Below are 237765 nucleotides of genomic sequence, written 5' to 3' on the forward strand. Positions count from 1 at the left end.
GTCATGAATTCATATTGATAGGTCCAGCAATCTCTAGCACTACAAAATTCTCTAAAAATTTTATTGTAATGTAAATGTTTTAATTTTATTTTCTCAACTACTTAATTACTATAATTGCAATGATAATTATAATTAAACTGCTCTGGAATGTGATTTTCATCCGTTATTAACCCCTTTTGTAACATTTATGTGCATAAAAATTCAAGTTTGGTGCTTGGTTTCATTAAGTTCCAAGTCTTAAACAGTCCTTTTGGTCCTCATGGTGGCAGGCTGCTCTGTACCATTCCTGTTCAGGCCCCCAACTTATGTAGAATATTTGGGACCATGGTGGAACTCTACAGCATGTCAAAGAACAGTGAGATTGCATCTACTTTTCCAAATTGCTTGAATTTTTAGTTTCTCTTTAATTGAATTATTTAATAGAAAATGCCACAGCTGAGCAGATGCAAGCTTTGAGAATCCTAGTACTAGTTTTTTTTTTTTTTTAGTTTTTGGTGGACACAACATCTTTATTTTTATTTTTATGTGGTGCTGAGGATCGAACCCAGTGCCCCGGGTATGCCAGGTGAGCGCGCTACCGCTTAAGCCACATCCCCAGCCCCTAGTACTAGGGGGAGCAGCACTTTCCCTGCTGTGGGCAACAGGCTTGGAATTCTGCATACAAGGAGCCAGGTCCTCAGAAGCCTCCAACCCTGAGCTCAATATATCCTTGGCCCTAGTCGCTGCCCTTCTACATCCAGCAACAGGTTACCTCTTATGACAGCCACACCTTCCACAGCAACCTGCGTTCCACACCCCAAGAATCTCTTATCTGGCATTGGTCATGGAAAGATGACTTTCCCAGAGCACACAGCACCTTGCACCAGGACACAGAGCCTTCTGTCCTGGACCAGGTGTCTGTGACCCAGAAGAAGCCTCAGGAAACCCCAGGAAAGTAGGGGGTCTCTAAGGTGCCCCACCATCGACCATCCGCTGGGGCTCCCTTGTGTTCCAGGTGCAAGGGTGAGGGAGGTCTAGAGGCCAAGACCTCTGGTGGTGGTGACCCTTGTAAGAGTCCTCTTCCCCCTTCCCCTGCCAGAGGCCAGGAGACCAGCCAAGGCTGCTGGGAGTGGATCCGGGCCCTTTTGTGCAAGACTCTCTGAGGCTTCTTGAGTCTGCAACCTTTGGGACCCAGGAGCATGATGATTTCCCCTGCAACCATGTTCGGAGCAGTGATTTGGAAGGGATCATCTAGAAATAAAGCTTGTGTTTGCTAGTTCACCATGGAGGTTTCAGAGCTCTTGTGCATTTTTCTTCTGCTTTCTCAATAAAATTGTCCCAAAATGCGAAAAAAAAAAAAAAAAAAAGAAAAAAGAAAAGAAAATGCCACAGCTTCTGCAACTTCTAAGAGATACATATTTTGTACCCAAATAACAGTCCTTCATGATATGCCGATCAGGTGGCCAGGCTCTCCTATTTGAAATTTTTAACATGTGATTGTGGACATTTTGATGACTTCCCAATATCCACGTGGTCTCATGGATACTTTGAGCCCATTTCAGCAACGCCATCCCCTTGCCAGTGATTAGCTCAGGGGTGAATAGGTTCAAGCCAGGTGGCATACAAGATGTGAAAGAAAACCTTTCATAGGAAAGGATCCTTTGATCAAAAAAGCAGGACACAATGCTCATTTTTTCCTCTGGATGGTTTGTGTCTGAAGGTGATGACAGAAAGAAGAGTTGAAGGACCCAGGTTTAGCCAGGCATATTGGCACATGCTTATCATCCCAGCAACATGGGATGCTGAGGCAGGAGGATCGAAAGAAAATTCATGGCCAGCCTCAGCAACATAGTGAAACCCTGTTTCAAAATTAAAATAAATAAATAAATAAAAAGGATTAGGGATGTAGCTCAGTGGTAAAGCACCCTTGGGTTCAATCTCTAGGGAAGAAGAGAGAGAGAGAGAGAGAGAGAGAGAGAGAGAGAAAGGGAAAGAAAGGGCCAGGTCCTGGCAATGTTGCCCCTGACTCAACCTGCATGGGAGCCCTCCTCCCTCCTCTTAGCTAACTGTGAGACAACAGATGGTTATTGTTCAAGTCATTTTAACTTGTGGCTTCTGTTACTTGAGGTTGAAGTTTTCCTATTATAGTTCTACCTGAAGAGAGCTGACAATTTCTACACCCTTTAATTATGCTATCTATAAGGCAATATTTTGTATAATAATAAATTAAATTTGATTACTACATTAGAGTTCAATTTCTCTATTGATATTTTAAGTGACAAACATGTTTCCAGTGCTCGGGATGGAATCCAGGGTCTGCTGCATGCTAGACAAGTGCTCTACCACTGGGCTACACCCCGAGTCCTCCTTTCAGATTCTAATCAAAATTCAATGTGTGGTGCTCCCAATACAAACAATCCCTTGGAGATCAGAGGGATCTTTTGGCTATTTGAAGACATCATCTCCTTAAGGCTGCACGTGTGGACACCCTTTATGACCTCTCCTGGTGTCAAGTTTCCCTTGACAAGAGCCTAAGATGCAATTCAAATTCAAATGCTAAAATGGGAGAAAACAGTATTTTTTAAATGTGGGAGATGGAAGTTTCTGTGACCCCCTCCTCACCCAGAAGAATGGCTTGGGAGCAGGAAATAGAGATGGGTGAAGAAGGGACCCTGAACCGAGTAGAATATTGTCTGGCGTCCAGTTTGGAGGCTTGACTTCTAGGAGACAAGGGGAGGACCTCGGAGGCTGCTACTTTCTTCTCCGGACCCGCCCCTCGGGCAGCGGCCCGCCCCCTTCCCGCGGCTCGTTCCCGCCCCGCCTGTCTGCGGCCGACTCGGCGGCGCCTCGGGCTCCCGCCTCCGCCCCCAGAGCCCGGGCGGGCGGAGTTGCGGGTGAGAGGAGGGATGTTTTGGGGGGCGGGGGTCCCGATGACGGCATCTGAACGCGCCGCGCCGGGGCGTGGACCCTGACTGCGCTGCCCCGACTGCCCTGGCACCCAAGCAGGTGGGTGTGGGCCCCCGCGGGGCTGGAAGGCGAGGACAGGGTGACGGGGGAGGCGCGCTCGCTCCCCCCTGCGCAGGCCTGGGTGGGTGGCACTGGGACCCGCGCGGCTGGACAGTCCCCAGCCGGCTCCTGGAAGCCCTTCCCTGGGTGGGCCGGCATCCTCCTTCCCTAAGTATAGGGGCCGGGACTGGCATCTCGGGCCTGGCCAGGGGGAGCGATCGCTGAGGCTTTGAGGGCCCGGGCCCCATTTTAATAACTTCTTCAAACTTTGCGGGAGCGGCAGCCCGGTGCTTGCAGACTCCGGAGCGGGTGGAGTTGTCGGGGCTTCTTAGGGTGCATTGTACAACTAGCAGGGATCCTGAGAAGCCCGGACCACCCCGGGCTCGAAAAACCCACGGAATAGGGGGAGGGCGCGGGGGACCCCGGAGTATTGCGATGCTGATTTACCACCGGGGTGCTGAGGGCTGGTCACCCAATGATTGAATGAAGGAATGGTTGGGTTACACGTGCAGCGAGAGTCTAAATAGTAATTAACCAAGTGTTCTGCTCAGGGCTGGGGGATTGAAAAATGCAATAAGAGAAGGGAGAATGGGGATAGTTCCTTGGATGGGGATTAATCACTGTTTATTAGGCAGAACTGGACCTTGTGTTGGTTGCTGGTGATACAGCTTAAAGGGGACAAATAGGTGTCCTGCCTTCCAGCTCCTAGTCTGGACAGTGGAGGAGATACACCGGTAACTTGGCAATTGCAACGTGTGGTCAGTGGCCGGTGGGGGCAGCACAAGGTACGATGTGTGTATTTATGAGGGCACAGAACAGATGAGTTTCCCTGACCTCTGAAGAAGGAGGGCTTAGCCAAAACCTGGAGAAATGAGATTTGATAATACTGAGTGGTTTTGAGGTTGGGGTCAGGGAGCTGAGTAGTTAAAGTAGGCAGTACCTGTTTTAAGGCTTACCTTTGATTTATTGTTTTCCTGTTAAGGTTGAATCCCAAGAGCAGTGGGAAGCCTTTTCTGGGGGGTCACATTTAAGCAGGTGAGTGACACGATTGACTGCCTTTGCATTTTGAGAAGGTGCCCCCTCCTGCTGCCATGTTGGAGGGAACAGGGAAACAGAAGGAAGAGGGAAGGCTGGTCAAAGTCTGCCCATGAAGACATTAGTGGCAAGACCTGGGCTTTGGCAAAAGGGTGGGAAGCAGCAGATGAACTCAAGAGCTATGTAAAAGATGAAATTGGCAGGATTTGGTGGTAGGAGCTTGGTCTTGAAAGATCTGTTGGCTTTTTAGAAGAAGGTGGGGGTTGATGATGTGACAAAGACAGAGACCATGGGAACCCAGGGGGTGTTAGGAGGAGGACTTCCTTGGTGCAGTATGGTGCTCTGAATATGCTAGCAAGTGTGTATTCACACATGTACGTTGTTCTGTAATAAAAGCACAGAAGGATGCAGCTGGAACACAGAAGCCCCTGGGTATCAAGTGGAGTATCCAGGCCTTGTTTTGCCAGTAATAGGAGCCATGAGATGTTACTGTGTGACTATATAATGGTTCTTGCAGTATTTGGGCATCAGGTTGGGCACAGAGGATGTTCTGAATTTTGACTACCACCCCACCTACACACCATCCCTCCGAGGTCAGGAGCTGCCAATCTGGCCCCAGATCACCTGCAGTGTGAGTCTGGCTCCTAGAGCACAGACACGAATGGCAAGGGCTTTTTATTCTCTCCACAGGTCTTGGAGCAGCTCTCCATCAACATGGGACTGGAGGCCCCAAGGCTTCCAGGGGCTGAGGAGGCCCCTGTGAGGGTGGCCCTGAGAGTTCGTCCACTGCTACCCAAGGAACTGTTACATGGGCATCAGAGCTGCCTGCAGGTGGAGCCAGGGCATGGTCGAGTCACCCTGGGGCGTGATCGCCACTTTGGCTTCCACGTGGTGCTAGCAGAAGATGCTGGGCAAGAGGCTGTGTATCAAGCCTGTGTGCAGCCCCTCCTTGAGGCTTTCTTTGAGGGCTTCAATGCCACCGTCTTTGCCTATGGTCAGACAGGCTCTGGGAAGACCTATACTATGGGAGAGGCCAGTGTGGGTGAGTGACTATACTGATGACCCTATGCCCAATTTGAAGGGCATCCATGGCTGCCCCTGCTTTCCCTGTTGGAGGTGGAGATACTGGGGGAAGGAAATACAGATTTCCTTGACAGAGATCTGAAGCCCAAGGTGGGACTAGCCACATCAGTGGGCTGGATAGGAAGGAAGGGTTTTTGGAGGCAAGTAGATTTCATAGGATGAAGTGAAATGTGGCCGTGCAGCCTGGCTCTGGGGACCTTAGCAGAGGCAGGGCATGGGAAGTTAGCATGTCTCTGGAGGTTGTCAGGATGGCTGCTGAGGGTCAGGAATCTGCAATCAGTCCTGCAAGAGAAATGCTTTGGTTGCTGCAGAGAGATTGCAGGCTGGTTCAGTGAGGCTTGGAGCAGTTTTGAGAAAGTCCCTATGAGCCAGTTGAAGGAACTATTCTCTTTTGAGTAACATAGACCATTTTCTCTTAGGTTACTGTCTTAGTGCCTTTGGGCTGCTATAAAAGAATATCACAGACTGGGTGGCTTATAAACAGAATTTTATTTCTCACAGTTGTGGTGGCTGGGAAGTCTCAAAATCAAAGTTCTGACAGAACTGAGGGGAAGTTTCTTCATAAACAGCTTCCTTCTCTCAAACTTTGCATGGTAAAAGAGAGAAGGGGTCTCTCTCCAGTCTCTTTCATTAAGGGCACTGAATCCATTGACGAGGGCTGTGTTCCATGACCTAGTCACCTCACAAAGGCACCTTTCCCTAAGACTAAGACAATTAGGGTAAGGATGTCAACACAAGAATTTCGGGGGGGACAAACATTCAGAATATAGCTGTTAACAAGAGCATACTTGTTTGCTCAGGAAAATGCAGAAATACATATGCATAAATTAACTTACTTGATAATTGATTTCAAAAATCATTCACCCTGTGAGCATGCCAATACTCTGAGAAAATTATTATACTTTTACTTTTTAAAAAAATGATTATTTTATGCCCATTCTTTGGTATTTTGTTCCATTTCTTACTAATATATCATAGGACCAGAAGTGTAGCTCAGTGATAATGTATGTACTTAGTGTGCTCAAGGTCATGGTTTATTCCTAGTACTGTGTAAAACAACCAATCAAAACTAAATCTATGTCTATGTCTATATGGATACCTATATATCATGAATATTTCTCTGTATCATTAAATATTTTTATTTTTCAGTTCTGGAGACTGACTCATACTAACAAGTGCTCTAGTCAGGAGTTACATCCCCAGTCCTTTTTGTTTTTTATTTTGAGACTTGGTCTTGTTAAATTGCTGAAGCTGGCCTCAAACTTGCAATCCTCCTGCCTCAGCCTCCTGAGTCACTGAGATTACAAATGCGTGTCACTGCACCTGGCTTTTTTAAAAATGGCTGCCTGGTATTCCTTTATGAATTTAATATATTTAACCAGATGTCCTATTGAACCCTAGGATGAACACTCCAATTACTTCCTGGGGATAAATTTAGGAGTTCCTTTAATTAACTGAGCATGGACTATGGTAATGAATTCCCTGTCCTGGAATTAATCAAGACAAGGGTATCTGATTATCAGGGACATAGTGAAGGGGAAGCTTACATAATAAAAGAGGTTGTCTAAACCATGAAAGGTTGCTTCCAACTTTTGAATTCTGTAATTCTTCCTGACCACCCTGGAACATGGCCTGCCTTAGGCTGCCCCTCCCATTCTGATCTCTACCACTGTTTTCTCCATGCTGGAGTCCTAACCTCCAGTTGCTGGCAGGGACCTAGGGACCTTGGGCCATGTCAGCTGAAGGCATGGTGGTAGGAGGTCCTGTGGTGTCTCCCCAGCCTCCCTGCATGAGGATGAACAGGGCATCATCCCAAGGGCCATGGCCGAGGCCTTCAAGCTTATTGATGAGAACGACCTGCTGGACTGTCTGGTCCACGTGTCCTACCTGGAAGTGTATAAGGAGGAGTTCCGAGACCTGCTCGAGGTGGGCACTGCCAGCCGTGACATCCAGCTTCGGGAAGATGATCGGGGGAATGTTGGTGAGGAACCTTGGGGTCCTCCACTGACTGGGAGTGGGGCTTATGGCATGGCTGTTCTGAGGGCATCGCTCACCTGCCTGGGAGGGGCACCCTCTTAAGGGACTCCCAAGCCCTAGATGGTTTTGCTTCAGTTTCCCCTGTCTCCAGAGGGGGTCAGATGTGAGAGGCATTAATATAGGCATGGGGGAAGCTGGAGTCCCCCCAAACCCAGAACAGGATGGGCAGGAGCCCTGGACATGGGGGTGGGGGCCTGGGTCAAGAAAATCAGGCTCTGCTTGCCTTCTTGGATGGTCAGTCCTAGGCTGCTTCTGCACCGGGCTTACAGTCTTCTGTGCCTACAGTGCTGTGTGGGGTGAAGGAAGTGGACGTGGAGGGCCTGGACGAGGTGCTGAGCCTCCTGGAGATGGGCAACGCAGCGCGCCATACAGGGGCCACGCACCTCAATCGTCTTTCCAGCCGCTCACACACTGTTTTCACCGTGACCCTGGAGCAGCGGGGGCGTGCCCCCAGCCGCCTACCCCGACCTGCAGCAGGCCAACTGCTTGTTTCCAAGTTCCACTTCGTGGATCTGGCGGGCTCAGAGAGGATCCTCAAGACAGGCAGCACGGGCGAGCGGCTCAAAGAGAGCATCCAGATCAACAGCAGCCTGCTGGCGCTGGGCAATGTCATCAGCGCCTTGGGGGACCCCCAGCGCCGAGGCAGCCATATCCCCTACCGCGACTCCAAGATCACCCGGTGAGCTGGCGTACCAATCTGCCCTGGGGATAGGGGTGTTGAACCCACCAATAGGAATGGGCTTCCCTGACTTCTGGGGTGCACTGGCAAGCGCAGTGGGAGGTCTCTGCCCACCGGAGCCGCGTTCAGGAGCGGCTTCTAGGTCTGGCTTTCGGTCCTGGATCAATAAGACCCTGACCCTCACCGTCGTGCCCTCAGGATCCTCAAAGACTCGCTGGGCGGGAACGCCAAAACAGTGATGATCGCCTGCGTCAGCCCCTCCTCCTCCGACTTCGACGAGACCCTTAACACCCTCAATTACGCCAGCCGCGCCCAGAACATTCGCAACCGCGCTATGGTCAACTGGCGGCCGGAGGCCGAGCGGGCGCCTGAGGAGGCGGCGGCGGGTGTGCGGGGGCCACCACGCCACCGCTCCGAGACGCGCATCATCCACCGCGGCCGGCGAGCGCCGGGCCCCGCAGCCAGCTCCGCAGCGGCAGCCGCCCGCCTAGGCGCCGAGTGCGCACGCTACCGGGCGCGCACCAACGCCGCCTACAGCCTCTTGCGCGAGCTGCAGGCTGAGCCGGGTCTGCCTGGCGCCGCCGCCCGCAAAGTGCGCGACTGGCTGTGTGCGGTGGAGGGCGAGCGCAGCGCCCTGAGTTCCTCTTCTGGGCCGGACAGCGGCATCGAAAGTGCCTCAGCAGAGGACCAGGCGGCTCAGGGACCTGGAGGGCGAAAGGCGGCAGAGAGCCAGGTGTGATTGAGAAGGGGTTCGGGGAGGAAGAATGTCTTTAAACAGCCAGTTGTGCCACTTAACTTCGCTGAGCCTCTGGGTCTCTCCATCTGTAAAATGGGGATAAACTTGGTACCATGTCCTTGGTACTGTGTAAGAACTGAAGGTGTAATAAGTGCTTAGCTAATATTAACCAAAATATAATTAGTAATTACAGGAGATGGCCCAAAATGGCTTGCCATGTGGGATCTGGGTGCCCTCTCCACCAGTGGGCCTAGATTCCCGATTGCACTGCAGGCAGAGCTCAGAACAGAGTGGGAAGTCAGAGTAGGGAAGCAGGGCAGAGAAAGAGCCAGGGTGTGCCAGCTCCTTGCCAGATCTTGCCCCTAAAACCTTACCCCCTTGGGCTGGGATTGTGGCTTGGCGGTAGAGCGCTTGCCTAGCAAGTGCAAGGCCCTGGGTTCTATCCTCAGCACCACATAAAAATAAATAAAATAAAGATACTGTGTCCAACTGCAACTAAAAAATATTTAAAAAAAAAACCCTTCCCCCTTGCTCCACAGGAAGATGAGGGGGCACAGCAGCTACTGAACCTGCAGAGTCAGGTGGCACGGTTGGAGGAGGAGAACCGGGACTTTCTAGCTGCACTGGAGGATGCCATGGAACAGTACAAACTTCAGGTGGGACAATGCCCTTCTACCGTGCAGGGATGGTTTCTTGGGAGAGGGAGTAGAGGAAGTCTGACCTGAGTTTCTCAGGATGCTAAAGTAGGGAACTGGGGACCAGGAGTGGAGGGACAGTAGAGATGCGGGGTCACAACATGAGCCAAAGTGTGGAGGTGAGGAACAGAAGTGTGGGTGGGTGTTGAAAATGCCCAGCAGAGCACCTTTGCTGGGTCCCTGGAGGGTGGGATCTGAGGGGGGCAGCAGTGTGCACCTTAGAGCCAAACCTAACCAGGTCAGCATTGTGCCTGGCACCCTCTGGTGGCGGAGGGTTGGAGGTGGACTGGCTGGTGTGAATTTGAAGAGGGTGGGTCTAGAGCTCCAGTCTCTGGGAATGCAGTGGGTGGGTGGTATGGGAAAGGACTGAGAGGTGGTCAGGGGGATTTGGACTTCTTCAGTTTTATTGGGGAGGGGGTCTGGTCTCAGACTTGTCCAGTTTCCTGCACTCATGCCTGTCCATGAGCATCCGTTCCCCTTGATCCTGGACACCTGTCAGCACCTGGACATGTCTTGCAGAGTGACCGGCTTCGTGAGCAGCAGGAGGAGATGGTGGAGCTGCGCCTGCGGCTAGAGCTGGTGCGGCCTGGCTGGGGGACTCCAGGGCTCCTGCAGGGCCTGCCTCCTGGGTCCTTTGTTCCTCGGCCTCACACAGCCCCTCTGGGGGGTGCCCACACACATGTGCTGGGCATGGTGCCTCCTGCCTGCCTTCCTGGAGATGAAATTGGCTCTGAGCAGTGGAGTGAGGTGAGGAGGTGGCGAGGCAGGGTGACTGCTGGGCCTGGTTGGACTGGTCAGGCAGGGGAAGGACGATGCCAGCGCACATGTCCTTCACCCATGTTTCCATGGGACCAGCTGTGAGATATAAGGTGCCTCTTTCAGCTGTCCATAGAGGAAGGGCCAAGAGTTGCATGACTGTGTAGGGCTTTTCAGAAGGGTCCAGTGCTACAGAATATTGTTTGGAGTGAGGAGGTTCTGGCTTCTGGCACCGTGTGGAAAGCGTGCACCCCTGGAGATGCAGAGGTCATCACTTTGAGGCCACCCCCTCTGTCTTTGGATGGTTCTCTTTGCAAGTTAACATGAGCCCTAATCTTTCTCCATGAGTCTTGGTCTCTTGCTTCTAGTCCTGCCACTTGGGGCCTTTGGGACAAAGTCTACTCTAGTGCTGCCTTTAAGCTCTAGGACATCTCAGCTCTAAAGGTCTAAGAGGACTTGGGTTGGGTGGAAATCTTTATATGCATCAGTCTGGGATGATATTGTTAATGTGATAGAATTTGGGTGCCAATGATCTATCTGTGAGATAGAGCAGGTTGTCACCCGAGGAGAATCAGGTGCTATAGGAGCTGGCGATGAGGAGGGAAGGAGGAGGCAGGAGAGTGCTGGTACCCCAGCTTGAGGTTGGGAAGGCTTCCAAGTGGCATTCTTTGAACTAGATCTTTAAGGTGTTGCAGGGCACACTGCAGGAACAGACTTGGGGTGGGAAATGGTTCCTGAAGGATGCCCTGCAGGTACTCCTGTCCTGAAACCCTGACGCCTCCCCACTAGCAGGTGACAAATGGCAAGGAGGCTGGAGCTGAGTTGCCAGCTGAGGCAGACAGACTGGGCAGTGGCTCTTCAGCAGCATCAGAGGAGGAAGTGGAGGAAGAGGAGGAGCCGCCCTCACAGACCTTGCACCTGCGCAGGTGAGTGGGACCTCTGCCAGACCTGACAAGGACTAGCTCAGGGCCAACTCAGGGCTGAGTGAGGATCCAGGGAGGCTTCTCAAGTCCCAGGCGCTCTTGCCTACATGGCCCTTGCCATCCCTTGGGGGAGAGCAGGCCAAGGGCTGTGGGCTCTGGACTATAAGGTCTTACTGGGGGTGGTGTGATGTGGGGGTGGGCCCAGGCCTCTAGGTTCTTAGCCTCCAAGGGAGTATTTGGTTCCTGGGACTCCTGAGCTCCGTCCCTGGCCTCTGAATTCTTCCAGACTTACATCCTGGGGTCACATTGATTCTGGGGGATAGGCAGGGGCTTGAGGGAGAATAGGGACCCCTGCTTCTGCCCTCCAGAAATGGGATCAGCAATTGGAGCCAGAGAGCGGGGGTTCGCCCAGGGAGCCCACCAGACAGGAAGGGCCCAGAGCTTCACCTTGGAGAACTGGATGCTGCCATTCCAGGGCCCAAAGGTAAGCTGGGTGGGCTGTAGAGGAGGTCCCCTACCTTTATGCCTCCTCCCCAGTTCTGAGTGGGCCATCCTGGGACAGATCACACACCATCACTGGCAGCCCCCTCCCTCACTCTCAGTCTGGGTGATGACCTTGACAGTCTGCCTGTTACAGCACTTGGTGGGAGCAAGACCCCAATTCAGAGCCGCCAGGCCCTTGCTGCCATGGCCTCTGAATGGCGGCTGGCCCAGGCCCAGCAGAAGATCCGGGAGCTGGCCATCAATATCCGCATGAAGGAGGAGCTCATAGGCGAGCTGGTCCGCACAGGTGAGGGGGAGCATTACAGTGAGTCTCCCACCTGAAGGTGATTTCCTATCTATTACTTCTCCTGTACTGTTTTTGAGAAGGTTCAGAAATGAGATGGTTAGGAGCAGGGACCAGAAGGCCTAGATGTGAAACTCAGCTTAGCCTCTACTAGCTGAGTGACCTTAAGCAAGTATCATAACCTCTCTGTGCCTCAGTTTTCTCATCTCTACCTACTTCGTAGGGTGGTTGTGAGAGTGAAATGAGTCAGTTCAGGTAAAGTGCTTAAAATAGCTCTCAGTAACCAGGCAAGGGTGGTATATACCTATAATTCCTATAACTCAGGAGACTGAAACAGGAGGATCGAAAGTTCAAGGCCAGCCTCAGCAACTTAGCAAGACTCACTATGCCTGGCTATTGCTGGTATATTTTGAAGCAAATCCCAGACACAATGTCCTTTCATCTCTACACCTTCTAGTATATCTCCCTAAAAATTTGGACATTATTTACCTGACATAATGCCATTTCATTAGCAAAGTTAACAAAACTCATGTCCTCTTCTTTCTTCCTTCAGTGTTTAGAATCAAAAGCAGGAGAGCCTCATGCATGCTAGGGAGGCATTCTGTCACTGAAAACTCGTGTCCTCTTAATTTCTAGAGCATAAACACATTCCCTCAATTATTCAACAATGTCTTTATAGCTGGTTTGCTTGAATTAGCCTCCAAATCGGGACCAACACATATTATATTTGCTTTTTAGATTTCTGAAGTTTCCCTTTTTCTCACTTCTTCACAGTCATCCTGTAGAATGTGCCAGACCCCAAATATCTTGGGTTAGTCTGTTTGCTTCCTTATGGTGTCATTTTAACTTATTCCTCTGTCCTCCATATTTCTTGCAAGTGGAAGCTAATTCTAGAGGCTTAATTATATGCAGGTTCAAGATATGTATTTATTTTGGCACATATAGGTAAAAATAAAATTAGGTAACTTGTATTTGTCTTGGGTCACTGCTGTGGATGAGGCTCATTTAAAAAGTGAGTTGATTTAAAGAAAAAAGTCACAGTACTGGTGGAACAAAGGCTTGGTACAACCCATGGAGATGTTCGTGGCTAACAGGGCTTGGGAAGGGGCTGGTGGCCCTCTTTGGGGAGAGTGGTCACCTGGGCTGATGTGGCCCACTCTCTTCTAGGAAAAGCGGCCCAGGCCCTGAACCGCCAGCACAGCCAGCGCATCCGGGAGCTGGAGCAGGAGGCAGAGCGAGTGCGGGCCGAGCTGAGTGAAGGCCAGAGGCAGCTGCGGGAGCTGGAGGGCAAGGAGCCCCAGGATGCTGGCGAGCGGTCCCAGCTCCAGGAGTTCCGCAAGAGGGTTGCAGCAGCCCAGAGCCAGGTGCAGGTCAGTGTTGGGGCCTTAGGGGGCAGCGGATGGGGGCATCAATGACCTCCCAGGATGGGGTCGCTCGGACCGGGATATGTGATTCCAGAGCCCAAGCCCATTGTGGAACCTGTGTATGCTCGGACCCTCATGCACCACCCCTGGGTTCTGGGGCTAACTCCCTCCAGGCTCCCCAGGGTGGGGCTAGTATTGTACAGAAGCTAAGGTTGACTTCGTATTCCACACAACAGAGGCAGAGAGTCAGGTCCTGCCTGAAGACCACGTAGGAGACCAAGAGAGGGTGAGGGTGGGCATCCAAAGAAAAACTACTGTGCAGCCCTCTGTCCATCCAGCAACAGGTCGCCTCCCAGTGCTCCATTCAATCCCCTTCCATCCCATCCTCCCTTTCTGTCTACCTGTCAGTTCATGTTACTCTTCTTACCCATCATCTTTCTGGCCTTTCATCAGTTGATTGATCAACTGTCTATTTATCCACATATGTACCACCCTTCCATTCCCTTTTATCAATTCATGCATTATCTATCTGTATTTGTGTGCTAAAGTAGCACAACATAGTATTTACAGTCTGGTTGGCTTAAACAACACAAGTTCAGTTTGTGTGTATGTGTGTGTGTGTGTGTGTGTGTGTGTATGTGGTTTTGTTTTGAGGATTGAACCCAGGGGTGCTGTACCTTTGAGCTACCTCCCCAGCCCTTTTTATTTTATTTTGAGACAGAGACTTGCTAATTTGTCCAGGCTGGCCTCAAACTGGTCTCCTGAGGCGCTAGGATTACAGGTGTGCACCGCCACACCTAGCTCAGAAGTTTAATTTCTCATAACTCAGAAGTTTACTTTCTTATAATTCTTACACTTCTTAAAGCTCTGGAGGCTAGAAATCTGAGATCAAGGTGTCCATGGGTCTGGCTCCTCCTGAGGCCTCTCTTCTTGGTTTGCAGATAGCTACCTTCTCACTGTGTCTTTCCCTGACTCTCCTCTGCATCCCTAGTATCTCTACCTCTTCTTAGAAAGACACCGATTATATTTGGTTAAGGCCCCACCCTTCTGACCTCATTTAAACTTAATGACCTCTTTTAAAATTCTATTTCCAAATATAGTAACATTTTGAGCTTTAGAGGCTTGGACTCCCACCTAGGAATTTTTTACAATCTGATTTTTTATATATGACAACAGGATGTATTACAATTCATTTTACACATATAGAGCACAATTTTTCATATCTCTGGTTGTGTACAAAGTATATCCACACCATTCGTGTCTTCATACATGTACTTTGGATAATGATGTCCATCTCATTCCACCATCATTTCTAAGCCCTGCCCTCTCCCTTCCCCTCCCACCCCTTTACCCTATCTAGAGTTCATCTATTCCTCCCATGCTCCCCCTCCCTACCCCACTATGAATCAGCTTGATGCTAGTTATTTTAATGAATTCTAATAATAGCCATTATTTATCAGGTGGTTAGTATGTGCCCAATACTGTTAAAACTATTAAAACACTTCATGAACTAGATTTCTTTTTAAAGTTATGTTTGTTGAGATATAATTTATATATGGTAAAATTTGTCCTATTTAGTTTTATAGTTATATGAATTTTGATAACACAAATATAAAAAATGACAACATGTAAATATGGATATATAGTACTACAGTGAAGATATAGAATATATTACCTTGTTTTCCTTCTTTTTTTAAACAAATAGAGAAATTAGTTTTAACATATTTTCATTTACCCAATGGATTACCAACATAATTTGCAAAGAAAATAAATGTTAGTAAAGATATTTCAGGTTCATTTTATTTGTTCTAGTAATTCTTTGGAATCTAATGTCTATTTAACACATAGCACACCTCAATTCAGACTAGACACATTTCAAATGCTCAGTGGCCTCATGTAACCAGTGGCTGCCATATTGGCTCCTTTCTCCATCTTTCGTCTTTTGGTGAGACATGCTATAGGCTACATGATAAATCCCTTGTTATGTGGTTTCTTGTTGAGTTCCATTAGAAAGGGACACCAAAGAGATGAACTTAGAATATACAAGAATAGAGCAAGGTGTTTTATTCCTCCATATAAGACTCTAGACTGTGAGTTGGTTTCCACATGCTTTTGGTGGGAATAACTTCAGTTAGGTCACATTCTCGTACGAGTTTTTCATAATGGTTCTCTCTTCCTTCATCTCCTACCTCTCCAAGTTTATGGAAGGAAATGTGCTTTACAAAATTTGTTAGTTTCCCTCAAGCTTGCCCTTACCTTTATAAATACCTTATTAAACAATTTTTACTCTGATTGATCTTTTTCATCCTTGAATCTTGAATAATGGATTTTTAATTATAAGAGATTTTTAATTATAAACTTCATCTCATATTACAGGCAATGTATATACACATACCAGATTAATTATATATTAAAATATAACGTATAAGATGCTAAAACTTTTTTAAAAAAATTTTTATTTTATTTATTTATTTTTATGTAGTACTGAGGATCGAACCCAGTGCCTCACACATGCAAGGCAAGTGCTCTACCACTGAGCCACAACCCCAGCCCCGATGCTAAAACTTTTAAAGAAAATATTTGTGTAACTTTGTGAAGAGAGATGGAAAACAAAAAAATACAAAATAAACAAAAACCTGAAAAATTAAATGAATATTGTAGTTAAAAATTTTATGTGTAAAAATTTATCCAAAAGGGTTGAAAGAGACTTGAATTGTATTCAGGTCATTTTTGTTTATTTTTGATATTTAGTTTGACTTGATTTCTCCTTTGGTTGGCTTTTCCTTTATTGTAATTCTTCCCTTTGCAGATTTTCATTGATGTTTTTCATTTCCTCTTTATGGAATATTTTGCCAAGAATGTTCTGTATTGCAGGCTTTCTTGCTGTAAATTCTTTTAGCTTTTGTTTATCATAGAAGGTTTTTATTTCATTGTCAAACTTGAAGCTTAATTTTGCTGGATGTGATTCTTGGTTGGCATCCATTATCTTTTAGAGCTTGGTATATGTTGTTCCTGGATTTCCTGGCTTTGAGAGTCTGGATTGAAAAATCTGCTGAGATCTGAATTGGTCTTCCCTTATAGGTAATCTGATTTTTCTCTCTTGCAGCCTTTAAAATTCTAACCTTATTCTGTATGCAGGGCATTTTCATTATAATGTGTCTTGATGTAGATCTGTTGTAATTTTGTACATTTGGTGTCCTATAGGCCTCTTGTATTTGATTTTCTAGTTCATTCTTGTTGCTTGGGAGATTTTCTGCTATTATTTCATTGAAGAGATTGTGCATTCCTTTGGTTTGAATTTCTGAACCTTCCTCTATCCCAATAAATTTTAAATTTGGTCTTTTGATGGTATCCCATAATTCTTGGATATTCTGTTGATGGTTTCTTATTATCTTCACTGTGAAGTCAACTTTATTTTCAAGATTGTATATTTTGTCTTCATTGTCTGAGGTTCTGACTTCCAAGTGATCTAGTCTGTAGGTGATGCTATCTATTGATTTTTTTTAAAAGAGAGAGAGAGAGAGAGAGAGAGAGAGAGAGAGAGAACATCTTTATTTTATTTTTATGTGGTGCTGAGGATCGAACCCAGCGCCCCGCGCATGCCAGGCGAGTGTGCTACCGCTTGAGCCACATCCCCAGCCCCAGTCTATTGAGTTTTTTAAATTGGCTTATTGTTTTTTTCATTTCAAGGATTTCTGTTTGATTTTTTTCCTCAGTATCTCTATCTCTTTGTTGAAATAATCTCTTGCAACCTGTATTTGCTCTCTTATCTCTTTGTTGGAGTGATTGATTTTTGCCTGTATCTGCTCACTTAGTCATTCTTTAATTCCCAAATCATTTTAGTTATGTGTACTCTGAACTCCTTCTCTGACATTTCACCTACTGCACTATCTATGATTTTATTGTTGTAGTATTTTGGTTTGTTTGGGGCACTTTCCTCCCTTGTTTTTTCATGATATCTAAGTCTTCCTCTCTTGCAGTGTAGATCTGAGGTATGACAGCTTCTGCCCTATTGTCTTATAGTGTCATTATAGATTACCAATACCTCACTTTTAAGGGAGAGAATCAGTATTCCAGCAATGTGCAGCCATATATTGGTTAGCTTCTATTTTTACATTTACAGTTTTGTCACTAAAATCATAACCAATGTGCAGCCATATATTGGTTAGCTTCTATTTTTACATTTACAGTTTTGTCACTAAAATCAGAAATGATGAGTTTGGTTATCTTCTACCTTATAGTCAATAGGTTTGCATAATGGTTTACAGTTTCTAATGGTAGGAGGGGTCCTAGGGGGTTGGCTGAGATGTGTATGAGGTAGGATGTTAGAATATGGAGGTATTAGATTATATGACTAGTGAGAGGTAATCATAAGAAGTTGGCTGTTAGTAGGAGAAACAAGAGATAGGCAACCCCATGCAAGACTCCCTGTTACCTCAGCAACAGGATAACTGTTAGCACCCCTAGAAGAGAAACCTCTGGTGCAGCCAGGCCCACAAGGACCTTGGTGACGTCTTACCAGGTCCTTATTATTGTCCCTTGATAGAAGCAGCAATATCCCAGTTTTGTGGCGGTGGCAGCCTCAAGCCTATATGTACCCTGCTGTTGGGCTGTGGAGCCATGCTTTGGTGAATAAGGAACCCCAATGTGTGTGTGTGGGGCTCACTGCATATCTCTGGGGTGGGCCTCTCCTCTGGAACTCCCCATATAGGAATTTTAGGGGACACAATTTTACCCCATAGTAATGGATAGTAATCCATCCTAATTTTTACCTTCACACGACCTGCTCACCCATCCATCCACCCTTCCATCCATCCATCTCTCATTCATTTCTTCCTTTCTCAGTTTAGGGGTCCAAGAGGTAATAAAATAGAGTGGTGGAGAATATGGGCTCTGGAACTGACTGCCTGGGGTTGAACCCCAGTTCTGCTACTTACTAGCTGTGTATTCTTGGTCAAGTTCCCAAACTTCTCTGTGTCCCAGTTTCCTAATCTGTAAACTACGGTTAATAACTGTCATAAATTTCCATAGGTTTGTTAGGATCATTTAATACATAGAGTACTGCCCACCCTTGGTGAGTGCCAGGTACTACACTGGGCATGCACTAGCCCCCGTGCCTGGCCCAGTGAAGTCTGTATGGGTCCCAGGCATTGAAGGAGAAGAAGCAGGCCACAGAGCGGCTGGTGTCGCTGTCAGCCCAGAGTGAGAAGCGGCTGCAGGAGCTGGAGAGAAATGTGCAACTCATGCGGCGGCAGCAGGGCCAGCTCCAGAGGCGACTTCGTGAGGAGACAGAGCAGAAGCGGCGCCTGGAGACAGAGATGCACAAGCGGCAGCACCGTGTCAAGGTCAGCCTAGGGCACCCAGACAGGCACTCACCTGCTCCCACCATCCCACCCAGGTGATCCTAGGAAGTAGCTCAGATATTTTTTTCTCTGAAAATGAGGAGCACGTAGGAAAGTGAGGGTTCAGGGAGGTGAAGCATGGAGGTGCTGGCAGCTCTTGGGGACAGGTGTTCGTATCTGTTTGCTGGGGAACACTTGCAGGATGGTCTCAGGAGTGGGGCAGGCTCTCTTGGTGGTTTGGGGCATCACTCTGGGCAGCTCTGGAAGGATGCCCCCTCCCCACCGGGCTTCCTCCCCAGGAGCTGGAGCTGAAGCATGAGCAGCAGCAAAAGATCCTGAAGATCAAGACAGAAGAGATTGCAGCCTTCCAGAGGAAGCGGCGCAGCGGCAGTAATGGCTCCGTGGTCAGCCTGGAGCAGCAGCAGGTGGGCTAAACTGAGCCTGCTGTGTCACCATGAGCTCTGCAGCCTGGCTGGGCAGCCCTGGCTTATTGCCCAGGGGTTGGCTGCTGGGTCTGCCATCTCCTCATTGGAACTCAAGGGGCCGCCCTCCAACCAGAGTTGGGAACTAAGGTCCCTCTTTGCCTCCCCACTCTCCCTCAGAAGATAGAGGAGCAGAAGAAGTGGCTGGACCAGGAGATGGAGAAGGTGCTCCAGCAGCGACGGGCACTGGAGGAGCTGGGGGAGGAGCTCCATAAGCGGGAGGTCATCCTGGCTAAGAAGGAGGCCCTGATGCAGGAGAAGACGGGGCTGGAGAGCAAGCGCCTGCGGTCCAGCCAGGTGAGGTCCTAATAGGTGAGGTTTAGCCAAGTGAAGACCCTCCAGGTAATAACCCTGCCAGGTGAGTTTCTGCCAGGTGATGTGCCCATTAGTGAGGTCTGGACAGGTGAACGTCTTCTAGTTGATGTCCCTGCCAGCTCAGATCTAGGTAGGTGGGGTTTTAGGTGATGTCTTCGCCAGATAAGATCTAGGCAGGTGAAGCTCTGTCCTATGGATCCTCAAGAATTCTAGGGCTTTAGGATATTGATGCACATGTACTGATATGTGGGACAAGAGTATCCATCCTACAATCTATTCACCTCATTAACCATTTATTTGGAGCCTGTACAAGCAGAATAGGAGGAGCAGGTGTAGGTAGTGGTACAACCAACTAGAAAGAGACTCCCTAAACTTTGGAGGCAAGCAGGCCTGGGCAGATGGACCTGAGTCCACTGGTATCACTTTTCCATCTTGAACTCAGATTCTGAGCTGGTTTCTTTTTGTCAAATGGGATCAGAATGTAGACATAAGGATTAGAGGGAATATGTCAGATCCAAAGCCTGTTCCAGCACTGGTACTTAGGCCAGATTACAGAACGTTGACACCTGCAGAGAGAGCAGGAGCACCGCCCCAATCACCGTGGAGAGTTCTAAGATCTAACAGGTGTGAGGTGCTGCTGGATGATCTGTAACTTCTGTTGGCCATTAGTGCCCTTGCTTTCTTCCATATCAGCCTCCTGGAAAGGCTTTTGGGATTTGGCCATTAATTTCTCATAGTGCTTTCATACACAGTCCAGCCAAATTGTCTCAGTGACAGGCCACTGCCCCCCAGCTCTGCCTTTGCCCATGTTATCCCCTCTTGCTACCAGGGCCTCTTCCCTCTGCTTGTCTGTGTTCTCCTCCAGGCCATTTCTGAGGGCCCCAGCACAGATGCTGTGGTCCCGAGGGCCCCCAGTTCCCAACCTTCTGTGAACTAAAAGTCAGGCCTCCTGCTCAGCAAACATCTGGATTTTGGGTTTTTTTGAGGGAAGGACCTGCATCCCTCTTAGCATTCAGTGAGTAGGCTGGGCCTGTTCTATCCCCACTGTGAGGACGGCGCTTGTTCCTTCCCTAATCCATGGTGGTGCTGCCCCCAGGCCCTGAATGAAGACATTGTGCGAGTGTCAAGCCGGCTGGAACATCTGGAGAAGGAGTTGTCCGAGAAAAGCGGGCAGCTGCGACAGGGTAGCGCCCAGAACCAGCAACAGATCCGAGGGGAGATTGACACCCTGCGCCAGGAGAAGGACTCTCTGCTGAAGCAGCGCCTGGAGATTGACAGCAAGCTGAGGCAGGGCAGCCTGCTGTCACCCGAGGTACATCTGAGGGTGGCCACCCAGCTCAGCTGCTCCACCTCAGCCCTCTGCTCCCAGCATCCATCTTCCTCAGCCCCCTCTCCTGGCTCTCTGTGGGTGCTGGCCCTGCTGTTGGGGACGCAGGCTCTCTGTGTCTGGGAGGGGCTGAGACGGCTGCTCCCTGCTTCAGCGCCGTTGACTGAGACACAGGTTCAGTTCCCAGTCTGTGCTGCAGTTGACCCGATACTCGCATGTCTTAACTCTGCATGTGAAATTGTGTCAGGAGCATGCTTAACATGCCTCGTGGCCCACGTGGGCTTGCTTCTCCAAGCAGAGAGAAAGCCTATGCTGCACGGACTCACCCAGGAGCCCCGCCTCCCGTTCAGTGTTGGGTGCTGGGAGCTCCTGAGTGTGGTATGAGCTTGAGAAAGCCTCCTCCTAGCAGTCACTGCCCTGACTCTGGGCTGGGCTTTGACCCAGGGGTCCCTGTTGGTATCACAGTGAACAGGATTACATTTCTCTTGATGGGCTCAGGACAGTCTCATGTTGAGGGGACACTGAAGACTCCACTGTGGCTATGTCTTGACCACTGCATGCCCGCTCAGGACTTTGATGTTCAGGAAGCCCAGTACTTGCCCTCCATGTGTGCCCCTCTCCCCCCAGGAGGAGCGGACGCTCTTCCAGTTGGATGAAGCCATCGAGGCCCTGGATGCTGCCATCGAATACAAGAACGAGGCCATCACGTGTCGCCAGCGGGTGCTGCGGGCCTCAGCTTCCTTGCTGTCCCAGTGTGAGATGAATCTCATGGCCAAGCTCAGCTACCTGTCATCCTCAGAGACCAGAGCTCTGCTCTGCAAGTATTTTGACAAGGTGGGTCACCAGCCACAAGCCCTGTGCCTCCATCTTCTGCAACTTGGGTGGAAGAGATGTCTGCTTGGCAGTTCCAGTGAATACTCCCTTTCCTTCTGAATGGGACACGGGATCAAGGCCACCTCCAGGCCAGTCCTCCAGTCCTCACCCTTTGGAAGCCTGCCTTGCTTAGTGCAGCTAAGACCCAGGCCCCTTCCCCATTTCTCATCTGATTGCCAATTTCAGGGTGGCCCTTGCCCAGATCATGGGTCTTAAGAGAAGATGGTTTGTCCCATAGGGACATATTTGGAGATACTTTCGATTGTCATGGTGGTGGGGGTGGAGGCCAGGGACGCTGCTAAACATCCTGCAGCACATGAGACAGGCCCTACCATCAAGAATCATCCAACCCAAACACTGATAATGCAGAGAAGTCCTGGCCTAGGTGCTTTTCCACAGCTGAGACTGTGCTCCAAAAGCATAGAAACACGTGATGGGAAAGGATTTGAGACAGGATGACAAGGTCCATCTTGAGAATCAGCTCTGGTCATGTGGAACCACAGTCTGGAACTCAGTTGAGAAGGTGTCTGAAGCCACTTGGTTGGGCAGGTGTTTTAGTCAGCATTTTTTTCCTTGTTATCAAAAGACCCAATAAGAACAATGTAGAGGAGGAAAAGTTGATTTTGGCTCACAGTTTCAGAGATTCAGTCCACAGTTGGCTGACTCCTTAGCTCTGGGCCCAAGATGGAGCAGAACATCATGGTGTATGGGTGTGGCTGAGGAAAGCAACCAGGAAGCAAGGACAAAATATAAACCCCAAAGGCATGCCCCCAGTGAACTACTTCCTCCAATCACACCCTACCTGCCTATAGTTACCACCAGTTTACCCTATTAGTGGCTCTCATAATCTAATCGTTTTACCCCTGAAAATTCTTGCATTGTCTCATACGTGATCTTTTGGGAGACACCTCGTATCTAAACTATAGCAGCAGAAAAGACCCTGGTGATTTCTCAGTGCCTCCTGCCATGGGGCCAGGTTTGCCGGCACTTGGTACCCCTGGCTGAGGGTAACTTGCTACTCCTGGTGGGGGTGGAGCCGGAAGGAGGACTGAGCCTGGCTGGTCTCGGGCAGGTGGTGACACTGCGAGAGGAGCAACACCAGCAGCAGATCGCCTTCTCAGAGCTGGAGATGCAGCTGGAGGAGCAGCAGAGGCTGGTGTACTGGCTGGAGGTGGCCCTGGAGCGGCAGCGCCTGGAGATGGACCGCCAGCTGACCCTGCAGCAGAAGGAGCATGAGCAAAACGTGCAGCTGCTCCTGCAGCAAGGGCGGGGTGAGCAGCCACGGGCCCCAAGGCTCGGGACTCTGCTGCCTGCCTGCAGCCCCTCACCCCTGTCTCTTCTGCCTTTCCTCACTAGACCACCTCGGCGAAGGGTTAGCAGACAGCAAGAGGCAATACGAGGCCCGGATTCAAGCCCTGGAGAAGGAACTCAGCCGCCACATGTGGATAAACCAGGAGCTGAAACAGAAGCTCAGTGGGGGGAATGCTGCCGTCCAGAGCAGGGGTGACTGTCCCCCCCCATGTTGGGTCTACCCTGCTGTGACATTCCTTTGTCTGGGGAGCACTAACAAACCATCCTTACTTGTGTTTTTATTGGCTCGTTTCTCAAATTTCTTATTGTGCTGTGGTGTTGGGAGGCTAGACTCCAGCACAGTGTTGCCATCCATTTCTGACAAGGACATGCTGTTTTCTGTGACAGGTGGGGAGAGGAAGAGCCTCTGCCTGGACAACAGATCAGGGCCTGGAGGCGAAGACGGGCTCCACGCAGCAGTACCTGAGCTTCTCTGGCAGTCCTCCCTCCCCGAAGGGGTCCCCCGCCCCCGGGAGGAGCCTCGGGACTTGGTCCACGCCCCATTACCCCTGACATGGAAACGCTCCAGCCTGTGCAGCGAGGAGCAGGGCTCCCCCGAAGAGCCAAGGCCGCGGGAGGCACCCGAGCCCCTGGTTGGGCGGGTACTCTCTGTGGGTGAAGTGGGGCTGCCCTGGAACTTTGGACCTTTGTCCAAATCCCGGCGGGAGCCCAGAAGAGCCAGCCCAGGGATGATAGATGTTCGGAAAAACCCCCTGTAGGACCTTGGGACCTTGCCTCAGAGAGAGATTCCCATCCCACTAAAGATACAATTGCCTGCAGTTTGCTTCCGTAGAGGACAGACCTTACCTCACTACCTGAATCCAGGTCCTCATGTTTAATTGGAGTCAACAGATTTGGGCCACAGCCCAAAAGAACTGGTCTTTTAACCTTTTTTCTGGGGTACTAGAGATCAAACCAAGGGCCTCCTGCATGCTAAGCATGCGCTCTTCAACTCATTTTTTAAAATTTTGTAAATTCTGCAGGGTGCGGTGGTACACACCTATAATTCTAGCAATTCAAAAGGCTGATGCAAGAGAATTACAAGTTCAAAGCCAGCCTCAGCAACTTAGGGAGGCCCTAAGCAACTTAGTAAGGCCCTATTGCTAAATAAAAATAAAATGAGCCAGGGATGTGGCTCAGTGGTTAAGCACCCTTGGGTTCAATTCCTGGTACAAAAAAAAAAAAAAAACAGAAAAAAGAAAGAAAATAAATTTCTATCCTCCCACTTCCTTTAAGCTGCAGTACCTGATTGTCACCTGTTAACTTACTCAAGTTTCATGACAATTCTGGCTTCAGGCATAACCCTATGCCCATAGTTCTTGGGTTCAACCAGGGTTGTCAAAAATTTTCAGTGGCAACAGGGTTGTAGTTTAAGTGGTCTTATGTAGATGGCAGAACTGGGAAACCGTAGCATGTTTTTAGAATTTTAAAAACATTTCATAATAAACAGAAATAATCTCTTGTTATGATTTGGATCTTAAATGTCTCCCAAATGCTTTGTGTTAAAGGCTGGTCCCTAGCTGATGGCGCAGTTGGGAGGCAGTTAGGTCACTGGGGGACATACCCTTGAAGGGGATAATGGGGCCCTTTCCTCTCTTTCTGCTTTCTGGCTGCCGTGAGAGCAGCTTTGCTCCACCCCTTGCTCTGCACCTGGTGTTCTGCTCACCAGAGGCCCCAGAACAATGGAACCAATGGACCATAGACTGAAACCTTGGAAACTATAAGCCAAAATTAACCTTTTCTTCCTTTTAAGTTATTTATCTCAAGTATTTGTCCCAGTGACAGAAAGCTAACACAGAAAATTGGTACCTAGAAGTAGGGCTATTGTTACTGAATCTGCATATTTTTTCCCTACTCAACACCATTCACAAATAACCAAACATTTCTAAGAGCAGAAAGAAAATTTTATTCAATGGCCAATGAATGGAGAAGGGGAACTTGTGCTGTAAAGTCACCTTCTTTCCAAGGAGGTCTGGGCTCTGGGTTTTTACCAAAACTTGGCTATGAGGAGGTGTGGCAAGTGTCCTGTCATGAGAGCTTGACACGGAAAGGGGAAGTTTCCAGGGACCAAGTGTATTAGGGTTTTCTATAGGAACAGAATCAGCAGGAAGTATCATTATAAAAGGGGGACTTATTAGGTTGGCTTATGCAGGCAGAAGCTGGATAGTTCACATGGTCGTCTGCAGGCTGGAGAGCTGGAAAAACCAGTAGCTGTGCAGTCCAAGAGGCTGAAGCCCCAGAACAAGAGGGATCCACGGTGCTACCCTAGGCTGAGATGAAGCCTTCTGGAGAATCACCTTCAGAGTCCGATTTGGAAGAGTGAAGAAGCAAGAGTCTGATATCCTCAGACAATCACCGCAGCCATCAAAAACCCTTTCAAGAAGAATCGAGCTAGCATCTGCTGCTGCTGCCTTTTTCTTGCAACTTTATTCCATCCAAGTTATCATTCTATTGGTCAGTGCTGCCCACACTTAGGGAGGGTCTCCATTTCAGTTGGCTATCTCACATGCCAATCATTCCTAGACACATCCTCATTGACACAACCATAACCCTGTTAATCCTTGGCATTTCTTAATTCAATCAAATTGACAATTCAAATTAATCATTACATCAGGGTACCACCTCTTTTTTCCCCCACACCTTAGTTTAGTCATAGTGGATCTAGCAAGGCTCTGGTGAATGTTCTTCATTATAATGAGTTTATGGTTATCTGGACCGGATCAAGCTGGTCTGGAGCCTCTCCCATTGGAAGTATGTAATAACGTGGTGGTCAGCAGCTGGGAACATGTGGTTGTCAGCATCCAGGCTTTAACTTTTTTTTTTTTTTTTTTTTTTTTGGGGGGGGGGGTACTGGTGATTGAACTCAGGGGCACTCAACCACTGAATCTCATCCCCAGCCCTATTTTGTATTTTATTTAGAGACAGGGTCTCACTGAGTTGTAGGGCCTTGCTAAATTGCTGAGGCTGGTTTTTGAGTTAGTGATCCTCCTGCTTCAGCCTACCAACCTGCTGGATTACAGGTGTGCACCACCATGCCCAGTTGCTATTTGTATTCTTGATGACTACCATTCTGATGTGTGAGATGGAATCTCAGTGTAGTTTTGATTTGTATTGCCCTAATTGCTAATGATGTTGAGCATTTTTTTCATATATTTGATGGCCATTTGTACTTTTTCTTTTGAGAAGTGTCTGTTTAATTCATTTGCCTACTTATTAATTGGGTTATTTGATTTTGGGGTATAGTTTTTGAGCTCTTGGGCTGGGGATATGGCTCAAACGGTAGCGCGCTCGCCTGGCATGCGTGCGGCCCGGGTTCAATCCTCAGCACCACATACAAACAAAGATGTTGTGTCTGCGGAAAACTAAAGATACAAAGAAAGATGTTGTGTTCACCAAAAACTAAAAAATAAAATATTAAAATTCTCTCTGTCTCTCTCTTAAAAAAAAAAAAAAAGTATGTCTAAAAAAAAAAAAAGTTTTTGAGCTCTTTATATATTCTAGATATTAATCCTCTGTCAAAAAAATAGCTCGGGGCCAGGTTGTGGTTCAGTGGTAGAATGCTCACCTAGCATGCATGAGGTACTGGGTTTGATCCTGGCACCACATAAAAATACAAAACAAATAAAATTAAGGTATTATGTCCATAAAAAATAAAAGAAAAGAAAAAAAGAATAGCTAGCAAAGATTTTCTCCCCTTCTGTGGGTTTCTCTCTTCACATCTCTATTGTTTTCTTTGCTGTACAGAAGCTTTTTAATTTGATGCTGTCTCATTTATTAACTCTTTGGCATTATTTCCTGAGCATTAGGAATCTATTGAGAAAGTTGTTGTCTATGCTTAAAAGCTGAAGTGTTGACCTTATGTTTTTCTTTTTTTTTCTTTTGCTACCAGGGATTGAACCCGAGGTGCTTAATCGCTGAGCTACATCCCCAGTCCTTTTTTGTATTTTATTGAGAGACAGGGTCTTGCTAAATTGTTTAGGACATTGCTAAATTGTTGAGGCTGGCTTTGAGCCTGCTGCAATCCTCATACCTCAGCCTCCTGAGCCACTGGGATTATAGGTGTGACCACCGTATCTGGCTTGAATCCATATTTTCTTCTAGGAGTTGCATAGTTCCTGGTCTAATTCTGAGGTCAATGATCTGTTTTGAATTGATTTTTTTGCGCAGGGGGAGAGATAAAGGTCTGGTTTCATTTTCTACATATGGATAATTGATTAGTTATCCCAGCATCATTTGTTAAAAAGATTGTCTTTTCTCCAAAGATGTTTTTGGCACTTTGTGAAAGGATCATATGACTGTGTCTGAGTTGTGTGTTTTCTATTTTGTACCATTGGTCTATGTGTCTGTTTTTATGCCAGTACCACACAGTTTATTACTATGGCCCTGTAATATAATTTGAAGTCAATTATTGTGATACCTCCAGCATTGCTTTTTTTTGGGCTTAAAATTGCTTTGGCTCTTTGGGGTCTTTTATTCTTCCAAATGAAGTTTAGCACTGTTTTTTTTCTAGTTCTATGAAAATGTCAATGATATTTTGATGAAGATTGCATTGAATCTGTGTTTTAGTCAGCTATTTTGCTGCTGTGACTAAAAGACCCAACCAGGCCGGGCGCAGTGGCCTGTGATCCCAGCCACTCGAGAGGCTGAGACAGGAGGATCTGGAGTTCAAAGCCAGCCTCAGCAATAGTGAGGCGCTAAGCAACTCTATGAGACCCTGTCTCTAAATAAAATATAAAATAGGGCTGGGGATGTGGCTCAGTGGCCGAATGTGCCTGGGTTCAATCCCTGGTACCCACCCACCCTCAAAAAAGACCCAACCAGAACAATTGTAGAAGAGGAAAAGTTTATTTAGGGGCTCACAATTTCAGAGGTCCTAAGGCAGTTGGTTGTAGGGTTGGTATGAGGGAGTGGTGAGTATTTCTTAGAAAGGCGCTAGGGCGGGAAAGTGAGATTTTTCTTAAAATGGCAGCTGTCACTTAAGATGGCCAAGATGCTAAGCAAGGACCTTATAGAGGGTCAGGAAAGTGAACAGGTGGGCATGGTTACATTCAAGGACTAAGCCTGGGAAGGACATATTTGTGGACAGCAGAGCATGTGAGACATGTGGAGGGTTGACTCCCTTAGAATTCTTGGGAGGCTCCTGAGATCCAGATTAGCATCTGCTGGACCCTAGGGGTATGTTGGTCTAATCTCTCCAGAGCAGATACCATCCAGCAAAGTCCCTAAGGTCTGATTAGTCTTAGATTTAATCCCCTCTTAGAATGCGGCAGCATCCCCACCCTGGGAGTGCATTGATCTGGTATGTCCTGACAAAACTTCAACCAATGGCACTATCGATTCTGTCCTACCGTATACTGGTGAGAAGTGAAGTGAAAGGCTATTTCACCCAGCTTCAGTTTTAGGCCACTCCAGTTGGCAGCTTGGTGAGCACACAAAAAGAAAAGGGCTGGGGCTGCAGTAGAGGCTCAGTGGCAGAGCGCTTGCTTGGCATGTATGAGGCCCTGGGTTCAATCCTCAGCACCACATATAAATAAATGAATAAAATAAAAGATCTATTGACAACTAAAAAATATTTTTAAAAAAGAGAAAGAAAAGGGCTAACAACGCCCAGCCCTTGTTCTCTTGTGCTCTCTCAGTACATCTTGAAAGAAGGACAGTTGGGCACAGGTGATGATGTTTTTGAGCACCTCAGTGGAGACAATTCTTTCATTTTTCATTAAGAATCTTTTTCCCAACTCTGGGTGATGTGGCACATGCCTGTAATCCTAGCCACCAGGAGGCTGATGCAAGAGGAGCACAAATTCCAGGCCAGCCTTAGCAACTTAGTAAGGCTCTGAATGTGAGATTGTTTCTCAAAATAAAAAGAGCTAGGAATCTGGCTAGTAGTAAAGCACCTCTGGGTTCAATTCAATCCCTAGTACCAAAAACAAACAACAAAAAGTTTTCTTTCTTTTTTTTTTTTTTTTAAGGTGTTCTTGGTGTGATACACACCCACACATTTCTTTCTCATTTTTAGCTCTGTGTGTGTGTGTGTGTGTGTGGTGCTGGGGATTGAACTTAGGGTCTCTTGTATGCTAGGCAAGCTGTCTACCATTGATCTGCTTCCCCAGCCCTTTATTTTTAAACAATTGTTATTGTTCCTTGTCTTTTGGAGGGTTAGGGTTTGTTTGTTTGATTTTTTTTTTTAAAGAGAGAGAGAGAGAGAATTTTAATATTTATTTTCTAGTTTTCAGCGGACACAACATCTTTGTTTGTATGTGGTGCTGAGGATCGAACCCGGGCCGCACGCATGCCAGGCGAGCGCGCTACCGCTTGAGCCACATCCCCAGCCCGAGGGTTAGGGTTTTTAGTTTGATTTTTTTTTTTCTCTTGTTTCTCTCCTTCTCCCACAGCCAAATTCTCTTGTTCTCTCTCCCTTTACTTCTTTTTTCTCCTTCTTCTTTATAGCCATCACTTGCTACATCTTTTGTTTTGCTTTATTTACATTTTGAACATTCTAAACTTTCTTTTACCTTCCTATCACATTTTCTTTTAATGAAATGCATTTTTACCATTTTTTAGAACTATTTAGTTTATAAATCATTCATGTTCTTTCTGTTATTAGGATGGTTGATGGCATAGTTGACACCTGCTGTTTAATGTCAGATCTAATTCATGGCTATTTACTGTTTCTTCTGTTGGCAGTTGCTGACCCCACCTTTCCTGTTCCTGTGGTAACTAATATTGTAGATGTCACAGTAGGCACTAGTCTCTATTTTAATGCTGTATATTGTTTGCTTCAGTTGTTGCTATTCTTTGTTTCCCCCTTTTCTGTGAGGTGTAAAGACTGTTGCTGAACTAAACTGAGCCAGGCATACTTGGTCCACACACAAACTATCCACGCTCAAACTTCAGCAATACTTTAATACAAAGAAGACAGCTTTTTCGCTGCTGTGACCAAAAGGCCCAGCAAGAACAAATTTAGAGGAAAAGTTTATTTTGGGGTTCACGGTTTCGGAGATCTCAGTCCATAGATGGCTGACTCCATCCTTTAGGGCTTGAGAGGAGGCAGAACATCATGGTGGAAGTGTGTGGCAGAGGAAAGCAGCTGTGGACATGGTACCAGGAAGCAGAGAAAGAGAGAGCTCGTCTCCCCATGACAAATATAAATCCCAAAGTCATGCCCCAATGACCCACCTCCTCCAGCCACACTCTACCTGCCTACAGTTACCACTCAGTTAATCCCTTTCAGGGGAATAATTTACTGATTGACTTAAAGCTCGAATAACCCAATCATTTCACCCCTAAGAAAGTTTAGGGTTAATGTTATTATCTTACACATGAGCTTCTGGGGGGCATCTCATACCTAAACCATAACAAATCCCAAACTAGTGACTAAGCCTAAAGTAGGAATGGCTAGGGGAGCTCTCAAGTCCCACTCTCAAGTCCCACTCATGGACACCCACTCTTAGAGAAAAAAAAATTAATAGAAATGCTGTGGATACCATATCTATGAAGGATCTCAATCTACATCACTCTAAGACAGTTTAGCAAGAGACTGTGGCCTAAAAATGCCCACAAATGAGAGAAAGTGAAACCTATCCCAATGGATGCATACAACACAGGAATAAAAGAAATGGGGGTAAAGAACAAGGTAACATAATGCCTTCTAGAGTTCATAATTCACCTGCAATTGAGTCCAAAGATATTGAAGTGGATGAAATACTTGATAAAGAATTCAAAAGAATAGCCAGGCATGGTGGTGCATGCCTGTAATCCAGCAGCTTGGAGGCTGAGCCAGGAAGACTGTAAGCTCAAAGGCAGCCTCAGTAATAGCAAGTTACTAAGCAACTCAGTAAGACCCTGTCTCTAAAAAAATAAAAATAATTATTCCAAGAGAACAACTGAATGAATTAAGGTAGTCAGTACAGAATATGAATGAGATATTCAATAAGGAGATAGATAATGAAAAACAACTGAATGAAAATCTTAAAAAATGAAAGACCCAATAAATAAAATAAAATGTTCAGTTGAAAGTCTAAAAGAATAGATCATGCTGAAGATAGAACCTCAGAGCTGGAAGACAAAGTGGCCAACATTGAACATTCAGACAGTATTAAAAGAAAATAAGTAACCATAAGTAAAATATTTAAGAACACTGGAATGACATTAAGAGACCAAATTTAAGAATCGCTGAAATTGAGGAGGGTTGTGAGATAAGGTTAATGTTACTGGTAAACTTTTTAAGGAAATAATAACAGAAAATATTCCAAACCTTGAGAATTAAATGGACATTCAGATACAGCAGGCATTTAGAACCCTAAATAGACAAGATCAAAAAAGAACCTCTCCAAGAGAGATAATTAAAATGGCTAACACACAGAGCAAGGATAGAATTTCAAAAGACTCAAGATAAAAACATCAGAGTCAAGCCAATCAGAATTACTTCTGATTTCTCAACACAAACTTTAAAATCTAGAAGGGCTTGGAACACATCACCATCAACAGTTATAATAACTGCAACAATATGGTGAGAGCAGGAGTTAAATAAACCAAATAGTCCTAAAAGATGGTAAAATACATTTCATTGATTTCATCATATTCTAGTCAGAATGGCAATAATCAAGAATACAAGTAACAATAAATGTTGGTAAGGATGTGGGGAAAAGGGTATACCCATATGTTGCTGGTGGGACTGCAAATTGGTCCAACCACTCTGGAGATTCCTTAAAAAACTAAGAAGGGAACTACCATTTGACCCAGTTATTCCACTCCTCGATATATATCCAAAGTTAAAATCAGCCATACTACAGTGACGCAGCCACATCAATGTTTGTAGCAGGTCAATTCACAATAGCTAAGCTATGGAACCAACCTAGGTGTCCTTCAAAAGATGAATGGATAAAGAAAATGTTATACGCAATGCAAAATTACTCAGCCATAAAAAAATGATTTTCTGACATTTGCTGGTAAATGGATGGATCTGGAGACTATCATGCTAAGTGAAATAAAAGCCAAGCCCAAAACAACCAAAGGTCGAATACTCTCTGATATGCGGATGCTAACATACAAAGGGATAGTAGAAGGGGAAGAATAGAAGTTAAGTGGACTAGACAAAGGGGAATGAAAAGAAGGGAGTGGGGACAGGAATAGGAGACAGTGGAATGAATCTGACATAATTTTCCTATGTACATATATGAATGTATCTCAGTGAATCTCCACATAATGTACAACCACAAGACTGGGATCCTAATTAGAGTAAGATATAGTCCATGTTTGTATAAATGTCAACATATATTCTGCCATGCATAACTAAAAAAAAACCATAGATTTCATTAAGAGAAAGAAAATGTGGTAGGAAAGTAAGTTTAGAATGTTCAAAATGGAAACAGAAATAAAGCAGAAAATATCCAAGAAAATAATTGTCAACAAAAATAGCTACATTCGGGGCTGGGGATGTGGCTCAAGCGGCATGCGCGCCTGGCATGCGCGGGGTGCTGGGTTTGATCCTCAGCACCACATAAAAATAAAGATGTTGTGTCCACCGAAAACTAAAAAATAAATATTAAAAAAAATAGCTACATCCAGCAAAACTATCTTTCAGAACTAAAGAAATAAAATCTTCCAAGATAAGCAGAAACTGAAAGAATTCATAACTACTAACCCAGCACTACTAATACTATGCACAGAAGAAATAAAAACATGGGGATCGGGGTGGGGGATAGATGTTATGAAGATCAGTAGAGGAAAGGGACCAGTGGAGCGAGGGAGGGAAACACTAAGGAATAATATTGTCCAAAGTAATTATGTGTAACAAGTCTCATTATTATGTACAACTATAATGCACCAATAAAATATGGGAAAAAAGCTTTTAAAAGTAAAAACAGCTGGGAATATAATTCAGCGATAAAGCACCCCTGGTTCAATCCCCAGTACCAAAAATAAACAAATGTGTGTGATGGACTAATTAATGTGATGAAGGGAATTTCAAGGTAACACACTCAAGGTTCAATTTGTGGCATAGGCTTTGCCGGCAGATCTATAGTATCAGGAGCAAAAAAGTGGAGCAGAAAGATTTGAAACACTTGCAGTGTGGCCAGAGAGTGCTGTTTCAAGTTACAATCAAGGTTACACCTGCAGCAAGCAGAACCAGCTTACAGGTGGCCACGTGGGCTCCAGCAAGGCTGTAGGCATGGGGCCCAATGCTGGACATGGAGCTGAAGGAATTCAGTTTGCCTGCTGGGTTTTGGTCTTGCATTGGTCCGATTCCTCATGATTGCTCTATTTCTCCCCTTTGGAATGGGAGTTCACCTAATGCCATTGTATCTTGGAAGTGCATAACTTGCTCTTATTCTTTTAATTTTTACAGGTGCTCACAGCTGAGTTTGCTTTGAGTTTCAGAGGATTTGGGCTTGGACAATGCCAGAATTCTTTGACTATGGCTACTGTTAAGAGATGGACTGAATGTATTTTGCATTGTGATATGGACATGAGCCTTTAGAGTCCAGGTCCTTGTTATGGTTTGAGTTTCAAATGTCTTCCTAAAGCTCAGGTCTCAGAGTCTTGGTCCCCAGCTGAGGGTGCTGTTGGGTGGTGGAACCTTTAGGAGGTGGGACCTAATATAAGGAAGTAAGGTCCCTAGGGACATGCCCTAGAAGGGGCTATTGGGGCCCTGCCCTTCCTCTTTTTGATTCCTGATTGCCAAGAGGTAAGCAGCCTGGCTCCCCACCACAATGTTCTGCCTTGCCATAGGCCCCCAAACAATGAAGCCAAACAACCATGGACTGAAATAGTGAGCCAAAATAAACCTTTTCCTTCTTTTAAGTTGTTTTTGACCTATTTGTCACAGGAATGGAAAGCAAGCACATCTCTGAAGGGAGAAATAGGAGTTTTCACTTGGAATTTGATTTATAAGACAATAGGAGGAATCAGACCCAAGGCCACTCCAGGCTTGAGTACTTTAAAGGGAGTTGGGAGTCAGCTCAACAGCAAGTTGCTCCAGCTGCTCCACAGGCCCCTCCAGTTGGAAACCACATGCCGGGTGATGTTCTCCCCAGGAGCGGGCCAGACTGGGATGGGAGTTGGTTGGCTCTCAAGACAGACCTCAAAATGGGGTTGCTCTGGAAATGACTAGAGCTGGACCCTGGTCACAATTAACCTGCGATAATAACATTAAAGTGCTGAATGCCAAGTAGCCAGAGATGATTTTATTGTTAAACAGAGAAGACAAAACATTCTCTTGCAAATGCATCCTTTAATTTCACGCACTGGGCTTCACAGTTTACAAAGCACTGTTTGTGCCATCCCAGTCTTATAGCAACTTCTGAAGCACCCCATGAGGTACTTTCCTTTCTGTTCTCATAAGCAAGGCAGTGGCCTTCTGACTTGCCAAGGTTATAGTCAGGGTGTTGCTGTAATGGGATCCCATCTTATAGTTCCCTGTTTCAGGTTGCCTGAGTTACAGCTCCAGCTGCACAGCCGTCCACCTGACCTCCCAAACAATGGGCAGGACTAGGAAGAGACAGATTCCATGAGGGGAATTTGATTACCACAAGGTATTCCAGAGGGAATCTGAAAACTGGCTAGGGAGATTTGGGACCAGGTCGCCAATTTCTCTTAAGCCCATGGGGACCTGGATGACTTCAATTTCACCTGTTGAAATTTTTTGGTCCCATCAATCCCTGGTCATTCCTGTTCTGGGCACACTGCTGGAATACCTTGATGTTGAGTTTGGAATTGCTATGCCCAGAGAAACCACTCTCAGAGCAATTCTGTCCAGGACATGCAGAGGATCTGGTCAGGCTTAGCAGCATTTGTAGTTGTAAGTCCTTCAACTGGAGCCCGTCCTAACTAGCTAATGAGCTTCTTCCGTGTGTAAGTTCTGCTGAAGGGACGCCTCCTGGAGAAGGCTTGACTGAATGGAGATTCTTCTGAAGTAGAGGGAAACACATCCACATCCTCATCTAGAAAAAGGTAGAGAAGAGACTGTGGACTGAACAAAAGAAAATGGGCTTGAACAGCAAAGGGTCACACACACAAATAAATTTAAGAAAATCAGTACTGTGTTACCCTCACTTGTGATAATGCTCTTCACCTTTCATGCTTGGGCATCAGGTTGACAACAATAAGCCACTGTGGAAATGCAAAGTACTTGCACTTGTGTTTCCTCAATTTTCTGTATTGTACATTCTTTTAGGTTTTGGATCTGTGGGGGTTATACTACTTTGCATGACTTACAGAGACCTCCACATCCTGTGTTCCTCCTCCCATGTTACAGAAGAAAACATTTCTAGCCAGTGCAATGAACAGCAAATCCTGTGCTTTTACAGAGGGCTTGAGAAAGGGCACAAGGAAGGGGCATAACCTACTGGCAGGAATGGCTGTCTCTGAACATAACATTTCTGTGGCCCAAGTGCTTTCCTGTTCAGATTCTAAGATTACAGACAAGCAGTGTCATGGTGTCCCAATGCTGTCACCATCTTCAAAACTGGTAGGATCTTGAGAAGGTTTTTGTTCAGATGCACCCAAGCTTTACTGAAGCTTCTCTGGGAAGGGTACACAACATCTGAGGCACAAAGCCATCTATCCCTTACTTGGCATCCCCAAGATTCCTCCAAAATTGATTTGCTTGGCAACCCTGAGTGAATTCTCCAAGTCACCCACAGGGGAGCACCGTGGCCCTGATAAAAGTTACCAGGACCTTTAACAAGGAGATTACCTCTGGTGTCCTTGCTCTGAGAGGAAGGCATCTTCCCCTGAAACAGCAGCGGAGACTGGGTCAGAGCCTGTAGACCACTGGCCGAGAGGCAGCTTCGCACAGCACAGCCAGGAGGTGGGGTGGAGCCTGAGGAGATGCCACATGTTAAGTGCAGTCCCACAGGGTCCCAAACAGAGACACTTGGCCCTTCCCAAGTTCTAAATGCCTCCTCCCAAATACTCTGCCCAACAGAAACCACATGGCAGATGGGTTTCAAAAATAAACTCACCAGAAACAAACACTTCGTCATCCCCTGTGGAGGGACACAGTGGCATGCTCCAACTTGGAGACCCCTCTTCGTGCTTACTGGCTTCTGAATCTTCACTCAGGGCACTGCACACTCTTTTGGGCCCACACTCAGCTTCTTCCTTGGCAGACAGGAGTCTTTTCCTGGAGCCCAGCCCAAACTGTCCCCATGAGAAGACCTCCTCAACCTTAGGAATACTGTCCCTGGGAGGTGACTGGTCTGGCAGCTGACACACCCCCTCGAGCTCAAAATCCTCCAACATGGGAGCCTTGTGATGGCCAAGCTCAAGACCTTGCTCCCTTCCCTCGGGCTCAAGCAGTGACAAGCCCCCAGGAAGGTCTGTGCTGGCCTCACCCCGCCCAGCAAAGGTTCCAGTGCTGTAGTCTACGGCCCTCTTCCTCCGAGGCCAGTCTTTAATTGTGTCAGGTGTGGTCTTCCCACTGTGCTTGGGGGATGGTGTCCAAGGAACCCCAACATCTGTTTGAAATGGAGAGGGCGTACTGGAGGGGCAGCGGGTGGGGGTATAGGACTGGCAGATATAGGTTTGTCCCTTGCTTTTGCCAGGTGTGCTGTGTGAGGGGCGGAGGCAGGGGGGTGACATGTAGGTGGGTTCAGGTTTGTTGGAGGACCTGCTGCCTCTGGAAACACTGAGATCAGGGAAGGAGCCCTCCTCCCCCAAGGGGCTCTCTTCCTTTCCTATGGCATCAATTTCAAACACAGAGCTGGGATCTACCTTTTTGATCCTAAGTTTGGGAAGGCCAGAGGCTTGCATCTCCAGCTCCACCTCATAGGTCTGAGGGCTGGCAGGGTCCTTGGAATGCCACACAGAAGATTCCAGGCTCTCCAGTTGTGCTGTGGCCTGGCACCATCTTCTGTCTGAGGTGCAGCACAGGGAGGAGGACAGTACCACAGGAGAGCTGGGCTCAGACGAAGGGAGAGGCAGAAGCACCCCAGGATCAGACACAGAGGGCTTCTCACTGGTAACCTCTGTTCTGAGCCCCTCACCATCTTCCTCTGGTGAGACACCACTTTTCACATGGTGGTTCTCCTGGCCCCGGTGTTTGGCATTATCAAGCAGAGTGAGGTATTCTGTGTCACTTACAACAAGCAAAGGAGAAGATCCATGCCAGTCAGTTCCAAAACCAGGACCCAGGTAACTCTGTCCTTCAGGAGAAGACTGAGGAGAGAGGCTTCCTTCCTTCTGGCACTTTCTAGATCCTGTGATGGCAGCTGGGCTGTGGGTTGTGTTGACCACAGGAACCACAGAGGGGCCAGGCTGGCATTTTGGGGAGCCTTGTTCAGGATTAGAGGTCTTTCTACACCGTCTCTCAAGTTTAGAAGGCCGTGGAGGTGGGATGGTGCCAGATGTAGCTCTCTGTGGGATTTTGTGGGGAGTTGAGGGAATAGGACAGGAGAGAGAAGTGGCTGTGCTGGGTGACATCTGGGGCTCTTTCCAATCCAGTTCTCCAAGGGGAGGGGATGCTGCCAAAGATTTTCTAAGTGGACTCCTAGAAACATCATCTGTGGGAGAGGGAAACTGTTTCTTTGGGGAAATGGGTGGGGAAGAAGTATCCCCTGGTCTCTTTGGGGTTTTGACAGCTATGTCCTTTAGTGTCTGTGCTAGCTCATCTGCTTGAGAAACTCTGAGGAGATAGGGCTGTTGGTGTTTTTGATTCTGGGGTGTGCCCGTGAGGGGTGCTGCCCTTGAGGGTGTTCTGAGGGAGTATCTGACAGGAGTCAGATACCCATTCCTGAGCTGGGCACTTGAGGGAGCTGGGGATGCTGGACAGCAGGGGCTTTCTGGACTGGAGTTCACTGAATGTGACCATATACAATTTGGCAAAAATCCAGGTGGCTGAGCACCTGGCCTGCTGGGAGTTTTTGGTATGTCTGTTTCAACAGGAGAGCCCCCTTCTCCTGCCAAGGAGGATCCTTTCTGAGGAGTGACTTTTGATTTCAATCGTGTCCCATAGCCATGGGAGGAAGGGTCTTTTAAGGACTCCTGCTTTGCAGGTGTTGTTTCTGCAGGGGAGTGTGCAGAGCATAAATCCTTAAGCATTCTTTTTGGAGTATCCTCTGGAGTCCGTGGTGTATGAGGGAGCCTTCTCGGTGTAGTATTAGAAACATTTGGAGATTTCCGGTAACTCTTCTTGGGAGTCTGAAAAGAAAAATTATTATTATTATATATGATTATTAATATGATTATTATTGTAACTTGTATTCTCTAAATAGTGTCTTTGTAATCTTTCAGACAATGAGAAAAGCAAACTGGAGACTTAAAGTCGACCAAATAGTAATCTATTTCCTTCTCTAAAACCTGATTCTGATTTTACTTTTCCACTATTTCTAGGACCAAGCACTATATCCAATCTTTGTTCCCTTAGAACATGCAATTTTAATATCAGCATACTACGCTAAACCATGCTTTGCTTCTGTCTAATTTCACCACTCAGAACTATCATTAGACTCCCCTTCTCTTCAAACAAAACAATAATTTCCTTTGCCTCCTGTATCCTCCAGGAGCCACCTCATCTGCCCTTAGCTCCACTCAACTGTGTGTGCTGAATACCTACTATGTGCAGACACTGTGGTGGGGAGGGCTTTGGAGTATACAGACACATGAGGTACTGCAACAATGATCAGGGCTCAGAAAGGACATTCCCAACCAAAAAAGTAATTAAAAACTCTAACAAATTAAAAAAAAAAGTTAAAAACTCCTTCTTGCAAAAAAAGTAGTTAAAAACTCTAACAGATGAGGAGGTCAAGCACTTTTTTCCCTCTACATCCTTACTAGATCATCTCAAGTGAATCCTGGTCTAGAGGACATTTCGTGTTCAGTGCTGTGTGGACAGGTGATAATAGTGTGGCTAACACAACTGTCAGGGACATGCAAAGATAACAAAGGAGGCTCGGGGACAGGAAGGACTTGTGAATTGGATGTTCAAGAATGGGTATCAAGGGGCTGGGTTGTAGCTCAGTGCTAGAATGCTTGCCTTTTTGTGAGGCCCTGAATTTGATCCTCAGCACCATATATAAATAAAAATAAAGATCTTATGTCCACCTATAACTAAAAAAATAGTAAAAAGAATGGGTATCAATAGGAGCAAGCAAAGGCTGGAAAAAATAAAAGCAAAGACACAAATAGAAAGAACAACAGCTACGTGTGAACAGAATATAGCCTGATACTGCTGAGCAGGAGTGTCAAGCAGGGAGGGCCCAAAGTCTTAGGCCAGCTTGGTGGGCAGTGACCAGACCACAGACCTGTCTCGGGGAGGGGAACTGATCTAGGTCATGTAGATCTGTGGTTTTCAAAACTTTCCCCAGAGTTTTGTCCTTTCCTAGACTCTAAGCAGTTTACCTGGGTTTTTCAAACAGACTATTTTAATACAAGGGTTCCATTTTAATGGAACTATTTTAATACAAGGGTTCCATTTTAGAAAAACTTAGCTTTATCGGATAAGGAGTCTACAAAGCATAAAGCAAAGCAAACATTTTGAGCAAAGTCAAATGAATGTTTTCCTTGGAAAGATCACTCTGACCTCTGTGTGGAAGACGGATTTGAAAGGGAAAAGGCTGTTGAAATGTTCCAGGTAGAACTGAACTAGAACAGGAATTGCAGGGATACAGAAGAAGGAAGGGGTAAATAAAATGGGCAGAATTCATCTGGTTGGTTATGCCCTGGGAAAGGAAGAAGTCAGGGGTCACTTCCAGGTTTCTGTACAGAGTGGACAATCAAACAGAAATGGATGAATGACTGCTATACATTTCAGAAAAACACATATGTGGTAAATAATACAAAGAGTTGATGAAACCCATCTCTACCTCTCTACAACCATGCCCTCAGCAAACCTGCTGCTTTAAGTTCCATTCCATGTGCTCAGTGATGACTCATATGGCACAACCCAACCACACCACATCTCTTACTATTTACAGGCCACCTGCTTTTTTCCTTCCTGGACTCTATGTTCTATGTATACCTGGTAAGCTGTGGGTACCTCAGAACCCAAACTACTTCTTGGAGACTTTTTATTTCGGGCCGAACCCTTCTCCGAGGGACTGATCATTTCAGACACTGCCCCAAAGAAAAGCCTCTTTGGAGACCGAATACTTTGGGCTGGAGAATTTTCTCTTTGGCCTGAAAATCAAAAACAATAACTTTTACTTTTTTTTTTTCAATACCTGCCCTCCCAATACTATTGAAACAGCCAGTCCACACAAGAAAAGACAATGTTTCAGAGCAACTGGTGCGGAAAATCCCACCTAATTATGTCTAGAACGCAATGATCATTGCCTTCCTGAAGTTTAATAGATTAGTTCCAAGTCCTATGTTAGAAAATGCAGGCAACTGAAATAACTTAATTTGTAATTATAAATATTTTTAATTTTTTAGTATAAATACAAAAAATACATCTATTATGTTAATTGTGGGCAAAAGAATGAAAATAGACACCACCCATCTCTACCTATGATACTTGTGTGCAGCATCTGGCCATATGGCATAAATTATGGCTGACCAAGTTGTGGGAATCCAAGAGATGAATGGTTAGAGTCAAAGGACTGTTGTTCATCTAGTCATCACTCTGAACCTTGACTATATCTACCTCTTCTATTTCTCCAAAATCAAGAAAGAAAATGTCAGATTGTATGTTTCTTTTCCCAAAAACACTTCCCACCAAGTCAGCATGGATTTGTGAAGCTAGGTGGGCCCGTGTTACCTGACTTGTCTTGATGGAAGGAGTGGACTCTTTGCACACTTCGAGACTTTGGCTGAGATATAGAGTAGAAGGAACCAGAATTTGTTCTGCTAAATGACAACTGCTTGATTCGAGGACTTCGTCTCAAACTTATTTCTGCAGAACCAGAAACAGAATTAGTATCTAGGGAGAACTACAAGTTTAGAATTTTCCCATACTGTCAGAAATGGGCAAAATTTATGTAATACCACAAACAGGATGGAAATTCAACAGTGGCTATAAGAGATTTTGAAGTCTCTCTTAAATAGCTAAAGGGGTTTGATATATGGTCCCAATAAGGTATTAAAAAAAAAAAAAAACAAACACTGGCCCACTTTCAGAAGTCTTATAAACTGCCACCTGATATAGGGTGAAAAAAAAGGTATGTATAATGTGCCATTTGTTAAAAAACAAAAAACACAAACAGGCTTCATATGTGCATGCTACTTATATTTGTATTGAAATTATACTGGTAAGAGTATATGCTATGTATAAACAAAGTATATCTGAGTTGTGGGACTATCAAGTAATTTTTCAAAATTTTGTCTTCTTTATACATTCAATTTTTCTACAACATAAATTACTTGAGCAATTAAAAAAAGAAGTTTGTGAAAATCCCTCCTTTCATATATATTTTCTAAATGAGCCATAGCATTGTGTGTGACACAGTAGTTTAGCTCCCCCAGTCACACTTCTATTACATAAAAATATTTCTTCTTCAGAATTCAATTAATTCCATGTAAAAGAACATTCACTTATAAATAGTGAGCTACATTGTGTACCTGTGGCCATCAATTTCTGTAAATTGAGGATATGCTGAGTACAGAAATGTTTATGTAGAAGCTGGCAGAATGTAGAAGTATAGTGGTAGTACTCACCATCTTCTCCTTTTATAGGAGACTCTTCTACAACATCAATATTAGGACCAGGATCAGAAGACCTTAAGGAATAATCAGCATAAGGATTCAATATTATTATAATTAATGCACATTAAAACTAGAGACAGGTTTTCATTTAACAAGATAACAAAGAACAGTGTTTGACAATATTAGTGTTCGTAAGCAGTCTCATACATGATTATTATTATTTTTTGGTATTGGGGATTAAACCTAGGGTCTTGAGCATTTAAGCACAAACTCTACCATTGAGCCATATCCTCATTCCAACATATCAATATTATTGTGAGATGGTTGGCATGCTTTTAAAAAAAAGCAATTTTATAACATCAAAATTATTCTAAAATATATTAATACTTTTTTTTTTTGTACTAGGGATTTACCTGGGGCCCTTAATCACTGAGCCATATTCTAGCCCTTTTTATTTTGAGACAGGATCTCACTAAATTGCTTAGGGCCCCAAATCTCCAAGTTGCAGGGATTCCAGGTATGTACAACCACATCTAGCAGCTCAAGTTTCCATTTAAGAGCTTTAATTTCTGCCATTTTGTCAAGGACTTCTTACCCACCAATTTTACTGTAAACTTTCACCAGTATGTAACACCTGTCAACAAATAATGACAAGATGGAGTTTGAGCAAGATGAAAAAGATGTGCTTCTTATTCTCTTTAAAGTATGGCTAAAAACCTTGGACATTATATATAAAAGAGGAGACAACTCTGAAAGGTAGAGAGACGGCAACTTAGCTGAGGACTTTAGGACCTGAGAAAAGATGGTGCAGTGAGCTCCCCTTTTTTCAGCTGCACACATCCTAGCTGGGTTCGGGAGAAGCTGAAAATGTAGATATGCTGATAGATAGACAGATAGACAGGTGGATAGAAACAAACAAACAAACAAAAAACAAACAAACACCCAATGCCACACAGAGAGACAGCTTTCTCAAGCCAAAGAACCAGGAAAGAGGCAGCCTAGCAAGACAGAATACTTCAGATAACTACCCTTCTCAACTGATCATTGCAGAAAAAACTGCAGCCTCACCCATACCTCTGTCAGCAGAGGCTGAGCTGGGATCCTAGACTTCTTGCTTTGCCTGGCAGGAATGGGGACATACCATTTTGCATATCAACAGGTGAACTGATTTAAAAACTGCAGACTATTCATTTGATGGATACTACCCAGCAATGAAAAGGGATGAACTGCTGATATAAGCAACAACAAATCTCAATGATACCAAGTAAAAGAGGCCAGACAAGAGTATACTCTGTATGGCTCTCCTGCCCACACAATATTATAGAGTCCTTTGTAGTTAATAAGCAACATGGTTAAGATTGAAGTCTGGATTGAAGGTCAAGAGAAGGCAAACAGTGGCCCCCAAGATCACGGTGAAGATAGTTTGAATGTATGCAGAAGCCTGGACAAGGATGTCACTCACCTGCCCTTGATTTGTCTATGAAGTAGTCTCTTGGAGACTTGCTTATGTACTGGAGTCTCAGCCACACTCTTAGTCAGCAGTTTGTGATAACCTAAAATGTAAAAAAAGCAACTGAATTTATATATGGTCTATTAGCTAGCTAGAGTAGATCTTTCTAAGTTTTGTCTTTATAAAACTCAATGGGATAGAAAGTTTATCAACATTATTAGAGATAAAATAATGACAGGCCAATGTAAAATACTTCAAAATTATTTATCACATAAGCAATCCTAAAAAATGAAAAGTGCTCACTTCTTAAGACTCACATACCTATCCACCTCTTTAGTGGTTCTTATGAAGAAATAATATGTAAAAATAAGGACATGCCATGCAAGTATTAATTATTAAGATAAATCTAGTTGGCATAAGATATCTCAGAATAGGTAGCCAAGCTACACAAGGGGAGATCTGGTTTAGAGTAAGTTAAAAATGACAAACTTGCTCAGTGGTGGAGTGCCTTCAAAGTCCTAGGTTTGATTCCTGGCACACACACACACAAAAGCGTGACATCAGCCAAAATGATGGAGAAGGACCTCTGAAAAAAACCCTCCTCTTAAGGAGAAAGAACTCTGGAAAAATTAGTTATTTTTAGAACTCTGGAGATTAGCTAAAGGTTTGCAGGAAAAATGGCCAACTCTCAGGAAGTACAGTGAGGATTGTGGTACTTTAACCTGCCCTAGTCCCAATTCCCATTCCCTAGCCCTGTGGTCACCTTGAAAACCAACAGCCCTATAGTTTCTGGATGGGGCAGAATGGGATTAGAGCGCCTCCAAAGCACTGCTCCCAGACACCTGTCATCATTTGACCCTACAGTTCCCTGGAAAATCCTACTCTCAAGACTGGTCTCTACTTACCAGACTTAGGACTCACCTGGTATAAACTACCTTTTCCCAGGAAGCAAGTGGTTTATTGAAAGTGTTAAATATCACAGCTGCCTGAGGTGGTGATAATATGTGGGGAAGAATTCTACACCCAACAAAACCACAGTTCAAAACCAAAGGAGAGGGCTGGGGTTGTGGCTCAGTGGTATAAAGCTTGCTGAGCATGCATGAGGCATTGGGTTTGATCTTGGCACCACATAAAAATAAACAAAAATAAAGGTATTGTGTCCATCTACAACTAAAATATATATGTAGGAAAAAACCAAAGGAGAAACCGACATATTCCCAGATTAAAACAAAACCAAAAGCTGTGGTTGTAGCTCAGTGGCAGAGTGCCTGCCTAGCATGTGTGAGGCATTGGGTTCAATTCTCAGTACCACATATTAATAAACAAACAAACAAACAAATAAAATAAAGGTTCACTGACGACTAAAACAATATTTTGGATGTGATGGCGCATGCCTGTGATACCAGTGACTTGGGAGGCTGAGGCAGAAGGATCACAAGTTTAAGGCTAGCATGGGCAATTTAGCAAGATCCTGTCTCAAAATGAAAACATAAAAAAGAGATGGGAGTGGACTGGGGTTGTGGCTCAGTGGTAGAGCACTTGCCTAGCATGTGCGAGGCCCTGGGTTTGATCCTCAGCACCACATAAAAATAAACAAACAAAATAAAGGTATTGTGTCCAACTACAAGTAAAAAATAAATGTTTAAAAAAAAAAAAAGAGCTGTTTTACAAAAACTGGAGTGGTAAGGTACTTCTGGGTTTGATCCCAGTCCAAGAAGAAACAACAACAGGGCTGGGGTTGTGGCTCAAGTGGTAGCACGCTCTCCTAGCATGCGTTAGGCACTGGGTTCGATTCTCGACACCACATAAAAATAAAATAAAGATCTTGTGTCCACCTAAGACTAAAAAATTAAAAAAAGAAACAACAACAAAACCCAAACAGAATTTATCACCAGATGGCCTGTCCCGCACATAGTACTAAAAGGGAATCCTTCAGGCTGACAGGAAAGGGCAAAAGAGTAATTAAAATGCAGAAGAAGCATTAAAGTAAACTGGATCTGATAAAAAAAAAAAAAAAACCAACTTATAAAAGACAGTATTAATTTTTTTTTTTGTTTACAACTTTTTCTCACCCTGTGATTTAAAAAATGAAACCAATATAAATCTATATTGACATGGGCTGGGGCTGGGGCTCAGTGGTGAGTGCTCGCCTGGCATGCATGAGGCACTGGGTTCGATCCTTAGCACCATATGAAAGTAAAATAATTGATATTGTGCCCACCTATAACTAAAAAATAAATACTAAAAAAATATCTGTATTGACAGACATAAAATATAGAGATATCATTTGTATGACAGCACAAAGGACAAGAAATAGAATTACATAGGAGCAGTTTTTGTAAAACTAAAATCAAGCTGGTATCAATTAGAACTTGGCTGTTTAAATTATTAATTGTAATCCCAAGGGCAGGAACTCATGCACAAAGATGGAGAGGAAAGCTCTAGGGATTGGTGACACTATCAAAACAACTGATAGGCTACAAAGAATCAAATACTTGGGAACTTTGAAACCTACCTGAACATTTATTAGAACCAGGAGGTGCTTGGTGAGGAGAGGCTGCTGATATTTAGAAGGAATGAAGCCCATGAACCAGGGACTGCCCCCTTTCCTCAGCCCCACTGCAGCTGTGGGACAGCAATCCCCATTCTAGGAGCAGCTGGCTGGTGTTAGGGCAGACAGCAGTCCTCCTAAAGTCCGGAATTGTATCCTTTGGTCAGTCTAGGGATCCTGTGGGACTGATGCACACAGCATGGTTTCTGCCCTCTCAGGCTGCAGTGGCTTTCTCTAAAGTACCTACTGTAAGATTTAAAAGGACAGAAATGCCTTCTCTTCACCCCATTTTGGAAGCCAGAAATTTAAGGAAATCTTTATCAGGTCACTGGCTGGCCACAGAAGAAAACAGAAACTTCAGTAACCACACACAACAAGGAGTACACACTTCACAAAAAATAGTTTGGAAAAGCTACAAAAGGAAAGCAGCAGCCCGCAAAAAGCAAAAAGCAGCCATCCCTGAGGGGGCTTGGAGAATCAGATTTCTATAATTAGCATATCATAGTATCCTTCCTTCCTACTTCTTGACAAAAAATTACAAAGTATACAAAGAAATAGGAAAGTATGGTCCTCTCATAGGAAAAAGAATTTGACAGAAATCAAAATTACCTAATCTGAGCAGAAAGAAAAAAGAATGAGGAAAATGAACAAAGCTTGAGGAACCTGTGGGATACCACCAAGCATACCACCATCAACATGAGAAGCCTAGAAGAGACAGAGGCAGGAAATTATTTTGAAAAATACTTAAAAATTTCCTAAATCTGATGAAAAACATGAACCTACACATCCAACAAGTTCAATGAACCCCAAACAAGAGAAATCAAAGAAATTTATACTGAGATATTATTGTCAGAGCAGGGCCTGCCTGTAATCCCAGCAGCTTACAAGGCTGAGGCAGGAGAACTGCAAGTTCAAAGACAGCCTTAGGGGCTGGGGATGTGGCTCAACCGGTAGTGCACTCGCCTGGCATGCGTGCGACCCGGGTTCGATCCTCAGCACCACATACAAACAAAGATGTTGTATCCGCCAATAACTAAAAAATAAATATTAAAAAAAAAGAAACACACACACACACACACAAAAAGACAGCCTCAGAAACTTACTGAGTCCTAACTTAGTGAGACCTTGTCTCAAAATAAAAAAATAAAAAGGGCTGGGGATGTGGCTCAGTGGTTAAGCGCCCCTGGGTTAATCTGCAGTACCAAAAAAAAGATAGTATTATGGTACTTTTGGCTTATAACTCCTCTTTTTTTTCCTATGATTTAAAAGGAAAAAATACAAAACGATAATTAATGGCCATACAATGCACAAAATGTACTTTATGACCATGACAATAAAGGGGAGGGACAAAAACATACATGAACAAGGTATATACTATTGAAACTAATTTGATTTTATCCAAACTAGGCTGTCTTAAGTTAAAGGTGTTAATTATGATTGCCAAGATAACCACTAAGGAAATAACTATAGAAATATAGAAAAATAATGGAGGAAACAAAACTATAAAAAAGTCAGGTTATACAAAAACAAACAAAAAAATGGAGGAATTGGGGAAGAAAAAGGAATAAAGAATACAGAAAATGAAAAAATGGCAGCAGTTGTTCCTTATCAGTAATTACTTTACATGTAAATGGATTAAACACCATGATTAGAAAGCAGAAATTGGCAGAAGAGATTAAAAAAACCAACTCTATGCTACCTACTGGAGACCCAATAAAGATACAAAGGTTGAACATTAAAGGATAGCAAAAGATACCACACTCAAAGGAGCTGCTTGGTTATATTATTGTCAGACAAAATAGAATTTAGGCCAAAAATGTTGCAAAAGACAAAGATTTTACATATTAATAAGATGATCAATTCATCAAGAAGATACAACAATTATAAACAGATACATCTAACAACAGAATCCCAAAACATATGAAGCAAAAACTGACAGAATTGAAGGGAGAGATAATTCAACAATAATTATTACATTATACTTTCAAATAATGGTTTGAACAATTCTCTTCAAAGAGAAGCTCAACAAGGAAAAAGGAAACTTGAATAACACCATAAACCAATTAGACCTGACATAAATCTATAGAACACTTTACTCATCCAGAGCAGAACATACATTCTTCTCAAGAACACATGGAACACTCTCCAGGACAGATCAAATATTAGGCCATGAAATAAGTATCAATACACTGCCCCCCTGCAGTGCTGGGGACCGGACCCCAGGCCTTGCATATGCTAGGCAAGTAGCTCTACCACTGAGTCCTATTCCCAGTCTAAGTGTCAATAAATTTATAAAGACTGAAATCATACAAAGCATGTTCTCCAACACAAATGGAATGAAACTAGAAATCGATAGAAGGGAATGTGGGTGACTCCCTAATACATGGGAATTAACTTTTCAAAATAACCAGTGAGTCAAAGAAATCACAAGGGATTAGAAAGTGTTTTGAGATGACAGTGAAAAAACATCACACCAAAACTTACAGGATAAAGCTAAAGCAATATTTAGACAGGAAACTGTAGCTATAAATGTGTGTACTTAAAAAAGAAAGCACTAAAATCAAACCAAGTAGAGAGAAGGAAATAAGTAAAATTAAGATTAGAAAAAGAGAAAAATTGAACTTCCTTAAAGAGACCAACAAAATTGACAAACAAAATTCCTCTTTACTTGCTTACCCTGAAATGTGGTACTTTTGTTGGTCTTTTTGAAGTTGTCGAGTTTACGGTCCAGACCTTCCACAATTGACACAGAATGGCTTCTAGGCAATCCCCGTTTTAGTGATCTCTTTGAAGGAGAAAACATTGCCTCGTTGAAGAGATTTCTTCGAACTTTGGTCACTTCTGAAAGCGTGGTGCGGGTGGGAAGAAAGAAAGTCAAATATTCTCATCAATAAGACAGAAGAGCTTTTATCCAGAGAAACTGTTTAAGGAAACCACTGTACTGATTGCTATTTTCACATTTACTAAAAAGATTTCTTTAGAAAATCCAAGTGTGATTTAAAACATTTACTCTTACAGATTCAAAAATTTTTATGTATGATTTTGCATGAGGTAGGGATAATATCATTTTTTTTTTGCAGGGGGATAACTAGGTGTTTCAGCATCATTTGGATCCAAGATTATTCATTCCCTAATGAATCGTCTTGGCATCCTGGACAAATAATCAACTGATCATAATAATTGCTAAGGTGTTTTTTAGAGAAAGGGTCTTGCTAGGCTGGCAGTGAACTTGTGATCCTCCTGCTTCAGCTTCCTGAACAGCTGAGATTATAGGCATGTACCAACATTCCCAGTGATGTTTTAATTCTTTTTAAAATGTTAAACAGATTTCAGCAGTAAAAACATCTAGTCCTGAGCATTTCTTTGTGGGAAGTGTTTTCATAACTAATTCAATCTTTTTTAACTTGTAGATCTATTTAGATTTTCTTTTTCTCCCAAATCTCTTTTTCAGTAGTTTGTGTCCTTCCAGGAATCTGTCCATTTAATTTAGCTTACCTAATTTTTTGGAATACAGTTGTTCATAATTTCCTACCACAACTTTGGTTTAAATTAACTTCTCAGGAATACAAAGAAGGCCCACATCATTTATTAAATTAGAAGCTTTACACATTATAAAACAGAAATAATCCTTATAGAAAAGGATGGTTAATTTAGGTTATGGTTAATATGGTCTTGTGTTATTTCTCACTTTGGACCTTTTTGTTGTCTTGTACAGAAACTCTTTTTATTCCATAGATTTCTTCTTCTGATGACTTTACTAGTCTGCTGGGTTATTTTTATTTTTAGTTCATTTTGGGGGGGAGTGGGTGGGGTGAGGGGGAGATAGGGTCTCACTATTTTGCATGGGCTAGTTTTTAACTTGTGGGTTCAAGTGCTCGTCCTGCTTCAGCCTTCCAAGTAGCTAGGACTATCAGTGTATGTCACTGTGCCCAGCTTGCTGGGTTATTTTAAATTCAGTTCTTGATTTCAGAGCATGGGTGAGTCTGAGTCTAGAAGAGTTAAAGTTAAGAAAACAGCTAACAAGTTGATAAACACTTGACAAAACTAGCAAGATGGCACCTAATCTTAAGCAAAATAACCTGGTAGAGGTAAATCTAAAATTCACTAAGGGTGAATTCAAAGAACAGCTCACTGAAATAAAACCAAATAATCCAGGATCCACCAACTGGGAGCAGTCTATGTTAATCCATAAATGACAAAAACATTAATGTTAATGACACCAACAACACATTTCATGTTTCAAAATTTTTCTCTATTAGGCTGTCTATGAAACTGATTTGTGACCTGAAAGCCAAATTGGATTTGTTATTTTCTACTTTCTCCTGTGTTTTAAAATATTTACTATCTAGAGAATTTTTCAAAAAATAGCACAATAAACATAAATTTGCCAACTGTCAACTTTTGCTTTTTCCCTTCATCTCTCTTTCTCTAATGTATATAATTTTTCTACCCAAACCCAGGAGAATAAGTTGTGGATTTCACAACTCTTCCCTTCCCTATGTCGGCATATGTCTCTTAACAAGGACATTCTCCTACATAACCATGATGCCATTATTACATTCATCAGTATTATCTAGCATACTACCTTTCTTCAAATTTTTATAGTTGTCTCAATAATATACTTTATAGTTATTTTTTCCTTTCTAAATTTAAGATCAAGCAGAGATCATGGAGTGCATTTAGCTTTCATGCTTAAACTCTTTTCATCTAAAACACTTCTTCTCTTTGCTCTTTTGTTGTTGTTTTGGTATGGTTTTTTAGGCCTTCATGATAAGAACATTTTAAAAGATTTCAGGACAGTTATTTTATAGAATCCAGTATTATGGGATCATGTGAATATCTTATTTGCCTGAATAAGATATAGGGATGTATTTTGTTAACCAAGGATTTAAAGCCATAATTTACAGCTGAATGCAACTGTTTAAATACCTGCAATCAAAATAAAATTGTCATTCCAGTGAATAGATGCATACCCTGGAAGAACAAAGCATACCTTGTACTGTGTCCTTCCCTGGGAGTCCAGGTTGCTGGGGGGCAGGGTGAAAGTTCTCCTGGAAAATGAGAAAATCCTATAAGGAAATTTACATAAGTATTCATTTAAACTGAAAGAATAAAAGTTCCACATAAAGCCCTTCAATCCTTGCAGTATAGGAACTCATAGGAGAAACAGTAAAACACACTAAGGTGGATGTTCCAAAGATGTTCTCTACCACATTGTGATAATAACAGTAAGAAACTGTATACGCTCATAAAGAATGAACCCCTAAATGACTTATATACCCATCCAATGCAGATATTAAGAGAATAAGAAAGGAAGACTTATAATGCAGAAAGTGAACTGTGATGGGGGAAGATTTTTTTAAAAGCAGAATAATAAGTATAGTAGATGAAACCATATTTAATATTTATGTGTATATGGGAATATTACAGATAAGTACAGCCTTTGATGATTGTTTGTGGTATATACAGAAAAGGGTTGGGACTATATATAACAAACAATTGGTGATTGTATCTGAACAACTGATGGTGAAGGAATACATTATTAACTTTATATGATTTCAAGTTTTTTTTTTTAACCAATGATCATGTATACATTTTATATCTAAAAAAAAAAAAAAAACAAATTAAAAAAAAACCAGGGATCCTGTAATCCCAGAGGCTCAGGAGGCTGACATAAGAGGATTGCAAGTTCAAAGCTAGCCTCAGCAACTTAGCGAGACCTTATCTCAAAATAAAAAATAAAAAGGGCCAGGGATGTGGCTCAGTGGTTAAGTGCCCCTGGGTTCAATCCCTGGTAGCAAACAAACATCAAACACCCACGGAAAAACCACACAAATTAAAGCATAGCTATGTGCTTAGGAATGTCTCTGTATCAAACTTTTATTTACTTACTATTCTAGTAAAGGATTTAGGAGTCTAAGCCTCAGATGTATCTAAACAAGGGAATGGTTTCTCATGATTTGTTTTGTCAGTTATGCTATTATAATCGTTGAAGATTGAGCAGAAACTTAACAAATGATGTCAGTGATACAATGAAGGTTTTGTTGCAAAAGACATGAAAAGTGGTAATTCTCAGTCATTTACATTACATTACATTTAAAGAGTTAAATTATAATTGTAAAAATATGTTCAACGTTCAGTTTCCTAATCCAGGGACCAGCAAACTACTGTATACAGACCAAATCTGGGCCATCTCTTATTTCGAAAATAAAGCTTATTGAAACATGGCTGAACCTGTTTGTTTACATACTGTCTGTGGCCACTTTCCTACAACAATAGAACTGAGGCAATGTGCCAGAGACTGCATGAGCTGCAAAGTTTTAAATATCTACCATCTTTATAGAAAAAGTTTGTCAACCCTTGTTAATCTATATATTTGATATAACTGAAAGGAAAACTGACAGTTATGTCCATGAGGCACTGGGTAGAATCAAGCTTTTTAAAAAATCATTGTGCTCTTCTGGAACATATATTAATTAATATATATACTTATACATTAATTATACATTAATTAATACATATTAATTAATATATAAGTTCACTGCTTCTAAGTTCACTACATTGCTACTTCAGAAAATTCAGATTTACTATATAAAAATTAAACATCTGGTCCTTTCAGTTGAAGTGCTGTGATTAACTACAGCACTAACTTTGACATGAAAAAATTTATTAACCAAAATCAAATCCTGATCTCAGTAAATCTGGTCTTAAAGAAATAAACACTCTTGGCCACTATAAAAATAAAGTTCAAAAAATGTTAGGAAGTGCAAACATCATTGTAAATTCTAGTGAGAAAGAAGGTCTAACAATCTTTAGCTATCCAGTTTTGGATTTCACACTCATCAATCAGGATTGCAAGATATGTAAGATTCACATCTTATTCTCAGGAGAGGTATGGTAGGAAAGTGGACACTACCAACTCCTTAAAAGAACTCCTGCTCGGGCTGGGATTGTGGCTCAGCGGTAGAGCTCTCGCCTAGCTCGTGCAAGGCCCTGAATTCAATCCTCAGCACCACATAAAAAATAAACAAACAAAAATAAAGGTATTGTGTACAACTGAAAAATAAATATTAAAAAAAAGAAGAGGAACTCCTGCTTCCAATGCCACCTATCTAGATACAGAATAAACCACTGTCTTAATGATTAAGGTTTCTGAAGCTATTGCTCATAGAATTTTAACTCTTCTCAGTTTGTGCAGTTCAAAAGTTTCACTGTACTTTTAGTCTCCTTTCTTCCTTAGTAAGCAGATTCCAGCTAGGTTTCTTTTTATTGCAAACAATAGAAACTTCAAGTACTTATGCCTACTGCCACAGAAAAACCAATTGCATTCTGACTTCATGTCAGTCATTATCTTTTTATTTTTACTTTCAAACTTGTCACTAAAGTAAAATAAACTTGTTAGTGAAGTCAATTTGTTATTGAATTAAAATATATATCCTGAAAAAGTGTATATATATATATATGTGTGTGTGTGTGTGTGTATGTATGTATATGTGTATGTATATATATATATATATATATATATATATATATATATATATATATATATATATATATATATAAATAAAGTACTTTTCTGGGAGACAAAGTCCTATTATTATTATATATTATTTTATATAAACTTTTCACTTATTTTTATATTATTTGAGTTTTGTTATCTATATTAAAGACTTTGAATTAATTTATCCTTTTTTTTTTTTTTTTTAATGGTGCCAGGGATTGAACCAAGGGGCACTTAAACCACTGAGCTGTATCCCCAGCCCTTTTTGTGAGACAGGGTCTCACAAAATTGCTTAGGTCCTCACTAATTTGCTGAGGCTGGCTTTGAACTTGTGATCCTCCTACCTCAGTCTCCAGAGAAGCTGGGATTATAGGCGTGTGCCACCACACCTGGATTAATTAATTCTTAACTTTTACTTGCTATTTTTCTCCAAATTACCTCTATCATACTCTTGGGTAAAATGGTTAATATCATAATGAATTTTTATTTCTTTTCCCCTTGGATTATAGTCTCATGTACATTCATAAGAATATTTAACATCAGTTGAGCATCTGTAATTCCACAGAAATCTGAAGAGCTCTAAAATCCAAAATTGTTTGAGCATCAATATGTTCTGTGCAAATACTTTAAAATCTAAAAACTCTAAAACCTGAAATACTTCTGGTTTCAAGCATTTTGGATAAGAGATACTATTTTTGTATCCCCCACAGTCAATTTCCTAAAAGCAGAGACACTGTCTTTCATCTTTATTTATTGCGTAAACTCAAGACGGCAGGAACAACTCAATTAATGCCGTTTCATATTTATTGGAGATTACTTACTTTTTTTGTAGTTCTCTTGGACACTCTGGGAACTTCAATTTGTCGAAGATTCTGTGAAACCTCTGCAATACTTTTATGTCTTATTAGTGCATTTTTCCTTTTAAAAATAGAAAGAAAGTCAAGATACAGTAGATAAAAGTACATATGGTTAAATTGGAATGGAATCAGAGTCTAAAATAAAACTTTACATGAATACAAGCCAGATATCTTGGGGTTGGACTAGAGTTTATTAAAAAAAAAAGTCAAACCTAGAATTTCCAAAAATAACCACTATATGTTCAACTAGTTAATAATAATAAAAAGCATCCAAGGAAACTTAAAAAGTGAAACTCTAAGCTTATTTCATAAAACGTTCCTAGTTCATGGAGACCTGATGTGAACAGTAAAAAAAAGGCCTTTAGGAACTACAAAATAAACACTATTTATTCCCCTAGGGGATAAAAATAGGCTCAGTTGACTGGTAGGAGCTCAGATAGTTGGCTTTTGTGATTCAGATATAAGAGTGACTATAATTCAATATATCATAGGGACAAAAACTAGACTATGGTTTAAATATACCCTTTGAACTGTAACAGTGTAAGTAGTTTCTTTGGAGTTCCTACCTTCTCTTCTTGGCTGATCTGGTACGGAGCTCCTCCAGTTGGTCAGATTCAGTGCCACCAGACACCGATTGGTGAGTACTGGATGAGAGAGGCATGGAAAGAAGTGGTGATTTGCTCTCTTGTGTCATGGAGTCATCACTGAAAAAATCTGTAGGAAGGACACTAGCCAACTTCTGAGGAATCAGAAACCCGAGGCTGTTGTAAAGATTTCCAAGTATCTTTGGGATGGAGTCGACATACCTGTGGAGGAGACTGGTTAAATACAGAACAGAAACTACCATCTCATTCCCTCTATTCACTCCTTTATCCGACATGAGAAATAGTACTTATAGTTGCATAACAGATAATACTCTGTGTAGTTCTTGGTAAAACAATTTAAGTTAAGTTGGTAGCCATCAAACTTACAATCTCAAAATCTCCTCCAGAAACTTGGCTAGGTAAGCTGGATCTTCAGTCACACACACCATGCGCAGCAAATTTGTCACCTGATGAAGAATTTAGAAAATGACCATATGCCCTCTGTGGGGCAGCTGAAAATACTAGGACATAACTATACACTTGCCTCCTCCACTACTTGGTCCATTTCATCTGCACTTTCCAGTATCAAAGGGCACTGCAGACACATTTCCAGATGAAGAAATACCTGAAGCTGACACCTTGGGAGAAAAAACACTCAGTCATATCTACTTTTCATGCCACTTAACTGAAAAACTCCCTTCTTTAAGTACAGATCTATTTATGTAAGAAATGACTAGTAAGAAGCTGGGTATGGAGCATACGCCTGTAATCCCAGCAACTTCAGAGGCTGAGGCAGGAGGATTGCTAGTTCAAGGCCAGCCTCAGCAACTTAGTGAGAGCCTGTCTAGAAAATAAAAAGGGCTGGGGATGTTACTCAGTGGTAGAGCACCCCTGGGTTCAATACCTAGTACCAATAAATAAATAAATAGCCTCTGCTTTCTGCAAATACTGATTTGCTAATTAGGTAAATAGGTGATTCATACTACACATAAAAATATCACAAAGAATCAGCTACAAAAGTACCTTCAATTCCAGCACCACATATACACACAAAAATAGCACTTTCAAGCAACTGGCAGTTTTAAAGTGATTGAAGCAAATCTTGAGAATTCTGTTTTGGAGCAATGGCAAAATAAATAAATAAATAAATAGATAGATAGATAAGATAGTTACTTACTCTCTGACTTTGTTCTCTTTATCCAGTTTTTTCCCTGCATTTTGTCGGAGACTTTTACTTGTTTTTAAGAGGTTACTTTTTACATGATTCAGACAGTTCACCTAAAAATACAAAATCATTATATAGAAGAATACTAAGTTTCTGTGGTATATATACATAATGGAATATTACTTAGCTTTAAAGAAGAATGAAATATGGCAACCGGAGAATATTGTGCTAAGCAAAATAAGCCAATCCCAAAGAACCGAAGGCTGAATGTTTTCTCTTACATGCGGACACTAATTCACAATTGGGGAAAGGGAAAATAGAGTTATTTTGGACTAGACAGAGGGGAGTCCAGGGAGGGGAGGGTGCTTGGGTTGGGGGTAGGAATGATAGTAGAATTAATCAGACATTATTACCCTACGTGCTTATTTGATTACATAACCTGTGTAACTCTATATCATATACAACCAGATGAATGAGAAGTTATACTCCATTTATGTATGATGTATCAAAATGCATTCTGTTGTCATGTGCAACTAATTAGAACAAATAAAAATATATTTTAAAAAAGAATACTAAGCTTCTTATCATTATTTATAATTTCTTATAAAATGCCCAAATGAGGGAAATATATTCCCATTACAAATTTTCTTCCTTTCATTTGCATGAAAAGTAGTGAATGAACATCTTCTTTTACTTGGTCAAAAAGTATTTGCAAGCAATTGAGCATGGATACATCAAGCCCACAGACTTGAAAGTAGTGATGGAGAAGCCTAAGTGTCATAAATAACTCCTGTTCACTTTAGAGAAGGAGTCCTGCTTTTGCCACAAAGCACAAATAAAAATAATAATATGCCCTAAAATGGTGATTTTTAATACTTCTAGTCATAAGCATTAAGGAAGCTTTTTAAACTATAGATGGCCAAGTCCCAATTCTAGAGATCTGGAGTTAATATATTAGTCTGGAGGGAGCCAGGCATTAGCGTACGCACGCACGCACGCACACACGCACACGCACACACACACACACGCACACACACAAAACCCAAACAAATAAAAAAACCCCAAACCCAAAATGTTCTTGGTGCAGCAGAGGTTAAAACCACTGACTTAATTCATATAGTCAAGATGCAGCTCAAATGAGTAAAGAGCTTTTTCATTAGGAGGAAATGGACATGACCCATTTCTTTAATTTCCACCTTATCAGTTCTTCATGTCCATCTTCCAAACTCTAGAACTGTACTCACTTCTCTTTTTTGAATCATGTACAGTAAAATGGAAATCTCCAAAGATACGTGAATCAAACCCATCAACAATTAACCAAAGGCATTATCGAAAATTTCTTACTTCTAATTCCTTAGTTCCTTTGGATTTTAGAAACATTTTAATGGTTGAGATCATGTTCCGAGCACATGAATATAACATGCTTTCTTCTGTGGCCACAGTCTTTTGGTAATTCTCACGTATGTAAGATAGCAGCTCTTCCTCGGTTTTAAAATCTGTGAAAAAAAGTAAAATTGACCATCACATTTGGCTCATGTCATTGTATAATTTAAGCTAGTGGTTGTCAACTCAGAGGGATTTTTGTCTTCCCACAGGACTTCAGACTATGTCTGGATTGTCTCCACTGGGGGAGGTAGTGGGTTACTAGTGTCTGGTATATAGAGGCCAGAGATGTTATTGAGTCTCCTACTGTGCACAGGACAGGCCTCACAACAAAGGACTATCCAGCTCAAAGTATCAATAGTATTAAGATTGAGAAAATAGAGATTAAAAAATAAAAATAAATAAATAAACTTTGAGCAATAATTATTGCATGATATCACCTTTGAGTTACTAATGCCTTATTCTTTCTCTTTAAATTTAAATCCCCTTTTTTTCGGGGGGGAGGGTCCTGGGGATTTAACTCAGGGATACTTTACCACTGAGCTATACTTCCATTCCTTTTTATTTTTTATTTTGAGACAGGGTCTCATTAAGTTAAGATGGGCTTCTAACTTTCAGATCCTCCTGTCTTAGCTTCCCAAGTCGCTAGGATTACAGCCTTGGACCCTTGGACCCAACTAAATCATTCTTATCTTGGTATTGTCTAGAATTTTATTTGACTTTTCTTTCTTTTTATATATACATACAGAAAGTAATTAATCTTCTCAAATCAAACACACATATTAAAAAATGTAAGGCTAGGAAAAAACCAAAACTCTTTGTTCATAAATGACATGATTATCTATGTAGGAAATCTGAAACAATCAAGAAAATTCCTTGAATTAACAAGGGATTACAACAAAGCTGCACAATGTAAGGATAATATGTAAAAGTTCATCACTTTCCTGTATATCAATGATGTATAAGACATACAATTAAAAATGCATGTTTAATTAACAATCACATTTATATTAGCACCCTCAAAAAATGAAGTACTCAGGAAGTAAGCTGAACAAAATACAGATAAGATCTATTTGAGGAAAGCTACAAAGCTCTCTGAAAAAAATCGAAGAACTAAATAAATGGAGTAGTATTCCATGTTCATTAATATAGAAAGACTCCATATTGTCAAGATGTAAACTCTTGCTGGGCATTATGGAATACACCTATAATCCTAGCATCTTGGGACATTGAGGCAGGAGAATCACAAAAATCGAGACCAGCCCCAGTAACTTAGTGAGATCCTGTCTCAAAATAAAAATTAAAACTGGCTGGGGATGTAGCTCATGACAAAATATACCTGGGTTCAATCCCTAGTATTAAAAAAAAAAAAAAAAAAAATCAATTTGTCCCAACCTGACCTATATATTTAATGCAAACTCAATCAAGATCCCAGTAAGTTGTTCTGTGAATATTGACAAACTGATTTTAAAACTTATACAGAGAAGCAGAAACAAAATTACCAAAGAATGGCAAATAGTCAAACATTGGTAAACTTGATTATAATGGATATGTGTAAAACCAGGTACTTAACAATTAGATAATACACATTATTTTCAAGTACACATGGAATATTAACAAGTACACATGGAATATTAACAAAACCTGACCACATATTAGACCAGAGTTTTAGCAAATATTAATCAATAACTTACAGACAACATTGTAACACTGTATAAGCACAATCTAAAAATATTAAGAATAAAATAAGATATTCCCTTACTTTAGGAGTGTTAGAAGAATCAGTAAAAGTCAAAAACAGCATTCTCATGTATAATGCAGCTAAATTTATACTTTTAGAAAAAAATGATATAAGCTTATAAATTTATTAAAAAAAGTTCAAAAACCATTAATTAGCTAAGTATTCAACACAAGAAGTAATACAAGACAATAAGCCCCCAAAATAAGAGAGCAGATAATAATAAACATAAGAATAGAAACGAATTAAATAGAAAACAAGCCAGGTGGTGGTGGGTGCCTGTAGTTCCAGTTACTCAGGGAGGCTGAGACAGAAGGATCTTTTAAACCAAGGAGTTTGCGGACAACCTGAGCAACACAGTAAGACACTGGCTCAAAACCAACAAACAAAGATACCCCTACAACAGGTGCTGGGGTTATAGCTCAGTGGCAGAGAATTTGCCTCGCACACGTGAGGCACTGGATTCAATCCTCAACACCACATAAACATAAATAAAGGTATTGTGTCCATATTTTTAAAAAAATCTTAAAAAAAATACCCACAACAATAAAACACAAGGAAACAATAGCATCCAACAGAGACAAAAGATATATTTTATATATAAAAAGAAAGAAAAGCCAAATAAAATTCTAGAGAAATCAATACCAAGATAAGAATAATTTAGCTGGGTCCAAGGGTCCAAGGCTATAATCCCAGTGACTTGGAAAACTAAGATAGGAGGATCTGAAAGTTACAAGCCTATCTTAACAACTTAATGAGACCCTGTCTCAAAAAATCAAAAGGGATGGGAGGGAGTATAGCTTAGTGATAAAGTATCCCTGAGTTCAATCCCCAGGACCAAAAACAAAAGTGATTTAAATTTAAAGAGAGAGAAAGAATAAGGGATTAGTAACTCAAAGGTGATGTCATGCAATAATCATTGCTCAAAGTTTATAAGCTATAGTCATAATCAACACCTCTAGGACTGGCATCATTGCTGTGAGTTAAGAATGTACCCTGGGAATAGGAAACAAATAATTTCATCTATTTAATAAAAAAGAAGGAAAAAATAGAAAAATAAAAGCTACTGGATTAAATTCTTTTGCTCACTTTCAAAGACTGCAATACCTAGGCTTGGGTTACTCATGGACCCCTTCCATTTTCCTTTATCCACAAATGTAAAACTTCTTTAACTACGTGTCATATAGCCAAGACATATACCTTCTTTGAGACTTTGCTGGTGCTAATACCCCATCCCAGAATGTTCTTCTTTTACTTTCTGCTTTCTAATCTCTGCTCACTCTTGAAGTCTAGCCTGGTTCCAGGGGTGCCTTAGAAGCCTCTTTATCCTGTTCCAGCCCTGACCTCCCTTTCTCAACTACTAGCGTAGTCTTTACTTTTCAAATGGGCAAGTGTTTTCTGTTTTAGATGCTTTGCTCTTATATATTAACTTCATTAGTTCATTCATATATATTATACATGTTAATATATATTAGCTTATTAATGTATTAATTTTATCTCTATAGTTAAACCATAAATCTAAGAATATGACATGATCTTATTAATTATATATTCACCAAAATATAATTTTTGTATGCAGCACATATTCAAGAAATAAAGGGCTGGAGCTGTAGCTTAGTGGCAGAGCACTTGCCTACAATGTGTGGAGGCACTGGTTTGATCCTATGCACCACATAAAAATAAACTAATAAAGATATTGTGTGTCCTTCTACAACTAAACAACAACAACAACAAACAACAATAAAAATGAAGAGATAGGATTTAAAGCATATTTGAAAAATATGAGGGGTGTAATAGAGCAAACATAGATACAAAAATGCTGTAGAACGGAGGAATACCTTTAGGTTTAGAACTTCTTAATGTTCTTCCTTTGTCTTCCAGTTTATCTGTTGTTCTTCCACTGGCTATCTTTTGGACCCCCTTCTCTCCAGCCACATCTGGACTGCCATCTGGATGTAACTTCTGAGCCTTTACATTCAGCCTTGCAACGTTCAACATCTTCAGGGAACGGCACATGGTATTCATCTTCTGTCTCACTGGAGTGCGGGGAACACCACCTACCACAAGGGCAGCACAGCAGGAAAAGTCAGCTCACTTTCACTTCTGTGCAGTCAGACTGCTGTGAAAGAACACTGAAGTGCAGCATCTCCCTTCAGAATGATCTAAATTTGTTAGTTCCTGTATGTCTTTCTACCCATAACAAAAGGCAGAAAGAGAATCCTTTTTTAGTTCAAATTCAGGAGCTAAACATTTTGATGATTTTGACATAAAACAAACACATTCATTTTGGTGTTACTCAACGGCCATAGGGTGGTGATGAAACTTCTTTTTTCTACCAAACTCATCTAAAAGGCAATTTAGAATGCACACGGAGAGGCAGTTTTCTTGCTCTTTAACACAGTAACTCTTTTTTGCAAACTTCTGCAAAGGTAATCACTCAAAACATAGTAATTACTACAAAGGTAATTACTCAAAAATTACCCACATGATGTATACTGTAGTATTATTTATAATAATAAAAGCAACAATCTAAGCATTAATTTTGTGAATTTTATTAAGCAATGAGGTAGAATAATAAATAAAAAGGCAAAGTAGGCTGTACAAGCAGAATAAAAAATTATATTTAAATCTGTTATAACTAAAGATGAAGATAGTTTATTATTCATTAGGAAGCTAGGATTGTAATTTTTATCACTATTGGACTAATATTAATATTTGCAAATTTGAAATATATGAATTTGTCATTTATTTAGTTACCATTTGAACCTCAATTCAAGGAATGTTAATCTTTTAAATGTACATCTTAAGAAAAGATTGGCCTTTAAAGAGAAAAGAGACTTCCTTAAGAAATAGCCTTTCTATGGGCTTACGTTTCTTTTTGCTGTCTTCTTGATTAGCTACAGTAGACTCTTCACGAGATTTTCTCTGGTAGTGCTCGGAGAGGCAACGTGTTAATTCACTCTCAGTTTTAGAAAACTCTTCCTTATTAGCTGAGGTAGCTTGTAGTAACCTGCAAAGTCAAGATGTCTAGTATAAAACCAAAGTTCCAATTTATTCAGATTGAACTGCAGATTGAACCCAGGGCTTTACATACAGTAGACAAACACTCTAACACTGAGCTACATCAACCCAGCTCTCTTAGGGCGTCAATACGTTGCCCAGGCTGGCCTTGAACTTGAGATCTTCCTGCCTCAGCCTCCTGAGCAGCAGGGATTAGAGACATATGTCAATGTCTAGTAGGATTCTTGATGAATTAGGATACATGTCTAATTATAACTATTTCCCTTTGGGCTTCCATAGTTACTTTTTACTCAGTTTCCATACATTAATAAAGTACAAGATGATGTTAAGACAGAATAATTAGTACTGCAACCACTTCTGAATAATTCTTTCATATTGTGAAAAAATAATGTGAGGTGGGGGACTATGGATCAGTAGTAGGGCACTTGTTTGGCATGCAAGAAGCCCTGAGTTTGTTCCCTAGTACAGCAAAAAAACCCCAACCAAACCACAAAAAAACAACCAATATGGAGATGATGAGAAGGGGAGATAGTGGAGCTGGATGGTTAGTTACTAAGTGCGTTTCTATCTAAAGATCAATCACTAATGAAATTATGAAAACAGTACAACATTTAAGTACATATTATTTGAATTTTATCATCATCCATTATTTGATATCATGTGATTAAAGAGTGGAAGAAAGTTATGGTAACATTTGTTGAACAGATGTTGCAGATTAGATATGTGCAAGGCTACCAGCTTCACACATGAAACTGATCTACAAGCAGATGAATTCTTATTTTCTGTGCTGGTGTGTCCTCTCACTGGGGAAGGTTTGTCTTTCTTTTTGTTGTTAATTTTTAAAAACATACAAACCTTTCAATCAGAAAAGTTTAGCATGCAATATAAACAGAATATGTACCTCCCACTAAAATTAAATACTTGTTCATAGTTTATTTATTTATTGTGGTACTGGGGATTGAACCCAGCACCTTTTGTATGCTAAGCAAGTGCTCTATCACTGAGCCACACTCCTAGCCTACGTGTATCTTATTTAGAAATACACATATATAACAAAACTAACACAAATTGGTAGTTAATACGTTATCAATTTTGCACTATCACATAATATCACCCTCTTGTAATTGTTTTCAGTTTTCTGTGTACATATAAATAGCTCCAGTTTATTTTTACTAATCTCTAATATTCTACCATATGACTATATTGTGTTTTACTTAATCATTTTCCTTCTGAGGGTCAACTTGTTCTTTCCACTTTTTCACTATTTCTGATTAACAATGAATATTTAAGCATAGTCCTTGTGTCTGTATAAGAATTTATTAGATGGCTTTAAGTGGAATTTCTGTATAGCAAGAGCATGTAAACTGTGGCTTACAAAGAATTTCCAAATTATTCTTTTAAAATGGCTCTAACCATTTATATTTCCATCACCTACAGTTTACATTTTCCTTGCTATTTTCAGATTTATTAATTTCTAACAATCTAATGAATACAAAATAGAATCATTTTTGTTTTTTTTCTGCATCCATAATATATGGGGGCATTTTTTAATATTTAATTTGACAATTTATTTTTTTTCTTTTTATGGAATTGGGGTCAATCCTAAGGCCTTATATGTAGGCAAATGCTCTACCACTGAGCTACATCCCCAGACCCCTTTAAAAGTTTATACTTTAAAAAAAATGTTTTGTTGTTGTAGATGGACAGTATGCCTTTATTATTATTATTATTTTTTTTAATGCGGTGTTAAGGATTGAACCCAGTGCCTCACACATGCTAGGCAAACAGTGTGCCACTGAGCCATAACCCTAGCCCAAATTTTTACATTTTGGGGACAGGATCTTGCTAAGTTGCCCAGGCTGACCTTAAACTTGCAATCCTTCTGCCCCAGAGACTTGAGCAGATGGAATTACAGGTATGTGCCACCATGCCCACTGACAAATTTCTGTAATTGGAAATTTTTAAAGCCGGTATGCAGATAACTAAGAGTTAATTTTATTAATCAATGCCCAGAAAATAAGAAAGTTTTACCAAAATGACTCCATCAAGTTTGAACTGGCACCACTGATGTTAGAGAAAGGAAACCACTTTTCTACAACAGCTGGACTCCAGGGAATGGTGCGGCCAAGCTCCTGCTGGGCCCACTCAGGAACAGGGGGAGCTGTAGGAACAAAGGCACAAGTGAGAGAGGAACGCAGGAGTTAGAACCAAAGCAGAGAAGCCAATCATTTGATCTTCCCCTGGAATGACTGTCTCCCTCCAAAAGACAAAAAGCAGAATCATTAACATTCTTCATCTGCACCACTAACTCCTACAGTCCTACGTTGTCTATGAACAATACACAAACACAATTAAATTTTTTGTTCTTATCACGGGCACCAAATCCCTCCATCTTATTTCTAAACTGTTCCTCTAAATAGGAAAATATGCTGGGTTTTTTTTTTTTTATTCTTAAAAATGTACATCTTGGGGGCTGGGGTTGTGGCTCAGCGATAGAGTGCTCATCTTGCACGGGCAAGGTGCTGGGTTCAATCCTTAGCACAACATAAACATAATTAAATAAAATAAAGATACTGTGTCCAACTACAACTAAAAAAAAATTTTTTTAAATGTACACCTTAAAAGTGGCTTTAGTCCCCAAGAAAGGATAACAGATTGAGTTGGTGTAGTGTATTCTTGGTTATCAAAAAATACTCATGTAGCTTTGGGATTTTGAAATGGTGAATATTCATGATGTATGGAAAAGCATGCTACACACCACAATCTCAATCACTCAAAATGGGATATTGTGTATATATGCACACAACCTAGAGGGACACGTCCAACTAAGCTTCTTGTGACTGGATGATTTTGTTCTTTGCTTGTGTTTTTATTTTTCCTGTAAAGTACAATTTACTTTTAAAAAATATTTTTTTTTTTTTAAAAGTGGCTTTAGTAAAAAATAAATAACAGTAACATAAAAGCAGAATAAAACTGCAGAATGTAACAAATATGTTGCATCTAGTAGGTAAGTTTAAAATAGTAAGCTGTGAGTTGTGGCACTGCCTTGTGGGTATGTAAGAAATGGGTCTCTTAGGGTAAGCCTGATGGGCAAGTGGTGATTGGGTGAAACTAACAGAAACTTCAGTAAACTCAGTAATTCTGAGAGGCCTTTCTAAGACCCCAAAAGAAATGCTGTATGTTCAGGAAGTCTATTGTGTTTCTTTTGGTGTGTGTGTGTATACTAGGGATTGAACCCAGGGGCACTCAATGAATTATATCCTCAGCCCTTTTAAGTTTTTGTTTGAGTCAGGGCAACTTGTTAAGTTGCCCAGGCTGGCCTTAAACTTATGATCCTCCTGCCATAGCCGCCTGAGTCACTGGGATTACAGGGATGCATCACCAGGTCCTGTTTACATTGATGAAGTCTCAGGAAAAAATAAAATCAAAATATTTAAAAAGTATTTAGACTCATACTGAGACTGCTTCAGTGAGAGTATGAAGAGATAAATAAAACACAATGCTAACTCTGAAAGGAGTTCCCAGTGTCAAAAGGGTAGATTTACCCTTGAGTCATGTCATAAAGATGGGTGAGAAAAGGAAGGTCTTCAGGAGAATATGATGCTTGGACTAGATCCTGAGGCATGAGGAGGACCTCTCTGGGACTGAGTGTGGTGGGGAGACTACACACTAAGTCAGCATGCTGATTTACACCCTCAAAGAAACTGGGTCAGGCTAGAGCATGGAGTACCGGTAAATAATCCAATTCTTTTTACTGCATTCCAAAAGAGAGTTTTATGACCTGCTTCTAAGACTTTATAAATAATTAAAGTGCAGTCTGTTCTATAACAATACAAATTTTCTAAAATAAAATAGCCTACACATGATCAGCAAATAAGGTAATGACATCAGTAGAAAATATTACATAATTTTGGTTGATATTTGATATGCTGATACAAGGTGCAGCAGCTGAATTTGAAGTGGCCCAACATAACTAAATACAACCAGCCAGGGGAACACAGCACCACACACCAAGTTCTTTGAACCTATACCCTTTTCCTTGCCTGTCTGGCTGGCCACCAGCTCTTTCTTAAACTGCTCACTCAGCAGTTCTCTGTTTTTATCATTCACCCTCATCTCCACAGTTCCACAGACTCCACTGGCCTTCCCTCTCTTCCATCACATCATCTTCATCTTTCTTTTAAAAGGATAAAGTACATATACTATGGAGTTTACTTACAAAAATTTAATGTCTCTTTTTATTTAAACTAAAATTTTTATTAGGATTGCTATTACTTTTCATTACTACCAAAGATTTTGAGAAGCCTGTCCTAATCGTAGCTTTCCTAAAACTATTAGTTTTAGAATACGATTTGTAAAAAAAATTTTAAACAATAAACCTCACACCACATCATGGCAATTGATGCCTGAATTGCATTTGCTGTGTCACATATTCAGACAAGGACAGTAAAGGTCTATGAGAAAAGGATTGAGAGCTGGGAGTGGTGGTGCAAGTCTGTAATCCCAGTGACTGGGGAGGCTGAGGCAAGAGAATCACAAGTTCAAAGCTAGCCTAAGCAATTTAGCAAGGCCTTAAGCAACTAAGCGAGATCATCTCTCAAAATTAAAAAATAAAAAGGGCTTGGGGAACCTTTGGGTTCAATCCTCAGTACCAAAAAAGAAAGAAAGGAAATGACTGAGGCTGTAGCCCAGGAATATAGTGCTTGTCTAACATGAGACCCTAGATTCCAATCTCAGTTTTCCCTTGCAAAAAACAAACAAAAAAAGGTGTTAAGGTCTATGAAAATGAAAAGACACAAATATCTCCAATCAGTACATTTGCTCGAAAAATCCTTAGATTTCTACAGACCGTGGATCCTTTAGCCTTTTCTCTGTGCCTCTGTTATAGTCTCCTTCCTCCTTAAACTGCCTGATTTCACAGACGGTCGCCATAATCCCTTCTGTTCACACTTCAGAATCCATTGCCCCTTCTCTAGTTTCACTATCCTCATTTGGCAAAACCCTGACTCTGGTGAACATACTTCTCTGTCTACTCTGTAACTGTCCCCAGTAGGTGAGTGTGGCTGAAGACAAACAAGCATGCAGAGGGATCTCATACTCATGAGATCTAAGGCGACCTTATTAATTTCCTACCCTCACTCTCCACCTGTGACTTCCTACTCCTCCCCTCTCCTCAACTGCCAACACTTTCTTAAACCTTGATTTTCACAGTTGATGACTCTGCTTCCTAGTCCACTGAAAAAACCGATGCACTCAGAAGAGAACCCCAACACTTCCCACCACATCTACTCACCTCCCAGCATACCAGAAGCAGGATCTTCAAATGAATTATGAATCTGATTCAATACATCATCCATAATCTCTGAGAAAAGGGAAGCTGTATCCTGGTGGCCTCCAGCCACAGCTGTTTGGAGAAAATGTCTTTGAAATTCAGCCTCCTTGATGCTGAACACAGTGAGAACTGTAGCATTGGCAGACAGAGGTGAAATAATTCCAGTGATAGGGGGCCAACCTTCACCAGGGTCCACATTGGCAACCTACAAAATAGTTCTGATTAGTTGAGAATATTGTTATCAGTATGCCTAAGGAATTTAGTTTAGTAAAAGTCAGCGTAATGGTTGGCTATTAGAGGCAGAGAAATTATTAATCATGTAGTCCTAAAGTTTCAATTTACAAGTAAACTTAACCTTGCCAGGAAACATTTACTAAACATTTATCATGTACTCACGGAATTCTCAAAACTGCTCTGAGGGGAAAAAAGTATTATTCCCATTTTATTTTTTTGGTATTGAGGATTGAACCCAGGGGCACTTAACCACTGAGCCACATCCCCAGCCCTTTTTTATATTTTATTTAGAGATAGGGTCTTCCCAAGTTGCTTAGGGCCTCATTAAGTTGCTGAGGCTGGCCTTTGAACTAGCAATCCTCCTGCCTCAGCCTCCTAAACTGTTGGGATTTCAGGCATGTGCCACCACACCTGGCTCCCATTTTATTTCATTATCCTCATTTTACAGAGGAGGTATTATGGCTGAAGAAGAAGAAACCTCAAGGTCCCCTCTCAGTATGGGGAGAAGCCAGGCACATCAGACTTCAAAGTCCTCGCACCTAACCTGAGATGGTACTACCACATAAACGATTTATCCAGAACATGCAGTGGACAGGAGAGCTGAAAACTAATCCAGGCCACCTGACTCCTGAACCCAGAGCTCACACAACTAGAATAGCACCAATTCAGTGACTACCTCGTTCTGCTCTAGGATGTTTCCTAACCGACCAAGTACCTGCCCCAACACTACTTTACTCAAAACTATCATTTTAGAATAAGATTTTGAAAAAAATTTTTAAGCAAAAGAAACTTCACATCAGACTATAGCATCAATGTGCCTCCAGGGATTATGAGGCAAAGAGAAATATAGGGGATTTGCTGGTAGTTTAAAAAAATCCATGACTTTAAAAAAAAAAAAAAATCCATGACTTGTAATGAATACGTAACAGAACATTTAAAAACTAATAAGAAATCACCCATCACTTCATATTCTAATTCAACCATTCAATTTGGTCAACCACCTTTTTTTCCTATGTGAATTTGAGATACTTTACTTAATTGGATTCAAGGTACATAGAATTTTATAAACGGTTCACTAATGAACATTGTTGTCATAATGCTACTACAGTGCAGAAAATATTATTTGCAAAAACATAACCAGTTTTACTGATACTGTCTTATGGAGAGAGATTATTGACATTTTATAAATATACTTGTTGCACATTACTGTGTTATTAGACAAGATTTACTTAGCAAATGGAGGACACCTACCAGATGTAACTCCTCAGCAGTCAGCCTGCTTACCAGCTGCTGAAATAACTGCCTTTGAGTTGACATGTTCTCTTCTGGACCTTGTAGCATCCAGCTGTCGGTGTCCAGAGTGCCACTCACTGGGACAGACCAATGAGCTACCGATCCTTTTAAAAAAATTCTGACTGGTTTCTGAAAACGTCTCTGATTCACGGCCAAGGGCTCTAGGGTGACTGTCCATGTTTCTTGAATCTCTTTGCCTATTAGAAATAAAGACTATTAAAATCTAATGTAAGAAATAGTTATTAAAAAGAAACTTAATACTACGAAAAAACAATTCAGATTTCCAATTAAGGGACTAGTATTGTCACTTAGTTCACACGTCAACAGACTATCATAGGCAAGTTCATTTAGCTCTCTGTAAGAAATCTATATAAAGGTGAGACATGATGTCAGAACTTCTCACTAATTAAGGCTTAGAAATATACATTCAAGTAATACTACTTAGAAAAAAGACACTTTCTTAAACCCATAAAATATAGTGCAGCATATTTCATGATATTAAATTCTAAAGACCAAATGATAAAATTACTTAAACAAAAGTACTCTTGGAAATTAAATAAATTGCACATAATGTACAACATAGTTTAATGTATATATCTCCACGCAGTACTACTTCTGTAGAGATAATATATTTAGAATTGAGACTCACCATATAGCAAATCATATGGTGAAACAAATGTATGAAGATTCCAACATACTGGCCTTTCTTGGTAGCAAGCATAATTTTAGGGTTCTACAGGCTAATTTACTTCTTCTCTTGGCCAATCATTGTCTCCTTATTGTCTTCATCAATCTCTTCTATGAGGCAATGAAATCTTAACACCCATGTGCTTGGACACCTGAACAATACCCATCTTTGGGAATAACTAGGAAACTTTAAAATCGTTCACTTGTTCTTTTTATAAATGAGTCAACAGTTGTTATTATACTAGAATTTGATCCTTTCATGTGGTATTTTTTATTTTGCTTATACATTTTTAATTCTTTCAATTATAAGCACCAAGTGCCCAGGCTGCGACACAATGAATGTAACTAAGATTTAAAAACAAAACAAAACAAAAAACAAAAAACCACATACCAACCAAAAACAAAAAAAACTCCAAAATATTATTTGCTTACCTTTAACAGGAAGAAATAATGTTCCTTCTGTCCGTGGAAATGAGGCTTCATACTCAGAAGAATTATAAAGCAAACAATTTAAAGTGGCATCAGTTGGCAGAGTTGAAATCCATGGGGAAAGGTGAGGTTCACTTGACATCTTTCTTTCAACACTGGTCATTGTTTCCCGGGATTTAGTAAAACCCCAGCTGAAAGTTTCAGATGGCAAGATGGTGCCTCCTGCACAGTAGAGCAGTTCACAAATTGTCCAGTACCCAACATGGTCTGGGGATTCCCACAACTAACATTAAAATGACAAAGAAGCTCAGGTTAGTGTAAATTAGGCACTCAGGAATAAAGTTAAAATCAAGAGTAAATAAAGTTGATACCAACATTAAAAGATCAAATTATACCATTAATATATTTAATAAAGCTAAAATCAGAATTAAATAATATTGATGCCAACATTAAAGGAGCAAATTTCATCATTAATATATTTGTTGAACTAAACAAAAATATTGGCCAATATCCTTTGTAAGCCCAAGAACATAATTACTACATAATATGCTTTTAAGAAAGCATTCATTTAGTGAAAATAGACTTTATATTTTCTGTCAATGATGCAAATCACTGGGTATAAATCACAAGATTTACAAAATATTAGAGTCAGAAGGAATACAAAACCATACACTAATAAAAATAATTCTGTCTTATACAACATAATACAGCAATGACCAGGTGCCATGGGAGGAGGCAGGAGCACCTCCCCTAGATGGCAACCATAACTCTGCCTTGCCCAACCACAGGTCTGAACAGGAACCAAATAGGTTCTCTTGGGTCCATCTTCATTGCTTTTACTGAAGCTCTCAACATCTCTCACTGAAATTTTACTATAGCCTGTAAAAGCTGTGCCCTGTCTCTAACCTTCCCTCAGTTGCTCTAAATATTCTCCCAAATCACACTTCTCTAAAAACTTTCAAAGGCTTTCCAGAGTTTCCAGGAGAAAGTAACTCTTCAGAATAACCATAGAGTTCTTCACAACCAACCCTAACAACTTTTCCAGAACACATTATCTTCTGTTTCCCTCACCCATCCCTACCTTCTAGGAACATTGAACTATTTTCTATTGCCTACACATGCTATTTTATAATGCTTCCTTGTTTTTGCTTATTTCTTGTGCTTCTCCTTCCTTCTTCATCAACTGATTGATTATTATACTTCTGTATTTAAATCAAATCCTGCTTTCTTTAGGAAAGTTCCCTCACTCCTTCACATATAGCTGGCTCTTCAATCAATGTTCTTTTAACAAACTTTTATTGTGCAACTTCTATGTAGTAGGAAACAATAAGATACTTCCTGTCTTCTAGGATCTTAAAGTTAGGGGAATGGAGAGTAAAATAGGAATGATATGAAATATTTAATATCACAATATAACATGACAATACTATGAGAATATGATGGAAGAGGCATCCACCCATCCTAGAATATGATCATCATGCTGGTTAATAATTATAAACTATAAATTACTGTGCACATGTGAGGAATTTGAACTAAAAGGGTCTTCAAGGTCATCTAGGTGATTCGTCAACTTTTCATTATATTCAACTGCCAAAGAGGGGCTGGAAATTGCTTTCAGATATACTAAGACAATGATAGACCATCCAAGAATCCAAGACTGTCTTGAAAGCACTTTTAAAACTGACCTTTTGATAGACTTTGATGGATCAAATTAATAGTTCAGGATCAGCATTCAAAAAAAAAAAGAGGGGCTGGGGTTGTGGCTCAGTGGTAGAGTACTTGCATAGCCAGTGTGAGACACTAGGTTCAATTCTCAGCACTGCATATAAATAAATGAATAAAATAAAGGTCCATCAACATATAAAAATATTTTTTAAAAAGAAAGTACAATAGGAAATATCACATGTACAGAAGTAAACAATGTACTGTGAAATTTAGTTATGCATACCAATCTGGAAAATGCTATAACAAATTAGTCAAAAAAATACTTCTTCTTGGGGCTGGGGATGTGGCTCAAGCGGTAGCACGCTCGCCTGGCATGCGTGCGGCCCGGGTTCGATCCTCAGCACCACAAACAAACAAAGATGTTGTGTCCGCCGAAAAAACTAAAAAATAAATATTAAAATTCTCTCTCTCTCTCTCTCTCTTTAAAAAAAAAAAAAATACTTCTTACAGAATGAAAAGGAAAACTTTAACATAAGTTGAAAAGAACATTAGTGTTTGATTAGAAGTTAATTATGCACATGATTAAAAAAGGAGAGTATAGTATACTTTTCATTTTTTTTTGGATATTATAGGGTGACAGATATGTCCTAGTGGTAGTGTCAAATTTGGGACTTGCAAATGTCCACTAAATATAAGTTCCAAGAAAGCAGGGACTTCATTTGTTTAGTTCTCTAATGGTAAAAGAGCCCCCACATACCTAGCAGGTATGTAATAAATGTGTTGAGTAAATCACAGGCACAGTTGAAAATGTGTCCATATTTACAAAGGTATTGTGTGCTTGAATCTTTCCATTCCCAGTCTGAGTCCAAGCTCTTTTTCTCTCAGTTTTTCTTCCCAATTGTGAGCCTCCCTGAGTCTCCCCTTTGCCTCCACAACGTGGCCAGGGAGAAATTTTTGAATAGAAAAAGACAGATCTTCAGCATGAAAAAAAAATTTAGAAAAGTTTATCTGTCGGGCATTCTTCTATAAAAGAGGAACAAATTAGCAAACATGATAAGGAAGGACCCATTCTGACTGACAGTGGTATGTCACACCTGGATAAAAATGTTTCAGAAAACTCAATCAACCTTATTTACTTTAATGCTATTCCAAAGAAGAGAAACCCATCTAGTAAAATATATTTCTCCCAGTATTTGATATAATACAATTCCAGGGTAAACTGTTTGATATTTGGTATCAATTAGTCCAAATTAATACACTTATGTATCGTATACTGTGCCTAATGCTTGATTTACTGTCTTAACAATTTTAATTTCTTTCTTTCTTTTCTTTTCTCTCTCTCTCTCTCTCTCTCTCTCTCTCTCTTCTTTCATGTGTGTGGTGCTGGGGATCAAACTCAGGGCTTTGTGCATGTGAGGCAAGCATTCTACCAACTGAGCTATATCCCCAGCCCAACAATTTTAATTTCTAGGATTCCATTTTCCGCATCAAATATTTGCCATCCTCTTAAACACTTTTTGCCCATTTCGTTTTGGAAAAACTGCTGCTGCCTTATCTTATGTTTGCCACACCTTTGGGGGCTTCATATGTGAAAGCACATTGGAAATTTTAACACACTGTATCATTTTGTTTTTAATCTCATCTTTTATACATTTATTTTATTTATCTATTTTTTATTTTTATGTGGTGCTGAGGATTGAACCCAGTGGCTCACACATACTAGGCAGGCACTCTACCGCTGAGCCTCAGCCCCAGCCTCACTGTATCATTATTTTAAAGTACCTGTTGATTTTCCATCTGTAAACTTGCAATTTAACCCACTCCTAGTTTTGTGGCATTGGAATCACATCTTTCACCTGGTTAAATTACACTCCAAAGCCTTCTCACTGATTAGAACAACATCTACACTAAAGACCTTGGCCCTGGGCTGGGGATGTGGCTCAAGCGGTAGCGTGCTTGCCTGGCATGCGTGCGGCCCGGGTTCGATCCTCAGCACCACATACAAACAAAGATGTTGTGTCTGCCGAAAACTAAAAAATAAACATTAAAAAATTCTCTCTCTCTCCCCCTCCCTCTCCTCTCTCTTTAAAAAAAAAAAAAAAAAAAAAGACCTTGGCCCTACAGATTAGACTGTCTTCTTTTTAACTTCTACTGCTCTATCCATTGTTTATTAGGGCTCTGCACTCTTATTTTGTTTCTGCAACAAAGTTCATTCCAAGCTCTTCTCTATGCCTAGAATGTTCTTTCCCAGCCCTTATATTCCTCTTCTTTCACCATTCAATTCTTCTCAAAAAAGCCTTCCCTATTTACCCTATTATACAAATCTCACCTACTTCTACCTACCTACCCTGCCCCCATTCCCTCGCTTGGCTTTCTTTTCTCCAGAGCATGATTTTTGAAATCCTATACTTGTTTGCTCAGCTGTTTAATCTTTTAGCCTTTTCTGTTTAATTCATCTTTTGCACTAGAAGGTAAATTCTACTTCAGGCGCCATATCCCCAAGCACCTAAAACAGGGTAGTATGTACTCAATGCAGTGACTTATCAAGGAGTATTTATGACTAAATGACATGATACAGGAAAATGAAGAAAGCAAAAATATACACTTGTCATAATGCTTAACAGGAGCAAGGAGCTTCACGGCCTTAACAAAATCTGAATTAGCCATTTAGGATTTTAAGTTTGCAATATTTTATTTATTTAGTCAGTAAATCTTTACTGAACACCCCCAATATTCAATATACATCTGCTGGTCACAAAGATGTGAAAGACCTGGTGCCTACCTTTGAGATATTTTTAGACTAAATGGAACATAATGGAGGAAAGGTTTCAGGTACACACACACAAATAATAAAAAATAAGATAAAAATGCATAGAAATTCAGAGGCTGAATTGCCTCGTTGTCATTTGGACAAGGCCTTAAAGGTTGAGTGAGGTTTAGACTGCCTTAGAAGGGTGAGGACAGGAGGCCTAGACAGACTAAAAGTCACAAGACAAAACAGTCAAGACCTGCTGATTAGCTAGACCAGGCTTCCATGTGCTGGAATATATGTCATGTGTAGTAGCATAAAGTTGGAAAAGGTAGTCAGGGCCCAAACTGCAGAGGAGCTTATACACTTTTTTCCCATTTTGTTGTAAAAACTGTCCCTATTTGTGACAACAGGACTTTTCTTCTGACGGAATATAGGGTTGTGTTCCTTTCATTCTGGGTTTACGGTGGCTCTGAAGACGCTGCCAAATTCTAGTTAGCAGGGAGAACAGCATGCACTAAATCGGAGACTACTATCACCTTACCTTAGACCATTCGGTAGTATCCACCCAGTACAAAGTGATTTTTCGGGTGATCATGACCTCCTGGACTCTCTTGGGCAACAACTTCTCCATCACCTGCTTCGGAGTGGGCGGCAAGCGCTGGGCCTGGGCCTCGCACCCAGACACGAACTGAAGGAGCTCTCTCTGCGAGTGCGGACAGGGGGCCAGTAGGAAAAGAGCATTCACAAAGCCCCCAAGAGCGGCCTCGGCCTCCTTGGCCTCGCTCTCCGCGTCCAGCAATCTCCTCCCGCTGCTCCGCAGAATAGGTTTCGTGGGCGACGTGATCTCGGGCCGGTCCCACTGGTAGTCTAGCAGGGTCTCCATCAGGGCACTGTGAGTGTGAGTTGCCCTGGAAGCCGGGCCGGGCAGGTGGGCACCGTGAACACGATCCCCAAGCCGAGCCTCGAGCTCCTCCTCAAAGTCCTCCCAGGAGCGGGTTCCTAACTCGCGGAAGTCGGACCCGCGTGAAGGCCGGCTCCGCGCCCCCTGCGAGTCAAAGAACTTGAAGGCCCAGTGGACCCCGGCCAGGCCAAATCGGCAACTCAGGTAAGTGAGTAGGCGCAGGGCGACCCGCCGCACCGGGCTGTGGCGATCCGCGCAGCCCGCGGTGTCCAGCAGCAGCATCACTTTGTGACAGCAGGTCATGGTCGGCCGCGCAGCAGTCCGGGGACTCCGGCCCGGCCCGCGCAGCTCTTCCCTAGGCCCTAGCTTCAGAGAACCAGCGCCATTCAGTGCTTCCCTTAGGGTCCTGGTCTAAAGACTCCCGCGCTCTCCGAGAGCTGCTGCTATTGGCGGAGCTAATACCCAAAGTCAGCTCCTATTCGCTGATTGACTTACGCAAGTTACGTGAGGACCCCCATTTTTGACGCTGATTGGAAGAGTGGTGGAGAAAGCCTTGGCTTGATTGGTGGAGTGCGTGACTATGGGCGGGCCCTGGGTTCCGGGAGAAACTGCACTTTCATTGGTCTGAACTTTCGTTTTAAAATTTAAAGAGGTGGTGCCTCGCTGGCATGTCTAGGAGTTTGGAGCTGGAAGTCTTGTTCGAAAGATTATGCGCCCATGCGGGTGCGAACTGTCTGGGGGGGCCCGGGACAGGGGATATTTACCTAGACCTTGATAATTTGGTGCTTGGAGGGAATTTGGGATTTTAAACCTAAAGTAGTTTTAAAACACGTCTTAAACCCGAATGGTTTAAAAGATGACGAAGTCTTTACTTTTCTTTAAATTTTAAAGTATTATTTAAAATTAGCCTAGCGCTGAGGCGCATACCTGTAACCCCAGGCGTTTGGGAAGCTGAGATAGAAGGATCTCGAGTTCAAAGCAAGCCTCAGCAATTTAGCAAGCTCCTGCCTCTAAATAAAATATTTTTAAAAGGGCAGGGGATGGGGCTCAATGGTTAAGCGGCTTTGGGTTCAATCCCTAGTACCAAATGTGTGTGTGTGTATGTATTTACTTATATATTTATAATTAAATATATAATTAAAGCCGGCGCGATGGAGCACAACTGTAATCCCAGAGACTCAGGAGGCTCACAAATTTGGGCCATCCTCTGAAATTTGGTGAGACCTTATCTTTAAAAAAAAAAAAAAAATGGATAGGGGATGTGCAATGTCAAGGTAATTCAGTCCTTAGTAGGGGAGCAGTAATTTTCATTTCCTTCTAGGAGTTATCTGAAGAAGGTAATCAGAGATTCAGATACAAGATATGTGTAGAGTTTAACTTTAAAAAAAGTAAAATGGGCCTGGTGCAATGATGCAGGTCTGTAATCCCAGTGACTCCACAGGGCTGAGAGAAGAGGATGGCAAATTTGAGGCCAGCCTCAGCAAATTAGCAAGGGCTTAGTGAGACCCTGTCTCAAAAAACAAAAAGGACTGGGGATGTACCTTAGCAGTAAAGAAAGCATCCCTGGGTTGAATCCCCAGTACCATGTTGTCCACTTCACTTCCTCTCACTGCAGCAGACTCAGGCTGATTTCAGAGATGTGAACATGTGCCTCTCATCAATGGGATCTAGAATTAATGAAATATGGTATTTGTAAAGAAGAGGGGTAAAAAGGAAGGTTGGTTAGAATTTGTTTAAGGAGATTGACCCAGTCTTTCACCTGGTTGAATCTGCCTGTTTAATCCGGCTCCTGCCTGATCTCTGAAACTTCTTTTATAGTCTGCTTTTCCAAGCAACATTCTCAACAGTTACTGCCCCAACATTCAGCCATTTTCTCTTTTATGTAAGTTTTCCAGGGCTGCCTGCCATAACAAAGAACCAGAAGCAAATTATTCTCACAAGTCTGAAGGCTAGAAATCCAAAAATGACATGCTGGTGCTCTGCCTCTCTCTTTTCTCTTTGTTCTCCTCTCTCTTTCTCATATGGCTCTAGAGAATTCTTCCTTGCCTATTCTAGCTATCAATCCTTGGTGTTCTTTCAGTGTTTTCACATTGTGTTCCTTCTGCATGTCTGTCTCTTGTCAAAATTTCCCCTTTTGATAAGGACATCAGTGTTATTGGACTAGGGTCCAACTTAATGATTTGACCCATTTTAACTTAGTTACGTCCATAAGACCCTATTTCCAAATAAAATCACATCTTTTTGGACAGAGTTCAACCCATAGTACTTTACATCAGTTATCTACTATCCTCATGGAATATAGAGCCTGATGGGGAACAAACATTAGACAAATTCTAAAACAGATGAATATAATAATGATAATCTTTAAAAAATGAGGGGAAAGTGAAGCAGGCGATAAAAAATTACATTGGTGCTGCGCATGGTGGCACACAGCAGCTAGGGAGGCTGAGGCAGGAGGCTCAAGAGTTCAAAGGCCAGCCTAGGCAACTTAGCAAGACCCTGTCTCTAAATACAATATAAAAAGGGCTATTTGGGATGTGACTCAGTGGTTAAGTGCCTCTGGCTTCAATTCCTGGTAACAACAACAACAACAAAAAAATTACACTGGCTAAGCAGCTTTGTTTAAACTTTGAGGGATAAGGAACAACTTTTCTAAGGCAGGTTTAAGGATGTTTAAATTGAACTTTTATGGGCAAGTAGGAGTTTAACAATGGGGAGTGAGGTAGAGGCAGGGAAGGACAGGTAGGAAAAAAACGTTTGGGGCACCTTTGAAAGACCCAGACTGAAAGCAACTAGAGAATTTGAGGAGTGGAAAGAAGGTGTTGGGGCTGGGGAGCTCTGTGGTGGTGAACAAGGCTGGGGTAAGAGAAGAGGCCAGAGAAGCAGTGGGTACATTGCCTGGAGACCTCCTGCGCCAGTATTTTGGATATTATATTGAGGATAGGAAGACAATGGAAGGTTTTAAGAAAAGAATGGTGATATGATTTGTTTTTTGAGATGAGCACCCTGGCTACTAGGTGGAAAATTGAACATAGAGGCACAAAGAGATTCTACAGATCATCTGGGAAGTTGTCTTCCAAACTCACGCATCAGAGAGTGTCCAAGGCAATTCACTGTATGCAGAAAGAAAATAGTAAGACTTTTATTTCTTTCCTTTTTTATTTTTTTGTTTGATGGCTCACTCATTCATTGGATATCTTTTTTTGTGCCAAATTGTATTTTTCTTGAACCCGATTAAGTGAATTTGGGGATTAATTGATTGGGTTTTAGCTAAAATAACTTTCAAAAAATGAACAAGTGGCTTTATAATATTTTTGGTATGTTATGTCCTTAAACATTAGTAACTTCATTTTGGTTCAGGGACTCAGAACTGAAACTTATAAACTGCCAAGAACAAGAAACTTAAGATACCCTATTCCCATTGCAAACCCCCAAAGTCCCTAAATACAAAAACCTGCTGTTACCCAGCCACCTGCACCCAAGACCATTTCCAGCTTGCTCTTATTCCTTGTTAAATGCATTCTGCTGTCATATATACCTTATTAAAATAAACAAATAAAGATTTTTAAAAAGAGAGATAAAATCTGTATTCAAGTGACTCTGCCTGCTATGCCTGGCAGAAGGGCAGCCTAGCTGATGCTCTCTGTTAATAAACCTTTGCTTGAACTCAGAGATGTGTCTCACATGGATATTTACACCATCTACCCTAACAATAATAATACAATCACAAGGAAACCACATGAAAATCATAGGTTTCCTTCCTAGTATGAGATCTTTGTCAGTCACATTTTTTTTTCTTTTTTTCAAGTTTTTGTTGTCAGCCACATTTTGAGATTTTAAAAGACAGACTGTTTGTGGGGCCTGGTGGTCCACACCTGTAATCCCAGGGACTCTGGAGGCTGAGGCAGGAGGATCACAAGCTCAGGGCCAGCCTCAGCAACTTAGTGAGACCCTGTCTCAAAATAAAAAATAAAAATGGCTGGGGATACAGCTCAGTGGTAGAGCACCCCTGGGTTCAATCCCCAGTATATGTATGTATGTATGTATATACAAAAATTATATATACTTTTTTCCTCACAATTTCAATTGTTTCAGTCTATGATCCACAGACTCCATTGCTCTGGGCCTGAGGTAAGGAGAACATCATGGCAGAGGGAAGCTACTCAGTTCACCGCAGCCAGGAGACAGAGAGAGAGAGAGAGACTTTAGGGGACATTGTAGATCCAAACCATAATGTCACTGGTCCATACTGTTTATGATGATGGCTTTGGACAGGGTGCAAAGGATGGAGCCATGATTGTATTTTGGGTATATTTTGAATGTAGAGCTGACAGAACTTGCAAACAGATTGCAGTGTATAATGGTAACTTGTTGGAAGCAGCAAATGAATTACAGATCTGTTTGAACCATCTCAAGGCCAAGGCAATGCCCTTCTGAAAATGCTCGGTGGTATCTGGCTGATTTGAGACAGCTCAGTCGCTGGTAATGCTCTCCTCAAGGAGAGTCCTGTGTCTCACAGAATTTATTGGTTCAAATAGCCTTAGATTCAAACGCAAGCTGCTCCAGGGTGGAAGAGATGTGGATATGGTCAATAGCCTTGAGACGCCAGCTGCCCAGAGGAGGAAGAAATACCCCACACAAGCTGATGAGCCCAATTGGACTGTTTTCCTTACAACCTCACTTTTGTTTATCTTGAAGAAGCTTTCTCACAATAAATCCTTTGGATGTCTAACCTATACAATAAATGTGCGGAGCCCAGGTCTTTGTTCAGTAAGATCCCATCAGGACTGGCCCCACCCAGTCCCACTTTCACTATTTTCATTTCATGTCTTTTGTCTTTATTTCTTATTCTCCCTATATTTTCTAATCTGTTCATTGCCTGTGTTCGCAGAACTGTTTTGTGCTGAGCCAGTTGCACAAGTCACTTAGGGCCTGAAAGGCGAAGAAAAGATAAAGAAGACTCATTGAAGAGGCAGTGGAAGGCAGAATATCAAAGGTTCTAGTTAACCAAGGTTAGATTTGAAATGTCTATTGGACTCCCAAGCCAAAATGTAAGGTGTGCAGTTAGATATATGATTCTGCAGCTCTTGGGAAACATTGAGACAGAGAGGTAATTTGAAAATGATCAGTAACTAGCTGTCATTTAAAGCCATGGGACTGGATGAGCTTACCAAGGTGCTTTAGCATTGAGAGGTTAGAAAGAGGAGAGGACAGCTGAGTGTCCACTTCAATAGAAGGACACTGTGATCTGAATGTTCATGTTCCCCTGAAATTCATGTTGTAGCCTAATCACCAATATGATGGTATTAGGAGGTAGGGCCTTTTGAGAGATTATTAGATCATGAGGGCTCCAATTAGTACCTTTATAAAATAGGACCAAGGGGGCTTATTTGCCCTATTCACTGGGTGAGGCCATAGTGAGACCGGCCATCTGTGACCAGAAAGTGGGTCCTCACTAGACACTAAGTCTTCTAGGGACTTGACCTTGGACTTCTAGCCTCTAGAAATGTGTGACATAAATTTCTGTTGTTTATAAATTATCTGGTTCATGTTATTTTGTTATAGCAACACAAATGGACTAAGAGAGGAAAACTAGGAGAGTTTCATTAATGGAAATCCAGTGGAAAATGGTTTCAAGAATGAGAGAGTTGTCAGATTTTTTTTTTCAAAAGGATGCACAGCATGGGGGCTAGGGTTGTGGCTCAGAGGTAGAGTGTTTGCCTCACATGTGCAAGACCCTGGTTCAATCCTCAGCACCACATAAAAATAAATAAATGACATAAAGGTATTGTGTCCAAGTACAACTAAAAAGATAAATATTTTTTTTTAAAAAAAGATAGACAGCAGGGGAGCTGGGGTTTAGCTCAGTGGTAGAGTGCTCACCTAGCATGTGTGAGGCACCGGGTTTGATCCTCAGCACCTCATATAAATAAATAAAATAAAGGTATTGTGTCTAGCTACATCTAGAAATAAATATTTTATTTTATTATTATTTTTTTAAATATTTATTTATTTTTTTTAGTTCTCGGCGGACACAACATCTTTGTTTGTATGTGGTGCTGAGGATCGAACCCGGGCCGCACGCATGCCAGGCGAGCGCGCTACCGCTTGAGCCACATCCCCAGCCCCAGCACTTAAAAATATTGTGCCACATTTACCTGGCCCCATGTGTCCTTCAATGACACCATGAGTGAAGGAGCCTCCTAACCATTGAGAGGTGGGGGAAATCCCAGCTTCCCCCTCTGCCTTCTGACACCATCCAGCAGGAAGAGGAAGGTGCCTCATTATCACTGGGTGGTGGTGGAAGTCCTTGCTCTCTATGTGACCTCCTCTGCTACTACCTGGGAAGCTAGGCTGAACCTGGGTGTTTATTGTCTAAAAGGTCTCTGTGTTGCTAAGCTGCCCTTTTCCTAGTTCCTTGTCTAGAGAGAGTAGATTTGTCTTGGGGCTTTTGTGGTCTGTGTCCACCAATGTATTAGGTTTCCAGCTTCTCCAAAATCCAATCAGAATATATAAATGCAAAAAAAGAATCCAGGAAATTTCTTGGGTCCCAAGATCCCTGGGCAATCTCTTCTCTCAACCCTTGAGAATATTCTTATATTTGTGATATGTATATGTGTGTGTGAATGATATATATCTTATATTTGATATATGATATGGCTTATATATTTGTGATATACATATACATAAATATGCAAGGGTTTTAGCTTTGCTTAGTGGGAGGAGTAGGCATAAATGTACCTACTTCATTTTGTCTGGAACTAGAAGTTGGGTGCCCTTATTTTTTATTATAACCATTTTATCATGTTGTCTACTTTTTATTTGTCCTTGTGTATTTAGTGCCTAGCAAAATATGAACTTGATAAATTATTTTTAAATCGAATTAAAAGTGTTACCAAGCATTTCTTTTCCAGAAGTTAGCAATGCATGCAGATAATGCAAGTTACCACCAGAGGGCAGCAACCCTTCCATAGTAGCTCTGAAGCCTGCACCCCTCTCCAGAATCCAACCTTTCACCAAAATTGCTTGTTCATAGTTTGTGTGAGAAAAGCAGGATCCTCCCAGGGAAAAGAGGGATCTTGAGTAAGTGACAGGCTGCACCTGGAATGTGTGGGTCCCATTCTTTTGGAGAAGAATGCTTCTTCCTCTCCCCAATAAAGGGAAGAGATCCCACATATTCCCAGCATCTAGTGGGGCAGTCACAATGTTGGGCATTCCTCACAGTAATTCCACAAGGTAGTCATTCCTTCCTTTTACAGATGAGGAAGTTGAAGCTCAGAGAACCTCTCAAAGAGGAGGAGTGGATGGCTGGTATTCCATGGGCAAGGAGGCCCAGGCAGTGGACATGGCCAGGGAAGCTATGCCTCTCCCCTTGCTGTTCCACATCTGGAAAGCCTCGGAACCCTGAGAGTGTTCCCCACTTTTCTTTAACAGGGAGATAATCCACTCTGCTTTTCAGAGCTGTGGGATCTAGGGCCAAGACCAGCTATATAACTTGCAGGGTACAAAGTGAAAATTCAGGGCCCCTTGCTTACAAACTAAGAATTTCACAATGGCAACATCAGAGCATTCAATCAAACACAAAAACCTAGGCATGAGATTTGTGTGTGTGTGTTGGGTGGGTGGGTGGGGAGTGTTTATTTTATTTTTTCTATTTTCTTTTTTTGGTACTGGGGATTGAACCCAGAGGTACTTCATCACTGAGCTATATTCCTAACCCTATTTATTTTTTATTTTTGAGACAAAGTCTCACTGAATTTCTAAGAGCCTTGCTAAGTTTCTGAGTTTGGCCAGGAACATGAAATCCTCCTGCTTCAGCCTTCTGAGTCACTGGAATTACAGGTGTGCACCACCACGCCTGGTTGCATATATGTTTTTATTTCTATAATAAGGAGGTTGGATAGACAATAGTTCTTAAACCTGGTTACACATTAGAAACTCCTGGGACTTTAAAAATAAATGTCAGCCCCACCCCTAAAGATTCTAATTGAACTGGATTAAGATGAAGTCTGGGCACATGAATACATTCACCCTCATTCTGAGACCCTGGTATCTACATGTAACAAGGATGAAAATGTCCTCCTCCTCTAAAAAAAGCAACAGAATTGTCTGGGTGATCTAGCTCCAGTTGGACAGGGAGTCTTAAGGTCTCATATCTAAGAAGTTTAACAGGCAAAGACACAAAGAATGTATGTTCTTGTGGGTCTAGATTGGGGATGGGTCTTCTGGGGGATACTGTGTCTCTGCAGCCATTTGCCCAACTGTCCATTCATTCTGCTGAGAGCTCCACACTCCATTGTTGATGGTCTCTGGGGGATGCCATCCATTTGTGGTAGTATTTCTAGGCATGAAGGGAACAACAATGGCTTTCTCACTCCTTCTGGAAACTTCTAGTTTGCCTGAGCAATGTGTGTAGAACTGTTAAAGAAAAGAAAGTAAAAATGGAAATAATGTTTATTGAGCACTTTCTGAGGGTCTGACATTACACTTAGGAGCAGTATTGAATCCTCCAGAAATCCTTCTAGTTAAGTATTTTTCTTAAACCCCATTTTTACAGCTCAGAACAGTTGGGTAATATCATACAGTTGCTGAATATCATACAGCTGATTGAGTGGTCCCTCCTTTACCCCAGTAATATTCCCTGGTAAAACTCTGTCTAAGGGACACTGTGATCCCAGACCTCTGTGGCACTGGCCCTCCCTTTTCTGGCCAGGAGAGCGTGGCTGAAGGTAGTGGGGCATGACCCAGGCCTGCCTTATCTTGGCTGCTCAAATCCCAGAAACCCCTCACATCAGGCCCTGTGGAAATGGTCTGGAACACTGCATCCTTTCACAGATGTAGGAACTCAAGGACAAAGGAAAATGCCTGGGGAGGCAGCCCAGGTACCTCACAGGAGCCCATCAGGAGATGTAGCCAGAGCAGATGGGAGCTATGGGGCCTCTGAGAAGAGCTGAAAATCCCTATGAATTCAGACTCATTCTCTGAAGCCAGTCATGCTGCAAAGAAGCTGGGTCTACCAGCCACAACTGACGTGGTCCTTACCCTGATGTCCATCAGCCTCTGGTCATTTGAACAGGGGATAGCCTTGTTTTGGGGGAAGAGGCTCAAATTCCCCTCACTATATTTGGGATATGGGGGAGCTGATAGAAGCTCAAGGAAAGAGTGAGGTCCTGGGTGAAGGAGTGGGAAAGAAAGAAGACTCCAGGCAGCTTGGGGGTGGGGGAGTGCAGAATCATAGTTTTCCTAAAGGAGCTATAGCCAGAGTAGAGGCTGGAGTGAATGTGGAGGCCCAGGTGCCGGAGCTGAGGTCCCAGTCCCTAGGAATCTGCATCACCCCCTTCACCAGTATGGGCCTGCAGCTTTACAACCTAGAGCTGGCCAGAGCCAGTGAGTCCCACACCAGCTAATAGGAGCCACGAAGAACAACTTCTAGTGTATTGTGAATCCCAGGGCTGCCAAGTGGTTTGGAAGCAGAGGGCTTCAAAAGCTTTCTTCAAAAGCACAGAGTCATACTCAGGCATGGGGACTCAGTCTATAATCCCAGGACCCTGCCTTACCCACCTCAGCAACTTAGCAAGACCCTATGTCAAAAAATAAAAAGGGCTGGGGATGTAGCTCAATGGTGAACTGCCCCTGGGTTTGATCCCCAGTACCCTTAGTCCCCTTTCACCCTGCCTCACCCACCTAGTCAGCCTCTGTGCCCCTCTGTGATCACACTTTCATCAGTCAAGAATCTTACTCAGACTTTCTACAATTAGGAAAACACCCAACTTCAGGTAACTAAACATCTGCAATGGCTTTACCAAATGGGACTTTGTGATTGTCACATACCAAGCAGTTTGAAGGAAATTGTTCCAGAAGAAGAGCAGCATTTCCATGATGTCCTGGATGTTTCAGGCTCTTGTCTTTCTACTCTGGGGGGGGGGGATTTGACTTAACCCCCTGCATGGTCACAAAGTGACTGCCCCACCTCCAGCCTCATGTCTGTATCTGCCTTTTCCATAAGGCAGAAATAAGGAAGGAGGAAATTGTGGCTACTGTGTTAGGAAAGCAAAGCCTATCCCAGAAATTTTTAGTACATATTGGCTTAGCCCACATATGGCAGAACTGTGTCACATGGCCACCCTAGCTGCACAGGAGTCTGAGAAAGTATTCAACTGGGTACACTGTTACCATAAAAGACAATTGGGCAGAGCAATGAGAAGAAGAAGAGATGAGAATGACCACCCAGAGTGACCAAAACCATATGGTGCTGCATCCCTGTGTCCAGGCCTGCGTTCTTCCACCCTGGCCACCAAGTCCAAGGGAAAGCTGAAGGGGATGCTAAAGGAGATAGAGCCACGGTGAAGGAGGAACCGCAGAGAAGATTCACCAGGCTGTCTGCTAAACCTGCTCCTCCAAACCAGAGCCCACGCCTGAAAAGGACCCCTGCAAAGAAGGGAGAGAAGGTACCCAAAGGGGAAAGCTGAGCTGGTAAGGACGGGAATAGCCCTGCCGAAAGTGGAGAGGCCAGAACAGACCAGGCACAGAAGTGGAAGGTGCTGGAGATGCCAAGGGCGCTGTGTGTTTCCAGTGACTATAAAGATTGAAATAGTATTATTATCAAGCTTTATAAAAATGCAGAATTTTGTTTTACTTAAAAAAAAAAGACAATAAATGTTATTAGCACACAGAACACTTCACTGTTGTTTTGGGGAAAGTAGCGTATCACCAGCAGAATGTCTCCAAAGCTAGACTGCTGTGGGGAAGCGCCTTTCCCTCCTGGTTTTGAGGGACTTCCTCTGGGCTCCCAGGAGGAGGGATTCCCTCAGGTTGGCACACACAGCCACCTTGGCACATATGCTTTGTGGTGTGGCAAAACTCAAACTCATCCTCTTCCTCTCTGCTGTCAGCTTAGACTTAACTCCCCTAAACCCAGAGACCTGTTGGGACCTGACTCCTGACAAATTGGTTTTACTAATGTGTTGGGCAATCTGGACTTTCCAGTGACATCATTGAGACAGTGTCCCTCAAAAGAGCAGCAGATCCTTTTCTAGATTGTGGATCTTCAGACTGATAATTCTGCCATTCTCATTTCCTGAAAATCAGGGTCAGCTCATGAAAATTTATTAAACAACAAGCTAAACATGAAATGTCAACTGTCACTCTTAAATCCCTATTCAAAGCATCAGATGAAGACTTCATTGGGTTTTATAGCGGCTTTCTGATTTTGGTAGCTCATCCAAGAAGGGAATTTGAAAGTTTCTGTATATTGTTAATGATTGTTTGTTCTGTGTCCTACCTGGAATACCATGAATTTTTATGAAAAGTATCTTTAATAAATATGGACACAAGGGGCTGGGATTGTGGCTCAGTGGCAGAGCACTTGCCTAGAGTGTGTGAGGCACTGTGTTCGATGTTCAGCACCACATATAAATATATAAAAAATAAAGGTACAACAACAACTAAAAAATATTTTTTAAAAAAAGATGAACTCAGTTTGGCTTTGGAAAAAGAAAAAACTGGGTTTCTATTAGTAAAGAAGAAGGGGGACTAGATATTGGGTAGGCAACTAGTCGTGTTCCCCACTGTAAATATAAAATTACATTATAATATTGCACTTTATCAAATCAAACCCTCCACTAGAGTTTTTGATGTATCACCTAAGAGGCATGCCCTTCTCCAGCACCTGACACGTTCTTGAGAGTTAGCACATTCTCTTCTGTCTTTCTGTCTCACTGCATGATACGATCTACCACAGGCCCTTGCCAGAGCTGGCACCATGCTGTTTGGACATTTAGTCTCCCAAACTCACAACTGTGAGCAAAATAGACCTCTTTAAACAACAACAACAACACAGAATTAGCACATTCTAGTTAATTCATAATTGCCACGGCAGGGGCCCTTGATCACCCACCAGTTGCTTCCTGGATCATCTGGCCAGGAGTTCTCTGTCATTTCCAGCAGGCTAACTCTCTTGCATTCAGAAAGTAAGCATTTCAGAATGTGTTCCAACTATTTAATTGCTTCATAACAAACGGCCCCAACATTCAGTGACCTCTAGCAAAACCAAGCATAACTTTGCTGACCAATCTTTCCTTTGGGCAGGGCTCAATGAGGACAGTTTGTCTTTTTCTTGTGGCACCAGCTTGACTGGGGCTAAAGGATCCAATGGTCATCCACTGAATTTTTATTTCTGTCATTTTTTTATGCATAAAAATTGATTTAATTCTTTTTTCAAATCTACTTGGTCTCCCTTTATAGTAATCTTTAAAGTGATGGAAATATTAAATAACAGCTATTGTGCATCTTTTCCCAGCTCCATGTTCAGTGACATCACTTTGGGAGTTTGCAGTCAGCCATGGTGGGAGAATTTACAACATGGAAATCATCAAATGTTGTGAATCAGGGTTTGGTTTATTGCTTTATTGATTGTCTAGACTTAAAGAGAGCTATGAAAAAATATTAATAATTTAAATTAAATTTTAAATTGTGTTGTATCTGTAGCCATGATATTGTGACTGGTACAAAAAAAATCAAGAAAATATTCCTTCAGTGTCTGAAAATTATTATCTGACCCAGCAAGAAAGTAGCTTATGTTGTTGAGTAATGAATGAAGTTTCAACAAGTCTTCATTGTTTCATTTCATCTTCCTCCTTCACATAAAAGTGTCAACCAACATTCATGTTATAACTATGTGAATCGCAGCCAGGGGCTGGCTACAGATACAAGAATTTGGCAAAAATCAACAAAAGTATTTTGTGAGAATCCATTGTCTATGTGGAATTCATAATAAAGAGTGATGCGTATTTTATTATTACTTGTAAGTGATATGCTACATTTCCTTTGTATCAGTAAGATTTGTATATGTATAGGCACACATTTCCCCCCACATCACTGTATGAACCCTAAGACAGCCATCAAAGTACATCCTGCAGGTCTGAAAACTTCAGGGTACCATAAGTTTTTAGTTCTACGGGTTATTTACTTTTGTGTTTGCTCAGTGAGACATTTTAAAAGATATTTTGTTGAATATTTTATTCAGCACTTACTTTTTTTTACTAGAAGGACCATTCAAACTCATGTTTTCCATTGACTCCCAGCTACAAGGAGTTTGACTAAACTCTTGTCCAGGGATTAGTTTATATCCTGTTCAACAAAAAGGATGCAGACTCAGCCATGTCAGTAGGAGCCGTGAACTAGTACTTGACTGTGATGCCACTTTCTGTCTTCTCATTAAACATGTTTGGATTGATGGTGAGGTTTGGGCGTCACCATTATTTTGTTTATGTTTGCATTTTGTGAATGTTTCAAGTGGCTTTGGTTTGGGTGGTTGTCCCATAGTCCCGATTAGTTTGGGCAGAACAGCATGCCCCACAAAGGGAGCCATTCATTGTAATCATCCTGGGCTGCCAGGAAGCTTCTGGGGTCCCTGTCTCAGCTCTGGCTGTTAAATATAAAAGTATGTTTTTGTAGTAAGAACCACAGACTGGGTTCCTTAAGCAACAGAAATCTTTTTCTCACAATTCTGGAGGCTGGAACCCAAGATCAAGATGGTGGCCAATTCAGTTCCTTGATGAAGACTCTTCCTAACTTGCAGATGGCCACCATTTCACTGTGGGCTCCTGTACTGGAGAGAACTGGCAAGTTCTTTAATGTCTCCTTTTATAAGTACACTAATTCTACAGGACCAGGGCTTCATTCTTATGACTCTATTTAACCTTAATGACTTCCTCATTCCAAATACAGCCATGGTGCAGACTACAGCCTCAACGTATGAATTTAGGGGACATAATATTCAGTCCATAGCAGGTACTGTGGTTTAGCCCACAGACTCCCATTTCCCAGCCTTCTATTCTCACCATTAGCTCTCTTGCTCCATTTCTGGTTGGTTAGGAGAATTGTGTGAGAAACTTTTACCTTGTTGTTCACAGTCAGGGATTCATTCTGGGCTTGCTGACCTCTTCCTTGGTTCCTGGTTCCTAACCTCAAGCCAAGTAAGGCTGCATATCAAATCCAGCCCCAAGGATTGGCCCCACCATCCATAATGCTCTACAGGCAGGATCTTCCCTAGAGACAGGAAGTCCTGTTTCAGATTTTCACTTAAGACCCCTTCCGTCTCTGGGAGTCCCAAAAAACTGGGTGGGACCCAGTGACATTCCAGGAAGTCTGGCTTGCACACACTGCAGGTAAAGAGACCTTGCCTAACATGTGTGAGGCACTGGGTTCAATCCTCAGCACCACATAAAAATAGACACACAAAATAAAGGCATTGAGTCCATCTACAACTAAAAAAAAAAAAAAATTTTTTTCTTTTGTTAAAAACCTTTGTGATTTACCACCTTAGGAAATCAAATGTTACTCAGATATTTGAACCATCCTTTGCAACATCTCTGATTCCCTTTCCTTTGCTATCATCCTGAATTTGGAGGATATTTTTCCCATTCATTCTTTAACAAAAAGAAAAAAAAAATACATCCCTTAAATACGTCTAAAATTTTGCATTTTCAACTCTCTCACAATGACCTACCCAAAATCATGTTTACAATTTTGCATTTGATGTTATTTGGTGACAAGTTACTTAAATTATAATTGTGATATTTAGTCATCATCATTCATTTACATTTTTGAAGAATGAAAAAAATCTAACATATAAATTGATTTTAAATGTTATTGAATGTTTCCAAATACAGCTAATATAGTTGAAATATCAGTTATGTTTTATAGACAAATTAACAAAACAGTAATTTTGACTTTGCTGTTTTCCTTTCATAGTTTGGGGCCTTAAGCTTTCTACATGTTCCTATGGGGATGGAAACCTCCTAAGGCCTAATTCTGTGTCCAGAGTCCCTAAGGGGGATAACAGAACCCTAAGGTAGAACAAGAGCATTAAGAAAATCAGCAGCTATGGGGCTGGGGATGTGGCTCATGCGGTAACGCGCTCGCCTAGCATGTGAGGGGCGCTGGGTTCGATCCTCAGCACCACATAAAAATAAAATAAAGATGTTGCATCCACCGAAAACTAAAAAAATTTAAAAAAAAAGAAAAAGAAAATCATTAGCTACACTAAAGGTGACAGTTTGGAGCATTCATTGGACCAGGCCTCTGACATGAGCAGTTCACATCTGTTAACTCACCCCTACCAAGTAGTTGCTACTGCCATTCCAAGTTCCAGAGGGCCGGGTAGAAAGGGCAGAGCTATGGTTGAACCCAGCCATTTTCTGAGCACCAAATGTACATGTAAGGTTCCAAGTATTTTCTCAGACTTCTCACAAAAACCAGGTATTATTATTATCCCTGTTTTATAGGAAGAGAAACTGGTCCAGAGAGGCTCAGCAGCTTGCTCCAGATCTCATAGTGGAAAGGGACAGATTCTGTGTGAGTCCCAACATTGCCTGTGCTTCTCAGGGCTCCATACTTGCCACTTTGCAGCAGGCTGAGTCCTCCCCTTCCTGCCCTTCTCTGCTCTCTCCTCTGTAACCTTGGTGGTTATATGTGGCAGGGGTGGGGGTGGGGGACTGACCGGGTGGGGGAGGAAAAAGGGGAGCACCAGTTACTTATTTCTGTTAGCCCAAAACACCTGCACTAGGGAAGGGGGTATCTGCAGGTCCCTGCCCAAGGCTGGCCACGTCCCCTCCCTAACCCCCTTCCTCTCACTCTTCCCCTGCTGCCCAGGGTAGGTGGGAGCCCGCAGGCACAGGCCACTTTTTAGATGCGATAGTCTCAGCTGGCTGCCTCTCCTCCCACAGGTCTCACCTTATCTTGGGCCATCAGAATCTCTCTTTCCATCAGGTCCCCAGCTCAAGGTCACCTCCAGCAGGTTCCAGTCTTGCTTACTGCACAGGGCCCTTCTGCTTACCTGGAAATTGGAAGGGAAAGGATTTGTTGTTGTTGTTGCTCTCACTCGGAGTCCCCCACTTTCCACACAGAAAACAAATCCAGAGTGAAGGTGGGAGGTGAAAGGACAATAGGTTTTAGACAGAAGACCAGGGTTTTCTCCCCAGGCTCTGGGCTTCACTCCTATAACCTTGGATTAGTCACTTTCTCTTTCTGGGCCTCTGTTTCCTCACCTGGAAAGGGAGTGTAAGGCCCAGAGGCTTTCTAAGATCCTTCTAGTAAGTGTGTAACTAAATCTGTTCCCTGCACCAGAGTGTTAGGTTTGTGACAGGTGTATATGTACTTTTTATTTATTGTGATTTTTCTTTAACTAGAACCATTTATATTCTAATAAAATTTGTGTATATGTATGTAGTTTTTGCTTTAATTAGAAATATTGGCAAGCCCATCCCTGCCATCTCAGGAAGAAGCCCACTAACTGCTCAGCCAAGAGGGAAAAAGAAGACCAAGAAGTACCCAGTTTCTAGGTGAGAGAAGATGGGAGAAGGGGGTGGGAATCTCAGGTTTTCCATTTGGGAAGAGCACATCAAAAATGGGCTGTGTGAGTCCACTCCAGACCAATTAAGTCAGAAGTTCTGGGAGTGGAACTGTGAGTTTTAGAAACTTCTCAGATGAGTCCGATGTGCCCTGAGAGTGGAGAACTACCATTGGAGAGTGTCAGTTCTCATCCTTCCATGGCCTCTATGTCCCTTAAAAGTCTGGGTATCTGGCCTTGCCTGTGGACCTTCCCACTCAGTAAGTCTGGGATGGAGCCTGTATCAGTTTCCTATGGATGCTTTAACAAACCACCATGAACTCTGTGGCTTAAAAGTGTGAATCTATTGTTTTACAGTTTGCGGGGAGTGACTTTCAAAATGAGTCTCACCGGGTGAATGTTAAGGTTAGTGTAGGAAGAAGTTCCTTCTGGAGGCTCCACGAGAGAACCTATTTTCTTGCCCACCATTTTCAGTGCAAGTCCAATTGTCAATCTGACTGGATTAGCTTGGATCACATGCTCACCTCTACCCCTACACTGTGGATTGGAAGCACTGACCAGCCCAGGGTGGATGACATATCCTATCCCTGACCTACTCTAGTGAATGAGCAACTCACGAGGAGGTAGAGCAGAAACTCATGGGCTTTAAAAATCAGACATATCCAGGTTATTGATTCATTCATGAATTCAAAACATTAAGTATAAGGCACCAAATAAAACCGACCTAGTCCCTGCCATGTGAGTCATTTAAACCAGTGTATCAGTTATTTATTGCTGTGTAACAAATCACTTAAAACTCAATGTCTTACAACAACGATATTTCATATGCTCACGATGGGTTCACTAGACTTGGTGGGCATTTCTTTTGGGCTCATTCATGTGCCTGCCCTCACCATGTGGTGCAACTAGGGCTGGATGAACTAAAGTGGCCTCACTCCCAGGTCTGGCAGTTGACAGGGGCTGTTAACTGGGCCAGGGACCTCCAGCAGTTTAGCTTGGGCTTCTTCATTTGGCTTCAGTGTTCCCAGAGGGCAAACCTAATGCACGTGTGATTTTCAACCTTATGATTGTGACATCTTGCTAATGTGCTATTGGCTCAAGTAAATCACTTGGCCAGAATCAGAGTCATTATGGGAAAAGGCTTTACAGGTTGTAGTTATGGAAGACATGATCAATTAGGGACATACGGTAATAATTGTTGGGACTCTCCAGCATCTACCTGCCCTGGCCCACAGTAGCACTCTACTTCTTCCTCGAAGAATCTCCCTCAGTGCAGGAGGACTCCTAACTTCCCACTAGGAAAGCAAGAGGACCCCATGGCTCCTGGATTCAGAGGTGCTATTGGGGAGGAGAAAGGAAATGGCGCAGCTGGCCCAGGCCTCTGTGTGTGTTTCTCACATCCTGGATGTTTCTACTGTGATCAGGCTTCTAAGCCAAGAGAGACCATCCCCCACTGCCCTGCGGCCCACAGGTGGGCTCCACACTCACAGCCCTGTATTAAGGATGGCTCTGGTTCAGTGTGTGTCACCAGCAAGGAAGACCTAAAACTGGAGTTCTGCTGAGCTTGGCAATGCCCTTGCCCTTGGATAGGTGGGCACAGTCTAAATGGGGCTTCTGTTTATGCATACACAATTCTGGGTGGGGGCAGAGGCTAGTTATGGAACAGCTAGTTCTGGGGCACCCTGATGACCTGGGAAGGTCAGACCCTCAGGGCTACTCTTTCCTCTGGCCCTTTACCTGATATGGAGTGTGATTACGAGTTCTCAGGTCTCTTTGACCATAAGGCTACAAAGAGGCTTTTTGGTGAGTAAGTGGGTGACATCTAACTGTCATGCTAGGGTGACTATGTCCTATTTGCCCAGGATAGTTCTGTTTATACCTGCTGGCCTTGTGTAATTATTAATAATGCCCCTTTTCGTTCTGGTTTGGATAATACCTGTGAAAGGTCACCCTGGTGAAAGCCCATGTTAATCCCAGAGCCCAGGAAGGTGACTGACCAGGAGCCAGCAACAGGAGCTCTGGTCTTGCACTGTTGCCGATAGTTTGGGGGATTTGGGCATGTCCCTTTTTCTCTCTGGTGGCAGTTGCCTTGTGACTGAATTGAGGGTTGTATCAGATAGCCCCTCCTAGCTGGGGAGTAAATGAATGTGAGATGTTCCCTCCACCCCAGGGGGATTCTGCCCCATTCACAGGTTGGTGAGGATATTGCTCCTTCTCTAACCTTTGGTCTCAGAGTCCTCTGGGGACCCAGCCATGTCCTGCTAGTTTTCCCCTCTTCCATTCTCTGCCTCAGCTAGCCTGAGTCTGACTCTCTGAGTCTCTGCCACAGAGCTCTAGGCTAGCAGGGACTACCTGTTCACCATCCCCTCCCCCATGCTTTGCTCCAATCAGACCTTTCTTTAACCTGCACCTCCTAGTTGTGTGAACTTTGGGAGAAATACTTAATCACCTGTGATTGTTTCCCCATCTGTCATGAGGGATAATGGTGTCATACAGGGACTCACCAAGGTATTATTACACTGACTTCTCCATCTTAATATTAACCATCTGGAGGGCCCAGACCAGACCTCATAGGGTTGTTTGAGGAACAAAGAAAGTGATTTGCAAGCACAAAGGCCCTAGAAGTTTCCTCTCTGTAGCACTTTGTCACTGAAAACTTCTGTGAAAACACTCAATCCTCAATTTTACCTCACAGATCACACGTCCCACCTGCCATTTGACTAATACATGGGATGAAACAATGTGGACACTTTAATCCCTTTAAAATTATCACATAGTTTCTTCAGTCTTTACCCTAGCAAGACCGTGTTGTGAAGTTCACCTTCCCTGACTTGCAACCTGTTGGCTTTGTTTTGGGATGTTTTGCTCCACTAGAGAGAACATCAGCTCTGCAATCTGTCACACAACTAACTGAAGCCTTGTCCCCTTTGAACCCCAACATCTTCTTTTTGATAAGGAAATAGTTGTCCCCAACTCTCAGAATCATGAGGGCTTATACAAGGTGGATATGAAAAGGATTTGTCCTGTGGTAGGACTCAGTAAATATAGGTTTCCTTGCATTTTATCCTGTTATCTTTCTGATTGCTGAGAATATACAATTTTCTGGGGGGTAAGATAAGAAAGTTTCTATTTTCTAGTTTCTATTGCTGCATAACAAATGATCCCCAAACTTAGCAGCTTAAAGCAATCACACTTTTGCTCAGGATTTTGTGGTAGAAATATTGAAAGGCTCCCCTGAGCAGTTTTTGCTGGAGGTCTCGATGCAGCTACAGTCAGATGTTGGATGGGGTTGTCATCGTGTGAAGGCCCAAATGGGCTGTGTGCAAAATGACTCACACAGCTGGCAGCTGAGGCTGGCTGTCAGCTGGAGATCCATCTGGGACTGTCAACCAGACTGCCTACACATGCCCTTCCAGCAGGACAGTCTCAAGGTAGCTGGATTTCTTATAGAGGCTGATTTCCCCTCCCCAAAGCAAGCATCTCAAGGGGACCAGGTAAAGCTACGTGCTTTTTTTTTTTTCCTTCTTCTTCTTTTTAATGACCTAGTCTCAGAAATCACATACCAGCCTGGCACAGTGGCACATGCCTGAAATCCCAGGCCAAGGCTGGAGGATCACAAGTTCAAGGCCAGCCTGGGTAACTGAGTGAGACTCTGTCTCAAAAAAAATAAAAGAGCTGGGTATGTGGTTCACTTAGCACATACTATCACTTCTGCCCAGATTTAGTAGGAGAGGACAGGGATGGTGCCTTTTTATTTTAGTTGTTGATGGACCTTTTATTTTTATTTATTTATTTGTTTGTTTGTTTACATGTGGTGCTGAGGATTGAACCCAGTGCCTCACACGTGCTAGACAAGTGCTCCACCACTGAGCTACAATCCCAGCCCAAGGACCTTGCCTCTTTTTGGAAGGAATGCCCAGGTTATATTATTGACCAGCACATGAGATGGAGACACTATTAAGGCCTTTTGGGGAATGTAATCTGTCATATCTCCCAATTTCTTTTTGTAAATTGGAGCTTTAAGCAGTCAGGATTCTTACTCATGAGCAAAGCCATCTTTTGTGGAAGGCCTTTACAGTTCACAGAATAGATATTCGACTAAAAGCCAGGAATGGAAAATGGACCAGAACCAAGGAGCTCTGAGGATTGGTTGGCAACTACTCACACAAAGGACAAAGTTGTCTCGTCCAAATGCCACAGGGGCACCACTGCTCAGAAACATATCACCTCCAAGTGCCCAGTTTCTTTGCAGTGTTCCTTAAAGAGCGGCATCTACCAAGATTGGTTGAATTCTAGGCTGCCTCCTGATTGGACCAGTGTGGACAGGAGGAGGAGCCATCTGGACCTTCAGAGATTACACATGGGAGGTTCTCCAAAGGACTAGTAGGGTAGTGGTGGCCAGCAGGGAGAGGTGAATGCTGGATATTCCCAAACCACAAATGCCCACCAGGGAGTCAGCAGACTCAGACACCCTACCTGAAGCAATCAGTACCCCCAGTCAAGGGAGATAGGGACTGAGAGCTGAGGAAGCTCAGAGGAAGCAGAATGTTGTCTAAAGTATTAAAGGATTAGCACTTAGATTTAACTTGCTCCAAATGGTGGTAGGTTAGGCTTTGGGCTCAATACTAGGAGGAACTAATCTTTTTTTAAAAAGTGATTTTAAGGGGCTGGGGATGTGCCTCAAGCGGTAGCGCGCTCACCTGGCATGCGTGCGGGCCCGGGTTCGATCCTCAGCGCCACATACAAACAAAGATGTTGTGTCCGCCGAAAAACTAAAAATAAATATTAAAAAAATAAATAAATAAAAATAAAAAGTGATTTTAAAAATATTTTTTGTTGTCGATGGACTTTTATTTTATTTATTTATCTGCAATGCTGAGAATGGAACCCAGTGCCTCACTCATGCTAGGCAAGGGCTCTACCACTGAGCTACAACACCAGCCCTTATTTAAAAAACAACAACAAAAAAAAAACATTAATTATATTTTTAACATTCGAATAAGCCATAGTGTGTGTGTGTGTGTGTGTGTGTGTGTGAGAGAGAGAGAGAGAGAGAGAGAGAGAATTGTTTAAAGGAACGCAGTGAAAGTCCCCCCCTTCTGTTACCACCCACTCCTCACTTCATTCCCCACCTCTTCTGATTTAATAGTGTGGGCTTGGGGCTGTAGCTCAGTGGTAGAGTGTTTGCCTAGCATGCATGAGGCACTGGGTTTGATCCTCAGCACCCCATAAGAAAATAAGGTAAAGGCATTCTGTCCATCTACAACTACAAAAAAAATTTTTTTTAAAAAAAAGATTTTAATAGTGCTTTGTGTGTGCGTTCCTATTTATTTTTTCCTTTTGCGTTTTCATTTTTAATTGTAATGAGGAAATTTTTTTACTTTATTTTTAAAATTGTAAAATATACACAATAAAAATTTACCATTTTAACTATTTTTCAAGTGTACAGTAAAGTAGCATTAATCACATATATGCACATTATTGTGCAAGCATCAACACCATCCATCTCTAGAACTTCTTTTTTTTTCCTTTTGCCGTACTGGGGTTGAACCCAGCGGCGCTCTACCACTGAGCCACATTCCCAGCTCCCCACTTTTTATTTTTACCAAGCATGTTTCCACTTTATTCAACACTTAATCAGAACAATACTTTTGGCATCTATATAGTGCATATATTTAAAAAGTGCAAAATATTGACCATAACCATATGGTTATGAAACGGAATGGACCTAACTAAATAAACACTTTTGCTCATGGAAAGAAACCGCAGCTTTTTTGGAAAGCTTTCTGGACCTTAACTGCTGGTCAGCATCTTCCAGGTACCCTTTTCTGAATTGGTTCAGACTGCTTGGCACAAAAAGTCCAACGGCCATTTCCACTGAAGCGCAGGGGGGTGGGGTGGAGGGGTGTCAGAGTGAGCGAGGCGGCTGCGAGGTGCAGGCAGAGCAGGACTACAAGGCGGAGGAGCGAAGGTCAGACCACCTGGAGGGAAGGCCTGGTTAGAACAGGCAGGTGAACCAAGACACCACGAGAGGGGCAAGGCCAGGAACAGCTGAAGCAGACTATCAGTCCTTTTAAATTTATTTTGAGACAGGGTCTGGCTAAGTTTCCCAGGTGGCCTTAAATTTTCGATCCTCCTGCCTTAACCTCCCAAAGAACTGGAATTAATAGGTGTGGCCACAGGACAGACCTATTTTACCTTGTTAAACAGAGTCTCTGCACAAAGAACTGTAAGGGCATTTCCTTCACCACCAGCCCCTGGGATCCACTGTTCTATCTTTTGTTTCCGTGAATTTGATTATTTCAGGACCTCATATAATGGAATCTTACATTATTTATCCTTTTGTGACAGGCTTACTTCACTGAGCATAATATCTTCAGGGTTTTACCACTGTTCTATCATACATCAGAATTTTCTTCATTTTTAAAGAATAATATTCCATTGTATGTATATACCACATTTTGTTTTTCCATTCACTTATTTATCCAAATGTCACTGGACATTTGGATTGCTTTCACTCTTTGGCTGTTGTGATTATACAATATAAAGTTGACCTCAAAAATCCTCCATTGATAAAGTCCATCACCTAACATGCTGTTTTTATTTCATTTATTCTAGTTGTTTCAATAGGTTGGTTTTTCGGGCTTTGTTTTGTTTTGTTTTTTGGTAAGAGGAATCAAAAACAAAGCATTCTACCTCTGAGCAACATCCCCAGCCCTTTTTATTTTTATTTTGAGACAGGGCTTTGCTAAATTGCTGAGACTGGACTTGAACTTGTGATCCTCTTGCCTCATTCTCCCTGGAAGCTGGAATTACTGGTCAACCATTGCCTGGCCTCAATAGTGCTTTTTTTGGTAGCTTTTTGTTTTGACCCAGGAGCCTATTAAGGATCAACCAAAGCATTTTATGGACTTGTCACATCTCTTTAACCTAGAATAGTTCCTTTTTTTTTTTTTTTTTTTTTTGTTTTCCATGAATTATTTTTTAAGACCTTATGGTTGGGGCTGGGGATGTGGCTCAAGTGGTAGCGCGCTCGCATGGTATGCGTGCGGCCCGGCCCGGGTTCGATCCTCAGCACCACATACAAACAAAGATGTTGTGTCCGCCGATAACTAAAAATAAAATATTAAAATTTAAAAAAAAAAAGACCTTATGGTTATGGTCAACATTTATTTTTTAAGAATCTAGGCTAAGTGTTTTGCAGAATGTCCCTCAATTTGAGTTTGCCTCTGCTTGATTAAATTCAGGGAATGCAATTTTGGCAGGAAGAGCCCAGAGAAGATGCATTGTCTTTCCCAGAGTAGCCAGTAGGGAGCATGTCATGCACAGTTCCCCACTATTGGTGTTCTTATTCTTGATCCCACAGTTGTTGTGGAAGAGAGTCTCAGAGGTGCCTATATCCTCTCCCCTCTCTCCACAGGTCACCCACACTGGAGACCCCCCATTAGTGTGGGAGGCAGCACTGTGGCTTCTCATGGCTGAAGGAATGGGGGCATGACAGAGGTTCTTCCTAATCCCATCCCCTGCCCTATTCTGAGGAGGGTGTGGGTTGCTCTCCTGGGCCCACCTTTGCAGACTTTCAGAGAGCACTAGAGAGAAATATCATTATCCACCACATAGAAACAACCCCCAAGTACATCTGTGACACATTTCAATTTGCAAAGGATTTTCCCTTTCATTTCTAATCACACAAAACAAGAACTACTGCTTTGTCCAGTACCTAAGCCAGGCTCTGGGTTAAAAAGACCACATGTACCAAAGTCCTCTGGATACTTTTGCCACCCTTATTGTATGAATGGGGAAAGAGAAACCCAAAGAGGCTCAGCAGCTTGTCTGGAAGTGACAGGGCTGAGACTCACACCCTGGAGTCTTTGAATCTCTGGCTCAAGGTGCTAAGCACCATGGCGTGTGGTTTCCAGGAGGTATGCAGGGCAGACATGAGGTTCCCACTTGCAGACAGGAAATCCAGAGAAGCTGTGTGTTCTGACCAATCTGTGGAACTGTGACCAGCCCCAAGAACTTCCAACTCCTGGCCTAGTGTTCTTGTCACAATCTCAGGTTGCTTGTGGGTCTAAGGGTAAAGATGCCAAAAGTGTTCCTGGTGACCTGCCAAGAGGGACGGGAAGAAGGAATGGTGGCAGCAGTGACCACTCCTGCACTGCTCCCCAACACACCACTCCTCAGGCAGGGGGAACCCCACCTTGAAAAAAGACAATGGGAACATTCTTTGGTCCCTAACTACTTCCTCCCTCTTGCCTGCCAATGTGGTTGCCACATCTGGCCTCTCCCTGGCTTTGGGAAGAATCACCCTATCCTGGTGGCCAGTCATCCCTGATCATCAAGACACCCATATTTTAGGAGGAAGTTGCTAGTGCCTCAGGTGAACCTCTGCCCAGCCTGCTAGACTTAAGCAGTAGATTTCTTGAACCCTGGTCTCAGAGAATAATCCCAGAATTCCAACATGTGGGCAGCCAATGGAAGTTCTAGGCCAAGTGTGGGGATAGGGGATGTGGCCCTGCCAGGATTGCCTGGTGTATGAGACAAGAAAAGCCAGATGGGAGAGGGAGAAAGATCTACCTATAATCCATCTGCAACTCCTAGATCAAACTTTACCTCTTCTGTGAAGCCCACCTGATCACCCAGGACCCACCAGGCTCCCCAGGTTATTCAGAAAAACACTGGATCTGTTTTAACCACCTTATATTCCTTCTCTTCTATAATATACACAGGTAGTGGGAAGCATCTTTGGGCAATTTAGGCCCAATATCCTGAGGCAGGGCAGCATGACATCCCTGCTTCCCTATCTATAAGGCAGCCAGCCTGGTGAGCAGACCTTCCACTTTCCCATCCCAGCCTAGGTCTCAGGGACCATGCCACCTACAGCCTCTCTTAAACCATTACTGCCCTGTGCCTCCATGGAACCTCGAGGCCCACAGACCTACAGGCAATAGCCTTCCCCGCTCTACCTCTAGTCTCCTTACCCTCCTCTTACTTCAATTGCCATGTTCTTAGATGTCTGTTCCCAGTAGTGACTGCACATGCCTAAAATCAAACCACCTTCTAGCTCTGGTCAGAAGGGACAACAGCATGGTAAGGTGGAAAGATGACAGCCTTTGAAATCAGATAGCCCAAGGTTTGAATCTCAAGTAAGTTCCTTAGCCAATCTAAGAACTCAGTTTTTTTTTTTTTTTTATGTAGGTTGTAGCTACAGTATGCATCTTGTAAATGTTGAGAATTTAAAATCATATTGAAAGAGTCTAAAAATATATTGAAAGAATCTGTCCACAGTAGGTGCTTAATAATGGTCTCTATTGCTGGTCATGCCCTTGTGATATCTGGCTGTCTAAAGCAGTATGTTTCTCTGCCAAGAGACAACCTGTTACCCCATGCTGACTCAGTGGAGCCACACTCAAGTTCCAAGTACCATGACTGGGTGCTCAGGTGTTAAATGTGGCATTAGAATCTTTTACAAATTTGGGATTCTAACTGTCAAGGATGTTTTTTTCCCTTAAGCCCAGCATTGGCCAAGATGCATGGGAAAGGCCACTTTCCCCTGACTTGTGGAGTACATGCTTTGTTTGGTAGAATCAATCTTGAGGGGAAATCTACCCATATGTACCAAAACAATCCTGTCTCTAGGAATTAATGAAAACACATGCTGACTTATGCACCTGGATGCTCATGACAGCATTATTTATAATATCAAATGAACAAAAACTAGGGAATTGGCTGAATAAAGCATAGTATTCTCCTGCAATTAAAAATGATGTTGTATGGGCTGAGGTTGTAGCTCAGTGGTAGAGTGTTGCCTAGCATGTATGAGGCTCTGGGTTTGATTCTCAGCACCACATATATATAAATAAAATAAGGATCCATTGGAAAAAAAAATATATATATATATATAATGATGTTGTAGAAAAACAGTATGGGAAGATATTTACAAAATATTAGGTGACTAAACCAGGGCATGACAGCGTAATCCCAGGCATACTGTTGGGAGGCTGAAGCAGGAGGATTTCAAATTGGAGGCCAGCCTGAGCAACTGGGTGAGATCCTATCTCAAAATAAAAAGGGCTGGGATGTAACTCAGTTGTAGGGTACCCTTGTGTTCAATCCCTAGTACCACAAAAAGAAAACACAATTAATGAATAACACAGGCTGTAAATTGGTATTATAAAATGAAGCACTACTCTCCCACTTCTCCCCACCCCTTCTCTAATAAGTTCTAGAAAAACTTAATGAATACAGATCAAAATATCAGTGTTGCTTCTGGATAGTGGGATTACAGGTATTTTTTTTTTTTTAACTTTCTTCTTTGTGTACTTTTTTCTGTATTTGCCAAAATCTCTACAAGAAAAGTTAGGAGATCAAAATTTATTTTGACAAAATACAGGCAAGGCATAGATTTAACTTAAGTTTATGGTTAATTCATGTGAAGATCCTACATATTGGCCAATCATAATTCCTGATCATAGATCAATGAACTTGTGAAAAACTCTTAAACCTTTTTATATTTTTTTATTAGCACCTTTAAAAAATTTTTGGAATCATTTAAGATTTACAGAAAAGTTGCATGGACGATACAGATTTCTAGTACATACTTTACCCACTGCCCTATCGTTAACATCTTACATAACCGTGGTACATTTGTCCCAACTAAGAAAGGAACGCAGGTGCATGATTGTGAAATAAACTCCCAAATTTATCTGGATTTTACATCTTTCCATTAACATCCCTTTTTCTATTCCACATGCCAATCCAGAGTGCCACATAATATGGAGTTGTCCTGTCTCCCAAGGTTTCTCTGGCCTGACACTTTTTCAGATTTTCCTCATATTTCATTCAAGTATCCTCTATGGATTTTGTAATTTTGGAAAGAAAGGAGCAAGAGGAGGGTTCATGTGTGGGAATTCCTTCATTCTGATCTCCGTGGGAGACCAAAGACACCTCCCCCTTCTTTCTCTGTTCCTTGGGACAAAAAGGAAAAGAGAAGGTATCAGTAGGATCCACAGAAGTTGGGTCGCCCTGATCCCTGCCCGCTGCCCCTTCTGCCCCAGCCCACCGCAGGGAGCCTCGGGGCGCCTGGCCTGGGGCTGGGCCCCGTGGGTCCGCTCGCCCGTTGGGCTGCGCGCGGGTGGCTCTGGGTCAGCTGTTCCGCGCCCCCAGCAGCCGCCCCGCCCCTGCGAGCCCTATAAGCTCGCAGCCCCGGAGCTTGCTAACCGCCCGCTGCTCGCCGTCGCATCCTGCAGCATGGCCCGGAACACCAACCTCCGCTGGAAGCTGCCGCTCACCTGCCTGTTCCTGCAGGTGGCCATGATAGTTCTGTTCGGCGTGTTTGTGCGCTACGACCCCGAGGCCCATGCCCAGTGGTGGGTGGAGAAGAAGCGTAGGAACTTCTCCAGCGACCTTGAAAACGAATTCTACTATCGCTACCCGAGTAAGTCCCACCCTTCGCAGGGCCCACCTGCGGCATCTGCAGGCGGTGCCCCGCTGGCTGAGGGCCTGCCTGGCTGCACCTCCGCAGCCTGCCTGCGAATGACAGGTGGATAGGGACACCCAGGGGGAGATGCTGCCCCACAGCACCGCCCCCCGCCCCCGGCCCCGCGACAGGCTCCCCACCAGGGCAATCAAGGACCACTGAGGATCACTCTGGAGAAATGTTCAGATGTGAACACGCTCCTTTTCCTTTGTCAAAAACTAGCAGGGAACACTCACCTGGGAAGAGAATTTTTTATTTGGCCACCCCGCCAGCCATGAAAGGCTGCCCCAGCATCCCTCTCCAAGAGCCCTGCTCCATGTCCTCAAAAGCCCAGAGTCCCATTTCAGTCATCAACCTGTGAGTGACCTGGCTCCCATATCCAGCTGTACAAATATAGGGTAGGTCCAATGTCAAGGGCCAAAGGGATGGCCCGTCAGTCCTGCTGGGAGGACAGGTGAGTGGGACCAGTGGTGGTGTTGGAACAGGAGGTCATGATACCCATCATTTTGGGGTTTGGAGAAGATCAACCAGCACCCCCTGAATTTTCTGTGTCCTTGATTCTGTGGTTAAAAGAATGACTCTGGAATCACAGACCTCCTTGCGTCATGACTGTGCTGCTACCAGTTTTAGGCAAATGACAACCTTGCTGAACCTTAGTTCCTGGTCTGTTGAATGGGGATGGTAATATAAGACCTACCTCTCACGGTGGAATAATGCTGGTGTGAGACAGCTCTGGCACAATGCTAGTTACATAGGTAATTCCCACTTTGTAATGGCACAATCACTAGAAGAGCACCAAACACAGATATCCTAGGAACCTAGGCTGCTAGGAGGTAGCAGAACTGGCCCAAGGTCACTCTGGACAGCCCAGCCTCCAGCCTCCAAGCCCAGACTCTTTCCATGCTCTAGTGTTTTCTGATTTTCTACTCCATCTACCAGCAGACAATGACAATTCTTATAACTGTGGGTGCTCACATGGTCATGGAACTGTTAGTTTTGGAAGAGACCCTGAAGTTCATCTCCAACAGGCACTTATATCAACCAGTATTCCTTCCCTCCATGGCTTGTACATGGAGGATTAGCTACCTCCAAAGATAATGTTTCACATAGGTCCAAAAAACAACTGCTTATATTCAGAATGGCAGCCTAAGTGAAAAAAGATTGTATTTGGGGTGGTTCCAGGATCAGTGGAAACCAACTGTATTAAGTGGCTGCCAAAAAGTTAGGACTATTGTGGGCTACAGTCATATAGATATATGGTACCTGAAAGAACGGAGGTGACTGAAAAAGGTGTGCCCCCTGCTGGTGAGACCACAGCTACTGGACTGCACTAAGGACGCTGTTTTATTTATTTATTCATTCATTCATTCATTTATGGTACTGTGGTTGAACCCAACGGTGCTTTACCTCTAAACCACACTCCCAGACTCTTTTTTTGTTTGTTTGTTTTGAGACAAGGTCTCACTCAGTTATCCAGGATGGCCTGGAACTTGGAATTCTTCTGCCTTAACTCCCAAGTCATTGGGTTTTCAGGTGTGAACCACAGCACCCAGCTAGAGCTGTGTTTTAAAACGTATCTTGACAAGTGTGGGCTTGGAACTGAGGCTCCAAATTCACTCTTCATATTGCCCACCGTTCCTCTCCCTGGTGGGTTATAACCAGGCAAATGGTGAGACAGACAAGCTTAAAGCTCCCTTTACCTATTTAACAGGTTAAATAGGTAAAGGGAGCTGTTGCTTGCCTTTTTTTGCCCCAGAACTGGGCCCCCAGGAAAGTAGTAAGGGCAAGGCTTCCCTTCCATGGGCATTTTTTTTTTTTTTTCTGGTACTGATGATTGCATCCAGTGGCTATTTATGGTGCTACATTCCCAGTCCCCCACCTTTTTTTCTTTTTTCCTTTCTTTTTTTTTTTTAAACAGGGTCTTGCTAGGTTGTCCAGGGTCTTGCTAAGTTTGGGAGGATGGCTTTGAACTTGTGGTCCTCCTGTCTCACCCTATAATCACTGGGATTATAGGTGTGGGCCAATACACCTGGCTCCCCTGGGCATTTGAGGTCCTTTACATGCCCAGGTAAGTGGAGGGCCTTGAGATCTTACAATGGTGCTTCAGCAACTCACCCCTTTCTGGAAGCAGGGGTGCAGTTCTCACATCTCCCCAGCTCCTGTACCTTTCCCTCCATACCCACCTACTTGCCTTTTATGCTCCACCTTCATTTATTCATTCAATAAGCACTTTTCTCTAGGGTGATCAAGTAATATATCATCCAAAGAGACTTCTGTGAGCAAAGGGAAAGATGCTAGTTGTGAATAACAGGACCAAGGCATAAGCCATGACTGTCCCAGAAAATTAGGGCTTACAATCACTCTGAACAAACAAGTTCAATATTCTGGGTCTCTGACCCCAGAGGATTCCCAGACTTATTGGAAGCAGAGAGGTAGACCCCAACACCCTCAGTGGGGCCTATGCTCTGGGCAGACAGGTCTGTGACAGTTTCCTGGGAAGTAGTACATGATGAAGAGGTAGAGGCACAGCAGCCCAAAAGTGGGTGCTCCAAAACAAGAATAGGGTCTGTCAGAAGGGTGGGGAAGTTGCCAAGGGTAGAGAGATCCCTGTTCATGAATGGGGTTCCTGAATTTCCTTTGTGAGTGCAGGGGAGCACTTGGCCATCAGAGCAGAAAGACATAGGGGAGGTACGTAGTGAGGGAACCTTGGCCTCAAGGTGCTTTGGCAAGGGCAGGAAGTACTTCAATGGCGGTCCCTCCAACTGCACATACATTCCCTCCTTTAACTGGTGTGACCACACCATGAGGAAGGCACTATTGGGACTCCTGTTTTATAGATGAGGAAACTAAAGTCAGAGAGAAGTGTCTTGCAAAACTAATTGAGCAAGGAAACCAGGAGCCAAGGCAGTGGCCCTGTTACCTGAGCCCACACTCCTGGTTCACTCTCCCACTCTAGTCTTACCTTTCCCCTCTCCAGGGCCCCAAGTCATGATGGCTATGGTGAGAAGCTAGAGGGTTCCTTGCTCAGATGGAACCCCAGGCCTCAGTTCTTGGGCAGCTTAGGTAACTTCTGAGGGTGTGGGGTGAAGGCAGGCCCTTGTGGAACCTTCACAGGTCTTGGCTCCAGGCCATCAGCACCTGCATGGGCCTCATTCCTGCACAGGGAATTAGCGAGCCTGTTGGGCATCTCTGGTTCCCAGCAGAGTCTGGCTCCAACTGTCTTGAGCTAGGGCTCAGGAGGGCCTGAGGACAGCTTCCCAGGTATGAATCCCTCAGCAAGAAGCTGGCACAGAACTAGCTGGGGACCTGCCCTTGCTGTGGCCTTGGAGGCCTCTGGTGCAGTATCCACTGCTGATCTTGAAGCTTCCATTAGGGCCAGTGACCTCAGCCTGAGTGGCTGAAGGAAATGTCTGCCAAGAGGTTGATTCGATGAGAACAAGCTTGGTGGGGGACTCCTCTATGAAGAAAAAAGGAGTGAACGCTGAGGAGGCGAGTAGCTTGTGTGGCTGCGAGTAGAGAAGGGAGAGAACATCTGCGTGCTCACCACGCGCCCCCTGGTGGCAGCTCTTGTGGCTGATGCGAGCAGTGCCCGCTCCACCCATCAGGGACCTCCAGGTGCAGGAAGCAGTTTTTGGCAGGACAGTCTGAGGAGGGAGCCTGAGGGTCGACATACACTGGCCTTCAGCAAGTAGCCAGCCAGATGCAAAACATCTGGTCAGTCTTGAAAGAGAAAAGGAAAAAAATAACAATTCATATGATTGAGCAATCACCAAAGAACCAGGCCAGTGCCAGGCCTTGAATTGGGTTCTCATTAAATGTGTGCCTCAGAACCTCTGGGCCAAGTGCTATTTGAGCACTGTCATTATCTCCCATCCATTTTCCCATTTTCTTTTTCTTTCTTTCTTCTTCTTTTTTTTTTTTTTTTTGGTACCAGGGATTGAACTACTCAGGGGCACTTGACCACTGAGCCACATCCCCATTTTGTATATTATTTAGAGACAGGGTCTCACTGAATTGCTTATCACCTCACTTTTGCTGAGGCTGGCTTTGAACTCGAAATCCTCCTTCCTCTGCCTCCCAAGTCTCTGGGATTACAGGCGTGTACCACCATGTCTGGCTTATCCCCCATTTTTACCAGTAGAGAAACTGAACCAGAGAGGTTATGTCCTTTGCTGAAGTCATACACATCATTACTATTTACTTCATTTTAGGTAACCCCGAACCTCATAAAACAGAAATCAATGACTGATACATTTCAGTGCTATATCAGAACCAGGTTGGGAGAAAAAGACAAAGGTTCATGCCCGGGGAGCAGGAAGCTGGTATCTGTGTACTGGGGAGAGGAAAGAAATAGGGATTACCCAAAAGAGGGTCACAGAGAGGCAGGGAACCCAGGGAGCAGGGAGAGGGACAGAGAATTGGTGAGAGGGGAACAGGCAGAGAGGAAGGACGGGGAGGTGAGGACCACCTGCTCCTGCTCTGGGGCCACTGAGAGACGGAAGGTGACCCCAGCACTGCAGATGCCCATTTGACACTCTTCAGCCCTGCCTCCGCCTACATGGCTCCTCTGTGCTACCAGGCAATCAGCACCCTCTCCTTAAAAGGCTCCATCTTCTGTGAATAAACACCGGGGTCCCTCCTCCTCCCTGCCAGCGCCTGTCCCCGCCATGCCTACTAGCTTCACAGCAGTCCTTCTTCCACCTGGGTCTTTCCCTCTCTGTATTCCCACTTTTTGGTTCCCAGCTCTGTTCTCAGGCCTGCCCAGTCTTGGCCCACAGCTTCTGCCTCCCAGAGCCAGGCGCTGTCTCTCCCAAGCTGCCTGGGGCCCTCTCACCCCCTTCCTCATCCCTGTTGATCATGTCTGCTTCACCATGGCCAGCACACAGGACCCAGAACCTCCCTCCCACCACACCATTTCTTCCCTCCTACTTCCTTGTGTTTGTCAACAGCCTTGCCATCCTGCCACCTGCCACCCTGCCATTCAGCTCCCCTCCATGCTTCTGGAGTTGTCATTTGAATGCATCACCTCCCTCTCCTTCACAGCTCTCTTCAGTCTGTCACCCATCAGTTCTTCCCAGAATAACCACAATACCTTTTATGGTGCCTCATGTACATCAGCTCAGCCTCCTCCACGGCCGTTGGAAACGCAATAAACCATGAAACATGATAATGCATGAAATCAGCTGCACACATTGAGAAACCTAAGCTAAGGTGTTTGTTCGCGTCAACTTGGCACAGAAGCCAAACTCTAAGGGAAGTTCAGAGCATCATGCGAGGCGGGGATGGGGGCCCATGGCTCCCCCACATCAGCTTGTATCCCTGCCCTTCATTTTTCCAGGTCCCCTATGCTTCCTCTAGGTGACTACTGGCCAAGGGGTCTGTGGACATGACATGGGCCTCAAGGAAGCCTGGAGGGGAGATGGATGAGGACAGATGGGGCAGACAAGGTCAAGGTGGCTATAATACAAGCATTGCCCCCAACTACCTTAATCAGGTTTCAGTGGCCACCAGAACATATCAACTCTGTGGGTGGGAGATACTGGACTGGAAACTCCCCCTTTGGCTTCCTAACTCCTGCACTGCTGGGAGAGCTGGGTGCTGCTGAGACAAAAGCTCTTCAGTCACTTGTGGATGTTCATTGAGAGTCTCCCTGGGTGCACTCACAGGGGCTGGGAATATACCACCAGGAATAGGCATGGTCCCACCTTCTTGGAGTTTCCTAGTCTAATGGGCTAGAAAAACAAACCAACCTATAATTTCAAATTGTGCTAAGAACTATGAGAGAAAAGAGGCTGCCACAAGGGAGAGAACCCACTTGAAACTGGGTAATGAGGACGGCCTCTCTGATGATGGCACAGTCTGCTGAGATCCATAGGAGGAGAAGTTTGTTAGCCACTCTGAGGGCAAAGCCATCCCAGGTGAATGGACCACCACAGGTGAAGACCCTGGAGTGGGACTGAGGAGCAGGTGGGGCCAGAGCAGCTGGGGCTCAGGAGGAAGGGAGGAATGGGGAAAGCGGGGAGGAGGCAGTGGCCTGGCAGGCCCCTGAAAAGTTCCCTTTTCTTTTTTAAACTTTTTATTTGGAAATGATTTCAAATTTACAAAAGTTACTAAAACAGAAGTAGTAGAAGAAACAGTATACTAGATGGTTTTCTGTTTTTTTGTTTTGTTTTGTTTGGGTACTGGAGATTAAACCCAGGGGTGCTCTACCACAGAGCCACAACCCAAATCCTTTTTATTTTCTGTTTTGGGACAGAGTCTCACTAAATTGCTGAGGCTGGCCTCAACTTTCAATCCTCCTGCCTCAATCCCAGCAATGTAAATTGCTGGGATTACAGGGGAGGGCGGCTGCACCCAGCTACTATGTATTCTTTTTCTTTTTTAGTATTTATTTATTTTTTTAGTTGTAGTTGCACACAATTCCTCTATTTATATGTGGTGCTGAGGATCAAACCCAGGGCCTTGCACATGCTAGGCGAGCACTCTACCACGGAGCCACAACCCCAGCCCACTATGTATTCTTTAATGTTTCTTCGTTTTCTTTCTCCTCAACTAGACAGACACACAAGCATGCTCACACACACACACACACACACACACACACTCACAATACTGTCCTCTACCCAAACCATTTGAGGGTCAGTTACATGAATTAGAATCCACTACCCTTAAATACTCTCTATATAATTTCCTAGTAATGTAGGCATTCTCTTCCATAGCCACAGCACTCAATTTCACAAATTCATATTGATGCATTACCTTAATTCACTGTTTATATCTGATTTTCTAAGTTGACCAATAATGATGTTTGTAGCTCTCCCCTACATCCCCTCTAGCCAAATACAGGATCCAGTGTATAGAGTTAGATATTATATTTAGTTAGTATGTCTTTTTGTGTGTGTGCCAGAGACTGCACCCAGAAGTACTTAATCACTGAGCCATATTCCCAACTCCTGCTTTTACATTTATTTATTTTTATTTGAGACAGGGTCTAAGTTGCTTAGGGCCTCACTAAGCTGCTGAGGCTGGCTTTGAACTCACAATTCTCCTATCTCAGCCTCCTGAGCTGCTGGGATTACAGGCATGCTTCATTGTGCCCAGCTTTGACACAACTTTTAATCTGGAACTTTTTAAAGGCCCTTTCTTCGATTTGTATGATGTTGATTTTTTACATAAATTCATCTTTTTTATTTATTGGTTCTTTTTAGTTATACATGACAACAGAATCCATCTTGATATAATTATACAAGCATGGAATATATCTTATTCTAGTTAGGATCCCATTCTTACGGATGTACATGATGGTTGACATTGATATCTTTCAAGAATACAACAGGTTCTTTGTTCTGTGTTTGACTAATATTTTCTTGTGATTAGACTGGGATTTATGCAGTCCCAGCTGGGATACATACAGGTGATATGAGGCAATATGTATTTCCAGGTATCACATCTGGAGGCACAAAATGTCCATCTGTCCCTTATTGGTCATGTTAAGTTTGATCACCCAGTGAAGAATATAGTCTCATTTCTCCACCTGTGTAGTTACTATGGTTGTTTTTCTCCCTCCCTCGCAACTAATAAGCAGTCTATAAGAGAGAATCTTTAAGACCGTGAAAATGTCCTGCTCCTCATCAAAATTTCCCCCTGCATTTAGCATCCACTGATCAAATCTTTACAGTGAAAATGATTTTCCAACTCCAGCACTCTCCCCATCTTTTACGGTGGAGTCCCAGCATTCTGCTGTAAGCAAGAGTCCCATTGCCACCTCATCTATTTGTTTACCCATTTATTATCATTATGAACTCATGAATTCCTATATTTAAATAGCTTTAATTCATTATGGCACATAATTATTTTGATTCTCAAACTGTCCCAGATTTGGTTGGTGGGAGACCTCCAACCTGGCCCCTGTGTTCTATGACCCTTGCAGTTCCTTTTAGTGTCTTATACTGCTGTAATTCTTTGCTTCTCAAAGCTTCTTGGAGTCTAGAAGTGATATCAGGACTGGAAGGATGGTTCAGATCATTCAAACTTATCTCTTCAGTTTTATCATTGAGATAAAACTGAAAAGCTCAGAAGGGGGAGTGGCTTTCCAAGCCAACATTGTGAATTGGTAGAATCAGGTCAGAACTCAGAAGTAGTAACAATAACACCTGTCCTTGTTACAGGGTAGACATGGCTTGGCACTTTACATACACATCTGCATTTAATACCTGCAACATCCCTGAAGCCAGCATTACAGAAGGTGCTGAGCCCCAGTGTGTTTAGTAAATTCCCCAAGAGTCATCCATCTAGGAGATGTATGATCTGGGGGTCCAAATTCAAGTGTCAATGATGTGGGGAAGTTTACTTGCTGCAAGAGGTGGTGGGACATGGGAATGTGCCCAGTTATGTCCAATCATGTGCTTGGCTTGTCAAGTCACTGTCTGGCCAGATGAGCATTGATTTCCCATAGTAAAGAAAAAGGGTTTTGGTGGAGAGGGCGAGGCATAAGGACCCCAGATGGTCTGCACTCTGGACCTTAGACCCTGGGTGTGACTCATGGTCTGGCCCTAAATTCAAATGCCCAGCTGCCCACCCCCATCCTGGGGCAGAGCCATTGGGATTGGAGTGTGGAACCAGGAAGCTATAATTCCCAAGGGAAGCTCTAGGGCATCTCTTGATGTTATAACCCAGTGGTCTAAGCCAGGGTCCCATCCCGGATCCCCCAAGATCAGTCCATTCCGAAGACGCTAATGACCAGTTGGGGGTGGTGACAGTTCTTCTAGCAGAGGAGCCACTCCTTACTATGCCCAGCCCAGGGTTAGGATGCTCACATGGAGGGGACAGGGCTTGGAGGGTTAAACGAAGAGATCCTGGGAGGTTTCTCCTGGGCCAGACCCAAGGCTGTGGCTGCGCTCTCCCTGCAGGCTTCCAGGACGTGCACACGATGGTCTTCGTGGGCTTCGGCTTCCTCATGACATTCCTGCAGCGCTACGGGTTCAGCGCCGTGGGCTTCAACTTCCTGCTGGCGGCCTTCGGCATCCAGTGGGCGCTGCTCCTGCAGGGCTGGCTCCACCACTTTGAAGGCGGCTACATTCTCCTGGGCATCGAGAAGTGAGAGCAGGGCGGCCAGCGGGTGTGACCGTCGGGCAGGGCAGTGGGACTGGCGCGGTGGGGTGGGGGGAGCCGGTAGGCGACGCAGGACGTGGGTGAGGGAGAGGCGGACGGGCGGGGTAGTGGGTGTGGGGCCCACAGGTGAGGCAGGGCGCGGTGGAGGGGGGAGAGATAAGGGGGGAGGGGTAAGGGTGGTGGGGGCAGGGCCTGAACGGTGGGGTGGGGCTGGTTGGCGGCCTGGGGCTGTAAGGGGCTTCTTCTCCAGATCAGTTTGGGCCTGCAATGGACAGACAGACGGCCGGACACACACACACACACACACGCCCACGTGCCCACCTGTGCATTCTGCTTCAGTGATTTCAGGGTGGACTTCCAATGGTGTTCAGGTGATGAGGAAAGGTTCCTCCTCCAAGACAGAGGCTGTAGGGACAAAAGCCCCAGACCCTCCACCCTAGCATGTCAAAATTATCCAGCCCTGTGATCTGAGAAAACACAGCCCCTGGAACCCAGGTCGGGGAGCCGGAGGCCTAAGCCAGCCTCAGAAGGTCCCTTGTTGAACAAGGAAATAAGGAGTACAGCAACTTGAGGATTCTCTGCCAGCAATGCCCCTACTCCCTCCCGCAGGGAGCAGGTATTAGAAAGAGCTGTGAGACAGGCTTGAAACTTTCCTGCTTCAGCCTCCAAAAGTGGGTGGCCCTGTCCTCAAGTTGCACCTCCATTCTTCTCAATGACCTTTCTCTGATAACTTTCTGTTTGATGAGTATCACTAGACCCTCCACACCAAGTAACTCAGTCTCCTCTGTTCTGAGGTGCCCTCCTCCGAGCCTCCACCTACCCACAACACCAAACACAGGATATAAAATAAATTTTTATTTAACTAAAAATTTTATTTAACTAAAAATTTAAATTTTTATTTAACTAAAAATTTAAATAAATTTAAATTTTAACTTGCCAAAAGTCAGTGGGCAAAGCAGGCCTCTCACTGAATGGTCAGATTCCTTCATCAAACTTTATCCCATGGCAGCAATTTATGCTGCCTGGGACAGAATCAAGAGCCTTTGGGAAAGAGTGTGGTGGTGCACACTTATAATCTCAGTGACTCGTGAGGCTGAGGCAGGAGGATCACAAGTTCAAGGCCAGCGAGGGCAACTTTTAGCAAGACCCTGTTTCTCAGAGTGCCAAGAGCCACATCAAGGGTGTGCTTTGGAATCCAGAACATCTTTGCCGCTGTCAGGGGATAGGAGACCCCAGTCAGGCAAAATGGGCATATGGATGGAACCAGGATCTGCTGTGGCCATACAGTGTCCTCCTGGTTGTCCACCTCTCTATCAGTCCTCTACTGGGCCCAGATTTGAGAGTGCCTATATGCCTGCTTCTTTATCTCCGTTTTCTCTGGGCATCTTCCTGCCACTTCCTTCCTCCCAGTCCCATCAAGACCCCTCCTTCCTGAAGGATAGTTAGTCAGTGTGTGTGTCTCTCCCCCCCAGCCCCTCCCCCCAGCCTCTCTGGCAGGTAAGATAAAGGGAAGGCTTCAGTAGCTCAAGTCCCAGCAAGGCCCTGATAGCCAGTGGGGCAGGTATGCACAGGATGAGGCTGAAGGTCTGGAGCAGAGGCCATTTTGGCTGGAGTAATCAGGGAAAAAGGAGGCAGTGAAAGGACATTCTGGAAGGACAGCTGGAAGACAGAAGCAGTACAGGGCCCCAAATAAGGCTCCACTCGACACCAGCAGCCAGACCACTTGGGTACCCTCAACACAAACTGTTTGCAAAGAGTGTGGGCTGCAGGGCAGGGTGTGGCATCTTGTGGGTGCCACTCTGCTCCTGGCACTTTGCCTGTGCAGCCTGAAATGTTACGTTCCCATTACCACAGTTGGGGAAACTAAGGCTCGAGTTAAGCCACAAGCCCAAATCCACAGGTGACCCAAGTCCAGACTCAAGCCCCGGGCTTAGAGAGTTGCTTGGTGCTCTCGCCCCAGCCCCTCTTGGCCTATCTCTCTGCAGCCTCATCAATGCTGACTTCTGCGTGGCCTCTGTCTGCGTGGCTTTTGGGGCAGTTCTGGGCAAAGTCAGCCCAGTCCAGTTGCTCATCATGACCTTCTTCCAAGTGACCCTCTTCACGGTGAATGAGTTCATTCTCCTCAACCTGCTAGAGGTGAGCGGGGCTCAGACTGGGGTCGGGGGCAGAGGGGACACTGGTGAGGATACAGAAAGGGAGGGCTGGGGACACATGCCAGCTTGGCAAGTCACTCAACCTCCTGAACTTCAGTTTCCTTATCTCTGCAGTGGGAGTAATGGGTGTCCTGGGCAGACCGGATAGTCTGCTTAACACATCAGCCCAGCACCTGGGCAGAGCAGTGTTCTCTGAATGTTGGGGTTTTCCCCTTTCTCTTCCCTCTGATGGAAGTAATGGGGAGTTCCTGCACGTACTCCTGCCTGCATGCCACCTCCCCAGATTGTTCTGCCAAGAAAAGGACCAGTGTATGGAGGGAACAAATCTGTTTGGAATGATCCCAGGGGAGTGTCCATGTATGGGTGCATGTGTTGTGTCCTGCACAACTTGCTGTTCACATGGACTCTGGAAAGAATGCTGCCCTCTAGGGTTGGCTGATTCCTTGGCCCAGATAAGGGGCACCATGGACCTCTGACTCTCAGGAACCTCCTTGATGCCTTTGGGTGAAAGAGGGTCCCTTCTCCACTCACCCCATCAAGCCAGTCTCCACCAGCAGCCAAAATGGCCTGTTAATAATGCATATGGAGGGCTATGGCTGTGGCTCAGTGGTAGTGCACTTGCCTGGCATGTGTGAGGCACTAGGTTCAATTCTCAGGCACTGCATATAAATAAATAAAATTAAAATCTATCAACAACTAAAAAAAATTTTTTTTAAATACTGTATATGGGACCATCCCCTAATATAAACCTAGTGTTGGTTTTGAACTTCACTTAGAATAATATCTAACTTGTTCTAAAGACCTCTATGTCCTGACCCCAACCCTTCTCCCCAAGCTTCTGGTCCACCCTCTCCCCACCTTCTGTGCTCTGGCTGTGGCCTCCTGCCTGCTTCCCAGATGCACCAGGCTGGTGCCGCCCGAGGCCTTTGTGCTTGCTGCTCCCTTCGCCTGGAAGGGCCGTCCTTATCCTGCTCATTGCTGAGGTCTCAGGCTGAGGCTTCAGAGGATTCCCCTGCACAGCGTCGCTCCCCTCGTCCCCTCCCAGGCACTGTCCCTCATGTTTCCCATTCTGTTTTCTTCATGGCACTTGGCCTTTCCTGACAAGGGCAGAGAACCCGCTCTGTCTGGGCTGTCTCTCTCCCAGCCCCTAACCAGTGCCAACAGGTGCTCAACCGAGTATTTGTCCAGTGAAGAGACTCTGGAGTCGGCGGGCCTGTTGGGCAGAGAGGGGACTCTAGTGGCTCAATCTGGCTGAGAAGGGAGTTTAGAAAGGTGACAGGGATGCGGGAGGAGCCTGGATCACGAAGACCCCTGGAGATGGTGCTCAGGAGTCCTGAGGGCAGTGGGGAGCCATGGGGGGTGCTAAGCAGGGGGATGACACAGATGGACCCATGTAATGAAAATGTCACTTTGACTCTGGTGACAAGAACAGGGGAGGCAGGGAGCTGAGTAAGAGGCCATCCTGGTCACTCTGGTAAAAAGATAATGGGCCTGGAACTGGTTTGGTGCACTGAAAAGAAAGAGGATGTTTCAAGAGAAATAAAGGAGGAGAATAAACGGGCCTAGGGGACGAACTAGGGTCAGGGAGAAGGAAGTTAGGCCAGGCGAGGGGTCGGCAGGGACCAAGCTCTGAGATCTGAAGCTGCTGCGAAGGCAGCATTTGGGGTCTTAATGAAGAGGCAGGGAATGCTCCTTAACACGGAAAACCCTGTCCCAATCTTTGCTGCAGAAATTCTTTTAGAGCATCTTTCAGCATCTCATTGAGGCAAATTTAAATACAATTATCATTGCTGACTTGTAAGGAGCAGTGTCCTTTACTGGATTCTGCTCTGAATGTGTGACATGGGTTAACTCCCCAAATTCTCATCTTGAAGACGACAATCATTACCCTCACTTCACAGGTAAGAACACTGAGGCTCAGAGAGGCTAAGGGCCTCATCCAAGGACACAGAGCTAGTAAAGGCACTCACGAAGTTGAGAGTCAAGAGCTCAGCCCTGTCAGCGACAAGTTCTGTGGCCTTGGATGACACACTGACCTCTCTGTCTGGGTTTCCCATCTGCCTTAGTGTATTTTATGCTGCCATCACAAAATATTAGAGGCTGAGTAATTTATAATGAACAGAAATGTATTTTTCCGAGTTCTGGAGGCAGGGAAGTCCAAGGTTGAGGGGCTGGTACCTGGTGAGAGCCTTCTTGCTTTGTAAAAGTGTTACAGAACCCAGGTCAGGAGGCCCGTCCCTTAGAAAAACCAAGGAAGAAGAGATGAATGTTCAGGAGGAAAAAAAGGCTTTACTCACTGACCAAAGGATGGAGAAGAGGGAGCTTTACTCACAAGTCAGCTTCTCCACTCCAGAGGGTGCAGGGGTTACAGATATAGGACAGGAATAATAAGGGGGAGAGGGAGAGAAAGGGAGGGTAAGCGGCTAATAAAGCAGAGGAATATTCATGTCTTTTCTGGGAATAGGTGGAGATCTTCTAGTAACTCAGGTGCCACCTCTTTTCCCCCTTTCATGGTCTGGTGTCTCTGGTCCTGGTGGCTGATAGGTGTCTTTAACCCTGAAAGGGAAGAGGAGAGACAAGGCAAGTCTAGGTCAAGTTACCCCTATATTATAGTTCTGGATACAACATTTCTCAAATGATCCATATGTCTACATGCAGTGCGTGTAGAATCTGACCCAAAGGTTAAGGCAGCAAAGGAGACAGACAACATGAAGGCAGAGGTGCCTCGCCTTCTCATCCCGTCCCAGTCACCCACGGAGCATCTGCAGGCCCAAGGGAAGAGTCAGCAATTTCAGCAAAAGTAGCCTTCGAGTCCCTGAAATGTAACCTAGGCAACTGTTATCACTATAACCCACACACCAGAGGTGTTATCTACAGCAAAGCTAGTGGGAAACTAATTATGTATCGCTTCAGCCATGTGACCTCCAAAATTAGTGATTTTTGAAATCAACTAGGAGCAAACAAAGCTAAAGTGTTTATTTAGATTTTTTTCCCAATAACAACTATAGGACAGAGGGCAGAAAGGCAAAAGAGGATGAGAACAAGAAAGAGAGGACAAGCTGGGCGCAGTGTCACACGCGTGCAATCCCCAGCTGCTTGGGAGGCTGAGGCAGGAGGATCACGAGTTCAAAGCCAGCCTCAACAACAGCAAGGCACTGAGCAGCTCAGTGAGACCCCATCTCTAAATATAATACAAAATAGGCCTGGGGATGTGGCTGAGTGGTCAAGTGCCCCTGAGTTCAATCCCTGGTACCCCCACCCCCAAAAAAAGAGGATGAACCCACTTTTATAAAAAACCTGCTCTGGAGGTAAGAAGCCCATACCCCCAATAATGACATTAGTCCACTTCTGAGCCCTTGTGACTTAATCACCCCTTAAAGGTCCCCTCTGCACTAGGGATGAAGTTTCCAAGATATGAACTGGGGGGACACAGTCCAACCAGCTCCAGTGGAGGAGTGAACCTGGTCTGGTCCTCTGAACCTGGTTCTGAGTGGGAAGGAGGCTGAAGAGAGGGGAGGGTCCCTACGGCTATCAAGCACCTGTTGAGTGCCAGGCCCGTGCCAGGTGTCATTCACAAGCTGTCTAGTTTAATTCTGACAACAGCCCTGCTAAGTCACTATGACCTCCCCCACTTTGCAAATGAGGAACTTGAGAAGAAGTCAAGCCAGAAGTGGGGCAGGAAGGGACAGACGAGGAGGGGACGATTCTGCCTGTGCCAACTTAGGGGGATGGAGAGGGGCAGGTAGTGAGAGGTTGGCCTGGTGATTAGAGAGCAAGGACCATGACAGAATGCAAGAGTGGGTAATGGCAGTCCAGGTGGGAGGTGTTGGAGCAGTTGTGTAAAATGAAACACGAAATCTGGAGACCCAAGGAAGGGGAGAATTCCCAGGAGGCCAGTAGGTGACAAACTAGGGGATTGCCCTGGGTTCTAACTCTCTATGTGACTGTGCAAATTCCTCTCCATGTGTAGGTTTCCCCATCTGGGATCATCCCATTTGTTAGGTGAGGATATGGCTGGCATTTCCCAACAGGCCTCCAGGCTGGGTTCGGGGGTTCCCACTGCCCCTTCTCCAGCTGATTGGTCTGTGGGGGCCCCAGGCTGTGCCCTGCAGCCTGAGGAGTCGAGAGACAGCTGAGAGCCTGTCGGGGAGGGTAGGAAATGCTGGGGAGGGAGGATCAGACGGTGCCAGACCCTGACGGGCTCCTTGCACTACAGGTGAAGGATGCGGGGGGCTCCATGACCATCCACACTTTTGGTGCCTACTTTGGGCTCACGGTGACCTGGATCCTCTACAGACGCAATCTCGAGCAGAGCAAGCGGAAGCAGAGTTCTGTGTACCACTCAGACTTCTTTTCCATGATTGGTGAGAGCAGCCAGGGTGGCTGAGGGCTGCCTTGGTTTGTGATGGCTGCCCTGAGGGGTGAGGGTGGCCTTGACGGGTGGAGACTGCCATGATGGACCAGGGCTGTCATGATCCCTCCTGAGTCCCGCTGCGGGATACCAGGGAGAGGCAGAGGGAGGCTGCCGGTAGGGGATTCTAGGACCCCAGGAGTCTATCTCTCTTCCCCATGGTGCTGAAAGAAGGCGGTCACTCATCCTCATGTTTGCCCTAGAATGCTCTGAGGCAGATGTAGTGGTCACCAGGAACTGGCCACTCCATCCCTGGGCTAGAGCAAGGTGTGCATTCTTACCTCCTGTGCCCATTTGTTCATGAGAACCCATGTGACCTGGCCTCCCTGGTATCTTAGAGACCAGCCCTGCCCTCCAGGAGGTCCTCACAGTGCAGCATGAGGCAGCAGGGTCACCACATAATCTCCCTACAGTGGACAGAAGATTCTCCCTCACGGTGCTGGGGGAGTGGGACAGGGGACCAGTTGACTTCCTGGTCAGCTGTGGAAGGCTGAGTGGGAGAGGCAGGTGAGAAAGGCAGGGAGGGCCTTCCAGGAGGAGCCCCTGGCTTGAGCAAAGCTATAGAAATGGGGGACAGCTGGGCCATAAGGTCACTTGGCATTTCAGCACTGAAGGGCAGGGTCTCTGCCGGGGCTCTAACACCTACTCCCTTGGACCCTGGTCCTCTCTGGGCCCACCCAGGCACCCTCTTCCTGTGGATATTCTGGCCCAGCTTCAACTCAGCCGTGTCCTACCACGGGGACGCCCAGCACCGAGCTGCTCTCAATACCTACTGCTCCCTGGCGGCCAGTGTGCTCACCTCCGTGGCAATGTCCAGTGCCCTGAACAAGAAGGGCAAGCTGGACATGGTGAGTAGCGGGGGCCTCGGGGTTGGGGAGGGATACCTCTTGCCTGCCTGTGCCTGGTGGGCACTGATGGCCACGACCTGCCAACACCTCCAGAAGCCGGCAACATCTGGATGAGCTCTCCATCTCGCAGGTGAAGAAACTGATCAGAACATCCCTGGTGTGGGGCAGAAGCCAGGACAGGATTCTTTTTTTTTTTTTTTTTTGATACCAGGGATGGAACTCAGAAGCACTCAACCACTCAACCCCTGAGCCATATCCCCAGCCCTATTTTGTATTTTGTTTAGAGACAGGATCTCACTGAGTTGCTTAGTGCCTCACCATTGCTGAGGCCGACTTTAGACTCGTAAGTCTCCTGTCTCAGCCTCCCGAGCAGCTGGGATTACAGGTGTGCGCCACTGCGCCCAGCAGAAACAGATTCTTGAGGTTCTGCTTGTGGGCTGCTCAGTACAGGCTGGCTCCTTCTGCTCCTCAGTCTCCTCCCGCTGTTTGGGTACCAACAGCCACCATGGGCTGAGCACGGCCTCAGGTCTTCCTGCACGTTGCTGGGGCCAAGTCCAGACACTAACCCTCAGGCTCTTCAAGCTGCTTCCAGCCCCATCCCACACACTTTAGGAGCATCCCTTGTTCACTTTACTGATGAAGTTTATGGAGTAGATATGGTGGCACACAGTGTCCTTTCTATTATACCATTTGCTTGGGTTTTATTGTGGTACTGAGGATTGAATCCAGGAGTGCTCTACCACTGAGCTGCATCCCCAGCCCTCCCCCCGCCCCTCCCTCCCTCTCTCTCTCTCTCTCTCTCTGAGACAGGGTCTTGCTAGGTTGCCCAGGCTGGCCTCCAACTTGTGATCCTCCTGCCTCAGCCTCCTGAGCAGCTGGGATCACAGGTGTGCATCACTGCACCCGGCACACACCATTGGTTTTTGTGGTTTTTTGTGTTGTTTTGATTTTGTGGTGCTGGGGATGGAATCCAAGGCCTGGCACATGCTGGGTAAGTGCTCTACCACTGAGTCACATCCACAGCCTTCGTGTCACACCACTGAGGTGGGAGGGACAGACCTCATGAGTGTTGGCAGATTTTTTTTCTATAAAAGCAAAAGTGGAGACGTCAACTCCCCATCATGACCTGCACTTCTTGACTTATGTACTGAGGCACTGTCAGGAGGACCTGTCATAGGGTCCCAGTCATGGTCCCTAGTTGCACTAGACACAGAGGTGGCCCTCAGGCACCGAAGGGAACACATTTGTTGCTCCCAAAAGCCACATGCGGGGGGGGATGTCGAATAGACTAAAGGAATAGGCTCATCTTTCTGCCCCTCACAGCTCTGCGCTTTTAAGTTATTTAACCTGCCTGCACCTCCGTCTCTTCACCTGCACACCCATCTACAAGGCTTGCTGTGGAGACGGAATGAACCAGTCCCCACAGTAAGCAGTAGAGCCCCTGGGGCAGGCTGACACTCAGCATCAGCTGATGGGATGGGAACATGTAGTCCCACAGGCATGGTATGGACAGAAAGGGCACATGCAGGTGCACTGACAGGCCCACTGGCATGTCCAGCAGCACACAGGACACAGAAGATGCCCAGGCCTGCTGGGCTGGGTGGGTGGCATGCTTGCAGAGCACACAGAGGGCTGCCCAGGCCTGCTGAGGTGGACTTTGAGCCATTCCTGGATGGGTGTTACCCTCGTGCTGTGTGGAAGCTCATGCCAGTGCTCCAGGGAGAGAACTGAACCTCTGCCTGCTCTGCCCGCCCTGCCCAGGTGCACATCCAGAACGCCACGCTCGCAGGAGGGGTGGGCGTGGGCACCGCTGCGGAGATGATGCTCATGCCCTACGGCTCCCTCATCGTTGGTTCCATCTGCGGCTTCTTCTCCACCCTGGGTTTTGTGTATATAATGGTGAGGACCCCAGGCAGGGGCTGGGGCTGTTTTCCTGTTATTGGGGGGAAGTCCCTAGGGAGGGAGCCAAGGGCTGGAGAATCCTGGGTCCCTGTGTATAGGAGGGCCATCAGAATCCTGCAGCCCCGGCTGCAGCCTCCTTGCTGAATACCACCCACCTCCCCTCTCAGCCATTCCTGGAGTCCCGGCTGCGGATCCAGGATACCTGTGGCATTCACAATCTACATGGCATCCCCGGAATCATAGGTGGCATCGTGGGTGCTGTGACGGCAGTTTATGCCAAGCCTGACATATATGGAGATCCAGGGTAAATGCGGAGGAGGTGCGGGGAGGTGGGGGTCCCTCCTTTCTTCTCCATCCCTCCTTCCTTCGGGCCCTCTGGGGTCCAATATCATTTCTTTTTCCCCTTCCTTCCTTACTCTGGACCATTGTGCTGTGGGTCTCTCCCCAACCACATCCCTTCCATAAGAATCTCAGAGAGGCCAGGTGCCGTGGCACACGCCTATAATCCCAGCACCTCGGGAGGCTGAGGTAGGAGGATCACAAGTTCAAACCAGCCTCAGCAACTTAGTGAGGTCCTGAGCAACTCAGTGAGACCCTGTCTCTAAATAAAATACAAAAAAGGGCTGGGAGTGTGGCTCAGTGGTTAAGTACCCCTGGGTTCAATCTCCAATACCAAAAATAATTTTTAAAAAGTCTCAGAGAAAGATGACTGATTTGTACAGCACCCCCATTTTGTAGATGAGAAGGCTGAGGGACAGGGTTTGTCTAGACTTGGTATCCATGCACTTTTGTGGGGTAGCAGCAAGTGGTTAACTGGCATCTTTGTGGGACCCTGACCTGCCCTCTCTCTCTGCCCAGCATAGTCCATTCCCTTGACTTTCACCATTTCAAGACCTGGTCCACCACAAAAACACAGGGCGAGTTCCAGGCATATGGCCTCCTGCTGACCTTGGCCATGGCCTTTGGGGGCGGCATCATCCTGGGTAAGTGATAGCAGCTGGGCCAGAGAAGGTGGCATCCCTGTGGGGCTCCTGAGTGGGGGGACCCAAGAGCATGTTCCAGGGTGAGCTGGGAGCTCCCAGGATTCCCTCAAATCTGCCCTTCTGGCTGTGGGACTGGGGGGATGTGGGTCCCAGCTGACAGCAAAGGCTAGGATGGGTGGTAAGTGTTTTCTGACCTCTTGTGACTCCAACTTTCTTTAGGACTCATTTTGAGATTACCATTCTGGGGACAAGCCGCTGATGACAATTGCTTTGAGGATGCCGTCTACTGGGAGGTGAGTCCTATAGACTTGTTCCCTTGCCAGGCAGCTGTACCCCCGCCTCCCTGCATCCTCTGGTCTGGGGTACACACCTGTGTCATCCTGCTCCTGTACCTGGGAGACTGCCTCTCTTGTGGTTTGAAGTCTCTTCTCTCTCTTCCCTTCTGAACCCCAGGCTTTGGAGGGGTCATGTGTAGGTGTACCTCTCTTTTTGCACTCCCTGAAGGGACACAGAAGCAGCCTATGGTCAGAGCTGTGGCTGGAGCATCCACAGGTAGCTGTATTCTGGCAGTGACTTCTGAGGTCTGCCCCTACCCCCACCTCACAGCAGCAGTACCAAGGAACTTGTTAGTAATGCAAATTCTCACATCCCATCCAGACCTCCTGAATCCAAAAGCAGAACTCTGCTTTAACAAGCCCTCCAGGTGATTCTAATAGAAAAAATCACATCTCAGGGCTGGGGATGTAAGCTCAGCTGCAGAGCCCTTGCCTAGCATGTTCAAGACCTTGGGTTCCATCCCCAGTACTGGGGGTGGGGGGGAGCACATCTGAGAACTAGTGGCTTTTCAAAGCATTCCAATGTCCAGTCTTAGCCCAGAGACTTAGATTTAATTGGTCTGGGGGTTGGGCCTGGATATTAGAATATTTTTAAAGCTTGCTGGGTGATTCTAAATTCCAGCCTGGATTAAGAATCAAAGTGCAATGCCCAATTTCATTCTCTGTTATAACCACGGAGACGTTGTAAAACTGCAGTTTCCCCAGGTAAAAATACACCTGCCCAGAGAGTTTAATTCAGCAGAACCAGGACCGCATATGAACAAGCCTGCAAGTGATGCTAGTACAAAATCTGAATTTTACAACATGCTACTACTTCCAGCATACAGAAGTGTGTCAGTACATTGTTCTAAAGCTGTAAATGGTGAAATGTAGCAGACCTCAGTTTCTTTAAAAACATACCATAATTTGGGCTTTCTGTGGCTTAAGGTAGGGCTCTCTCCCCTCCGATTGTTGTTGCCGTGGCTCACCTGCATTGGATGGTGGAGGATGCCTCCTGCATGTCCCCATGACAAGGGTGAGGACCAGACTGTGTCTCTGCACCCTGGAAGGAGGGACATCACTGCCTTTCGTTTGGCTCTGTGTTTTTAAAACCATACCAGAGGGGCTGGGGATGTGGCTCAAGCGGTGGCGCGCTCGCCTGGCATGCGTGCGACCCGGGTTCGATCCTCAGCACCACATACAAACAAAGATGTTGTGCCCGCCAATAACTAAAAAAAAAAAAAAAGAAATAAATATAAAAAAAAAAAAAAAAAAAAAAACCATACCAGAAGTTTCCAGGGTAATTTTAACTAATATCCACCATAATCCACATATAACTTTAATATGATTTATACGATTCATATAATTTTGTATATGTAATTAATAAGTCTTTTGAATTAACTCTTTAATTTTTTTAAATTATAAAATGGCTAGGAAACCCAATAAGGAAATCCTGGAGCCAGGCATGATGGCACACATCTTGTAATCCCAGCAACTTGGGAGGCCGAGGCAGAAGGATTGTAAGTTTAAGGCCAGCCTCAGCAACTTAGCAAGACCCTGTATCAAAATAAAATAAAAAATAAAAAGGGCTGGGGCTGTATCTCAGTGGTAAAGAAAGCCATGGTAGGTTTAATCTCCAGTACAAAAACAAAAACAAAACTGCAAATGCGGGCTGGGACCATAGCTCAGTGGTAGAGTACTTGCCTGGCATATGTGAGGCACTGGGTTCAATCCTCAGCATCACATAAAAATAAGTAAAATAAAGGTCCATTGACAACTAAAAAAAATATTTAAAAAACTGCTAATGTTTTTGGTATATATCCTTTCCTTTCATTCTCCTTTTCTCTCTGTATAATTTTTCTTGAGATCATATTACTCACTCAATTTTATATTCTTTTTCTTGAACTCAGGTACACTCGATCACTGAGCCACATCCCCAGCCCTTTTTTGTTTTATTTAGAGGCAGGATCTCACTGAATTGCTCAGCACCTCGCTCTTGCTGAGGCTGGCTTTGAACTTGAGATCCTCCTGCCTCAGCCTCTTCAGCTGCTGGGATTCAATTTTATATCCTGCTCTGTCCCTTTATCTCTCCAGCATAAGAGTTGTTCTGTTGGATTACATTTTTAATACACTTTCCTTTTTCTCTGCACAATTATTTTCATTCTGAACAAAAACTATTTGAGATGCCACACTTTGAAACCACACAGGTTGCATGCTAATGAAAAAAACCAGAAACGTTATCCCAATTCCATAAATATTTTGTTTTAATCTTTAGGATTTATCCCAAATTCACAACTTCTCTCAGCTGTATACCTTCAGTAGTCCTTGGTTGGGAGTAATCAAATCTCGTATCAGTAGGAGCAAAAGCCATCAGACAATACCTGAGGTCCCTGGGTGGTCTACCTGGGAGGGGAAGTGGCTTCCCAGAGGATGGGGGTGAGGCGGATATTCCCCAGGACCACAGAGAGGCAGTCTTTTTTGAGGACAAGGCAGACCTGATCTGCCCCAACCCTACTCCACCTCCCAGACCCACCTCCTGTCTCCTTTGCACTTCCGCCATTCCCTTTCTGGCCCTATTAGAAGGTGCCTCATCTCTCAAAAATGGATTCTGCGCAACCTCCCGGAATCCCTCCAGGATGGGTGATGACGGCAGTGTCCACTACAACTCTAATATCTCTCTGTGTTTCACCTGAGTGCCTCGCCATTGTTTTTGTGGCGCAAGGACCCTGTCTCCTCCTTGGACGAAGCTTCACAGGAAACAGGGGCAAGTTACAAAGCGGCATGCAATTTTCATAATGACCACACGGTGGCACTCGCCACCCACCATTTGCGCTCCTGGCTCACCCAGTTAGTTGAACTACATCAGGGACACTTGCCCTGCCCGGGAGAGGTCCCACTGAGTTGTTTCCTCTCTCCACAGATGCATGAAGAGAAGAGCACTGCCTATCTCCCTGAGGACCCCACCCTCAAGCCTCCAGCGCCCTCAGTACCCTTGTCACCTTCAGTACCTGCAGCACCCTTATCATCCTCAGAACCCTTGGGACATTCAGTACCCTTGGCACCCTTGGTATCTTCAACCTCCTTGATACCCTAAGCTCCCAAGGCAGGGGAGAAGCAGGTGAGATGAATTCTGCTTGTCATAGGAGATGCTGGGCTGGCTTTCTGCAGAGTGGGGGAGTTGGGGGCGGGGAGAGAGCAGATCTCAGAATCAGACACCAACAAAAGGCAAGCATGAAGAAATGAGGATGTGCTGGGCACAGTGGTGTCCACCTGTAATCCCAGCCACTCTGGAGGCTGATGCAGAAAGATCACAAGTTTGAGGCCAGCCTCGGCAACTTGAGACTCTTTCTCAAAATTAAAAAATCAAAAGGACCAGAGATGTAGCTCAGTGGTAGATCATCCCTGGGTTCCATCCACAGTACAGAGAGAGAGGGGGAGGGAGGGAGGGAAGGATGTGAGCTTTCACTCCTCCTGCCTGAGGTGGAGTGGGCAGGCTGCACTGGGAAAATATATGGAAAGAACCCTGGGGCACACTTTCAGTTTGTGACTATGCTTTCTAGCCATATCACTTTAACCACGCTTCAGTTTCCTCCTCCATAGCAGTGAAGTTGAAGTTGGGCAGGAGTTGTGCGTAGCTGTAATCCTCACGACTCAGGAGGATGAGGCAGGAGGATCACAAATTGGAGGCCAGCCTCAGAAACTTAGTGAAACCCTGTTCCTAAATTTAAATTAAAAAAAAAAAAGTGGAGCTGACAAGTCTGGCTCTATTCATCGGTGAACTCCAGGCATGAGTCTTCCTATCTCCTTCCTTCTTTTCATCTACCTCCTCTGTGGGATACAGCAGCCCTGGCCCAGGGATCACATACCTAATCGTCTAGAAAATTCCATGGGGCAGGGTAATTACTTCCCTCTTTTTAATAGAAAATGATACTAAGAAAGGTTCAGGATCTTCAAGGCCACACAGCAGGCTAGGCCTGCTGCCCTAGCCCTGGACCCCTCCTCCTTTCCTGGTCAGTGTTATTATTCTTATAGGGATTTGCACTCCTTAGAGACCAGAGCTTAGATATAGCTGCGTCTGGTGCAAAAAGGCTGAGTGACATGGAAGGAGAGAATGCCATGGTTCTCGGGACAAGTTAACCTTGCAGCAGGGTGTGGTATCATGCACTTGTAGTCCCAGCTACTCTGGGGGCTGAGGCAGGAGGATCGCTTGAGCCCACAAATTTGAGTCCAGAGAATAAAACCAAAAAATCTACCTTAGAAACAAGAAAAGTGAAACTGTGACCCATTGCTCCTAGTGTCCATCCTGTCCAGAAAAGAAAGTGTGCCAAGAGGCTACAGCAGGACTGGCAGTGACCAGTTGTCCTTGGCTCTCTCCCTGCAGGCTCCACAGACTGTCGGGGGCTCTGGAAGGAGCTGGTGCTGACCTTAGCTGGGGACTCAAGAGCAAGCAGCAGCATCCTACCTGCTGCCCTGGCCTGGACCCCTCCTCCCACCCCTGCCTTCAGCCCAGGGGCTCCACCTGGGAAAGGAGAAGGAGGAGCTGCAGACAAGTAGGCTTTCAAGCCAAGGTCCCACTGAAGAAGGTTTGCCCCTGCCTGGGGTCTTGGTGGCCACTTCCTGAGAAAAGCTGGCCCAAAGAGGACCCGAACCCTCACAGGAAGCCATTTAGCTGCCAGATACTACCTACTGGGCTCTTCCACCCCTTACTTGCCCCTCAGCCAGCATCTCTCAGGCTCTCTTGGTCCCCTGAACTTTTGTGTCATGTAGCTGGCAGCCTCCATGAATAAATATTGTTGATGTCCTTTGTAGAATAGGTGTGGATGCTCCAATGGGGCCAGTTTGAGGGAGAAGTGGACCCAAGAGAACTGGCCTCCTGCCCAACCTGGTCCTCACCCACAGGTCCACCCACAAGGCCAAGAATGCAGCTAAAGAGAACAGGCAGAGCTCAGCTCTGGGATGGGGTCTCAAGGGCTCTGCTTCTCTTATGTCAGCTATTATAGAAGCTCATCGCTGAGAAAAACCTCAGCCTTGCTATGCCCTCCATGGCCCTGCTCTAGGCATTCCAGCAGGATAGGGGAATAAGAAAGGAGGGCTCTTTGGGGCCATCACCCCTCCCCCAGCCCTTCCCTGCTCCCTCTCCGCCAAGCCAACCCTGTACAGTGGGGAAGGTTCCGGCCCACCAGCACCCAGTGCAGAGTAACACCACAGTTCTGTCATGGTCTAGGACAGTCCTGACAGAGTGTCCACTCTGAACAGGTGTGGCTGGAGAGGCAGTAATTGACCAGGTGGCTTTCCAAAGTTAGGACACCTGAGCAGGGTTCTGGAGGCTGAATAGGAGTTTATTAGCAAGATGACAAAGGGAATCAAGATGGTGAGGTTGGGTATGGCTAGCAGAGAGGTGAAGCACAAGTGCGCCGGCTGGAGAAAAGGCAGAATCCAGATCGTCTGTGGAGCAAAGGCTCCTGGGAAGAAGGGGTGAGAAAGAGAGGGAGGGGACGGGGTCTCTCCTGCCTCCAACTCCGCCCTCCCCTCGCAATCCATTCTCTCTCTCCCTCTCTCCCCCACCTTCCCTCCTCTTCCCCCCACTTTCCCTCCTCCCTCTCTCCTTCCCTCCCTCCCTCTCTCCCCCCACCTTCCCTCCTCTTCCTCCCCACTTTCCCTCCACCCCCCTCCCTCTCTCTCTCTCTCTCTCTCTCTCTCTCTCTCTCTCTCTCTCTCTCTCTCTCTCTCTCGGCTTCGTTCCTCTTACAGCAGGGGTGGGGGGAGCTGAAACGCAACCTATTCATGTTCCCGCGATGTAACACCCCTCATTTTCCATGCTGGGTAAAGACAAAAACCCTTTACAACCTGTTTCTGGAACTTGTCAGCAGCTGCCAAGAGCAGCATGTTAATTAAACGTCGGCAAAGATGGAAGCCGGAGGCCCCGGCTCTAATTGGACAGTTTGCTTCACCGGATTGAAAAACATTGTGACAAAGGAGGAGGTGCGCGGCGGCTCGGCGGGGGTGCGGCGTGGCGGGGCGGGGCGGGCGCGGCGGCTTTGATTCCTGCGGATCGCGCCGCCGCCGCCCGCCCGGCACGCCCGGGCCAGCCAGGGAGGGGCGCCGCGGCCGACGTCCGACCCGGGTCCGGCCCGACCGAGGGCCGCCTCGGAACGCGCTCGGCGAGGCCCTCCCCCGCTCACACGACCCGGCCCGGGGGCTGCCCTGGAGGGCACCGAGGACGAGGACCCGCAGTCCCTTGGGCTGGGGCCACGTCCAGGCTGCTCTGGGAGCCCCTGCCGGGCCACTTCCTGGGAGAGATCTGGCCGAGGGCTCCGTTGCCCACGGGGGCCGGGGCACGGGAGCAGGCCTGCGACCTCACCAATCTGACAACTAGGGCTCCTCCCGGAAAACCCACTGCGAAGGTCCTCCTCGAGCCCGGCAGAGCCTGGAGTTGCTCCCCACCCGGGCAGCAGGGTCCGGAGCCTGGTCCCATCTTATGTCTGATGACTGGGCTCCAGGTCCCCTCTTCCTGACTCAGTGCGGTTGACAACAGAATGCGTTGAAGATTGTGTGCTGGGAACTGTGCTGAGTGCCTCACTGTCATCTGTCATTTAACCTCTCAGCACCGGAAGAGAGAGAGAGAAAGAGGCTATAGCCTTCTCTGCTTGAAGCCAGGGAAACTGAGGCCCAGAGAGAATAGCATCCTCTATGTTATTGAAGATGGTGCTAGGGTGAGAATTGGGCCCAGGTCCCTCTGATTCTAATATCTGAACCTAGACTTATGCTCCCTGATCACAAGCGCGTACCCTCAGCCCGGTGTCTTGAGAGAGAGGTCTTTATGATAGTCTGAGAAAAGGGTAAATTCCTAAGTGGAGAATGCCTTACCCAGGGCCCTGGGCTGGGATGCCCCACATATGGGGGTAGAGGAGGCTGGAGGTCACTCTGCAGGGGCCCACACATGTTCTTCTTACCCATTGGCATGCTCCAGGGCAAGAGCGCTTAGCTAAAAGGGCAGAATCCCCGCATCTGTCCCTTTCTGCCTTGGCTCCAGCCTTGCCCAGCAGCTCTCACCCCCATCCTGAGCTGATGTCCAGGGGGTGCTCCATTTGGAGTTGGAGACCAAGCTGGGGCCATGGAGAGCCAGGAGTAAGTATGGGAAAAGGAGCCATTGTGGCTTGGCTGCGGGGATTAAGAGCTCCAAATTGGATGTGGAGGGCTGAGGCCATTGACTGCAGTCCCTTGAGCCAAGTTCCCAAGTGGGGGTTGGCCAAGCAGCCTGTGCCTGAGCTGCATCTGGGCTGCCTGCTGGGCCTAATCCCCTGGGAGCTGCGGCCCAAGAAGCCCCAGAAACACAGCTGCTGTGGAGAGAGGGCAGCTTGATGCTGGTTGTTTGGGGCAGTCATTCTGAGGAGGGATGGTAGCAGGCAGGTGTGCCCACTGAAGTGTGTGTGCCTGGGCATTGTATCTGGTGGGACACCCTAAAATGGGCAACCCAGTCTGTTAGGGCAGTGCCACCTTTTGGGTGTGTTTCAGGTTTGGGGCCTGAGAACAGCAACTGGGATGACTCAAAGGTCCCTGAGAGAATGAGACATGGTGAGAAAGTGGCAGGACTCCCCCCACCAGCAGGCCCAAGTGGGTGCTGAGTGTGCATGTGTGTGTCTGTCTGTGTGTGTGTGTGCACTCAAGGGCTGATGGAGCGGGGTGCTTGAGAACAGCCCTTCAGAGGCGACTGGAGGGGCTTTGCAAATTGTAATCAGATTAAGGGGACCAATCACTTAGGGCTCTTGAAAAGGCCACAAGGTTTCTAATCAGCCCTGAGCGCCCCAGCCCACAAAGCCAGGGAGGAACTCCACGGGAGCTGCCCTCTGGGGGGCCACGGGGGGTGGGGGGGATGGCTTTCTTCTCTCTCTGTCTCTCATAATTATGTCAATTTGCTAGCCAAATTGTTTGCTTGAGTGGATGGGGGGCTTGTGCCCCATTCATGTGGTAATGTGGGAACCAGCAGCCTCCTGGATGGGAAAATAGGAGGTACTAGGACCCTTCTCCAGGGAGCAGGCAGGCCCAGGGGTATGGGGTGCCCAGGCCTCAGGAACTCTTCCCTCACTAGGAGGGGCATTTGCTGCACACATTCTAGAAACTTCTAGCTTAGGTTGTGCCCTTGGGATATCCTTTGGGGCTGGCCAAGATGAAGGATGAGATGGAGAATAGTGGCGGGAGACAAGGGCCCCCCAGGGAGAGGGCTGGACAGAAAAGGTGCCCGCCAGGATCCCTTTGATGAAGGTGGGCATTCCTCTGTCTAGCTCCTTGTCCCTAGTTCCCTGGTGGGACAGGCTGAGGCTTGAGTAGTTTGGGAACAACATGGGACCTGGGAGGTGACAGGAGGTGGATTCCTGAAGGAGTGAGTGGACCCACGCACAGACCACGCACAGACAGGATGCACAGAGACTTGGAGAAAGTTCTTACTGGTTTACTGGGGCTTTTTGTAGGCACCTGTGACAGTGCCATCTTTGAATGCAGCAGCTCGTTGAATATGACAACAATCCAAGGGGGCAGGCACTGGGGTGACACATTTCACTAACAAGAATACAGAGGCACAGAGAAGCTAAGTGACTTGCCCAAGATCACACAGCTTGTAGGTAATCAGCAGACACTGGAACCCAGCTCTGTCTGATTCCTCTGCCCCAACTATCTATGTAGGACCATTCCTTCTTTGGCCAGAAAATAGGAACTGACCATCCACTGGGTGCCAGATGAGACATTGAGGATGTGGAGGACTAAGACGACCCAGGAGGGGCATGGGCACCTTTGGCCCTGGAACACCATAGCATGGGCTGCGGTCACTCTCAGCATGGCTCTCAGAAGGGTCATGCATTGGACAGGGCACTTAGGGACAGTGGTCATGAGGAACAGTGGTTGCCATCAGTCCAGATTCAGAACTGCACCTGTTGTGTTTCCCTGCCTTTTGGACCACCTAGAGCCTCTGCTCTTCCCCATCCCCATGCCCATCAGCAGGAGGACCCATCCTATGTCCCCTGGGTATGAAACACCCCCCATCTCTATTTCTTGGATCATGGAACCCTTTTCTCCCTGGCTGCTTCCTGCTGGGCTTGTTGGTGTCCCTCAGAATGTGAGGTGCCTTAGACCACAGAGTCTCACAGGGCCGCTGCCCAGCCTCCCCACCCCGCAGTCCCCACCTCCAGTGCCTGCTTGCTGTTCTCTTCTAGGGCTGCTCGGGTCTGCCCTGCTAACACTGGCAGAAGGCTGGGGTGCAATGTAGAAGCTGGGAACACAGAGAGATCCCTGGAGATTCCACAGCAAAGCATCCCTTACCCCAGCTGGGACAAAAGGCCAGTTCATGTTTATTACGGTATGGGATGGTGGGCAGAAGCTCTTCTTCTCAGAGTGAGCCCAGTTGGTGGGCAGTTACTATAGGACCTCCCCCGGGCTGGGTGCTGGAAAGCCTAGGTATGCTGACCACAAGGTTCCCCAACCCTGGGGAGGGGGCAAGACTAAAACCTAGGACATAGTAACCAGTCAAGATAGGAGAGGACTGAAGACTGGTAACAGCGAACACAAATACTTACTGTGAGTCAGGCACTTTACATATATTTGCTTAATCTTCACAACAACACTATGAGGTGGGTGTAGTTATTATCCCCATTTTCACTTCATGATGAAACTGCAGCACAGAGAGGTTGAGTAACTTGCCTAAGGTGCCAAAGTAGCAGACCCCTGACCCTCACTCCCCTCCTTCCTGGCAAAACCCACAAGAAGCCAATGGATTCGAATGGGCAAACAGGAGAAAATCCAGCCCAGCTCTTCAGAGATCATGATGTCCAAGCTGGGCTCCTGTGTTGCTGTGACCAGCACAGCTGACAAGAACAGAGGAGGAAAAGTTCATTTGGGCTCCTGGTTTCAGAGGTTCAGCGCCTGGCCGGCCAATTCCATAGCTCTGCACCTGAGGTGAGGCAGAACCTTGTGGTGGACAGGCATGGTGGAGGGAAGCTGCCCAGTTTGTGACAGCCAGGAAGTAGAAAGAGCTTGGGTGCAAGAAGTCAGGGATGAGATCATCCCCAAGGGCACACCCCCAGTGACCTACTTCCCCCAGCCACACCTTACCTAACCACAGGTACCACTCATTCATCCATTCAGATTATCAATCCATTTGGTAATTATGAATCCATTTGGTAATGGATCCATCTACTGATTAATAACAACCTAGTCATTTCACCCTGAATATTCCTGCATGGGCTCACACAGAAGCTTTCAGGGGACACCTCATATCCAAACCACTACAGGTCCTGAAAGAGCAAGAGGAATCTTTCAGGCAAAGGATGAAGGGTGAGGAACCAGCTTCTGGGAGGTGACAGAACACCTGGCTGTGGAGCAGTAAGGCATGGGGCCAGAGAGGAAGGCAGGAGTCTGCTCAAGGGCACATGTGGATCTTACACGAGAGTTAATGGAAAGAAGTCACTGTGACTGGACAGGAACAGCATTCTCCCCCTCCCCCTTGCTGTTGGGGATGCCAGTCTCAGGAATTCATCCAGTTTTAAGAACCGGCCACACTCAGTTAACTCAACCTTTCCGTGCCGAGTGTTCTACATAGCATGACCCATTCTCTTGATCTCATTCATTTACTTTACCCTATACTTTTTCTTCACAGTGTTTTTCAAGTCTGTTGATGGTTTATTTCTTTGTGAGATTAGCTAACTGCCCACCTCCCCAGTAGACACCAGTTCCATGAGAACACAGAACTCATATGCCAAGGCTGAGCCCAGCACATTGAAGAGTTTGATCATTACATATCGAATAATGAATGCATAAATGAACAAATGCATTTTGACGCTACTGGGATAGTTGGGACGAGGAAAGCAAAGCAGAGAAACCAGCTGAACACCTATGATGTTCTGCCTGAACCACCCTGGGTCAGTGACATGCAGACTGTGAATGAGGATGGCAGACTATGAATGAAGACCATGGACATATTAAGTGGCTTGGGAAGTCTGTGGCAAAATGTATAGGTACTGAAACTACCACCCATGCATTTCTCCTTTATTTGAGCATGGGCTAGATGAGTAGAAGCTCCAGATATAACCAAAAGAGTTCTTTATTTAAACTGTGCCCCTTATACTCCAAAAAGAGTTGGAAAGTTGTGCTTTGAATTGGGGGAGGGTATACCCAGAGGGACAGGTCCAGGCACAGATAATCAGGGTGACAGGGAGTAGGTAAGAGCAAGCAAGGCTGTCATCCTTGTGACTTGCTGTGGGTGCAGAACAGCTGGTGGGACCCTCCATGCCTGACCCTCATTCCTTGCTTGCTTATACACTTGGGCGTGTCTTTTTTGCGCCTGTGCACCTCATACCTGTTCCCTGAAGGTGCCAACAGAAGTGGAGCCACCATATTCAATGCTTTTAGGCCTGGATGTTACAGAGGTCCACTCGGAATCTCCTTCGCAGAGATGCAGAGCTAAGGCTACAGAGCTGGACCATATAGGAAACACATTGCTGCCCTGGTTAACTGACAGATTACTAATTGTACCAACCAATGGGCATATGGCTTCCCATGATAAAACTACATTTCCCAGACTTCCTTGCAGCTAGTGTATAATCACATAACCAAGTTCGGCCAATGAGTGGAAGTAGTATGTATAACTTCTAAGTCAGGCCTCAAGAAGGAAGCCCCTTTCCTCTTCCTACCAATTGATATGCAGATGAAATTGAAGGCAGCAGAGCAACAAGACAGAAAGAGTCTGGTCCTTCATAATTATGATGCCACCACTCCAGCAACTGGGCCATCTTACCCAGATTTTTATATAAGGGATATAAGCTTTTAGTTGTTTATGCCCTTATTCTCTTGGGCCTTTTTGGTCTATCATACAAACTGAAATCCTGATAAATATACCAACCCCTGGTGGGGGGAACAGGAAGGGCCACAGGAAGGGGTTGTGGGTTAGGAACCCCCTGCCTAGTTATGAGCATCTATAAATCACAATCCATAGTTTCAGGTGTACAAGAAACAATGCCCAGTGGTTCCATCACCTCTTCCCTGCCTAGGAGAATTTTTCTCTATTCTAGGGTATTGGAGAAGGAGAGTCCCCTCCTTCCCTCCTGTGCTTTCCAACACATTCAGTCTTTGCCTGCAAATCTCCTAGGGAGAATTCTTCTAGGAACAGAAGCCAAGGCAGGGAAACTCACTGTCTTCCAGACAGTCCATCTCATCACAGTGGGCAGTGGGTACAGAGCAGACCACTTATCTGCAGGAGTTAAAGAAAAGGACAGGAACTGATGGTTGTTGACTTGTGCTCAATAGCACAGCATTGTTGGAGAAGGGATCGGAGTGTCAGATACAGGGGCACCAAAGTGAGAGAGAAGATGCCATCGTGTCTAATCCTAGCATAACTTACTAGGCAATATCTAAGACGTGATTCTTGGTCTGGGTACTATCATAAAGAGTAGATGTGTTGCAGGCAGATAGACTTAGGTTTAAATCTATCATTTCCACTTCCATGTCCTCTGCCTCTTGGCAGAACCTGTGACTGACTTGACTTTAACCAATAGAACAGAGCAAAGGTGTCAGGATATAGATTCTATGTACCTGGTTATATCATGATGTCATATAAGATTATAACATCCATCTTTTTTAAAATTTTTTTTTGTAGTTGTAGATGAACAGAATGTCTTTATTTTATTTGTTTATTTTTATGTGGTGCTGAGGATCGAACCCAGTGCCTGATGCATACTAGGCAAGTGCTCTGCCACTGAGTTACAGCCCCAGCCCCTATTGCATCCATGTTGCTGGAGTCCTTTATGACATTGCTAGTTTTGATGAAGCAGATGGCCATACTGGGGCCCAACTGAGAGTGGCCTCCAGAAACTGAGGGCAGCTGACAGTCAGCAAGAAAACGAGTTCTCACTGCTGTCAGTGCCTGGGAACTGAATTCTGTCAATTGAGCTTTCAGATGAGGACCCAGGCCTGATCTGCACCTCAGCTGCAAGCTTACAGAGGACCCAACTAAGCCATTTCAAGAGGCTTGACCCACAGAAACTGCAAAATAATAACTATATGTCTTATGTTGATGAGTTTTTACTAATATCATTATGCAGCTATCTATATCATATCTGTATCTACCTATCAAAAATCATAAATGTAAACACACACACACACACCATATACCACACATGACCAATCCTGGCATCCTGTCCCCTTGACTACAGTGGTTGGTCATAAGGGCATATGACACAATCAGACTCCTTCCCTGGGATTTTATAAATAGAGGGAGGGAAAGAGAGAGCCTTCTGTTTCCTCTAGGCTTGCTTCAATGGTATGATGTGAGCCTTATGGTTGACATCCACGTTCTCCTGCTATGAGGAACCTCAACAGCAGGAAAAAATACAACTGGCTCACAAAGAGAGACCCAAGACACATAGAAAATAAGGCTGCATGACAATGATATCGGTAACAGAGATCCTACCACACGTGAAGCCAGCCTGTCCCTAAATTTCCCAATTGTGTGAGCCATTAAATTCTTCTTTTTGCTTCTCTTGGCTCCCACTGTAGGCTCTGCGCTCCTAAAGGTCAGGGAATCTCTCAGTTTCCCCATAATATTCCCCTTGGGGTGCAGCTCAGAAAGCATTTCCAGAATAAGTACAGCAAATGGTAGTTGGATAGAGAGACCTTGCTAGGTGCCACATGCCTGCAAGAGCATTCTCTTACTTGATCTTATTCAATCTTTACTAACAACCCTGCAGAATCATTACTAGGGTGGATGGTTTGATGGTAAATAGCAGAAAATCCCAACCAAAAGGCTTACATGATAAGGGGCCTTATTCGTTCACATAACAAGACTACCCCAGAGGTATTCCAGGCTCCAGGACTGGTTCTGTTAGGTTTGTTTTTCTGTGGGTCTCCTGGCTCCACCTCCTCTTGCTGTTGGCTTCAACCTCAAGTCAATTTAAAGGTCACAGCATCTCTGGCGTCACATGCAACCCTGCAATGTCTAGGAAGTGAAGAGCCACTGTCTCCTGCTTTTGTTTCTTTTTTCCCCTTCTGACATTTTTAAAAGGTGCAACTGTATATGTTCATAGGTTGTCTTCATTTTAGTTTTAGGTTGCCTTTTTTTAAAGTGATGTTTTTCTCTGTGTGTTGCAGCTTGTGTATCTTGTTCTCTGATCAGAGTTCTTCCTAGTAGACAGGTGTCCTAATTTGGTGGTTCTCAAAGTGTGGTCTGGATCATCAGCATCTTCATCATCTGGGAATTTGGTAGAAATTCTTGAGCTCTCCAACCACCAGCCTGCAGAATCAGAAACTCTGAGAATGGGGCCTGACAGTCTGGGTTTAACAGGCCCATAGGTGATCCTGGTGAATGGTCAAGTTGGAGATCACCTGCTGTCATTAGGCAACCATTCCCTGTTGATGGACAGTCAAGCTGTATCATACCCCTCTTTCCATGGGTGCCGCCATGCTAGTACTGGGGCAGGGCACTTTGTCACTGAGCTACATCCCAAGACCTTTTTATTTTTAATTTTATATCATTTATTTTTTGGGGGGATGAAGGGTATCAAGGATTGAACTCAAGGGCATTCAACCACTAAGCCACATCCCAGCCCTTTTTTGTATATTATTTAGACAGGGTCTCACTGAGTTGCTTAGTGTCTCATCATTGCTGAGGCTGGCTTTGAACTCAAAATCCTCCTGTCTCAGCCTCCCAAGCTGCTAGGATTACAGACAGACATGCACCACCATGCCTGGAAAGACCTTTTTATTTTTTATTTTGAGACAGGGTCTTGCTAGTTATTTAGGCCCCTGCTGAATTGCCCAGTTTGGCTTCGAATTTGCAGTCCTCCTGCCTAAGGCTCCAGAATCACTGGGATTACAGGCATGCCCACTGTGCCTGGTTCTCTCTGTTTTTGCATCCAGTGAGAATAGTTCTTCTCTCTCAAAAGTTTTTTCATATTGATTCTCTTTCTTTCTTTCTTTTTTTTTTTTTTTTTTTTTTTGGCAGTTTTGAGGATCAAACCCAGAGCCTCATGCATACTAGGCAAGAGCTCTATATCTGAGCTACACTGCCAGCTCTCACATTGACTCTTCCAGATGACCTTTAAAATCTGCTTCTAAATTCCAATCTCAGTGGTATTGCAATGAATATATGCTTTAATTTGGGAAGGACTGACATCTTTGACAATATTGAGTTTTCCCATCAAATATTGAAATCCCACAAGATTTTAAGTGTAAGTCACATGATTATATGTAATTTAGACATGCTTTGGTATGATCCCAAATATAACAATTATAGGAGATATGAAAATAGTCTTCTTTCCCACAAGGCTCACATCTTACCATCAAAGTAAGCCTGAAAGTAGGAGCAAAATCATGAAGGGTTGTCTTTAGCCTTATGTCCTTTTTTTTTTTTTTTTTTTTTTTTTGTACCTGGGATTGAACCCAGGGGTGTTTAACCACTGAGCCACATCCCAGTCCTTTTTAATTTTTATTTTCTTATTTTGAGGCAGGGTCTTGAATTTGCAATCCTCCTGCCTCCAGCCTTCCAAGCTACTGAGATTACAGGTGTGTGGCACCACACCTGGCACAACCTTATGTTGTTTTTCAGGATCAAAGAAGCTTTTCCCAGAAATCACTCCCTGCTTCCCCCCAAAAGAACAGCTGGGCACAGTGGCACACACCTGTAATCCCAATCATTCAGGAGCCTGAGGCAGGAGGATCTCAAGCTTGAGGCTAGCCTCAGCAACTTAGTGATACCCTGTCTCAAAATTTAAAAAAATAAAAAGAGTTAGGGATGCTCTCTCAGATCCTCACTTCCAAGATGACCAAAAAAAAAAAAAAAAAAAAGGAAAAAATGGTTGTGCCAAATAGGGCCATGACTATGTGCAGACTATTGCTGAATGAACTGCCCCAGGTACATGCCCAAGGACAAGGCTACTAAGCAGTTCATCATTTGAAACATCCTAGAGGCCACAGCCATCAGAAACTTTTCTGAAGCAAGTGTTTTCGACACTATGTGCTTCTCAAGCTCTATGTGACAATACATGACTGTATGAGTTGTGCCATTCACAGCAAGGTGGTCAGGAATGGACCTCACGAAGCCTGCAAGGACAGAACACCCCCACCCTGATTTAGACCTGTGGTGCTGCCCCACAATCTCCACCAAAGCCCAGGTGAGGAGCCAGTCCTAAAGGAATGAAGAAAAGCTATCCTCCGGGGAAAAAATGAATAAAATGGGAATTTTATATATATATATATATATATATTTAAAAAGGTGGTGCTCAGTGATACAGCACTGCTGGGCTCAATTCCAGCTACAGATAAAGAAAAAGAAAAAAATCCCCCTGCATCGGACTTCTCCCCATGTTTCATTAGCTATGGAAGTTTAAAAATATGGCCCCCAAACTCTTTGGTATTCTGCCCTTTGAGAGGCAGGTGTACATCCTCCCTTGATTCTAAGCCAGGTGATGCTTGACCAACAGAATATAAGAAAGTTGACACTGTGACTGTTTCCAGGGTCCACTTATACTTCTTGTCTCTTGATGCTGGCTCTTGGAACCCACCCACTGTGATCTGAGGAAGTCCAAGCAAGGAGTCGTCAAGGCCCTGGACCATGTTCCTAGGCTGAGTGACCAGCCCACAGCCAACGACTTGCCAGCCCCCTTGGAAATGGATCCAGTAGCCCCAGTCATGTTAGGACCTAGAAGCCACGTGGAACAGGGCCAAGCTGCCTCCACTAATCCCTATGCGAATTACAGATTCAGTTAAATAAATCCTTGTTGTTGGTTTAAGTTTCCGGGTAGTTTGCTGGGCTGCAGTAGATAACAGCTAATGGTGTGACCAACAGACTTCCATAATTAAGCCAGTCACTGGCTTGGATACTGGGACCTGTGTGAATGACTTAATCCAGCCAGAACCCTCCTCCTAAGGCTGGGGCTAGGGCTGCTGCACCTGGGTTGCCCTTCCCAACCAAAGCAGGCTCTGCCAGCAAGGACAACAGGCTGCTGGGGGCTCATCAACAGCATCCTCTAAGGACATGAGGAGGTAAATGGTCCAAGGTCACATAGCTAGTATGCGGTAGGTTGCAGAAGCAAAGCTGAAACTGTAACTTCCCCTAACAGCTCCTCTTTCCCTTGCGAACTTGTCCCATGTCCCCTGCTCCATGAAGCCATCCCAGATGACATTTCACCAAGGTCATATCTCCCAAGTAGCACATATCATATTGCTGTATATTCTTGCCATGTGCCATGTGGCTCCTCCCAATAAGACATGTACCCCCAATTGCTATTTGTCTCCCCAGGGAGTTTACCTTGTATAAACTTAATTGAGGTGCCTGTAATGATTCATACTCAAAATGTTTTAAAATTAAAAATATTCTACAAGTATAGTTGAATATGTACTCTTTCTTGAAGTGCTTGGAAAAGTTGGAATTATGTGTAGTCAAGTCTTCTGTGGAAGTTAGACTCATTTCTTAAGGTAAACTCTCAGGAGTCAGCAGATTAGCCACAAACAGATTCAACAAACTGTGGATGGAATATATATATATATATATATATATATATATATATATATATATATATATATATATATTTTTTTTTTTTTTAATTGCATCTTGTAGCTGGGGATGTGTCTGAGTGGTAGAGGGCTTTAGCATGCATGAGCCCCTGGGTTTTATCCCCAGCACTGTTAATTAAAAAAAAAAAAAATTAGGCTGAGAATGTAGCTCAGTTGGTAGAGTGCTTGCCTCACATGCACCACAAAAGAAAGGGGGGAAAAGTTCATGCTTTATGCCATATAACTTGCTATTTAAAAAATTAATTTAAAAAATTTAAAAAATGAAAAAAAAATGTAGCAAGACTTTAGCAACTTAGCAAGACCCTATCTCAAACTAAAAAGAAATTTAAAAAAAAAAAATTAGGTGCCCCTGGTTTCAGTCTCCAGTACTTCTCTCCCCAAATTGCATCTGTGCTAAACATATACACTTTTTTCCTTGTCATTATTTCTTAACCAGTATAACAAATATTTACATTAAATTAGGTATTATAGCTAATCTAGAGATGACTTGGTGTATATGGGAGGAAATGTATATGTTCTATGCACATATTATGCCATTTTAATGAGGAATCTCTGGATTTTGGAATCTATGAAATGTACTAGAACCAACTTCCATAGATACCAAGGAACAACTGTATAGTCAAAATTACCCTAAGTGGGCCTTTAAGTTGCCCAGTAAGTGAGTTGACATGGTTTGGTATATACAATTTCCAATAGTAATATACATGTATGAATATGTAACAGTTGTTCTATTATGTAGTATATAAGAAAGAATACATATTAAACTGTACTTGTAGAATATTTTAAATTTTAAAACTTTTTTTTTTTGGTACTGAGCATTAAGTGCAGGACTACCTCTGAGCTACACCCCAGCCCATTTTTTATTTTGAGACAAGGTACCCTAAGGTACACAGGGTGGCCCAGAACTTGTGATCCTCCTGCCTCTGCCTCCCAAGTAGCTGGGATTACAGGTGTGTGCCAATGCACCTAGCCCTAATTTTAAAACGTTTTGAGTATAAATAATTACATGCTCATAAGTTAAATATTTACAAGTTAAACACCTCCATAAATAACAGATCAATCATTAAATGTACAAGAGATGGATCTGGCTCATTGGCTCATATTTTCTCCACTGCTGGCCAACTACAGTTTGTCTTTCTCTTGTGCCTGAAATTCCCCCACTTGCATCACTGAGAACCAGGGCACACAGGAGAAAAATCCTGAAGGCCACATTCATGAGCAGCACACCTGTGCCCCATATGTGTTATTGTCTCTCTGAGCAGCTGTTACCACCATTTGCAATGAAAGTTCACTTAGGGGACCCCTGGACACACTAGGAAATGATCTTGGAAGACAGATTGTACATGTGCATATATGTGTACTTAAATGTGTGTGCTTGCAAAAATATGCTTCATTAAGGACTTGGCCCTTCTTATGTTTCTAAGAGATGCCATCTTGGGGTCCAGCAGGCACAGCTGGCACAGCTGGCACAAATACCAAACAGTGGCCCCAGTCTCATAGGCCAAGAAAAGGGAAGGGTAAAGGGATGCCCAGGAATTTTTTTTTTTTTTTTTTTTTGGTATGGGGGATTGAACTCAGGACGCTTAACCATATTCCCACCCCTTTTTGGTTTTTACTTTGAGACAGGGTCTTGCTAAGTCAGTTAGGGTTACTAGAGTTGGCCTGGAAGTTGCCTTGGCCTTCCGAGTCACCACCAACCCCCAGCATTTTAAATCCTGTCCCCTAGAGGGTGCTTAGGGATGCTGCAAGAAAGAAGTCCTTTTTTTGCCTTTGGTTCCTTCCTGTGCTGTTACAGCAAACATGTTTTTCGTTTTTCATCTGGGAAGCTAAAAGACATTTGTTAAAGTTCTTTTTTAAAAAATAAAAAAAAAATGCCTCACTTGTTTCCAGATGAATTCAAACTCCTTTGATGGTGGGTGGGGCACCCTGTCTGCACAGCCTCCCTGGATCCCAGTGAGAGCCTCCCCCTACAACTCCAGCTTTCAAAGTTCCAGAAACAGGTCAGTCCTGGAAATGTCCATGTGGCAGACCCAGCCTGCAGGTAGTTCTCACATCCCCTGAGTTCAGTGCAGGTGGGCACCAGAGTAAGCGTCTCTAGGGACACTGTTTCTGACTCCTGGAAGGGTGGCCTGAGGGGCACATAGCCACAGCTGGGGCTGTGCTCTGCTCCCTACCCTCTCTCCGCTCCTTCCCTCTCCTGTCTTGCCTCTCTCTCTCCTCCCTCTCTCTCTCTCTCTCCCTCCCTCCCTCCCTCCCTCTCTCTCTCCCTCCTACCCTCCCTCCCTCCCTCTCTTGCCAGAGCCTCTTACCTCTCTTCCCATCTGTTCTGCTAAGTCTGTCTCTCTGTCCTCTCTCTGTGACTCTCTTCCTATTTCTTTCTCCCTCTTTCTCTCTTGGCCTCCTCCCCTGCTCTGTCCCTTTGGGGGTGGGGGTGCTGTGGGCTCATGCCAACCCCAGAGGGAAGGTCAGGGCATCCTGTGGGGAGGAGTGCAGACTGCCATTAACCTGTCACTTCTTCCTCCAGCCAGGAAAACAGTGGGACTCCAGAAAGGCAAGGAATTATAGTCCCTGGAGATGGGACTCGGCTGCAGGCAGACGTGCTCCAGGGCCCCCAGGGCAATGTCTTGGGGTTCTGGGCACCAGCCCCACATGGCAGCCCTCTTTTGACTCCTGGAAAAGGAGATGGGGAGAGGATCAGTGCCACATTCAAGCTTCCCTTCCTGTGAATTGGGGGATGAGGATCTCAGGGAAGCAAAAGAAAAGGTCTCAAACTCCGCAGAGCATGGGCTGAGTGTGCCCCGAACCTGGGCTTCAAAATATGATACAGCATTTCAAAGCTGGCAATTTTCTCTTAAAAAAAAAAAAAAAAGTATTTTCTACTGAGGAGCCAGCAACACTGGGCTGCATCTGCACAACTGGGTCCCTGGAGACACTAGGAAGTGATCCTAGTGTCTCCCTGTCCCTGTCCCTCCTGGCTTCTCCTCAGAGGTCCTGGATGTCCCAGAGAACTGCCTGACCTCTGTAAGCTCACAGTGATCTGGCCTCTGGTAGGGCAGAGAGATTCTTTGAGCAGGGAGTAGAGGCCCAACTGCTAGCACCAATTTTATCATGTGACATTGGGTAAGGCAGGCAGGCCTGCTCTCTGGGACTCAGCTTTCCCATCTGTAGAATGGGAGGTTAGATGAACCCACTGGTGTGACATATCCTTTTGAGCATCTGATGAAAGCTATAGACCTTCTCCCTAGAGAAAAGGACCTGGGTGTAGATTTTCCTGTGATTTCAGGAATTTACGTGCCCCTTCTCTTGGGGGATGGGGATCCTAGACATTCTCACTGACTGGTGCCTCCCCTCCTCTGGGTGAGTCAGGGCTCTGCTCATCCCCAGGGGCTGACTCTGCAACCCACTGGGCCATCATCAATATTCCGGGGGTGGGGGGGTGGGAGGGGGTCTGGGCTGGCTGGATTAGCATAGCGGCGCTCCAGGAGGGGAAGCCCACCAGTGGCTTCTGTGTGCAGCAGGGCTTTGTCGGGCCTCTGAGACCGGGCAGGACAGCCCAGGCGGCTCCTACACTTTTGACTGCCAGATGAAAGGGGGCCACATAAAGAGGCTGCCTGGGCTGTGCATGAGGGCGCTTTGTGTCCCTCCAGACAAAGTTACAGACATTTGTGAACGTCAGTTACAGCTGAATACAGGCGGACGTCTGCTGGGCCCAGACGGGCCTCAGCCCGCATTCAGCTCAGGAGCTGTTTCCAGACTGGGCTGTGGATGCATTGGGCAACCTAATTTGTGACTCTCTAAGTGGCCCTAGGGTGGGAACAAGCAGGCTGGGCTGGCCCAACACACTGTGCAGCTCCTCCAGCTGTCCTGGAATATGGGGTGGGGTAGAGAGAGGAAGGAGCCATGGGCCTTCTTCATCCTGTCCTCTAGGCCAAACCCTGTGGGCCAGGGTGGGTGCAATCTGAGAGCCACAGGCATCCCCTGCATCAGCCAGGCTCTCTCCCAGGCCTTTGAAGGTGCCACAGTGGCCCAGTGACCCTAACAGCTGCTGGCTGTAATGGGTGCGTGTTCACCAGCCCCTTGTCTGGTGTGTGATGCTTCCGTGAGGGGACAGGCATCAAGGGAGCCTGAGGTTCACGTCCAAGGGCTACCAGGGAAGCTGAACCTGTTTTCAGATTGACAGAAGAGTTGGGTCACTCCTTGGAGCCAAATTGGGAGGAGGCCACATAGCCCTGATGGGTGTGAGGACCAGGACAGGGCACCGATTCTGGGTGTGGTGAGCTGGGCTACCCTCTCCTAAACTTTACTGACCCCTGAAGTCCTATGTCCCAGGAGACTTGTATCCCCAAAACCCATTTCCTGAGAACCTCCGTGCTTCCTGGGGACTCATCCTGAAATCTGCCCAGCAGGATCAGGCCACTGGCCCTTTGGCCACCACATGCCATGCCATGATCTAAAGCTAGTGAGATGCCTCTTAGGGGAATGGGTAGGAGGGTCTGATGGCCCTAGTATGACCCTTGCACTTCCTGAACACCTATTGTGTGACCTACCCCAGATGAGAGTCTGATAGAGGAGCCCAGTGTCCTCCTTTCCTCCAGCTCACCACTCCCCAATCCCTTTTCCTGACTGAGGCACCAGTGGCGGGTGGGATAGCCTAAGTAAGGCCCGTGTGCTCATGTGTGCTCACGTGTGTACATGTGGCTGTACATGCACGGGTGCCACATCAGGAACACATCAGAACAGAGACCTTGAACTTGCTGACACTCTCCTTGTCTTGCAAGACAATGGGGGAGGAGGGCCCACACTCCTGCCTGATTTAGATGAGTCCTGACATGAGGTCAGCTAAGAGGCCAAGGAAACTGGAAGATGGCTGAAGAAGACAAGGACCAGCAGCAGGCTCTGAGTTACCATCAGCCCTGGACTCTCATGCCTCAGAGGGCTCTGTCCCAAGGTGTGCATGCTGCATGACAGCGTGCGCCCACTGGGGTTGGTGTGTACATTCTGAGAGCATGGAACCATCTTCTTGGGGAGGATGATGTTTATAGGTGCTTGTAAGTGTAACAGATCAACGAGGGCAGAGAAGATCATATTTAATTATTTTGAATAGCTGATACTTTCACCTAGAATGAAAATTTCAAAGTTTTGCTGTGAGAAGTGTCCTTTGTACTCCTCATGGTCTTAACTGCCCAGTTCTCACCACCCCTTTTTTTTGGGGGGGGATTGAACTTAGGGGTGCTTTACCACTTTACATAGATCCCAGCTCCTTTTTGTTTGTTTGTTTTAAAGACAGGGTCTCACTAAGTTGTGTAGGCCCTTACTAAGTTGCTGAGACTGGCCTCAAACTTATGATCCTCCTGCCTCGGCCTCCCCAGCCACTGGGATGACAGGCATGAGCCACCATGCTGGGCTTCACCACTCCTTAAAAGATAATTATTGTTGCCAGGAATAACAGCACATGCCAGTAATCCCAGTGATTCTAGCAAATGAGGCAGGAGGATCACAAGTTTGAGGCCAGCTTGGGCAACTTAAAAAGACCCTGTCTCAAGATAAAGAATAAAAAATGCTGGGGATTTAGCTCAATGGTAGAGGGCTTCTAGATTCAATCTCTAGTACTGCAAATAATAATAAATAATAATTATGATGATAATGAGTTTCTCACATATCCTTCCAAACCTTCTTTGTACCTACACAAGCTAGTGCAAACATGATTATTTGTCCTTTATTTTTACACGAAAGGTGGCATATTGTATTATACCTTGCTTTTGATTCCTTCTTTATGACCAAGTATCATGGGGCTCTTTGGGACCTTTCTCTACCAGAGCAGAGGGAACTACCACATTCTTTTTCTCAGCTACATGGTATGACATTAACCTATCCTCTCTTGAGGCTCATTTGGGTTGCTCGCAATCTTTTGCTTTCACAAATGTTGCTGCAACAAATAGCCGTGCGCATCAGTCAGCTCTCACAGTGGGAGCGTGTATGTAGGATAAATTCCCAGGAGGAAGCTGGCTGGGCCAAAACTTATATGCATTTGTAATTTTGCCCCATCTTGCCAAATCATCCTCTGCGGGGCAGGGGTCACCTCCCACCACAGTCTATGGTTCATGAGATCTTAACGAGGGTGGGTCACTAACCATTTAGGTCTATATGTAGCATGAGCTTCCACTGGAATCAGCTCTCCACTGTGGATCAAGAGGGGATTCTGCTGCAGCCTGCTGGCTAGTCCCTTTTCCCTGTTCCAGCCCAGGACCCGGGCACACATCTTGGTTTGGCCTGCAGTGTGGTCCTTTTGGCCCGGTGCATCTAAGCAGACGCCTGCACAACTGGTATGGTGGCCCCATCTGTGTGTCTGTCCTCCTTCATCATCTGCCACTGTTACCATGGATGGAGCCTTCCTTCCCCAACCCCCACCACTGTGCATACATACAACTTGTTTCTGCTGTGGGTCTGCCACCCTGCTGAGTGCTAGAAAGGTGGTATGTGATCTTGGCCAAGCCTGTTAACCCCCAAGCTCCCGTGTTGTCTGTACAATGAGGGTATAGACCCAGGGGTTCCCAAGTTCCATTTCCCCTTTAACCACCTACCATCTCCCAATCCTGTATACATCCAAGGGAGAAGGGCTGGCTGATAAATGATGGCACCTGTTTGCAAGGATGGCTTAAAAAAGATCAAGCCAGAGAGTCCTTTGCAGGCTGGAGAAGAACTGCTGGTGAGAGCATTTATGTGCATGTCCGTGTGTGTTCAGTGGGGTGCGCCCTTGACCTCCTGCCAACACATGAAAGAGTAAATAAAACAAGCCCAGTGTTGGATCAGTCCACCCTTGTTTCAAACCCTGCTACCAATCCACTTGTCACTTTGTACGTTTGCACCTCCGTGTGCCCTTTTATAGAAATGGGACTCCTTCACATTTCTCAGGTGGCTATTGTGATAACTGAATGAAGTCTTATGCCTAAAGTGCTGGGCACATAGGAAGTGTTCAGCGAAGGTCGTCTGCTTTTCTAGGAGTTTCTAGAAGCCAGCTTCTAGGCTGCCCTGCAAGGGCAAGGGTCAGGCTCGGAGGCAGACTGCCGGGTGATGCCCCCAGCCAGGCCGCTGGCGAGTCTGGCGCCACTGCTGCGGTGCAGGGCCCTGCACTCTCCCTCCTCAGTGTCTGGACAGGCCGGGGAGGCAGAGGAGGCAGCGAGTGACAGCTGGGAAGGTTTAATTGCTCCTCAGTGGCTTGGGAGCACCTCCCTCCCTTGCCAACGATCTGCATTTCAATGTGAGAAGAGAGGAGAGTAGGGTGTGCTCAAAGGGGTTACAATGATTAATCATTTAAAAAGCAAGATCTTAATTACAGGCCGCAATTTTTGCTATTTAAGGAGTCCATTAGTTGCCAGAAAGAAGAAGAAAAAATTATCACAGGTTATTCTCCTCCAAAAGTAGAGTGGAGGGGGAAGGGATGGGGCGGGGGAGTCGGCTGCTGCTTCAGATGGGGTGGGGGGCAAGGGTCCCACCCCTGCAAGAGGCCAGGACAGGAGCAGGCCAACACAGTCTGCAAGGAAGCCAGAGGTTGCTCAGGACTGGGATGGCGGAGAGGCAGATCTCGGGGCTTGTCCCTGGCTGGAATCCCACCTGTGGGTGTCCCTAGAGGTCTCTGTGCAGGCCTGGCAGCTGGAGCCAGCCCCTCCCAACTCCCACTGACCTCTGACTCCACCCTGCTCAGGATGCAGGGTTAATTGCCAGGCCCTCCCCTCTGACCCCTGTGTGGGTTTTACTCATCTGGTCTCTAAGGCCCTAGGGTCTACAAAGGGGACTAGGGGTGTGGGGGTGACAGTGTTAGGAATCAGATAAAAACAACCAAGCTTCTTTAGTGGATTAATTTACTGATCCTCAGGGGGCTAAAAGGTCAGAAGATCAAAGTCTCCTGTGACCTCAGAGGCTTCCATGGCAGGGATCTGTCCCCACTTCCACACTCTGGCCACCTAGAGGCCTAGGCATATTTGTGCCTTGGATGCCCAGCCCAGGAATTCTGGCTGACTCTTAAGCCACGGTTGGCAGCCCCCCAGCCCCCCAGTACAGGCCAGCCTTAAATACCAGGAACCCTATCAGACTGGAATGTGCCTGATGCTATAGGGACCATCAAAAACAATTTGGGTGAGTTCAAGGTGGAGAGTGGGAAGTGTGAGCTGGAACCAGCCTTCAAACCAGCCTTATTCCTACAACACCATAGGTTTAAAACAAGCTTGCAAATAAGTTGCAAAGTTTACCAGCCTACCAGAAGGAAAGGTTTATTTCTCACTAAGCCTACAAATACATTGGGAGTGAAATAAGTGGAAATAAGTGAAATAAGTGGAAACACTTCTATAAAATAGTCTGGCTTCTTCCAAACCAATTAAATGCCTCCGTGCATGTGTATGTGTATGTGTTAGTTTCTCTCCGTCTCATCTGTTCTAACATGTAGGCCCCCAGAGGGCAGCTGCTAAATTGGATTGAATGATAATCTCCTAGGAGTTTGAGGGAGTGAGATCGTAGCCACAGATCAACAATACAGGTTTGAATTCAAAATAAGCAAACTGATTTCTTGCAGACTGTGCCCCATCCTAAGAAGGAAGAGTGTCTGTCCCTTTAATTGCCAGGTTCCCACCTCCTGTGGTGGGAGCCCCCAACCCCCTCAGGCCTTGCCCCCACCTCTTCCTCATCTCCCCCTTCCAGGGCTGATTAATTGCAGGGTTAGGCACCCAAAACAGACTGGACCACATTATTTTTGATGTTGGCTATTTTCACTGGTCGATGCCTTGAAGCCACAGTAATGAGTGGCTTTTAGCATGTCACTCTCTTGACACTCTTTACTTAGTCCAGGAAATGGCAAACGTGATGGAAATAAGAACTTTATCATCTGTGTCTTTCTTTCCAAGAGAGGAAACAGCAAGCAGGAAGGAGCTGGGTACAGAAACTGAGACTGGAGGATAGTGGGCAGGGTCCAGCATCCGGAAGCCCACCTCAGCAGGTGGCATCTGATCCATGGGGCAGAGGGTGGAGCAAAGCTCAGGGACTCTGGGCAGCACCTCCACACATAAGTGGCATGCGTAGGTCAGACCCAGCTTTCGGGTCCACCCCTGGAGATGCATCCTCTGCCCCACCTGCCCCAGGTAACTGTCAAATGTGCGCACCTTGGAAAGTGCTTTAACCTCAGGAAACATGGAGGTGCCAGGACTGTTCCTTCTCTCTCCCGCGTCCCAGTCTGTAGTCCCCTGCAAGTTTTTTTGTGAAAATTAGGAAAGGGCGCACCCTAGGGGCAGATTCAGCCCTCGCAGGGCACTAGGATTGGGATTCTCAGCTGCCCTTTGAGGGTGATGTCAGGTGCTTCCTTCCCCATCAGTCTTCATGATGACCCCTAAAACTGAGAAGTCGTTATCTGACACAGCGGGGAATTGATGCTAGGGTGTACAGCTGCAAGGGGCCTCCCAGGGCCTTTAACCAGGTGACCTAAGTCTCCCAGGGATATACCCTGGCAAGCCACCATACCACCCCACACAAACTTGAGGGCCATCAGGACCCAGAGCCCCTGGTCCCCACCCCCACCCACACAGAACACCCCCCACTGTCCTGTGCGGGTCACCACAACTTGATTCCAGAGGCACCACCACAGTCTGCTCTCCTCTTTCCGTGGTATCCCAGTATGAGCGATCCTGGGAGGCCCAGGGACACAGGCGAGATGACATAATCAACCAACATGTGGCTCCCGGAACCAGTCTGGGCTCTCCCAATGCTACTCCCCATATAGGGTCTTTAACTGCTGGGTCCTCTTCATGAGGAGAACCCCTGCACCAGCCTTGGCAATGAGTAGATGCCAAATGTTTGCCTCACTCTTTTTTTCAGATCTTCAAACATTCTGCAGATACTGAACTTGGTGCCAGACCCTGCTCAGGAACTAAGGCTACCTCAGTGACTAACATCCCTGCCCTCTGGGAGCTTCTATTCTAACTTAATTAAAAAGGATGAATGAAGCCAGGTATGGTGGCATATACCCATAATCTCAGTGGCTTGGGAGGCTGAGGCAAGAGGACTGCAAGTTCAAGGCTAGCCTGAACAACTTTGCAAGCCTCTGTTTTAAAATAAAAAAAAATAAATGAGCCAGGGATATTATGAAGTTATAAAGCACCCTGGGTTCAATTCCCAAGACAAAAAAAAAATTGCCTGGATAGATTGGTTTCATGTTTTTACTACAATGTCACCTTGGTTGTGGTGATGGTAGTGGTAGTGGTACTGGGAATTGAACCCAGGGGTGCTCTACTACTGAGCTCCAGCCCAGCCCTTTTTAATTTTTTATTCTGTGACAGGGTTCTACTGTTTCTGAGGCTGGCCTTGAGCTTGCAATCCTCCTGCCTCAGCCTCCCCAGTCACATGGCATGTGCCACCTGTCCTGGTTCAATGTTACCCTCCTAATGAGATGCTCCGACCTTCCCATTAAAAATGGCAGCCACCAGCACACCCTGTTCACCCTCTCTGCTCTATTCCTCTCCTTCCAATGTCTCTGTAATATTCTGCACTGTCCTTTTTCTTGTTTATCCGTTGTCTCTTCCACCAGAATGTCAGGTCTGCGAGGGCAGGGATTTGAGTGCTGACTACATAGCACAGCTTGCCGTCCTGGCCCACTTGTGATCCTGTGCAGCCCTAACTCCTCCCCCGAACCACTGGGGCCCCCTTTTCCATCTCCTCTGAGAACCAGGAGCCCTGATTGCCTGTAACCTGCTGTGTCAACTCACAGCAGTCCCCTCCCCAATCTGGGGCTCATTTTCCTCCTCTGGCAAATGGACCAGTGTCTTTCCTCCCCGGTATTCGCATGTGTTTATTCTGGGGTGCTCGGTGGGCCAGTCCTGGACCCAGCAGCCCCATAAACCTTCTGCTGTGCCCCCACCTGGCTCAGCCGACATCAGGCCCTCTTTAGGGCTGGCAAGAAGCCCAAGCTTAGGGCCTCCCCCCCAGCAGGGGGCATCCCCTTGTCCTCCCACATCTGACAGGCCCCCTTCTGCTCCAGGGCGGCTAAGGGCTGGATGTCTCTGGCTGCTTCATCCCCACAGCTGTGCTACACTCCCACCTCTGCCTTGGGCTTCTGTTGATGCCGACTTCATGTGACATTTCACGGGGAGGGTTTCTGGGTGGGCAGACAGATGGGAGGGAGAGGCTTTTCCTCTGTCTTCAATTGCAGGATCTGAGCAAGCAGGAAAGGGTCCCTGGCTCAATTGATGGTATCATCTCAGGCCGGGGCAAGGTGCATGCTGAGATCCCAGATCTGGACTGGCAAAGCACAGTCTATCACAACCCAGAGGTCCCTGTGGGACTTCAGCCACTGGGGGAGTCAGTGACCAGTGAGTCTGGAGCACAGGGAGGTAGAACAAGCAACCTTAACAGATCTCCTCAATGGAGGAGCTGAGCAGAGTTTAGCTGAATCCCTCCTCTTCCCCTTCCTAGCTGTGTGATGTTAGATAAGCCATTGTGCTTCTCTGTGTTTCAATTCCTTGGTGCCAAGTAATAGGAGTTAGTAAACCCTGTTTGAAAGGGTCAATATTGTGGAATAGATATAAACTACTTGACATAGGACTCAGGTATTCAATAAATGGCAACTATGCTCATTTGTATTCCCATGGACAAATGGTCACAGAGCACTTCAGTGTGTGTGTGACCTTGAGCAAGTTGCATGCCTTCTCTGGGTCCATGCGTAAAAGAAGGAGCTTAGAACAGAAACCCAAGCTTTGTGATTTGTGGACTGTAGGCTGATGAGGGGGAGTGTGCTCACTGTGTCACTTATATGAACTTCAAGTCATGGGCCTCTGGAGAGGTCTGGAGGTGGGAGAAGAAGGAAGCAGAGGGGGAGAAGGATGAAGGGAAAGCAGGAGACAGAGAGGATGAGGGAGATGAGGTGAGAAGCAGGAAGAAGAAAAGAAAGGAGTAGAAGGGAAGGCAGAGGAAGGGAGGAAGGGAGGAGAAGGAAAGGGAGAGAGGAGGAGAAGAAGAAAGAGAAGAGGAGGAGGTAAAGAAGGGAAGGAAGGAGGAGAAGGAAGAAGAAAGAGGAGAGAAGGGGGCCGGGTGCAGTGGTGCATGCCTGTAATCCCAGCAGCTCAGGAGGCTGAGGCAGGAGGATCTCAAGTTCAAAGCCAGCCTCAGCAACTTAGGGAGGCTCTAAGCAATTTAGTGAGACCCTTTCTCTAAATAAAATATTTTAAAAGGGGCTGGGGGTGTGGCTCAGCGGTTGAGTGCCCTGGGTTCAATCCCTGGTTTAAAAAAAAAAAAAAGGAAAGGAAAAGGAACTGTCAGCCGGGCTGCTTCCATTTTGGCAGAGGAATCCAGAAACGAGTGCTCCTGGGGATGCCTAAGGACTCCCGGCTTGTTGGAGGTGGACAGGATTGGCTTCCCCTGGAAGATTGGTGGCCTGAGCCTGGCCTCTCTGGGGCTGGGAAGCCTCCTGGATTCCTGGAAAGGACCTAGAACTCGACTCCCTGCCTCCCGTGATCCAGAGGGAAACAGGTTGGGTGAGAACCATTGGCCATCGGTCAGCCGTCACTTCCTCCATGAGTCTCCCAGGCCATGCTGCTGAGCCCACAAGCGTGGCTCTGAGTCCTTTTTAAGGGTGAGGGGTGGGGACAGAGGCAAGAGATCAAAGCAGTGGGGAGGCCTTTCCTGGACAGACCAGAGCCTTTCCACCCTGCAAAGGCCCTCACACCCAGGGGACCAGTCAAGGAGGGGCCCCTGGAGAGCCCCCATACTGAGTAGTCCAGGCAGATAGGAGCCAGCCAGCCCCAGAGCAGCCTCTGCAGCCGCGGCCACGTACTTCACCTCTGGCTGGTATCTTCCGCCTCTTTCCTACAGAATGGTCAAGAGCACAGGCTTAGGGGTCAGAGACCCACTACCTAGAATTCCACTTAAGAGCTGGGAGAGGGGCTGGGGATGTGGCTCAAGCGGTAGTGCGCTCGCCTGGCATGCGTGCGGCCCGGGTTCGATCCTCAGCACCACATACAAACAAAGATGTTGTGTCCGCCGAAAACTAAAAAATAAATATTAAAAAACTCAAAAAAAAAAAAAAAAAGAGCTGGGAGAACTTGAGAAAGCTGCTTGACTTCTTTCAGCCCCATGTGCCTGTGAGGAGGTGGGACTGGGTGAGACTGAATGCAGCAACGCGGGCCCAGGGCCTGGCACACATTGCTTAAAGGCATATAGAAGAGGAGGAGTAAAGATCTTTCTTCCTCTTGTCTCCTTCCCTCTGTCCCATCTCTGGCCCTGGGCAACTTCTGCATGCTTGTATCAGGCACAAGGACCCTGCAGACATGCCTTCTGGCCCACTCCACAGCCTGCTCCCCTTTCCAACTGCTGCGGGGTGGCCCCACCACTCCCAGGTGGCCTGCCTATCAGCAACCCCCCAGAAATGTTCTGTGCACCTGGCTAGAATCTCCCTAGCACTGAGCCTGGGAACTGCTTGCAGCATGTGTCCAGGGATGGCATTGGAGGAGCAGTGAGCCCGCGGCCTGTATGAATGACCGAGCCAGGGATGGCAGTTTCGGGGGGAGCTGGTGTGGGCTGGATGAATAGATCTTGGGCTCAGAAGTAGAGGGTCTGTGTCCCCAGCTGCCTAGGAGGGGGCGGGAGGCTACTGTCCCAGGAGCCTGGGAAACCCTCTCCCAGCCAGGCCACAGGCAAGGTGGGAAGTCAGGGCCGGAGGGGGCTTTGTACCCTGCACAATTGCAGCCACTCTTCTGGATAAAGGGGTGAACAAAGGGACCTTCGGAAGTGGCCACGCTGCTCAGCACCCGGGGAGGCCTCAGGAAGCCAGCTCTCACTGGCTGCCCACCCAGGCGTCCGCCCAGTGTCCCCCACCGCCCCATCACAGGGGGCCAGCTGGGCCCCAGCCACCCACAGCCTGGGCAGCTGGGCCTGGACTTAATGAAAGCTGAGGGAACACCCTCTTGTGTCCAGGGGGCTGGAGGAGTACCAGAAGAGCCCCAATGGGGGGCAGGGGACAAGAATGCTGCTTTCTTACTCTCTAGGACAGCAGCAGGGACTGGTGTGACTGACAGGGCGGGTTTAAGAAAGGCCTTCAGGCCTGGGTGAAGGATGGTGCTACTTCAGCCTCCCACCCCCACCCCGCAGTGGCTGCTGGTTTGTGAACGGAATGCAGTTCCCACAGGCTGAGAAAAAGCCCCTCTCGAGATCACCCCCACTTGCCAGCACATCCACAGACCCACTTCTTTAGCCCACTGATTGACCAGATACAAATCTCACCCCAAGAAAGCACCCCCAAATTTCTCCAGCTCTGGAGTCAGCGAGTCTGGGCTCTGTAACCCTGGCTCTGTGGCCTCAGCCAGGTTCATAACCCCACAGATGTTTCTTCATCTCTAAAATGATTTTGTAGAGCTGGGCACCGTGGCATTCCTGTAATCTCAGCTACTAAGGAGGCTGAGGCAGGAGGATCCCTTGAGCCCAAAAGTTGCAGGCCAGCCTGCGTAATAGAGCAAGACCCTGTCTCCAAAATTTAAAAACATGAGTTTGTCAGATGGGGCAGGTTATCACATGAGATGAAAAGGACCAAGTCCCTGACATGATCTGCTTTCTAAATGGCAACTATGTTTCTTGAGCCCAGTTTGAATGGGGAATTCATTGTAAATCTTGTCCAAAGTAGTCTCAAGTCAAGGCTTCTAGCAATCTTAATAACAGACAGCAGGGGCTGGGGTTGTGGCTCAGTGGTAGAGTGCTCACCTGGCACGTGTGAGGCACTGAGTTCGATCCTCAGCACCACATAGATTTAAATAAATGAAATAAAAATGTTGTGTCCATCTATATCTTAATTTTTTTTAATAACAGACAATATATGTTGGGAATAAAAAGACGGGGCAATAAGGGCTTTTTCTCCAGTCTCCTCCTGCTTCTTCTTTAATAATGTTACACTTGCAGAAAAGTTGTCAATGGTACAGAGAGTTCCTGTCTCCCCTAACAGAGACATCTTACATAACCACGGTTCATCACAACTAATAAGTTAATATTGGTGCAATACTATGAACTAAAGCCCAGGCTTATGTGTTTTGTTTTGTTGTCACTGTTTGAGATGGGGTCTTGCTCTGTTGCCAAGGCTGGCCTCAAACTCCTGGGCTCAAGCCATCCTCCTACCTCAGTCACTGAAGTAGCACACATCACGGTGCCCAGCCAGGCTCAATTGAATTTTACCAGTTTTTCCACAAATGTCTTCTGTTCTGAGTTCTAGTGTGGACACATTGCTGGACCTCCTATATTAATGGAGAAAATGACAGAAATGGTATTTTTGATGGTTTTGGTTACTTCCTGACGAAGGCCAAACTCTCTGCAAAACTCATTTCCACTGTGGGACCAGCACCCAGGCAAACTTCCTGTCTGTTCTTTAGAGTCTCCTTCGTTAGGAAGTGGGTTTCCTGAGTTCATCAGTGCACTCAGGGGCTCCCTTAGCAAGAGCTCTGTGGCTTCTTGCTGTTTGGAAGTCTGCAAGACCACACAGATGGGAACTGAGATCCCGAAAGAATCTGAGAAGCTCCGTGTCTGTGCTATTTGTATACATGCGCACACACACACACACACAAAAAAAAAAAAAAAAAACACAGCCCCTTTCTTGTAGCTCAGAGAGTAATTCTGAATCCAAAACTTCCCCTGGCCAAAGGCTTGAATAAGTATCAGGCTTCCCAGCCCATCCCCCAAGTCCACACCTGCCCCTCTTCCCACAGAGCTGGGTTGTGGTGTCTGGCTGTAGGCACTTCTGGGTCCCAGCCCACCCTGGGAGCAGAGAGTCAGCCAGGCCCCCAGAAGTGACAGAGGGAAGGCCCCATTAGCCTGAGTGGGGACAGGACAATGCCCCCTTCTCCAGGCAGCTGGCAGAGCCTGCTAGGCCTTGGGCATCTGAATATCCCCCAGAACTGAACACTGGAGTCTGTGTTCAGGCAGCCTGGGCCAGCGCCCACCCCCACCCCCCACCCAAGAGAAGGAGCTTTTCTTCCCTGCTGGCCAAAGCCAAGGCTTCCAAAAGAGCATCAGTGGCAAGAGGAGCTGACCTTTGTTCAGGAAATGGAGATTTCCTGGCCACCCACCGCACCTCTTCTTGGGAACCCCAGAGCTGGAAAGGAAAGTGAGTCTAAGGGCCTCCTCCCGGTTGTGAACCATGTCTGTTCCCACCTGACAGGCTGCGGGATTTCCAGCCCCCACTCTGCCCCTACTGTTATGGTTTAGATGTGATGGGTTCCCCAGAAGCTCACGTGAGACAATGCAAAATTTAAAGGTGAAATGATTTGGTTATAAGAGCCTTAACCTAATCAGTAAATTAATCCCCAGATAGGGATTAACTGAGTGCTGACTGTAGGCAGGTAGGTAGGGCTGGAGGAGATGGGTCATCAGGGGTGTGGCTTTGGGGTTTATATTTTGTGAGCTGAGCTTTGTTACTTTCTCTCTTTCTGTCTGTCTCTCTCTCTCTGCTTTTTGGTGGCCATGTCCCCAGTTGTTTGCCTCTGCCACACCCTTCCACCATGATGTTCTGCCTCACCTCAGGCCTGAGAAATGGAGTCATCCATCTATGGACTGAGACCTCTGAAACTGAGATCCCCCAAATAAACTTTTTCTCCTTAAAAATTGTTCTTGTGAAGTCTTTTGGTTGTAGCAATGAAAAGCTGACTAAAATACAGAACAACATCTACACGTTCACCTTGTTGGCCTTGGAAGCGATTTGCATTGAAGACTGCTCAGGGTGAGCTCACAGGGAGGGAAGGACAAAGGGATTCCAACTGGAGTCACTGTGTCCACTTTGAAAGTAGAATTGAGGCCCAGAGAGGTGAGGGATGAGCCTCAGTTCACCAGCTAGTGAGAGGCATGGGTTGGGTCTCCAGATGCCAGTTCAGAATTTGCTGCACATGGCTCCCAGGCTACATCCTCTAAGGATTCATGCTCCCAGCTCTGTGTAACAGCATGGATCAAGGTGTCCCCAAGAGGTCTTGGTCTTGCCAGGGGTTATATGCTATCTATTCCCAAAAGCCCCATTTGAGATCTATGGATAAGCAAGTAAGTGGCCAGCTGGGGCTTTTGGAAGATTGGGATTCACCAGAAAGATGACCTCAGACGACATTTTGGTTGTGGCTGTTGGGCAAGCCAAGCTGGGGGGTGCCCTTCCCCATCAGGCCAGTACTGGGAGAGCACCAGAATGAAAACTAAGGACAGCACTGCTCCATTCACTCACCCCCAGGCCAGAAAGATGGAGCGGTGGGTAGAGATTGTCACCACATACCTACTATACACACCCCCTAGAAATATGCACACAGAAACTCTTAAGACATCATCACCAGCAAATCCGCAGAGACACAAGACAAGCATATATACCAAAAAGCACAGCTGATAACGCTTGCTGGACCCTTGTCCTGGGCACTATGATGGGTACCAGACACCCATTATTATCTCATTTAATCTTCACAGCACATGCCATAGACCAACAAATGTACACACAAAGAACACAGACACTCGGACACACATATTGGAAACCCAAAGATAAACACCTTACAAAATAGACACACATAGAAAAGAGCACAAACAAACTTTAGATCCATCCAGGTGTTACCCATCCAGGTGACCCAACTAGGCACATACCTGTAATCCTGCAACTCAGGAAGATCAGTCAAGAGGAAAGAGGCCAGCCTCAGCAATTTAGCAAGGTCCTAAGCAACTTAGAGAAACCCTTTCTCCAAATGAAAAATGTGGCTCAGTGGTAGAGTGTCCTTGGTTTTATTTAATATGTGCTCTACAACTGAACTATGCCCTAACCCCTATATGAATTATTTTTAACTGTATAATTCAGGAATATTACTGTTATGTTATGGTTTGGACACAAAGTATCCTCCAAAAGCTCATATGGATTAACTGTGTTAACCATAGGCAGGTAGGGTGTGACTGAAAGAGGTAGGTCACTGGGAGCCTGCCCTTGGGGTTTATATTTTGTCCCTGGTAAGCACCATTCTCTCTCTGCTTCCTGGTTGCCATGTCCTGAGCTGCTTTCCTCCACCACACCTTTCCGCCATGATGTTTTGCCTCACATTGGGTCCAGAGCTATGGAGTCAGTTGACTGAACCTCTAAAACTATGAGCCAAAATACATTTTTCCTCTTTTAAGTTGTTCTTATCAGTTTTTTGGTCACAGCAACACAAAGCTGACTAGAATATTGTGTAACCATCACTACTAGCTGTAAACAGAACTATTATTATTATTATTATTATTATTATTATTATTATTATTATCCTAAACAGAAACTGAATCTGTTAAACCACAACTCTCCATTCACCCTCTCCTAGTTCCTGGTAACCTGCATTCTATTTTCTTTTTCTGTCTTTGCCTATTCTATATGTCTCATTTACATGAGATACACACATTAACACTGTGTGTCATTAACACTGTGTGTATGTTAACCTGTTGATTTTTCATAGTAAATATGTTGGCTTCAAATAAGCATATTGTTGTTAACCATCCTATAATTAACTTTCAGCTCAACACAGAAGTGAATTCCAAGAACTCCTGGCCCCTACTATAGTAATGCCTCACACAGGTTGTGATGTTTGGAATTTACTGAGTCATTTCAGGTAGTTATAGAAACAGAACTGGAATCACTTCATTTTATTCGTAGTAAATTTTTAAACAGTGGGAGTAGGAATGTAGCTCAGTGGTAGAACACATACATGCCCAGCATGTTGAGATCTGGGGTTCAATCCCCAGCACAACATTAAAATAATTAAAACAGGGTTTGGGGGTCTACCTAGATGGTAGAGTAAATGCGAGAGTCTGAATTCAGTCCCCAGCACCTCCCCCCACACACATCCCAGAATTTAAAACAAGTTATGGAGAGTTAGATTGTGAGGCTAGAATAATTTTCTTTGGAAAGTACAAATTTTTAGATCATGTAGGAAATATTATACTGAATTTAACCAATATGTTTAAAATTGAAGTTTCTTTCAAATTGTTATTTTTTAAATCTTTATTAAATTCTGACATGTTAGTCAATGCTGGGACAGACCAATACATAAGTCTATGCCCCCTCCCTTTTTAAATAATGTAATTTAAATGTGCTTGTCCACTTTTTGTTTCGTACTATAATAATTCGTTTTATTATATTAATTTTAAAAATGGCATGAGTTTATGTACAAAATTCAATAGAATAATAATCTGGCTGCCTGCCAAATTTTATTGTTATGCGTTTCATGATTATTACTGTTGATAATTTTGTCTTATGGCATGGTGGTGCCAAAAATCTGCTTAGGGTATACCCCAGGCAGGGGAGTGGGGGGAGACTGACACACATGCACGCGGAAAGACACTCTACAGAGCGCCCAAAGTCACTATCACGGAATGGGTGGGTCTCCCCAGCCCACTGCAGTCCAAGTACGCAAAGGTGGGATCACCTTGTGGCCAATCCCGCCCCTCGCCTGAAGATTCCATCCCGCTGCACTTCCGAGGATAACCACCAGGTGCCGCTGTGGCAAAGCGACCCCTGCCTGCCTTTCCGAAGCTCCTGGGCACAGTGCTGGCCAGAGGATTCCAGAACCCCTAGGTCCTCTAGCACCGCTAAGTGGCAGGGCAGACCTCAGAACACAGGTGTGTAACAGCATGGAGGAGAACGGGACGCTAGAGAGAAAGAGGAGGGGGTGGGCCACAGAGGGCTTTGGATCCAGGTCTAAAGACGATGGACTCTTGGGTGCGAACCTCAAGAAGCCACACAAAGGCCTGACCCGAAGTACGTTCAGAAAAGTATTGTTTGATGTCATTGTGTTTTTAAAAAATCGGGGGAAGCCCCCAAATAAAGAATACTATGCGCACAGTTGTGAATGCTCACAGACTGGATCTGGAAAATACGCAAAAATGAGGAACATTAATTTCCCAGGGAATGAAACGTGGCTGAGCACAGGGCTGAGGAAGAGAAACTCACATGAATACATTTTTTTTCACTTTGAATTTTATTTATTTTATTGTTATTTATTTATATATTTGTTTACATATTTATTTATTTTGGTGCTGAGGATTGAACACAGGAGTGCTTTACCACTGAGCATTACATCCCCAGTCCTTTCAATTTTTCGAGACAGTGTCTCATGAAGATGCAGAGAATCTAGCTGCATTTTTAATTGTGAGCCATGCAAATGAATAAATCACCTGTCTGAAAAATTATCTAAACAAAAATTATTAAATTAAAAAAACGTAGTGGGGTGTGGTAGCAAGCGCACTCTTATAATCCCAACTACTGTAGATTGAGGTGGGAGGATTGCAAGTTCAAGGCTCTGGACAATTTAGCAAGACCCTGTCTCTCTCTCTCAAAAAAAAAAAAAAAAATCCCCAGTTATGGAAAACAAAAATTGTAAAGGCTTTGAAATTAAGATCACTTAATTGTGTACTGAGTAGGATTTTTTGGGGAGAAAGAGACTGAGACCTTGAAACCTTCAGAACTGGGCATTAATGCTAGGGGAGAGATGGAGGGAATTTGGGCCAGTTTAGGTCAGCGCAGGGGAGGGGGTCTCCAACAGTGGATATGGGCACAGGGCCCAATTTATGATCTTTCCTGGGACAAAAATATGGCTTTCTGATTTTTTTAGAGACTAAAAATTCCAAGTGAACAAGTGTTTAATTAAATGTCTACAGAGTGAAATTTGGGCCCACCATCCAATTGCTACATAATTCATAAAGTAAACTATATTCAATGTGAGTGTAGGTTTGATGTGTTGGGAGCAGGAATGCCCAAAGAAGGGTGCTAGGATCTGCCTCCCATCCATACTCCCAGGACTAAAGTTAGACTGCAGGGAGGCTTAGAATCACATCCTGTACCAGGAGCAAGTTTCTGGGGTCCCTCCAGCTCCAAGTGGGGAGTCTGAGCAGGGGCAAAATGAGAGCAGGTCTCATTCTTTCTGGCTCTTTCAGGGGAGAGAGCTGTGGAGAGTCATTGGTGAGGTACCAGCAATGAAAGGGAACCTTGACTCTCCATGATGGCTAACCCCTGACTGGAGAGAGGAGGAAGCTGCGCCCAGAAAGGCCAGTCAATTGTAACACTGACACTCACCCTGTCTCCTCTGCCTCCCAGATCTTGGTGGCCTCTACCTTCCTGCCTCTACCCTTTATACCTGAATCTCAAAGCCAGGAGAGGATCTCCTTAGCCTTCCTCAGAGATATGTCACTAGTTCTGGGCTCTAGATGGCAGGAATTAGGCTCTCCAGTCCCAAGCCTGCATATGGCTGCACCTCCTGGCCAGGGTAGTGGAGGGAAGGTTTTGGTCTAGACCTCTGGACATTTGTTAAGGCTCAAGGAACAGACTTCATTGCAGGCCTGTGGGCTGGCCTTTCCATATCCCAGTTCCCTTGTTCCATCAGGCCTCATTCTCATCAATGCAGGAGAATGACCAGCTCATCCAGCCCCATAGTCCTGCTGTGCACAAAGGAATATGGATCCCCAGAGTAGATTACATAAAAATTAAAAACTTATTGAAGCAAAAAAAAAAAAAAACCCAAAATAAAAACCCTTTGCATTAAGTTATAAGAAAAGTGACAGATGGGAGAAAATGTCTACAACAGAAATAAAAGAGGAATACCTATAGTATATAAATTAATAATGAAACGATGAGTAGCCCAACAGGAGACTGGTGCCGGGGAAGCAGTTTTGCCTGATGAAAAGAGCTAGACAGGCCTGAGGGTCAGTGTCCTCTCTGGGGGAGATGCAGGACGAGCCCAGTCCATCTCGGCTTCTCTTTCAGGCTGAGGGACATGAGTACCGTCCATACCAATAAGCACAACGACACACGTGCGCTCACACACACACACACACATACACACACTCATAAACAAAGCTAAGAAAAGTCTTCTTTAGAGCCCTTCTGTGAGTTTCAATCTCAAAAAGGGATCCTAAGGGAACCACGAACCCTCTAAGAAATCGTTGAGCTTAAGGCCTGGTGTGGACGCTGTTGGTAACCTCCCTTCCTCCACTCCTGCCTCCTTCCTAACAGAACTCTGGTTTTGTTCAGTCAGTCCCACACCCCAGGCCCAACAAAGCACTCCTGATTGGACCAGAGCAAGGGATTTTGAGAGGAGCAGAAATCTCTTAGAGGCCTTTAAATTTTTGTGGGAGATATTTTGGTTGCCATAAGGATAGGGCGCTGTGAATATTTGATGAGCACAAGTGGAGGCTAGAATTCCTGAGAGTCACATATAATGAAACTTTGACCTGAATCCAATGTTCCACAGGGCCAGTAATCTCAGTGACTTGGGAGACTGAGGCAGGAGGATCACAAGTTTGAGGTCAGCCTGGACAACTTAGGGAGACCCTGCCTCAAAATAAAAATAAAAAGGGCTGGAGACTGTAGCTCAGTGGTGGAGCACCCCTGGGTTTGATCCCCACTACCACAAATATTCCACTGGATAGAAATGTAGATGAAAAGGCTGACCCTAGAATCTAACCTTGCTTTACAAATTAACAGGAAGAGTTTTTGTAAGTCTGCAATAATCCGAATATGTATTACAGCACAACACTACTGTGCTCACATTTTCTCCTGGGTAGTATCTTCCCAAGAGTTACCACTTTAGGGCTGGGGATGTGGCTCAAGCGGTAGCGCGCTCGCCTGGCGTGCGTGCGGCCCGGGTTTGATCCTCAGCACCACATACCAACAAAGATGTTGTGTCCACCGAGAACTAAAAAAATAAATATTAAAAAAATTCTCTCTCTCTCTTAAAAAAATATTTAAAAAAAAAACCAAGAGTTACCACTTTAACACCACGTGTCACAGCCACCATGGCATTTTAGTCCCAGGAATTAGGCTTTTTAGTCCCAGGCCTGCCTATGGCTGCTCCTCCTGGCCAGGGTAGTGGAGAGAAGGTTTTGGTCTAGACCTCTGGACATTGGCTAAGGTTCAAGGAACAGACTTCACACAGGCCTGTGTCTGTGTCCATTACTGTCACATTTATGATTCAAGATTTTTTAAACAGGTGAAAGCAGTTGATGGTTTCATTCTGTCTTCTAGAATACTTTATCTTGAAATGTATGTTATTTTATTATATTGTTATGTTATGCATTTCCCTTTTGCTTTTTTGTTTGTTTTCGAGATAGTATGTTGCTGGGCTGCCCAGGTTGACTAACTCTGTTGGGTTCAAGTTATGCCCCTGCCTCAGCTTCCCAAGTAGCTGGAACCTCAGGCACATGCCACCACACCCAGCCTTGTTTTTCCTTTATAGTTTGGGCACATGTGTAAGTGGATTCTGTTTTCTACCATGTTTGTTAGGATAGCAATATTTACACCTGATGGGATTGAGAATGATCCACCTGAGCCAGGGGGCTGATGATGCTCCCCTGTCCGTGATCATGGATTCATGGATTGAGTGGAGCATTTTCTGTCATCTTCACTCTTTGGCGTGAACTCAGAAGCAATGGTATGGCCCTGATGGCCACTAGAAGTCATTTTGTGATCATGAGGGAAATACTCCAAAGGATAAAGCTAACGTGAAGGGTGGTAATGGAGGATCTGGGTCTTTGGTGACAACACTGAGCCTTGATGCTATGGGGTCCAGGGATGGCCTTCCAGGGAAGGCAGTGGCAGCCAACTGTTAGGTACAATAGGCTGAGTGGTTTAGGTTACACAGCACTAAAGTCTCAATTTCCCTTCAAAAAGAAGAAACCCTGGGGGGTAAGAATAGACATTCCTCTTCATGCCCTTGGCTGTTCATGTTTCTGATCCTTTGTAGGCCCCCAGAAGCCGATCTCAGAGGGGACAGCAGCAGCTACAGAATTCTTCCTGCTGCAGATTTCTCTCCTCCTCTGAGAAACGTTCTTGGGCCTCAAAGAGGTAGCAGAATGGCTGAATTTTGGTCTCCATAAGAGTTGAGGTTGAGTCTCCCCTGGGTAAACTGGGAGTGGGTCCTCAGATCCAAGCCACAGAAACACCAGCTGGGAAGAATCACACCTGTCATGCACATCTGGAAAGGACTTGAGAATTATCCAGTCCAGTCGCCTTGTGTCTCAGTCAGGATAGTCTGTGTTTTACTACGTGACAGTTCCTCAAATCTCAGTGGCTTAAAGCAGCAACATTCAGTTCTCACTTGTGTTGATGCGCCTGTGTAGATTGGCAAGGTGCCTCTGCTCATCATAGTCACTCAGGGATGAGGCTGCCGGAGCTCCATATTGACCCATACTTCACACAATTTCTGGTGAATAGAAATGAGAATATGGTACACCTCAAACTAACTGTCCCTAAGGCTTCTGCTGGAAAATGTCATGTTTCTCTTCCACTCACATTTCATTGACCAATACAAGTCACATGGCCATGCCTGCATTCACCAGGGTTGGGGTTATGGCCCCTTCTGCCAGGAGCATCAGCAAAGGAAAGACACTATATATGGGGACAACATTAAAGTCACCTATACCTGGTTTGTAGTCTCTGATTCTCTATGGGTGACCAGAGGTACTTTTCCATGAGAGTGTATCTGATTGTGGTGGCCTCCATGTAATGGATCATCAGGAGAACCCTATCCCTGAATAAAGGAGGTTCCACCCCTTAGCAAGGCCATCAAACCATTCATGGTGGTCCCTGTTCACTTCTCCAATTCTTCTACCTATATCTCCTAATTATCCATTTATCCATAACCATGTGCCACATGCTTCTCTATTCTGATCTTTATATCCAATATCAGTCATAAAAGGATATATACTCCTGTGAGCCCTTTAAGGGCTAGGACTATCTCTTGTTAATACCAAAGACTTCCAGCTGCTACAGTCTGCCAGGCATTAAAAAAGGAATAGACAGCTCTATTCACACTGATATGGGACCAACTCCAAAATATTCTATAAAATTTTTAAATCCACTGTAGTACAGGGTGAATTGTGCACTAACTGTGTTGCACAAGACAGATATGTGGGAAAACCCCATGTACTTGTACCCACATAGAATATCTGAACAGATACAAAAGAAACTGACATTAATGGTTGCCTCTGTGGTGGGGAACCAAGAGAGGGGGGTCTCAACTAGGGAATTTGCCTTTCCTATCTAGTCTTTGTTCAGTTTGAATATTTTACAGTGTGCTTTAAAAAAAAAAAAGTCAGGAAGAAATGGTAACATCCTGTAAAGGCACTCAAGATATCTTGTTATCTTGAAATGATAAATTCATGTTTCAAAATTTAGATACAATATGAGCTCTATTTTTATAGAGAAAAATGTATAATATATCTCAATATATAGAAAGATGCTGCATTAGGTGCTATTTTAACTGGGTTTTATTTGACATTCTCCTGATAAAAATGCAAACAGTAGAAAAGGGCATAAATGAGAAGCTGTACATTCTCCTTTCCCCTCTCTCAATCCAGTTGACTGATCAGTTTATCACACTGAAAATGTTAACGATCATTATGTCTGACTGCAGGGGATATTTTCTTTTTGAATTTTTCCAAAATTTCTATTTTTTTTCTCAACAAGCATATATTACTATGGAAATAAGAAAAATATAGATGTTTTAAAATGCTGTGAATTAGGAGAGGCCTTGAGTCTTCTCCCTTCCTTCCCCCAACTCAGAAAAAACAGACTCCAGGCACACACATCTCCCTTTCCTCCCATGAAATTCCCTCCACCCCACTCAGTTTAGGAAACAAGATGAAAAAAAAAAGCAACATTTCTAAATTCCAGAAAAAGCCTCTGGTTCTGTTTTGAACAAGACCCACCCCTTCCTCACCTCCTGCTCTGGTCTCATTGCCTCCACCCTCCTTCTCAAACCCTCTGCCCACTAAGCCTCCTTTCAGATGCAGAAATAATGCCACAGAGAAGAAACCTGTTGCCTTGCTAATTCTTCAGAGGAATTAAACCCAGGAATCCTCCTCTGTCTTCTTAAACAGGGACTATCCGGAAATGGATCTGAAATACAGTAAAGGGAGAAAAGGAAGCAACCTGGGGAAAAAAAATCCCTCTTTCTAGAGCTTAGGTTAAAAAACGACTGGCCTCGTTAAAACCGCACCTTAATGGGGCTCCTTTCCAGCCTAATTGTCACCATGGCAATGACCCCTAGTGGCCATCTTTAATTAACTTGGAATCAGAGTCACCAAATGAGCTCCTCCAGTAAATTGCTCACCAACCCAGGCAGTCACGCGGCCCCTCCTCAGTCCTCTGCCCTCTTTCTTCCAGCACTGATGATGGGGCAGAAAATTCTCAGCCCCAGATTTCCTCTCTACCTTCTGGATTTGTCTGTCATTGTCAAGAGAGGGGCTCAGACCTATGGAAATAATAAGAATGGCTATGGTGTTAAGCATTTTTATATGCATCGTCTGATTTAGTCGTCAGAGTAGTTGTGGGTAGGGTGCACTATTATTGTCCATCACCTTTATCAGCTGAGGAAACTGAGGCTCAAAGAAGCTAAGTCAATAAGTGGCAGAGCTGGGATTTAAAAGCAGGCACAGTGGCTTCAGAGCCAGTATTGTAATGACTCTGCTGAAGATGAAATCCACAGGGTTGCCTCTTTCTCTCGAGCAAAATAAAGACTTAGAGTTACTGCCAATATCTGCCACTTTTCAGCGGTGTAAATTTGGGACCACTTATTTCACATCTCTGGGCCTGTTTCCTCAGCTAGAACAGGGAGGATAATTAAAATGAACCCAAGGTATATGAGGGACCTGAACAGCCTCCTCAGTTCTGTTCAATAATGATTTTCAACTCCAGAAGCTTCCTGTTGTCTTCACCCTGGTGTGGTTTCCGAGGCAAGATGGCATGGAGGTGAAGAGATAAATAAGTGTGATCATCCATCCCTCCAGGAGCTCATCCTAGACTCCACTATTTCTTTCACACCTACCTCTACTCCCTCAGCAAATTTTAGCAGCTGTCTTCCAAATAGATTTTTTTAAAAATCCATTCCATTCTGATAGGTGTTTAAGGTGGGAGAAGTAGATAGGTACTAGATCATTGAGAGGAAGAGAGGGTCTCTTGGCTGTAAAAAGAATTTAAACTTCATTATGAACCATACAGAAATCCATAGAAGGACTTTAAGTGTGATCAGATTTGCCTCTTGAAAAGATCACACTAGGGCTGGGGACGTAGCTCAAGTGGTAGAGTGCTTGCTTAGCATGCGCAAGGTCCCGGGTGGACAGTCCCCAGCATTGGAAGAAAAAAAGATTGGATACTGAGTGGAGAATAGATTGAGAAGCGCGACTGGAAATGACAACCACTTAGGTGGCTATTGAGGTTTGGGGACAAGATGATGATGGCTTGAACTACTTTTCTTCCATAAGAAGCTGTCTCATAGGCAGAAAGGCTGATCTGAGATGTGGGGCTGAGCAAACACCCCTCTGAAATTCAGCACCACTGGATGGACAGCTCTTGCCCCGCCTCTGAGAACCCTGCCCCTCGGCACCAAGAACTGGTGCAGCCAAACTAGGGGTTCATACCGAGCCCAGCACCCCCGCAAGGGCTGGGAGCTTGGGAAAGTAGCCCTGGACTCCTTCCTTTGGAAATATTCCTTTGAAAACCTTTGTTTGCTACCCTCTATGCTGGAGATAAAGCTGCCGCGCAGCCCCCAAAGACCACGGTGCGCACTGAGGAGCAGGACACCTATGAACTTTAGGGCCACCGGTAGGAGAGACTGCCCAAGAGCAAGGTCTCTGAACACAGTCTCCTTCACTCTAGATGCTGGAGTTTATTTCCCCGATTTTGGAGAATTAAAAACGAAGCTGATTCTGCCACGAATTGGGGGAAGGGATCTGTTCCAATCTAATCCCCGAGCATTTCTACGCAGCAGCCCCAACCGCCTGCTGGGCATGGTGTCTCTGCTGACAAAGCTCTGGAGAACTATGAGGCTTCTTTCTCTGAAAGTTGGACGGTGTGAATCATTCCAGATCCGATGTCCTCCCTCCCATGGCAGATCTTCTCTGGGATGGGTCGGAAGAGCCCAGCACTTTCTTCCTGGCCTCCCTGTGCAGCATGGCTAACCTAATCTAGTTTCCCTTGATTGGTGTGTGTGTGTGTGTGTGTGTGTGTGTGTGTGTGTGTGTGTGTTAATCTGGGACTCAGCAGGATTCCTTTTCCTGGAGTTGGGTGGCATCAGTGGGGATCTGCTGACTGAAGAGACCTTGTAATGCCTTCTCAGGGTTCTGAAGGTATGGTCAGCAGAGTCAGGGAAGATGAGAGGAGCTCAGATTTCTCTCTCAGAAATAACCTCGGGGTTTCCAGTCCCCAGAGAAGAACTTTCTTTCAGCTTTCCTGTGGAGAGGGAAAAGAGAGCAGAGAGTTAGACCCTGGCTTTAGTTAAGGATACTTGAAAATCATAGCAGGAGCCCATCCTAGACCATGACCAGCTCCACTGTACTAAACCCTGCAGCGAACCGGACCTTTGCCTTCTCCATCACTTTCTAGCTCCACGTGGGCATCAGCACCAGTCTAGTCCCTGCTCCTTCCCTTTCATGGGAGCCTTCACCTTCTAGCAGCCCCCCTGCTGGGTCCCTGAAACAGGTCTGATCTCAACATTAGAATCACCCCACCCTTAAGGGACAATGAGGTGGATACAGATGTGAAGGAGTGCCTGGGAGCAGGTTTCTTGGTGTGAAGGCAAGGCTAGACCTTTATTCTATTCGGAATTTTAATTCTCCTTAAACCCTAGCTCTTTCTTCTTTTCCTCACTCACTGGATGACCTTGGGTAAGTCACTTTTCACTTTGTTGCTCTCAGTCTCAGTTTCTCTGCCTATGAAATAGGGAAAATGTAGTTCTTTCCTGGGGCTACTGAAACGAAAAGTAAACCTTGGATGAGTCCCTGGCAAGTCGCCCTCTGTTTTAAAATGTGACTGCTCTCTTGCTGAAGGGGATACCTAAGGAGACCTCCCAGAACTAGGGAGACTTCCTCTCCCCCAATCAGCCTATATCCTGGTATCTCTCTGGACCCCGGCAACCTCCCATTGAGAACTGAAGAAATATTTTCCAATCAGTAAAATGGAAAAATCTGTTTTACAGATGGGAAAAGTGAGGACTGAAATTCAACCTGGCCCTGTCCATGATCCCATTTGGGTTCCTCAAACCAAGACCCCAGGTGAAAACGACTTTATTCTTAGCTAGTTGCTTTAGGCACCTCTTCTCCCTCCCTGGCCCGCAGCATTTGTTTGGGGGTCTAAGGAACAACAGAAAATTTCCAGCCAGCTGCCCCAGAAACAAGAGTGCCATTTCCCCATCATCAAGACTTTGGCTTCCACATTGGTAAATCCGGGAGGATCAGACTCCTTAGAAGAACAAGATGATTAAATGAAACAAAAATCCATCATTCCCCCTCCCCCATCTCCGACCTGACAGACGTTCCCCCGGGATTTACCGACAGCCTCTTTTAAGAAGCCCACACCCCTCTGGCACTTTGGTCCCTATGGTTTCAAGAGGTCCAATCCGCCTGCTCTAGGAGTGTCTGGGAGCACAGCAGTCAGGTTCCTGAACCTGCTGGGGCAAAAGCCGGGGGCAGGACCGCCTGGACCCCCTCACCCGTGCTGGAGCAGACGAGATGCGGGCTGGTCCCACCCTCTCCTGATCTTTCAGTCCAGCCGCACCCTCCCCGGCAGGACAAACCTGTCTGCTCTGGAGTTAGGGAAAAATGTCTCCAATGTTTGCTCCTCAACGTCTTTTTTATTCTGGCACTTTTAAAGCCAAGAAACAACTAGTTTTTAATTAGCCTCAATTGTGGACTGTCGGGAGCTTTGGTATTTAAAAATATCTATGAAAACAATTATTACAAGAGTACGTAGCGCCGTGCCCACGCACATATATACATGCTTGGGTTCCTGAATAAGCTCTTTTCTCAGTTGCCCACCCACCACCGCAGGGTAGTGGACAAGAAAACTCGGCGTGGCTGGAAGCAAAATCAGGAATGTCACCGCCTTCGAGGCCAGATCCCACGTGGCACCCCAGTTCTGGACCAAAATGGGGCCGGAAATTTGCCTCTTCCTGGGTCTGTGCAGGGGTGGGTTAAGAGAGGAAGGTGGATGCTTTTTCCACCTCCAATGGGGTGAGCGGGTCCCTCGTGCTCACGCCTCCGCAGGAGTCTTCTGGGGAGACAATTTTATTTACTTCGCTAGGTGAGTAGCACTGGGAGCCTGCTCTGAGCAGGGTGCTGGGGCGCAGCGAAGAGGCAGAGCTCTCAGTGGCACTCTTCCAGAGCAGGTCACCGTCAACTCCAGAACCTGACCTGGGGATCGTCCTCGGTTCTGAACTATCAGCAGCCCAGGCTCCTCCAAGACCCAAACCTAGGCAGCGCAGCAGCAAAGGGACCCTCACGCTCAGAGAGTCTGGCCCACCTCTGCATTGGTTCACTGCGGACCCGCACCCTCGATTTCCACGCCATCCTGACGTTACGGCGCCCCCAGCGCCTGGCATGTGTACTGCACACAGTAGGAGCTCTGTCGGATTTTTGTCGGATTTAATTCCCTTCCTGTCGCGGGAAGGAGCCTTCTCTATGGCGACTTGGGATCCCCCTGCTGGCGGCCGCCGTAACAACCTGAGTCCGCACCAGCTCAGGAAGTCATTTATTTTTCCAGTGCTGGGGACAGAACCCTGGGCCGCTCATGCGATAGGAAAACGCTCTACCACTGAAACCCTAACCCCACGAAAGTTTGATTTTTTTAAAGGAGACCTTCAGACTATCCTGAGCCACCCAGACTCCATCCCCACATCCTACCAAAGTTACCCTAGAGAAGCTTGTCAGGAAGATCTAATTTTCCTACAACTTTGTCCTGAATGCAACCAAAATGAAAAATGGTCTTATTTGCCCAACAAATACATACTGAACATTGTAATATGAATCACCATGGCTACTACTGATTGAGCACTTAACATGCAAGGCACTGTTGAGCTCTTTTACCTATGGATGCACTTAACCCTCATAACAACCCTACTGTAAGTGGTGCTGTTACTATCCCACTTTAAGGCCAGGAGCTGGGGTTGTGGCTCAGTGGTAGAGGGCTCGCCTAGCATGCATGAGGCACTGGGTTGGATTCTCAGCACCACATAAATGTAAAATAAAGATATTGTGTTCACCTAAAAAGCTAAGAAAGAAAGAAAGAAAGGAAGGAAGGAAGGAAGGAAGGAAGGAAGGAAGGAAGGAAGGAGACATCCATGCCCAAAGTGATGTGCCCAAGGTCACACAAAAAAGAAGGCTTTGGATCTAGGTCATCTCCAGATCCCAGGCCCCCAACAATTATATTCACCAAGCAACACTGCATTTAAAACAAACAAAGTTATCAGAAGTGGTTTCAAAATATCCTTTGTTCTATGATTAACCCCAAGTAATTTTTTTTTTTTTGTAGAAAGAGAAACACATAAATATCTCACCTAGAGAGAGATGTTTGGGGTTTTCCTGGGTATGTGTTTGCATATAGCACCACTATATACAGAGAAAGTAGAATGGGGTTCTCACATACCCAAGGGGCAGTTGGATTTTTTAAAAAGCATGAAAATCACTACCAGTTTCAGAGTCCACTCTATTCCTTCAAAACTGTACTTCCTGGGCCCAGTGCAGTGGCACACACCTGTAGTCCCAGCAACTGAGGAGGTTGAGGCAGGAGGATCATAAGTTCAAGGAAAGCTTTAGCAACTTGTGAGACCATATCTCAAAATGAAAAATATATAAAGGGCTGGGGATGTTCAGTGGTTAAGCACCCAGGGTTCAGTCCCCAGTACCCAAAGAGATCTGGTAGACTGCTGGTCACTACTGTTCAATACTAAGAAGCCAAGAACCACAAGAGACCTACTTCTTTCTGATACCCTTTCTCTCCTCTCTCTAAGAGTCTCTCATTAGTTCCTGGAGATCTGAATGGGCCCCAGCCACCACCCTCAACATGAACTTGGGCATAGCTTTGGTGTGGGCCATAGTATTGTAATAAAGGCACGTTAGAGTGCCACCCCCTTACACCCTTGGGAAGTTGTACCACAGTGGGAAAGCCATAGACAGAGGCCAGGAGTCCAAGAATCTTAGATGGAGAGAGGCTTGGAGAGAAGCCAATCCATCATTTATCTAATAGGAGGAATTCAAAGGTGGCACAAATGTTAGATATTCTTCTCCAATCCCTGATACCAGTATTTCATTGTGGAAACTAGAGTCCCATTAATAGGGGCGATGACCAGCGTCTCACTGGGGCATTCTTCTTCCTTCCCAGGAGGATGTAAGCCACCATAAAACTTATAAAATCTCAAATAATTAGTGAATAACAAAACACAAATGGCCAGAAATATATTTACAAAAGTGAAGCCCTGATAGATCTAGTCCACATGGGTGCTGGAACTAGACAAAGAAAAGATGGTTCTGGCGGTTTATGTGAGGGGACATCAAAGGCAGGCATAAGATTTCCAGGGCGTAGTCTTGCTTCATGATGTCTAGTAGTCAGCAGGTTGATTGGCATCTTCTCAAGTCACACCCATCTCAAGTTCTGTATGGGATCTTTGGCAGAGCTTGAGGGGGAAGTTCACCTGTGTCAGGCAATCAATCCCTGTGAAGGTGACATGGGAGGTTCCCAATGCCAGACTTATCCCCTCATTAGGTACAATGTGCAACATAGTCCACACACAGCCTACGGATGGCTCACAGCCCATTTTGTGACTTTCCGCTCAGCCCCAGCCTCATCCCTGTACCCTGTGCCAGGCCTGTATGTTGTACATGTCTGTTTTCCCCTTTTAAGACTCTAGGTTTCTTCAAAGACAGGCTTGTATGTTACTCACAACTGTGTTCCGAGCCCTGAGCACAGAGTCTGACACAGAGAAGGAGCTGAATTGTATAAATAACTCCCCTCCATAAGCCAGGAGCTGTGGCATATGCCTGTAATCCCAGGGACTCAGGAGGCTGAGGCAGGAGGGACATAAATTTGAGACCAACCTGAACAACTGTCTCAAAAAAAAAAAAAAAAAAAAGGTTGGGAATGATGTAGATCAGTGGCAAAACACCCCTGGGTTCAATCCTTAGTCCCCCCCCCAAAAAAAAATCCCGCCCACAACATCCCTAACTGGTAATCTCCTACCCCGATTTGAATTCTTATAGAGATGGGACACTCACTGTTTCTCATGGGACTGCTTCCCCTAGGTGCCAGTTAAGAGGCTCAATTTTTCCTTCTGCAGACTCCCAGACCAGAGTAGCACCCTTGGAGATTTTCCTTTGCCCTGAGAAAGATTACTGACTGTCCCAGACAGTCAAATACCTGCCTTCTGTCCTTGGAGCCCAGACCAAGTAGAAAATCCAGAAAAGGGAGATTTCCTCTTCCCAAAGGGCATGGCAGACCCACTTGAGACCCAGAGGAAAGTCCAGTCCACCTGGGGGTTTAGTTCACAGTACAAGATCAGGCTGGAGGGGGGCTCATCCTTAAGTCCTCCTGTATTTCTGGTCATGAGTGTCTGCCCCAGAAATGTAATAGCATATTGATTCCATTGTATTTTCCTGAGTTTTTATGTGTCAAGGTGAGCCAGGGCACGTGCACAATTCTATATGTATGTTTATGTCAATCTCTATATTTCAACACAGGCTAAGCATGGACCCAGAAATGAGGCCAGAAGGAAGTGTGTACCCTAAAGGAGGAGGGATGCCATCATCTGTGCACAAGCTGGTGAAAACCCTGTACCCACGGAACCAGGATGAATTGACCCTCAGGTTGTGTTCACATATATAAGTATGCAGCAGTATGTGTATGTTTATATAAGCAAATTCCCATGTGTGTGTGGCCTGTGTATGTGTGTATACACAGATACAAAGACCAACTGCAATCTGGTTCTATGTCTGGGTGACAGTGTGTGTGTAGCATGTGTATACATTTACAAGTATTTCCCAATCTGGTTCTGTGATCTTGTGGTTGAGTGTGCATGTGTGTGTGTGTGTTTACAATGTAATCTCAGGCCTGTGACTATGTGTGATATGTGTTTGTGTGTTTAAATGCAAAGTCATGTCTGAGTGAGCATCTGAATGACTCTGTGTGTTCACATGCACACTCCAGCCTGATTCCATGTCCCCAACTTCATGTGTAGATGCAGGTCCTTTGACCACAATGGCTGAGCCCAGGCAGGTCCTGAGGCTGGCTTAGCGCCCGGGGAAGTATATATAGGTGACTTGTGTTTACCAGCAACCTGGACCAGCCTTTGTCTGGTATCCGCTCCCATTGACCTCAACATTCCTCACCCTGGCAGGACCTCAGCCGTCCTTGGTCACAGACTGCCTTTCCCAAAGAGTCCCTTTAACTCACAGTCCCTTTTCCGGCCAGGGGGCTGAGAGTTGGGGGATATTCATCTCGGGGAGTTTTTGTTCCACCTCATGAAAGGCCTCAATGGCTGGGAATACCATTCTAATTACGGGGAAGCCCAGCTTATGTGGGGGACACAAAGGGCTGTGGTCTCATAGCAGCTCCTTCCATCCGTCAAATAAGGCCGTCTAATGATGGGGTGAGAGCTGTGAATGCCTAAAACAAACTCGAAAAGGAGGGAAAATAAAGCCGCCGGGGGCTTAAAATATATTAAATTACCCTGATTAGGAGTCGTGGCTTTGCAGGCACTGGTTGGAGAGGCTGCGGAGGCTGCAAGTCCCGCTATTCACGTGGGGGGAGAGGGGTCAGTAGGTCGGGGGGGTTCACAGAGCCCTGGCCCATTCTCATGCTAACACCAGGGACACACTGCAGGCTTAGTGGGCTGGAAAATAGAAATGAATTTGCGGTAATCCTCCTCCTCCTTCTCCCTCCCTCCCTCTGCTGCACAGAAGCTTTGCCTAATTGCAGCCCTTAAAGCCTGCTGGGCATTGGGGCAGGGCCACACCCTGCAGCCTGCACCCCTGGGCGTGTTCTCTCTCTTTTTTACTCCTCCTTTCTGTGGGGCCCCAGAATGAGAATGAGCTCAAAGGCTCATCTAAAGGAGTAGAGGGGTTTCAGTAAGTGGTAGGGTGCGAGTGTGTGTGTGCATGGGTGTGCACACTTTTCTTTTGAAGGTGCAATTATTCATGATTTAGTTAACCCTTTACACACAGGCACACCATTCACAGACACACATATCCCTTCACTGTTTCACACACACCTCCTTAAACACCCTTTCTCAAATATTCACAAATACGTCTTCACACAATTTGCAGACACAGGCATCCATTCATGGTCGGGTACACACAGCACCCCACACCCTTTTTCAGGCATTCACAGAGCCCTTTGTGGGCACTCATAAATGGAGATGTGTCCCTTCTCAGGAGGCCATATTCTTCCCAGACATGAACACACATGCATTCATCCCTTCAGAGGTGACCTCAGAAATCCAAACCTGGTTCCACTGCAGTGTTTTATAGCAGAGAAAACAAGATCAGAAGAAAGCTAGAGCTTGGCCCTTTCCCAGTTTTCCTTGAATCAGCCCTATTTCTAACTGTTGCAAGACCTGAGAAGCTTTTGGGTAGTGTCTCTGTCTCTGTCTCTGTCTCTCTCTCTCTTTCTCTCTGCTGGGGATCCCCTTAGTCCCACGTCCTTCCAGGTCCTGTTGTAGGGTGGCATGCCGACCCTCCCACCAACCTTAGGCCACGCTCTTCCGTGGCTTTGTTCCCTCGACTGTGTGACTTTGGGACACAGTGGTGTCAGGTGTGACTCTTAAGCCTTTGAGCCCCACAGTGTGGCGCCAGGGGCCCAGGAGAGGCGTTCAAACGCCCGCCTCTCCGACTCAAGGCGCCCTCTGCCGGCAGATCCGTAACAGTCGGGTCGGGAGGAGGCCAAATGAGTGCACGTGACCCTCGGACTTGACCCCGAGAATCCCGCACAGTAAAACCTGTCCCCGACCCCCCCGGGTTTCTCCGCTCAGCTGTGGGAGAAGCCAAGGACCCGCGCACCAGACTGGAACAGTAACCGCGAAAGTAAACCGAGCAGAGGGATCATGGGAACCACAAGTCCAGGCTCCGCGGTCCCTTTCCCCTCAAGACCTCTAGGAACAACCCCCTTTACCTCCTCCCGCAGAAAGCAAGCCTACCCCGAAGGCGTACGGCGGGCACCAGGGACAGGACCTGCACACCCTGAGTCGGCCGCCGGCTGTTGGTTAACCTGAGCCTAATGGGCTCAGCCTTCTCTTCCATGATCCGCAGCCAAAGAAATCCAGGGGACACCCCCCAGAAATTTCAAGAACCTACCTCCCACCCATCCCAGGCAGAGAAAGTGAGGAACCGCGAGTCTCTAGAAGACCGTGCCGCAGAGCACTGGGGTCAGCAGAGGCCACCGCCACCCTCTATTCAGGCGGGCGGCACAGGTTGCAGGAGAGTCGCAGCACGACCCCTGCGCTGCAGGTGAAAGCGTGCAAACGAGATCCTCCTGGCTTAGACACTCATTGCGCTAAGTGGTAACTTGGCATCATGGGGACAAAGTGGGAGCTTGGGGGACCAAAGGCCAGAGACTAAAATGGAGATAATAGTCCAGGTCGTTTCAAGGAACCACTGAGTTTCAGTAGGCGAGGTGGTACAAGAACTAAAGATCCCTACCCTGCTCCTAGAGTCAGAAACAAAGCCAGCACAGGTGACACGTCCAGGGGCCACAACTTCTACTAGACGGATCTCAGTCTTCAAGCACTCCCAATGATCCATTCTTGGCTCTATACACACGCGGCTCTCTTCCCAATCCCCAAGCCAGCTTGGGTCTAGCTCTTCTGTAAGTTTTTCTAGGTTGGACTCCGTAGGCTTTCCTCCAGCTTCCCAGCTCCAGGCCTGCCAGCACCGCGTATTCCCGTCATAGGGACGGAGTAACCGCAGGCATTCATCCAGAAGAACCAGTGGGGTGGCGATTTGAACACTGGGCACAGTGTAGAGAGGTCACGCCCTCCCCGCGCCCTGAGTCCAGGGGCCTCCAACCAGCCCCAGTATTTCCCAAATGGCTGTCTTGGGCCTCAGACCTTGTTCCACCATGTGGGTGGAGGACCCCAGCCTGCTCTGCTTCCATTGGATTCTGCTCCTCCCTAGCCCTTGCGGGGAGCCAGGTTGCCCGCCCCCCCCCACCACCAGGGACAGCAGAGATGTGAACCAAGAGCATGGCTGAAAAGAGTAAAAATAGGGGTGCTGAAGGGAGAAGGAGTAGGGTTGAAGTCCTTATTGCTACTACCATGCTCCAGTCGCCTCTTGGTGGCTAGTCCCAGGGCAACTCTCTCAAGCCCTTTCCCAAATTCAGAGATTTCCTGAGGAAACCCAAGCACCCACGCCATTAAACACGCAACGCAAACCATACAAGAGCAACTAATTCTAATTCCAGAACTTTCTCTAAATAAAATTAGCAAAGCTTCAAATGGGAAAGCTCAGTCCCTGGGCCTAGGTAAGAAGGTGGCACAGGTGGAGAAGGAGATCCTGGGAGGCCCTCCGGGGCTAAAGGAAACCCCTCGACTGGGTCCTCCCGATGGCGCCTAGTGGTCCTGACCTCTGGTCTCCTTCTGGGGCGCCAGGCATACTCCGGGGACAAAATGAGCCGCTAACAGCGGTTCCAGCCGACCTAGGATTCCCCAAGGCAGAATGCCTGTGTAGTCCCAACACAGAAACCGCTGGGTATAGGAAGGCGATTTGTGCTAGAAAAGGCAACGACAAGGAAATGTTGGGCCATCCTGTTTTTCAGCCCATCTCCAGAGGTCACATTCACCATCCCTTGTCTCTGCCCTCATGCAATTGGCTTACCCTCTCAACGACCTCCCGTTAATCATAAGGAGAAACAAGATTTTTTTCTAGAATTTCCCAAAATAAGCGGCTGTATTTGGGACAAATTTCAGAAGGCTGATTTTGTTTTCCTCGGTTTGATGGCACTGCCAGGGCTAAAGAGGATCTCCACTGGCCAGACGCCTGCACCACGGAGGAAACTGGGAGGGGCTGGGGACTCCGGGGACTCTCCTGTTTCTGCGGCTAACCGCAGCCCGAGTTTCCACCGCCGGCCTCCAGCAATCTCGGGTTCTGGTGCTCTCGCCAGGCCGGGCGTGTGCCTCGCAAAGGAAGTCAGTCCCTAAACTCCGTAGGACACAACCGCTTCCACCACGCAGGACCCAAGGGTCTTTCCCAGTGCTTGGCAAGAGTCTGGAGGTTGGATGTGCAGGGAACGCCTGCGCTCGGTGTAAAGGGAATGTGCTAGGAAATCCCTCATATACAGGGATTCTGTGAACATCTTGGATCCCTGAACCCTGAGTGGACACCTTCATGAGCCACGCAAGGTCTTGGTGGCAGAGCCAGGCTTTCAGTAATGGCTCTGGGTTTCTGTTTGTAAAACACAGAATGAAATCGGGAAAGCTGAATGAAGACAAAGCCATTTTTAAACGTTGGATTAGCTAAATCTCCACACTTACCAAACACTTTCATTTTCAGAGCTGTTTGTGGCAGTAGCAGGTCCAGAAAATCGACTGTGTTTAAGGACGAATTCCACCCAGGGGAGAGTTCTGGGAACGTGTGCCCGTGTACACAGAAAGCACATATGTTGGAAGGAATGTATGAATGGAAAAGAAGCATGCCTTCACCCTCCCCAAAGCATTTAAAGGTTACTGCCTTGCCTTTGTGGGGATTTACAAATTAATACATATTTATCACGCTTTTATATCTTCCCTGGGGCTGCCTGGGTTGTGTGGGTGGAGCAGGCCACTCCCTCAGTTCCCTGCACTGGGAAATCTTAGCTGTGTCAGAAGAAAGCTGCTCTTCGGCCCATCCGGGTTCCCGAAAGACCCACTTTTCCTTGTATACTGGCCTAGGAGTTTGCAAACTGAGCTAGCCGGATCTATATATTCTCCTCCCAAATGTCTAAGACTTAAGAGCCAGGACCAGGGGGCCCAGCTGGAGAAAGAAGGGAGACAATGGTGCAGTTGGGGCACACCTGGCCGAGGTTGACAGGCACCACGGACACCTTAGACCACTGCTTCCAATATTTTGCCCAATGCTTAGAAAACCTCGGGACAGCGTGTCCTCAGGTATGCGCATGTGTGTCCACAAGGCCCTTGTGGCTAGAACGGCAAGACAAGTCTTTCCAAAGGTCCTGCCTTCCCCAAGCTGACTTTTCTTATCAATGGGAGAAATGCAGGCTATTGACCCAGCGGCCTCCTCCTCTCCGCCTATTGTTGCAGCTCAATCACACACTTACGGAAGAAAAGCGAGTTTATCTTAGTCTAGAGGGGCCTCGTGTTGAGAGAGGGGTGGGGGAGAGAGAGAACGAACACACGCGCGCACGCGCGCGCGCCTCAGGGTGGGGAAAATTCTGCATCCAGCACTGTGCAGATGGGTTGAGGATAGCCACTTTCAGAAAAGGGCCAATTTCCCCTTCACAATGAGCGCTAAGTACCTGATAAATAGGGCTGGTGTTTATTCATGAGCAGGTACTTTGGAGATGGCGATTAGAACAGCCGCCCGCGCAGCCTAGCCAAGGTACTTAAAGCCGGGCAGGTGCAGCTCTGCGCGCCGCCCCAGCTCACAAAGCCCGCGGCCGCCACAGCGAGGGGAGGGGGCATAAATGCAGGGCGCGCCCGGCCCCGAGGGCGCGTAGCGCGTCGGCACCTTAGCCCTTTGTTCCTCTTCGGAAGCCAAGGCCACTCCACGGAGAGGCACCCTGGGAAAACCTCCCCTCCAATTACCAGGAATTTCCCATCCTTCCTCTTCCCAGGAGCCCAGTCGGGCAGCTCTCGATCTGGCGGACACTGGAACGCGTCCGACCAGGCTTTGCATCTATATAAATGTTGCCTGTAAGCTGGCTATTAGCTAGCCAGCTAAGTAACTAACTCAACTAGGCAAGAAACTGAACCCAGGCCTGGCAACCAGGCGGGCACGCGGCTCTAGCAGCCCCCGCCGCCAAGGCGCCACCTCTGGCGGTGCAGACAACCTCGGGCTTTCAGGTTTTGTTTCAACTCCAAGGGGAGAAAATTGGGGTCTGTCTCATTCTACAGTTTCCTGGCGCCAAGGTCGTGGGACAAACCCGATCTCGCCCCTTGAGCGACTCCAGAATCCCTAAGAACTCCCATCATTTGCTCTCGATCGGTAGCCTCGCCATGTCACACTTGGAGAGAGCATAGCGGGCGCCGGCCTGGGGGAACAGAAGACAGGATCTTCTGCGCTTAGGGACGTGGAGCAGCAGTTGGGAGCCGTGACTTTGCGTGGCAATCTGTATTTGACACACCCCAGGTAGCTCAGGCTCTTTGTGTACTTAATGTCGGAGGTCTAAGGCATCGGTGGCAGCGCGCACTCTTGGGGCCTGCTTGGATTGCCATTTTTGTTGTTGTCCGCACGTTTTTAGTAGTTTAGAAAATACCTATTAGATGATTTATCTCTAGTCCTCAGAATCAGGAGAAATATGTTTCAAACAAGTTCGGTTCTCCATGGGGGGAAAATTCTTTCAGAATGATAGGAAACAAGAAGCAGATGTCACCCACCATGAGACAGTTTTTACATTTTCCACCACCAAAAACCTGATGGCTCTCCCATTCGATACAAAATGACCAGACGATTGTAGATATTGACGTTCATTATAGAGTTTCTTGGAACCTTGGGGCTAGAAGAAATTATAGTGATATAATAATCCTGATTCTCGGGGAAATCCGATATCCCGAATGTGAGCAAATTGGAAAGTAGTAACACTCTGGCTCGGCGGGGAGGAGGGCGGAGGCCTCCCTGTGCCCCAACCCCGGACTACGCTACTACCAACCAGCCTTCTACAGGGCTGGGCAGGGCAGGCTAGTCTAACTGGATGCCACGATTAAGAAAGAGGGGCCACAAGACCAGCTAGGCTTTCCCTACAGTCTCCAGCCGGGCCGAGTTAAGTTCAAGGATGACGCGTTCTCTCTGGTTACAGCCTGCGCCAAACAGACGCTGGGAGTAGGGGGTTGCAGGACTGCCTGGCATTGAGGGTCCCAGACACGGCCGACTTCTGCGCCCGGCCGCGTTGCCAATCCGGTGCTCCTAGCCTTTCTGTACAGACTGCCTTGAGTGAATCGCTGCGCGGTTGAGGACTGCGAAATAGCTCTGGTCCTTGAGCCTAAAAGGCTCGGAGCCCGGACTGCCGAGCGCTGGAAGTGAAGCACATCACTAGGCTGGAGTTTACAGGACGCTTCCTTTCCTGCCCCGGATGCAAGAAGGCTGTCCACCTCCGCAGGGTGGCCCTAAATTTAGATAGGAAGTGGTGGATTGGAATAAATCATGGGGGTGAAGAGGAAAGACTAAAGACGCAGCACCGTAAAGCAGTTTTTCTTTTCCATAGTCAATACTTTCAAGGCACCCGTAAAAGATGAATTGTGATCAAGAGGATCGTCACTATTAACACTCGCGATTGATTTTCTTTGCATTACAGGTTTAGAATAAACCATAAAAATATAATTAATGTGACTCCTGGGGAAATAGGTATGCTCAGATGTAGTATTTGCCCCCCAACTCCTCTGGTGGACTACCAGCGCCCCTATTAAGTTTTGTCTTTTTTTACCCCAGTACTGGGGATCCACCTCAGGTTCCTGTATATGCTAGGCAAGTGCTCTGCTACTGAGCTATACTCCAACCCTTGCTTTCTTTTTCTAACAAAGTCATTTGGGGAAGTGTATTTTAAGCTGAGTGGGCACTTCAGGTTTTTGATTTGTGTATTTCCCTCTGGCAAAGTTTCACTGAACCGGGGTTTCCCTAGCTTAGGCTCTCTAGGGAGTTGACTTGAGACCCGGCAGGCCAAAGGAGCCCTGGGCAAGAGTGGCTCTGCAGATCAGGCCCAATGCACCTAATTCCTACCTTAGATCCACCAGGTTCCGAATCCTTTCACCTATGAATAATTTGATTTGATTTTGGAGTGGGTTGGGGTAGGAATCCTAAAGGGTTTTTATCACACCAGCTATCATATCACCAATGCCACATATTTCAGATGATTGCTGATAGATCTATCTGCACCAGGAAAAAAAATAAAACAGAAACATCTTATTAGCCCTCTTTATTATTAGCCCGGTGAGTGTTGTAAAGCCAGTGCTATTACAGTCAAATTCTAACCAGAAGGCACTAGGTTGGAAGACACCCATCCTGACCTCCCATGCTTGGTGTTTGTTGGCCATTCCTGGGGCCACCCCAGCTCCTTCCTCACTGCAGCAAACCCCTCCATAGGGTAGGACAGAAGCAACCCTGTGTGGGGAAACCCATCCTTTCCTCTTTCCCTTCTATTCCTTCTCACTCTCTTGCTCTTTGGCTCTTTCTCTCTCTCAGTTTGTGATAAGAGGACTGAGGTTTCTCTGGCCCAAGACCAAAAGGCAGGGATTACTGCTGAGACAGGTAAGCATGATCTCTCACCAGACTCACCCTTTACAAAGCACCTTCACACACAGCATCTCTTGTATCCCCTGCCTCACGCTGGTCAGTATTCCTGGTTACCACTGTCACCTTCTTCAACTGACAGAAAACAGGAGCTTAGCGAATGGATGGAAAATGCTTCAAGATTCCCCCAACCTAAGAAAGCAGAGCTAGTATTTTTCTTGATTTGATTCCAAAGAGGATGCAGCATTTTTCAGGAGTTTTGTGGGCAAATACAGGGACCTGATTTGGTACCCAGAGGTGAAAACATTCAACTGAATGTCGCTGTCTCTGATTGCCTACTTTTGTGCAAGGCACAGACCAGAAGAAAGAAGAGGGCAATTAAGACAACTTCCATGGCTTCTGACTTGGGGATATCAGTAGTTCCCAAATGGGGGGGTGGGCAGGGAAACATGACCGAAATCATTTACCACAGAGGGCACCCCCACAGAATGGGCAAATTTGAACTAGATTTGCCACTTACTAGTTATGTGATCTTGGACCACTTTACTTAGTCTCTGTGCTTCAATTTCCTCATCTCTAAAACAGATTAATAATGGCACTGCTCTCAGAGGGTCCTGGTGAGGATTAACAGCTGATACATGTAAAGCACTTAAAAGCATGCCTGGCACAGGTTAGCTCTTAATATGATTTGCCCAGACCTCTGGATACAGCGTCATCCCTTCCCAGTCCTCTCGATTTTCTTTACAGAACATCACCTATTTCTGTCCCTGTACCACTGCTAGGATTTCAACCTTCCCTGGATCCCAGAATCCTGTCAGGAAAGGATGGGAAAGGACAGAAAACCTTCTTACTGACTGCTAGATGGGTACTGTGTCTGAGGAATCTCTGTTTTATCCATTACATATTTCCTAATTTTTTCTCCCTCAATCCTCTTGATTCTGGGGCAGAACCCAAGGCATCACACCTGCTAGGCAAATGCTCTACCACTGAATGTCAGCACCAGCCCCCCTTACTTATTTTCTGATGGGGAAAGGAGTAGAGTCCCTCTTCCTGTCCTTAATAATATCTGCAGAAAGATGGCTGTGCGTCCTTGGCTTTAAAGAATGAGAGAGTGAGGGAAATCTCACTGACCCATCCCACCCAGGAGAGATCCTGCTCAGAAGTTGGTAGGTCTGTGCAGCAAAGAATTCTTGATGTGTTCTGGCTTCTGCCACAGGTGCACGTGCACACACATGCACACACATGCACACATGAACTCCTTGAAGGCAGGGTTTCCCCCCCACCCCTATTTTGTTCTCTGCTACATCCCCAATGCCTAAAACAGTGCCTGGCAGAGAATAAGCACTGAATAAATAAATATTAATTCAATGAAAGAAGGTGGGAGCATTTCATTGAGATCTGCTTTGGTAGCAGGGTCTAGTCTTAATTTTCATCAAGACTCAATGGTCAGCTGGGTGTGCTGACACACACTTGTAATCCCAGTGAAGCTGAAGCAGGAGGATCACAAGTTTGAGGCCAGTCTTAGCAACTTAGTGAAACACTGTCTTCCCCCCCCCCCCTTTTGTGGTGCTGGTATTGAACACAGAGCCTTGTGCATGTAAGACAAGCACTCTACCAACTGAGCTATATTCCCAGCCCGGGACAGTCTTTTAAAAAAGAATAGAAAAAAGAACTGGGACCAAGGAAATGTAACTCAGTGGTAAAATACCCCTGGGTTTCCAAAAAAAAAAAAAAAAAGGCATTGATCAGAATTATGGCTAATAAAGACAATAAGAACATACTTCATATTTCTTTCCTTAAGAGTCTGCTATCTTGGTCTCCAATTATCTCAATTATTCATAGGGCCATTCTTTCAACTGTACCCACCCCCCAACCTGTCCCAAAGTACTTAGAGCACAGGAGGGATAAGATTTCCAGGGTTTGTATTTAAGACACTGGGCATCCACATGACCTCCTGGGGTTTGAGCTATCTGCCTCCAAAATGGAGCTGCTGCCATTCTGTAATCTGAATTTTGCCTTTTCCTCTTTTCCTCCCTCCTTACAGCATGCTTAAAGCACACAGAGACTGACTGGGGTCATGTTTTTCTTCTTTTCTGAGGGGGGGGTATTGTTTTTTGAAAATGCCAAGTGACAATAACATTGTCATTAAAGGTGATTTCTATCAATATTAATGGCTGTCATTTGTGGATACATTTACGATGTCTCAGGTACCATACCAACCACAGCATCTTATTTAACCCCCACAACAAATCATAAAATCACTTTGCAAGCCCATTTTAGAGAAGAAGAAATAGAGATCTGGTAAATTACATGTTTTGAAGGGAGAGAGTCAGGAAAAAATATGGCTTGAGGGAAGTGAGCATTCAATAAATAATTTAGAAACAACGCTAGAATGTTGGCAATACAGTCAGGCAAGAGTCTAAACCAGTTCAAAGCCCACCTGCACTTTTCTTTAAATGTAAGACTGCAGGCAAGTTATACAACCCCTTTTAAAAAGGGCCCAATAACAAGACCCAATTTAATTGGGTCTTTAATTGGGAGGAATTCTGGACTTAATACATATAAATAATAATCTTTTTTCTCCCAGTCTACTGTAGACTACTATTTGTACCACCCACCCTTTGCAAGCCATGGGTGCCTTAAATGCCCTTATTTTACCTATCCATAAATTGGGGGACCTTAGGTGAAAAACCATCCAGGGAGGATCAGGTAAGAGCTCAGACCCAATGTTCCTAAGAGGAAGGATCTGGAACAGTCTCTGTGGATGATTTTACTGAAAACATTTAGATTCCATTTTTAAAAAGATGTAAGCATTTTGCTAGGCTCCTCCACCATCAGTATGTCAGTATTGCATCATTAGGAGCTTAAAGATGTGTACTAGGTAAGTCAAGCCTCCATTTTCAGTCAACTTCCTGGTGCCCCACTGAGGCTTTGCAGGCTGATCCTAGGTCCCATAAAGCTCATGACACTTCAGTTGTGCCAGGCCCTCTTGAGAGCAGAGTGGTACAGAAGCTGAGCAGCTCCCTTCTGCTGCAGGGGTGGCTTCTTCTTTCTTCTTTCTTCTTCTTCTTCTCCTCCTCCTCCTCCTCCTCCTCCTCCTCCTCCTCCTCCTCCTCCTTCTTCTTCTTCTTCTCCTCCTCCTCCTTCTCCTCCTTCTCCTTCTCCTTCTTCTTCTTCCTATTTGCATAAAATGTTTCTCCTTTTTTAAAAAACAGAGCACAGAAAACCAGCCTTCTCTCATTGGTTCCTGCTTGTGAATGAGGCCTCATATATATAATGGAACAGAGGAAAGGAGCTCATGAGAGTTGCTCTCTTTATGCTTAAGTCAAAGTAAAAGCCAAACAAATCCAAGCCCCAGTGGTTAAGTTTATGTTGTATCTGCCTTTTTTAAAAAGAAGATTTTTAAAAATATTTATTTTGGGGTTGTAGTTGGACACAATATCTTCATTTTATTTATTTTTATGTGGTGCTGAGGATCGAACCCAGTGTCTCACATGTGCTAGGCGAGCGCTCTACTGCTGAGCCACAACCCCAGCTCTGTTGTGCCTTTTTAATCATTTCATCCAGAAATCATTTCACTTACTGAATATCTACTAAGCACTTAGCAGTGCAGGTGACTCTCTGATGAAGTGTCAAGAGAGGGAGAGTTGTGAGGAAAATCTGAGCAGCCTCCTGGAGAAGTTACTTTCAAGGCCAAAGTTTGATCAAGAGGAGTGTATTCTTATGGGAAGGAACTTCGGTGTAGGTAAAATCCCCGAAGTGAGAAATCATGGGAAGACACAGAGAAGGAACACAGAAAGGGAGCAGTATAGTTGCATGGAATTCAGAAACCAGGTATCATGGGTGTTCGAACGTCTGTAAAGCACCAGTACACACATGACCTCAAATCAGGCACCTGAAGAGAGAACAAGTTTGGGCCACTCAGCAGCCCTCTGTGCCCTTTCAGCTTGGCAGTGTGCTGGCTTAGGTGGAGTACAAGCTCACACTGGTACAGAATCCAGGAATCAGACAAGTAGAAACAGCAGGAGGTCCTACAATAAAACTCACCCCACTCCCTGCACTGCTACTAGGTCACAGCCCACCCTCCACCCTGCAATCACCACCATTTTGCCTCGCACCTTAATTTAGGTGAGAGGATAGTGGCAGGTGGAGAGGGCACAGTGGATTCCCCTAATAGCTGTGCCACTCACATCCCTCCAACCCTTCTTGAACTTCAGCTAGTCTCTAACTAGGGTACCCTCCTGCTAAAATCTGAGAAAAAGCTAGGAAGCGCCAGAGCCAGGAGAAACAGAAGTGGAGACCAAGAGGCTAGCCAGATGCCCTTGGAAAAGGCCGGTGATCTCCCCGGGCCTTCACTGGGCACCCTTACCCGCTGTACCCACCTTCTCAAGCCCCCGGAGTTCTGGAGTTGCAGCGCGCCCCCCCGGAGGCCCAGCCCGGCGGCCCAATCTTCCAGTCGCTTCGCAGCACACTCCACTCTGCTGGGTCCGGGGCGCATAAGCCAGGACGGGGGGCGGGGCAACAGGGGGTGCAGGCGAACCCCGCCGAGGGTTCTTACCTATATGCGGGCATCCGTCCGACCAGGTGCAGTTTGCTGCTGGGACTGCGAGGTTGGGGAGGCTCCCACAGGCTCGGATCGCGCCGCCCCCCGCCCTGAGCCCCAGACCCTTCGGTGGCCCTGAGCGGGGTCGCGGGGACTAGGGGACAGGCGCCGAGCGGGCGGGAGGAGGCGGCTCCTGCGGGGCGCGGTGGGGCGGGGCGGGGGTGTCTGCCCGGCCCCGCCAGGGAGGGGACGTGGGAGCGATTATCCCGGAGAACAAAGGCAGCCGGGGAAGGCTCGGCGCCCCCTACCCCCTATCCCCCGCCCACGGGCCTGGCCCTGAACTTGAACTTGTACTTGACACTTTGTCCGGAAGGTGGCGAGGAAGCCCATCCGAGTTGGGACGGGGCTAGTCAGTTCACCTTCCGTCTCGGGGAGGAGGCGAGCCCATCCTCCTCAGCGCCAGGAGAGAGCCGAGAATCCCCAGCCCGAGAGCGACCCAACTGCATTAGAGTGGAGGGTCCTGGGGTCCGCACGTCCCCTGCGAGAGTTGGGGTGCGGATGAGGCCCGGATCTCTAGCCCAAGGGAGTAGGCCGAGGCCCTGCGCCCCTCCTTGGTCCCTCGCTCTCTTCCTATCCCCGGCCAGTCCCGCCGCCCTAGCTGCGCAGGGCAGGCCGGATTCTTTGCACGTCGCGTCGGCAGCCGCTATTCAGCCGCTAATTGAACGTTAATGGCAGGTGCGGATGAGGTCACCAGAGCTGGCTTTTCTCACACATTTTTCATGCAAATTCGCGAAACTCTAAACAAATTTGAATAAAAAGCTCTTTGTGCCGCGCGCCCCCCAGTCCTCTCTCTCCCGCCCGAGGTCCTGGCTCTCCCCGGTGCCCTGGGGCTCCAGCCTGCTGCCTCGCGGGGGGAGCTGGACGCCCTGGGCAGCGCCACCTGCCAGTCAGTGATTCGGCCCTAACCAAACTGCCTATCGGCCAGGGCTGCTGCCGGGAGATGAGAGGCATTTCACCCGGGGTCTAAGGGCAGGGCCAGGCTGACACTAACCGTCCTTTAGGAAGGTGGTATGCGCAGTGGTTAAGTGCCTGGCATTTGCACCGACAGACTACCTGTGTTGGCATCCTGGCTGCATCCACACCCAAACAGACCACCTTAGAATGCTTACTGGACTTCATCTCTCCATTGCGTAGGTAGGAATGAGGATAGTGCCCACTTTTTTTTTTAAATTAAGGTGTGAGGACTAACCATGATTTAAGACAGAAGCAAGCACGTAGTGCCCAGCACAAGAAAATGTCAATTATTGTCTGGGGTCCAAGGGCCTTGTGAGAACGAATGCTGTGATGAAAGCATGATTGTGATTTTGCACATACATGAAAAAATTTTGTCAGGGGCTGTCAGGAAATTCATGACCCTTTACATCCCATTCTGGTCATAGAGATGAGAACTAGGACCCAAATTCACCATTTTCCAGCTGTGTGACTTGGTATATTTCTTAGCCTCTCTGAGCTTCTGTTTCCTAGTCTTAAAATGAAATTGTCTTCTGCAATCATTGTTAAAATTAAATGAGAAGACACTAGTGGAGGTTTAGAAGGAGCTTGGGGACTACTCTCCAATCCAGAACCAGAGCACCTATAAATTCTACCCTCAAAGCAAGGTAGGCCTTGGACTTCATCTTCTTACTGAGGTGACCCTAGGTCAAGTAGCCAGACTTTCCAAGGCCTAGTGAAGCTTTTTGTTCCATCCTTCCCAGGGTCCCACCACACCTCCAGATACCATGAGTTATCTTTTAGCAGCTGAATCTTTCTTCACTAATATCCACCCAGGAAAACTCACCAGAGACATGGGAGGCTTTGCAAATAAACTTTATTCTCCATGGACTGGTGCAAGAAAGCCAGAGGGTTCACAGGACAGGAAGAGGCTTCTTTCCCATAATTTGCCCTAGTGCTCTCTCAGGACAATTCAGATGGACCCAATGGTCTTGTAAGAGTCCTAGAAACTCAAGCACATGGGGACCATCTCTGCTTTCCAGTATCAGCTTCTCAAGACCCCCCCCCCACTCCCTCTTATCATTGGACTAGCCTCTGAGAAGCAGTGGGGCCATCCTGGGAGCCTCCTCACCTTCCTAAGAGGCTCCTTTAGGTCAAGGACCTCAAGGAAGAAGCAAAGTCTACGGGAGTATAGAAGACCAGGAGCCAGGAGACTGGGCAGCAGCAGCACTTAAGAGCAATATTAACCAACAGCCGCAATCTGAATGAGGGTCTGGAATCCGCCCCAGTGCCCAGTCTCCAAGGCTTAGCACACCCCAAGAAGAGAGATGGCATTAGGTGGAATTGAGGAAGACCCCAGGCAAGGGAGTATTTGAGGTGGCCTTGCAGGCAAAGGTTGATGTCTTTTCAAGTGGATACTGGCCAGGAGAAAGTACAGCTTTGGGGACCTTTTTTAAGTGACCCAGTTAAACAGGATTTCTTTGGGGTTAGGAGTACAGTTTAGAGTCATTTAGTCTTGATTTTGAATCTCATTTCTGGCAATTTTTAGCTGTGTGACTAAGGACCATAACTTTTCTGATCCTCAGTGTCTTCATCTGTAAAATGAGTGTACTAATGGCACCCACAGCCCATAAAATTAAAGAGAATTCATTGGGCCAAAGCACAGTGACCTGGCACCTGACAACCTAGCCCACAGCAGTTGCTCTTAATATTTCCTTTCTCCTCACTCTGCTTGCTGGCAGCTGATCTGGGACTACCTAGACTCCCATGGGTTTCCCAAGCCCCTCTAGGACTGCACCTCCCCAGCACCTCCTCCCGGCTATCCAGGGCCCAGTGAAGAGTGCTATGAGAGCTGCGGTGTCCCGACCTGTGGCAGGACACCAACGTTTCTGGCTTTGGGAACTCCTGTGCCCTGTCATAGGCAACACTTTCCCGGCAATTTACTCTTTTGCTGGGGGAGGGGAAGTGAAGCAGGGGTGATTGATGCTGGGGTGGGCAATACAAAGGGTGCTTTTTCTCTCAGGACACATGCTCTTTTTGCAAATGGTACCTTTCAGAATCCCATCCATTTGCTGCCAGCCCCAGTTGGTCTGTCCTCCTTTGGGCTGCAGTAGGATGGAGACATCTTCCACTCACTGAGGTCCATGTGGTGCCACCCTGGGGTGGCACCCCAGGGGTCAGTCTCCTGAGGATGGAGGGGCAATGGCTGAGAGCCTACACCACCCTTCCTGAGCCCCCATCAGATTCCTGACTCCTACCCCTACCTGCCCAGGATTTTGGGCAAATCAACCAACCTTTCCCACGGGGTGAATTGAAAACATGATACCCACACCTAAACAAGACCAAGAGAAACACCCTGGCACTTACTAGATTTTATGATTAATAGAGCCATGCTGATGTGATCATTAGGCTCAGAAAAGTATAGTAGCTAATGTTGCCAGTGATTCTGGAATATTTTTTCCTGCAACATCACCACTATCATCTTAAGTTCCTATTCCAAGTTTGTTGATAGAAGTTAAGCCTATTAAATAGTCCCTATATTTTTCAAGAAAAGTATTTTACAAACATGAAAAGAAAATATTATTGTACAGAAGAATGCATCCCTGTATCCCCACTTCCCAGAGGTGGTTATCTAATACATATTGTCAGAAACCACTCATATATAAGCATATTTATGATTTGTTTTTGTTTTTTGTAGGGTTTATTTATTATTATTATTATTATTATTATTATTGGGATTAAACCCAAGGGTGCTTTATCATTGAGAGCTTCATCCCCAGATCTTTTTATTTTTAGACAGGGTCTCAATAAGTTGCTTAGAGCCTGACTAAATTGCTAAGGCTGGCCTCCAACTATTAATCCTCCTGCCTCAACCTCTGGAGTTTCTGGAATTTATAGGCAAGCACCACTGCGCTTGGCCTGGTTTTTTTTTTTTTTTGGTACTGGGTTGGACCCAGGGTCACTTATCCACTGAGCCACATCCCCAACCTATTTTTGTATTTTGTTTAGAGACAGAGTCTTACTGAGTTGCTTAGGGCCTCACTAAGTTGCTGAGGCTGGCTTTGAATTCTCGATCCCCCTGCCTCAGCCTCCTGAGCTGCTAGAATTACAGGTGTGCACCACCACACCCGGCTGGCCTCTGATTTTTAAATGTACACAAATAAGATCATACTCTATTGCCTATTCTGCAGTTTATTCTATTTACCCTATAATATATACTAGCCAACATTCCATATGGGCCTGTCGATAGAGATCTTACCACATGGACTTTTACAACTGCATAGTACTCCACTATATGAAAGGACCCATTGGTTATTTCTATTTCTTTACACTGTAAAGAAGAAATGATCCCATGAACACCCTTGTACATACCTCTTTGGGAAGTTTTACAAATATACCCATAAGGTAAATTCCTAATAGTGCAATATATTTGTGTTCAAGTATATGTGCCTTTTATATTTTTTTCCCCAGTACTGAAGATTAGATCCAGGAGTGCTGAGATACACCCCCAGCCCTTTTAATTATTATTATTATTTTTTTTTTTGGTGCTGGGAATTGAACCCAGGGCCTTGTGCATGAAAGCCCCCTTTTTAATTTTTTGAGATGGGGTCTTCTGAAGTTGTTGATGCTGGCCTTGAACTTGCAATCTTCCTGCCTCAGCTTCCTGAGTTGCTTGAATTACAGGCCTGCACCACTGCCTTTTATTTTTTGATACTGCTACATTTTAGAAAATACACTTCCTAAAAACAGTATTGAAGAGTGTCTTTAAATAGACACACAATGTTACAGAAATATAGCACCCAGCCAGGGAGATAAATGTATACCTGGAGCCCAGTGAGAATGGCATTGCACTGAATGTTGTCCTTAGGGCAGTGCCCAGTAGTCTCTTCCCATCCAGGCCTATGCAGGCTGGTGGCCCAGAGTGGCCAGAGTCACAGCTGAGTGTGCCTACAGGGGCTGTGGAAGTGGAAGGCAGGCCAGAGTGGCTGGGGTCTCGCCTGAATGATTTCCTGAAGCCATTGTCTCTATCCTGCCTGGTCTCCTTGAGGGGAGTTTATTCAGGGGCCTATGGAGAGGGGGTTGGGCAAGAGAAGGGTGTGTAGTCCTCTCCAAAGGCACCCAGGAATGTATCAGAGGAGGGAGAGAGAGAGGAAGGGGGGAACCCATCCCTGGAGAGACAGGACGTCAAGAACCCCTGACTAATGAATAGCGAGTTTGCCCTTGAACCTCACTGGGCTTCGCCATTCTCAGGCACAGACAAGAGCCGAGACAAGTCTGAGCCCAGCTGCACAGGGACAGCGGCGGTTCATCTCAGACACTTTGACAGGCTGGGCCTTTTCCCTGCATAGCTCAGATCTGCCTCTGGGCTCCCCTGGCAACAGCACAGCAGCATGGCTCCCGGGTCCAGGCCGAGCCTGCTGTGAGCAGGAGGGAGGAAGAGGAGCACCAAAGGGAGGACAGCTGGGGAGAAGGAGTCATTAACTCCTAGAAGGCTGGAGCCTCTGCTTTGGCAACTTCTGAGCACACTGCCTCCAGTCCTTTGGGGTGAAAATGCAGATGGTATAGAGCTTTCATTTGCCAGAGGCCTGGCCAGAATGTTTCAGGGTGAACAGGCCTGATAGGATGTGATAAGGGCAGAAATGGTAGAGGACATACTAGGCCAATAGGTCAAAAGCAAAGACCCCACAAAAGGGTTGGGTCATATTCCCCAGGTCTCTTGCCAAGTCCCAGACAAGCAGGATTGCCTGGGATTCCTCCATTCTTGCCTCCAACTTTTACAGCCTCAGGAGGTAGCTGACTCTTCTCTTCCTGCTCAGATTTTCTCCTTCTGATGATCTTCTATGACCTGAGGCAGTTTGGCTCCATATTCCAATCCTGCGACCTTGGCAAGAGTCACCATTCCTCTCTGTCTCCATTTCCATAAAAACTGAAAAGAGGCTGTACCATCACTTTACTTCACAGGACAATCTAAAGATAAGAGAAATAGTATGTGAGAACTCTGGGGACGAAGGTGTCCTATAAATCTCATTCAGGTATTATTAGGGCTGAAACTAGGTATTTCTGCTCCCTGGGGAAGGAGGGTGGTGGGCAGGGGAGGAGTTCTTCCAGGGTCGTTTCAGGACCTCCCCAGCAGAGCAGTCCTGAAGATGGAAGGCAGGAGGAGGTCAGAAAAGTCCTGGGCTTGTGTCTGTGACCTCTGAATTCAGTTAGGCTTAGGAGATAAGGGAGAACAATCCTGTCATTTCAAGGTACTTTCTCTGTGTTAGTTCTGTCTTGCTGCAACTTTATGAGAAAGATGTGATTATCTTTTTTAGAACTAAGGAAACAGAGTCTTAGAGAGGTTGAATTCCTGGCCCAGGGTCACCCCAGTATCCAAGAATCCTGAGCCCACATCCACCTTACTCCATGAGCACACTGAGCTGTACTGGTGGCAAAGCCATCTGGCTGGGGATACTGGGGACCAAAAAGTAGTATTGTCCCTACAGATTACTTCACAAGGTTTGGGGCTTCTGAGTCTGAAGGCCCTAACCCAGGGAAAGTCCCAAGGATAATGCAAACATACCCGGAGGGTCACTTAGGCAAACACTATTCAAAGCATGTAGAACCAGGAGAGAAGGCAAAGACATCCCAATTTGAGGCTGAGAATGAGAACACACCTAGCTGAGACATGCTTTCTGGCCAAAGCCTTGTTTCAAGGCAGATCACATGTTAGTCTCATGGCACTTGCCAGCAGTGAGGTGGGCTTTCATTTTTGTAGCCTCTGGGTAAAGGTGCCTCCTCCATCCCAGTGTAACTTGAAGGAGATAATGCAGGCTGAGTTCCCTGTGAGCTGGGCAGGGCCACGACGGGAGGGTTACTGGCATGTAACAAAGTAGGAAACCTAGGAAAAACTCCAAATTATAATATGCAGCAGTTCAAGGACCTCAGATACCATCTTATCCAAAGTTCCTTTTCCAGGTTCAGAAAGAGAGGTAGCTTGCCCAAGACCACTCAGTAGGAAGGTGGGCCGGAGCTCAAGTCTCTGACTTCCAGCCACATGGGGCAATGTCTTTCTATGCTCTTGTTTCCTTACTCGCCCACCTTAGGCCCTCAAAGGCAGAGATTTTACCCCATAAGGCAAAGAGAAAGACCAGGTAGAAGCAGCTACTGTTGGCAAAGTACACATATCTAGGGGTGGCCTGGGGTTGGGGCAGATGCTGCCTGAGGTCAAAAGATTTCTTCAGTGACAAAAGAGGGCTGTACACTACCCCTAATATCACATGCTCACACTCTGCAGCCAGACACAGAAACCACTGACCTCCCTTGGCTAAGGAAGAAACAGGCATGGGGAAGTGATCCAGATGCACTCTGAATCCCGACCCACAATGTTTTTAAGAAAAGACATGAGGAGGCAAGAGCTCCAGAAAAAAACTTACCCCCACAGAAACTGGTGGCAGCTCTGCAGCCATCATGGAGCCTGGAGCTGGGAAGGACCTTGGTTCACTGCCCTCTGCCAAGTCAGGCAGGGTATCCCATGCCAGGAAGGTCTGACCTGCTCAGAATGCAGAGGAGATCCCTGGATCCCACATTCTGTGACCTGGTCAGGAACGGCCCTCCAGGGATGTCTGTATACTTGCTGATGAACAGACACATGATGGAGCAGAAAGACAAAAAGACAAATGAACTTATTTCAGCCCAGCTGTGCCCTCCTCTCTGAGCTGATGGTTTGGACCAGCTGCCATTCTGACTAGTTGGTGCCCAGGCTGTACCAGAGATTAAATATTCTAATATAACTACTGTCCCCACCCTACCCCCAAACCACAGATATACTAAATGACCTTGAGAAATTCACCTCCTTCATATCTGCCCTATACCTCAGGGAAAGAGTGAAGTAATATTAACCCTATTTAGTGGTATCCATGTATCTGACACTCCTCACAGCAACTCCATAGGTAAAAACAATTCCCATTTTTCAGATGAGGGTATAGAGGCTCTGAGACATCTACTGCACAGTAATTCTGGGTTGGGCCCTGCCCACAGCACCTCTTCCTCCCCAGCCAAAGTTTTGGGCCTGAGCTACCATCATCTTGCTGGGATAAGTCTTAGAATCATGTGGGCTTTCATTCGGCATCCTAGCCTCAATTTTGGAACTCCTTGGGTTCTCTAAGGATAGCTCCATCTGATAAGGAAGGCATACTATACAGCAGTCTCACTTAGTTCTAGAACAAATCTCCATCCCCTGATTACCTTGACAGCATTTTTCTAGCTGACCTGGGGAATGAATACCTGCAATGTACAAATGACTTCTAGCTGGGATTGGTAGCCAGTGGATTTGAGCACTTGGGTAAGGTTGGGGGCAGCTACCAAACAATAAAACCTCAGCCATGCAGAAAGGGCTGGAAAGCCTTAATCTTGGAAACTTTCCTCCTGAAGAACAAAGAGCAAGGTGACGCCCAACTGCAAGCAGGGCCTGAGTCCCAGCCCTCGACCAGGCACCACCCATGCTGGGTCTAGCCCAGCTGGGGCTGCTGCTTCTGGAAGGGGGAGCCGCGCTTGGAATGTGATTCCCAGGCTTTGTGTGATACTCAGTGACGCTCCGTTAGCAGAGTGCGACTCCTAAGATCCCCTGTTACCTCCTAAAGCCTCTGCCAGCCCGCCCCCCCAGCACCGCACTGATCATCAGATTAAGGAGCTCAGAGCTACAGCTGAGGCAGCTAAGACCTTGGTCGGGGGCAGGGAGGACAGGAGACAGATCCCCTAAGGCCCTGCCTCTTCTCCCCCACCCCTACTGTGGTCATTTCTCTCATTATCTCTAACCTCTCTGCTCTTCATCAAGCTTTAGACTTCATTGCCAGATACCCAGCTTGAGTGAGGAGCAACCCAGGGAGAGAGGTAATAGGGCAAAGAAAGAGGCCCCCAGAACCCAAAGAAGAAAGATGGGGAGAGGCAGAGAGGAGAGAGATGGCCAGGTTGAGAGGAGTGAATGCGCTGCTTGTGGACAACTGGATGAAGCAATGAGGGGAGGGTACTACCCACCACAGAGAAGTCCTGGGGCCTGCCTCCCCTGCTGGCCCAGTGACTACCTACAGTTAATGTTGGAACTTCCTGTGGGTTCCTCTAGCCAGCTGCTGGCTCTAGAGCAAAGTATATCCCACCACATCTGAGAAGGTAGGGAAGAGAAGACCAGAGATGGGGGAGGTTGACAAAGGGACAGGAGAGAAAACCCAGCTTTTGAAGCTTTTCTCTAAGATCCCAAAATTTTCAGAACCAGAGGCACTTTAACTCATTTAAAACACATATATAGTAGCCAGGCATGGTGGCACACACCTGTAATCCCAGCTATGAACAGGAGGATCACAAGTTTGAGGCTAGTTTGGGCAACTTAGTGAGATCCTATACCAAAATAAAGCAGGGAGAATGTAGCTCAGTAGTAGATGCTTGCCTCACATGTACAAGCCTCTGGGTTCCCTAGTATTATAAAATAAATATAGCACACACAGAGAATAAATTAAGTTCCCTTCTTTCTGTAGGAGTTACCCTGGGATGAAGCTCAGTAGTAAAGCTCCTTGGGTTCAATTCCCATTAACAACAACAACAAAAGGACTGGAAGCTTTGGCATACAACATTTTGGACTGTAAGTAATCCTAGGCTTAGGCTTCCAATTAATCTAGAGGCTGTGTGAACAAGAGGGCAAGGCCAGCAGGGCTGAGTAGCAGGGAAAGACCAGCAAAGAGTTAGGAATCAAATGCCCTGGCCACTGAATCCTGAGTCCTTGCACCTGAACAAGAAGAACAATGTTCCACCCCTGCCCCTCACTCCCTGAGTTACTGTAAGGGGCTGTAGAGGTAGAGAGACTCTGAATGCAATAGCCGGGAAGTTGTCTGGGAGGTCTGGCTCAGCTCAGCTTTGGCAAGCATCCCTGTCCCCTATCCCAGGGCCTGCAGGGGGCGACTGGGACACATCCAGGGCCCTGGCCAGCAGCTGCTCTCCCTTTAGCTTCTCCTGTGTGGCCACTGCCTTCAGCTCCCTTCAGCTGGGCAAGAGCTTGTTTCTCACCACTGTAGCATAAAGGCAGGACAAGAAGGGCTCATGCTGCAGAGGAGGGTTTGTAAGAACCTGAAGATAAGCCTTGTCTGCTCCTGATCCTCCATCTACTCTGAAAATACAGGCCTACACTAGAGGAATGAAATCCTTCCCGCAATACTCACTATCACCTCTAGCCAGAATTCACTGTCCCTCCTTCACCATGTAAATCAGAGAGCGCTAAATCAAACACAGGTTTGAAAGAATCACCATCATCACAGACTTTTTGGGCCAGGAGGGAACCAAGAGATTCCTGAAGTTCAACTCAATCATCTCACCAATGGAAAAACCGAGATTCAGAGGTTTGGGGATGTGGCCTGCCTGAGGTCACAGAGTGGTAAGGCCACACCTTGTGCCCTCTGTACCACACCCCTTTCCTTTCAGGCCAGACCTCTCCAAAAGCTTAAAGGGAAGCTTCTCCAACATATCCCAAACAATCCCAAACAAGATCCTGGCCCACCACGGGTGGCATGGGTCTGGGGACATGGGAGGTCATAATGCGATAAGCAGACTGGCCATCTGGCTCGGGTACAGAGGAGAGCCCAGACTGGCCGCTTCTGCTGTCCTGTCCCAAGGGGCCCTGTGTCGCGAGAGACAGACCGCCAGATGGATAGGCACTGGCCAGGGTCTGGGTGGAAGCCAGTGAGTTCCCTATAGTCAGAGCTGACCAACTTTCAGATGTGCAGGGGTAGGATGGGAGGGGGCTCAGGGAATAAAGTTGGCCCCTACCCCAAGGGCAGAAAAACAGAGCAAGAAGATGGGGGATCTGAGATTCTCAAACCAATCTCAGAGTCTGGCTCCCCAGGTAGGCCCAGCTCTGCTCAGCTCCACAGTCCCCAGCCTGCTGGCCAGCTACAAACAGGGCCCCCTCCCCGGGAAAGGCAAACACATCTCCCCTGGCACCTTCTCAGACATGCATGCAAAACTAATTAACATGGGGAGACATGTGAGCAGCCGGCCAGCTCCACACCCTCGAGTCCACGCAAACAAGGCAAGCCCTTGTCCGGGGGACCTGCACAAAGCTTTGTTGCTAATTTAGGCATCTGTCTCTGTCTGGTCTGGTCCTCCTGCCTGCGCTGGGGTTTTTCCCAGCCCCTTGGACAATGCTGGGAACAGGCCCGCAGATCCCTTATTCAAATCACACCCAGGACAATGAGCTCATTGTGCAGACCACAGAAAGGGGGATGCTGGGGGGTGGGATTGTGTAAGGGGCATCAGGGAGTGGAGAAGGGTGGGGGGGTGAAGAAAATGGGAACCCAGGAAAGTGTTTACTAACACAGCCCCTGCAGCTGCCTTGGGCCCCCTTCCCCTCCCCTGCCTGACTGGGAGCTGAGGAGAAGTCCTGGGACTCAGAGATGGGGGGCCCAGAGTCCATGAGGGAACTCATATTTATTGGCCATTTGATACAAACTCTGGCTCAAATCTTTGTCCTATTGGCCTCTCCTATCTTCAACAGTCTACAGCTACCTCTGCATGTCCAAGGGCTGGAATAGTTTTTATAGAATACTTTGAAATTCTTTTCTTTTTTTTTTTTTTTTATTTCAGGCTTAGCAGAATAAAGCGCAGACCCAACTGCAGAGGAGGAGACAGGGTTAGGGGGAGAGGTGTTGGCGGCTGTGCAGGGTGGGACCTGCTGTCTAGGCCATTGTCTTCAGGCAACGTTTCATTTTCTCCTCCTTCCCAGCTAATAAATTAGAAAGGAGACGTGAGCTGCGAAGGGACAGGCTCCCCATGGACGAAAGGCAGGCAGGAAGGCAAGTCTGTGAGTTCACCGCAGATGGGGCTCACCCAGTCAGGCAGCTTCTCATACACCTGGCCAGCCACTTGAATGCAGCCCCATATAATGAGAAGCATGGCAAAACCCCCATACATATACATATATGTATATGTATGGCCCCCTTCCCCGGGAAAGGCAAACACATCATGATGGCCTTCCAAGGCGGAGAGTTGGGGCTTTGAAATGTCTTGCTTATTACCAACACAACTCTCCAGCTCCTTGTTTAACTGAGCTGCCATAAAGAGATACTCACAGCCTTATGCGCTCTCTCTCTCTCTCTCACACACACACACACACACACACACACTAGCAGTCCCAGACATATAGACTGATGATAGTGTAATGAATGTGGGACTACAAGTGCAATCAGTATAAGGCTCACACTGCTGGCTTCCCCACACTGGGCAGAAATTTCATATGGGTCAACCTAATAGTCACCCTGAGGTGGTTAAAAGATTATGGTGTGGCTGTTGCCAACACTCCAGCAACTTCCTCCCCTTACAGCATCACATGGCAGCACACCATCCCCAGGATGGCTGCTGGTGTAGGAGGTGAAGTAATATCCCATTCAGGAAGAATGCCAGATGGAAGCAAATACCTCCAAGACAAAAAAAGTTTGGAACTGGTCTCAGTCCTTAGTCAGGGTAAGGTTGGCTGAGCTAGCCAGATTTTTTTTTTTAAATAATGAAAAAAAGGGTACTCAAACATCATCTTAATTGTCTTGTGTCATAAGATGACATGTCATGAAGTTGGGGCAATGTGGACCCTTGCTGGGGTTGCCACGATTCCTTCTACTGTTAAAATAATTCAGAGAATGGTATTGAAGGATGAAGATGAACACAAATGATTAAAATCTCAGGGACCCCTTAAAATGGGCACCTTCCCAGAGTAATGGAAATGTACTAGGTTGAACTACATGAAACAATCAATACTTAAATGTTTTTGAACAACAACAACAAAAAAAATTCATATGGGTCAACCTAATAGGAAAGTGGTTCTAAGAATGAGGGTAATTGCTCTTTTTGTTTTTAAAATTTGCTTGTTGTTATTATTTTGAGATAGGGTCTTGCTATGTTTCCCAGGCTAACCTCAACTCCTGGGCTCAAGTGATCCTCTTGACTCAGCCTCCAGAGTAGCTGGGACTAAAGGCCTGTCACCAAGCCCAGTTTTCATTTTATAATGTCTTCCCCAAACTAAGTTTTCTTCTTCCAAAAGAAGAAAAAAATAACAGTAATCCAAGACCCAAATCTGGCTTGGACTATCCATCTGTAGTTATATCAATACATTGCACAGAGAAATCAGAAATGCTGCTAGAAAGAACTGTGAACACACACTTGTGGTCCAAAGGTGACCCACCTTTGGACTCTTGCCATAGTGCTCCTCCTTCTCTTTTCTCTGTCTTCTGAATCTGGAAAAGAGAGAGGGCACATGAGAGGGAGAAGAGAATAGGGAGAAGGACAATCTTGCACTGGCTCCTCTAGCTCAGGAGTCTATGCACCACTGCCTCGTGACTGAAGCACATGCTGTCAACTGGTTGCCACAGTTAAATCCAAAGCCAATCTATGTGCACGTGTCATTCATTCCGTGAACCATGGACAGGAGGTCTCAGCAAGGGAAATAGAAAAGAGCTAAGCTACCTTGTGTAGGGAAGGCTCACTGGTAGCCAGCATCTGGACACTCATTTGTTTCACTGCTCATTGTCACAGAATCCAAGAATATATATATTGTCTTTCTGGAAGTCACCCTCACTAGACTCTGTGGGGTTTCCCAGAGAAGAAAAGGTCAAAGGTTTCAGAAGCAGAGTCTAGACTACTATGTCTTCCTACTTGCTTCTCACCTGCTTACAGTCTGTTCCATGTATGTTCATCTTGCCCACGGATAGAAGCTGATCAGTCCATAATGAAGCTGAGGGAAGGACAATTCCCTCAGATTCTCTTTTTGGCTAAAAATCTGTGGTTCCTTTCAAAGGTCTGGAACCACTTTCCATGCAGCCAGAAGTGATGCCTTAACCAATGCTATGTAATGATGTCCAAGTGTTTTATCTTACTAACACACACATATCAACCTCAACAATGAAACCATCAAAGTAGTAATAATAGTACTACTAGTGGTAGTAGTAGTAATGGTAACAAACCCATTTACCCTTCCTGCTCCTGTAAGGCAAGTAATAAAGTAGCAGACCCAGCGTTGGGGCTTTAGAACTGGTAGATTCATTTGCAGGACTGCGCCCCAACCCACGGACTACATGGAAAACTCTAAAACTCCAGTTGTGTGGACAGAAGGCAGCTGGGGGCCTACTATTGCCAACTTATGTGCAGGCCTGCTTACAAAGAATTGTACTAGAGTCCAGCCTGAATAGAACTGGGGTAAAATTCTAGTCTTGGTTTTCCAAACAGCATCTGATTTCTTCTAAGGAGGAGAAACCTTCAGTGTATGAATCCTTCCAAAGGTGATTTATTATCTGATTGTATTTTAGATGTTTTCTACCTGTCTCACACATAAATCTCATTAGGTTACTGATATTCTGATTCTTAAGATCAAAGTTGGGCAGAGATGTAGCTCAGTGGTAAGGTGCTTACCAAGCATGTGTGAGGTCCTAGGTTTAATCCCCAGGGGGAAAAAGTTTTTAAATGAAGAAAGGGAAAGTATATAGAATTGGCAAGATCTAGAGAATTAAAGTTTTAGCTGAAGCTAAGCAACAGTGTAAGGTCACAATGGGAAGAGCATGAAATGGCCTCTGACCCTGTTCTCCCAGGCTCTTGGGGCATGAAGAGGGGCAGGGAAGGCAAGAAGTCCACAAACTGATGATAACTGTCACACCCCCAGTGCCTGCTAACCCATCCTGTTCTGGATGAATATATGAAATTCTATATTACAGCTAAAGTGCTGGACCAGGGACTGTGGTTTCCTCCTCTGTGTCCCTAAGGCTTTGCCTGACACATAATGTGCAGTCAATAAACGTTGAATGAATAAATGAGTGTGGTAGAAAAAATACAATGTGGCATGGGAAGACTTCCAATTCTTAAGCTCCATGGTTGTCTTGCAAACTGGGAAATGGCTCTCTGGCCCAGTCTGGACCTACTGTCCAGGCCAAGAGCCATGAGGTGACAGGCCTAAGGTGGGTGTGCCTACTCAGCTCCAGCTGACTTGAGTGGCTTAAGGCCTGGCAACCTCCATGCCCACCCATCTTGCACATGATGACTGATTCCCTTAGTTGTCTCCCTACCTTGTCATTCTCAGTCTCAACCATCTGACCTGATATTCTGCACCTAAATCTCAGAAGCAGTCCAGCAGGTCTCCTCCCTGGCCCTCTACCCTGACATCTGAACCTGGTCAGACGTCTGAACTCTGGTCATGGTGTTTTCCTCCCAGTGGAGATCCTCTGTCCCGCTCTCTTGACAATGTGGAAGATCTTAGTAGATATAGGGAGTCAAACTGATGCCTCCACCTTAACTCCTAGGGCCTGAATCAAAACAATCTACCCCTGAATCTATGCATCCCACTAGTTTCTCTGTTCCTAGAGAGTAGAGAGCAGGTCAAGGCTTCTATCTGTACCAGAGTTTACCGATGGTCAGTAAACTGAGCTGGGTCCCTTGCCCACTCACTTCCAGGGCCTTTACTCTATGACACACCAGTGAGATAGAGAATTCAAACTGGTGGTTCTTTCATTTTAGGGGGAAGGGGCAGTGCTAGAGATCAAACCCAGTGTCTTAACTATTCTAGGCAAATGTCCACTGAGCCAGATTCCTAACCCAAAGTGATATTTCTTGAGTGCTACAAGGTAAGTATTACTATCCCTAACTTTGCTCAAACTGGCTCAGAAAGGAGAAATAGTGTGCCCATGGGTTCTCAGATAGGCCAGAGAGACCCCAGAGCCTGTCGCCCTTTGAACAACACTACCTCTGCTTCACACTCCTGTGATCTCTGAGTCCGTGACTCAACAACAGAAAAGAGTGGACTAAAATGGGATACAGGAAGATGTAAGCTCAAAGGGCAAGGGTGGCTGTAAACTTCAAATTCCCTTTTTTACTTTCCCTCTCCCCAGCAGTTGTCAAAGAAATGATGTACCTTCAGAGCACTGGCCACCTCTCCTGACCCAGAGAGACAGCAGGTACTGTGCTGCCAAACTGGGCAAATAAAAAGAGGCCTGGCATTCTCTGCTGAAGTACAAGACAAGATGGGACAGGGACCACTTTTCCTCCTCCAGAGGACAGTGGGTGCTACCTCAGGGGGCAGAGCATTGCAGAAAATAAAGGCCAAGCTCCCCCTGAGAAGCCCTACTCCATTGGCATCATAGACAGGCTGGCAGACTTGGGCCTCCCCGTATTTTACAAAGTAAGGTGCAACAAGGCTAGAGTGCACACCGACGATGAGGAGACGGGTCAGGACTGGGTGGAATGCTTCCTACCCCTCCAATACCTTGCCAAGGCTCCCTGGAACGCAGCACTGAACTTTCCCATCTGGATTCTCTAGATATACTGCCACCCTGAAGTAAGAGATACTGTAGAGGCACTTTCTAGCAACCGAGTGAACTCATGCTGCTTCCCAAAGCCTCTGGGAAATAAGGACCCATTGAGACCTAAAATGCCCTCCTACCTAAGAACTATAGCTTTTGAGACATACCCCATGCAAAACACCCAAATGACACTGGCTTAGAAAAGTACAGAACCTAGATTATATTTACAACTCTTTCTTCTCCCCAAGAGCCAAGTCTCAAAGAAGACACATATGCAAAGTGTTAGCACAGAGCAAAGGTTCTCAGGAAAGAGACCCTATAACCATCATCATGACTCATCATGCTCTCCTGGCTGCCAATTCCTCACCTCTTGTAAGGAGCCTGCTTTTCAAAGATTCATGAATTACTGGAGCTAAAAGACCCTTAACCCAGTCCAAGGTGTCCCAGGCAGGAAATGAACTTCTGGGTGGGGCAGGAGGCAAGACCGGCCCCACAGCCTGGAGTGCTTTGAGTTCTGAAGGCTGAGTGAGGCCCCTCTGCCCAGTATCTCCCCAGAAAAATCTCTCTGAAAACCTGAGGCCTGGCAGGGAGCCAGGACAGGAGGCCTCTCCAAGAAGATTCTGGCTCTAAGCCAAGGTGCATCCCAGAAGCTCCAGTTCACACTGAACAGCAGAAGCTGAGGGAGGAGGGGCAGCCAGGAGAGAGCCAGCCAGGAACCCTCCAGCCAAAGGAAAGCTGCTGGCTGAAAGGGGGTTTGTCATGAACCTGGATGCACTTCCCTAGGGCTCCTGCACATCTGGGTGCCTGTAAAATTGCTGTTGGGTTTGTGGAGGAGCCATCTTATCACCTATTACTGCACCCATTCAAACCCCATTGGGGCATAGCTAAGCCTTCATTCAAAGGCTTTTCTGGGGGTTACTCACTGGCTCTTTTACCCCTACCCTAAATGCTGAAAAACACTCTGTTGCCTGCAGATTCAGGCCATAACTTCTGCCTCCAAGGACTAGGGGGTAATCCCTATTTAGAAAGCTGTCAAAAGCCTACCAACCAAGAAAAGCCCAGTACCAGATGAATTCTCAGCCAAGTTCTACAAGACTTTCAAAGAAGAATTAATACCAATACTCCTCAAAGTATTCTATGAAATAGAAAAGGAGGGAATCCTTCCAAACTCATTCTATGAGGCTAATATCACCCTGATACCAAAACCAGACAAAGACACATCAAGGAAAGAAAACTTCAGACCAACATCCCTGATGAACATAGACACAAAAATTCTCAATAAAATTCTGACAAATAGCATACAAAAACATATTTGAAAGATAGTGCACCATGATCAAGTGGGACTCATCCCAGGGATGCAGGCTGGTTCAACATATGGAAATCAATAAATGTAATTCATCATATTAATAGACTTAAAAACAAGAATCATATGATCATCTCAAAAGATGCAGAAAAAACATTTGACAAAATACAGCACACCTCTATGTTCAAAAAAATAGAAAAACTAGGGATAGTAGGAACATACCTCAACATTGTAAAAGCTATATATGCTAAACCAAGGCCAGCATCATCCTAATTGGAGAAAAGGTGAAAGCATTCCCGCTAAAAACTGGAACAAGGGTGTCCTCTTTCACCACTTCTATTCAACATCATCCTTGAAACTCTAGCCAGAGCAATTAGACAAAAGAAAAAAATTCAAGGAATACAAATAGGTAAAGAAGAACTCAAACTATCACTATTTGCTAAAGACATGATTCTATATCTAGAAGATCCAAAAAATTCCACCAGAAAACTTCTAGAACTAATAAATGAATTTGGTAAAGTAGCAGAATATAAAATCAGCATCCATAAATCAAATGCATTCCTATACATCAGCAATGAATCCACTGAAAGAGAAATTAGGAAAACTACTCCATTCACAATAGCCTCAAAAAAACAATCACCTGGGAATAAAAAGAGGTAAAAGACCTCTACAATGAAAACTACAGAACACTAAAGAAAGAAATTGAAGAAAACCTCAGAAGATGGAAAGATCTCCCATGCTCCTGGATAGGCAGAACTAATTTTGTCAAAATGGCCATACTAACAAAAGCATTATACAGACTTAATGCAATTCTTATTAAAGTCCCAATGACTTGGGCTGGGGACATAGCTCAGTTGGTAGAGTGCTTGCCTTGCATGCACAAGGCCCTGGGTTCAATCCCCAACACCACACACACACACACACACACACACACACACACACACACACAAATCCCAATGACATTCTTCATAGAAATAGAAAAAAGCAATAAAGAAATTTATTTGGAAAAATAAAAGACCCAGAATAGCTAAAGCAATCCTTAGCAAGACAAGTGAAACAGGTGGCATCACAATACCAGACCTTAAACTATACTACAGAGCTATAGTAACAAAAACAGCATGGTACTGACACCAAAATAGACTTGTAGACTAATGGTACAGAATAGAAGACACAGAGACAAACCCACATAAATAATGTTATCTCATACTAGACAAGGGTGCCAAAAACATTCACTGGAGAAAAGATAGCCTATTCAACAAATGGTGCTGGCAAAACTGGAAATCCATATGTAGCAAAATGAAATTAAACCTCTATCTCTCACCCTGCACAAAAATCAACTCAAAGTAGATCAAAGACTTAGGCACTAGAACAGAGACCCTGCACCTAATAGAAGAAAAAATAGGCCCAAATCTTCACCATGTCGGCCTAAAATCTGATTTCCTTAACATGACTCCTAAAGTGCAAGAAATAAAATCAAGAATCAATAAATGGGATGGAGGGGCTGGGGTTGTGGCTCAACAGTAGAGTACTCGCCTAGCACGTGCGAGGCCCTGAGTTCCATCCTCAGCACCATATAAGAATAAATAAATAAAGGTATTGTGTCCAACTACAACTAAAAAATAAATACTTAAAAAAATAAAATAAATGGAATGGATTCAAATTAAAAAGTTTCTTCTCAGCAAAGGAAACAATAACATGAGGAGAGAGCCTACAGATTGGGAGAAAATATTTACCACATGTATCTCCGATAAAGCATTAATCTCTAGGATATATAAAGAACTCAAAAAACTTAACACCAAATAAACAAATAACCCAATCAATAAATGGGCTAAGATACTGAACAGATAAATCACAGAAGAAGAAATACAATACAATTGATCAACAAATATATAAAAAGTGTTCAATATCTCTAGCAGTTAAAAAAATGCAAATCAAAACTACTCTAAGATTGCATCTCACTCCTGTCAGAATGGCAATCATCAATAATATAGGTAACAATAAATGTTGTTATGTGTGGTGAAAAGGGTACACTCATATATTGCTAGTAGGACTGCAAATTGGTGCAACCACTATGGAAAGCATTATGGAGATTCCTCAGAAAACTGGGAATGGAACCACCATTTGCCCCACCTATCCCACTCCTTGGTTTATACCCAAAGGACTTAAAATCAGAATACTATAGTGATGCAGCCACATCAATGCTTATAGCAGCTCAGTTCACAATAGCTAGACTATGGAACCAATCTCAATAGATGAATGGATAAATAAAATATGATATATATATATATATTACACTCAATGGAATATTACTCAGCTTTAAAGAAAGTGAAATTATGGCATTTGCCAGTAAATGGTTGGAGAATATCATGCTAAGTGAAATAAGCCAATCCCACAAAACCAAAGGCTGAATGTTTTCTTTAATATGCAGATGCTAATTCACAATAAGGTGGGGGGGGCACTAGGGAAGAACAGCATTACCTTAGATTAGGTAGAGGGAAGGGGAAGTGGGGATAGGAAAGATAGTAGAATGAAACAGACATTATTACTGTATATGTATATATGTAACTACATGACCAATGAGTCAGCAACCTGTACACTCCAAAAAATGAGAAATTATATTCCATCTATGTATGATATATTAAAGTGCATAAATACAAAATAAATGAATAAAAATAAATGTGTGTTGCTTTAAAAAAAAAAAAAAAAAAGACTGTTCTAGGCACTCCAAAAGGCCCCTGGGGCCTAAGGCTTTTTACCTGCCACCACCCTGGCTTTTCCATGGCCCTTTATGCACAGACCTCTCTGTGGACAGAGGTATATGACTTTAAATATTCTAGAACCTTCATTAAATGGTAAGAGAGGTAACCTAATCAGTGGATTAATCCACTGATATGAATTAGATGAATTGTAGGCAGGTATGGTGTGGCTGGAGGAGGTGGATCACTGAGGCTATGCTTTTGAATTTATATTATGTCCATGGAGAGAAGAGCACTCTCTCTCCTTCCTTGTGCCATGTCTTGAGCTACTTTTCTCCATTACAGTCTTTCTGATGTTCTGCTTCACCTAGGGCCAGAGAAAAAGAGCTGGATATCTATGGACTAAGAACTTTGTAACCATGAGTGCCAAATAAACTTTTTCTCCTCCAAAAAAAAAAAAAATAAATAAATGGTAAGAGAGGGCTGAGATATAGGTTAGTGGTAGAACACCTGCCCAACATATGTGAGGCCCTGAGTGTGATCCCCAGCATACGAAGGGGGTGGGGAAATGAAAATGAAGAAGAAATATGTAAGCCCCCAACCCATAATGGAAATTAAATATAGGGGTGCAGTATCACTGAACCACATCTATAGACCTTGCTAAGAGACAAAGTCTTGGTAAGTTGCCCAAGCTAATCTCAAACTTGTGATCGCGCCTCAGCTTCCCTATAGCTAGAATTATAACCATGCCTCACTGCACCCAGCTGAAATGGGTAATTTTAATAATATATCTTACTTAACCCAATATTATCATTTCAGTAAGTTGCATGACTACATTTCATGAGATCAACAGCACATATATGATGGACATCAAATAGACAGCACTGATCTCTCTCCAGCAACCTCTCCCATTTTCAGATGAGGCCTTGGCCCAAGCATCTATGGAATTGGGACCAGGATAGAAAGGGAAGCCCTAGACTCCGTCCCTGCCACTGGGTCCATCAGCCTTTCCTTTCAGCCTCTAAATGCACAGCCATTGCCTATGACACATAATTTTATGATCAATCAAATTCAGGGATACCGCAACATAAACTTAAGTGAAATAACCCAAAAGCCGGGTACAGTGGTGCCACCTGTAATCCCAGAGGCTTGGGAGACTGAGGCAGGAGGATCACAAATTCAAAGCCAGTCTCAGCAACTCAGCAAGGCCCTATCTAAATAAAACATAGAAAAAGGCTGAGGATAAAAAACAACAACAACAACAGAAAGGAGGAGTAGAAATGGATATACTTGACATTGCAAGGCTGAGGGACAAAGACATCAGAAAGGAACAGGAGGGAGGCGCTCTGGGAGAACTCTGCATTGAACCCAAGTCTTATTGAGGACCTCTGTTTGTGTCATCTCTGCTCAGGGCCACCTGGCTTCCATGGCCTGTAAATACCCACGTTCCAGCACTGGGGTCTGGTGGAACTATCCACAAAAGCTCCTCTCTGCTTTAGAAGGCAAGAACAAGTCGTGCATTTACCCAGTGTCTCTAGTCTTCTTACTCTGAGTCGCCATGCCAACACACAGTCATAATTACCGAGGAACACGTCAATAGTGGCAGCATTGACAAAGACACTATATCAGGGCCTGTGAGCTAAGCAAGGTCAGGCTCCTTGCAGCCCCTCAGCTTCCTGCCCACTTCCTTTATTCCACTCTGATCCATCTCTTTCCGTTCATTCTTTCTCTCCCACCCAGATGGTCTCTGATTATATTTTCTCTTCAGAAAAAAGGACTACAGCTCAGCATATAAAACACTTTTATAGCAATCAGGAGACAGGTTCTCCTTTGAGTCCTGATTTTAACTTGTGGGAAAAGTCATTTTAACATCCAGGCCTCAGTTTTTTTCTGTGAATGGGGAGAATTATATAGACATTGCCTATTCAGCAAGTGGAGGCATGCATTTAATAAATCTTCTAAAATTCAGGGGCTGCTAAGTATCATCTAGTCATTTCTGAGAGTATATGATCAACACCAGAGGTACCAGAAGCTCAAGGAAACAAAAGAAGGTCCTGATCAGAGGGGAACTTCCCAGAAACAGTAGGGTTCGTATCACACCCCAGGAAGGGTGAAAATCTTAGAAAAGCAGTCAGGAGGGGCTGAATGGTAGATTCTATCAGATTATGAAAAGATGAGTGAGATGGATGAAAACTATCAAGCTGACAAGGATCCTGAGGCCCCCAGTGAGAAACAGGACATGCACCCATTTAAAATGAGAGATCTGAAAAAGAAGGCAGACAGCCATCACTGGAGCCCTGCACAAGAGCGCCCCAATTTCAGAACACCCAGTGCACCAACATCTGAACTTACAAAGGAGATAAATTGGAGGCTGATGATTAGCATCACAAAAATGATTATTCCCTTTGTAAAAGGCTTCACTGCAGGACTGCTTTAAATAGTGCATTTAAACCATGATCTGATTTGCTAAATTCGATTTATACACATCTACTGACTAAGCTGGCGTGCGGCTGTATTTACATGTCTTCCCTTGGCACAGAGGAGGGGAGAAGCCAGCCATTATTTGGGGCCTTTAATCCTTGTAGACAGTAACTAATCTGGGGAGCTGAACCCTGTTTTTCTCCCACAGTTGGAGCTTTGTCTGCAAACTGGACCCTGTTCTCCACCACTCCACTTTTCCCATGCAGACCCTGTTCAAAGAGGACTCAGAATTTGGCCAGGATCTGTTGGAGCTTTTATAGAAACAGGGGTGCCCCTCCCCACTCCCAGAAGTGAATCTCTTTCTTGTGCTGGTATCCAAAGAATTTAGTCTGTCACAGAGCCATTAAATCTATTTAGTACCTACAATAATCAAGGTGTTCAAATGCTACCTTTTTGGAGCCATGGAAATTTACTAATATGAGCCACATTCTGTGATTTGTATTTAAGCCCTGGGAATCCAACTTGGATAGGTACAGAAATGAGGCTGGCTCTCTACCCAAGGGGGACAAAAGAATGGATCTGTCAGCTCTCATGGCAACTGTACCAATGCAATGGGGAAATCATCTTTGGTTCACCTAAAGGATTTGTAGGTTTCACTGAAAAGCTGGTCCCCTGAGACAAATGATCCTTTTCTGTGAGGTCCAATAACATGATAGAGCAGTCAGGAGTCAGAATCATAGTCCAAAGGGGAACTACACTACTGGCTCACACCATTTGCCAAAGAGAGAGAGACAGACAAACATCTAGGAAATTGATAGACTCAGGAATCCAAAATTCAAAAAACAAAGAACCCCCCCCCCCCGAAAACTGAAGTAAGGCCTTTAGCTCTACCTTCACCCTCATTTCAGGAAGACAGGTTTAGCTTCAATCATTTATCAAATATTTACAAATACCCACAATGAGAATCCCAGACCAGCGTTAGGAACTGGGGGGGGGGGGTGGAGATCAAGACAGCTTCCAGGTCTTCTAAGGAATTTATAGTAGAGATGAGAGTGGTCACCTTCACTGTGCCATGGTTAAATGATCTCCCTGTTGAGAAGCCCACTAAAGCATGGTCAGGAGAGAATGGGGACTGGACTGGGAGTCAGGATCTCTGGTCCTAGTTCTTGCTCTAGCTAATTCATGACCTTGGGGAAAGTCATTCAACCTCTCTGGGTCTGGTTCCCCATCTGTGACACGTACAGGTGACCTACATAATTGTGGAGCTTTTAATTTTATGTAAATATTATGCAGGAAAGATGTTCACCTCTGTAAATTCCTGATGAACTTCCTTTTCTGAGCAAGACTATAAACCATCATGTTTTCTTTGTCTTGGCTGCCAGGAAGCTCAGAACAAACACAATTTCAATCACTAAATTTACTTTAGGTCAGGACTTCAAGCTACAAGGTTGTGGGATGGTAAGAGGAGAGCCCTCATGTGTGAGGTATGGTTGAGTGGACTTGGATTCAGGAGAGGCTTGATGCTTGTTTGAAAGATGACATCACAGGGTGATAAATCCCTGCATTTTTGTGTATGCATGCATGTGCAGAGGCTGAGGTTAAAGCCTCTGGAGGACAGAACTCAATAAAGACAAACTAATCTTGAAGTTTCTTGGTCAGTCTGCACAGATTGCACATGTGTGGGACTTGCTGTAGGGCATCCATGGGTCAAGTGGGGTGGCTCAAAAGCCAGTCATTGTGGGCTGGGGTTGTAGCTCCGTGGTAGAGCGCTTGCATAGCATGTATGGGGCACTGGGTTTGATCCTCAGCACGACATAAAAATAAATAAAAAATTGTGCCCATCTACAATTAAAATATCTTTTTAAAAAAAGACAGTTATTGTACTTAAATTATTCTCCCAGGTGGAATGCAGGCACAGGAGCAGAAGAACCAAATTGACCCTGGGCTGAGGTTTGGAGGTTGCCAGTTCAAAGACGCTGCACCACGGCAGCAGCCCCACCACCTTCATCCGCTTTTCACCCACAGCCCACTCAGGACAGTGAAAATGGGGCCTCCAGGCAGGTCCCCAGCACCAGCTACACCCTCACAAACATTCTGCTCTCCTTGTCTCCATCATCACCAGAAGCGCGGAGGGCAGCCACAGCCGGCTTGCCACTTCCGAACTTTTAGTTTCAAGAAAATGCGGACATTCCTTACATATATAATTCATCGGAAATAATGCCCGAAGCGCTCGCAGCTTCAGACTCTATCCAAAACACAGCCCTCTTTCGTAGCGAGCCCCTCTGGCATGGTGCGCCGCTCGGGACCTTTGGCTGCTGGGAAGGCTGTTCCCAGGCGGTGCACTGTGGCGGGGTAAGGTAGCCTGGTGTCCTAGCCTCCTGCCCAAGCAGCCCTGACAAGCACCGCTGTCGCGAGGATGCAAACGTGGGACAGGGAAGCGGCAACGGAGAGTCCGGGAGGGAGGTGGGAGAGAGGACAGCGAGCGTTCGTTCTCGAGGCCTCCGGGTTAATTAATACCGGGAGGCTCTGCCCGGCTAACAGCGACAAGGGCCCTGCCCGGCCAGGCACTCTCGCCCCGTGCCGCCTCCGAGGGCCGCGGCTGGGCAACGCGAGGAGGGCTCTGCGGGCCCGGCAGAGCCGCGACCCACCTCGTGCCCACGCAGCCATCTTGCGGCCGCTACTAGCTCTCAAAATGGCCTCCCGGGCCCGCCGCGCGCCCGGCGAACTGCAGCGCACCGCGAGGGACGCAGCCGAGGGCCAGTGAGCCCCGGCCGTTTGTTTTGCGGTCCGCAGCGGGCAGGGCGCTGCGGCCTACCTGGACCCACACAGCTGTGGGTGCTTCTGCTTCCAAAGGCCGCAGCCCCAAGGAGTTCTCTCGGGTGATCGAGGTGTGAATGCTTAGAACGGATTCTTTACTTAGGCTCTGGCCACAGCGGGTGCGGCTTCCGAGTTGGTGCCTGACACCCTCTTTTCTGCGGCCCCGAGAGTGCGAAAGGCGTAGGTCCTGGCCCCTAGTCACTCAGAGGCCAGCCGACCCCGGGGCAGCCGGGCGTAGGCAGCCGCACTGTTCCCAGCCGAGGCTCTGGCGACTGAGAAGTCGGAGAAGCCGCCTCGGAGGCCAGAAACATCAGAATGCACTTGGTGCCTACTGTGTGCTGTGCGCCGTGCTCAAAAGCCAGCAGGTGTGTTATTAAAAGCCTTTTCACAGGTTGCCTTGGGGGAAGACCTTGGATCTTCTGGGCCTAGGGAGGAGGAGAGTCGATCCAGGTGAAAACACAGTCGCTCTGCCAACAGGATCCTGGGATCTCCCAACGTCCCAACTCGCAGGCCGGCTGTTGGAGACACCGCAAGGCAGAACGGCGGTGCAGGCAGCCAGCTGCTCCTCCCACACCCTGGCTCCGGCCACTCACCTCTCCTCGCCCGCGCGCCCTCCTACGAGCGGGTGCTGACGGCGAGTTCGTGCCGGCTAAGAGTGAGCCGAGCGCAGGCGGGAACCGCGCGGGGGCAGGAGGCACCTGCAGGCGAGTAACTGTAAAACAGAGCAGAGACATCAGGCGCCTCCCACGCCCACCCAGAAGCGCGCCTGGGTCCATTTGGAGGTGCCCTCGTGGTCTGGTGGCGTTGGCTTGACGGTGGGGACACACGTGTCCTCCAGGTCACGAGCACCCAGGGAGACTTCCGCGTGCTCTCCGCGCCTCAACTATATCCGCCCAGGACAGGGGAGGGAAACCAGGGTGAGTACCAGACGCAGGTTCCGTCTGCGCTCAGAGTGTGCACGTGTGCCGCTTTGACCCGCCCGCGGACAGAAGGGACCCTCTGCTCGCTCGGAGATGGAGCTTCGGAAATGGAGGAATGTAAGCTAGGACACCTACATGCTCCAGGGACACAGAGCATCGCTGAGAGCCTGCCCGCGACCATACCAGAATAACCCTTGCTTCTCCCATCGCCCCCACTTGAGAGTCCTGAGACAAGGAACAGCCAGATCAGGGACCGCAGGCCTTTTTCCGGAAGGACACTGTTAATAATTCCATAACTCCTATGCAGAACTAACGTGGGCCTCCTGGCGGCCATCCCAGCCCCAGCACTCTAAGTCAGTCAGTCCAGATCTTGGTCCCTTCAAATCTCTAAAGACACTTATAGGTTCCCTGGCCAGTCAGACAAGCTCAGAACTTTATACCTGTCCCTACCCACCTCCACTGGGTGCTTGCTTCTCGAGGTCCTGATTCTTTTGATTATGGCACCCAGCAGAAATGTCCAGCGCTGGGAGAGGTAAGCAGCTGTAGCCTCTGTGACATCTTTGGGCATTTATTGGGGCTTTCACTCTGCCTCCCTGCAGTGGGTGGAGTTTTGAATTTCAGGTCCTGACACTATGTGCACCCCTTGCCATCTGAGCTATCATTTGATCAATGCCCACTGCATGCTGGGGATTTTATTTGTATATTTTACTTAAATCTCACTTGATTCTTGGAGATACCAATCCCTCTTTCAGCAAGAGAAGCAAATGTGACTTTTAAAGGACACACTGAGTTGTAAAGGATGAGCATGTGAAACAGCCCTGCCTTATAGGTGCGGGCATTCCTCCCCGACCCCCAACTGCTGCCCTTCTGGGTTGTAGAATGTGAATTTAGCTTATTAATTAGTTCCTGGGTGATACTGCATCTTCCACCCTAGTGCCTCAAATCAGGAATTGTCACTCCCAGTGGCAGAAAAGAATCACACCAGCAAGCCAGTCCTCCTTCCCTCCCCATGATCAGGGAATTTCTACAATCCTCTTGAGTTCCATTCCTCTTCAGCATAGATCCAGAACCTTAGGAACCCAGAGAAGCCCCACCCTGGCCAACAATCCACTCCTGATTTTTAAAATCCCAGTCTATACAATCAAAGAAACGGGTGACCTGTATTATTATTATTAGGATTATCCAAGCAGGAGAGAATGAGATGAGATGCATGGGCAGGAAGGGCTTGATATTTTTATACACAACCCCAAGGGAGACCTGAGGGGATTCAAAAGCTAAAAAGAGCATTCAAGGACACGCCCCTCTCTCTATTTCCCTGCACATCCAGGCAAGAAGCTGTAGCTCTCCCAGGCTCCATTCTGAAAGGTGCTTTTTCTATAAATGATATTAATGTGGCATTAATATTTCTTTTTTTTCCAATGACATCTCTATAAGAGATAGCCTCCATATAAAATGATTATGTCCATTGGACCTGAGGTGAAATTAATAAAAAGCAAAAGTAAAAATATAGGCTTTTCAGAAGAGGGCTAGGTTCACAACCCCCACTAGCAGCCTAAGACAGCAAAGATGGAAGCTGTAGGGTGAGATGGGATGGGAGACATCAGGAAGGGGAGTGACAGTGGGGACAAAGGTCTGCAGAAGCCACATTCTCCAGAAAGCAGAGGGGAGAGAGGTCTTTTACAAAATAATTCCAGGTTGGTTTAAGATCAGCCTACCCAGGAGGGTGGCCATCCTGTCCAAACTTCCTTCCAACTTGCAATCCAACTCTACCCCATCCAGAGAGAAAGCCCAAGAAATGCCACCTATACATTTCTGCAAAACACACAGTACCAAGGTTTGACCAGAGTCAGAAGAGAGCAGTTCTGTTCACAGCACCCACTAACTCATGGGGGGAACAAAAAGTAGGTTGCAGGCTGGGGAAGGGGAGTGAAGCTGACCAGTGAGGGGCTCCAGTGCCTGCACAGATGGAAGAAGAAAGGAAGTTCTAATTAGCACAAAGCCAGCACCTTCCATTAATAGCTCACCAGCAGCTCCTGGATGCCGCTGAAGGCAGCCAAGTTGGAATGTGTGAGGCTCACCTGTCCCCTGCTCATTAGCAGACCTGGGTGAGAACAGGGTTCTCCGGCAGGAAGCCCAGCCCAACCGGCTCCCCTCCCCCAAAACCTAATTACAGGTTCGACTTCTGGGCCCATCTTGGGGAGAGTGTTTAACCCAAGTCCAGTGCTCCTGGACACGGGGCTCAGCTAATCGTCCAAGGTCTGGTTCCCTCCAGACTTGACATAAAATTGTTTTAAAAGTGCTGGCATACATTCCATTTTTTGAACCTCTAGGTAAGTAAAACTAAACTCCAATAAGAGACATAAGAAGGGGAGCAGACAGAGGTTGACTGGGAAGAAGCAGGAGAGAAGTTTCTGGAGAGAAGGAAATGCTATCTTAGATGTTGGTAACATGGATGTAAATCCATTTGTCAGAACCCATAGAATTGTACACCTGTAGTCTATTTCTAGATGAAACTGTACCTCTAAGAATACCGTATGTATGTACTGAGTATGACTATGGGTTTGTATATCACACATATCTATATACAAACGTGTCGGCCCCAACTGATCTCTCCATAGCCTGTGATCTCGTTGATGTGAAGGCTCACACCCTTTTCAAGGGTCACAGTGGAGAAGGGGGCCAGAGCAGATGGGGAAATAGAGCTGTGCACATCTCACAACACACTGCCTTGGCTAGCTGAGTGGGGAGGAGGAACGTCTGAATTGAATCAATTAGCTGAAGAAAACTTCAGAAAAGAAGTAAAGCCCTTCATAAAAACAAAGCCCACTCCTTAATCCCCAAAGGCAATCCTCTCCCCCATTCCCATGGCCATTCCTCAGTAAACAAAGAAATCCCTCCTTCCACATCCACACCTCAATATTCATTATGAACTGACGTTTGAGGCTGCATTCCAGCCTCCCAGAGTGCCCTAATGACTGGAAACCCAAAGGCAAATGAGTGAGGGCTCTCTCTCTCCCTCCCTCTCTCTTACTCCCCCCCCCCTTCTCTCTTCACATCTTCCTTTGCCCTTTACAGCAGTCTGTTCTTTCCTTCTCTCTTCTTTCTTTCAAATTAGTGAATAAAGCAAACCCAATAGCAAGCAATTCAAAGCAAAGACATCACTAACTCTACTTTGTTCATTTATTTTGACAAGTGCAGTTTAATTTTAATTATTTATGATAATACTTCATAGTAGAGGAGTAAATGTGCCGGGGTATATTTGGTAACATTAATGAAGTCTGCCTAATAGGAACCTTCACTCCAGCACCCCGCCTGGAGAGCGGATGCTGGAGAAGTGGGGTGAGACCACTGGTCTGTGGTAGAATTTGCAATTTTTTGTGGGGGGCGGGGGGGGAACTTAATGGGTCTGAGAATTAGCGAAGGGAAAATTAACCCGATTCTAGGGAAGAAGGAATACAAAAGCCCATGATAGTAAGCCCATGATTGTGTGTTGATGTGGATTGTGTATTTAAACACCAAAAGAGCAGGCTTGGTGATAAGGAGGCCAGGCATGCACACATGCCACGTGCATGTTTACATAGGAGTCCTGAATGTGCAAATCAGCAAAGGCCCAAAGAAATTAGGCTCTGGGCAATTAAAAATTGAAATAAAAATAGAAAATTGGATACAAAAAGTTGTGTATCTCTTCCAAGTACCTTTTTCCTACTTATACGCTTCAAGTGGGCAAAAAGGGAAAAAAATCTGGAAGATAATAAAAAAAGGTAGGCAGTTTCTATAGCTGGTGGTTACATTGGAATTATTCCCTCAACACAATGGACCATGAAACACAAGGTCTCAGTTGATGTGACGTCAATTTAAGTGGGGCTGGGGCTAGGGATACAGCTCAGTGGTAGAGAACTTGCCTAAAACGTGATAGGTCCTGGATTGGATCCCCAGCACTTCAAAAATAAATAAGGTTTATTTTTATAGCTTTCCCCACTTTATTAATATAAGTCCATAATTCTGTACATAGACTATATACATACACACAAGAATTGGTATATTATTTACATTACTGCATAATCGTTTGGTTCAAACGATCTCTTGTACCTCAATATTTGTGCCATAAAGCATTTACATTAAAACAATCTAGAATAATAGATTTAAATCCTAATACAATCAATGATTGAGTTTTGAGGCTGTAAAGAAATGTTTGACCATTTATTAAAAACAAAAATACCAAGTATCACATCCATGTCTGCTCATGCTTGGGGCAATTAAAGGACATTTCAAAAGACAAAAGTGAGTTTTCTTTTGTTTGTTTTTTCCTTTCCTCCTTGCCCCATACTGGGTACTGGGGCTAGAACCCAGGAGTATTTTACCACTGAGCTGCATCCCCAGCCCTTTTATTTTTTATTTTGAGATAGGGTCTCCCTAAGTTGCTGAGGTTGTCCTCAAACTTGTGATCCTCATGCCTCAGCCTTCCAAGTAGATGGGATTACAGGCCAGAGGTGAGTTTTCCTGGGACCAACTGCACTACCTAACTCAGGATGGATTTGAGGAACTATAAATATTAACTTTGCCCTTTCCGTTTTTTTTTTTTTTTTTTTCTTTTTCTGGATGAAAAAGAGCCTCTTCCACAATTAAGGTGCTCCAAAGGCTAAGAGGAGAGGGCTCTTTTCTTGGCATAGGCACATGTGTGAGGTTAGTAACAAATGTCCAGAATTTGCCAACCCGTAAGGTGCCTCATAACTCTCTACTCTCCAAGTAGAAAGGTGTCTTGGCCAGTAGAGCAGCATCATCAGCCCAAAGCACCTGGTTCCCAGCTTTCTCACCGGCCCCAAGCTCTTCCAAACCTTTTCCTTAAAGCCGTGGCCTGGCTCTGGCGTGGGAAAGGCGGTTTGGAGCTTTTCACAAATTCAGTATCCCCTTGAACCAAAACCAATTAGCCTGGCCCAAGGTCCTGTCATTGAGGCCCTGGCCCTCTTTTCAAACCCCTGCAGCTCAATTGCGGTGAGGGGCTGGCCAGTGAATGCCCCGACCACTTAAAGTGGTGCTTAAGCCGGACCAGGCTGGAAGGAAGGAGCCAGCACTATAGGAGCTGCAGCAGCCCATTCTCAGAGCCACTGACCAAGGTTTTGTTCCAGCCACAGCCCCCACCCTGGCTCTATTTTTAACAACCCTCCCCTCCTCTCTGATTCCCAGCTGTCTGGAGGAGAAATGAAAAGCTGGCTCTAGGAAGCTGCAAGACACCCAAACTTGGCTGTCCTGGATAGAAAAAAAAAAAAAAAGAAAAGAAAAAAATCTCGAGATTTTGAGTCCTGCCCCCACAGATCTTCTCCTCCCTATCCAGAAAGAAGGATCTCTCACAATGATAGAGCACCCACTGTATACTTGATGCTTTCCATGGATGAGCCTCTACAGCAACCCATCTTCTGCATAAGACTCAAAGGAAGTGACTTACCCAAAATCACAAGACTTAAGTAAGGCACTTTGGGGTAAGATTCTGGGGACTCCTGAACAGCGGTCTTTTAGGAAAAGAGATACAGACGAAGGCGACAGATAGACCAAGATGGGTCTCCGACCAACATGAGAAAGACTAAGAAGAAAAGAACTCATCCTCAGAGAAAGAAAAACTTATGGAAAAGCCGCTCCAGAACAAACCCATCCTTTCTACGGCCCTGTCCTCACCAGTCATTTCCCCCCATTTGACCCCACTGACTGACCCTAGGCAGAATGCGTTGGAGGAAGTTGAGGTGCCAAAGACTTACTTCAATCCACCTGGCCCCACCTTCCCTTCACACCCTAGCAGGTGCAGTGTAGACTCGCCCTCTGAGATGGGTAGCACTGCCAGGGCGCCCTGGCCGTCGCCATGGTGACGCGCATCCCACCCTAGGCCAGAGCTGATTGGTCACTATATCTTGGCTGACGAGTGTGTGGGGGTGGGGTGGGGGGACGCTTAAGTCAGGATGGGATGGGGGGCAGAGACACCCCACCACACACGCGCGCGGTAGAAGCCAAGGGGGAAAGGAAGGCTATTAAAATGGCGCCGCGGCCTCCAAAGGGCTGCTGCACTGGGTGCGCATACCCGGGTTGGAGAAATCCCAGCGGTTTTCTTGACCGCGTCGCCTCCCCTGGGCCCTGGAGGGCGCATAAATGCCTCCAGGGCTATCCTGGGTTCACGATTGGGCGCCCCCCTCCCGTTCTGGACCAGGGCGCCCTGGCCTGCACACCCCAGGGGCCCGGGCCCGCCCGCCGCACGTTCGGGCCGGGCGAGCGCAGCGCAGCGGATTAGCCCAGAGCCCACAGACCCGAGGGCCCCGGCCCGCGCGTTTGGAGGTGTGAGGGCGGGGCGGGGCGGCGGCCGTGCCTCTAATCCCAGCGCTGCGTGTGGGAGCGGCCGGATCAGGGAATTAGCGCTGTAACTTCGGATTAGTAACGCTCGCTAAATGAGCGCCTAATTCCGACCCTTCATGCTTTTCAGCGTCGCGGTTGGGTCCTGGGAGGCCTCCTGGCCTGGCTCCCTCCGCATTTCTGGTCCCATTTTCCCCAGGAGGTCGGACTGCGGTGGTGGAGAACTCCCTGACCAGTCTAGATCAGGCCTCTGGTCGCCACAACCTCCTCTCCAGCGGTCCTCACTGATACCAGCTTTCCATTGGCCGCAGCAGAGGCCCATCTGGTCCTACAGCGTTGAGACTTCATGGACCAGGGAGGAGGAAGCCCTCGATGCTTCACCTACAGCGGTGGCTGCCCTGATCCTTGCCCTGCCAGTGGCCTACTGTGCGACGTTTGGCAAGCCACTGGGCCTTCTTGAAAAGCTCGGTATTTCTAGGTGTAAAATGAAGGGGTTGGATAATGAGCATCTTTGAGATCTCAACCAATTCTGGCTTCCAAGCGGTAGTTTCACCTGCGTTCTCAGGATCCCCAAAGCCTTTTCGGATGGAGTAGTGCAAACCGGAGATAAAAGTGATTTCCAAATTTGGGGAGCCAGTGGCCAGAGGAAGCACCGGAATGGAGGTGAGGAAAGGTTGAGGAGGCTGGTGGCCCTCCTGGCTTCAGCAAGCCAGAGAGGTCAATGAACAAGGTGCCTATTTTGAGTATGTACCTTGGGCTTCAAGTATTCAGAGGGGATCTGAAAATTGCTCTATTAGGGGTGAATATTCATACCCCAGTCCAAAATTGGTGGTGGTGGAGGGGGGGAATGGCCCCTCTGAAGGCCTTTTTTGGTAAGTCTGCTGTGGGATCTGTTAGATTAGGATTCATTCCTATGCTTGCCCTCCTCGCCCAGGTGTTCCTATCCTTTCCCTAAAACGGGAGGTTTGCTTCAGCTGATTTTTGTAGAAAGCGGGGGGGGAAAAAACACTGAATTCTCCCAGGCTCAGATTCCTCCATTGGACCCCCAGCTGGGGTTCAGGCCTGCCCAGAAAGCAGGAAAACCTGTTATTTTAAAAACAGTCATCTGAACTGTGTAGACACAGTTGTGAGGCTGCAAAGCCACCCAAGCTTCTGAAGGACTGGAGTAGAGATAAGAGGAGGGAAAGATCCAAGCTCCAGGGTCTAGGGTTTGCCCAAGCCCCAGCCTGGGCCATGAGAGATGCAGGCCTAGAGCTCAGGACAAGCTGGTGGGAAGTGCTGCTCTGGTTTCCTTCGAAATGAGGTCACCATCAGCGCATAGGCTCCCAGGTGTGCTGGGAAGGGAGGGCCTGCCCAAGGGATGCTGCCCAGGGCCTTGTGGGTCCCCAAACACTGAAACATGCTAGTCACCCTTTGATAGCCTCTAGCCAGAAAAAGAGATTGGCCTTTCAAAATGAGGATGGGAGTACAACAGGGCTCATGAAAACCTTCTCTGTGATTATTTCTGAGGAGGAAAACTGGCCACAGAGGTAGGAAAGCAACTGACTTTCCTTGTCTTATCTTTTGTTTTGTTTTTATTTTTATTTTATTGGCAGTAGTTGGCACAAACACCCAGTTTGAAATTCTAAAAGCAATAGTGAAATGTTTCCCTCCACCATCTACCTCAGCCACACAGTTCCCATCCCAGAGTCAATGGGGTTCCCTTTCTGAACCGTTTGAATTTTCACATTTTACACAAGTAAACTTTTTTTTTTTCAATAAAAAGTCGAGAAGGGGAAACTAGAAAAAGATTTCTATGATTATAAGGAGGCTGGGCAGGTTCTGGGTAGGGGCTAGGAGAAAACCAACCTTATAAATAACTGAGGGAAAGGTTCTGGGGAATGAAGTGGGCCAAGATGGAAATAAGGTAACCTTTGGCCCAGCTTTGCACTTGTGAACTGTGTGACCCTGGAGGAGTCTACTCTGACCCCCAGATCTGTTTCCCCATGTATACAAGAGAAAGGAGGTAGAAGGTCAGGTCTGAGTAGTGGCTCAAGTCCCTCCCAGCTTGTCTGTCATAGTGCTCACACACCCAGACTGCCAAGCCCTCCAGTAGACCAATCCTACTTTGTATCCTTTCTTCTCTGTAACCTGGCAAGGGTCCATAGCTGGGTCTACATGCACTAGTGGGGGAGCCCAGGTGTTTTCCCAAGCTGCAGGAGTCTAAGCTTCAGGAAGAGTCAAGGGAGGAGAGTGTCAGGGAGGAGAATGACCTGAAGGTAGATAGGACTCTCAATAGGTCCCTAATGCTGTGTGGGGCAGGGACCCCCATGCATCAAGCAGGCACATCTCACTCTACGTGCCCAGCTAAGAGGGGCCAGAGCCTGAGTGGCCGGTGTACAGCATTAGGTTGCCATGGGAACGGAATTCAGATTTCCCCCAATTGCTTTTTTATTTGCTAGACATTGTAATACATCTTATGTTGCCACATCTTGGGGCAGGGAGGAGGGGCTCGGGACAGAGCCTGCCTGCACCTTAACCACTTGGGGAAGTTAGGGAGGTGCCAGCCGCAGCAGCTCTGCCAGGCTGTCATAGAGGTAGCGCGGGACCAGGCTGGGTCCCTCCGCCCACCCGCGGGCGCTTGGTTTGTATTCCGGGCAGGGCCGGTCGGTTGGGGAGGGAGGCCCCCGCCTCTCGCCTCGGCCCCTTGCCATTGAGCGCACTCCCCGCCAGTTCTGCTTCGCTTCACGCTGCACACAGACCCCCCAACTGCACACAAAGGCAGCTGCCAGAGCCGGTGAAAAGTGATCAAATTATCAAGAACTTGACCTCACTGAGGGGCGAAGCTCCAGCAACCCCCCAGCCGTATGCTAATGGTTCTCAGGGGCTGACTCGTCGAATAATTCGATAAAGGCCGCATTGTTAGCAGCAGGGCAGCCCCCTGCCCACCCCTTCACTCCCCCCACCCCACCCCCTACGGGCTGCTGTCTTCTCTCACTGCATTTGCATCCCAAAATCCCCGTCCGAAGCTCCGGGCGCGGATTGTTCCTGCCTGATTTATGGGGTGAAGGCGAAGGCTGGCGCCTTCCCCGCCAGCGACCCCTCTGCAACCCCAGACCCCTCCCTTCCCCCAGCCCGCTCCACTTTGGGGTTCCAGCTCTGGCGCTGGGGGCTGGGACTTAGGGACAGAGAAAAAGGAGTGGGGAGAAAGCTGGCAAGTTGCTCCAGGGTACGAAAAGTGTTCCTGGAGAGCCAAGGTCGGATACCTGGTCGGGGCGCCGCCGCTCCGTCGGGCTCGAGTCTGCTGGGCTGGCTCTGGGCTCCTCTTGGCTCCTCCGGCTCGTGCGGGCTGGGTCGGCCGGGCGGGCGGCCGATCACAAGCAGAAGTTGTGAGAGTCATTTCTACTTTCGGTTATCTAGCTTTATGACGGCTCTGTGGCACTCATACAGCTAGATAACCAAAGAGAGAAACGGGCCTCCCATTGCCACCGCCACTGCCGCGCTGTGGGCCCCACGTGCCACCGCCGCCCGGGCGCGGGGGCCTGAGCGGGAGCAGCTCCAGGAGCCCGGAGCGCACGCGGAGAGCCAGAAGGGACGGACAGACACATAGACATACTGACTCCCCATCCGAGGCCGACAACCCCCGCCCAGATCCCTTCTTCCCTCGCGCTCGCTGCAGGTTCCTCCCCGAGTCCACATTTCGTGCGTCCGCTCGCCGGCGCCCGCGGCTGGCTCAGACGGCATCCGGGGGCGAACGGAGGGCACCCGCGAGGCGCGCTTCGGCAGCCTCGGGCGCCCTGACCGCCCCCAGCGCACTGGACTGCCAGCCCTCCTCTCGCAGGCTAATCGCCCCGCGGGGAAGTGACGTCAGTCCAGGGATCGGCCAATCACAGGCTCCCATTCAAATCCCAGCCCCCTTCCCGCGCTTGGCACCACCCTGCCTTACAATGGCCTCGGCGTTCACGGCTTCCGCGCCCCGAGGCTAAGGGAGCACCCGCTCTGCTCTCAGAAGCTTTAGGGCTGAGCTCCTGGGTGCGCACTATCTGGCCTTTCTTCCAAGCATTTCTGCCTTCTTCCAAAGCTTGAGGAAACTGGCAGCCAACACAGGGCATCAAAATTAGGGAGCCAAGTGTGCTTGGATGAAGAGATTTAGGAATGCTCCTCGTGGGGCGTAGTGAAGGTCTTTCCAGGGCAACGAAGTGCGCGCTTTGGGGAGGGAGGCCCCCGCCTCTCGCCGGAGCCATTTCACCTTTAACTTATCTATTACGCTCCCCCCTGCCCAACACTTAGCAGTAGATCCAGCTCACACGATGGATACTGAGATAGAGGAGAGATTAAATGTCCTGGTGTCTTGGGGTCAGTGTCCCACCATAGCACCTGGCTCGCAAAAATCCTTGAGCCATGCTACACACGGACCTCGCCCTGGCCCTCAGTACCAAACTGCTGAGTCCCTCCAATCTCGCTATTAGTAGGTATGGCTAAGTGTGTAGTGCAGAATATGCACCACGCTTGGACAATGTCCTAGCTCCTGATTAAATTCATATTCCACGAAAAATAAAAACATAAAGCATGCCTCTGCCATCCTTCTCTGGCTCTCAGCACACATCTGGCCCATTCACTACAGGTGTAGCAACAGAGCAAAAGGAGTGTCACCTTGGATCTCCCAGAACCACCTCAGAACTGAACCTAGAAATAGAACTGGTAGCCCCATAGCAGTCTTTCAGATGTAAGTGGCCTAGGAGTGACCCTTCTTGTTCACCCCATCCACCACTCCCTTCCTCCCTGCTGCTGTGGCTATCCTCCACATTGGGCCTGCAGATTCACATCCACCTGCCAGCCATTCCCAAGAGCAAAATATTAAATGTGAAAAATGTAACACCTGTGCTCTCAAATGACCCCAGAAAATCTGAAGGCCAAGAGCTAGGGAGATAGATATTCAGCAGTGGAATAAACTGGATTCCTGGATTCCAGCAATTAATACAGGGAAGCCCAGAGACTCCTGCTGCAGCAGTATCCCCAGGAGCACAGCAGGCTTGGATTATGGTGCCCATATGAATCTATTTTAATGGGACATGGGACGCTGGACCACTCTTCAGCCAGGCAAATCCTTGCATGATGGGTTTGAAGAGGCTGAAAGTGGGTGGTTTGGAAAGGATTTCATGATTTTTCTAAACATCCCTTTTCTTCTGTATTCTCTCTTAAAAAATGACACATCTGGATTTTGTCAAGTTCCAGATTTTGTCAAACACCTCTTTCTTCATCGCTTGTTTCAGATTTGTTCTATTTTCGTCCTGACCCTAAATCCAGGGCAGGCTGCATCCTGCTCCTATCCCAGCCAACTTGTAACCAACCCAGCCTAGCATTTACATGCTTTCCTCCAAATCCCATTTTGCAGACACATCCTTTTCTCCAGAAGTCGAGCCAGGGCCAGACAGAGCTGAAGCAATAGAGAAACAGAGAGGCCAACCAAATGCCCTGCTCAGGAAGAAAACCTCCTGAATTTGGGCCTGAGATAGTTAATATCAAAGGATTTCCATAATTGGGAGATGCCCCTTGATTCCCCTCCTCCTGCAGCTCTAGGAATCCACACCCTCTTCCTTTCTAGATGTGTGTGTGTGTGTGTGTGTGTGTGCGCGCGCGCGCGCACACGCGCGCCCGCGGCTCACACACGTGTGGGCGGCCTTCTGAGCCCTAGTCCTTCTAGGCCACCCTGGGGTGGGGCTGCAGAGGTGGGAAGGGGTGATGAAGCTCAGTTCACCTGAGAGAGAGGGAAAGGAGGGGGAGTTGGAGGGAAAGAGAAAAGAGGAACGAGCCCCCTTGGAATGTGATTTAAGTAAGATGCTGCACAAAATGGCTCCTCAGCGAGGCTCACAGTAACAGCGGGCGCGGAGGCCCGGCCTGCAAGCCTAGGGCTGGTTAGGGCTCTGGGAGAAAGATTAAAAGCTCAATTTGGATTCAGTTTAGATGTGGGAGACCACTGTCCTTAGAGCCACATCTCAGCGGCTTTTTTGGGAAACCAAGTCTCTTGATGGGGAGTGAAGGAGGCCAGCTAGCTCCCACACTCTGTTTAAGTGGAACCTGTCCTGGAATCAGTGACCCCCTCTACCTCCACCTTCCAGTACCCAGGTATCTTAGCCCTATTCTCAGGAAGGAGGCCAGAGTGAGACCAGGCCTCGAGGTCATAGGCTACAGAAAAGGCTGTTCTGGTGGTTCAGGGCAGGTGTACTTTCCATGGGCTGGCGGCTAGCAGCCAGCATCCATGCACAGCTTAACAGGGGCCTGGGAAGCCATCCAGGTGGATACTGGGCAGAAGCACATTGTGTTGGGTTGGCATTGCAAGCTGAAGACAGCAGGCAGCTGGGCAGGCCAATTCCAAGCCCAAGTGGGTAGAAGCCAACCAACATTGGCCCTGGTCTCCCTTTCAACTGCACTTCAGGATGGGTCTGGGTTCCATGTACTTCTCCCCATGCCAAGCCCCTGGCCTCGGACTATAGCCCCAGCATAATACCTAAGTCCAGGAAGAGCATGCACTGAGCCTGGGTGGCCACTAGCTAGCCAGGCCAGAGCACTGGTGCTGAGAGCCACCCACGGGGCCTCTTTCTTTTGCCCTGAACTTCCTCTGTCTGCTCAGTGACATCCCGACCTGAGTTTCAGGAGCACATGCAGCTACCAGAAAAAGCAAATAGCCAGCAAGAAAGGGAGCCTTGGTAACAAGATATCTTCACCAAAGGCCAGAGACTCCATTTTTTCATTTTTCATATTTTCCCTCCACTGAGGGACAGACAGTTCCTTGGTCTTGAGCCCCAATGTCTGTATCTACAGAAATGCCCAATCCTGCAGCAACCACATGTGTGCCCTGTAACCCTTTGACTCAGAAAACCTGTACAACACTCCTACCACACTTGGCCCATATACCTCTCTAGCAGCCAGCCTAAGGTAAGTGACTGGTACTTTGCCTGAGCATGCACATGTGTGTACAAATGCTGCTGTACCCATTGGTGAGTGCTGGCTGCTTGAACTCTGTGCTGGTTTTGGCCCAAATTCCTGGTTCGTATCCATAGTTACACAGCTCAGCACAAGGGCCCTGACAACTTACAGGAGTTCTGAAATGGAAGCATTTCAGAACACAGAAAGTTAAATGATTAAGCGAAAGGAGAAGGAGCACTTCAGATCCTCACCAACAACCCTGTACAGACACTTTGTCCAGCAACCAGACCTGACTAGATCCAGAGGCTGGGAATCTGAAGCCATGGAAATAAACAGAAGCAATCATTTGGCCTGCCATTTAGCCTGGAACTAATGCTCCTTTCCTGAGCCCCTCTGGATTTTAATAAGGAAAGAGTATCTCCAGCTACAACCCAAGTTAAGTTCAAAGTGCCCTTTCTCCCTTCCTCCCTCTCTCAGTTGCTCCTTTATCAGGTCCAAACTTTGATTCAACTGATTTTCCTATTGTTTGGAGGCTGGAAAGTCTTCTAGTTGAGAGACCCAGGGTTGAGCCAGCTCAGATGGAGCCTGGCACCCAAGGGTCCTAGGGCTTCCATACCCACCCTCATGTACAGGTGGCCAGCTGGGCTGTAGTGACCTCCTCAGCTGCTGAGGTATAGACAGCTGGGGTTGGGGCTCTGGGAATCCCTAGGCTGAAAAGGAACTTGGAAACATCTCTTCTAAAAAGGCCTGGGCATAGCAGCCACCCCTCCCCTGAGATCTCCAGCAACCACTATTTCAAAGGGAGGCTCCAGAGGCAGACCCTGCATGACACCCTCCATCTCAGTGCCCAAGTAATCTACCCACCCTGTGGCCTCTGTCCTTGTTGAAAGCCAGACCCTTTAACTCCATCCTCCTTTATTCCATGTCTAAGAATTAACCTTCTCCAGCATATGGGGGCTCAAAAGCCATCTCTCCTTCAAGACCAGCACCTGGATTTCTCCCTTGCCACAAAGGTTCGAAGTGTGCATTTCTGGATTCATGCACTCCTCCTATGATCTGACCTCAGAGCATCTCTCAGCTTCTGCTTCATCCCTGTTCTGCTTGGGTCAGCATGGACTGTGTTCCAGTCCTTTCCCAGAGAAGCCCCTCACCACAGTCTCAACCTCTCTGGCACCCTCATTCTTCCCCAGCTCAAAACGGGCTAAGCCGGAGGAGGCTGAAGAGCCGCCCACCGACAGATCCAAAAGGCCTGTTCTGAAGCACAGAGTGGGGAGCAGAACAGAAAGGATTCCCCAACAACGTCCCATTTCAGAGGGGCAAAAACACGTCATAAATGTTGTCTAGACTGGGTGCCGGTGTTGCATTTTTCTCAAAATATATTTTTTCAGGAAGCCACTTTCTAGGTTATTTTTTTGTGGGGAGGGAAAGAGATGAGAAGGAAGAGGGGAATCAGAGGGGAAGCGAGGGAGGACTCCTTGGGACTTCACTTCAGAAGCATTCTCTCTTCTCCCAAACCGGTCTGCAGTCCCACCACTTCCATCGTATCCCATGCCCTTCCCCTTTCTTCGCACCCAAAGTCCTCATCTCTGGGAGCTTCCCACTGTCCCAGGACCCTTGACCTTGATCTTGATGGCTTTTGAAAGATGACAGATCCCTGCCTCCTACGCATAGTCAGAGCGAACCCCTTATCCCGCCCGACAGCAAAGGGAAGCCCGGAGCTGCGAGTGACCCAAGGGGACCAGGCAGGGATGCCCCAGCCCCCTCTCCCAGTCCAGCCCAGCTCCCTGGGCTTCCCTACCTGAGGCCACCGCCCTGGCGCCCTAGCCCTCTCTACCCAGCCTTGCCGAGACACAGCGGGCAGTGGCACTTACGGACCCGGAAAGGGGCCAGGGCCCCACGAGGCGACGGCGGGGGTGGGGCGGCTGCGGCGACGGCGGCTCTGTCTCCCCTGATCAGGCGAGTCCCCAGGCTCAGGCCCAGTTCTGGTCGCCTTCCAAGCGCCCCTGCCCCGGTAGGCACATGGCAGAGAGCTGTGGGAGGCAGGCACCAAGCGCTGGCTCGGGGGCTCCTGGCCGCGCGCCGCTTCTCCGGGCTCTGAGCGGCTCCCAGCACCGCCTTCTCGGGCGGGCACGGCCCGCAGTGACGTCAGCGCGGCTCCCCCCGCCCCCCTCCCTTCACCCCGATCGGCGCCGAATGGAGCGGGCCGAGGCGGGCTGTGAGGGTGCCCAGCCCTGCGCCCCGGCCAGTCCTCCCGCCTCTCCGCTTGCCTCCTAGCCTTTCTAGGGGAGACGGAGCTGTTCAACCCTCCCCGCTGCCCACGCCGGGCACCACCGGGCTCACCCATAGCCACCAACGACCTGGGAGGTGGTGGCGAGTAGTGCGTTGGAAGCCTTGCTGGCAGATCCAGGCTCAGGGATCCCGGCTGCTTTGGGAAGAATGGAGAGCTGAGGGGATGAGGGGTGTCTATGTTCTAGGCGGAAAGGGGGCGTTTCATCTTTTCTCACGGTGTCTTTATCCATGATAGGTTGGACGGTCCTGGGGTCCCCATGTCAGTTCAGAAGGGATCTTTCAAATCGCGGAAATGTGTCTTGTTCGGAGCTGGGATTGCTTTCCAGCCTGGGTCCTGCTTCTCCAAGCCCCGGGGCTGTCCTCCCACCCCCACCCCAACCAGGGCGTGCACCTGCAAACTCACTGGTCTGCGAACGCCCCGGAGCCGCTGTCCAAATGCTGAACTCGGCCTCCCCAGGGCGGGATCCAGACGTCCGGGTACCCACCGCTCTGCATTGTCTGCAAGGGCGGGCCAGGGGTTCTGGAGGATTCTGGGACGTACAGTGCAGAACCCGTGGAAACTTTGGTGCTCCAATATGATATCGGGAAGCTCCAGAAAAGGGAACAAGAGGTCAAGGGGAGGCAGAAACCGAGAGGGCAGGCAGAACAGCCATCCTCCTACCCCAAACCACTTGTCTGGGGTCCTCTCTGCCACCACCACAGCAGGGAAGGTCCCTCTGGCTGAACTTGTCAGCTGCTCTCATCATCCATCAGGGGCCAGCCAGACAGTCCAAGTTCATGAGCAACGCTGTTAACCCCTTACAAACCAAGCGTCTACCAAAGGATGGAGCCGCTTGGCCGCGGAGCGCTCTCTCGGATTTCAACCACTGCCTCCCAGAAGCCACCGGTGTCAGCCAAGGATTCCTTCCTCTTCCAGGTTTCTGTCCTAACCATTTATTCTGTCATTGTATTTACTTTTGGTCTCCACAATCTCTCCAGTTCTTCCTCTTCTAAGTTAGTTTTATACTAGTATAATTGACTGCTTTTCTAAATGTCTTCTCTTTTTTCCCATTTTATGACTGTGCTCATTGTGGAAAAACTAGAAAGTTCAGACAAATGCAGAAAAAAATAATAATTTGCTTTAATTTCTATAGCTAGAGGCCTAAACTTAAAGTGGGGGGAAAGAACATTTTTATTAGAAGACTCTAGATTGGAGCTGGGGATATAGCTCAGGAGGAGAGTGCTTGTAAGTCCCTGGGTTTAATCCCCAGCTCCACAGAAACAAACAAACACACACCCTCCAGGTGACTGTTTGGTGCAGTATGCAGGGAGGGAGGGGGGAATATGTTAAATCCAGACTTTCTCAACTGATGAGGAAAGAAAAACAAATACAAGCTCTGAGAAAAGGTTAAGACAAGGAGATCTGTCCAGAGCCTGCTAGAGGGGCCAAAGAGGGACCTATGCTATGGAGGGCTAGACACAGGAACCCAGAGAGATACTGTATTCAGAATATCTGGTGGAGAACCAGGGCAGGGCCCAGACACACTCTCACCCTCTACCTACTGGTTCCTGTTCTAGCATTCAAAGTCCAAAAGAGGCTTCTCCTGGTCTTCCTGGTCAGACCAGCTAGGGTGCTTGACTCTGTGTGTGTGTGTGTGTGTGTGTGTGTGTGTGTGTGTGTGAGGGTGCTGCCCAAGAGCAAAGACTCTGCCTTGTTTTGGAACCCATCCTGTGGAGAACTTTCTCTGCCTCTCCCCGCAGTCTGTCTGACTAGGCCACTTTTCCCCCTCCCCCATTTCCTATTGAATTCCTGGCGTCTGGTAGCTGGCGGCAACTAGGGCGACCTACCAACTTTTCCCCTGGGCATTTTCTCACCCCCTTCACCCCCCAGTGCTTTCTTTTCTTCTTCCAGCGCTCCTTTTGAAAGGAGGCACCCAGGCTCAGAACGTGTTCTGCAGTTTAACTACTTCCAAATTCTTTGTTCAGGTCACCCCGGGACTCCATTGTCCGCTATTGAGAGCGCGGGCAGGCCGGCGGGTGCGCCTCTGCCATGCAGGCCTGAATCCATTAGACCGCCGCCCCGGCCCCTGTGGCCCATTGACGCGCTCGCTTCACCCGGGCGCCGGCAGCCCCCCTCTGTCTCCTCAGCTCCCGCCCTCAGCTGCCTGTTTTGGATGCAGCAGTGCAGTCACTGATGGCTGCAGGTCCTCGCAGCGATTTATCTGGGTCTTACCTTGTCTGGAGAGAGTGGGCGCAACTCTACCTAGGATGATTCTTGTAGACTCAATCCCAGCTTGTGCCGCCCTCAACCGGGGTCCTGCCCAGACCCTGTTGCTTGCCATGATGCTTGATTCTGATGGGTAGCTTTTGAAGGACTGCTTCAGGAATGAAAGTGGAAGATCACACCCAGAAGTCACCTCCACTTCTTTTTCCAGGCTTCCAACCTTCTTTTTTCACCCTTCTTTTTTCTCTGGCCTCACATTCCCAGTTTCCAATATCTCAAAGCCTCTCCTGAATTGAGGGAGTGGAATGAGGGGGTCCAGTTTCAAGGGGAAGTCATCAGGGAGCAGTACTCTGCCCTACTCCCATTCTGCCCCAGTGTCACCCTTGAAGGCCTGTCACCCTAGTATAGAGATTTCCACAGCTCACAGGGAAAGGGTCCAGAGATACTCTGGCAGAACCTTCCAGGTTCCTAGGGTCCCAGGGTACCACTGAAGGTGTTGAGGCTCGTCCTGTCTTTCCCTATCTTTCCTCAGAACTCAGGGAGACAAAGAGCATGTGAGTCCTGCAGGGGAGTCAGCTCTGAGGTGGGTGTCTGGCAAGATCCTGAGGCGCTGTGCCCTGCAGCACCCCAGATAGCATCCCTCTAACTCTGTAGGGAAATGAAATTTCTCCCCAAGTTGGGCTTGAGCCCACGAAAGATCAGAGAGGTTCAGGAAGACGTTGCATTCACAGTCAGTGCCCAGGAAGAGATTGATTGCTATTAATGTTTCCCATTCCTCCCCATCCCCCAGCATGAAGCTTCCCTTTACCCCGCCCTGAGCTTGACCCTCTCCTTTGGGGATTGTCGGGTCACTGAGTCTAGGTCAAACATCGATGCCCAACCCCAGGATGTCTTGAGGTCACTCAAGCCTCTGGTCTGCTTGACTTGTCCAGGACCAGCCCAACCCTTGCCCAGAACTGAACTCCCGTGAGTGAGTGACGGTAGTAAAGTGAAGATGCTAGCAGGAGAAAGGCCGTGGATGCGGGCATAGGTCGCAGAAGAAGAGCTCTAGGAGGTGGGCTCAGCTCCCCGCAGGCCGAGGAAGGAGGGAGCGAGAGGGAAAACGGGTAGCCTCTGCTCTCTAGGCCCCACGACTCCGATCCTCAGGCCAATACCACCGAGCAGCAGGGTGCGGATCTCAACCCGCTACGGCCTGGGTGGGTAGTGGAGCGTGCTCTGCCAGAGCTCGCACGTACCCCTCCACTGAGTTCTAGACACCGAGCTGGAGAGGCTGAATCCAATGCATTTCGAAACCTGGATAGACTATACCAAAGCTCTTGCGGGAGACAGGACCTTTGAGGGTCTCCCACCCTCCAAACCACGTCCTCCCTCTCCGTCCTTCCCCCTGGTCCCGGGTTCTCCAGTCGGCTGCCCTGATCTAGCGACTCTCGCGTCCTAGCGGGCTCTGCACGCTGTCCAACAGTGCGCTCTGGCGGCCTTCTCGGGAGCTGCAGGCGCGCACAGCTCAGCCGCCCGAAGTGGGCGGGAAAGACTCGGACCGGCTCGGTGGGCGGTGCCTCGACGCCGCGGGTTGGGTAGAACCGTAGAGATGCAGTAGCCCTAGAAGAGCTGCGCACAGTTCCCCCTCTTGGCTGCTCTTTGCTTCTCAAACTCTACGAGTCACGAAATAGTTACTTTTGTTAGTGAGGACACCAGGTACAGGCGAATGAGGTCTGGAGACTTCAAAAACCTTGCCCCCACTTCTAAATGCCCGGTTCCTACTGTCGTGTCAATTTCTCCCCAGCTTTGCCCTCTCCATCTCAGCGGCTTACTTTTCAACCAGGATCTCTCTCGTACCTTCAAGACCTCAGAAAATTAGAAATAAATGCCCTTTCTCATTAGGTCTCTATTCCAAGGGTGAATGGGAGATGAGCAAGAGGAAATGACTGGTCGTGATATGCAGGTAATGCCTGCGATTTGGAGAGTCATGAAATCTCCCTGGCTCACAACTTAAGTGTCAAGAGCATCTTGGTGGGTTCAGTGTGGTGTTCTGTTTTCAGTCTGGCCACGTGTTTCAAAGGGTCCTTGACATTCACTCTTTCAGCAAGTGGCTGAGCTCCCACTATATGCCAGGAACTGCTAGAGACAAAACTTCCTCAAGGTCACACAGCTAGAAATTGATGGAGTCAGTTTTCGGCCTCAGGCATGTTCTACCCTACACCCCATTTTTCCTTTCTCATCTGGATGATTTCAGAAATCTAACTGGTGTTCCACCTCAGAACTTAGCCCCCAGCAATATGCTGTCCAATCTGCTGGGGAGAGACCTTTCCAAAATGCCTATCTGATCATGTCTCCTCCTTGCTTGAGATCCTTCAGTGGGGCTCTACTGCCTCCAGGAGAAAGCCTCAAGTCCTGGCAGAAGAGCTCCCCCTGCCACCTGGTCCTATGCTCCTCCCCCACTCTTCCACCATTGCAGGAGACTTCATTTCACCAAGGACAGGGTCTGGCACCTGCCCCTGCCTTTGTGTGCACCTACACTTCCTGTGCTCGGAATACCCCTCTCTCCGGTACCTTTAAGATTCTGGATGAATCCTCTGTGTGACTTTCTGACCTATCCAGCTGGGCTGGATGGGCCTAAGTGGCCACATTTGTATCACCTGCATCCTCTCTTCCTACTGACAACCAGTTGATGGAATCTGGCATGGTCTTTGACCCACAGGGGATAACCCCTGGCCTGGACTGTCTTCCAGGGTCTCTCCTGAGTAGTGACGTGAAACCCAGGCTGAGCAGGTCTGCCGTGGCAGGGACAGCTCATGGAGTCAGTGTTGTGCTCAGCCCAGGTGATGAGGAAGCAAAAACAAACAGAAACCCAAAAACACAGAGGAGAATGGAGCAGTGGTGGAGAAGCCAGAGAAAAAGGGCCAGAGAGAGAGAGAGAGAGAGGACCTGAGACTTCATGAGGTGCATCTCCTTGACAGGAAAGTCTCACTTCTTTCCTTTGGTTGGCTTTGAGTAAGATTCTGTTCTGCTCCTGCCAGCTCTCTGACCCAAGTCAGCTCCTGCCAAGCTGTCCCTCCTTCTCTGTGTGTCTTCACCCCTAGGCAGCACCTAGGTTGTGCTGCAGAGCAGTGCAGCAGACCCGTGTCGCGGAGGCCCCCTTCTTGAACATCTGCACCTTTCACAAGCAGTGTAACTCAAGTTTCCATTGAGGCAGCAGCAGGTGCGCCACCAGGTGGCAATTGTGACAAACACATTTTACAATCCATTTGGACGCCAGCTTAGAATGATGGGTTTATTGATTAGCGTTTAAAATGTTTCAGGATTTGCATTACTCAGATTTGCTCATGGGGTGAGATTTCGCTAACAGTTAATGATTACTGAGTGGGTAGGTTGTGCCAAACACTATTCTGAGCACTTTATTATTAATTTTCACAGCTGTCTTTCTGTGATACATGCTGTTATTATCATTCAACAGATGGGAAAGCCCAGGCATGGAGAGGTTAAGTAATTGGTCATAAGTCACAGTAGCAGAACCAGGATGGGAAACCACAGTCCAAATATTCCCTCTCTCTCTCTCTCTCTCTCTCTCTCTCTCTCTCTGTGTGTGTGTGTGTGTGTGTGTGTGTGTGCGCGCACGCGCGCCAGGGATTGAACCCAGGGGCACTTAACCACTGAACCACATCCCCAGGCCTTTATTGTAGCTTATTTAGAAATAGGGTCTCACTAAGTTGCTGAGGCTGGCTTTGAACTCGAGATCCTCCTGCCTCAGCTTCCCAAGCTGCTGGGATTACAGGCATGTGCCACTGCGCCCAGCTCACAGTCCAAATTTTTAACCACTATGTTACACTGCCTCTTAACAGCAGTTCTCCCCCACCCCCACTTCGGGCCTGGGGAGTACAGGCTAGGTGAATGCTCTATCACTGAGCAACATCCTCAGAATAGTTTATATTGTCCTTTTCAGTTTCTTGACTCATCTCTTTTTTTTTAAATATTTTTTAGATTAAATGGAAACAACACCTTTATTTTGTTTTATTTGTTTTTGTGTGATGCTGAGGATCAAACCCACTGCCTCACATATGCAAGGCAGGTGCTCTACCACAACCCCAGCCCTTGACTAGTCTCTTTTTCCCACTTGACTGTGAGCCCACTGAGGGAAGGAATCCCATCTCGTTCATCTCCATATTTCCTGCTCTGGACACAGAAAACATGAGCAACATTCAATGTATTGAAAAGAAGCACCTTCCAGACATATGAAAATGTGGAAATACCCAGAATATTTCTGCGTATTTTCATTATTCCCATGGCAAATTCCTCTTCCAACAACTGCAAGAGGTTTTTGAATCATCGTACATACAATACCACCACGCAATATCCTTGGGTAAGTTTTGGAGAAAAAATATTTGGAATTCCATGTGGACCACAAGTTTCTCACAAACCAAACATTTAGTAGCAAAGGTGCAGATAACACTAACAGAACGCCAGGCCATGCTGGGCAAACTGGGAGGCTAGAAGTACCCTTTGAGACTCTGTGGAAGCTAGAATTCCAAATATGAACTAGAAGCACTAATGCAAAACAATTTAAAAGGCAGGAGCAAGGAAAGGACGTCATCTTCTACCTGCCTTGGAGCAGGGAACTTCAGGGTACTGTCTTCTGCTTCCGGATTGTGAAGAGGCTATTTCAGAGTTGGTAATGGTCACTGTCTGATTCCCAGAGCACAAACCCAACAGAGATGGAAACAGGAGCTCCTCTGGCAGGCCAGCTCTGCAGCATTCCTGGAAGACTCCCATTTGCTTCTGCAGGCCCTCCAACAGTTCATAACTGCCTAATTTCTGGTATTAAATTATATCAAATTCCTTTCTGCTTAAAACATCAGCATGGTTTCTGTTTCTTTTGAGATCCCCGAGAGATACAGGTTTGTTCCCTTCTTTGTTAACTTTGCAGACATTTCTGGAATATCTGGTGTAGGTCCAGTTGTATGTACCGGGTGCTCATGCTAGGATAGTGGTAGAAAAACAGTTCCTGCCCTCAAGGATCCACAGGCTTATGAGAATCTCCCAGACCCGTGTGGCCAGACCACACTGGGCACCGTCTTTGGATTGGATGCTGTGGTGGACACTACTGCTTTTCCACCCAGGTCCCATCTCAAACTTCTTTCCAGATATATCCCTCCATCTCCCTGCAGCTCATCAACTTTCAACCTTGCATGAGTCCAGAGAAGTAGCTGGGAGTGGACACCTTGACCAGCCCCCTAGCAGTCTGTAGCCTTGACGATGCTTATGCTGGAGAAAGCTCAGCTCCCTCAAGGGCGGTGGGCATGTGCAGAGCTGGAGCCCTCTATGGATCAGGCAGACACCCTGCCTTGGCTGAAAATCCCACCCTGGCTTAGCTTCTGTCCCTTTCCTGGCCTGCTTCCCCCACTCTCTTCCTGGTTCTTCTGGGAGCACTTTCTTTCTTTTTTAATATTTTTGAGTTGTAAATTGATCTTTCATTTTATTTATTTATTTATATGTGGTGCTGAGGATCGAACCCAGGGCCTCACACATGCCCTGCAAGTGCTCTCCCACTGAGCTCCAACTCCAACCCCAAGGAGCACATTCTTAATACATCATTAGCATACAATTCCTTGTCTTGGGGTGTGCTCTGGGGAAGTGGACCTAAGGACCTAAGACAGGCACCATCATTTTATTTATTTATTTATCTATTAACTTATTTATTTATTCAGGACTGGGGATTAAATTTAGGGGTGCTTGACTACTAAGCTACATCCTCAACCCTTTTTATTTTATTTTATTTTATTTTTGAGACTAGGTTGCCCAGGATGGCCTCAAACTTGTAATCCTCTGGTCTCAGCTTCCCAATTTGCTGGGATTACAGGTCTGTACTGCCATGCTCAACAGGGACCATAATTTTAAAAGGTTACTGACTGACTCTGAGAATGACCAACCAGATCTTTGGTCATCTGGCTGTGTTAACAGATAAGACCAAGGATGGAATTTTACCTAGAGAGAGATCAAGGGGATATTTGTCTGTTATCTGCAACATCTGGGGCACTGACCTGGAGGACAGCAGGTAGGAAAGACAACCTGGGGTGTCAAAATTGCCTCATGACAGTCAATTTTATGTGTCAATTTAGCTAGGCTATGGTACCCAGTTATTTGGTTAAACATCAGTGTAGATGTTTTTAATATTAACCTTTAAGTCCTTGCACTTTGAATAAAATGGATTATTTTCCATAATTTGTGTGGGCTTCATCTAATCAGGTAAAGGTCTTTAGAGAAAAGACTAGGCTCTCCCAAAGATGGAAAAAGTTTATCTCCAGACTGCTTTCAGACTACAAAGTCCACTCTTGTTGGAATTTCATCTGCCAGCTTGCCTTGAAGATTTCAGACTTACCAGCCTCCACTGATTCCTTAACATAAATCTTTAACTATGTGTCTATGTGTCTGTGTATGTGTGTATGTATGTGTCTATCTATCCAAATGATCATTTGCTGCATAACATTTCAGTCGATGATAGACCACATATGTGACAGTGGTCCAATACTAGAACTGAAAAATTCCTATTGCCTAACATTTTAACTGTATCTTTTTTGTGCTTCCATATATGTTTAGATACATAATGCTTACCACTGTGTTACAGTTGCCTACAGGGTCAGTGTAGCTCCATGTTTTAGACTATCACCTGGGAGCCATGGGCTATATCATATAGCTCAGGTGTGTAGTAGGCTGCCCCACCGAGGTTTGTATAAGTGTGCTCTGTGATGTTTGCACAATGACAAAATCCGCCAATGATGCATTCTTCAGAATATGTCCCTGTTGGGAAGGGGCACCCAGCTATACACATACCCACATACCCCCTGCTGGTTCTGCCTCTCTGGACCTTAGCC

The 237765-nt window shown here is 46.2% G+C and overlaps 3 protein-coding genes and 1 pseudogene across 5 annotated transcripts; 3 read left to right on the plus strand and 1 right to left on the minus strand.

Moving 5' to 3' along the window:
* The first annotated feature begins 2826 nt into the window (after positions 1-2826).
* Positions 2827-25926, plus strand: Kif7 (kinesin family member 7). Of its 3 annotated transcripts, none has more exons than XM_027922310.2 (20): positions 2827-2985; positions 3968-4020; positions 4711-5062; positions 6884-7084; positions 7426-7819; positions 8018-8552; positions 9095-9211; positions 9770-9997; positions 10796-10932; positions 11298-11413; positions 11567-11719; positions 12884-13086; positions 18228-18425; positions 18722-18847; positions 19025-19201; positions 20316-20531; positions 21174-21380; positions 22492-22690; positions 22776-22922; positions 23118-25926. In XM_027922310.2, exons 3-20 carry the CDS (start codon positions 4735-4737, stop codon positions 23486-23488), a joined length of 4053 nt encoding a protein of 1350 aa, XP_027778111.2. In that variant the 5' UTR covers positions 2827-2985; positions 3968-4020; positions 4711-4734; the 3' UTR covers positions 23489-25926. The 3 variants fall into 3 exon arrangements, with proteins under 3 accessions (XP_027778111.2, XP_071464739.1, XP_027778120.2); XM_071608638.1 differs by having other exon boundaries at positions 19028-19201; XM_027922319.2 differs by having other exon boundaries at positions 10799-10932.
* An 8007-nt stretch (positions 25927-33933) lies between these two features.
* Positions 33934-75197, minus strand: Ticrr (TOPBP1 interacting checkpoint and replication regulator). The gene is made up of 22 exons (XM_071607418.1): positions 74535-75197; positions 69580-69859; positions 68419-68657; positions 66895-67138; positions 63633-63762; positions 61451-61590; positions 60419-60637; positions 56804-56955; positions 55472-55572; positions 54839-54932; positions 54682-54761; positions 54277-54516; positions 53675-53771; positions 50346-50403; positions 48029-48193; positions 42814-42904; positions 41364-41425; positions 40468-40602; positions 39730-39887; positions 35735-37910; positions 35467-35592; positions 33934-34711 (listed from the first exon to the last, which is right to left on the minus strand). The coding sequence occupies exons 1-22, from the start codon at positions 75195-75197 to the stop codon at positions 34599-34601; spliced, it is 5763 nt and encodes a 1920-aa protein (XP_071463519.1). The 3' UTR covers positions 33934-34598.
* A 9044-nt stretch (positions 75198-84241) lies between these two features.
* LOC139704630 (non-histone chromosomal protein HMG-17 pseudogene) lies at positions 84242-85470 on the plus strand (annotated as a pseudogene).
* Positions 85471-102495: 17025 nt separating this feature from the next.
* On the plus strand, positions 102496-223345 carry Rhcg (Rh family C glycoprotein). The gene is made up of 17 exons (XM_027955459.2): positions 102496-102682; positions 111634-111820; positions 113821-113971; positions 118205-118352; positions 119081-119247; positions 121009-121146; positions 121317-121453; positions 122008-122132; positions 122352-122425; positions 125367-125513; positions 175593-175667; positions 175780-175831; positions 175932-176005; positions 176118-176254; positions 211973-212191; positions 212726-212903; positions 223160-223345. The coding sequence occupies exons 1-17, from the start codon at positions 102496-102498 to the stop codon at positions 223343-223345; spliced, it is 2382 nt and encodes a 793-aa protein (XP_027811260.2).
* The last annotated feature ends 14420 nt before the right edge of the window (positions 223346-237765 follow it).

This window comes from Marmota flaviventris, chromosome 2, assembly GCF_047511675.1.
Source record: "Marmota flaviventris isolate mMarFla1 chromosome 2, mMarFla1.hap1, whole genome shotgun sequence".
In the NCBI taxonomy this organism is placed as follows: Eukaryota; Metazoa; Chordata; class Mammalia; order Rodentia; family Sciuridae; genus Marmota; species Marmota flaviventris.

What these genes read in the sequence shown, in the direction of transcription:
- Kif7 (XM_027922310.2), top strand. Translation starts at nt 4,735, where the DNA reads ATGGGACTGGAGGCCCCAAGGCTTCCAGGGGCTGAGGAGGCCCCTGTG. An exon ending in AGCGGCAGCACCGTGTCAAG is followed by an intron (nt 18,426 to 18,721) that starts GTCAGCCTAGGG and finishes CTTCCTCCCCAG; the next exon opens with GAGCTGGAGCTGAAGCATGA. An exon ending in TCTGCAAGTATTTTGACAAG is followed by an intron (nt 21,381 to 22,491) that starts GTGGGTCACCAG and finishes GGTCTCGGGCAG; the next exon opens with GTGGTGACACTGCGAGAGGA.
- Ticrr (XM_071607418.1), bottom strand. Translation starts at nt 75,197, where the DNA reads ATGACCTGCTGTCACAAAGTGATGCTGCTGCTGGACACCGCGGGCTGC. An exon ending in AGAAGACAGCAAAAAGAAAC is followed by an intron (nt 60,638 to 61,450) that starts GTAAGCCCATAG and finishes CCCTTGTGGTAG; the next exon opens with GTGGTGTTCCCCGCACTCCA. An exon ending in CAAAAGTACCACATTTCAGG is followed by an intron (nt 42,905 to 48,028) that starts GTAAGCAAGTAA and finishes TTTACATTTTAG; the next exon opens with GTTATCACAAACTGCTGACT.
- Rhcg (XM_027955459.2), top strand. Translation starts at nt 102,496, where the DNA reads ATGGCCCGGAACACCAACCTCCGCTGGAAGCTGCCGCTCACCTGCCTG. An exon ending in ATTCTCCTGGGCATCGAGAA is followed by an intron (nt 111,821 to 113,820) that starts GTGAGAGCAGGG and finishes ATCTCTCTGCAG; the next exon opens with CCTCATCAATGCTGACTTCT. An exon ending in TGGGGGCGGCATCATCCTGG is followed by an intron (nt 122,133 to 122,351) that starts GTAAGTGATAGC and finishes AACTTTCTTTAG; the next exon opens with GACTCATTTTGAGATTACCA.